Source organism: Nomascus leucogenys, chromosome 10, assembly GCF_006542625.1.
Source record: "Nomascus leucogenys isolate Asia chromosome 10, Asia_NLE_v1, whole genome shotgun sequence".
In the NCBI taxonomy this organism is placed as follows: Eukaryota; Metazoa; Chordata; class Mammalia; order Primates; family Hylobatidae; genus Nomascus; species Nomascus leucogenys.
The window spans coordinates 58,063,493-58,298,250 of NC_044390.1; the positions used below are offsets into that span (position 1 = coordinate 58,063,493).

Here is a 234,758-nt window from a genome sequence, read left to right on the forward strand (position 1 = left end):
GGGCCAAAAAGCTGTGGCAATTCTCAGCTATGCATTGTCTGTTAAAGGGGGTGTCAGTGCCCAGGGCGGGGGTTGCGCACGCACACAGGTTTGGCTGTGCCCATTGGGCTCTTGCAAGCAGGCACAAAAGTGTGCATGTGCACATGAGTATGTGTGTAAATGTCCCAGAAACGATATGCTCCTTGTCACAATACTGTATTAGGCTGTGTGGCAGGCAGTGTGTCTGTGGGTGTCTAGATGGGTCTGGTGTCTTCTGGGGACACTGAAGAAATGCAGGTCATGATAGGTGCAAGAGTCTGGCCGGGCATGGTGGCTCATACCTATAATCCCAGCAATTTGGGGGGCCGAAGCGGGTGGATCACCTGAGGTCAGGAGTTTGAGCCCAGCCTGGCCAACATGGTGAAACCCTGTCTCTACTAAAAATAAAAAACTTAGCCGGGCATGGTGATGGATGCCTGTAATCCCAGCTACTAGGGAGGCTGAGGCTGGAGAATCACTTGAACCTGGGAGGCAGAGGCTGCAGTAAGCCAAGACCATACCACTGCACTCCAGCCTGGGCGACAGAGTGAGACTCCGTCTCAAAAAAAAGAAGGAAAAGAAAAAAAGAAAGAGAGAGAAAGAAAGAAAAGAAAGAAAGAAGGGAGGGAGGGAAGGAGGGAGGGAAGGGAAGGAAGGAAGGAGGGAAGGAAGGAAGGAAGGAAGGAAGGAAGGAAGGAAGGAAGGAAAGAAAAGAAAAGAAAAGAAAAGAAAAGAAAAGAAAAGAAAAGAAAAGAAAAGAAAAGAGAAAACAAACACCAGCCGGGCGCGGTGGCTCATGCCTGTAATCCCAGCACTTTGGGAGGCCGAGGCGGGTGGATCACGATGTCAGGAGATCGAGACCATCCTGGCTAACACAGTGAAACACCGTCTCTACTAAAAATACAAAAAGTTAGCCAGGCATGGTGGCGGGCGCCTGTAGTCCCAGCTACTTGGGAGGCTGAGGCAAGAGAATGACGTGAACCCAGGAGGCGGAGCTTGCAGTGAGCCGAGATCACGCCACTGCACTCCAGCCTGGGGGACAGAGCGAGACCCTGTCTCAAAAAAAAAAAAAAAAGTGTCAGTGTAGGCTGGACGCGGTGGCTCACGCCTATAATCCCAGCACTTCGGGAGTCTGAAACGGGCAGATTGCTTGAGGTCAGGAGTTCGAGACCAGCCTGGCAACATGATGAGATTCCATCTCTACTAAAAATACAAAAAAAAAAAAAAAAAAAAAAAAAAGCCAGGCGTGGTGGTGCATGCCTGTGGTCTCAGCTACTCCAAAAGCTGAGGTGGGAGGATGGCTTGAGCTCAGGGGGTGGAGGTTGCAGTGAGCCATGATCACGCCACTGCACTCCAGCCTGGACAACAGTGCAGTGTCAGTGTATATGGGTCTGTGTGTGTGTGTGTGTGTGTGTGTGTCTTGGAGTGTGATCACGTGAGTGACTGTGCAAGGGTCCCAGTGGGTCTGGGGCCTGCTTGCAAGAGCCCGATGGGCATAGCCAGCCCTGTTTGTGATCAGGGTCTGTGGGGCAGAAAGTGTCAATGGGTGTCACTAGGTGTGTGTTTTGTTATGTGGATCTAGGGCAGTGATGAGGATCTTTGTGTACCAGGGTGTGTACACAGGTGCTCAGGAGTGTCAGGGATCAGGGCTGTCAGGACATGGGGGCTCTGTGTGTCAAGGATGTGAGCCTGTGTGTGTCAGGCCATGCCAGAGAGTGTTTGTGTGTAGCCATGCGTGTGTGTATGTTTGTGTGTGAGAGAGAGAGCGAGGCCATGTCGATGTGTGTGTCTGTGTATGAGGGAGGAGGTCTCTGTGTGTCCAAATATGTGTGTCTGTGTGTGTCAGGTCGTGTGTGTGTGTCTATGTGAGGCCATGTTAGTATATGTGACTAGGTGTGTGTATGTGTGTGTGTCGGGGAAGGGGGAGTCCCTGTGAACTTGTGTCAGAGATGTGAGTGTGTGTGTGTCAGGCCATGTCAGTGTGTGTGATTAGGTGTGTGTGTTCATTTGTCAGGGAGGGGCGGTCTCTTGTGTGTCTGCGTCAGACCATGTCAGTGTGTGTGTGTGAATCAGGCCATGTCAAAGCGTTTAACTATGTGTGGGGGTGGGTGGGTCTCAGGCCATGTCAATGTGTGTGTCCTTGTGAGGCCGTATCAGTGTGTGTAACTAGGATTGTGTGTGTGTGTGTGTGTGTGTGTCAGGGAGGGGGGGTCAATGTAAACCTGTGTCAGAGATGTGAGTCTGTGTGTGTCAGGCCATGTCAGTGTGTGTATACACACACTGGTATATGTGTGTTAGTGTCAGGGAGGGGTCTCTGTGTCCTGATATGTGTGTCTTTGTCAGGCCATGTCAGTCTGTGTGTGACTAGCTGTGTGTGTGTGAGTGTATCAGGGATCGCGTCCCTGTGTGCCTGAGGGTGTGTCTGGGTATGTGTGTGTCTGTCATTCTGTGTTTGGGGGCCTCGGAACCCGGGCTCCCACCGGTCTGGTGTCTGTGGTGTCTCACAAAGACACACACATTGACATGGCCTGAGACCCACACACCCCCACACATAGTTAAACGCTTTGACATGGCCTGATTCACACACACACACTGACATGGTCTGATGCAGACACACAAGAGACCGCCCCTCCCTGACAAATGAACACACACACCTAATCACACACACTGACATGGCCTGACACACAGACTCACATCTCTGACACAAGTTTACAGGGACTCCCCCTTCCCTGATACACACACATACACACACCTAGTCACATATACTAACACGGCCTCACATAGACACAGTCTGGGCCTCCCCACTGTGCCTGAGGCCGCCACGCCACCGAGGCAAGGCTGTGGAGCAGGGAATCGATACGTCCTTAAAAATTCAAGGGTTTCTCGTAAACAGAAACTTTTAACACCGTTTAAAGTTTCAAGAGTGCTGCGGCTGCCTGCCTCCACACCACCGCTGCCCCAGAAGGGGGAGGGGGCTCCCGGGGCGGACTGGGGAGGAGTTGGAAGGGGGGGCGCAGAGGGGAAGGGGCGGGGCCCCATGGGGGGCTGGGAGCGGTAAGGGGCTGGAGGAAGGGCCAGAAAGGGATTTGGGGATCAAGGGGGCTGGGCCCCTGAGTGGATGGTTCTGGAAAGGGGTAGAGGACAGAATGGGGGTCAAGGTGTAGGGAGGGGAGGGGAGCTGGAAGAGGCAGAGGGGATGAACGGAAAAGGGTCTGGGGGCTTTTGAGGGGCCCTAGAGAGGCTGGGATGTCTGGGAGAAGGAGTTGGGGACATGCGGGCTTTGGGGGAGTGATGGGGGATGGAGGCAGGGCGGGGCCTCGGTTGGCTGTGGAAAGGAGCAGAGGCAATGTCTGGGGGATCTGGGGGGCCTGGGTGAAGGGGACAGCAGAGCAGTGTGGGTCCGTGGGGGGACTGAGGGGGAAGCTGTGGGAAAGGGCCCGGGGAGGTGTGAGACCCTTCATGGAGCTGGGGGCTTGGAGGATCTTGAGAGCCAGGCAGATCCTGCCCACCCCCCTGCAAATGGCTGTGAAGGGGCACATGGCTCAGAAACCCCAACTCCGGCTGCCCTACCCCACCTGCCAGCCTGTGCTCCAGCCCTGACCACCAGCCCCCAGGCCCCGGGCTCCTGGGCTGATGGTCCCTCATGGCCTTCCTGGTCCTTGCACCTGGCCCAGACCTAGGCTCTGCTCAAACCATCAACCCAGCCCCACTGCACACACCATGCCCATCCTTCATCCACACACACAACACCCAGCCTTCACACACACACAAAACACTCATACTTCATCCACACACACAATGCCCATCCTTCACCCACACAAATAACACCCAGCCTTCATCCACACACACAACACCTATCCTTAATTCACATACACAACACCCATCCTTCACTGACACACATGCACAACACCCATCCTTCATTCACACACACAACATCCATCCTTCATTGACACACATGCACACACTCAGCCTTCACTGACACACATGCACAGCATCCATCCTTAATCCACACACACAACATCAGCTTTGCATAAGCACACACAACGCCCATCCTTTCACATGCACACACACAACACCCATCCTTCATCCACACACACAACACCCATCCTTCCATATGCACACACACAACACTCATCCTTCCATTTGCACACACACAACACCCAGCCTTCCATCACACACACACAACACCCAGCCTTCCTTATGCACACACACAACAACCAGCCTTACACACACACACAGAACACCCAGCCTTCCATACGCACACAAACACCCCCAGCCTTCCATAGGCACACACACAACACCCAGCCTTCCATATGCACACACACACACACCCAGCCTTCCATACGCACACACACAATACTCGGCCTTCCATATGCACACACACACCCCCAGCCTTCCATACACACACACAACACCCAGCCTTCCATACACACATACACACACACACACCCAGCCTTCATCCACACACACAACACCCAGCCTTCCATACGTACACACACAACACCCATCCTTCATCCACACATACATGACACCCAGCCTTCATCCACACACATATCTCTCCTACTTTTTTTTTTTTGAGACGGAGTCTCACTCTGTCACCTGGGCTGGAGTGCAGTGGTGCGATCTTGGCTCAGTGCAAGCTCCACCTCCCGGGTTCACACCATTCTCCTGCCTCAGCCTCCCGAGCAGCTGGGACTACAGGCGCCCGCCACCACGACTGGCTAGTTTTGTTTTTGTATTTTTAGTAGAGGGGGGTTTCACCACGTTAGCCAGGATGGTCTCAATCTCCTGATCTTGTGATCCGCCTGTCTCAGCCTCCCAAGTGCTGGGATTACAGGCGTGAGCCACCGCTCCCGGCCATCTCTCCTTCATTTTTACACACACAACACACCCTTCATTCACACCCACACAACACTCATCCTTCATTCACACACACAAACTTCTCCTTCCATTCATACACACAGGACACCAGACTTCCAAAGGTGCACACACACACATCCTTCACACACACAGTCATGGACTCTATCACACTCAGTATCACACCAGAACACCTATTTCCTTATTCATTCACACACACAACTCATCCCTCCATTCACACACAAAAACACACACTTAACACACACACTTCCATTTGTATACACATATTCCTCCCATAACACCCTCGCCATGTACACGCCACACACTCACACACTCTTCCTTGTATTCAAACACAACTCTTACACCACATCCACACCCACGCAGACAAGACACTCTCACACTCACACACACATCCTCAAAGTTCTTTCCCCACACTCAGCACCCCTCCTCTACACTGACAGCACCCTCCACACACACACACACACACACACACACACTTCCTCACTCTGCTCCCCTCCACAACTGCAATGGGAAGAATTTATGGGAAGGCAGAGGGACTGCCAGAGGGACTGCAGCAGCGCTGCCCCTCCCTGTCCCCCGCTCCCCAGAGCCCAAGTATTAGGGTACACCTGGCCTTTGAGAAATCTCACGGGAGGAGGGTGCTGCCAGGGGGCTGGGCACAGCTGGCGTGCCACAGCTGGAATCCCCCACATTCCTCTCTGCCAGGCTGCCCACCTGGCTCTGGCTGGCAGCAGGTGTGTTCCTACCATGCAGGTGTGCTGGGGGAGGAGGAGGAGCGGGAAGCGGCAGCCAGGCCCATGGCACTACCTGGCCAGATGCTGCGGGCAGTGTGGGTGTGGGTGGGGGGGAAGGCTGAAACATCTGGGCCCTGGCAGCCACATTCCGGGGCACAGAAGGTGGGGCTGGGCAACGTGAGGCTCCAGGGCTGCTTGGCAACTGAGCAGGGCTCTTGGGCGAGGTGGGCAAACATCTGGCATGTAGCATAGGCAGGGAGCCAGGCCATGGGTGCTGCCAGGCTGGGAGAAAAGGGTGCTCTAGGCACTCCCAGTAGGGCCTGGATATCCCCACTCCCACCAAGAGGGCCTGATGTCCCCATACTTAGCGTGGTAGGCATGATCTGTGCTCCGGGCCTGGGGTCCTAGCCTTCAACTCACTGTCTGCCTTCCAGGGTGATCTAGAAGCCCCTATTAGGGACTCAGTCTGGGGAGTTACAGGTTGTTGCTTCTAAGGCACACCTTGAGGGACACCCACAACCACACCACACACATGTGGATGCAGACACCAGACTCTCACTATCACACTCACTCAGGGGCACCCAAACATACACAGGCACACTCAGACACACAGAAATACAGACCCTTCTCCTTCCCTCTCCCCTCCCCCATTTTCCTCTCCTCCTCTGTTTCCACAGATAAAATCCAGAATGACACACAGACACAGGGTCACCCAGATACCATCACACACCCTTCTAGAATATCACACAGACATACAAACACACACAGCCATGCCAAAAATCCCACACAGGGCTTCCCAGGGCCACCCACAGAGTGACAGCCAGGTCATACACACAAAGATCTTCACCATCATATAGATCCCCATAGAGACCCAGACAATACACCAAGTTGCAAAGACACACACAGACACACAGTCACATGGACTCCCAGAATCTCATGCTGAGCCCAGTTACACAGGTACACACAGGCCACACTAAGTCACACAGGTTCACAAAAATCTCACACAGGACTGCACGTACCCGATGGGTCACACACGTTGATGTTCTCAAAATCATCCACAGATATAGCACACAAAAAGTCACTCAAAGGACAGGCGCCATGGCTCACGCCTACAATCCCAGCACTTTGGGAGGCCAAGGCGGGTAGATCAATTGAGCCCAGGAGTTCAAGACCAGCCTGGGCAACATAGTGAGACCCTGTCTCTACAAAAAATTTATAAATTTTCTAGGCATAGAGTGTGCATCTGTGGTCCCAGCTAATCTGGTGGGAGGGTCACTTGAGTCCGGGAGGTTGAGGCTGCAGTGAGCACTCCAACCTGGGCAACGGAGTGAGACCCTATCTCAAAAAAAGAAACAGGCCGGGTGCAGTGGCTCATGCCTGTAATCCCAGCACTTTGGGAGGCTGAGATGGGTGGATCACCTGAGGTCAGGAGTTTGAGACCAGCCTGGCCAACATGGCAAAACCCCATCTCTACTAAAAATACAAAAATTAGCAGGGCATGGTGGCGCACACCTGCAGTCCCAGCTACTCAGGAGGCTGAGGCAGGAGAATCACTTGAACCTGGAAGGCAGAGATTGCAGTGAGCCGAGATTGCGCCACTGCACTCCAGCCTTGGTGACAGAGTGAGACTCCGTCTTGAAAAAAAGAAAAAAGAAACAAAAAGTCACACAAAGATATCTAGATCATGCACACACACAGGGAAACACAGACACACACTCACACTTGCCCAGGCAGCACAGCCTGATCAGGGCCTCCTGTGGCTGTCGCTCATCTGGAGACGAAAGGGAAGGAGTTGGGGAAATGTTTCATTTGCAGCGGGCCAGCCAGAGACCCACCCGCCCTGGAAACCTGGCCCTGGCTCCTGAATGGAGCCTCTGTGCGCTGCTGCTGGGGCCGCCAGCAATGCTCAGCCGTCCCAGGGTGTGGGTATCAGAGCGGGTGAGTCGGCCACACTGAGTTCCTGGCCAAGCCACGTATGCTGGGAACCTGGGGCCTCCAGGGCCACCCAGCCAGAGGCCAGAGTCCCCTAGACCAGAGAAGCACATCCCACCCCACCCCCTGCTAGTCCCAGCTGCATCTAGAGGCCACTCCTCCAAACCCAGCCTATGGAGGGGAAGATGGAGGGAGGAGGGTCTGTGCCCCAGCTGGCATCGGATCTCCAGGTGTCCCAGTCTCAGGCTGACGTGCGGCCCCTGGCAAGGCAGCTGCCAATCCCATGCCAGGAGCCCCCTCACTCCAGCACCCGGCTCCTTGTGCAGCCTGGAAGTGAGGGTAGGACAGTCATAGCCCTTTGGTTCAGATCATCAAACACAATCACTGTCACACCTTCAACCACACAAAGATCCACGCAGTCACTGCCACAGTGTCACCTGCACAGCAACACCATCACACCCTCAGCTACTCTGTCACATGAAGAACTACGGTCACACCCTTGACAATTCTGGTGACACACACTTCAGCTGCACGGTTTCACACATCCTCACAGGAACCCCGACCCTCTGACCCTCACACCACATCAGCGTCACACTGGCCAGCAGAGGCACACTGACATACTCAGTCCGCATGTCCCTGCAGCTGTGCTAGCCACGTGGCCACACGGAGTCACCGCCCCACCCAGTCACAAGGAGGAAAAGCAGCTCTGACCACTGCCTCCCCAGGGTGCAGACCGCAGCTGTCCCTTGATCAAGGTTTGAACCAACCCAGTTATTCCAATAGCACCATAACACACCCTTGTTGTCACTGTGTCACAGAGCAGGCAGCCAGTAGGTACAGACCACTGGTCACAGTCACTCCAATAGCACACACTCACAGTCTCCCTTTTGCAGGTGACAGGTACACATCTCACTCACACTGCCACACAACGCCCACAGTCCCCGGACCAAGGAGCTACAATGCAACCGTGGGTGACAGCCTCACCACGATTACAAGGACAGCCTGTCACACAACAGTCATTCTCCCAGTGCCTGTCACAACATTGAGACAGCCCCTTAGCCGTCCACACAAGCAGCCAGGCATGCTGACTGGGCCCCCACGATTGTCCCTAGGACACCCCCGCCCCCGAGTCTTGGAAACAGGGACAGACACACGCCGACACCCCCCCCTTTGCAGTCAGTATGGGCAGAGCAGGGAGGGGGACTAATGGACGCGCAGCTGTTGGCAGTGGGTGCCAGCCCCCCCACCTCATGAATATTCATCAGCTGGGGCTCTCCTGAACCTGTGGGGAGTCGGAGGTCCCAGGCAGCTGGTCACCCCCTTCCATGCCAGGAGGTCCCCAGGTGGGGGAGGGAGACTCGGCCAGGTCCCCGAAGTCCTCAGAACCCACACCAAGTTCCACACAGAAGCACATGTGAGTTTGTGAACACAGACCCCCTGACACGCAAACAACATTCACACAACCTCACAATCACACCCAACAACACAGCCATCCACCATCACAGACACACATACACCCATACACACACACACCAGGCATGCAAACACAGCCACACACACCACAACCAAACCATAGACACCCAACACACACACACACGCCAGATATGCAAACATGGTACACACACAGTCACATGAACTCACAACCATACAACCACACCCAAACCACAGACACCCATCATACACATACACACACCAGACATGCCAACATGGGTTCAGTTACATGAACTCACAACCACACCCAAATTACAGACACCCACCACACACACACACACACACACACCAGACATGCAAACATGGGACACATAGTTCCCCGAACCCACAACCGCACCCAAACCACAGACACCCACTATACACGCACACACCAGACAGGCAAACATGGGGTGCACAATCACAGGACCACAAACACACGGACACACTATCACACACAAATAACACCAGCTAATACCATCACACACAGGCGTGCAAATACGAACACACACACTTCCAAACACATGGGCCCCCAAGTCACCCCCAAATTACAACCAACCACTTCTCAACTTCTCATAAAACACCCACACAAGCGCACAAACATGGACCCACAAATTCACACACACATATATCCACTGACTCATGCAAACTCAGATACACAACCATCCCCAAGGAGCACCGCTGCCTTCTTCCCCTTTCTCCCTTTCTCCTTCTCTCTTTCACACTGCGATCTAGCTTTGCCCATCGCCCCCGTTTTACAGATGGGGATACTGAGGCACTAAGCAGCTGAAGGCCCCTTGAAGCGGGGAGGACCGCCCCTTCTGACTCCGTGCAGAGGCTACTGCCGCGCGCCCCCTGCTGGCCTGGCCCCTCCCTGCAAGAGCGCGCGGGACGGCGGCGCGCGCGACGGGCACGCGCCTGACGTAACCATGGCATCCTCTTGGCACGCGCGGCCCGCGCACAGGGAGGGCGGGGCGGGCGCGTTGCCATGGCGCCGGCGGCCCGCGTGAATGGGGCATTGTTCGCCGCGGCGCCCGGGCCGGGCCGTCCCGGACCCACCCGGACCCATTTGGGCCGACAGAGACGGGGAGACCGGGATGGGGAGAGACAGAGAAATGGGGAGAGTAAAGGAGGAGAGACAGGGAGAGACCAGAGATGAGAGAGACGGAGACGGGGAGAGACAGAGAAATGGGGAGAGAAAAAAGAGAGACAGGGAGAGACCAGAGATGGGAGACCCAGAGATGCGGAGAAAGATGGGAAGAGACAGGGAGACCTGGTGGGAAGAGACAGAGATGGGGAGAGATGACAAGACACTGGGAGGGCCGGAGAAAGCTGGAGAGATTGAGAGAGAGAGGGATGGGAAAAGAAACAGATGAGAGAGGCCGAGCGCAGTGTAATCCCAGCACTTTAGGAGGCCGAGGCGGGCGGATCACGAGGTCAGGAGATCGAGACCATCCAGCCCAACATGATGAAACCCTGTCTCTACTAAAATACAAAAAATTAGCTGGGCGTGGTGGTGCGCACCTGTAGTCCCAGCTATTCGGGAGGCTGAAGCAGGAGAATCTCTTGAACCCGGGAGGCAGAGGTTGCAGTGAGCCAAGATCTCCCCACTACACTCCAGCCTGGCGACAGAGTGAGACTCCATCAGAAAGAAAGGAGAGAGAGAGACAGAGAAAGAGAGGAAAGAGAGAGAGAGAGAAAGAAAAAGAAAGAAAAAGAAAAGAAAAAAGAAAAGAAAAGAAAGAGAGAGAGAAAGGGGGAAAGAAAGAGAGATGAGAGAGATGGGGAGAGAGAAGAGATGGGGAGACAGGGAGATGGAGAGACATGGGGACTGGGTATGGAGAGACAGAGATGGGGAGAGACAGAGACACGGGGAAAGCTGGAGAGACTGAGAGACAGAGAAATGGGGGGAAAAAGATGGGAGAGACAGGATGAGAGAAGAGACGCGGCGACAGAGAGATGGAGAGAGACAGGGAGACCAGGCAGGGAGAGGCAGATAAGGAGACACTGGGAGAGAAAAAAGACAGGAAGAGACAGAGATAAAGGGAGAGAGGAGGCCGAGCATGGGGGCTCACACCTGTAATCCCAGCACTTTAGGAGGCCAAAGTGGGCGGATCATTTGAGTTCAGGAGTTCAAGACCAGCCTGGCCAACATGGAGAAACCCCTCTCTACTAAAAATACAAAAATTAGCCGGGTGTGGTGGTATGTGCCTATAATTCCAGCTACTCGGGAGGCTGGGGCACGAGAATTGCTTGAACGTGGGAGGTGGAGGCTGCAGTGAGCAGAGATGATGCCACTGCACTCCAGCCTGGGTGACAGAGCGAGACTCTGTCTCAAAATAAATAAATAAATAAACAAGAGAAAAAAGGGGGAGAGATAGGGAGATGAGAGAGACAGGGAAAAATTAGGAGAAAAGGAGAGAGATGGAAAGAGACATAAACAAGACAAGATTTAGGGCTGGGAAGAATGGACAAGAGGAGATAGAGTGGGAGAAATGAGACACAAAAGGGGAAAGAAGGCCTGGCACAGTGGCTCATGCCTGTAATCTCAACACTTTGGGAGGCTGAGGCAGGCAGATCACGAGGTCAGGAGTTCGAGACCAGCCTGACCAACATGGTGAAACCCCATCTCTACTAAAAATACAAAAATTAGATGGGTGTGGTGGCATGCGCCTGTAATCCCAGCTACTCGTGAGGCTGAGGCAGGAGAATCTCTTGAACCCGGGAAGGTGGAGGTTGCAGTGAGCCAAGATCATGCCACTGCACTCCAGCCTGGGCGACAGAGCAAGACTGTGTCTCAAAAAAAAAAAAAAAAAAAAAAAGTCCGGGCGCGGTGGCTCATGCCTGTAATCCCAGCACTTTGGGAGGCCAAGACAAGCAGATCACGAGGTCAGGAGATCAAGACCATGCTGGCTAACATGGTGAAACCCCGTCTCTACTAAAAATACAAAAAAAATTAGCTGGGCGTGGTGGAGGGTGCCTGTAGTCCCAGCTACTCAAGAGACTGAGGCAGGAGAATGGCGTGAACCTGGGAGGTGGAGCTTGCAGTGAGCCGAGATCGCACCACTGCACTCTAGCCTGGGCGACAGAGCAAGACTCCGTCTCACACACACACACAAAAAAAGGTGGGGAAAGAGACAGAAGAGAGATAAAGACAGAGACAGAGATAGAGAAAGACATGGGGAATCCAAGAGGGAGAAACAATGGGAGAGACCTGAAAGGTGGAGAGAAACACACCAATGAGGAAGGACAGGTGGAGGGAGAAGACCACGGAGAGGCAGAGCCCAGGAGCAAGATGGGAGAGGAAGGGCTGGGCTGAGAGACGGGACAGGACCAGTCAGCCAATACCCCTGGACCCTCCTTGCCTGGTGTGCTATGCTTAGCAATGGGAAAAATCAGGGGATGGGGGGTTGGGTGCGGTGGCTGACGCCTGTTATCCCAGCACTTTGGGAGGCCGAGCCGGGTGGATCATTTGAGGTCAGGAGTTCAAGAGTAGCCTGGCCAACATGGTGAAACCCTGTCTCTACTAAAAATACAAAAATTAGCCGGGCAGTAGTGGTGGACGCCTGTAATGCCAGCTACCCGGGAGGCTGAGGCAGGAGAATCTCTTGAGCCTGGGAGGCAAAAGTTGCAGTGAGCTGAGATTGCACCATCGCACTCCAGCCTGGGCAACAGAGTGAGACCCTGTCTCAAAAAAAAAAAAAAAAAATCAAGGGAATGGGGATCCCCAGACAAAGTCAGAAGTGCTGAGAGGTCGGAGGACACCCAGCCATAGAAAGACATAGCGGCCAGGTGTGATGGCTCACATCTGCAATCCCAGCATTCTGAAAGGCCAAGGTGTGTGGAATGCTTGAGCCTAGGGGTTTGAGACCAGCCTGGACAACATAATAAGACCTCATCTCTACAAAAAACATGTTAAGGGCTGGGCGCAATGGCTCACACCTGTAATCCCAGCACTTTGGGAGGTCAAGGCGAGTGGATCATCTGAGGTCAGGAGTTCGAGACCAGCCTAGCCAATATGGCGAAATGCCATATCTACTAAAAATATAAAAAATTAGCCGGGTGTGGTGGCATGCACCTGTAATTCCAGCTACTCAGAAGGCTGAGGCAGGAGAATTGCTTGAACCTTGGAGTTGGAGGTTGCAGTGAGCCGAGATTGCACCATTGCACTCCAGCCAGGGCAACAAGAGTGAGACACTGTCTCAAAAAAAAAAAAAAAAAAAAAGAAAGAAAGAAAGAAAAAGAAAATAAAAAGAAAAAAGAAATTTTTTTAATTAGCCAAGCATGGTGTCCTGCACCTATAGTCCCAGCTACGGCTAAGGTGGGAGGATCACTTGAGCCCAGGAGTTTGAGGCTGCAGTGAGACATGATCGCACCACTGCACTCTAGCCTGGATGACAGAGCCAGACCCTGTCCCAAGGAAAAAAAAAAAAGACATAGCAAGATGGAGGATGAGATATACCCAGATGTGATGGAATGAAGGAGAGAAACTTGGAGACAACCCCAGCTCCCTGCTCTGAGAGTCTCTGGTCCCACCTGCCCCTTCCACTTACCCTGGTTTGATACTGTCAGAAAGCATACCCTCTGTCCTACACACCTTCACACAGCCCCTGATAGACACCGTTGACACAGAGGCTCAGCCTTCAGGAACACTGCTTATTTATTTATTTATTTATTTTGAGATGGAGTCTCACTCTGTCGCCCAAGCTGGAGTGCAGTGGCGCGATCTCAGCTCACTGCAACCTCTGCCTCCTGGGTTCCATGATTCTCCTGCCTCAGCCTCCTGAGTAGCTGGGATTACAGGCACATGCCACCACACCCGGCTAATTTTTGTATTTTTGGTAGAGACCAGATTTCGCCATGTTGGCCAGGCTGGTCTCGAACTCCTGACCTCAGGTGATCCGCCCATCTCAGCCTCCCAAAGTGCTGGAATTACAGGCCTGAGCCACTATGTCCAGCCGTATTTATTTATTTATTTATTGTTTTGTTTTCTGTTTTGTTTTGTTTTGTTTTTGAGACGGAGTCTCTCTCTGTCGCCCAGGCTGGAGTGCAGTGGCGCAATCTCGGCTCACTGCAAGCTCCGCCTCCCGGGTTCACGCCATTCTCCTGCCTCAGCCTCTCCGAGTAGCTGGGACTACAGGCGCCCGCCACCACGCCCAGCTAATTGTTTTGTATTTTTAGTAGAGACGGGGTTTCACCGTGGTCTCGATCTCCTGAGCTCGTGATCCGCCCGCCTCGGCCTCCCAAAGTGCTGGGATTACAAGCGTGAGCCACTGCGCCCGGCCTATTTTTGAAACAAAGTCTTGCTCTGGCACCCAGCCTGGAGTGCAGTGGCACAATCATAGCTCACTGCAGCCTTGAACTCCTGGGCTCAAGTGATCCTCCCACCTCAGCCTCCTGAATAGCTGAGACTACAGGTGCGTGCCACCATGCCCTGCTAATTTTTTAAATTTTTTGTAAAGACAGGGTCTTGCTATGTTGCCCAGGCTGGTCTTGAACTCCTAGGCTCAAATGATCCTACCACCTTGGCCTCCCAAAGTGCTGGGACACTGCTTTTTTTTTTTTTTTTGAGACAAAGTCTCGCTCTGTCACCCAGGCTGGAGTGCAATGGCATGATCTCAGCTCACTGCAACCTCTGCCTCCTAGGTTCAAGCGATTCTCCCACCTCAGTCTCCCTAGTAGCTGGGATTATAGGCACACACCACTATGCCTATACTAATTTTTGTATTTTTAGTAGAGACACTGTTTCACCATGTTGGCCAGGCTGGTCTTGAACTCCTGACCTAGGTTCTGCCCGCCTCAGCCTCTCAAAGTGCTGGGATTACAGGTGTGAGCCACCGCACCCAGCCAGGACACTGTTTCTGACACTCCAGGACACCGTCACCCAGTGATACCTCCCCCAGATGGTCCCAGTCATACCTATGGATACCTATAGATGCCTAGTGACACAGTCATAGATGCAGACACATGAACATGACACGGACTCATACAGGGGCTCCTGGTGACATCTCCCAGTTACAGACACAACCGTGTAGGTGCACTGTCTCATGAGGACCTTGTCAGACATGTGAATACAGTGAGTGGTGGCCACACACCATCCAACACACAGGTTCACATTTTTGTTGTTGTTGTTTTGTTACATAGATGAGGGCTTGAACACCTGGCCTCGCTTTTTTTTTTTTTGTTTTTTTTTTTTGAGACGGAGTCTTGCTCTTGTTGCCCAGGCTGGAGTGCAATGGCACTATCTCGGCTCACTGCAACCTTCGCCTCCTGGGTTCAAGCAATTCTCATACCTCAGCCTCCCGAGTAGCTGGGATTACAGGCATGTGCCACCACGACAGGCTAATTTTTGTATTTTTAGTAGAGACGGGGTTTCACCATGTTGGTCAGGTTGGTCTCAAACTCCTGAGTTCATGATCCGCCCGCCCGGCCTTGGGCCTCACTTTCTTATGTGCCAGGACAACAGGCCTCAGCCACCGCGCCTCCCAGGCTCACACTTCTTAACAATGCTGTCATATGTGGCCACTCCTGATGAACGGTGCACCCTCGCCTTCACACCTGGACACGTTTTCAGACACTCATTGTCACCCTCATGGACAAGCGTGCCTTCAACCCTGGGTCTGACCTACTCACTGGGCAGGCACCTTGTCCCACGGTCCCGTTCAGAACGCTGTGGGGGTGCTCAGTCCAGTTCTCCACGTTTGAGTCAGTGGGGGCTGACAGATTTCAGGTCCCAGCAAATACTGGGATGGAAGGGGAGGAAAGTGATATCCAGTCCCTGGTCCCCCTGAAAGGGCTGAGTCCAACTGGGCCACGATGGTCCCAGACTCCTCCTCCAGGCGGGCAGCTTGGACCAAATGTAGACCAAGGGTGTCACCTGGTGGCCATAGGTGGTATCTGCACCCATCCATGGAGGGACGACAGGCAGCCGCCCAGTTACTGAACTTGGAGCTGTGGACAGAGAGGACACAGAGCACACAGGCCCAGAGACTGGAGTCCAGAAGCAGGAACGCAGACACAGAACTAAGAGCCGGTAATCCAGATCCCAGGACCCAGGATCAGTATCTAGAGTCCAATCATACCGGGCTGGGTGCGGTGGCTCACGCCTGTAATCCCAGCACTTTGGGAGGCCAAGGTGGGCAGATCACTTGAGGTCAGGAGTTCGAGACCAGCCTGACCAACATGGCGAAACCCCATCTCTACTAAAAATATAAAAATTAACTGGGTGTGATAGTGGGCGCCTGTAATCCCAGCTACTCAGGAGGCTGAGGCAGGAGAATCGCTTGAACCTGGGAGGCGGAGCTTGCAGTGATCTGAGATCGCGCCACTGCCCTCCAGCCTGGGCAACAGAGCAAGACTCCATCTCAAAAAAAAAAAAAAAAAAATTCCAATCATACCAAGATTTACACTCTAGATCCAAGAACTCAGCCAGGCGCGGTGGCTCACAGCTATAATCTCAGCATTTTGGGAGGCCAAGGTGTGAGGATCACTTGATGCCAGGAGTTTGGGACACCATAGGCAATATAGCAAGACTTTATCTCTACAAAAAACTTAAAAATTAGCTGGGTGTAGTGGCACATGTCTGAGGTTGCAGTGAACTATGATGGTGCCACTGAAACCATACTCCAGGATTCAGATTCCAAAAATCTAAATCCTATTAATCAAAACTAGAATCCACCAGACCCAGAATCTAGCTCCAAGAATTTAGAATCCAAAGGCTACCTTACAAAATTGAGAGCTTTCTTTTTTTTTTTTTTGAGACAAGGTCTGGCTCTATCACCCAGGCTGGAATGCAGTGGCGCAACCGTGGCTCACTGCAACCTCTGCCTCCCAGGCTCAAGCCATTCTCTCACCTCAGCCTCCTGAGTAGCTGGGGTTCCAGGTACACATCACCATGCCCAGATAATTTTTTTTTTTTTTTGAGATGGAGTCTTGCTTTGTTGCCCAGCCTGGAGTGCAGTGTCACCATCTTGGCTCACTGCAACCTCCGCCTCTTGGGTTCAAGCGATTCTCCTGTCTCAGCCTCCCAAGTAGCTGGGATTACAGGCATGCACCACCACGCCTGGCTAATTTTTGTATTTTTAGTAGAGACGGGGTTTCGCCATGTTGGCCAGGCTGGTCTTGAACACCTGACCTCAGGTTATCCACCCGCCTCAGCCTCCCAAAGTACTGAGATTACAGGCATGAGTCACCGCACCCGGCGCCCAGCTAATTTTTTATATAGTTTTGTGGAGACATAGTTTCGCCATTTTGGCCAGGCTGGTCACGAACTTGTGAGCTCAATGAATCCACCTGCCTTGGCCTCCCAAAGTGCTGGGATTACAGGCGTGAGACTCCTCACCCGGCCAAAATCCAGACTCTTAAGCCGTCCTCAGAGCCCTCCAGATCACAGCCACATAGCAGGAGTCGGTGAAGATAGAAACAAGGGGATAGCTGAGGAGCTCAGCAGTACTGCACATGGCCTCTCCCAAAGCTGATACCCTCTCCCAACCTGCCCCTGTGCATTTACACACACACACGCACACACACACACACACACACACACCATCAGGTTCGGTGTGGTGGCTCATGCCTATAATCCCAGCACTTTGAGAGGCCAAACCAGAAGGATGGCTTGAGCCCAGGAGTTCGAGACCAGCCTGGGCAACATAGTGAGACCCTGTCTCTACAAAAAAATAAACAAAATTAGCTGGGCGTGGTGGCATGAGCTTGTAGCCCCAGCTACTCAGGAGGCTGAGGAGGGAGGATCACTTGAGCCCAGGAGTTCGAGGCTGCAGGGATCAGGCCATGATCACTCCACTGCACTCCAGCCTGGGTGACAAGGCGAGAACCTGACTCAAATAATAATAATAATTAATACTACTAATAAAAGGAAAATAAAAAGACACACCATCATCCAAAGACACACCTTCCTCCATACGTTCTTGTCCCAGCATGCAGATGCATGAACATCTGTGCACCTACAAAATCTCAGAGCTCCGCCCCCAGCCATCCCACCAAACTCCTAGACACAGCCACCACGGAGACACACACAAACCTGATTTCCAGCCCTGCACCCGGACACACTTGAAGAATTGTGGAGACTGGGATGGGTGTGCACACACACACACACACAGACATAGTCCCCTAAGAAGCTCCATGCCTTGGCAGCCACGCAGCCCCTGGGAAGGGGACCCCAGGGATGGAGCGCACCACACAGCCCCGTGTCCACCCCAGCCCTCCCCTGCCTGGCCGGCTGGCGGGCTTTAATACAGATGCCAAACTCATAATTGTAACTGAGGGTGACAGGGTCACCTTGAGCCCCAGATGCTCGTGCGGTGACAGATGGCGTTGGCAAACCTGATTAGCGGCCCCCGTGCCAGCGCCTGTGGCACCTGCATCCCCTGCCCCTCCCCCGCTCCCCCAGCACTCATTACCCACCCATTACTGGGCCTGGGGGGTGGGGCGGGGGCCGGCTGGCACTGCCCAGGAGGGGGCAGGGACTCTGGGGACCCCCCTGGCACCAAGGTTCCCAGCTGGCTCCCCTGGCTGGCAGGAGGTGGGCACAGCAGAGGGAGGGAAGGCAAACGCCTCATGCCCACCGGAGGGGGGCTTGCCCATGGTGCCAGGGCTGAGCTGCCCACTCGGACACTGCCTGGGGTTTGGCACAGAACTCTAGAGGGAACAGGGATGGGGCAGCCCCCTCAGAGCCCTTCATGACCCTCCCCTCCAGGCCCCTTTGAGCAAGGGGCCTTGGGAGCTGCCTGCCTGGCCCGTTCCCATCTCTCTGTGAGGCCTGCGAGGTCAGGGGTCTCAGGCTCCCACGCCCCTCTGGCCCATCTGTTTCCTCAGGTCCCCTCCTGCTCCCCTCACCTGAGGCCTTCCTTCCTGAGGCAGGAAGAGGGCTGAGAAGGGCCCGGCCGGCTCCCCGCCCCACGCTCCGGGGGGCATTTGGAGGCAACACTGACAACGCCACATGTCCCTGCGTCTGTGCCAGACAGGCCCATCTGCCACGGCCCTGGTTCCAGCCGCCCAAAGCCAGGCCGCCCTCGCCCGCTGAAGACCCTGAGCCCCAGCTGGGGAGGGAGCACTCAGATGCCCACACCCTGTCATGGGGCCACCCATTCCCAGGGAACCCCACTTGGAGGAACAAACAGATGCACGTATAGACAGCTGGACTCAGCCAACCTTTATGGTTTCTGTGGAATGCCACGCCAGGCGTGGGGCTCTGTGGAGACTCAGGTGGGGGGTCTGAGAGGGACACAGCAGCCATTGTCAAGGCAAGAGGCAGCTGGGAACACGAGGGTCCTGCCTCTGTCTCAAGGACCCCAGGACTTCCCCCAGCAGCTGTCTGCCTGCCTGCTTTGGTTTGCGTTTTGGGTCTGGGGTGTTTTTGTTTTTTCTTTTTTGGTGTCCCTAGGCCGAGGTCATCACTGTGTCTCTCGGTCTGGGTGGGGCCATCTACCCTCCCTGCAACTGGGAGTGTCTTTGACCTCATTCTATAAGAGACAGTTCAGCCTAATGATTAACAGTGGATTTGATCCCAGCACTTTGGGAGGCCGAGGAGGGCAGATCACCTGAGGCTGGGAGTTTGAGACCAGTCAGGCCAATACGGTGAAACCCCGTCTCTACTAAAAATACAAAAATTAGCTGGGCATGGTGGCGGGTGGCTGTAGTCCCAGCTACTCGGGAGGCTGAGGCAGGAAAACTGCTTGAGCCTGGGAAGTGGAGGTTACAGTGAGCCCAGATCACGCCATTGCACTTCAGCCTGGGTGACAGAGAGAGACTCTGTCCTTAAAAAAAAAATAAGGCCAAGGCAGGCAGATCACCAGGTCAGGAGATCGAGACCATCCTGGCTAACACGGTGAAACCCTGTCTCTACTAAAAATACAAAAAATTAGCCAGGCGTGGTCGCGGGCGCCTGTAGTCCCAGCTACTCGGGAGGCTGAGGCAGGAGAATGGCGTGAACCCGGGAGGTGGAGCTTGCAGTTAGCTGAGATCGCGCCATTGCACTCCAGCCTGGGTGACAGAGCAAGACTCCGTCTCAAAAAAAAAAAAAAAAAAAAAAAAAAAAAAAAAAAAAAAAAAACCAGAGTGGATTTGAATCCTGGCTGTGCTGCTTACTGTGCTGTGACTCTGTACTGCGGTGTGACTCTACTGCAGTGTAACTCCTCTGTACTGTGGTGTGACTCCTCTGTACTGTGGTGTGACTCTGGGTGAGTGGCTTCGCCACTCGGGGCCTCGGTTTTCTCATCTGTAAAATGGGGTGATGTTAGCCCCTATCCCATTGAGCTGCTGTAAGGATTACACAAGTTAGTATGTGTCAAATGCCTAGCATGGGGCCTGGTAAACAGTCAGTGGTTGGCTGGGCATGGTGGCTTACGCCTGTAATCGCAGCACTTTGGGAGGGCCAAGTGGGGGCGGATCACTTGAGGTCAGGAGTTTGAGACCAGCCTGGCCAACATGGGGAAATCCCATCTCTACTAAAAATACAAAAATTAGCCGGGTGTGATGGTGAGCACCTGTAATCCCAGCTACACGGGAGGCTGAGGCAGGAGAATTGCTGGAACCCAGGACACAGAGGTTGGAGTGAGCCAAGATTAAGCCACTGCACTCCAGCCTGGGTGACAGAGCAAGACTCTGTCTCAAAAAAAAAAAAAAAAGAGTTGTCAGTCATTGTGTGCTGTGACTATCAGTGGTGCAACTCCAGGATGGGCACTGTGTCTAGTGTCTGGGGAGCAGGGTGAGGACTCTGGGGACCTGTCTGCCTAACCCTGCATCCCTGGTCTCTTGACCCAGAGTACATCATCCAGGTCCACGTCTTTCTTGGTCCATCTCCCCTCATCTCTCCAAGGTGCGTGTCTCCGTGCACCCATCCACATGCCCAGTTCATGCTTTCAGGCTGCAATGACACTCCTCGATCAGCATGGTGGATATCTTCACCCGTCGATGGGAGGCTGAGCTGCCAGTGTGACACCACAGGACCACGGGTGCCCAACGCTTGCGAGCAGGCATACAGCTGTTGCACAGGACTAATGGGGTGGGGTCCGAGCCAGGGATGTAGAGAGAGGAGCAACGACCAAAGCACAGATGATTTCGGAGGCGTGTGGCTGAGCAGCCAGGCCGGGAGAACACCTGGGGCCGGAGGCATGGAGACGGTCAGGGTGGCGGAGTTTGGGGCCAGAGTGGCGAGGATAATCACCTGTCCACTTCCACCCCACCTTGACAAGCATGGATGCTGCAGCCAGGCTGCCTGGGTTCAAATCCTGACTCTGCCATCTCTTGGCTGAGACATGGGGCAAATTACTTAGCCTCTCTGAGCTTTTGTTTCCTCACCTGTAAAATCATTGAAATTCAACAAGGGCCGGGCATGGTGGCTCACGCCTGTAATCCCAGCACTTTGGGAGGCCAAGGCGGGCGGATCACGAGGTCAGCAGATCAAGACCATCCTGGCTAACACGGTGAAACCCCATCTCTACTAAAAATACAAAAAATGAGCCAGGCATGGTGGCAGGCACCTGTAGTCCCAGCTAATCGGGAAGCTAAGGCAGGAGAACGGTGTGAACCCAGGAGGCGGAGCTTGTAGTGAGCCGAGATTGCGCCACGCCACTGCACTCCAGCCTGGGGACAGAGCGAGACTCTGTCTCAAAAAAAAAAAAAAAAAAAAAGAAATTCAACAAAGACAGCCAGGCACGGTGGCTCAAGCCTGTAATCCCAGCATTTTGGGAGGCTGAGGTGGGCGGATCACTTCAGGCCAGGAGTTTGAGACCAGCTTGGCCAATATGGCAAAACCCCGTCCCTACTGAAAATACAAAACTTAGCCGGGCATGGGCGCGTACACCTGTAATCCCAGTTACATGGGAGGCTGAGGCAGAAGAATTGCTCGAACCTGGGAGGCGGAGGTTGCAGCAAGCTGAGATCATGATTGCACTCTAGCCTGGGTAACAAAGCGAGACTCTGTCTCCAAAATAAATAAACAAATAAATTAATTAAATGAGAAAAAGAAGAAATCACTTTAGGCCTTTCAACAAAGAGGACTAATTCAGGGAATTGGTTACCTGGGAGTTAAAAGCCAAGGGCGGGATGTGGTGGCTTGAGACCAGCCTGGGCAATATAGTAAGACCTTGTCTCTACAAAGAAATTAAAAAAAAAAAATTAGCTGAGCTAGCCAGGTGCGGTGGCTCACGCCTATAATCCCAGCACTTGGGGGGCCGAGGCAGGTGGATCACCTGAGGTCAGGAGTTCGAGACCAGCCTGGCCAACATGGCCAAACCACGTCTCTACAAAAAGTACAAAAATTAGCCGGACATGGTAGTGCACATCTGTAATCTCAATTACTTGGGAGGCTGAGACACGAGAATCGCTTGAGCCCAGAAAGTGGAGGTTGCAGTGAGCCGAGATTGTACTGCTGCCCTCTAGTCTGGGTGACAGAGTGAGACTCTGTCTCAAAAAAAGAAAGAAAGAAAGAAAGTTGGTATATCAAGCAAGAGACAGGGGCTCACACCTAGAACTCAGGAGGCTGAGGTGGGAGGATTGCTTGAGGCCAGAAGCTCAAGACTAGCTTGGGCAACATAGCGAGACTCCCTTGTCTAAAAAAACAGAAAGAAAGTTGGTGTCTGAGGAAAAGGAGGCTGATGTGTAGAAGCAAAGTAAGTGAGGGGGAGAGTGGGAGGAGGTGAAATCAGGGAGGTAACAGGATCAGAGAGTACAGAAATTTGTGGGCTGTGAGGAGGACTTGGGCTTTTGTTCTGAGTAAAGTGGGAGCCATGCAGGGTTCTAGGGGGAGGAGGAACCAGATCTGACTCTGGTGTTCACAGGCGCCCTCTGGCCGCTGAGTGGAAAAATAGACTTGGGGGTGGAGAGGGGCATAATAGTGGAATCAAGGAGACCAGGATAGAGGAGGCTTGGGTAACATTTTACAAGGGAGGAAACTGAGGCATGGAGACATTCAGGTGGAGGATACAGGACTTGAACCCAAATCTTTCTTGGGCCACAGCCTGTGCCTTCTGCCAATGGTGAGACCCAGCCCTCTCCTCCCCACACCCACCCACTCACCTGAACGAAGGGCACAGCCTTACACATCCCCTGGATCACTTCCTGAGGGTTCAGCGGCAGAGTCACAGCAGCCACCTCGTCTTGCCCACGCTGCAGGCTGCCCATCCCCAGCTGCCTGGCTTTCTGCAGGCCCAAGAAGGCCTTCCAGCTTCCAAGGGCAGGAGCTGGCACCAGTGGGGGCGGGGCCCCTGGGCCCAGAGCCCAGGTCTGATTGGCTGCAGCCCAGGACTGAGGTCGGGGAGACTGGGGTTCAGGCCTCCCTGAGCCTGTAGGCAGGGCCCCGCTAAGCAGGCACAGAAGAGTGGATAGCCGGCCAAGGAGCATCTGCTTGTCCGTGCGTCCGTCTGTCTGTCTGTCCAGGACTGGGCTCAAGGTCACTAGCAGTCGACCCTGCTGTCTGGTGAGTGGCATCTGAGCCCTCTGAACCTGCTTTTAATCTCTTGGCCCCTCCTGGGGGGCATTTCTGTAGACCCACAGCGGGGGAGGAGAGTAAATTCAGACCAGCTGGGTTCCCACACCTCCTCCCAACTTGCTGAGAGACATGGGGGCTGGTCCTGCTGTGTGCGAGCTGTGAGGACCAGGAAAGACAGGTCTGGGGCCAGGGGCCGAGACGCACAATGTCTGAAGACCCTGGGCAGCTGCATTTCCAGTCCTGGGACCCCGATTCTCCAATTAGCAAAAGCACACTTTGGGCCAGGCTCAGTGGCTCACACCTGTAATCCCAGCACTTTGGGAGGCCGAGACGGGAGGATCACCTGATGTCAGGAATTCAAGACCAGGCTCGTCTCTACTTTAAAAATACAAAAATTGGCCGGGCGCAGTGGCTCACGCCTGTAATCCCAGCACTTTGGGAGGCTGAGGCGGGCAGATCATGAGGTCCGGAGATCAAGACCATCCTGGCTAACATGGTGAAACTCCGTCTCTACTAAACATACAAAAAATTAGCCGGGCATGTTGGCGGGTGCCTGTAGTCCCAGCTACTCGAGAGGCTGAGGCAGGAGAATGGCGTGAACCCAGAAGGCGGAGCTTGCAGTGAGCGGAGATCAAGCCACTGAACTCCAACCTGGGCGACAGAGCGAGACTCCATCTCAAAAAAAACAAAAACAAAAATTCGCCAGTTGCGGTTGCAGTGGCTCACGCCTGTAATCCCAGCACTTTGGGAGGCCGAAGTGGGCAGATCACGAGGTCAGGAGTTTGAGACCAGCCTGACCAACATGGTGAAACCCCGTCTCTACTAAAAATACAAAAAAAAATTAGCTGGATGTGGTGGTGGGCGCCTGTAATCCCAGCTACTCAGGAGGCTGAGGCAGGAGAATCGCTTGAACCCAGGAGGCAGAGCTTGCAGTGAGCCGAGATCGCACCACTGCACTCCAGCCTGGATGACAAGAGTGAGACTCTGTCTCAAAAAAAATTTAAAAATAAATAAAATAAAAATACAAAAATTACGGCCAGGCGCGGTGGCTCACACCTGTAATCCTAGCACTTTGGGAGGCTCAGATGGGCAGATCACCTGAGGTCAGGAGTTCGAGACCAGCCTGGCCAACATAAGTGAAACCCCGTCTCTACTAAAAATACAAAAAGTAGCCAGGCGTGGTGTCACATGCCTGTCATCCCAGCTACTTGGGAGGCTGAGGCAGGAGAATCGCTTGAACCCGGGAGGCAGAGGTTGTAGTGAGCCGAGATCGCGCCACTGCACTCCAGACTGGGCAACAGAACGAGACTACGTCTCAAAAAAAAAAAAAAAATAGCATACCTTGCAGCCAGGTTTCTTGGGTTCAGCCCAGGCATTGCAATTTCCTGGCTGTGCAACCTTGAGCAAATCCCTTAACCATCCTGGTCCTTACCTTCTTCTTCTGTAATTGAAGATAAAACAGTCCCTATCTCATTGGGTTATTCTGAGGACTCAAGGAGGTAATTTATGTAAGGAGCTTAAAACAGAGGTTCCTACACAGTAACACCATGAATCAGCTCTGAGTAACATTATTGTTGCTGGGGTTTTTGTTCTTTTTTTTTTTAGACAGAGTCTCACTCTGTCTCGTCTCACTGCAACCTCTGCCTCCTGGGGTCAAGTGATTCTCCTGCCTCAGCCCCCCAAGTAGCTGGGATTACAGATGTGAACAACTATGCCCAGCTAATTTTTGTATTTGTAGTGGAGACTATGTTGGCCAGGCTGGTCTCGAACTCCTGACCTCAAGCGATCCGCCCACCTCAGCCTCCCAAAGTGCTGGGATTACAGGCATGAGCCACCACGCCCAGCCAGTTCTTTTTATTTTATTATTGTTTTATTTGACACAGGGTCTCACTATGTTGCCCAGGCTGGTCTTGAAGAGCAGGTCTCAAAATGCTGGGAATATAGGCACGGGAGGCTATCTTGCCTGACTTGTTTTTCTCTTTTTCTTTTTTTTTTTTTTTTTTTTTGAGAGTCTCTCTCTGTCACCCTCAGGCTGGAGTGCAGTGGTGTGATCTCAGCTTACTGCAACCTCCACCTTCTGGGTTCAAGCAATTCTCCTGCCTCAGCCTCCCGAGTAGTTGGGACTACAGGCCCCTGCCACCATGCCTGGCTAATTTTTTTTTTTTGTATTTTAGTAGAAATGGTGTTTCCCCATGTTGCCCAGGGTAGTCTTGAACTCCTGAGGTCAGGCTATCTGCCCGTCTTGGCCTCCCGAAGTGCCGGAGTTACAGGTGTAAGCCACTGCACCTGGCTTTTTTTTTTTTTTTTTTAACAGGGTCTTGTTCTGTCACCCAAGTTGGCGTGCAGTCCCACAACCACAGCTCACTGCAGCCTCAATCTCCCAGACTCAAGGAATCCTCCTGCTTCAAACCCACCGAATAGCTGAGACTATAGGTACACAACACCATGCCTGGCTGATTTTTAAATTTTCACAGAGATGGGGTCTTACTATGTTACCAGGTTTGTCTCAAACTGCTGGCTTCAAGTGATCCTCCTGCCTCAGCCTCCCAAAGTGCTGGGATTAAAGGCACATGCCACCTTGCCCAGCTTTTTTTTTTTTTTTTTTTTTCTTTAACATTCAGTATAGGCCAGACTTAATCCTGAGCCCTGGTGATACAGGAGGACAAGACAGAAAATGGGTCCTCACTGCCATTATTTTACACTGTGCAGAAAACAGACAATAAAAGATAATTAAGGGGCCGCACGCAGTGGCTCATGCCTGTAATCCGAGCACTTTGGGAGGCCGAGGAGGGCAGATAACTTGAGGCCAGGAGTTCAAGACCAGCCTGGACAATATGGCGAAACCCCACCTCTACTAAAAAATACAAAAATTAGCCAGGCAAGGCTGGGCGCAGTGGCTTACACCTGTAATCCCAGCACTTTGGGAGGCTGAGGCGGGTGGATCACCTGAGGTCGGGAGTTCGAGACCAGTCTGACCAACATGGAGAAACCCCGTCTGTACTAAAAATACAAAATTAGCCGGGCGTGGTGGCGCATGCCTGTAATCCCAGCTACTCGGGAGGCTGAGGCAGGAGAATCGCTTGAACCTGGGAGGCGGAGGTTGCGATGAGCCGAGATCACACCATTGAACTCCAGCCTGGACAAGAGTAAAACCGCGTCTCAAAAAAAAAAAAAAAAAAATTAGCCGGGCGTGGTGGCATGAGCCTGTAACCCCAGCTACCTCTGGAGGCTGAGGCACAAGAATTGGAGGCGAAGGTTGCAGTGAGATAGGTCGCACCACTGCACTCCAGCGTGAGTAAGAGTGAGACCTTCTCAAAAATATTAATAATAATAATAATAATAAAGATCATTTCAGAGTCTTGATTAAGAAGCTGCTAAAATGGGATGTTCCTTAGAGGCGTCAGGGCGGGGACTTCTGTCTCCAGGGTGGTCAGGGAAAGCCTCTCCGAGTAGGTGGCATTTTTACAGACACCTGAGATGGCGCTGGAGGCGGTGGGAACAGCTTGGTATGGGGGTGGAAGTTGGGAGTGTTAGAAGCAGATAAAGAGGGTGAGAGTCGTATCCCAGGCTTTGGGGCCCCGGAGGTGTCTGGGGGGTCCTGGCTGGATCCTGGCACCTCTATCTCGCACCCAGGTGAGGAGCTTGGAGGCCGCGGGGGCCGTGGGAAGAGACCAGGCCAGCCTTTCCCGCGCCCTCCCCTCCACCGAGCTGCGAGTGAGATGCGGCGTGCTCGCCCTCTGGCGGCGGCTCCCGGGACTGCGCGGCGGCCGCGCCCAGGACACCCGCCTCCCAGACGCCAAGACTGGAGGGGCGAGCGTGCTTCCCACCCAGCTCTGCTACATCCCAGCTCCTGACTGTCCCCCAACCTGCCCTTCTGCTGTCCTCTAGACCCAGTTAAAGGCAGCTCTGTCCTGCCAGGTGCTAAGGCTCCAAACTTTGGAGAGCACTTTTGACCGATCTCTTTCTCTAACACCCATCCCCGCCCCCAATCTTATATGACAGTAACTCCGGTCAGCTCCAGAATCTACCCAGAATCCGCCCGCTTCTCACCCACTCCTTGTCCCCCTACCTGGATCAGTGCAGTCGCTTCCTTCCAGGTCTCCCAGTTCCCGCCCTGGCCACCAGCTCCCCCCAGTCTATTCCCCCCACAGCGGCCAGAGGGCGCCTGTGAGCACCTGAATCAAGACCGGTCCCTCTGATGAGAACCTTCCATGGCTCTCATCTCCCTCAGAAAAAAGCCTCAGGAGGAGGCCCACGAGGATGTGCCCCCATCACCTACCAACCCTCGTCTCCCCACAAGCCCCCCTTTTCTCCCTCCAGCCACACTTGCTCATTCCATTTTTCCAAACGTACCAGGCACACCCTATAATACTATGCCAGCTATACAAGAATGCAGAAGCTCTTTAAGTTTCAGCATGGAGAGATATCCCCCCAAAAATTAACTAAAAAGGAAAAAGTTCAGAATAGGCTATCAGAAATTCTAAGCTTTTGGGGAAAGAGAAAATAATAATTTACAACTATTGTTTACTTGTATTTGCATGTTGCAAAAAGCAGCCAGGTTTTCCTACTGAGGAGGGAGATGGTATGAGCGAACCTCACTCTAGACTATAAAAATTGTGGCCAGGCATGGTGGCTCACGCCTGTAATCCCAGCATTTTGGGAGACCGAGGCGGGCAGATCATGAGGTCAAGAGATCGAGACCATCCTGGCCAACATGGTGAAACCCCGTCTCTACTAAAAATACAACAATTGGCCGGTCGCGATGGCTCACACCTGTAATCCCAGCACTTTGGGAGGCGGAGGCAGATGAATCACGAGGTCAGGAGATCGAGACCATCCTGGCTAACACAGTGAAACCCCGTCTCTACTAAAAATATTTTAAAAATTAGCCGGACGTTGTGGCGGGCACCTGTAGTCCCAGCTACTCGGGAGGCTGAGGCAGGAGAATGGGGTGAACCCGGGAGGTGGAGCTTACAGTGAGCCGAGATCGCACCACTGCACTCCAGCCTGAGCGACAGAGCGAGACTCCGTCTCAAAAAAAAAAACAAAAAAACCAACAACTTAGCTGGGCATGGTGGTGCGTGCCTGTAGTCCCAGCCACTCAAGAGACTAAGACAGGAGAATCGCTTGAACCCAGGAGGCGGAGGTTGCAGTGAGCCGAGATCATGCCACTGCACTCCAGCCTGGCGACAGAGTGAGACTCCATCTCAAAAAAAAAAACAAAAAAAACAAAAAAAACAAAAAAAAAACATTGCTTTAATCAGGCCAGGCACGGTGGCTTACGCCTATAATTCCAGTACTTTGGGAGGCAGAGGTGGGCAGATCACCTGAGGTCAGGAGTTGGAAACCAGCATGGCCAACATGGTGAAACCCCGTGTCTACTAAAAATACAAAAAAACTAGCCAGAAGCCATCTCAGCTACTCAGGAGGCTGAGGCAGGAGAATGGCTTGAACTCGGGAGGTGGAGGTTGCAGTGAGCCAAGATTGTGCCACTGCACTCCAGCCTGGGCAACAGAGCAAGACTCCATCTTTAAAAAAAAAAAAAAAACGCTTTAATCTCATGACTCTTAGCAGATGTTTTTTAAATTATTTTAACTATGTGCAATGTACTGTCAATTCAACAAGAAACTTAAGAAAAAGTCTCCCTGTCCTCCTAGAAACAACCACTGTTACTTTCTCGTAAATATTTATATATTTATCTCTTCTAGTCTCTTGTTTTTTAACACAAATGTGCCCAGGCTGGAATGCAGCGGTGCAATGATAGCTCGTTGCAGCCTCGACCTCCTAGACTCAAGTGATCCTCCCTCCTCAGCCTCCAGTTAGCTAGGAGTACAAGCACGCACCACCATGCCTAACTAATTAAAAAAAAAAAAAAAATTCAGGGCCAGGCACTCCAGCCTGGGCAACAGAGACTCCATCTCAAAAAAAGAAAACAAACAAAAAAAGATGCTAGGCACTTCAGCCTTGTTTTCTTGAGACGCAGCCACCATTCTGTGAGGAAGCCTAAATTGGCCCATGCAGAGAGACCTCTGTGTAGATACACCAGCCGACAGTCCCGCTGAGGACCCAGCCAGCATCAGTCATTAGACATGAACGAATGACGTTTCCTGATGATTCTGGCTGCCAGGTTTCAGGTTGCCCCAACCTTCAGATCTTCCCGGCTGGTGGGGCTGCAGATAGCAGTGAGCAGGGACAAGCTATCCCCACTGGGCCGCACAAAAAATCCTAATCCACAGAATCCATGGGCTTAATAAAATGGGAAAGTTTGTTGGCAGCAATTGGAGCCAGAACACCAGTACATACACACATGTATATGTGCCAGAAATGAAAGTTTTTATAAAACAATACTTATGCTTACTACAGTGTAATAGTAATTACTAGAAACAATCTGGTAATTTTATTCTATGCTACTTTATTTCATTAAGAATAAAAACCTGAGGCCGGGCACAGTGGCTCACGCCTGTAATCCCAGCACTTTGGGAGGCCAAGGTGGGTGGATCGTGAGGGCAGGAGATCGAGATCATCCTGGCTAACACGGTGAAACCCCGTCTCTACTAAAAATACAAAAAAAAACAAAAAATTAGCCAGGTGCAGTGGCAGGTGCCTGTAGTCCCAGCTACTCGGGAGGCTGAGGCAGAAGAATGGTGTGAACCCAGGAGGCAGAGCTTGCAGTGAGCTGAGATCACGACACTGCACTCCAGCCTGGGTGACAGAGCGAGACTCCGTCTCAAAAAAAACAAAAAAAAGGAAAACCTGGCTGGTCACAGTGGCTCACGCCTGTAATCCTAGCACTCTAGGAGGCCAATGAGGGTGGATCACGAGGTCAAGAGTTCAAGACCAGCCTGGCCAACATGGTGAAACCCTGTCTCTACTAAGAATACAAAAATTATCTGGGCGTGGTGGCACGTGCCTGTAATCCCAGTTACACGGGAGGCTGGGGCAAGAGAATTGCTTCAACCTGGGAAGCAGAGGTTGCAGTGACTCGAGATTGCACCACTGCACTCCAGCCTGGGTGACAGAGCAAGACTCCGTCTCAGGGGGGAAAAAAAGAATAAAAGCCTCAGCACTTTGGGAGGTGGAGGTGGGCAGATCACTTGAGGCCAGGAGTTTGAGACCAGTCTGGCCAACATGGTGAAATCTCATCTCTACTAAAAATACAAAAAAAAAATTAGCTGGGCGTGGTGGTACACACTCCTGATCTCAGGTGATCCACCCACCTTAGCCTCCCAAAGTGCTGGGGTTACAGGTGTGAGCCACCGTGCCCAGTCATACTCCCAGTTACTTGGGAAGCTGAGGCAAGAGAATCCCTTGAACCTAGCAGAGGTTGCTGTGAGCCAAGATCGTGCCACTGCACTCCAGCCTGGACGACACAGTAAGATTCTGTCTCAAAAAAAAAAGAAGAAGAAGAAGAAGAAATGCTGTACACCCATGTTCATAAGATCATTATTCACAATAGGCAAAAATTGGAGGCAGCCCAAATGTCCACGTACAGATAAATGGGTAAATAAAATGTAGTCCATTCTTTTTTTTTTCCTCTGGAGACAGAGTCTGGCTCAGTTGCCCAGGCTGGAGTGCAGTGGTGCAAACTCGGCTCACTGCAAGCTCTGCCTCCCGGGTTCACGCCATTCTTCTGTCTCAGCCTCCCGAGTAGCTGGGACTACAGGCTCCTGCCACCACGCCCGGCTAATTTTGTGTATTTTTAGTAGAGACAGTGTTTCGCCGTGTTAGCCAGGATGATCTCGATCTCCTGACCTCGTGATCTGCCTGTCTCAGCCTCCCAAAGTGCTGGGATTACAGACGTGAGCCACCAAGCCCAGCTGCTTTTTTTTTTTTTTTGAGACAAAGTCACACTCTGTCACCCAGGCTGGAGTGCAGTGGAGCTATCTGGGCTCACTGCAACCTCCACCTCCTGGGTTCAGGGTATTCTCCTGCCTCAGCCTCCTGAGTAGCTGGGATTACAGGCGCGCACCACCACATTCGGCTAATTTTTGTCTTTTTAGTAGAGACAGGGTTTCACCATGTTGGTCAGGCTGGTCTCGAACTCCTGACCTCATGATCTGCCTACCTCGGCCTCCCAAAGTGCTGGGATTACAGGCATGAGCCATCGTGCCCAGCCTAAAATGTGGTCCATTCTTTCAGCCTGACATCTGCAATTGGAAAAAAAAAAATATGGTCCATCCATATAATGGAATAGCATTCAGCCTTAAAAAGGAAAAAAAAAATTTTTTTTTGAGACAGTCTTGCTCTGTCACCCAGGCTGGAGTGCAGTGACATACTCACAGCTCACTGCAGCCTTTACCGCCCAGGCTTAATTGATCCTCCCACCTCAGCCTCCCAAGTAGGAGGGACTACAGGGATGCACCACCACAGCCAGCTAATTTTTGTATTTTTTGGAGAGACAGGGTTTCACAATGTTGCCCAGGCTAGGAAAGAAATACTGACACGTTGGCCGGGCGCGGTGGCTGAAGCCTGTAATCCCAGCACTTTGGGAGGCCGAGGCGGGCGGATCACGAGGTCAGGAGATTGAGACCATCCTGGCTAATGTGGTGAAACCCTGTCTCTACTAAAAATACAAAAAAAAAAAAAAAAAAAAAAAAAAAGAAATTCTGACACGTGATACAACATGGACGAAACTTCAGGATATGCCGAGCATGGTGGCTCACACCTGTAATCCCACCACTTTGGGAGGCTGATGCAGGCAGATCACTTGAGGTCAGGAGTTTGAGACCAGACTAGCCAACATGGTGAAACCTCGTCTCTACTAAAAATACAAAAATGAGCCAGGTGTGGTGGTGGGCACCTGTAATCCCAGCTACTCGGGAGGCTGAGGCACAAGAATTGCTTGAACCGGGGAGGTGGGGGTTGCAGTGAGCCAAGATAGTGGCACTGCACTCCAGCCTGGACGATAGAGAAAGACTGTCGAAAGAAAGAGAAAGGAAAGAAAGAGAGAGAGAGAGAGAGAAAGAAAGAAAGAGAAAGAAAGAAAGAAAGAAAAGAAAGGAAGGAAGGAAGGAAGGAAGGAAGGAAGGAAGGAAGGAAGGAAGGGACGGAGGGAGGGAGGGAAGGAAGGAAGGGAAGGAAGGAAAAGAGAGAGAAAGGAAGGAAGGAAGGAAGGAAGGAAGGAAGGAAGGAAGGAAAGAAAGAAAGAAAGAAAGAAAGAAAGAAAGAAAGAAAGAAAGAAAGAAAGAAAAATTAATTTTAGGATATTACACTAACTAAAATAAGCCAGCCTCAGGTGCAGTGGCTTACACCTGTAGTCCCAGCTACTCAGGTGGCTGAGGCATGAGAATTGCTTGAGCCTGGGAGGCGGAGGTTGCAGTGAGCCGAGATCACGCCACTGCACTCCAGCCTGGGCAACAGAGCAAGTACTCTGTCTCAAAAAAAAAAAAAAAAAAAAAAAAGGCCAGGCGCGGTGGCTCAAGCCTGTAATCCCAGCACTTTGGGAGGCCGAGGCGGGCGGATCACGAGGTCAGGAGATCGAGACCATCCTGGCTAACAGGGTGAAACCCCGTCTCTACTAAAAATACAAAAAATTAGCCGGGCGTGTTGGCGGGTGCCTGTAGTCCCTACTCGGGAGGCTGAGGCAGGAGAATGGCGTGAACCCCGGGAGGCGGAGTTTGCAGTGAGCCAAGATCGCGCCACTGCACTCCAGCCTGGGGGACAGAGCAAGACTCCGTCTCAAAAAAAAAAAAAAAAAAGACCGGGTGCAGTGGCTCACACCTTTAATCCCAGCACTTTGGGAGGCTGAGGCAGGAAGATCACAGGTCAGGAGATCGAGACCATCCTGGCTAACATGGTGAAACCCCGTCTCTACTAAAAATACAAAAAACTAGCCGGGCGCGGTGGCAGGTGCCTGTAGTCCCAGCTACTCGGGAGGCTGAGGCAGAAGAACAGTGTGAACCCAAGAGGCAGAGCTTGTAGTGAGCCAAGATGGCGCCACTGCACACTAGCTTGGGTGACAGAGCGAAACCCTGTCTCAAAAAAAAAAAAAAAATTAGCCAGGTGAGCACCTGTAGTTTCAGCTACTTGAAAGGCTGAGGTGGGAGTATCACTTGAGTCCATGAGGTCGATGCTGCAGCCAGTTATAATAATCGTGCCACTGCACTTCAGCCTGGGCAACAGAGCAAGACTCTGTGTCAAAATAAAAAATAAGCCAGTTACAAAAGGACAAGTACCATATGATTCCACTTATATGAGGTACCTAGAGTAGTCAAATTCATAGAAACAAGGTAGAATAGTGACTGCCAGGCTGGGCACGGTGGCTGACGCCTGTAATCCCAGCACTTTGGGAGGCCGAGACGGGCGGATCACGAGGTCAGGAGATCAAGAACATCCTGACTAACACGGTGAAACCCTGTCTCTACCAAAAATACAAAAAAATTAGCCGGGCGTGGTGGCGGGTGCCTGTAGTCCCAGCTACTCGGGAGGCTGAGGCAGGAGAATGGCGTCAACCCAGGAGGTGGAGCTTGCAGTGAGCCGAGATCGTGCCACTGCACTCCAGTCTGGGCAACAGAGTGAGACTCCGTCTCAAAAAAAAAAAAAAAAAGTGACTGCCAGGGACTGGGCAAAAGGGAAACTGGGGAGTGAGTGTACAGAGTTACAGGTTTGCAAGATGAAAAAATTCTGAGGTCAGGCATGGTGGCTCATACCTGTAATCCCAACACTTTGGGAGGCCAAGGTGGGAGGATAACTTGGGTCCCACAATTCAGGACCACCCTGGGCAACATATTGAGACTCTATCTCTACAAATAATACAAAAATTAGCCAGACTTGATGTTGAGTGCCTGCAGTTCCAGCTATTTAGGAGCCTGAGGTGAGAGGACCACTTGAGACCAGGAGATTGAGGCTGCAGTGATACGCCAGTGTACTCCAGCCCGGACAACAGTGAGACCCTGTCAAGAAAGGAGGGGAGGAGAGGGGAGGTGAGCCCAGGAGTTCAAGACCAACCGGGGTAACACAGAGAAACCCCGTCTTTACAAAAAAATTTAAAATGTAGGTGGGAGTAGCGGTTCATGCCTATGGTCTTGCTACTCAAGAGACTGAGGCGGGAGGATTGCTTGAGCCCAGGAATTCAAGGCTGCAGTGAGCTATGACCCAGCCTGGGCACTCTAGCCTGGGCAACAGAGCAATACCCTGTCTCAAAAAAATAAAATAAAATTTAAAAAGCAATCATATAGGTCCTCTTCCTTTGTTGCACATTATGCTTATAAGCATCATCCATCTTGCTGTGAGAAGATGTAATATCTGCTCTTTCATTCCTGTGTGGTATTCCATTGGCTGAAACAGCATAATTTAGGTGTCCATTCTATTTCAGATGGACATTGGGTGTGCGCTATTTCCAGCTTGGTAATGACATATATACGTGGTGTTGCTATGAACATTCATGTCTTGAGAAAATTGCAGTTATTTTTTGCGGGGGTAGAGAAGGTGTGCATGTGTGGGATTAAAAACAAAAACAACAGGCCGGGCATGGTGGCTCATGCCTGTAATCCCAGCACTTTGGGAGGCCGAGGCGGGTGGATCACGAGGTCAGGAGATCGAGACCATCCTGGCTAACACGGTGAAACCCCGTCTCTACTAAAAATGCAAAAAAATTAGCCAGGCATGGTGGCGGGTGCCTGTAGTCCCAGCTACTCGGGAGGCTGAGGCAGGAGAATGGCATGAACCCGGGAGGCAGAGCTTGCAGTGAGCAGAGATTGCACCACTGCACTCCAGCCTGGGCAACAGAGCTAAACTCCGTCTCAAAAAAAAAAAAAAAAAAAAAAAAAAAAAAAAACAATTGGCCAGTCATAGTAATCCTAGCACTTTGGGAGACTGAAGTGGGCAGATCACTTAAGGTCAGGAGTTTGAGACCAGCTTGACCAACGTGGTGAAACCCCATCTCTAGTAAAATACGAAAATCAGCCAGGCTTGGTGGCTCCAGCTACTTAGGAGGCAGAGGCTCGAAAATCCCTTGAATCTGGGAGGCAGAGGTTGCAGTGAGCCAAGATTGCGTCACTGTACTCTCACCTGGGAGACACAGCGAGACTCTGACTCAAAACAAAACAAAACACAAATTCTTTCTATTTTGTATACTTTACAATATAAAATATATTATACATTATAAGCAATAACTCCCACTCCTCCACCCCCAACCCCTGGAACTCCTAATCTACTTTCTATCTCTATGAATTTGACTACTCTAGTTACCTCATATAAGTGGAATCATACAATATTTATCCTTTTGTGACTGGCTTCTTTCACTTAGCCTAATGTCCTTAAGGTTCATCCATGTCACAGCACGTGACAGAATTATTTATTTATTTTGAGACAGAGTCTCGAACTGTTGCCCAGGCTGGAGAGCAGTGGTATAATCTCAGCTCACTGCAACCTCCACCTCCCGGGTTCATGCGATTCTCCTGCCTCAGCCTCTCGAGTAGCTGGGATTACAGGTGTGCGCCACCACGCCCAGCTAATTTTTGTGTTTTTAGTAGAGATGGGGTTTCACCATGTTGGCCAGCCTAGTCTCAAACTCCTGACCTCAGTGATGCCTGCCTCAGCCTCCCAAAGTGCTGGGATTACAGGTGTGAACCACCGCGTCCAGCCACATTTACATTAAAAAAATAATAAATGCTAGTGGGTTGTTTGTTTGTTTAGACAGAGTCTCGCTCTGTCACCCTGGGTAGAGTGCAATGGCACGATCTCAGCTCATTGCAACCTCCACCTCCCAGGTTCAAGCGATCCTCCTGCCTCAGCCTCCTGAGTAGTTGGGATTACAGGCGCCCACCACCACGCCCAGCTAATTTTTGTATTTTTAGTAGAGACGAGGTTTTGCCATGTTGGTCAGGCTCGTCTCCAACTCCTGACCTCAAGCGATCCGCCCGCCTCAGCCTCCCAAAGTGCTGGGATTACAGGCGTGAGCCACCAAGCCCAGCCTAATAAATGCTAGTTTAAATGTATAAAAGTAAAGTTAAAATATAATTTTTACTCAAAGAACACTTAACACTTAAAAAAGAAAAAAATAGGCCGGGCGCGGTGGCTCACGCTTGTAATCCCAGCACTTTGGGAGGCCGAGGCGGGCGGATCACAAGGTCACGAGATCGAGACCACGGTGAAACCCCGTCTCTACTAAAAAATACAAAAAAAAATTAGCCGGGCGTGGTGGCGGGCGCCTGTAGTCCCAGCTACTCGGAGAGGCTGAGGCAGGAGAATGGCGTGAACCCGGGAGGCGGAGCTTGCAGTGAGCCGAGATTGCGCCACTGCACTCCAGCCTGGGTGAAAGAGCAAGACTCTGTCTCAAAAAAAAAAAAAAAAAAAGAAAAAAATATACACACATATATATTTGTAGCCAGGTTAGCATATACATATATATATGTATGTATGTATGTATTTTTATTTATTAATTTTTTTTAGACGTAGTTTCGCTCTTGTTACCCAGGCTGGAATGCAATGGCACGATCTCGGCCCACCCCAACCTCCGCCTCCCGGGTTCAAGCGATTCTCCTGCCTCAGCCTCCCGAGGAGCTGGGACTACAGGCATGTGCCACCATGCCCGGCTAATTTTGTATTTTTAGTAGAGATGGGGTTTCTCCTCTCCTCCCGGAAGGCGGAGGTTACAGTGACCCGAGATCACGCCATTGCACTCCAGCTTGGGCGACAGAGGGAGACTCTGTCTCGGGGAAAAAAAAAAAAAAAAGACTGGTCTCGAATTCGCGACCTCAGGTGATCCGCCCGCCTCGGCCTCCCAAAGACTGGGATTACAGGCGTGAGCCACCGAGCCCGACTAAAAATATATATTTTTCAGTGTCAGTGTGCAGAAAGGAGAAGAAAAAAAGTGAAAATTGAAAATGACTTTAATCAGTAACTGCTTAACTAAAATTTAAAGCTATACTTGGAAACCTATAAAATCCATCCTATCCCCTACACCGCCCTCGCCCGAATTGAGGCAGCAGGGACACCCCGCGCCCTGCCCTGGCCCACACCGGGCCTCGCGCTCAGGCACCGGGCGTGGACAGCCCGGCGGGCCTGTGAGGACCCCGCACAGCCAAGATGGCGGCGTCCGTGCGACAGGCTCGCGGCATACTAGGAGTGGCGGCGACCCTGGCCCCGGCGTCCCGTGGCTACCGGGCGCGGCCGCCCCCGCGCTGCAGGCCGGGACCCCGGTGGCCAGACCCCGAGGACCTCCTGACCCCGCGGTGGCAGCTGGGACCGCGCTACGCGGCTAAGCAGTTCGCGCGTTACGGCGCCGCCTCCGGGGTGGTCCCCGGTTCGTTATGGCCGTCGCCGGAGCAGCTGCGGGAGCTGGAGGCCGAAGAACGCGAATGGTACCCGAGCCTGGCGACCATGCAGGAGTCGCTGCGGGTGAAGCAGCTGGCCGAAGAGCAGAAGCGTCGGGAGAGGTGCGTGCGTGCAGGCAGACGCGGGGCTGCCCTCTGTGCCCCGTGGGCGAACTGGGCCCCAAACCGTGCTTAGCCCTTCGTGGTCACGTCGCAGCATCTGCATGTTGTAGATTTATGTATACGCTCACCTGGCCGCAAAACAAACTCAGAATAACAGTCCATTTAGTCATTCATCAGCAAGTTTTTTTTTTTTTTTTGGAGACAAGAGTCTCGCTCGGTTGCCCAGGCTGGAGTGCAGTGCAAGATCTTGGCCCACTGCAACCTCCGCCTCCCGGGTTCAAGCGATTCTCCCGCCTTAGCCTCCCGTGTAGCTGGGATTACAGGCGTGCACCATTACACCCGGCTAACTTTTGTAATTTTAGTAGAGACGGGGTTCCACCATGTTGGCCAGGCTGGTCTCAAACTCCTTACTTCAAGTGATCCACCCGCCTCAGCCTCCCAAAGTGCTGGGATTACAGGCGTCAGCCATCACATCCGGCTATTATCACCAAGTCTTTACTGAGCGCATACCGTGTGCAAGACCCTGTCCCAGGCCGGGGGCGGTGGCTCGTGCCTGTAATCCCAGCTATTTGGGAGGCCGAGGCAGGCCCCAAAAGGGCCCTTAATATCAGATGGCGACAGCTGACAGGCAAGATAATACCAATGGTGACAGCCGACTATTAGGAAGGTAAAAGAGTGAAGAGTGCGTGCCCGAGGGCAGCTTTGGTTTGCGAAGCCTCAGGCCTGAGGAGGTGATGTTTAAGCAAAGACCTGAATAACCAGACTTAGCTATGGGGCGATCTCTTGGGTAAAGAGTTCCTGGTAAAGGGAACAGCTGGGGCAAATGCCCTGAGATAGGATATGCCTTAAAGAACGGCCAGGAAGCCAGTGTGGCTGGGGAAGAGTTGAGGGCAGGAAAGTGATGGGTCCTGGAACCAAGAGGGCAGAGGTCAGATACAGAGGCAGGTCTGAAGGACCACGGGCATCTTTTTTTGGTTGTTTTTTTGAGGCAGAGTTTTGTTCTTGTTGCCCAGGCTGGAGTGTGATCTCAGCTCACTGAAACCTCGGTCTCCCGGGTTCAAGAGATTCTCCTGCTTCAGCCTCCCGAGTAGCTGGGATTACAAGCGCCTGCCACCACGCCCAGCTCATTTTTTTGTATTTTTAGTAGAGACGGGGTGTCGCCATATTGGCCAGGCTGGTCTCAAACTCCTGACCTCAGGTGATCTGCCCGCCTCGGCCTCCCAAAGTGCTGGGATTACAGGCGTGAGCCACCGCGTCCGGCCAGACCAGGGGCATCTCTTATAGATAATGCCACATCCTGGAGGGTGAAGGGGGTAGGTCAAGTGTGCTCTTGGTGTTTAACCTTCTTGTTTCCCCAATAGCCTTAAGAGGAAGAAGCGATTGCCCTAATTTTAGAGATGAGGAAACTGAGGCTTGGCAAAGTGAAGTCATGCGTCTGATCACCCAGGCAGGGAATCATGGAGCAGGGACTCCTGTTTCTGCCCCTCCTCAGCCAGATGACCATTATAGGGCTTAATTCTCTTACTTTCCTAATCCTTAAATGAGGCTGTCATAAAAAAGAATGAGATCATGTCCTTCGCAGGGACATGACAGGAGCTGGAGGCTATCATCCCTAGCAAACTAACACAGGAACAGAAAACCAAATACAACATGTTCTCACTTGTAAGTGGGAGCTAAATGATGAGAACACATGGACACACAGAGGGGAGCAACATACACTAGGGCTTTTTGGAGGGTGGAGGGAGAGGATCAGGAAAAATGACCTCTGGGTACTAGGTTTAATACCTGAGTGATGAAATAAATCTGTACAAAAAAACCCCATGACACAAGTTTACCTATGTAACAAACCTGCACTTGTACCCCTGAACTTAAAGAAAAAAATGGGGCTGTGACTGGTGGCTACAAACTCAAGGATTGGTGGGAAATGTCTTTCTTGCTTTCACTCCTGTGCCTAGAATTGGGCCTGGCCTCTGTACAGGAAGTGCTCAGCAATGTCTATGGAAATTATCCACGGGAGTGGCACTTGGCTTGCTCAGTAGGCAGCTCAGTGAAATGTTGACTTGGCTTTGGCACCTGGGGTTTACTGGGGCTTGACATGCCCTTGTGATCAAATTCATACACAGGTAACCTTCTTATCATCTATTCCTGTTTCTTCACTTGTCAAGGGCTTTTCCTGACAGTTAATCTACTGGGGGAGTTGAGGCAGGCTCGTGGGCAAAGGCCTATGGGTGAGATATGGGTGGGTGGGCTCTGCCCTGGCTGAGTGCCAGTGTCACAGCCCACTCTCCCTCCCCTGCAGGGAGCAGCACATCGCAGAGTGCATGGCCAAGATGCCACAGATGATTGTGAACTGGCAGCAGCAGCAGCAGGAGCGCTGGGAGAAGGCCCAGGCTGACAAGGAGAGGAGGGCCCGACTACAGGCTGAGGCCCAGGAGCTCCTAGGCTACCAGGTGGACCCAAGGAGTGCCCGCTTCCAGGAGCTGCTCCAGGACCTAGAGAAGAAGGAGCGCAAGCGCCTCAAGGAGGAAAAAAAAAAACAGAAGAAGGAGGCGCGAGCTGCTGCATTGGCTGCAGCTGCGGCTCAGGACCCAGCAGCCTCTGGGGCACCCAGCTCCTGAGGCTTTGTCCCTTCCCAATAAAGCCTGCTACCCGGCAGTACCCCTGAAGAGATCTACGTCCTCTCAAGGTGTGCCTCTCTGGGTCCCCTGGTTCCTTCCCCAATACTTAAGGGCTGGGGAATCCCCCACTTGGCTATACTCAAAAGGGGGCAGGGACTCTAGGCCCTGCTGACTAACTGGGGCTTCGGGGAGGAAAAGGGGGGTGCAATGGGCAAATAATGGAGAAGCAGATGGCAGAAGAGAAGAAGGCTTCTGTTTACCAACATTCATCTCCAGTAATTAACCAATTACAAGGCTGGTTGGGGGGGAGCATAGCCAAAACAGACTGTGGTGGTGATGGTGGGGGCTGAGGAGAAACAGTCCTTGCAACGTTGGGCTGGGGTCCACTGCCTGGAAATGACACACTGGGGGAGGAGACACTGGGAGCCTCAATCTGCAGGGACTCACAGACTCCTGTCCCCCTTCCAGGCACCCATCACCATGCCTGCCTGTGCCCAGCCAGCCCCCAGACCCAGACAGGCGGGCACGGGGAGCCCCAGCAGGCACAGACCATAGGGCTGGTTTTTAAAACTTTATTCACTTCAAAACCTTTATCAGAGACGCGGTTCTGTTCTGGGGTGGGGGTGGCCTTGACAATGAGCTGATGTTAACCCTTCTCCAGGCTGGAGGCCAAGGCCAGACTGGGGAGGGGGCCTTGGGCCTTTCAGGACTTGCCCTAGATGGAAAGATTTGGGCCACTCCAATGAAGGATCAAAGTTTGGGGCTCCAGCTTCCCCTCATCCTAGAAGAGGAAGGGGTTGGGGGGGTCCTCAGGGGTTCTTCGGAGGATGGAGAGGCAAGCAGCCGCCTTTCCATCTGGCTGCAGAGCTGGGACAGAGGCCAAAAGGGGTCCATCTGTTGCCTCCCAGTCCTGCCAGCTTCTCTGAGCAGGCTGGGCTGGGGAGGAGGACGGGGGGGACAGCTGTCTGGCCTGGGTCTTCTCAGACTGAGATGGGAACAGGGGCCACTTTAGGAGGACAGGAAGCTGGACTGTTTGCTTGTTTTTTTTTTTTTAAGGTTTTTGATTTTTTTTTTCCATTTCTTAAATAAACATGAATATATATATATTTTTTCTTTTATAAAACTTTCATGGAATAAGGGTAGGGTGGGGGCTTAGGTGGCCTGGCCTCCTGGCATCACTCGTCATCAAAGTTCTGACTCAGGAGGAAGTTGGCAGCCAAGTTCTCATTTTTTTCACACGCGAAATAGGCCTGGATGACCAGGCTCTCTGGGAAGCCCAGGGCCTTCAACTGTGGGAAGATGGGTTAAGTGTGAGCAGGAGAGGGTAGGGGTCCACCCACCTGCAGTCACCCCTCAGCCAGGCCTCTTACCCTCTCTATAGCTTCTTTCTCCTGCGGCGTCACCTGGATGTAGTTCATCTGCGGGGCCTCCTCTCCTATGGCGCCCACCTCCCCCTCCACATCTGAGATGTCCGCCAGCTCCCCAGGGGGCTCGTTCAGCATCTGGATGAACTGCTCCTGGTGCCTGCTGATTTGCTGCGGGAGAGGGTGGGGAAGGCAAGGTAATTCACAGCCCTGGTCCCCTCCTCTCCCCAGGTCATCACAGCCCTTGCTTTTTCATTCAGTCAGGCAAATATCCAGAGGAGCCTATTGTGGCCAAATACAACATAGCAGTCGACACAAGCCCTACCCTGGAGGAGCTGATGATGTGCTTTTCAGTGAGCCAAGAAATAAGCCAGGCGTGGTGGCTCACGCCTGTAATCCTAGCACTTTGGGGGGCAGAGGCAGGTGGATCACTTGAGGTCAGGAGGTTGAGTCCAGCCTGGCCAACATGGTGAACCCCCATCTCTACTAAAAATACAAAAAGTAGCCAGGTGTGGTGGCAGACGCCTGTAATCCCAGCTACTTGGCAGGCTGAGGCATAAGACTGAACCCAGAAGGCGGAGGCTGCAGTAAGCCACTGAACTCCAGCCTGGGCAACAGAGCAAGACCCTGTCTTGAATAAATAAATAGATAAATAGGCTGGGTGCAGTGGTTCACAACTGTAATCACTTGAGGTGATTCGAGACCAGCCTGGAGTTCGAGGCCAGCCTGGCCAATATGGTGAAACCCCGTCTCTACTAAAAATACAAAAATTAGCTGGGTGTGATGGCACGTGCCTGTAATCCCAGCTACTCAAGAAGGCTAAGGTAGGAGAATCACTTGAACACGGGAGGCGGAGGTTGCAGGGAGCCGAGATTGTGCCACTGCACTCCAGCCTGGGCAACAGACTCTCAAAAATAAGTAAGTGAACCATGAAATGAACCAGACAACTGCGAGTGTCTGGCTAGGAAGGAACTGCAGACGAGGGCTGGAGGAGAGGCCTGCAGTATGGGGGATGCAGAGAGTTTCCTCCAGGTAAAGCAAACAGCAAATGCAAAGGCGCAGGGTGAATGCATCTGGGAAGTCTCAGAAACAAGCAGGAACAGAGTGAATAGGGCTGGGCACGGTGCCTCATGCCTGCAATCCCAGTACTTTGGGAGGCCGAAGCAGGTAGATCACCTGAGGTCAGGAGTTGAGAGCAGCCTGACCAACATGGAGAAATCCCATCTCTACTAAAAATATAAAATTAGCAGGGCGTGGTGGCACATGCCTGTAATCCCAGCTACTCTGGGGGCTGAGGCAGGAGAATCTCTTGAACCCAAGAGGCGGAGGCTACAGTGAGCCGAGGTCGTGCCACTGCACTCCAGCCTGGGCAACAAGAGCGAAACTCCATCTCAAAAAAAACCCCAAAAACACAGAGCGAACAAGGGAAGGGGGAGGAGGCAGACAATGACACCAGAGAGGAAGGCCCAAGTCAGACCCATTTTCTAGAGCAGGGGGAAGCCATGGTGGTGAGTTAAATTGGAAAAGACGTGGTCTGTGGATCTTTTAGAAAGGTGGACTTGGCCAGGTATGGTGGCTCACGCCTGTAATCTCAACAATTTGGGAGGCAAGGCAGGAGGGACTGCTTGGGCCCAAGAGTTCAAAACCAGCCTGGGCAACATAGACCCTGTCTCTATTCCCACCTCCCAGCCCCCAAACCAAAAAAAGTGAACTAATCTGGTGTTGGGTTTAGGTATCTGGAAGTTCATTGGTTCATTTTTGTTTCTGTTCTGTTTGAGACAGTCTCACTCTGTCACCCAGGCTGGAGTGCAGTGGGGCAATCTCGGTTCACTGTAATTTCTGCCTCCTGGGTTCAAGTGATTCTCGTGCCTCTGCCTCCTGAGTAGCTGGGACTACAGTGGCCTGCCACCATGCTCAGCTACTTTTTGTATTTATAGTAGAGACGGGGTTTTTGCCATGTTGGCCAGGGTGGTCTAAAACTCCTGACCAAGTGGTCTGCGTGCCTTAGCCTCCCAAAGTGCTGGGATTACAGGCATGAGCCATTGTGCCCTACCTGGGTATCTGGAAGCTCTGATATAACTCTACTATTGTCTACATCTGATCATTTTCACATTAAAGAAGAAAGTGCTTTTCAGTCAGCCGGGCGTGATGGCTCACGCCTGTAATCCCAGCACTTTGGGAGGCCAAGGCGGGCAGATCACAAGGTCAGGAGATCGAGACCATCCTGGCTAACAGGGTGAAACCCCATTCTCTACTAAAAATACAAAAAATTAGCCAAGCGTGGTGGCGGGCGCCTGTAGTCCCAGCTACTCGGAAGGGGGCAAGAGAATCACTTGAACCCGGGAGGCGGAGGTTGCAGTGAGCTGCGATTGCGCCATAGAACTCCAGCCTGGGGGACAGAGTGAGATTTCATCTCGAAAAGAAAGTGCTTTTTAGTCATCTGCCTCATGGTTGAAAGTGGACTGTGGGACTGTGCAGTGGCAGAGGCCCAGGAAGAGGCTGCCAGGGAGCTGGAGTGCAGGGAGGGGCTGAGTGGGAAGAGCAGACAGGACAAGGGGTGGACCCCAGCAGGTCCCCAGGGCCTGGGGCTGAAGCAACCCCAAGCTAATCCTTGCAGAGATCAGGGAGGACTGGGGAGGTCTGTTCTAAGTCTTAGAAGTCTAGTCTAGGGAGCACTTTGATGGAGAGATTAAGCCAGCCATGGAGTGTGGCATTCAGAGAGGCCTGGGCTGGCTACATAGATTTGGGGGTTCCCATACAGACTAAAGGCCCCAGGACGCTATGAGGGAGGACTGAGTGCAGATGAAGAACACCACCAACCAGGAGGAGCTGGCAAGGGACTGAGAAGTGAGAGGAGAAGGGGAAGACAGCAAGGTCCTGAGCCAAGAACAGTAGGCACTTCACCGAGAACCCAGAGGAACCTACTTGCACCCAGGGGGCCATTCCCCCACTCTTTCTGTGAACCTTCAAGAGCAAGGTGGAGCCTCACTGAGCAGAGTCGTCCCAGAGCCAACTGGGGCACAGCTGTCCTGGGTGATGTCATGCCACCTTACAGACATTTATGCAGCACCATCTGTATGTGAAGCCAGAGCCACAGCCAGAGCCAGAGCCCCAGCCCAGGACCCCGAGGCAGCAGGCAGACACACACACTACCAGCTGCGTGACCCTGGGAATGACAGGCTGCTCTAAGTTTCTGGTGTCTTCTTCTGTGGGAGATGATGTTGACAGCACCCACACCTTAGAAGGTGGTTGGGAAGACTGATAAATCGTGGGGGTCAACAGGTCACAGGAAGCACAAGGGCGTGGGGGAAGCACGTGCTTAGTCCTGCTTTCCAGGCCTAGAACGATTCCTACGTGTTATGAACTCTGGTGCCTGCAGGGAAGGGAAATGGTGGCTGCCCTGGCTCCCTCTGCCCTTGGGACCACACCTGTAAAAGCTGAGGGTTCTCCTGGCCCAGCTGCTGGAGCAGGGCGGGCAGCAGCGCAGGGTTCTGCTGAATCACCTGCCGCATGTTCTGGAACTGGGGCTGGTCCCGCAGGAACTCCAGGGGGTTCTCTCCTGCTGGTAGTAGGAAGGGGTGCAGTCAGATACAACGCTGGGCTCCTAGGAGCACTGCGGGGTGGAGTGTGATGTGAGTCAGGTACCTGGAGGGCACATGCGGCACGTGCACACCCACCTGCTTCCGTGGCCGGCTGCTCGGATACCTGGCTCTCCTGGACAGAACCGTGTTCCGGCTCGGGGCTCGCAGGAATTCCCTGTCAGGGGTCCTGTTTAGTTCTAATGCACAGACCTCCTGCTGCCACCCTCCTCCATGCCCTGGCAGGACACAGATGAGGCCTCGGCCCTGCCCTCCAGAGGCCCACCCACCATTCACATACAGCCTCCTGTGGGAAGCCTTTAGTGGCTAGAATCACTACCCAAAGGCTTTTCAGGGCAGGTTTTGCCTTCCCAACCGCCCATCAGGGCAGTGACGCCCAGGTACTCCCTCAAGGCCTCCCCGGGAGGCGGAAGCCCCACCTCACCGTAAGCAGATACTCCACGGCTCGGTGGGGGTTGTTGTAGCTGGCTCTCAGGGCGGCCACGACCCGCTCCCGCTCATAGCCCATGGACATGATCTCCGTCAGCATCGTCTCATACTCAGAACCCGTCACTGTGGAGGGAGCAGCAAAGCCTAGGTTACCAGGAAGAGGAAAGGGCAGCTCCCAGGCCCTCCCGCACCCAGACGAGGCCCAGCTGATGGCTGGGGCACCCAGTCGCCTCTGCCCTGGGGACCACCCACCCACCTAGCGTGGAGGCCGCGTCTTCCTCTCGCCCGCTGCTACCTGAAGAGGGAACAGAGCTGCAAATTCAAGAGAGAGAAATCGGACCCTGGCTTCTGGCGGCTTACCCTCCCTCCAGGTGTGTGGGACCACTTATGTGGACGCTGGAATGTGCTAGGAGGACAGGGCCCAAGCTGGGACTGCTGCCCCCGCCTTACCCTGACACAGACTCTGGGGACGTCGTGGGGGCAGATTCCTCCGATGGGCTCTTGTCCTCTCTGGCGGCAGGTGGGGGATGGGACATGCCTGAGGTGGGGGCAGGCGGGAAGGATGTAGAGGACTCTGGGGCAGCTGTGGGTGAGGCCTCTGGGGGTGCTGAGGTACCCTGGCCGGCTTTGGTCTGTGACAGCAAGAAAAAGGGAGCTGGCATCAGCAACCCTATCAGACCCAACAACCCGCTCTGCTGTGGCCCTGCCCTGTTCATGGCTAATCTCTTCTGGGCACACAGGCTCTTTAACAGCTCCCCAGCTCGTCCACCCACCCTCCCAGCCAGCACACGTCACCCACCTTAGTCACCATGACGACCACAAAGTTCTTCTCATCGATGCGATAGTCCCTGATAGGGACATCGTCACTCAAGATCTTGCCGGCATAGATGAGTTTCTGTCCAGCCACGGGGAAGGCATCACGACCCTTCTCAGCTTCTATCTTCTCCTTTAGCACCTTCACCTAGAGGGAGTGGTACAGACAGTCACTGGAGACCCCAAGATTCTCTCTTCCCTTCTAGTTTAGGACGGAGAAACTGCAAGCCCTGATGGCAGAAAGGCAAGCATGCTGGGTTTTTTAAGCTTTCTCAGCATCTAAAGCATGCTAGATTTGAATTCATTCAATCATCATGCCATTCAACACAGTATTTATTTATACTAAACACCTATTATGTGCCAGGTGCTGTTTTAGACACAGAGGCCACGGCACAGAACAAACTCAACACAAGTCCCTGCTCTCAATGAGAGAACACTAATGTGAAGAAAATGTAATTTCGGGTGGTATAAAGTATAATTAACAGAATAAAGGGGACAGTCCCCCACTCTACAATCTACCTTGGACAATAACAGTGACAAATAGTTGATAGCGATATTTCTTTTTTAATTTTAAGAGGCAGGATCTCGCTGTCGCCCATGCTGGATTGATGTGGCACGATCATAGCTCACTGCAGCCTCAAACTCCTGGGCTCAACCGGTACTCTCGCCCAGCCTCGGTAGTAGCTAGGACTAAAGGTGCACACCACCACTCCAGGCTAATTAAAAATATTTTTTTTTTTTGTAGATAAGTGTCTCCCTATGTTAGGCTGGCTGGTCTCAAACTCCTGGCCTCAAGCAATCCTCCTGCCTCCGCCTCCCAAATCATCAGGATTACAGAGGCATGAGCCACCGTGCCTGGCCAATAGTGCTACTGTAAATGTGTATGTGTCATACTTTTTAAGCTTCCTATGAAATACATTTAATTGGCCTCATTTTATTTATTGATTTTTGTTTCTTCTTTTTGTAGAGAACGGGGTCTGTGTTGCCAGGATGATCTCGAATTCCTAGGCTCAAGCGCTCCTCTTGCCTCTGCCTCCCTAAGTGCTGGGATTACAGGTGGAAGCCAGCAGGCGACCAGTTCATTTGATATTTGAGAAAACGGAGGCACAGATAGGTAGACAGGTTAACCTGCCCAAAGCCAAACACTTGAGCTGATCAAAAAATGTGTTTCCTTTTCTACAAAAAGTGGACTTCAATGTCTCCCTCACTGTGCAAAAAGTGCCAGGTACCCAATAGACATTCAGTATGTTTGAATTAGGTCCTAATTCTACTTTTGACTAAAAAGGCAGCATACTATTTATATCGTGGACGCTCACACGAGGCAGAACCGAATTTGAATCCCAGCTCTGCCATTACTTGTGTGTGACTGTGGCAAAGTTCCTCAACACCTAGGTTTCCACATCTGTAAAATGGTCAGAGGTCCCCAATGACAAGCCCGTTTTGCAGAGCGGTAAAACAACACTAAAACACTCGGTGACTGATAAAAAATAAACGGCCAACAAACACGGACCACCAAAATTATAAAGACTGAGACCCGTTTATTATCATTAACATCGTTGTTCTCGTCCCTACTCAGTATCTCCTGGTGATTACTCCTAGATTCGACCACCAGTGTCCCAAGGAGACGCCTGCAAAGCTGGGAACGTGGAGCCCCGTCCTGGAGAGCTTGGCCTGCCCAGGAATCCAGGCCTGTGACTCCCGCGCCCCGCGAGAGCGCTGACATTGGAGCTGGGGCCTGGCCAGCGCCCCGGGGGTGGGGCCTCGCCCGGAGACCGGCACAGGAGCGCCGCCCGATCGGCTGGGGGCTGGGCCAAAGGCCATCGGGGGGTCCAGGAAAGTCGGGCAGGTCTGGGGTCTGGGCAGGGCCGACCCGCGCCGTCCTCCCTGCCCCTCCCGTTGGGATCCTAGCCTCCCCGCCCCCACCCCATCCCCGAAACCCGTCGCTCCCGCCCCCGGGCTCCGGCCCAGCCCGCACCGTCTCGTCAGGCTCCATGCGGATCTTGAAGGTCTGCTGCTGCAGCGTTTTGAGCGTGATGGTGACAGCCATGGCGGGGCCCGAGCGACGCGGCGGCCCCAGGATCCTCACACAACATGCAACTCACGCCGCCGCCATCTTAGTGCCCAGGCGCCCCGCGCCGCGCGCCGACCACTTCCGGGGCAGGCAATGCGCGCGCTGACCACCGGCGCACGTGACCTGCGCGCACGCTCCTTGGCCTTTGTGGACATGCGCACAAGCGCGTTCTGGAGCAAGGCATGCGCAGACTAAACTCCGCGTTGCGGGCGGTGCTTTTTGCTCGGCCTGCCACACGTGGTCTCTTGAGTGGCGCCATGCTCGTTAGCGGTGACGTCACAGGGCTGCGAAGTGACTCTGGTGTCCTCTCACGCTCAAATGAATTTTCGTTGAACAAAATTTTTATGTACCTGTACTTGTTACAGACATTTGTAGTTCTTCTGTATAAACCTCATTTTTTGCCTCTTCCAAATGAGGTTTTCTTTGAAACAGTCTGTCACCCAGGCCGGAGTGCAGTGGCGCGATCTCGGCTCACTGCAACTTCCGCCTCCCGGGTTCATTCAATTCTCCTACCTCAGCCTCCCGAGTAGCTGGGATTACAGGGACCCCCCCCCCCACCACCCCCGGATAATTTTTTGTATTTTTAGTAGTCAGGGTGTCACCATGTTGGCCAGGCTGGTTTCCACCTCCTGACCTCAGGTGATCCGCCTGCCTGGGCCTCCCAAAGTGCTGGGATTACATGCATGAGCCACCGTACCCGGCCCCCAAATGAGTTTTATTCTGGTCTGGGTATCCTGGCAGGAACCCTTGTAGAACAGTCAGAATGGAAGTTACTCAAGACCAGAAATACCTGAAAGGCCACCAAGCAGAGAAAAAAAACCTTAAGTTGGAAGCGGGGGCAAAGTGCCATTTTGTAGCCTCATTCATTCTTTAGGGATCTGGATTTTTGGAATGAACCTACAATTTTAATTCCTGGATATCCTGCCAGGAGTACTGTTGTACTATCCCTAATCTGACCCCAAAAGTATTTAAAGATCTTAACTCTCAAAGCCTCGCTACATTATACAGAATTCTCCCTTGGATCTACCAGTCCTGGAGGCATCCCAGAGGGGTTGGGCTGAGCCACAAGACCCCAAAGGAATAGAAGCATGAAGGAGGCCAGTTTAAGGGGCAGGGTGAACCACACTGAGCCACTGTACGCCAGCCTGGGCAACAGAGCGAGAGTCTATCTTAAAAATAAACAAACAGAACCAAAACTTACCAGTTAGGTTCAAGGATTCAGTAAGTTAGTATGTGGAGTATTTACAGCAGCAACAGCCATTCCCCCGTTGGTTTTGAGGATTATGGGGTAAATAAGGGTCCCTGGAATCTTGTGGAACACTCAGCAACCTCTCTAGCAATAGCTGAAAAAGGAGATATACTGGAAAACCCCCCCACCCCAAAAAGACCACTTCTGCATTTCCTTAAGTCTGTCTTTCCCCAGAAGGAGACACAGGAGGGAGACACAAAACTTAATTTAATAGAAATTTTGTTTGTAGTTCTTACATTCTCAGTGTGAGCCAATCTGGGACCCACTGCCCCACTCAGAAGTGGCCCAGTCCTGGGGACAGGGGAGAAAGGGAGGGGTGAAATGAGAAGAGCCCCGTTCTTCCTCAGTGCTGGGGGGTTGAAGACACCACCCCCTTCTGCTGCCCTCCTCTGGGCTCCAGGAAGGAGAGCAGATGAAATCTCAGGCCTGTGGCTTCTCCACACCACACTGCCCCCCAGGTTGGAGGGGAGCTAAGAGGTGAGACAAGGGGACAGCGGAAAGAAAATATGTTGATCAAGAAAGATGAGTACCAGGGGTGAGGACTGAAGGAAAATCAAAGATAAAACACCAGTTTAAAAAAAAAAAAAAAAAAAAGTCAGGGAGGGGGTGGGGGAGAGTGGAGGAGGGGAACAAAAACAAAATCCACCCCAAATCCGAACCAGCCTGGAAAAAAATGGAAGTTCTCGAGTCTCACAGAGACATTATTTGGCGCGGCCAGCTCTGCGGCAGGAGCGCTCAGGCTCAGTCCAGCCCTGGAGGCAGGCCTCTCTACAGCTCGTCCTTGGCCTGGCCGGGGACATCTTCCTCCTCATCTTCCTCCTTGTCCTCCTCATCCTCCTCATCCTCATCTTTGTCTTCGTCATCCTCCTTGTCCTCTGCCTCCTCCTCCTCTTTGCGTTTCTTGTCTTCTTCCTCCTCCTTAAGCCTCTGCTCCTCGTCCTGTTTGTCCTTCATTTGTTTCTCTGCTGCCTGCAGGCAGAGCACACACCTCAGGGCCTCGAACCCTGCCAGCCCTGCCCGCCCCAGACATCAGGACCAGGACCAGGCCTCACCTTTGTTATGCCCCACGTCTCGTTGCCAAACTCCTCGGCGTATGCCTCATCGTTGGTGATGAGGAAGTTGTCAAAGATGGTGCCAGACTTGACCTGGAGGATGAATGGGAAGGATGGTCAGAGGTGATACCCGATAGCCCTTGCTTTGGACAGGGTTTCCATCTGTGTTCCTATAACCACTATATCCTGCTGCCTGCATCTGCAGAGAAGACAAGGAACACTGCTGACATTGCAGTTAAAAAGATGGAGAGGCCAGGCGGGGTGGCTCACACCTGTAATCCTCGCCCAGAGGCCAAGGTGGGCGGATCACGAGGTCAGGAGATCGAAACCATCCTGGCTAACACGGTGAAACCCCATCTCTACTAAAAATACAAAAAATTAGCCAGGCGTGGTGGTGGGTGCCTGTAGTCCCAGCTACTTGGCAGACTGAGACAGGAGAATGGCGTGAACCTGGGAGGCAGAGCTTGCAGTGAGCCAAGATCGTGCCACTGCACTCCAGCCTGGGCGACAGAGCGAGACTCCGTCTCAAAAAAAAAAAGATGAAGAGACGGCCAGGGACAGGCTCATACCTGTAATCCCAGCACTTTGGGAGGCCATGGCGAACGGATCACTTGAGGCCAGGAGTTCGAGACCAACCTGGGCAACATAGTGAAACTCTGTCTCTACTAAAAAAAATTAGCCCAGGGTCTGTGATGGCGCATGCCCGTAATCCCAGCTACTCAAGGAGGACGAGGCAGGAGAATCGCTTGAACCTGGGAGGCGGAGGTTGTGGTGAGCCTCCGAGATTGCGCCATTGCACTCCAGCCCGGGCAACAAGAGTGAAATTCCATCTCCAAAAAAAAAAAAAAAAGCCCAGCGTCGTAGTGCATGCCTGTAATTCCAGCTGCTCAAGAGGCTGAGAAGAATCACTTGAACCTGGAAGGCGGAGGCTGCAGTGAGCCGAGATCAAGCCACCGCACTCCAACCTGGGTGACAGAGTGAGACTCTTGTCTTAAAAAAAAAAAAAAAAAAAAAATGGACAGACTCAGGTGCTGTACTGCCCAGGTTCAAACCCCAGCTTTGTGGTTTCCTGCCCCCATGACCTTGGGCCACTGACTTCAGTTCTCTGCACCTGTTTCTTCTGTTTCTCACTCTTATTCAGGTATTTTTCAGGTACCTACTACATGCCAGGAACTGTCTTGGGCACAGAAGATATTTCAGTGACCAAAACAGACAAAAATTCAGTCCCAGCCTTTTTTTTTTTTTGAGACAGAGTCTCGCTGTCACCCAGGCTGGAACGCAGTGGCGTGATCTCGGCTCACTGCAAGCTCTGCCTCCCGGGTTCACGTCGTCCTCCTGCCTCAGCCTCCTGAGTAGCTGGGACTACAGGCACCTGCCACCATGCCCGGCTAATTTTTGGTATTTTTACTAGAGATGGAGTTTCACCATGTTAGCCAAGATGGTCTCAATCTCCTGACCTTGCGATCCACCCGCCTTGGCGTCCCAAGTGCTGGGATTACAGGCGTGAGCCACTGCGTCCGGCCAAGTCTCAGCTTTTTTTGAAAGAGGGTCTCACTCTGTCACCCAGGCTGGATTGCAGTGACACGATCATGGCTCACTGCAGCCTCGATGCCCAGGCTCAGGTGATCATCCTTCTTCCTTGGTAGTTGGGACTACAGGTATGCACGACATCTGGCCAATTTTTAAAGTTTTTGTAGAGGCTAGGCGTGGTGGCTCACCGCTGTAATCCCAGCACTTTGGGAGGCCGAGGCAGGCAGATCACCTGAGGCCAGGAGTTCGAGACCAACCTGGGCAACATGAAGCCCTGTCTCTACAAAAAGGCTGGGCGCGGTGGCTCATGCCTATAATCCCAGCACTTTGGGAGGCCAAGGCAGGTGGCTCATGAGGTCAGGAGATGGAGACTATCCTGGCTAACACGGTGAAACCACGTCTCTACTAAAAAAAAAAAAAAAAAAAAAAAAAAAAATACAAAAAAACTAGCCCGGCATGGTGGCAGGCGCCTGTAGTCCCAGCTACTCGGGAGGCTGAGGCAGGAGAATGGCGTGAACCTGCGGTGGGGGGTGGTGCAGAACTTGCAGTGAGCAGAGAGCACACCACTGCACTCCAGCCTGGGCAACAGAGCAAAACTCAGTCTCAGAAAAAAAAAAAATTAGCCTGGCATCCATAGTGGCACATGCCTGTAATCCCAGCTACTCGGGAGGCTGAGGCAAGAGAATCGCTTGAAACCAGGAGACAGAGGTTGCAGTGAGCTGAGATCATGCCATTGCACTCCAGCCTCAGCAACAAGAGTGAAACTGTCTCAAAAAAAAAAAAAAAAAAAAAAAAAAAGCTTTTTTTTTTTTTGGTAGAGATAGGGTCTCCTCCCTATGCTGCCAAGCAAGGTTGAGCTGTCTAACTCCTGGCCTCAAGCAATCCTCCTGTCTCAGCCTCCCAAAGTACTGTGATTATAAGGGTGAGCCACTGTGCCCAGCCCCAGCTAACTGGGTTACCTGATCACCTTCTAGGTCTTTGGGGGTATTTAAAGAAGTTGATTTGCATAAAAGTACTTGGGGAAGTACTTGGTGCACAAAAAGTACAACCTCAAAGGGGTTGCTGTGAGGACTTCACAGGGACAGACCAGGAAGTACTGTTTACAAGAAGTACCATTTTTGAGTCAGACCCACCTGGGATGCTTACCCTATCCCTTTCCTCTTGGGTGATCTTATGCACTTGAGGTACCCCAGGGATCCTCCTTTTTCCTCCCAAGTCTCACCTGCCAGAGGTCCAGGCCCAGCACGCCAAAGTTATCATAGGCATAGATACTGGGATCAGGAGAATACTCAGGGTTGTCAATTTCTGGGTGGATCCAAGTGCCCTTGTAATCTGGGTTGTCGATCTGCCGGGGCTTCCACTCACCCTGCAGAAGGGAGAAGGGAACCGAAGGGTAAGGTCGGTGCACTCCCCACTGTGAGCCCCAGCCCTGCTCAGAGCCCCAAACTCACCTTGTACTCAGGGTTCTGAATCACTGGGGGTTCCCACTCTCCATCCATCTCTTCATCCCAGTCCTCAGGCTTCTTAGCATCAGGGTCAGGGATATGCTCGGGCTTGTCCCAGTCCTGGGAGGTAGATGAAGAGGTCAGAGTTGGCCCAGGTGTCCTCCACACCCTCCAACGTGGAGAGCAGAGCCCCTGCCCCAACACCAACCTCAGGCTTGGAGTCGGTGGGATCATCGATCTTGGCCCGCTCATCCCAGTCTTCTGGTTTTGAAGCATCAGGATCCTTTATCTTTTTGGGTGGCAGGAAGTCCCAATCGTCTTCCAAGGAGCCGGACTCCACCTGGCTGTTGTCAATCTTCACCTCGTAGGTGTTGTCTGGCCGCACAATCAGTGTGTACAGGTGTGTAAACTCATCATCCTGAAGAAAGAAGGTGGTGAGCAGGGGCCACCCCCCAATCAGGCTGACCTCTGAACCTCCCCATGACAGCCATTTGCCACCACCCCCAGACACACCTTGCAACGGATGTCCTTGTTGATCAGCACATTTTTGCCCTTGTAGTTGAAGATGACATGAACCTTCTTGGTGCCAGGGCCACAGATGTCGGGACCTAGGTGTGAAGCAGATCCAGTTAAGAGTCAGAGACTACCCATCATCTCGAGGCCCTCACCCCTCTCTATAAAAGGAAGACCTGGTTCTTAAACTTGGGTCTGTCAAGGCTGAAAAGAGGAACTCAGACCCTGATTCTGTCCCGAATGGGTTGTGGGTGGAGCCTTAAGTTTAAAGAAAAAAAAAAAATCAGTGCTCTAGAACTCAAAATTCTCATTAGTAAGATTAGGAAATAACTATATACAATCACGCAAATTAAATTAACAGCCTAGATCTGCGATCATAATGCAATAAAGTGTTGCTAGGACTTATTCTTTTAGCTCCCCTTCCAAAGAAAATCATTATTAAGAAAGTCAATGGGGTCTGGGTCTCTCTCCAACTAATGGGACAGAGGTCAGCACCAGGAAGCAGGCCCTCACCAAACATGATGTTGTATTCTGAGTCTCCGTGCATGTCCGTCTGGTCCAAACTATTAGGAAACAGCTTCACATAGCCGCCCCCACAGTCGATGTTCTGCTCATGTTTCACCGTGAACTGCACCACCAGCGTCTGGCCTTTGTTGCTGAAAGGCTCGAAACTGGCCGACAGAGCATAAAAGCGTGCATCCTGGCTTGTCTGCAAACCTGAGACGGGACGGTAGTGAGGTCACCGTTGGGCCCTGACCCGCGAGGACCCTCGACTTAGGGAAGAGACGACTCCCCCATTTCCTCCACCTGTCCTCCTCCTAGGGGACTGTCCCGGCTGTGTGTGTACAGACAAGGACTTCTGCCAGGAAGTCTTCCCGGATCTAAGCACCCACTCCTAAGCTCTTACCTTTATCTTTCTCCTCGTCACCGTAGAACTTGCCGGAACTGAGAACGAATTTGCCAAAATCTGACTTGTGTTTGGATTCGATCCAGCGGGAAGTCCACCCGTCTAAGTGGGGGGTTAGAGGAGTAGGTCAGCGCGGCTGTGCTAATACCCCCCACACCAAACATCTGCCGAGAGCCACAAGCTGCTGGGGAAAGGAAAGAAGATCCCCGACTCTCCCCATCCCAACCTCTAGTTTGACACGTAGGGTGCCTTCAGAGATCCTCGGGCTAACCCTAACTCCCGCCGCGGGAGGTTGCTACGCCCTCCGCGCTCCCCAGGGACGCAGAAGAGGGATCGCCCGCGGCTCTAGTCCCCGGGAGCCACCGTGTTGGACCTCTAAACAGTAATTACAGGCGACAACGCAGATCCGGGATGGGGGCCGGCCGCGTCGTCGGGGCGGCCTCGAGGCGGGACCAGGCGTTACCTCCGTCCAGAAACTGCTCCTTGAAGTAGACGGCAGGCTCGGCAACGGCCAGGCCGAGGAGGCCGAGCAGCAGCGGCACGGATAGCAGCATGGTGGGCCGAGGGGGCGGTGGCGCGCGGGCCCTTTAAAAGGACCCTCCGGCTGCGGCTCTGCAGTACGGACAAACGCCGCCGCCCGCCTTGCACTTTTATACCCACCCGCCTCTCAAACCAACCTGACCCAGCCCTTGGGTCCGCCCCTGACACTTTGTCATTGGTCTGCGCCCACGGCCGTCTTTTTCCATTGGACCTTCATCGGTTCACTACGTTAGGCTGCGCCTCGGAACGCTGGGTTCCCAGATGGCCGATTTCTATTGGCCTCACCACCGACCAATGATGGTCGACCACGCGTTGGGGGGGACGCCCACTGGTGGGGTGGGGGCCGCGAGCACCTCAGGCCAGGTCATGTGACCAGACCTGACCCCCCCCCCCCCCCCCCCAACCCCGCCTTCGTCCGCGCGCGTCGTTCCCCATCTGGGCGTTTAAAGAACCCGCGGGAGCGCAGGTGTCTCCACGCGGGACCGGGACCCTGCCCTCAGCTTCTCTCCCTCCCATTCCCTCTAGGTGGAGGGGCTGGGCAAGGCTTTCCTAGCCAGTTCTTATCTTGCATTTGAGAACTAGCACCCCACTGCTGCTCCCCCACCCCCGCCCGGGATACGAGAGAGCTCACGGGTTGGGGCCCTGGGGCTTCGCTGCACCGCGGTGCTACAGCCACGCGGGCCAGTGGGAAGAATGCCAGCCCTCTCCTCCTTCTGCCCCTAGAGCCCTGGCAGCCTATCGGACTGCTGCTGTGTGACTGGGGCAAGTCACTTAAGCTCTCTGAAGTGACAGACGTTCTTGAGCAGACAGAGGGGGCGACCCTGGCCAGATGCTACCCAGCAGAAATGCTTTTAACGATTTTGAAGCTGTCCTGGGACAAGAGGGGAGGAAGGCTTAACGATGTGACTGTGACTCCTGGAGTGGGGATAGGGTTATTACCCCAGATTGCAGCAGCCCCGTTCCTCTCAACCGGTAAATGAAGGGGGTCGCTGTCTGTGGTCTCCCACAAACGGCCTGGCTTTTGCAATTAAACGGCTATAGGCGTGAGGGCAGGGGGTTCCGTTTGGGGAGGGAAAAAAGACACAGATGGTAGGGACGATAAGGTGCTAGGGAGATGGGCAGGACCCACCCCCCGACCCCAGTCTAGAGTCTTCTTCTGAAGCCAGAGGCACGTGACTGGCACCAGTACCCTGCCCCCACGCTGTAGAAAGGAGGAAGGATAGCTGGGGGTTTTCCAAACTCTGGGCAAATAAGCCCTGGACCTGGGAGCGCGGGAGTGGGCTATGGAAGGAGGGAATGAGGGGGATCCAGGAAAGAGGGTGGGGAGGAGGTGCTTCCTGGCTAATGGTTGTGACTCAGAAAAGAGAGGAAGGAAAAAATAAAAAAAGGAAAACAAAGTGGAGTGGGGGGAATGACTTGGCAAGGGTCTTTGGTTAGAAAAAAAAAAAAGAAATGGTGGCCGGGCGCGGTGGCTCACGCCTGTAAACCCAGCACTTGGGGAGGCCGAGGCGGGCGGATCATTTTAGGTCAGTTCGGGACCAGCCTGGCCAACAAGGTGAAAACCCGTCTCCACTAAAAATAAAAATTAAAAAAAAAAAAAATTAGACAGGCGTGGTGGCGGGTGCTTCTAATCTCAGTACTCGGGAGGCTGAGGTGGGAGAATCGCTTGAACCTGGGAGCCAGAGATTGCAGTGAGCCACGATCACGCCACTCCACTCCAGCCCACCAGCCCAGGTGACAGAGCAAGACTCTATCTCCAAAAAAAGAAGGGGGAGAATGAACTGCGAAGCTGGGGTTCTACCACCTCCTCTAGGTAGTATTCAGTATTGCCTACTCTGGTCCCCCCCATGAGGATCCCGGGTACCATCCCAGGCCTCTTGCTGACCCTTCCTCCTGTTCCTTTGTCAGGCACCTGTGGGCTTGGCGCTTCCTGAGGTTAGACACTGCCTGTTTTGTTCACTTTGCATCCTCCAGTGTCACCTGCAGCACCTGGCACAGAACAGGCTTAAAAAGTACTTGCTCTTTCCCAAGCGGCAGCCGAAGACAGCGGAGGTGCAGGTCCTGGTGCTTGATGGTCGAGGCCATCTCCTGGGCCGCCTGGCGGCCATCGTGGCTAAACAGGTACTGCTGGGTCGTACGCTGCGAAGGCATCAACATTTCTGGCAATTTCTACAGAAACAAGTTGAAGTACCTGGCTTTCCTCCGCAAGCGGATGAACACCAACCCTTCCCGAGGCCCCTACCACTTCCGGGCCTCCAGCCGCATCTTCTGGCCGACCGTGCGAGGTATGCTGCCCCACAAGACCAAGCGAGGCCAGGCCGCTCTGGACCGCCTCAAGGTGTTTGACGGCATCCCACCGCCCTACGACAAGAAAAAGCAGATGGTGGTTCCTGCTGCCCTCAAGGTTGTGCGTCTGAAGCCTACAAGAAAGTTTGCCTATCTGGGGCGCGTGGCTCACGAGGTTGGCTGGAAGTACCAGGCAGTGACAGCCACCCTGGAGGAGAAGAGGAAAGAGAAAGCCAAGATCCACTACCGGAAGAAGAAACAGCTCATGAGGCTACGGAAACAGGCCGAGAAGAACGTGGAGAAGAAAATTGACAAATACACAGAGGTCCTCAAGACCCACGGACTCCTGGTCTGAGCCCAATAAAGACTGTTAATTCCTCATGCGTGGCCTGCCCTTCCTCCATCGTCGCCCTGGAATGTACGGGACCCAGGGGCAGCAGCAGTCCAGGTGCCACAGGCAGCCTGGGACATAGGAAGCTGGGAGCAAGGAAAGGGTCTTAGTCACTGCCTCCCGAAGTTGCTTGAAAGCACTTGGAGAATTGTGCAGGTGTCATTTATCTATGACCAATAGGAAGAGCAACCAGTTACTGTTAGTGAAAGGGAGCCAGAAGACTGATTGGAGGGCCCTATCTTGTGAGTGGGACATCTGTTGGACTTTCCACCTGGTCATATACTCTGCAGCTGTTAGAATGTGCAAGCACATGGGGACAGCATGAGCTTGCTGTTGTACATAGGGTATTTCTAGAAGGAGAAATAGACTGGGAAGATGCACAACCAAGGGGTTACAGGCTTCGCCCGTGCTCCTCACCTGTATTTTGTAATCAGAAATAAATTGCTTTTAAAGAAAAAAAAAAAAAGTACTTGCTGCATGATAGAAGAGAGGAAGGAAGGACTCTTGTGGAAATTAACTAAAAACACACTGGGCACAGTGGCTCACGCCTGTAATCCCAACACTTTGGCAGGCCAAGATGGGAGGGATGCTTGAGGCCAGGAGTTCAAGACCAGCCTGGGCAACATAGCAGGAGGCCATTTTTACAAAAACATTTTTTTTTTAATTGCCAGGCGTGGTGGCACCTGCCTGTGTTCCCAGCTACTCAGAAGGCTGAGGCAGGAGGATCACTTGAGACCAGGAGGTTGACGCTGCCGTGAGCTGTGTTGTTGCCACTGCACACCCTAGCCTGGGTGACAGAGCAAGACCCCGTCTCAAAAATAAATAAAAATAAGCCGGACATGGTAGTTCACACTTGTAATCCTAGCACCTTGGGAACCTGAGGCAGGCAGATTGTTTGAGCTTGGCAGTTCAAGACCAGCCTGGGCAACATGGTGGAACCTCGTTCTTAGAAAAAATATATATATACACATATATATTACATGTGATATGTATAATGCATAAATATATAAATAGTATATTATATATAGCATATGTTATATATGATACATATCATGTATAATATATATTATATTGTGTAATATATAATATACATAACAAAAATTAGCCTGGCCTGGTGGCACACACCTGTAGTCCCAGCTACTCAGGAGGCTGAGGTGAGAGGATCACTTGAGCCCAGGAGGTGGAAGCTGCAGTCAGCCGAGATCATGCCACTGCACTCCAGCCTGGGCAATAGAGTGAGACCCACTCTCTAAATAAATAAATAATCAACAAAAAAATGGGAGGAGAGAAGGGACTCTGAGAAATGTATCCTGAATACAGAACCTTATATAGGGTCAGGACTGGGGGATATGAGTAATCCCATTTTACAGACTCAAATAATAATTGTGATGTAAAAGGAATAAATGTGTTCTGCTTATAAGAGTGTTCAAACATGGGCCACACTCAATTTAGTAAGCAGTGTGAATATGTGTGGGCATTTAATTCTCACAATAACCTGGGCTCCAATCACCTCCATGTGAGCAAGAAACGCCAATGGCCGGGCGCGGTGGCTCAAGCCTGTAATCCCAGCACTTTTGGAGGCCGAGGCGGGCGGATCATGAGGTCAGGAGACCGAGACCATCCTGGCTAACACGGTGAAACCCCGTCTCTACTAAAAATACAAAAAAGTAGCCGGGCGTGTTGGCAGGCGCCTGTAGTCCCAGCTACTTGGGAGGCTGAGGCAGGAGAATGGTGTGAACCCAGGAGGTGGAGGTTGCGGTGAGCCGAGATGGCGCCACTGCACTTCAGCCTGGGGGACAAAGAAAGACTTCATCTCAAAAAAAAAAAAGAAAGATTAAGCCTTCTGGTTGAATGACATAAATAACAGATTTAGGATTCTTTTTTTTTTTTTTTTTTTTTTGAGACAGCCTTGCTCTGTCACCCAGGCTGGAGTGCAGTGGTGCAATCTCCGCTCACTGCAAGCTCCACCTACCAGGCTCAAGTGATTCTCCTGCCTCCGCTTCCCGTGTAGCTGGGATTACAGGCACCCCCACTGCACCGAGCTAATTTTTGTGTTTTTAGAGGAGATGGGGTTTTGCCATCTTGGCCAAGCTGGTCTTGAACTCCTGACCTCAGGTGATTCGCCCGCCTCAGCCTCCCAAAGTGCTGTGATTACAGGCATGAGCCACTGACCTGGCCAGCAGATCTAAGATTCTAATCTACCTGTGCTGACGTAAGTCACCACTGCCCACATATGACTACTGACCATTTGAAATGTGGTTGGTCCAAATGGAGATGTGTTGTAAGTGTAAAATACACATCAGATTTTGAAGGTTTAGTATGAAAAAAAAAGTGCAATTTTTTTTTTTTTTGAGACAGAGTTTCGCCTTGTCACCCAGGCTGGAGTGCAGTGACACGATCTCGGCTCACCACAACCTCTGCCTCCCAGGTTCAAGTGATTCTCCTGCCTCAGCATCCCAAGTAGCTGAGATTACAGGCATGCGCCACCACGCCCTGCTAATTTTGTATTTTTAGTAGAGACGGGGTTTCTCCATGTTGGTTAGGCTGGTCTCAAACTCCTGACCTCAGGTGATCCACCTGCCTCGGCCTCCCAAAGTGCTGGGATTTGACAGGGGTGAGCCACTGTGCCCAGCCGAGTGCAAAATATTAGTCATCTTTTTTTTTTTTTTTGTAAGAGTCAGGGTCTGGCTGGCTGGGCGAGGTGGGTCATGCCTGTAATGCCAGCACTTTGGGAGACCGATGCAGGAGGATAACCTGAGCCTAGGAGTTTGAGACCAGCCTGGGCAACATGGCCGAATCCCATATTTACAAAAAAAAAAAAAAGAAAAGCTGGGTGTGGTGGCGTGCACCTGTAGTTCCAGCTACTCAGGAGCCTAAGGTTGGAGGATCCTTAGAGCCTGGGAAGTCAAGGCTGCAGTAAGCCATAATTGCACCACTGCACTCTAGCATGGGTGACAGAGCAAGACCCTGTCTCAAAAAAGAAAGATGTTTTGCACTGTATTTCTATAAGACAGTGCTAATCTAGGCCATGCAGTATTTGCACTGACGTTGCTCTCAGCGCACAGGGGTGGGAGGATCTGGAAGGTTTATAATTTATGACTTCATTTCCAACAACTCTCTGTAGAACCTTGGGCAAGTCATACCACCCTCTGAGCCTCAGTTTTCTCACCTGTGTAATGCGGCTATATCAGTATCTACATCATAAAGTTTTGGGGAGAAATGAAATACTACACGTGAAGTACTCAGTTCTGGACTAAGTACTACCACATACCAGGTAGTCCACACAGGTTAGGTGCCACCTTGACTTACTAGGTGAATTCCTTTCCCCTCTATAAAAAGGGACGGTACCTACCCAGCCTTCCTTTGAAATTTTAAAAGTAGATGACATCGCCAAAATGACCATCTCTGGAGCCCACCACCCACCGCCTCTCCTAGGGCAAGAGAGAATACCAGAAGGGCAGAGGGTTCTTTAACCCAGAGAGGGGCATGTCCAAGGTCACACAGCCCGCTGAAGTGAGGCTAGATAAAACTCAAAACAGGGCGGTGCTTCTGACCTTGAGATAATCAATTTTACCTCTCTGGTCAACCAGACGCCACTGATGGAGCCAGGGTGGAGGTGGGAACTGAGTCCCGTGCACCTTTTGAGGATCCGTCGCCACACTCAAGATGACGACACATTGAGCCCTGCTCTGCGGTTAGACACATTCAAGATGGCGGTACACACGCCGGGTTCCGGTTCCGGTGGCTCAGACCCCGGCCTGGACAAGCTGAGCACACTGGAAGCAGCCATGGCGGATGGTCCAGTGGCGGAACTACTGCTCCGGCGGCTGGAGGCGTCTGACGGCGGCCTGGACAGCGCCGAGCTGGCGGCTGAGCTGGGCATGGAGCACCAGGCGGTGGTGGGCGCCGTGAAGAGCCTTCAGGCGCTGGGCGAGGTGAGCCGGGCCCATGATGCCGGGCCGCCTTGCCCTTGCACCTACAGTCCCCTTGCCCCGGGCGCTCTACGTCCAAGCCAAATTCCCCCAGGCCTAGTTTGGGGTAGCTGTATATGTGTTCACTCCGGGATGTGCGGGCGGGAAGTGGGACGAGTGAGGGCCCAGACGCACGGATGTTCCTCATGCAATAAACGTTTATTGGGGCACAGTCAGCGTGGGTAGGGGGTACGATGATGGACGAGGAAGCGCGGTTGCTGCCCTCACGCAGGTTGCAACCTAATAGGAAGGTGCTTCAAGAACCAGAGTGATGGGGGAAAACAGGGGACCCAGCTGTGACAGCTGACCCAGCCTTGGGGGTCAGGGAGAGCGGCCTGGGCGGTGCAGGTGACGGTTCTCTGTAGAGGAAAGTGATAGCACTTTAGAGATCAGTGGCCGGGATCTTGGGGGATGGCAGGCGGCGAGGGAGACCAGCATAGCTGTAATTGCAAGGCCTCTTAGGTCTTTACCTCATGAGGGAACTAGGGAGCGATAGCAGGAGCTAGAGCCGGTCAGATGAGTGTGCTATCCACATCACCTTTGGGAAGAATTGGCATGGACAGGACTGGAGGTGAAGGGATGAAAGCAGAACCTGGCGCTTCCCCAAGCTGGAGGGCATGATGTCTGGCTATGGGAAGGAAGCTTGGGGGAGGTGGGGAAGGCATGGGATTCAGGACAAGGCAGGGAGCGCACAAATGAAGTCCAGCCTTCTGACTTGGGGAAGTGGACAGTAACAGAATCACAAGAGTAGGATGCTGAGGGGCCCGTGGGCCACCCAGAAGGCTAGATCCATGGGGCCAGGATCTGGGCTGTTTATCCGTAAAGCGCATGTTCTGTGCCCCACTTTGGTCTCAGCTTGTTTGTCCAATCCATTCCATAATCCTGGCTGATGGCCATGTTATTCCCATTTTGCAGATGTGACAATTGATGGTCAGTAACATAATCAGTGTGAATAGAAGAGGCTGATGAGCCCAGATTTGAAATTAGGCACTCAGGCTGCAGAGCCCATAGTCCTCAATGCAGAGGAGAGGTGGCAGCAGTGTTGTGTGGGGTGACAGTGCCTTGATCAATATGATTTGACATTTGTATACGTCACAGAGGGTTAAATAATATAAGGAGGTGAGGTTCAATCTAATGACAGTAATAGCCATAAAAATATTATAGTAATTAGAATTTATGCTGGGTACAGTGGCTCACGTTTGTAATCCCAGCATTTTGGGAGGCTGAGGCCGGTGGATCACGAGGTCAGGAGTTCAAGACCAGCCTGGCCAAGATGGTGAAACCCCGTCTCTACTAAAAATACAAAAAAAATTAGCCAAGGGGGGTGGTGGGTGCCTGTAATCCCAGCTACTTGGGAGGCTGAGGCAGATAATTGTTTGAATCGGGAGGTAGAGGTTGCAGTGAGCCGAGATCGCACCACTGCACTCCAGCCTGGGCAACAGAGCAAGACTCTGTCTCAAAAAAAAAAAAAAAAAGAATTTATGCAGCGTTTGTCACATAGTGGGCACTATATATTCTTTCTGAGTACTTTTTTTTTTTTTTTTTGAGACGGAGTCTCGCTCTGTCTCCCAGGCTGGAGTGCAGTGGCGCTATCTTGGCTCACTGCAAGCTCCGCCTCCCGGGTTCACGCCATTCTCCTGCCTCAGCCTCTCTGAGTAGCTGGGACTACAGGTGCCCGCCACTACGCCCGGCTAATTTTTTTGTACTTTTAGTAGAGACGGGGTTTCACCGTGGTCTCGATCTCCTGACCTCGTGATCCGCCCGCCTCGGCCTCCCAAAGTGCTGGGATTACAAGCGTGAGCCACTGCGCCCGGTCTCTTTCTTAGTATTAATTTAGCTACTCCTTAAAATCTTCTGAGGTAGAACCCATCACACCTTTCTCTTATGGATGAGAAGAGTTGGCCGGGCACGGTGGCTCACGCTTGTAACCCCAGCACTTTGGGAGGCCGAGGCGGGCGGATCACGAGGTCAGGAGATCGAGACCACGGTGAAACCCCGTCTCTACTAAAAATACAAAAAAATTAGCCGGGCATGGTGGCGGGTGTCTGTAGTCCCAGCTACTCGGAGAGGCTGAGGCAGGAGAATGGCATGAACCCGGGAGGCGGAGCTTGCAGTGAGCCGAGATTGTGCTACTGCACTCCAGCCTGGGCGACAGAGCGAGACTCCGTCTCAAACAAGAGTCACTGAGAGGTTAAGCAACTTTCCCGAGGTCACACAGTAAGTGAAGGGCAGAGTTGGGATTAGAACAAAGTGGGATCCAGGCCCTGTGCACTCTGCTAACCCTTGTTGTCCTTGTCTTCATGACTCTGGACCTGGAACCTCAGTTTTTGTTTGTAATGTGGACCTCCAGGGCCCTTCTCTGACATTCTGGGCACTGACATGTGAACATTTAAACATGGAGACAGGCTGGGTGTGGTGGCTCATGCCCATTATGCCAGCACTTTGGGAGGCTGAGGAAGGAGAATCACTTGAGGCCCGGAGTTTGAGACCAGCCTGGACAACATAACAACACCCTGTCTTTAAAAAGTAATTTAAAGGGCTGGGCGCAGTGGCTCACGCCTGTAATCCCAGCACTTTGGGAGGCCGAGTTGGCTGATTACGAGGTCAGGAGTTTGAGACCAGCCTGGCCAACATGGTGAAACCCCATCTCTACTAAAAATACAAAAATTAGCTGGGGGCGGTGGCGGGCACCTGTAATCCGAGCTACTTGGGAGGCTGAGGCAGGAGAATCGTTTGAAGCCAGGAGGCAGAGGTTGCAGTGAGCCAAGATCGCACCACTGCACTCCAGCCTGAGCGACAGTACAAGACTCCGTCTCAAAAAAAAAAAAAAAAGTAATTTAAAAACTAACCAGATGTGGCGGCACGTGCCTATAGTCCCAGCTACTTGGGAGGCTGAGGCGGAAGGATCGTTTCAGCCCAGGAGGTCGAGGCTGCAGTGAGCTGTGATCACACCACTGCACCCCAGCCTAGTGACAGGGTGAGACCCCCATCAAAGAAAACAAAAACAAACAAAAAAATGTGGAGACAAATCAGTTCACCTAATTTTTCACATTAAAATCTGTCACAGGTTCAAAACTGACAGTAAGAATTTGTCCTCTGCCAGGTAACATCCTTAGTGGTGTACTTTACCCCGGGAGGTGTAAACTATCATTATTACTACCCCTGTGTTACATAAGGGAAATAGAGACACAGCAAGGGGAAGTCTTTCCCTTGAGACCACTTGGCTGTAAAGTTGTATAGCTGGGATGTGAAGCTAGCTTTAAGGGTTGTGCTTTGAACCTGAGACTCAGTGCTGCAGAAAGGGGGTGCCTGGCTCTGAGCCTCACCCCTGCCTCGACCCCCTCCCCACATTTCCCTCTAGGTCATCGAGGCTGAACTTCGGTCCACCAAGCGCTGGGAGCTTACTGCGGAGGGCGAGGAGATTGCCCGGGAGGGCAGCCATGAGGCTCGTGTGTTTCGAAGCATTCCCCCAGAGGGCCTGGCCCAGAGCGAGCTTATGGTAGGAGCTGCGGGGTGAATGGGGAGTGAGTGATGGGATGAAGGTGGCCCTCGTGCCCCACTCACTGCAGCCTCTCTTTTCCAGCGACTGCCCAGTGGCAAAGTGGGCTTCAGCAAGGCCATGTCCAACAAGTGGATCCGGGTGGACAAGAGTGCGGCCGACGGGCCCCGGGTGTTCCGAGTGGTGCGTTCCTGCGGGCTGGTCAGGGGGCAGGTGGATGGGCACGCGGGCCCCTGGCCCTCACACCGCTTATCCTGGCAGGTGGACAGCATGGAGGACGAGGTGCAGCGGCGGCTCCAGCTTGTCCGGGGGGGACAGGCTGAGAAGCTGGGGGAGAAGGAGAGGAGTGAGCTGAGGAAGAGGAAGCTGTTGGCTGAAGTGTGAGTGGGTGCCCCCTGCAGGCTCAGGCCCCCACCACCTGCGAAGCATGGTGGAGGCATGGTGGGAGGGAGACAGCGTGCCCACACCAAGCACAGGTGTGGCCAGTTTCCTCCCAGCTCGCTTAATGCCATAGTTGTCAAGCCTGCGTGCCTTGGGGTCTTTGCCCATGAGGACTCTTCTGCTGAGAACTGTTTTCCCTCTGATCTTCAAGATAGGCTCCTCATCAAGTCTCTCTCCTGTGTCCCTTTAAAGAGACCACCCTGACACCCCTCCTCTCCCCTTGAGTTCCATGAAGCCCATCGCCCCTAGTCTTCATCTTTGGTGCTTGTTCATTTCTTTCGCTGTCCTTAGTGTGGTCCAAAGTTTAATGAGCACACACCAGACAGGCTCCTGGAACCTAGATGGGCTAGGGGCTGTCCTCTCCCAGGACAAATGTCCCCTTTGAGCAGAGACAGAGTGGCAGAGAGAAGAGACTAGAGCTGGGATGCCTAATTGAAGTTCGGGCTCTGTCACTTAACTAGTTTTATGACCTTGGCCAAGTCACCTGGCCTTTGCTGGTCTCAGTTTCCTTATCTATAAAATAGCCTGGGCCAAGTGTGGTGGCTCACATGTGTAATCCCAACTACTCAGGAGGGTGAAGTGTTAGGATCACTTGAATCCATGAATTCAAGGCCAGCCTGGGCAACACAGAGAGAGACCCCCATCTCAAAGAAAAAGGGGCCGGGCACGATGGCTCATGCCTGTAATCCCAGCACTTTGGGAGGCCGAGGTGGACAAATCACCTGAGGTCAGGAGTTGGAAACCAGCCTGGCCAACATGGTGAAACCTCGTCTCTACTAAAAATACAAAACTTAGCTGGGTGTGGTGGCGGGTGCCTGTAATCCCAGCTACTCTGGAGGCTGAGGCAGGAGAATCGTTTGAACCTGGGAGGTGGAGGTTACAGTGAGCTGAGACCGTGTCATTGCACTCCAGCCTGGGAAACGAGCGAAACTCCATCTCAAAAAAGGAAAAACAAACAAACAAACAAAAAACTGCCCTCTTTCAGGGGCTTGTGGGGAGACTTTCGCAGAACAGAGCCTGGCACAGAATAAATCTGCTCGACTTTCCCTAATACCATCACTCAGTCGTGTACTTAGCACCTTGAACAGACCCTGGCACACATTAGGTTCTCAATAAGTGTTGAATGAATAAGTGAGTGAATACAGGGAGATAGGGCATAGCCACATAGGAGGATTTCAGGTAGTGATAAATGTCAGGATGGAAATAAAGCTGGTAGGTAGCATGGGGATCCTCATCAGACGGGAGATCAAGGAAGTCCTCTAGGAGGAGATGGCAGTGGCGTCCCCTTCCTTCCCCTGGCCACAGGACCCTGAAGACCTACTGGGTGAGCAAAGGCAGTGCCTTTAGCACCAGCATCTCCAAGCAAGAGACAGAGCTGAGCCCAGAGATGATCTCCAGGTAGGGGGCAACCCCAGGGTCAGGGCGGGTGGGAGCTGGGGCAGGGGGCAGGGGTGGGCAGCCCTTACCAGGCCCTTGCATCCTCCCCCAGTGGCTCTTGGCGGGACCGGCCCTTCAAGCCCTACAACTTCTTGGCCCACGGTGTCCTCCCCGACAGCGGCCACCTTCACCCACTGCTCAAGGTCCGCTCCCAGTTCCGACAGATCTTCCTGGAGATGGGGTGAGCACAGGGCTGGGGGCGGGGCCTGGTGCTTCTGCTGGGTACAGGCAGGGCAGTCAGGCCGCATCTCCCACCAGGTTCACCGAGATGCCGACCGATAACTTCATTGAGAGCTCCTTCTGGAACTTTGATGCCCTCTTCCAGCCCCAGCAGCACCCAGCCCGTGACCAGCATGACACCTTCTTCCTTCGAGGTGGGTCAGCCCCTAGGGCCCCCCTGAGACATGAGAGACACCAGGCCAGGGCGGAGCCTTTGCAGGATGGGCATCCCATTTTATCAAATTAGGTCTAGAACTGGGCACGGTGGTGTGCACCTGTAGTCTGGCTATTTGTGAGGTCAAGGCAGGAGGATTGCTCGAGCCCAGGAGTTCAAATCCAGCTCAGGCAACATAGGGAAGAGTCTACCTCTAAAAAAATTAATTAATTGAGTTAAATTAAAGTCCATCCTTGGATGTGTCAAGCTCTGTTCTTATTATGCCACCTGCGTCTTTTTTTTTTTTTTTTTTTTTTGAGACAGGGTCTCACTCTGTCACCCAAGCTAGAGTGTGCAGTGGCACGATCTTGGCTTGCTGCAAACTTTGCCTCCCGGGTTCAAGCGATTCTCCTGCCTCAGCCTCCCGAGTAGCTGGGATTACAGGCACCCGCCACCACACTTAGCTAATTTTTGTGTTTTTAATAGTGACGGGGTTTGCCATGTTAGCCAGGCTGGACTTGAACTGCTGACCTCAAGTGATACTCCCACCTCGGCCTCCCAAAGTGCTAGGATTACAAGCGTGAGCCACCACGCCTAGCTCAAAATTAATGTATTTTTGTTTTGTTTTGTTCTCACTGTGTTGCCCAGGCTGGTCTCAAACTCCTGAGCTCAAAGACTCCTCTTGCCTCAGCCTCCCAAAGTGCTGGGATTACAGGTGTGAGTCCCCACACCTTCCCTGCCCCCATGTCTTCTTTGGGCATTCCAGGCTGTGCACACCTCAGGGCCTTTGCTTATGTTCTGTCTTTAGCCGAGAGCTGTTTTCTCCCAGATCTTCAAGGCAGGCTGCAGCCTCAAACCTCTGCTCACGTGTCACCAGAGACAGGCCAGCCTAACACGCTCAGGCTCACCCCGAGTTCTACAGAAGCCCTTTTCCCCTAAGTGTTCATTCTTCTGTCCCATTTCTTTCTTTCATTGCCCTTAGCACTGTCTGAAATGGAATGACTTCTCACAATGGGGTGGCCTTCCTGACCAAGAGGGCAGTTGAGGTCATTGGGTGCGCCAGCTTACCTGGCCAGAGGAACAACATCATTCTTGTCATTGTTGTCATAGCACCCAAAACTTACTAAGCAGTCATCATCACATGCCAGCCACTGTTCTAATCTTCCTGCCAACTACTGGAAGCAGTACTGTTACCCCTTTTTACAAAGAAGGAAACTTGGCCAGCCTCAGTGGGTATAATCCCACTGTTTGGGAGGCCAAGGGAGGAGGATCGCTTGAGCCCAGGAATTTGAGACCAGCCTAAGCAACATAGAAAGACCCCATCTGTACAGATGAAATTAGCTGGGCATGGTGGTGCACACCTGTAGTTGCAGCTACTCGGGAGGCTGAGGTGAAGGATTGCTTGAGCCTGGGAGTTTGAGGCTGCAGTGAGCTATGATTGCATCACTGCACTGCAGGCCAAGCAACAGAGCAAGACTTTGTCCCTCTAGATCGGGCGCGGTGGCTCACGCCCGTAATCCCAGCACTTTGGGAGGCCGAGACGGGCGGATCACGAGCTCAAGAGATGAAGACCATCCTGGCTAACATGGTGAAACCCCATCTCTACTAAAAATACAAAAAAAATTAGCCAGGAGTAGTGGCAGGTGCCTGTAGTCCCAGCTACTCGAGAGGCTGAGGCAGGAGAATGGTGTGAACCCGGGAGGCGGAGCTTGCAGTGAGCCGAGGTCGTGCCACTGCACTCCAGCCTGGGCGACAGAGCGAGACTCCGTCTCAAAAAAAAGAAAAAAAATTTTTGTCCTTTTAAAAAAAAAAAACAGGCCGGGTGCGGCTGCTCACACCTGTAATTCCAGCACTTTGGGAGGCCACCGTGGGTGGGTCACAAGGTCATGAGATCGACACCATCCTGGCCAACATGGTGAAACCCCGTCTCTACTAAAAATACAAAAATTAGCTGGGCATGGTGGCGTGTGCCTGTAGTCCCAGCTATTCGGGAGGCTGAGGCAGGAGAATCACTTGAACCTGGGAGCCGGAGGTTGCAGTGAGCCAAGATTACGCCACTGCACTTCAGCCAGGGCAACAGAGCGAGACTCTGTCTCAAAAAAAAGAAAAAATAAAAAGGCCGGGTGCAGTGGCATAATCCCAGCACTTTGGGAGGCCCAGGCAGGGGGATCACTTGAAGTCAGGAGTTCGAGACCAGCCTGGCCAACATGGTGAAACCCCATATCATGAAAAATTAGCTGGGTGTGGTGGTGCACTTCTGTAATCCCAGCTACTTGGGAGGCTGAGGCAGGAGAATCGCTTTAACCTGGGAGGAGGAGGTTGCAGTGAGCTGAAGTCATGCCACTGCACTCTAGCCTGGGCAACAGAGCAAGACTCCATCTCAAAATAAATACATACATAAATATGTACATACATAAATAAAGCCCAGGTGCCGTGGCTCACACCTGTAATCCCACCACTCTGCGAGGCTGAGGTGGGTGGATCACCTGAGGTCAGGAGTTTGAGACCACCCTGACCAACATGGCGAAACCCCATCTCTACTAAAAATAAAAAAGTTACCCAGGTGTGGTGGCATGCACCTGTAATCCCAGCTACTTGGGAGGCTGAATCAGGAGAATTGCTTGAACCTGGGAGGTGGAGGTCGCAGTGAGCCAAGATTGACCCATTGCACTTCAGCTGGGGCAACTGAACAAGACTCCGTCTCAAAAAAAAAAAAACAACCCAAAAACACACACAAATGAGAAAACAGAGGCACGAGAATCACTTGAACCTGGGAGGCAGAGGTTGCAGTAAGCCCAGATTGTACTACTGCACTCCAGCCTGGACAACAGTGAGACCCTGTCTGAAAAAAAAAGAGCGGGGGGGAAATGCTCGTTGACTGACCTGATGTTGCTCTGTCCTGCCCAGATCCAGCCGAGGCCCTGCAGCTTCCAATGGACTACGTCCAGCGGGTCAAGCGGACCCACTCTCAGGGTGGCTATGGCTCACAGGGGTGAGGCAGGACTTACCTGGTATGGAAGGGAAGGAGGCTGGGGACCCCTGGGCCATTGCATGGACTTCCCACCTTCCCTCCTGAAGGTACAAGTATAACTGGAAGCTGGACGAGGCCCGGAAAAACCTACTGCGAACCCACACCACATCAGCCAGCGCCCGTGCACTCTACCGCCTTGCCCAGAAGGTGCGGTTGGCCCAGGTGGGGGCCAGAGTGGGGAGAGGGTGCTGTCAAAGGGACCTTCTGACCCATACCCGGGCCTGGCTTGGTTGTCACCCCTAGAGGCCCTTCACGCCGGTCAAGTACTTCTCCATCGACCGCGTATTCCGGAATGAGACCCTGGACGCCACACATCTGGCTGAGTTCCACCAGATCGAGGGTGTGGTGGCGGATCACGGCCTCACCCTGGGCCACCTCATGGGCATTCTGCGGGAGTTCTTCACCAAGCTGGGTGAGCAGGGGGGCAGGGGGGCAGGGGTGGGCCGTGGTGCTGCGGCAGCAGGCAGGTGTGTTGATCACCAGCATTATCCTCCAAACCCCTGCTCTCCTGCCCGCCCCCTGCTCCCTGCAGGTATCACGCAACTCCGCTTCAAGCCAGCCTACAACCCATACACAGAGCCCAGCATGGAGGTGTTCAGCTACCACCAAGGTCAGGGTGGGCCCTGGTACTGGGGTGGGAGGGAGGTCTCAGGCTACCATGGTTCGGCCTGGGTCCCCCCATTGCCACGCCTGTACCCCACATCCCAAGCTCACCACCTAGACCCAGAACCTGTACCAGCAGTGCCCAGAAACTCAACACGCACTGCCCCTGTCTTCTCTGTCCTGCCTCTGCAGGCCTGAAGAAGTGGGTGGAGGTTGGAAACTCGGGGGTCTTCCGTCCAGAGATGCTGCTGCCCATGGGGCTTCCCGAGAACGTGTCGGTCATTGCCTGGGGCCTCTCCCTGGAGCGGTAAGTGCCCAGGTGGAAACTCGGGGTGTCCAGCTGCTTCAAACAACTCTCCAGGTATAGGGGCCTGTGTGGTTTCAGCACCACCCATTCATTCATCCAATGGACAAAACTTTCATCGTAAGTACAAACTGAATGCCCAGCCCCGTGCTGTGAACATGACAGCTCACGTCCCTCCCTCTGAATCTGGGGTCCCAGTGGAGCAAGAAGGATGATAACTAGCAAGACCAACAAGTACATCAGGCCAGTCGTGGTAGCTCATGCCTGTCATCCCAGTGCTGTGGGAGGCCAAGGCAGGAGGATTGCCTGAGCCAGGAGTTCGAGATCAGCCTGGGCAATAGAGCAAGTCTCCGTCTCTACAAAGAATAAAAACAGGCCAGGCGCAGTGGCACATGGCTATAATCCCAGCACTGTGGGTGGCTGAGGCAGGTGCATCACCTGAGGTCAGGAGTTTGAGGCCAGCCTGGCCAACATGGCGAAACCTCATCTCTACTAAAAATATAAAAATTAGCCAGGCATGGTAGCAGGTACCTGTAATCCCAGCTACTTAGGAGGCTGAGGCAGGAGAATCGTTTGAACCCAGGAGGTGGAGGTTGCAGTGAGCCAAGATCATGCCACTGCACTCTATTCTAGCCTGGGCAACAGAGTGTGACTCTGTCTTTTGTCTCTACTAAAACTACAAAAATTAGCCAGGCACTGTTACGTGCGTCCGTAGTCCTAGTCGTAGGTACTCGGGAGGCTGAGGTATGAGAATCACTTGAACCCGGGAGGTGAAGGTTGCAGTGAGCTGAGATTATGCCACCACACTCCACCCTAGGTTACAGAGTGAGACTGTCTCAAAAAAACAAATGCACTCAGCGAAAAAAGACAAAAGTGTGCACTAGGGCAGTAAGTGGTATAGGGAGGGCTAAGGCAACTACGTGGTCAGTGAAGGCATCATGGAGGAAAAAGTGCCACCTTAGCAAAATCTGGGGATAGATAAAGAGGTAAACCATGAGAGTATCTGGGGAAGGGTGTCCCAGGTAGTGGTCACAATCAGTTCAAAGGCCCAGAGGTAGGAATGTGCTTTTTGTATTAGGAGAAGAGTGAGGAGGCTGGTGTGGCTGAAGGCGGAGAGTGAGAGGTGATAGAGCAGTTGGCACAGGGCCCTGTGGGTCATGGGGAGAACTTGAACTTTTCCTCTGAGGAAGATGGGAGCCATGGAAAGCTGAGCAGAAGGGTGCATGTGCTGACCTCATGATAAACTCTGTTCCCTCCCCCACAAGCCCAACGATGATCAAATATGGCATCAACAATATCCGGGAGCTGGTGGGCCACAAGGTGAACCTGCAGATGGTGTATGACAGTCCCCTGTGCCGCCTGGATGCCGACCTGAGGCCTCCTCCCTCACAGGAGGCTGCGTGACATGGGCCACTCTAGGACAGCTCATTCTCCCCAAGTCCCTGCTGCTGCGTTCCTTTGCATCCCTGGCCAGTGACCTTGTATTTATGAGGCCTCTGTGAGGCCAGCCCCCACCTTCCTCTTTCCCACCTGTCCCAGGACCAGAATCCCAGGGACAGAGGACTGGGTAGCAGGTTCTTTCTGTTGTCCTGTGTGGTGTGTCTACTGTGAGGGTGGGCCCTGAGGAGACCTGTGGGCCACCTACTGTCTAATAAAGTGGGCAGTTGCCCCCATCTGGTGGCTTTCCTTAGGGGTGAGGGGTCTTGTTGGGTCCCCCTAGCTCAGTGTGCCACTTGATGGTCAAAAATCTGGGTACTGGGCTGGGCGCGGAGGCTCACGTCTGTAATCCCAGCACTTTGGGGGGCCGAGGCGGGCGGGTCACGAGGACAGGTGATCGAGACCATCCTGGCTAACACAGTGAAACCCCGTCTGTACTAAAAATACAAAAAAAAAAAAAAAAAAAAAAAATCTGGGTACTGAGCCAGGCACAGTGGCTCACTTCTGTAATCCCAGAATTTTGGGAGGCCAAGATGGGTGGGTCACTTGAGGTCAGGAGTTCAGGAGCAGCCTAGCCAATGTAGTGAAACCCCATCTCTACTAAAAATAAAAAAATTAGGGCCGGGTGCAGTGGCTCACGCCTGTAATCCCAGCACTTTGGGAGGCCAAGGCGGGTGGATCATGAGGTCAAGAGTTTAAGACCAGCCTGGCTAACATGGTGAAACCCTGTCTACTAAAAATACAAAAAATTAGCTGGGTGTCGTGGCGGTTGCCTGTAGTCCCAGCTACTCGGGAGGCTGAGGCAGGAAAATGGCGTGAACCTGGGAGGCAGAGCTTGCAGTGAGCCGAGATCGCACCACTGCACTCCAGCCTGGGCGATAGAGTAAGACTCCGTCTCAAAAAAAAAAAAAAAATTAGGCCAGGCGTGGTGGCTCACACCTGTAATTCCAACACTTCGGGAAGCCAAGGCAGGCAGATCACTTGAGGTCAGGAGTTCGGGACCAGCCTGGCCAACGTGGTGAAAACCCGTCTCTACTAAAAATACAAAAAAAAATCAGCTGGGCGTGGTGGTGAGCACCTGTAGTCCCAGCTACCCTGGAGGGTGAGGCACGAGAGTCACTTGAACCAGGAGGTGGAGGTTGCAGTGAGCCAAGATTGTGCCACTGCACTACAGCCTGGGTGACAGAACAAGATTCTGTTCCAAAAAAAGAAAAATACAAAAATTAGCCAGGCATGGTGGCAGGCACCTGTAGTTCCAGCTACCTTGGAGGCTGAGGTGGGAGAATCACTTGAACCCAGGAGGTGGAGGTTGTAGGGAGCTGAGATCACACCACTGCACTCCAACCTGGGCCACAGAGTGAGATGTGTCCCCAAAAAAACAGAAAACAAAAATTGGCTCAGCATAGTGGCTCATGCCTGTAATCCCAGGTACTCCAGAGACTGAGGTTGATCACTTGAGCCTGGGAGGTCGAGGCTGCAATGAGCCTTGATTACACCACTGCACTCCAGCCTGGGCAACAGAGTGAGACCCTGTCGTTAAGTACATATTTATGTGTCTAAATAAACATAAGTACCCTGGAATCTTGCCATTTCCATCAAATCTGAACTTTGGCTGTGTAGGGATGAAGAGAAAGCTTCCTTATTGCCCTCTGAAGTTTCACTAAAAATTATTGACAAAAGGCAGATTAATACGAGAAAAGGAATACGAATGTATTTGATCATAGTGTTACCTGACAAGCCTTCAGAATGAAGACCCAGAGATATAGGGGAAACTGTTTGTTTTGTTTTGTTTTGTTTTGACAGAGTCTGGCTCTGTTCCCCGGGCTGGAATGTAGGGGTGATCTTGGCTCACTGCAGCCTCAGCTTCCCGAGCAGCTGGGATTATAGGTGCCTGCCACCATGCCTGATTAATGAAAAGTGTCTTATGCTTAGGTTCAACAAAGTTTGAACACCCAGGTAGAAATTTGATTGGACAAAAAGAGTTTGTCGTGGTTCATGCTTGTAATCCTGACACTTTGGGAGGCTGAGGCTGGTGGATCACTTGAGGCCAGGAGTTTGAGACCAGCCTGAGCAACGTGGAAAAACCCCATCTCTACTAAAAATACAAAAATTAGCTGGGCATGGTGCATCTGTAATCCCAGCTACTTGGTTGGCTGAGAATCGCTTGAACCTGGGAGGCCAAGATTGCAGCGAGTTGAGATCTTGCCACTGCACTCCAGTGTTGCCTGGACAACAGAGCAAGACTGAAATTAAAAAAGCCAGGGGTGGGGGGGTTGTCTAATACTAATAGGCTGAGTGGGGAAACCCAGCAAGGCCTGTCTGTCTAGATTCTTCTTGGAGTCTCAGGAATGCATGCTCTTAGAGGCCCAGAAGAATCTAGATAGATAGGCCTTGTGTGGGGCAGAAACTTCTTTGAAACGGGGGTCTTATGACCTACAGTCAATAGGGTAGATCAGATAATTTCTTCTTTTTTTTGAGACAGCACTTTGGGAGACCAAGACGGGAGGATGGCTTGAGCCCAGGAGTTGGGGATCAGCCTGGGCTCAGCACAGAGAGATCTCATTTCTACAGGAAAAAATATATATAATTATGTGTGTGTGTGTGTGTGTATATATATATATATAATTTTTTTTTTTTTTTTTTGAGACAGAGCTTCACTCTGTCACCCAGGCTGGATTGCAGTGGCGTGATCTCAGCTCACTGCAACCTCCGCCTCCTGGGTTTAAGCAATTCTCCTGCCCCAGCCTCCCGAGTAGCTGGGACTATAGGCGCCCCCCACCACGCCTGGCTATTTTTTATATTTTTAGTAGAGACAGGGTTTCACCATGTTGGCCAGGCTGGTCTCGAACTCATGACCTCAGGTGATCCACCCGCCTTGGCCTCCCAAAAGTGCTGGGATTACAGGCACGAGGCACCGCGCCCGGCCAGAAAAATATTTTTAAGTTAGAAGTGCGTGGTGGATGACACTGGTAGTCCCAGCTACTCAGGAGGCCAAGGCAGGAGGATTGCTTGAACCGGGGAGGTCGAGGCTGCAGTGAGCTATGATCGCACCACTGCACTCCAGCCTGGGCGACAGACCAAGATCTTGTCTCAAAAAAAAAAAAAATTGTTATGGAGAATATTTTCCAAGGCCGAGTGGATGAAGTTAGAAGCACCGAATAAAAGACTCTGAGATCCCTATAACCTGGGCGCCCCGTGGAACCCAGGAGCCTCATAGGGGCACACAAGCGCACCCTCAGCTGTTGTTCCCCAGCAGCGCCCACTGGGCGCGCAGCTCCCAGACCGCGAAACTGCTGCTTAACGGTCGGCCGCGCCCCGTTGGCTGCGCGAGTTCTCAAAGGGGGCGGGGCCGGGAGCACGCGTCACAGCGCACTCGCGTCCCGGAGCGGAGCTGGCCAGGGGCAGGGTCGGCGCATGCGCAGAGGGTGCGAGCTTGAAGGCGGGAAAATACGGAATGGAGCGACAGGGAGTACGCGGCTCTTGTTTTCCTTCGCGCGCGTGGGGCGGGCGGACAGATAGGCAAGGAACGGCTGCGATCCCAGCCTTCTCCAGCGGACCCGAGCCCGGCCGCTTGTCCTTTGCCATTGGGGCTCCCTCTCATCAGGCCTGGCCCCAAATTTCCTGACTGAACCCGGCCCTGACTGACGCACTGACGGGTCTGATTTCCACACACGGCGCGTGGCCGGAACGGAGTAGAGAAAGCCACAAACACCCACGCACCGCACCCGTTTCTTTCATTTCTTTTTCTTTTTTGAGACGAAGTCTCACTCTGTCGCCCAGTCTGGAGTGCAGTGGCGTGATCTCGGCTCACTGCAACCTCTGCCTCCCGGGTTCAAGTGATTCTCCTTCCTCAGCCTCCCGAGTAGCTGGGATTACAGGCGCGCGCCACCACGTCAGCTAATTTTTTTTTTTTTTTTTTTTGAGACGAAGTCTCTTGCGCTGTCACCCAGGCTGGAATGCAGTGGCGCAATCTCGACTCACTGCAAGCTCCGCCTCCCGGGTTCACGCCATTCTCCTGCCTCAGCCTCCCGAGTAGCTGGGACTACAGGCGCCCGCCACCACGCCTGGCTAATTTCTTTTTGTATTTTTAGTAGAGACAGGGTTTCACAGTGTTAGCCAGGATGGTCTCGATCTCCTGACCTCATGATCCGCCCGCCTCGGCCTCCCTAAGTGCTGGGATTACAGGCGTGAGCCACCGCGCCCAACTCACGTCAGCTAATTTTTGTATTTTTAGTAGAGACGGGGTTTCACCATATTGCCCAGGCTGTTCTCGCACTCCTGACCTGGTGATCCGCCAGCCTTGGCCTCCCAAAGTGCTGGGATTACAGGCGTGAGCCACCGCGCCCGGCCTCATTTCTTTTCTCCTACCTCTTCTCCTTTCTCGAAGGACTCCAGCCAACACACATACCAGTTAGGAGCCCAGGTCCCCCAGTTACATTCCCACAGCCCTGCCCTCACCCGGCCCCTCTAGGTCTGGTGTCCAGGTGTCCCCTAGGGACACAGTGTCCTTCCACCCCATGCCCCTGCCCTCATGGCACCTACCCCAGCCCTGCCCGTCTTTCCTACGGGTCCCCACCGTCCCGCCGCAGCACATCGAGGTGCCCAGGGTTGAAGGGTCGGCAGGAGGGCGATCTGTTCACTCCTCATCCTCCCTCCTTGGCCTCCCTCCTGACTGTGCTTGCAGGTGGACGTGCCCCATGTGAAATGCAAAGACCAGGAGCCGCAGCCCTTGGGGGAGAGCAAGGAGCATCTGCGGTGGGAAGAGAACTGCGAGGAGGAAGCTGGTGGAGGGCCAGCTAGGTGAGGAAGATCCCAGCCCTATGGGTCCACACAGGCCCCTGGGTCCCTCTCATTCACCCTTTTCTTCCCCAAGGCTATGCCAGTGTCTGCTGCTTTTTTTTTTTTTCCCGCCTAACACAGCGTCTTGCTTTGTCACCGTGCAGTGGCATGATCACGGCTCACTGCAGCCTCCACCTCCCAGACTCAAGTGATCCTCACACCTCAGCCTCCCAAATGGCTGGGACTAGAGGCAGGCCAGAATGTCTGGCTAATTTATATAAAAATATTGGCCAGGCGCAGTGGTTCACACCTGTAATCTCAACACTTTGGGAGGCAGAGGCGGGTGGATCACCTAAGGTCGGGAGTTTGAGACCAGCCTGACAAACATGGGGAAACCCCATCTCTACTAAAAATAAAAAATTAGCCGGGCATAGTGGCACATGCCTGTAATCCCAGCTACTCAGGAGGCTGAGGCAGGAGAATCACTTGAACCCAGGAGGTGGAGGTTGCGGTGAGCTGAGATCGCGCCATTGCACTCCAGCCTGGGCAAAAAGACCGAAATTCTGTCTCAAAAAAAAAAAAAAAAAAAAAAAAAGCCAGGAGTGGTGGCTTACGCCTGTAATCCCAGCACTTCGGGAGGCCAAGGGGGGCGGATCACAAGGTCAAGAGATGGAGACCATCCTGGCCAACATGATGAAACCCCATCTCTACTAAAAATACAAAAGTTAGCTAGGTGTGGTGGCACACGCCTGTAGTCCCAGCTACTCGGGAGGCTGAGGCAGGAGAATCGCTTGAACCCCGGAGGCAGAGGTTGCAGTGAGCCGAGATCATGCCACTGCACTCCAGCCTGGCGACAGAGTGAGACTCCGTCTCAAAAAAAAAAAAAAAAAAAAGAAAAGAAAAGAAAAATTTAGTAGGCCGGGCACGGTGGCTTACGCCTGTAATCCCAGCACTTTGGGAGGTCAAGGCAGGCAGATCACGAGGTCAGGAATTTGAGACCAGCCTGGCCAATATGGTGAAACCCTGTGTCTACAAAAATTAGCCAGGCGTGGTGACAGACACCTGTAATCCCAGCTACTCAGGAGGCTGAGGCAGGAGAGTTGCTTTAACCCGGAAGGCAGAGATTGCAGTAAGCCAAGATTGTGCCATTGGATTCCAGCCTTGGTGACAGAGCAAGACTCTGTCTCAAAAAAATATATATATATATATATGTATATATATATGTGTATATATGTATATATATATGTATATATGTGTATATATGTATATATATATGTATATATGTGTATACATATATGTATACATGTATATATGTATTATACATGTATACATATGTATGTATGTATATATATATATAGTAGAGGCTGGGCGCAGTGGCTCACGCCTGTAATCCCAGCACTTTGGGAGGCTGGCACTGGCAGATAACTTGAGGTCAGGATTTCAAGACCAGCCTGGCCCACATGGTGAAACTCCGTCTCTATTAAAAATACAAAAATCAGCCAGGTGTGGTGGTGCATGCATGTAGTCCTAGCTACTCAGGAGGCCAAGGCAGGAGGATCCCTTGAGCCTAGGAGTTTGAGACCAGCCTGGGCAACAGAGGGAGACATATCTCTCCAAAAAAAAAAAAGAAAGAAAGAAATCAGCGCGGTGTGGTTGCACACACCTGTGGTCCTAGCTACTTGGAAGGCTGAGGTGGGAGGACCACTTGAGCCCGGGAGGTCGAGGCTGCAGTGAGACATGATTGCTTCACTGCACTGGAAGAGCAAGACCCTGTCTCAAAAATAAATAAGTGAATAATGTGATTTCAACTGGTGGCAAGTAAGTGGAATGAAGAAACAAAATATAGTAAGGAGCAAGTAGAGTGACAGGGACCTTAGAGCGGTTGGAGAACTCTGAAGAGGTCACATGAGATGGGGCCAGCCAGGAGGCATTCTGGGCCCAAACCTTCCACGCAGAGGGGGCCACAAGTATGAAGTCCCTCAGGTAGGAATAAGCTTGATGTGTTCTCAAAAGAGCAAGAAGGAGGCTGATGTTGGCCGGGCGCAGTGGCTCAACCTGTAATCCTAGGACTTTGGGAGGCCGAGGCAGGCGGATCACGAGGTCAGGAGTTTGAGACCAGCCTGGCCAACATAGTGAAACCCTGTCTCTACTAAAAATACAAAAAATTAGCCAGGCGTGGTGGCGCATGCCTTTAATCCCAGCTACTCCGGAGCCTGAGGCAGGAGAATTGCTTGAACCCCGGAGGCAGAGGTTGCAGTGAGCCAAGATTGCACTCCATCCTGGGCGACAGAGTGAGACCCTGTCGGGGAAAAAAAAAAAAGAAGGCGGATATGGCAGTATTGTGATTGGCAGCAGGGACACTCCTGTCCTCCGGACAGACATGCTCATACCCTCCTGGTGTTTGCATCTGACCAAGCACCAACACAGAAGAGATCATGGTGCTGGGAGACCTTTCCCCTGTGGGCAGCCAGCCTGGAACGGGGAGCCAGGGAAGGTGTCCTTGTAGAAGAGATGTTGAAGCAGAAGGTGTGGGCAGGGTGGGGAAGGAGGGGTTGAGAGAAGAGCTCGTGTGAAGTCCCTGATTGTGGCATTCGGGGAGCTGAAGGAAGGCCAGTGTGGCTAGGCGAGTGAGTGGGGTACAGGGGTGAGTGCAAGGGGAGGGCTGCAGAAGGGGCCAGGTTATGAGGCATTTTGTGGGCTACAGACTTTATCCTAGAGTTTTATTCAGTAACAGCTTTGAGATATAATTCACATACCACACGGCACGGTTCACCTCTTTTTTTTTTTTTTTTTGAGACGGAGTCTCGCTCTGTCCCCCAGGCTGGAGTGAGGAGACGTGATCTTGGCTCACTGCAACCTCCCCCTCCCAGATTCAAGCAATTGTCCTACCTCAGCCTCCCGAGTAGCTGGGATACAGGCACGTGCCACCAGGCCTGGCTAATTTTTTTTGTGTGTGTGTTTTTGGTAGAGACGGGGTTTCACCGTGTTAGCCAGGATGGTCTCAACCTCCTGACCTCGTGATCCGCCCGCCTCGGCCTCCCAAAGTGCTGAGATTATAGGCGTGAGCCACCGCACCCGGCTCACCTCCTTGAAGTGTATGATTTGATTGCTTTTGGTATATTCAGAGCTGGACAACCATTCTGATAGTCAACTTTAAAACATATTCATCACTCCAGGCCAGATACGGTGGCCTCCCAAAATGCTGGGATTACAGGCGTGAGCCACTGCATCTGGACTTCATCTTTTCAATGGCTGAATAATATTCCACATGAGTCTACCACATTTTGTTTATCCATTCATCTGTTGATAGTCATTTGGGTGGTTTTCACTTTTTGGCTATTATGAGCAGCACTGCTATGAAATCCATTTAGAAAATTTGTGTGTGGACAGATGATTTCATTTCTTCTGGGCATACTCATACCTAGGAAGGGAACTGCTGGGTCACAGAAGTGACATGCTCAGGTTCCTGTTATAAAAAGATACGGCTGCAGGCCGGGCACAGTGGCTCATGCCTGTAATCCCAGCACTTTGGGAGTTCGAGGTAGAGGGGTCACCGGAGGTCAGGAGTTCGAGACCAGCCTGGCCAACATGGCAAAGCCCCGTCTCTACTAAAAATACAAAATTAGCCAGCGGTGGTGGTGCATGCTTGTAATCCCAGCTACTTGGGAGGGTGAGGCAAGAGAATCGCTTGAACCCGGGAGGCGGAGGTTGCACTGAGCCAAGATTGCACCATTGCACTCCAGCCTGGGCAACAAGAACGAAACCCTGTCTCAAAAAATATTAATAAAGAAATATGGCTGCTTTGTAGAGAATGGTTGGGAGGGAGAATGTGTGGATGTAGGGAGGTCTAGTGGGAGGCTTCTATGGGGGGGTGTGGGGGGGTGGCCTTTAGCAGGGCAGATGGAGGAAGTGCCTTGTGCCATGAGGCACAGGAAGGGGATGAGGGAGGACGTTTCCCAGCCATGATGTCCCAGCTCCTACCGGCTTGCAAGAGCCGATTCTACACATCTCTTCCCAACTTGGCATTTAGCGTCTTCATGTTGGTACCTGAAATTGGCTATGGTGGGAGGCTCTGCACCACAGAAATTGGCAAACACTATGAATCAGGGCTTCCCCCCCATCACACAGCCAGTTGCTAAATGCTTACGAGCATATCACTGCTGTCTGCTTTCCAGCTTGTGGTGGTTTCCAGTAGGTGGTGGCTTCTCTGGCAGAGACAAGAACACGAGTTCTGTGTTGTCCTTGTTTATCTGAGCCACTTTAGGTGGCCAGGGACATCCGCATGTCCAGGATACAGTTCAACTTTCTGACCCGGAACTCGGGGTGGGGTGAGGGTCTGGAGATGGTTCTGTGGGAGTCACTGTTTCAGCAGCAGCTGTGGAATGAATGAGCTCACCTGGAGGAGTGAGAGGAGGGTCAGGACAGGGCCCTGAGGACTCCAGGCAGAAAGCAAGCTAGCTTCCCTCTCCTCTCACATTCCTCTGCTGGAAAGCAGGCCACGTGTGAAATGGTTTATAGGTATGTGCTATCAATTGGAGACCAAAAAAAGGGAAGCAATGGTTGAAGTCGTTTGTTTGCTAATACCTTACTGCGGAATAACATGTTTAGACCAGAATCTGTGTAGTGAAGAGACACAGACCGCTGCAAATCATTTAGAGACTTCAAGGAGCTCCACAGGAATTCTGGGCCAAAAAACAGATGGATTAAAACCAGTGCAGGGGCCAGTTAATAGATCCAGCAGCAGATACTCAGCAACATGATTAAAATGTTAACACGTTTCCAGAGAGAAAAGGAGAGGTTGAGGAACTGGCTCATCAGCTTCCATTCAAACCTTCCCCCGTCCTGGCTGTACTTCAGCAAAACATTGTTTTGCCCAAGCGCCAGAGATTCTGTTGTGTTCCCCCCTTGAATGTTTGATTAGCTTGCCTCCTCTCCCGGGACTGCCACCCGCGGTGGTCATAAGTGGCTGGCGGATTGTTTACTTGTATATCTGTTAGAGGCCACGGAGGGAGGGCCCCACCAGCGGACGGTTCTGGCTCAGTCGCCTGCCAATCACAGCTTTACCTGGAGCGAACAGATGGTCTCTTCGCTTAGACCCATTTCCTCCACAGCTCCTGGGCCCCCTGCCAGCGTGGGCCCTGCTTGGGAACTATGTCCTAATCCTCGCAGCCAAATTAGGGACTTCTTAGAAGGACAGACCATAATAGATGAACGCAGCGCTGTGTTCATAGCCCCCAACCCACTGCCCAATCCGGGCGCAGGCCATGCACACCCGACGTGCTGTGTTGGGCTGACTTGCATTCTCTGGCCTCGGTCCAGGGTTCGGCAACAGAAGCTGGCCTAGGAATCGGGAAAGCCAGCAGAGAGGACACCGCGCATTTTGTTTATTAAAGTTAATTGGTGAATGCAGGCCCAGGGAAGCCTATGATTCATTAGCATCCTGATTAATATGCAGCTGCTGAGTATTAAGAAAAATGAAATCGAAAGGGATAAATCCCCAAAGGAGAGGTTGGAAAAATAAAGAAGCTCTCAGCAGACATCTGATGCAGGCCTTTGTCCTACCATGAAACTTGAATTAGCTGAATTCAAGTGATTTTTTTTTTTTTTTTTTTTTTTTTTTTTTTTTTTTTTTTTTTTACTGTTTGTTTAGCTGCCATGAAAACCGGTTCCAGCCTCATCCCTTGAGCCTTAGAAAGGAGCAGCTCTGAACCATTAGCAGCTCAAGCAGGTTGTGAACAATCACACAAAAAGAAACACCTGGTGCTCTCATTGATTTTAATATTAGGGTCTGAAACTTGAGAGCATCCAGGAAAGGCTGAGACAACAAGGCGAACTGGGTATGAGGAGGTGTGGGAGCCCCAATGTCAGTGCTGCATTCATTTAGATATTCAGCAAACTGATGAAGCCTTTGGGGTGCTGCAAAACAAATGAGTAGGGTGTAGTCTGCACCCTCAAGGTGTCATGCGCTGGAGGGGACTGATGTTCATAAACTTTGGCAGCTTTGTGACCAGCAAGGCCTAGGTATAGCGAGGGTAGAGAAGCAAAAGTTCCAAATGTTCCATTATGAAAGAGGCAGGAAGGGAAAGTCATTCCAGGCAAAGGCTGACATGTCTGGGGAAATTGTGGTAGGTCCCCAATTGCTGCAGATGGAGGGGCTGTAGAAAACAGTAAGGCTAGATCGGGCTTGGTGGCTCATGCCTGTAATCCCAGCACTTTGAGAGGCCAAGGCAGGCGGATCACGAGGTCAGGAGTTCGAGACCAGCCTGGCCAACATGGTGAAACCCTGTGTCCACTAAAAATACAAAAATTAGCTGGGTGCAATGGCGGGCACCTGTAATCCTAGCTACTTGCGAAGCTGAGGCAGGAGAATTGCTTGAACCCGGGAGGCAGAGGTTGCAGTGAGCCGAGATCGCGCCACTGCACTCCAGCCTGGGTGACAGAGCAAGACTCTGTCTTGAAAAAAAACAACAACAAAAGAAAACAGTAAGGCTGCACTGGGCGCGGTGGCTCACGCCTGTAATTCCAGCAATTTGGGAGGCCGAGGCAGGCAGATCACTTAAGGTCAGGAGTTCAAGACCAGCCTGGCCAACATGGTGAAACCCTATCTCTACTAAAAATACAAAAATTAGCTGGGCATGATGGCAGGTGCCTGTAATCCCAGCTACTCAGGAGGCTGAGATGGGAAAATCACTTGAACCCGGGAGATAGCGGTTGCAGTGAGCTGAGATCGTGCCACTGCACTCCATCCTGGGCAGCTGAGCGAGACCTCGTCTAAAAAAAAAAAAAAAAGAAAAAAAAAGGCAAAAATTAGCCAGGCATGGTTGGTGGGCACCTGTAATCCCAGCTACGGGGGAGGCTGAGGTGGGAGAATTACTTGAACCCAGGAGGCAGAGGCTGCAGTGAGCCAAGATCATGCCACTGCACTCCAGCCTGAGTGACAGAGTGAGACCCCTTCTCAAAAAAAAAAAAAAAAGAAGAAAGAAAAAACCCATTAAGGCTGGAAGAGAGGGTGGAGGCCAGGGCCCTAGAAGGCCTTGTATGCTGTGTGAAGGAATTTAGACTTGATCTTGTGGCTGATGGGGACGGTTTTAGGCTGACAAACAGGAGTAGGAAATCAGATTACAGTGTAGACTGTCACTAGGGGCTGACACCGTGACTCACGTTTGTAATCTCAGCACTTTGGGAGGCCGAGGCAGGATTTTTTGAGGCCAGGAACTTGAGACCAGCTTGGGTAACATAGCAAGACCTCTATCTATACAGAAAAATTAAACAAAATTTAGCCAGGAGTAGCAGTACCCGCCTGTAGACCTAGCTATTCAGGAGGCAGAGACGAGAGGATCACTTGAGCCTGGGGGAGTTCAAAGTTGCAGTAATTGTACTGATGTACTCCAGCCTGGGCAATGTAGCAAACCATGTCTTCAAAAGAAAAAAAAAAGGTCAGGCTGGGCGCGGTGGCTTACGCCTGTAATCCCAGCACTTTGGGAGGCCTAGACGGGCGGATCATGAGGTCAGGAGATTGAGACCATCCTGGCTAACACGGTGAAACCCCGCCTCTACTAAAATTACAAAAAATTAGCCGGGCGTGGTGGCGGGCACCTGTAGTACCAGCTACTCGGGAGGCTGAGGCAGGAGAATGGCATGAACCCGGGAGGCAGAGCTTGCAGTGAACCAAGATCGTGCCACTGCACTCCAGCCTGGGGGACAGAGCAAGACTCTGTCTCAAAAAAATATATATATATAAAAGGTCAGGCGTGGTGGCTCATGCCTATAATCCCAGCACTTTGGGAGGCTGAGACGGGCGGATCACTTGAGGTCAGGAGTTTGAGACCAGCCTGGCCAACATGGTGAGACCCTGTCTCTACTAAAAATACAAAAATTAGCTGGGCGTGGTGGCGTGTGCCTGTAGTCCCAGCTACTCAGGAGGCTGAGGCACAAGAATGACTTGAGCCGGGGAGGTGGAGGTGGCAGTGAGCTGAGATTGCACCACTGCACTCCAGCCTGAGTGACAGAATGAGAGTCTGTCTCAAAAACAAAATAATAATAACAAAATTTTTTACAAAAGAAAAATAAGTAAATAAAATAAAGGTCACTATGGCCTAGTTGAGAAGTGAAAGTTATAGAGTTGCTAATGATGGTAGATTTAGAGATATTAAGAAGGTAGGGCCGGGCATGGTGGCTCACACCTGTAATCCCAGCACTTTGGGAGACTGAGGCAGGTGGATCATGAGGTCAGAAGTTGGAGACCAGCCTGGCCAAAATGGTGAAACCCCATCTCTACTAAAAACACAAAAATTAGCCGAGTGCGGTGGCGGGTGCCTGTAATCCCAGCTACTTGGGAGGCTGAGGCAGGAGAATCACTTGAAACCGGGAGTTGGAGGTTGCAGTGACCTGAGATCACTCCACTGCACTCTAGCTTGGGCGACAAAGCAAGACTGTGTCTCAAAAATAAATAAATAAAAAGGCTGGGCACAGTGGTTCACGCCTGTAATCCCAGCACTTTGGGAGGCCCAGGCGGGCAGATCACCTGAGGTCGGGAGTTTGAGACCAGCCTGACCAACATGGAGAAACTCCGTCTCTACTAAAAATATAAAATTCGCCGAGTGTGGTGATGCATGCCTGTAATCCCAGCTACTCGGGAGGCTGAGGCAGGAGAATCGCTTGAACCCAGGAGGCAGAGGTTGCGGTGAGCCGAGATCGCACCATTGCACTCAAGCGTGGGCAACGAGAGTGAAACTCCGTCTGAAAAAAAAAATTAAATTAAATTAAAAATAAAAATTAAAAAAGAAGGTAGAAATGAGGGGATTTTGAGACAGGATGTGGAGGGACAGAGAGAAGCTGGACTCTAGGCTTGCTGCTAAGTTTTGAGCTTGGGAACCAGGTGGCTTTTTATGTCATTAACTAAGGGAATGGAAGATGAAATCGGGTTGCCTGGGAGATGACGCTTTTGGTTGTGCAAATATGGAGTTTCAGATGCCTTTGAGACAGCCGTGTGGGGAGGCTGGGAGGTTTCATACATTCTTGGGAGCTCAGGAGAGAGGCATGGGCTGGGATGATAGAATTTAGATGATAGAATCCAAAGTGTGGATGGTAATGGAAAGTACTTGTAAGTCATTTATTTGTTAGCAGCAGATTTATTGCTTCTCTCATGAGGGGTAAGTACTGAAGATACAAAGATGAAGGATGGCCCTGGCCCTTCAGCAGACTACAGGAGGAGGCCAAGGTGTAGACAGTGAAACCGTAGGTGCTGTGTGCAACTAATCCAGCCAAGGAACATTTTCTGGAGGAGACAGGACGTAGGTGGGAAAGGGGACTGTTCAGGGATCCCATGCTACGGGAATGAATGCCTTTGGAGAATAACAGCCTGTGCATTGTGGAATGGTGGCTGGGATATTAGCTGCAGGGGCCAGCAGGGAGCAGGCATGGAGGCCTCACTGCAGAGCAAGTGTGTATTGAGGGTGTGTGGCAAGAAGACAGCAGAGGCCCAAGCACAGACCCCTGGGATACCACATGTCAGGAGTAGCAGGGAACGGTAGTCAGCAGTGCTGGCTGCTGCCAAGAGGTCAGCATGTCGCTCTGAGATGTCTACCGGTCTAACCACAAGGTCATGGGGACTGTGGTAGGAGCTGTTTCATTTGAGAACCGGGGGAGGAACCTGATTACAATGGACTGAAAAGTGAATGGGTGTTAGAAAATAAGCCCAGGATGGCCGGGCGCAGTGGCTCATGCCTGTAATCCCAGCACTTTGGGAGGCTGAGGCGGGCAGATCACGAGGTCAGGAGATCTAGACCGTCCTGGCTAACACGGTGAAATCCCGTCTCTACTAAAAATAACAAAAAATTAGCTGGGTGTGGTGGCGGGCGCCTGTAGTCCCAGCTACTCGGGAGGCTGAGGCAAGAGAAAGGCATGAACCCGGGAGGCGGAGCTTGCAGTGAGCCAAGATCATGCCAGTGCACTCCAGCCTCGGTGACAGAGCAAGACTCCGTCTCAAAAAAGAAAAGAAAAGAAGCCCAGGGTGAGACCTTCTCTCTCTAAAACAACAACAACAACAACAACTACAACAACAAAAAAAAAACCCAGAAAATGTAAGCAGCTCCTTCTAGAACCTTGGCCTTGATGGGGAGGAAAGAGGGAGGTGGCCAGCTGGGGGAGACCTGGTGGAGAGGGGAGGGGTGTATGTGTGTGTTGCGGTTGTTTTGTTTGTTTGTTTGTTTGAAACAGGGTCTCACTCTGTCGCCCAGGCTGGAGTACAGTGGCGTGATATCATCTAGGCTCCAGTGCAGTGGCATGATCAAGCTCACTGCAGCCTTGACCTCCCGGGCTCAAGTGATCCTCTCACCTCAGCCTGCTAAGTAGCTGGGACTACCAGTGCACGCCACCACACTCGGCTAATTTTTGTGTTTTTTGTAGAGATGGGGTTTTGCCATGTTGCCCAGGCTGGTCTCAAAACCCTGAGCTCACAATTCACCTGCCTTAGCCCCCTGAAGTGCTGGTATTACAGGCATGAGCCCACTGTGCCTGGTTGAGATAGCTGAGATTTATTTTTCTTTATTTTATTTTATATTTTTGAGATGGAGTCTCGCTCTGTTGCCCAGGCTAGAGTGCAGTGGCACGATCTCAGCTCACTGCAATCTCTGCCTCCCAGGTTCAAGCGATCCTCCTGCCTCAGTCCGCCTAGTAGCTGGGATTACAGACACACACCACCATGCCCGGGTAATTTTTGTATTTTTAGTAGAGACGGGGTTTCACCATGTTGGCCAGGCTGGTCTTGAACTCCTGATCTCTGGTGATCTACCCGCCTCAGCCTCCCAAAATGCTGGGATTACAGGCGTGAGCCACCGTGCCTGTCCGAGATTTATTTTTGTAGGTAATCAGTAACCTGCTTGTGGACACAAGAGTAACCTGCTTGTGGACACAAGTGTGACCTGTTGCATTCAGGAACTGCTCTATCCACACCTACAGGGCTTGGCCTTTCAGAGCTGGAGGACCTCAGAGGGCGACGAGGAAATGTAAGATCGAGGAGGGGAGTGGCGCCTGAGTGCCTTAGTAGGAAGCCGGATACCAGCTGGGAAGTCAGGCCTTCTGGGTACAAAGCCCAGCTCTGCCACAGACTGTCCTCCACCTTGAGAAGGTGGTGTAACCACTCTAAGCCCATGTCCTCAGCCATAAGGTAAAGAGAACAGCAGATGACCCAAGTGTGGTCGTGAGGATGCACCAAGACAAGGCACGTGGCTTAGCTCAGTGCCGGGAACATGGCTGAGGAAATGTTAGCTGCGACTCACAGGGGCAGCTCTACCTGGCCAGAACCACTAACTGATCAGACATCAAACAGGTCAAATAAACCAGAGAATCAGAAGAAGAAAAAATATATCTTAATTTAAAATACCAATGGGTTGCCTTATCAGATCACATTTTTTCCATAAACTTCATTCACAATGAATTACCCACAATTTTCAGTTGTTTTAATTTATTTTAATTTAATTTAATTAATTTATTTATTTTTGAGATGAAGTACCTGTTGCCCAGGCTAGAGTGCAGTGGCGCGATCTCGGCTCACTGCAACCTCCGCCTCCTGAGTTCAAGCGATTCTCGTACCTCAGCCTCCCGAGTAGCCAGGATTACAGGCGCCCGCCACTGCGCCTGGCTAATTTTTTGTATTTTTAGTAGAGATGGGGTTTCACCATGTTGGCCAGGCTGGTCTCGAACTCCTGACCTTGCGATCCACCCACCACAGCCTCCCAAAATACTGGGATTACAGGCTTGAGCCACTGCACCCAGCCCCAGTTCTGTTTTTAAAGCAGAGAACAAGGCCTTGGCAGAGCAATCTATATGCAGAATTTTTCTAGATTTTTATGATCTTTGCTTCAATTTTAGTTCTCTCTCCCATACCCAACTGAAGTTCCATTTTATTACTTGGAATATTATGAAGTTACATAACATTACATATTACTCAACATTTTTCATTCTGTTTAGCTTTTTAGACAGCTGTCACTCTTCTGCCACTATTTCACTTGTTAACACAATATTTGAATTACATAATTACGGTTACATATACAGCATGGGACCAACAACTTTTTGTGTGTGCGCATTTCTTTAAATGCTCTTTAAATATAATTCAACAGGTATTTACCTCACCTGGTGGGAGCAAGGAGGTGCAGGTACACTGTAGCCCCAGGTGGTCAACATCATCCAGTAGGTTGGGAAAGGGATGCAGCAGTTTAATGACAGGAAGGTCACTTAAGAAAGCATCAGGCTGGGCGCGGTGGCTCACGCCTGTAATCCCAGCACTTCTGGAGGCCGAGGCAGGAGGATCACTTGTCAGGAGTTCGAGACCAGCCTGGCCAACATGGTGAAACCCCGTCTCTACTAAAAATATAAAAATTACCTGGGTTTGGTGGTGTGCACCTGTAGTCCCAGCTACTCGGGAGGCTGAGGCAGAAGAATGGCTTGAACCTAGGAGACAGAGGTTGCAGGAGATTGCTGATTACATCAGTCAGGCGCAGTGGCTCATGCCTGTAATCCCAACATTTTTGGAGGCCAGAAGTTTGAGAGCAGCCTGAATAACATAGTGAAGCCCAGTCTCTATTTAAAAATTTTAAAAATTAGCTGTGCATGGTAGCACGTGCTTGTAGTCCCACCTATTCAGGAGGCTGAGGTGGGAGGATCACTTGAAGTTGACACTGCAGTGAGCTATGATTGTGCCACTGCACTCCAGCCTGGGCAACAGAGCAAGACCTGTCTCCATAAAAAAAAGAAAGTAAGAAAGCAAGCATTGGGCTGGGTGCGGTGGCTCATACCTGTAATCCCAGCATTTTGGGAGGCTGAGGCGGGCAGATCACGAGATCAGGAGATCAAGACCATCCTGGCTAACATGGTGAAACCCCGTCTCTACTAAAAATACAAAAAATTAGCTGGACTTGGTGGCGGGCGCCTGTAGTCCCAGCTACTCGGGAGGCTGAGGCAGGAGAATGGCGTCAACCTGGGAGGCGGACCTTGCAGTGAGCCGAGATCGCGCCACTGCACTCCAGCCTGGGCGACAGAGTGAGACTCCATCTCAAAAAAAAAAAAAAGAAAGAAAGCATTGATACTATTATTGGTATTCCAAAGAAGCAAGTTGGTGTCATAAAATAACAGTGGGCTTTGGGGACAGACAGACCTCCTTGGTCTGGAACCTTGGGCATATTTAGTCATGCCTCTTGGTCTGTTTTCTCAGCTATAAAATGGGGGTGCCATTCTCATCGTTCAGGGCGTGTGTGTGAATGGAATAACCTAGGAAGCATGCCTCGTGTCACCCATGGAAGGCAACAACGTGGGTCCCCTCCCACCATGTAGCTCTCTCAGATCAGCTGCTCTTGGAAGAGTCTGGTGCTGATCTCAGCGTCCTGTCCTTTTTTTTTTTTTTAGATAGAGTCTCTGTCACCCAGGCTGGAGTGCAGTGGCGTGATCTCGGCTCACTGCAACTTCATCTCCTGGGTTCAAGCAATTCTCCTGCCTCAGCCTCCCAAGTAGCTGGGACTACAGGCACGTGCCACCGTGCCTGGCTAATTGTTTGTTGTTTTTTTTTTAGTAGAGACGAGGTTTCACCATGTTGCCAGGCTGGTCTCGAACTCCTGACCTTGTGATCCGCCTACCTCGGCCTACAAAGTGCTGAGATTACAGGCATGAGCGACTGCACCTGGCCGCTTCCTGTACTCTGAGAAGTCAGGTTTCTTGCCCTTGTGTCGCCACCTCCAGTGCCAGTTGCCAGCTGACAGTCCTGGAAGGGAAGTCGGGACTCTACTTCTCCTCTCTGGACTCAAGCATTGACATCCTGCAGAAGAGAGCCCAGGAGCTGATCGAAAACATCAACGAGAGCCGACAAAAGGACCACGCACTCATGACCAACTTCAGGAACAGCCTGAAGACCAAGGTGACAGACTCCACCCAGTGAGAGGGGGGATTCCTTATGCAAAAGGGGAGGGAATGAACCACTGATGAGTGTCTGTTGTACACCAGGCATGGTGCTAGGCCATTCACACACAGCACAGGCGCTCCTCCACTTATGATGGGGCTACGTCCCAATAAACCCATTGCAAGTTGAAAATGCTGTAAGTCAAAAATGTAGTAAGTTGAACTGTAGTAAGTTGGGGACCCTCGGTATCTCAATTTACCCTTAGAATAGTCCTACAGAGAAGAGATTGGACCCATCGTATAGATAAGGCTTAGAAATGAATGATTTGCCTGACGAGAGAGCCAGGCTGAGGGAGTGGGGCGTTGGATGCCCTCCTGCCTCCAACACCCAGCCCTCTTACTTCACGCAAGGTCGAGCAGCCATGGGAGTAGGGGGTTGAGGCACAACTTGCATTGTCACACCCGTATGTCCTGCAGAAGCCATTGAATGGTCTCTGATGGGGGAGTGGAGGTTCTTCAATATGCCCAGGGCTTACGTCTTGCAAAAGCTGGTGTGATGTTCAGGTCCTACATGAATGGCTGCGCCTGATGCCTCTTCAGAATATATAATGGGGGGACCAGGCACAGTGGCTCATGCCTGTAATCCCAGCACTTTGGAAGACCGAGGCAGGTGGATCACTTGAGGCCAGGAGTTAGAGACCAGCCTGGCCAACATGGTGAAACCACGTCTCTACTAAAAATAGAAAAATTGGCTCAGTGCAGTGGCTCTGCACTGCACTGCAGCCTGGGCTAGACAGCAAGATTTTTGTCTCAAAAATAAATAAATAGGGGCCAGGTGTGGTGGCTCACGCCTGTAATTCAGCACTTTGGGAGGCTGACACAGGGGGATCACAAGGTCAGGAGATGGAGACCATCCTGGCCAACATGGTGAAACCCCGTCTGTATGAAAAATACAAAAATTAGCTGGGCATGGTGGTGCATGCCTGTAGTCCCAGCTACTCGGGAGGATGAGGCAGGAGAATTGCTTGAACCTGGGAGGCGAAGGTTGCAGTGAGCCGAGATTGCACCACTGCACTCCAGCCTGGTGACAGAGTGAGACTCCATCTCAAAAAAAAAAAAAAAAAAAAAGGAAGAAAAAGGAGACTGCCTCTTTCTTTCTGGTTTTCTTTTTTTTTGAGACAGAGTCTCGCTCTGTTGCCCAGGCTGGAGTAGAGTGGCACGATCTTGGCTCACTGTCTCAAAAAAAAAAAAAAAAAATTAGCCATACATGGTAGCATGTGCCTATAATTCCAGCAAACAAACAAACAAAAAAATATATAATGGGTCATGTGAGTGGGACAGCTTGCTGGTTCTAGGTGTCTTGATGACAGATTGACTTTATTTTCCTTTTTCTTTTTTTTTTTTTGAGACAAGCCTTGCTGTTGCCCAGACTGCAGTGCAGTGGTGGAATTATAGGTCACTGCAATCTTGAACTCCTGGGCTCAAGCAATCTTCTCACCTCAGCCTCTCGAGTAGCTTCAGACTGTAGGCGTGCAACATCATGCCCGGCTCACTTGTTTTATTTTATTTTATTTATTTATTTATTTATTTATATTTTTAGAGGTGGCGTCTCACTCTATTGCCCAGGCTTACAGAGCAGTGGCACGATCACAGCTCACTGGAGCCTCAAACTCCTGGGCTCAAATGATCCTCCCACCTCTGCCTCTTAAGTAGCTGAGACTACAGGTGTGCACCACCATGCCCAGCTAATTTTCTTTAAAAATTTTTTTGTAGAGGTGGGATCTTGCTGTGTTACCCAGGCTGGTCTTGAACTCCTCACCCTGCTGCCTTGGCCTCTAGTAGAAAAGATACAAAAACATTTATTTATTTATTTATTTATTTATTTTATTTAATTTATTTATTTTGATACACCACCCAGAGGCCACTTTGTTGGATGCCTCTTCTATTCTGTGTACTTTCTTCCTAACCTGGCTGTGCTTGTACTGTACGGTTCTGTGACATGCATCCCTAGGTGACACTGTCATCGTCTGAACATCATAGAGTGAATTTACACAAACCTAGATGGTATAGTCTACTACACACCTAGGCTACGTTGAAAAGCCTATTGCTCCTAAGCTACACACCTGCACACATCATGTTACCATACTGAATTCTGTAGGCACTTATAACACGATGGTATTTGTGTATCTAAATATATCTAAACATAGAAAAGGTACAGTAAAAATATGTCATTATACTCTTATGGGCCATCATTGTATATACAGTCTGACATTGACCAAAATGTCATTATGCAGCACACGACTGTATATACTTTCGCCTCTTAAAAAAATTTAACAGGCCAGGTGCAGTGGCTCATGCCTGTAATCCCAGCACTTTGGGAGGCTGAAGGTGGGGATCTCCTGAGGTCAGGAGTTGGAGACCTGCCTGGCTAACATGGTGAAACCCCGTTTCTACTAAAAATACAAAAAGTTAGCTGGGTGTGGTGGCGCTCGCCTGTAATCTCAGCTACTTGGGAGGCTGAGGCAGGAGAATCGCTTGAACCCAGGAGGTGGAGGTTGCAGTGAGCCGAGATCATGCCATTGAACTCCAGCTTGGGCAACGAGAGCGAAACTCCGCCGCAAGAAAACAAAACAAAACAAACAAAAAAATTTAACATATAGGCAGTCTGACCCCCAGTCACTGCACTGGGTTTTAGTTTTTGGTGTTTTTCTTTTCTTTTTTTGAGGTAGGGTCCCTCAGGCTGGAGTGCAGTAGTGTGATCATGACTCACTGTAGCCTCCAACTCCTGGGCTCAAGTGATCCTCCTGCCTCAGCCTTCCGAGTAGCTGGGACTGCAAATGCGCGTCACTTATGCCTTGCTAAATTTTTTTTTTTTTTAGTAGGGTTTTAAACTTTATTTTGCGCTCCGTGGCCCTCCAGATAGTGAGTTGAATGATTAAGTGAAACTCTTCTTAGGTTAAGTGTCCTAGTCCACGCTAAAATCGTCTTGTTGGTCTCTTTGGCGCTGTCAGCGACCAGTATCAGCGCCCGGCTTGTCCCCGCTGCCCGCCGCATCCCTGGCCCGGATGTGGGAGGCGAAGGCGGTGAGCATTTCCAGAGCGGTGAGATGAGCGCCGCGCATAATCAGGCGATGCCCGTCTCCGAACAGCACGTCCACGCAGGGCTCGGAGCCGTCATGCCTCACGTCCGCAATCACTGAGCAGTTGAGATTAGTGGAGCGGACCTTCTCACTGCTCACCGCCTGGAGGAAGGTCCTCGTCGGTTCCACGTTTTTCTCGAAGCGACAGAATTGAACCCGAACCTCTTTGACAGGCCGCAGACCAAGCCGAGCCAACGCAGCTGCCATGCTGACCTCCGCCCCTTTTTTTTTTTTTTTTTTTTGAGACGGAGTTTTGCTCTTGTTGCCCAGGTTGGAGTGCCAATGGCATCATCTTGGCTCACTGCAACCTCCACCTCCCAGGTTCAAGCAATTCTCCTGTCTCAGCCTCCCGAGTAGCTGGGATTACAGGTGCACGCCACCATGCTCAGTTAGTTTATATATATATATATATATATATATTTTTTTTTTTTTTTTTTTTTTTTTTTTTGAGACGGAGTCTTGCTCTGTAGCCCAGGCTGGAGGGCAGTGGCGCGATCTGGGCTCACTGCAAGCTCCGCCTTCCGGGTTCACACCATTCTCCTGCCTCAGCCTCCCGAGTAGCTGGGACTACAGGCGCCCACCACTGCGCCTGGCTAATTTTTTCTGTATTTTTAGTAGAGACAGGGTTTCACAGTGGTCTCAATCTCCTGACCTCGTGATCCGCCTGCCTCGGCCTCCCAAAGTGCTGGGATTACAGGCGTTGAGGCACCGCGCCCGGCCTAGTTTTTATATTTTTAATAGAGATGGGTTTTCACCACGTTGGCCAGGTTGGTCTTGAACTCCTGGCCTCAAGTAATCCACCCACTTTGGCCTACCAAAGTGCTGGGATTACAGGCATGAGCCACCATGCCTGGCCTATTTTGCCATTTTCTTTTTTTTTTTTTCGAGACGGAGTCTCACTCTGTCGTCCAGGCTGGAGTGCAGTGGTGCAATCTCGGCTCACTGCAACCTCCGCCTCCTGGTTTCAAGTGATTCTCCTGCCTCAGCCTCCCGAGTAGCTGGGATTACAGGCATGTGCCAGCATGCCCGGCTGATTTTTGTATTTTTAGTAGAGATGGAGTTTCACCATGTTGGCCAGGCTGGTCTTAAACTCCTGACCTGAAGTGACCCACCCGCCTCTGCCTCCCAAAGTGCTGGGATTACAGGTGTGAGCCTCCCAAAGTGCTGGGATTACAGGTGTGAGCCACCGTGCCCAGACTATTTTGTCATTTTCATAAGATAAATTGCAGAAATCTAAGAAACCCACTTAACACAGATGTCTTGTGATACCTCGTTTGATTTTCCAAGAACACATCTTATTCTTTAACAGGTTTCGGATCTGACAGAGAAATTAGAGGAGAGGATCTATCAGATTTATAATGACCACAACAAGATCATCCAGGAAAAGCTCCAAGAGTTCACCCAGAAAATGGCAAAGATCAGCCATTTGGAGACAGAGCTTAAACAAGTCTGCCACAGCGTGGAGACTGTGTACAAAGACCTGTGTCTCCAGCCTGAGGTATGAGTAAACTCACACGGGGGGCGCTGCCTGAGGAAGAGGACGGGGATGGCCCAGCCAAGAGTAAATGTGAACAGAAACCAGGCACCCAGCCCTGACCCTGCCAGGCCACAGTCCCTGCAAAGCCCTTGGTGCACTCGCCATCTTGTTTGTGGTCCCCTATAAAATGATGTGTCTGAGCTGAGAATCCAAACTGTTGTCACGTCCCACTGTTGTATGAGCAGCTCTGTGGTGACAGAAAGGACAAAGTCCCCTGCACCCCTGCCACTCAGAAATCATCCCCTCTGCCCACAGCTCTGGCACAGACCGGCACTGCTAACCTGGGTTTCTTTTTTACACCAGAGCCTAAGACTCAGACGGGGGCCAGACCACTCTAGGGGAAAGTCCCCACCACGTCCCAGCGACTCACAGCCCCCAGATGCGTTCGTTTCTTCTGTGGCTGAAACTACTTCTCAGGTGGTTACCAGTAAACTGGCCTGACACCTTGGGGTCAGATGTGCAGCTCTTTATTTTCCTCTCCCTCACTCTGCGTCAACACCCAGCATAAGGCACTACCCCCAGATGGGAGGGAGGGAGGGCGTGCACTGTGAACTTGGTGTGAGGGGGTCGGCTGGAGCAGATGGAGTTGCTTCAATGTCACTCTCCTCTCAAGAGAAGCTGCTATTTCAGGGTAAATGGAGTCTGTTCTCATCCATGGTTAAAAGTGGATTGAGACGCTCTACAGAGAATTCCATCTTCTTTTTAAGGAACACATCTGAACAACTTCAGAAGGGAAATTTTGATATTTAAAAATCAGTGTCTCTCACTTCCCACTCCATCCGCCACCTCCCTTTCTAAGCTCAGAGCACAGCGCTCCTGTGGTCCAGCCAGGCATCTCTCCAGAAAGGGGCATGAGAGTTTCGGGTCCCTGATGGAGCGGGCTCACTTGCTGGCCGTGAACGCCTGGATTCCCGTGATAGCTCTCCCAAGGATCAGGGCGTGAATGTCATGTGTACCTGGACAAGATTAATACAGAGTCAGTTTGGAGTTTTCATAGCTCACAACTTCCCTTTAAAATCAATTTTCATGTATCCCCAGGCCACTGCTTCAGAAGAACAGACCCACAGAGATGGTGAATGCTGACAGCTGCCGGGAGACTCACGCCTTAGTGACAGTCTCCAGGAGAAGACTGTGAGGCCACCATTTGGGCCACACTGAGAAATTGTTTTTCATGGTTCTATAATGCATCTTGGCAGAAAAAAACAAAAACCCAAAGCTCCTTGTGCTGAACTCCCAAAATGTAGCAAGTCCAGCCCCTGCCACAGGCCCAGCCTTCGTGCTCCCCACCCTTGGCAAGTTCTCCCCACCCCCAGCCCCGCAGTTTATTAAATGTTTGATTTTCAACCTGGCCACGCTTCCTTGCCACAGAGGCTGAAAGCACCCCTGAGTTCCAGGGAAACACAGCAGGCCCTTTCTTACCTTCAGGAGGGATGGGAGGGACAGCACATTGGAAAAGCAGTCACTTGCCTCAACTGACCTCTGCTCATCTGAAGCCGCCTCTCCCAGAGAATCCCACACCCCACGCCCTGGTGTCTCATCCTTTGCTCCTCCCCAGCTCCTTGAAGCAGAAGGCAGATTGTAGGCTCCTTTTTAGAGCCAATTCTGTTTACTTCCTAAAGTACAAACCTTTTTTTTTTTTTTTAATATAGATAGGATCTCACTCTGTCACCCAGGCTGGAGTGCAGTGGGGTGATCATAGCTCACTGTAACTTCTAACTCCTGGGCTCAAGCAATCCTCCCGCCTTAGCCTCCCAAAGTGTTGGGATTACAGGTGTGAGCCACTGCACCCAGCCCCTAAAGCACCAAATCTGACTCATCCCTTCTCTGCATAAAACCGTCTCATGGCGCCCTCTGCTTGTCCTTAGGGTCATTCTCACATTTGTAGGATCCCCCCAACCCCCAGCTGCCAGAAAGAGACAAGATCTGGGGTTGCAGGGTGCGCAGGGAAGGCACCCCTCCTGCATTTGCTGTTCTGTCTGTCTGGAAGCCTCTCTGCCCGGGGGGTCCTCATACCTCCCTCTATTTCTGCATAGCGCATGCTGGGTTTGCACTTTTTTTTTTTAAGTATCTTTTTCCACATCTGTCTTCCCACCAAGCAAGGGGTTCTGGGCCCCCATGTAAATCACCATCAGTTGCAGGGTGCAAACACCATCGTCTGAAGATGACTTTTGTCTCTTAACATAAAATGGAGCGTTGAGTCCTGCGTGCAGCTTCGCTCACTCCCTTGCGTCCACCAGCTTGCTAGAGTCGGGCCTCACCCCTGGGCTGCCTTCAGAGCTTACCTGTCTCAGGAACATCCCTCCTCCCGAGCATGTGGGAGAAAGAGCTGGGAGCCCCTCGCAAGGCCTGATGGGGCCTCCGTGTGGTACATGAAGCACTTCACTTCCACAGTCCCCACGTGAGCAACTCCAGATGAGCGACAGAGGGGTGAGGCTCGCCCCAGGTCACACTGTCACTTAGTGATAGGTGGAGTTGGACTCAGGCCTGTCCCATCCCACCTCGCTGTACCCCCTCCCCAGACACTAGGGCCGCAGTGAGCCCTCCGAGGTCCAGCTCCTACCTTCGTAGGTGTTCACGGCCTCCAGGTTCATGGCGTGCCGTATCACGTGATACTCGTCAGAAATCCCATTCCCCCCCAGCATGTCTCGGGCCTGGCGGGCAATGTCCAGGGCTTTCCCGCAGTTATTCCTCTTCAGCAGAGAGACCATCTCGGGGGCAGCCCTGGGAGCGGCACATGAGGGTAACAAGGACTGGGGATCCTGGCATCCGGATGCCCCAAGCAAACCTAGCCCGGGGTGAGGATTCCCTGATGCAGCCAAGCTCCCAGTGAGGGACCAGTGGGGCTGTCCTCAGCCCAGCCCATCAAGGACAAGAGGGAGAGCAGAAGGTTCAGGTCCCCAGGGCCACCAGGCAGGAAGGACCTTTCTCTCCAGGAAGGACACAAGGTCCTCCACCCACCGCTGCCACCCCCCCGCCCCCGCCACACAGCCCCTACTTGTCCTGGTCCTTCAAGCGGCCGAGCTGCAGGCAGGCGTGAAGGCCCAGGGTAATCTCAGTGAGCATGTCTGCCAGCTTCTTCTGAATCAGCTGGTTCCTGGCCAGCGGGACACCAAACTGCATCCTACATGGGCAATGGCAGGGTAAGGGGGAGGGGAGGCCCACTCTCCCACCCTGTCCCTGTCCTGGGGCCCCCTGCTCCAGGAAGCCTTCCCGGGCTGCCTTAGTGCCCCCAAGCTCGCCCTGGCCCTGCCGTCGACTCAGCCCACGGCGGCTCAGAAGGACGTCACTGGTCATTCCAGAGCAAGGAACTCAGGCCTGGTGGGTGGGGGCTGGGGAGTCACCCATGGGGTAGAGAATGAAACCCAAGCTGCCCCACACCCCGAGAGAATCTCACTGCAGCCCCCACACACCTGTCGAGGGCGTACTGCCGGGCTGTGTGCAAGCAGAACTCTGAAGCTCCAAGCACGCCCCACGCGATGCCGTACCGGGCGTTGTTCAGGCAGCCGAAGGGACCCTGTAGGGTTGAGATGGCGCCTCAGCCCCACCCAAGAGACACCAAGAGGGCCTATGCAGAACCAACTCCGAAGCAGGGAAAGCCTCCTCCCCAGCCACCCCACGCAGGGGGACTCAGATTGTGGTTCACATCACAGACGGCCCTGGCACCGAAGCTCGGTGCCTGATCACTCGGTTTGCATACAGTCCTACCCAGCCTGGCATCTGGGTTCCATGCTCAGAGCCAGGAGGCTGACGGATGCCAGAAGATGCACTGTGAGTCAAATGACTGAGCTGGTTCAGGCCCATGTGTCCCGGGCAGAGCCGGGATGAGCGAGACAGTCACCAAATGGGGGCAGTTTTCAGCACGTCAGTGAGTCCGGCTGAGTAAGAATCACCACTGTGTGGGCTCCACAGGCACAGGGAGCCGCGTCCCCAGCACGGAGCCTGCCTGACAAAGCCGCACCCGCAGGTGACCCAACACCCATTCCCAAAGTAGCTGCCACTTACCCCCAGGCTGGATGCACCAGGGAGCACGTTCTCCTCTGGCGCCTCCACACCGTCCATGATGATCATGCCTGTGGCTGAGGCCCGCAGCGAGAACTTGCCCTGGATCCTGGGGGCCGAGAGACCCTGCATCCCCTTCTCCAGCAGGAAGCCCCGAATGCAGCCATCTTCACACCGAGCCCACACTACAAACAGATCGGCCATAGGCGAGTTCGTGATCCTGGGGATGGAACAGTCAGTGAGAGGTCTGACCAGTGCCCCTTTGTCCCTGTTCACCACCTGCCCACCACCCAAAACCCTTACCAGGTCTTGGTCCCATTGAGGGTGTAGCTCTTGTTGGATGAGTTGTAGCGGGCTCTGGTCTCCATGCTGCTAGGGTCACTTCCGCTGTTGGGCTCTGTGAGCCCGAAGCAGCCCAAGAGCTCCCCCTTGGCTGCAGGCACAAGACAAGGTCACAAGGCTGCCTGGTCCCCGATACATCCCCTTACTCAAAAATTATCCTCATGGTGGGGTGCAGTGGCTCATGCCTGTAATCCCAGCACTTTAGGAGGCCGAGGCGGGTGGATCAATTGGGGTCAGGAGTTCCAGACCAGCCTGGCCAACATGGTGAAACCCCATCTCTACTTAAAAAACAACAAAAAAAGCCAGATGTGGTGGTGGGTGCCTGTAATCCCAGCTACTCAGGAGACTGAGGCAGGAGAATCACTTGAACCTGGGCAGGAGAGGTTGCAGTGAGCCAAGATCATGCCACTGCACTACAGCCTGGGCAACAGAGCAAGACTCCATCTCAAAAAAGAAAAAAAATCCAGCCTGACCAATATAGTGAAACCCCATCTCTACTAAAAATACAAAAAATTGGCCGGGCGCGGTGGCTCACGCTTGTAATCCCAGCACTTTGGGAGGCCGAGGCGGGTGGATCACGAGGTCAGGAGATTGAGACCATGGTGAAACCCCGTCTCTATTAAAAATACAAAAAAATTAGCCAGGCGTGGTGGCGGGCGCCTGTAGTCCCAGCTACTCGGAGAGGCTGAGGCAGGAGAATGGCGTGAACCCGGGAGGCGGAGTTTGCAGTGAGCCGAGATCGCGCCACTGCACTCCAGCCTGGGCGACAGAGTGAGACTCCGTCTCAAAAAAAAAAAAAAAAAAAAAAAAAAATTAGGCCAGGCGAGGTGGCTCACACATGTAATCTCCGCACTTTGGGAGGCCGAGGTGGATGGATCACTTGAAGTCAGGAGTTCGAGACCAGCCTGGCCAACATGGTGTAACACCATCTCTACTAAAAATACAAAAATTAGCCAGGCACGGGTAGCAAGCACCTGTAATCCCAGCTACTCGGGAGGCTGAGGCACAGGAATTGCTTGAACTGGGGAACTGCAGGTTGCAGTGAGCCAAGATCGTACCACGGCACTCCAGCCTAGGGGACAGAGCGGAACTTTGTCTCAAAAAAAGAAAAAAAAAATTACCCTCACCCCGAGTCAGACCTCATAGCTAAGTTAGATCTGGCCCTGCTTTCAAAAGACAGGTTACCCCAAAGTCATGATCACAATGCCAAGATGGGGAGGGGGACCCAGGCAGTCAGGAAGGAGTTGGCCAAACTAGAAGGGTGTGAGGAGTTAAGCAGGAGGCTGTGGGGAAGAGCAGTGCCAGGAGAGGGAACAGATGTGTAAAGAACTGGTGGTACTTCTGGAGAATTTCAAGTAGCTAAGTCTGGCTGGGAGGAGCACATGAGTGGCCAGAGATGAGGTGGGAAGGTCAGCAGAGGCCTGGTCACACAGGGCCTTGTGGGTTTTTTTTTTTTTTGCAAATCTGATCTTATTTGTTACTCAAAAAATCTTATTTCTGACTGGATTCAGACTTAGAAGTAGAAGCTTGCAGAGAGGACGGTCTGTGTCTCTTCACGATTTGTCCCTGGTGCTTCTCCTTAGCCTCCTTCATTCTCTTGGCCAAAAGTTTAGCATATTCTGCAGCCTCTTCCTTATTTTTCTTAATATGCTGCTTCTTCAGAGCAATACGCTGCTGTTTGTGCTGCAGGACATGTGGAGTAACAAGATGCTGAATCTTGGGTGCTTTGGTCCTAGGTTTCTTACCTTCTTTGTTTAAGGGCTTTCTTACAACATACTGGCAGACATCATCTTCTTTAGAGAGATTGAAAAATTTACGGATTCTGCTAGTTCTATTGGGCCCCAGGCGACGAAGCACCATAGTATCAGTCAGTCCAGGAATATCCTTCTCTCCTTTTTTTTTTTTTTTTTTTTTTACAATAACCTGAGTTATTGTTCTCAACAATCTGAGTTGAGAACACTCAGAATGGCATCCACAATGCAACCACGAACTGATTTTCTCTTTCTTTCTCCAGTTCTCCTTGGTCTGTAACAGGAATGCCCCTTACTCAGTAGCAGGTGGACACGGCCATGGGTCAAGACACCCTGTTTCAAGGGGAAACCTTGTTTGTTGTTCCCACCACTGATTCGGACCACGTAACTCTTCCATTCTTCACCCAGAGCGCCAGCAGCAACTTCTGTGGCCATATGCTTCTCATAAAAAGTACAAAGTTTGCGTTCATCGTCCACTTCAATGAGTTTCTGGCAGCCAGTGGCTGGGAAGGAGATGTTCAGCTTCATCTTGAAGCAGGTGAACACCTCCGAGGCACCACAGAAAAGCGGGCCAACATCCGCTTAGCGCAGGTCACACAGGCGCTTTCCTTTGTTTTTTTTTTTAATAGACATGGGGTCTCCTTACGTTGCCCAGGCTGGTTTCGAACTCTTGGGCTCAAGGGATCTTCTCACTTCACCCTCCCAAAGTGCTGGGATTATAGGTGTGAGCCACTGCAAATGGCCAGCAGGGACCTGGTGGACTTTACACTTTGGGCTGGGCTGGGGAACACAGAAAGCATAGGGAGATGCCAGTGGTCACAGAGGGGGACAGTCAGGCTGGCTAGGGATCAGATCTCCAGGTGAAGCCCAGGGTCTGGCAGGGGGTGCAGGTGGCCACTTATGCTATCTTTGAGATAGGGACAGAATAGGCTCAGGGGACAGCCCCACCCTTGAGTTCCAGACCTCAGAGACTATCTTCCTTCCACCAGGCCCCATGGGCAGCCACTCACCCAGCCGGGGCAGGTACTTCTGCCGCTGTTCCTCGCTGCCATAGGCATAGATAGGGTGCATGACGAGGGAGGACTGGACACTCATCACCGACCTGTAGCCACTGTCCACCCGCTCCAGCTCTCGGGCCAGGAGCCCATAGGCCACAGACGAAACCCCAGCACAACCATATCCTGGTGGTAGTAGGAGGGGAAAGCAGGACAATAGAGAACAGGGCCCTGCCCAGCTAAGACCCAAGAGACAGGGCTGGATAAGGACACACAAGGAGGCAGGCACCAAGCTGGCCCTAGCTGAGGTTTATTCATTTCATCTCCATAGCCACTTTCAGAGGGTGGGACAACAGCCCCACTTTACAGACTGGGAAACTGTGGCTTAGGGAAAGAAGGGGGCTTTCAGTAAAGCAGGAGGATCACTTGAGACCAGCCTGGGCAACATAGTGAGACCCTGTCTCTAAAAAAAGAAACAAAGGGGCCAGGCACGGTGGCTCACGCTTATAATCCCAGCACTTTGGGAGGCCGAGGTGGGTGGATCACCTGAGGTCAGGAGTTCAAGACCAACCTGGCCAACATGGTGAAATTCCATTTCTACTAAAAAATACAAAAATAAGCTGGGCATGGTGGTGCGCCCCTGTAATCCCAGCTACTCAGAAGGCTGAGGTGGCAGAATTGCTTGAACCTGGGAGGAGGAAACTGCAGTGAGCCAAGATCGCACCACTGTAATCCAGTAATCCAGGCTGGGTGACAGAGCAAGACTCCATCTCAAAAAAAAAAAAAAGAAAAGAAAAGAAAAGAAAAGGGCCGGGCCACGGTGGCTCACACCTGTAATCGGGAGGCCGAGGCGGGTGGATCACCTGAGGTCAGGAGTTCGAGACTAGCCTGGCCAACATGGTGAAACCCCATCTCTACTAAAAATATAAAAATTAGCCAGGCGTGGTGGCAGATGCCTGTAATCCCAGCTACTCGGGAGCCTGAGGCAGGAGAATCACTTAAACCCAGGAGGTGGAGGCTGCAGTGAGCCAAGATCGCACCACTGCGCTCCAGCCTGGGCAACAAGAGCGAAACTCCATCTCAAAAAGAAGGCTGAACGTGGTGGCTCATGCCTGTAATCCCAGCACTTTAGGAGGCTGAGGTGGGTGGATCACGTGAGGTCAGGAGTTTGAGACCGGCCTGGCCAACATGGTGAAACCCTGTCTCTACTAAAAATACAAAAATTAGCCGGGCATGGTGGCACATGCCTATAATCCTAGCTACTAGAGGGGCTGAGGCAGGAGAATCGCTTGAGCCTGGGAGGCAGAGTTTGCAGTGAGCCAAGATGGTGCCACTGCACTCCAGCCTGGGCAACAGAGCCAGACTCTGGTGGGGGGAGGAAAAAAAGGAAGAAAGGAAACAAAAGGAAAGGAAAAGAAAGAGAAGGAAGGAAGAAAGGGAGGGAGGGAGGAAAGGAGGGAAGGAGGAAGAGGCTTTCAGAATACAGAGGGGTCTGCGGTGTGTGGAGAGATACTTGTTCCTACCTTTGATGGTGGGGCCCAGCACACCCAACTCCCCCATCTCCGAAATGATCTCCCGATGAAAAACTGCAAAGGGACCAGTGCCCAAATTCAGGCCCAGCCCTAGGCCACAGGAAGCCCCAGCCCCAGGGACAGAGGGGCCTAGAGGAGGGGTGGGTGTGGCTCCAGGGGGAGGAGCAGCCTCAGGGCACCCATCAGCCCGCCCACCTTCGTTGCGATTGGCCAACAGGATGCGAGGCATGAGTCTTTCCTGGCAGTAGGTGCGGAAGGTGTCCCTGATGAGGATCTCATCTGTGGTCAGCTGCTCCTCCAGCACCAGCGGGTCCTGCCAGTCAAACTTGGGACGCGAGGCTGGGAAGGGGAATTCGCCTCGGTCCAGTCCGCAAGATCACTGTGCCCTCCCTTCTCGGACCCTCATCAGCCCTACCCCTCCACACCCATGTCGCCCCCCGCCTACTGCGAGCTGCAAGCGAGACTGACCAGGTGACCTTTCTCCGGCCCCGCAGGCACAGCGCACTCACTGCCTAAGTGCCTCTGACCCTGGCCACGACCCTGCCACCCCGCTCGGGCAGCCCTCGGATTCTGGGACAGAGTCCACCTGGGGCAGACAGACAGCTGAACAGGGGCAGCAGACAGACGGCGCGACTAGAGGTCCTTACACTTGGCCAGTTGGCTCTGTGTCCTGCCGCCTTTCTCTGCAAGCACAGAACGGGAAAGTCACCCCGGAAAGTCCCTAAACCCCCAGTTCCTCCCTCCTTCCCTCCACACTCCCGACCCCGCACTCACCGGTCTGCGCCGCCGACGAGACCCACATGCGAAGGACGCGCAGGCCGGGTCCGCGGCTCAGCAGCCGCACGGAGACGCCTCTCAGGGCCATGCTCTCTCAGAGCGAGCGGAGCAACGACGGCGACCTACAGGAACAGGGGTGTCAGAGCAGAGCTCCTCTCACCCACGGCTGGGGCCACCGCACCTTCCTTACTAGTACTACCTCCAGGTTCACTGCCGAGGCTACTGTGCAACTGATGCAGGCCTTTGACCTCAGCAAGAAGTGGGAGGAGCGGAGGCCGAGTAAGGCTTTTCATTGGTTCCTCCTAGAATCCGGCCCCTCCGCAGCTCTACCTTTTAAAAGGGCTAAGGTAGCCTTACCTGTGGAAATAGGGGGGACCCAGACAGAGACGGGCTAGCCCCTTTAAGAAGCGGACGGGGTAGGGGCGGAAGACGAGTGCGGGAAACCGATTGGCCAGCTGGGTTTCTCCTCTTATTGGCCGTAGGAAAGGGCTCGGCCCACTCCTGGTTGGTCAGTTGCAGGGGGTGTGTGCGGAGGGAGCCAAGAATTAAACAAAGAAATTCTGGCGCGAGCACTAAGGCATCCTCCCGAACCCAGGAGGCCAGACTCCAGTTCTCTAATTGGGCGTTGGTTGTGGGGAAGATGAGCTCCCAGTGGGCGATCTTAGCAAACCTGTCTGCCAGTCTGTCCCAGGAAGCACATGTAGATACTTGTGACTGTGTGTGTGTGTGTGTGTGTGTGTGAACTTGTGTGATTCTGTGAGTCTATGTGGGTTGTTTTGTTTTTGTTTTTCTTTTTGGACAGGGTCTCGTTCTGTCGCTCAGGCTGGAGTGCAGTGGCGCGATCATAGCTCATATCGTAGCAGCTTCCACCTCCTGGGCGATCCTCCCACCTCAACCTCCAAGTAGCTGGGACCACTGAAGCATGCCATCATGCCTGGCCATTTTTTTTTTTTTTTTTTTTTTTGAGATGGATTCTCACTCTGTTGCCCAGGCTGGAGTGCAGTGGCGCAATCTTGGCTCACTGCAACCTCTGCCTACTGGATTCAAGCAATTCTTCTGCCTCAGCCTCCTGAGTAGCTGGGATGACAGGTGTGAGCCACCATGCCTGGTCTTTTTTCTCATTTTTAGTAGAGACGGGTTTCACCATGTTGGCCAGGCTGGCCTCAAACTCCTGACCTCAAGTGATCCACCCACCTCGGCCTCCCAAAGTGCTGGGATTACAGGCATGAGCCACCACGCCCCGCCTGTTTTGTCTTTTTGTGTAGTGCATTTGTGATGCACCCATTCTGATTGTGTATCTGTTGAGAAATGTGTATGTCTTGATTCTCAGGACCTGTGATGCCATGTCCTTGTGGTTGTCTGTGTTTAACTGGGTGCATCCCCTATGGTTGGGCACTGGTAGCTATGCAACTGTGTGACTAAATAATTACTTTACATATTGTAAAAGTGACGGGTGGTGTGACTATATAAAGTGTAGGTTTTGACTGGGTGGGGTGGCTCATGCCTGTAATCCCAGCACTTTGGGAGGCCAAGGAGGGTGGATCACCTGAGGTCAGGAGTTCGAGACCAGCCTGGCCAACATGGGGAAACCCCATCTCTACTAAAAATACAAAAATTAGCCAGGCCTAGTGGTGGGTGCCTGTAATCCCAGCAACTCGGGAGGCTGAGGCAGGAGAATCGCTTGAACCCAGGTGGCAGAGGTTGCAGTGATCCGAGATCATGCCATTGCACTCCAGCCTGGGCAACAAGAGTGAAACTCTGTCTCAAAAAAAAAAAAATTAGCCTGGCGTGGTAGCAGGCACCTGTAATCCCAGCTACTTGGGAGGCTGAGGCAGAGGAATCACTTGAGCCTAGGAGGCAGAGGTGGCAGTGAGCCAAAATCATGCCACTGCACTCCAGCATGGGTGACAGAGAGAGACACTGTCTAAAAAAAAAAGTTCTGTGACAATGTATCTGACTCCCCATGTGTGTCTGCTCAATTATGGCTAAATTGTGTCAGTAGGGTTGTATAACTGTGTGCCTGCCTGTGGATTATGAATTCTGTGTTTTAGAGATTGTTTGGCTATGACATTGTGTAACCAATATAGCATAGGATTGTGTTTTAGTGACTGGGAATTGTGTGTCTGTGCATAGTCCATATATATAGACAGACACACAATTATATGTGCACGGATTATATGATCAGTGTGACTGAGGGACCAGGAACTCATGTTGTTATGTAATTGCATGGTCCTGTGAGTAACTGTGTTTTTGTTTTTGTTTTTGGAGATGGGATCTCGCTATGTCGCCCAAGCTGGTCTCGAACTCCTGGGCTCAAGCATTCCTCCTACCTTGGCCTCCCAAAGTGCTGGGACTGCAGGCATGAGCCACTACTCACTGCTCCCAGCCTGTTTTGTTTTTGTTTTTTAGAGACAGAGTCTCGCTCTGTAGCCCAGGCTGGAGTGCAGTGGCGTGATCTTGGCTCACTGCAACCTCTGCCTCCCAGGCTCAAGTGATTCTTGTGCCTCAGCCTCCCAGGTACCTGGGATTAGAGGCGTATGCCACCATCCCTAGCCAATTTTTTACTTTTAGTACAGACAGGGTTTCACTGTGTTGGCCAGGCTGGTCTCGAACTCCTGGCCTCAGGTGATCTGCCTGCCTCAGCTTCCCAAAGTGCTGGGATTACAAGCATGTGACACCATGCCCAGCTAATTTTTGTATTTTTAGCAGAGAGAGGGCTTCACCATGTTGGCCAGTCTGGTCTCGACCTCCTGACCTCAAGTGATCTCCCCACCTTGGCTTCCCAAAGTGCTGGGGTTACAAGTGTGAGCCACCGTACCTGGCCTTGTTTTTGTTTGTGTCACCCACGTTGATCTGCCAGGAATAAAGATAGCCACCCAACTTTTTTTATTTTTTCAGCGACGGAGTCTTGCTCTCTGTCCCCCAGGCTGGACTGCAGTGGTGTGATTATAGTTCAGTGCAGCTCCGACCTCCTGGGCTCAGGCAATCCTCCCATCTCAGCCTCCTGAGTAGCTGGGACTATGGGCATGCACCACCACTCACAGCTTTTTGTTGGAGAGATAGGTTCTATGTTGCCCAGGCTGGTCTTGAAATCCTGGCGTCAAGTGATCCTTCTGCCTCAGTCTTCCAATGAATGACTATGAGTTATGTGTCTGTAATACGTATCCATGTCCCCTTCCCAGGCTCCCAGGGCACCAGAGTGGAGGTTCCTGTTGTAGAAACTCAGATCCTCTCCTCACGTTGGGCAGAATCAACGAGCAGCCAGGCCCAGAGCCAGGGTACTGGTCTCCTGCAGGTTAGATACTGCCTGTGGCTTGATCCAGTGGTCCTATCCCACCCAGGAGGAGAGAGGATCACTTTTCCCTTGGCTGCCCCCATTGCACTAAAGCAGCTGGCACTGAACCAGCCTCCATGCAGTCCCATGCAGTGCCACCGAAGGGTCCCCAGTAGCCAATGGTGGGCCAGTTGGCAGGGGCTTCCTCCTGCTGCAGGGCTCAGACCCTGGGAGGTCCCAACCCAGGCAAATTGAAAGCCAGGCTAATTTGAAGACCCAACCCCCAGCCCTCCCCTTCACTGGAGGACAGAGCTCTAGCTGGCCTGGGCCCCCACCTGATAGCAGCCTCCAACGTCTGGGGTGTCTGATAATGCTTGGCGGGGAGCTTGTGCCAAGTCCCGCCATCGGCACGGTTGTTGCTGTTTACTGGGGAGGGGGAGGGCTGCGGCGCCTCAATCAGGGGGACGAGGGTCCCACAGCTTCTTCCCAGAATACCCTTTCTGCCCTTTCCAGGAAAGTAAACTGAGGGAAGACCCCCAAGTCTCTCCTTCTTTAGAGACCCAATGTCTCTTTTTACCCAGCACCTGGACCCTCAAACCCTGAATCTCCCAACCCCTGATATTTGACTTGGCTTTGGACACAGGATTAGTCTTTAAGCCCCAGCCCCAGACAGGCCAATGTGAAGTTTGTGCCCCAGAAACAGTGATCCCCCCCTTGCCTCGCCTCGCCTTATCAGAGGCTGCAGCCAATCAGCTAAGGGCAGAGAGGAGCCCTCGAAGGGGCTATCACAGCCTCAGAGTTCACGAGGCAGCCGAGGAAGAGGAGGCTTGAGGCCCAGGTGGGCATCAGCCAGCCATGGCCACAGCCGAGACCGCCTTGCCCTCCATCAGCACACTGACCGCCCTGGGCCCTTTCCCGGACACACAGGATGACTTCCTCAAGGTGGGGCCTAGAAGGTGGGGTCTAGGTGGGCTGGCTGGAATTCCAAGGCCACAGTCACAGACCAGCAGGGTCCAGACCTGCATCTTGACCTGAAATCAAGAGATTTAACCAGGACTGAGGTACACTCAGTCCAGGTGAGGGGATCTCAGCTTAGTCTGGCAGGGGGTGAGGAGGGTGGTCTAGGGGTTTGAGGTTCTAAGTGATCTATTTCGGTAATAGAAAACGAAGGTAGCCTGGGCAACATGGTGAAACCCCATCTCTACAAAAAATAACAAAAACATTAGCCAGGCATGGGGGCGTGTGCCTGTAGTCCCAGGTACTCTGTAGGCTGATGCAGGAGGATCATTAGAGCCCAGGAGAGTAAGGATACAGTGAGCTGCACCACTGCATTCCAGCCTGGGCAAAAGAGTAAGACCCTATCTCAAGAAAAAAAAAAAAAAAAAGGAACCAGATCTAGGCTCACAGACAGTCTTCCAGATATCAGCGGGAAATGATGAATGTGTCTGGGGGACATCCAAAATTTCGGAATTAATCTTGTTTTGGGAGACAGGGAAGGAGTGGGATGTTCTGGGGGGAAACTAAGTCAAGGCTCGCATCCTCTCCCCCTCCGCCAGTTTTCCATCTCCAGCAGCTCTGCTACCCCTTCCCCCATCCCCGAGTGTGGTTCCAGATAGTGGAAGTCTTATCTCCTGTCTCCAGCCAGACCTGATCGGCTTCTGTCCCTGGAGCTGGGGGGGGGGGGGCGGTGAGGCGGGAGAGGGGCGGCTAGAGGGGCAGTGTTGGGGAAGTGGGACAGACAGACAGGCAAACAAGACCCCTTTCCAAAGCCTCTGCGTCAGAGTGTCCAGCCCGCGATGTCCCTGGGCAGGGCACCCCAGTGTCTACCGAACCTCGAGCTGCCTGCTCCCTCCCGCAGTGGTGGCGCTCCGAAGAGGCGCAGGACATGGGCCCGGGTCCTCCTGACCCCACGGAGCCGCCCCTCCACGTGAAGTCTGAGGACCAGCCCGGGGAGGAGGAGGACGATGAGAGGGGCGCGGACGCCACCTGGGACCTGGATCTCCTCCTCACCAACTTCTCGGGCCCGGAGCCGGGTGGCGCGCCCCAGACCTGCGCTCTGGCGCCTAGCGAGGCCCCCGGGGCGCAATATCCGCCGCCGCCGGAGACTCTGGGCGCATATGCTGGCGGCCCGGGGCTGATGGCTGGGCTCTTGGGTTCGGAGGATCACTCGGGTTGGGTGCGCCCTGCCCTGCGAGCCCCGGCTCCCGACGCCTTCGTGGGCCCAGCCCTGGCTCCAGCCCCGGCCCCCGAGCCCAAGGCGCTGGCGCTGCAACCGGTGTACCCGGGGCCCGGCGCCGGCTCCTCGGGCGGCTACTTCCCGCGGACCGGGCGTTCAGTGCCTGCGGCGTCGGGCGCCCCCTACGGGCTGCTGTCCGGGTACCCCGCGATGTACCCGGCGCCTCAGTACCAAGGGCACTTCCAGCTCTTCCGCGGGCTCCAGGGACCCGCGTCCGGTCCCGCCACGTCCCCCTCCTTCCTGAGTTGTTTGGGACCCGGGACGGTGGGCACTGGACTCGGGGGGACTGCAGAGGATCCAGGTGTGATAGCCGAGGCCGCCCCATCCAAGCGCGGCCGACGTTCGTGGGCGCGCAAGAGGCAGGCAGCGCACACGTGCGCGCACCCGGGTTGCGGCAAGAGCTACACCAAGAGCTCCCACCTGAAGGCGCATCTGCGCACGCACACAGGTGAGGGGGCGGGACCTGGACATGAGAAAGGGCGTGGCACTCGCTGTAGTTACGGGGAAGAAGGGTTGCAGAGGGCGGGACTTGGTCTTGGCTGGCCTCTGAGAGTGAGTGCCTCCTTCAATTTTGTGCCCTAGGGGCCTCACTTTGTTTATCCTAGTCCCAACCCAGGCTGAGTAAAGGGGTGTGGCCAGATGCAGGGGACCCGGGGACATGACTGGGCTGACAGTGGAGCTTATGGCTTCCTTGTCCCCTAGGGGAGAAGCCATACGCCTGCACGTGGGAAGGCTGCGGCTGGAGATTCGCACGCTCGGACGAGCTGACCCGCCACTACCGGAAACACACGGGGCAGCGCCCCTTCCGCTGCCAGCTCTGCCCACGTGCTTTTTCGCGCTCTGACCACCTGGCCTTGCACATGAAGCGCCACCTTTGAGCCCTGCCCTGGCACTTGGACTCTCCTGAGGACTGGGGATGGGACAAGAAGCCTGTCTGGTGGTCTCTTCACACGGACGCGCGTAACACAATGCTGGGTGGCTTTCCCACGAATGGACCCTCTCCTGGACTCGAGGTCCCAAAGATCTACCCAAATACCAAACACGGACCCATAGACAGCCCTGGGGGAGCCTCTTACGGAAAATCCGACAAGCCTTCAGCCACAGGGAGCCACACAGAGATGTCCAAACTGTCATGCAAACCCAGTGAGACAGATCGCCAAATAAACGGACTCAGTGGACACTCAGACCAGCTTCCAGATGGCCCTGGACAGCAGGAGAGGGTGTGGGATGAGACTTCCCAGAGACCCTGGGTCTAGAAAGCGGCTCCTGAAGGTCCCTTATTGTGGCTGATATTAACTGTCAATGGTTATGGGTCCTATAAAAATGCCCCTCCCAGATAAAGCTTAAGCGTTGGCCTGAATTTTTGGGTTTTGGAGGCTGGAAGATGGCAGGAGGCTGTAAACCTAGAGGTCATATTAGAGGGCCTTACACACCCTCATCTCCTAAACTACAGTGACACCCCTCAACTCCAACAAGCCCCCTTAGGCACTGCAGGCCTTGCTGTCCTCTCTTTTCCCACCCAGTTCAGGCTACGCCGTCCTTGTCTTCTGCCTTGAACCCTGCGGACATTGACAGCAAACATCTCCCTGCAATTAAGAGTCCACAGCCTATGAATGCCCAGGGGGTTCATCTTGCCCACTGTCCAGATAGAGCCAATTTATCAAGACAGAGGGATTGCAAAAGAGAAAGAGTTTAATCCACATACAGCCAGCTAAATGGGAGATCGGAGTTTTATTACTTGAATCAGCCTCCCTGAAAATTCAGAGGCTAGGGTTATTCAAGAACAGTTTGGTGGGCAGGAGGGCTAGGGAATGGGCGCCTTGATGCAATCCTGGGGCTGTGGAAAACAGTTGCTGAGTCAGCTTCTGGGTGGGGACCATAGAGTCGCTAGTCTGGGTGGAGTCATCCAGTTGTCAGATATGCAAAAAGCCTAAAAAGACATCTAAAAAGGCCAGTGTTAGGTTTTGCAATAGTCATGTTATTTGCAGAAATAACTAGGGAAGTTGCAAACCTTGTGACCTCCAGAATAATGGCTGGCCATCTTTGTTTTTGTTTTTGAGACGGAGTCTTGCTCTCGCCCAGGCTGGAGCGCAGTGGTGCCATCTCTGCTCACTGAAACCTCTGCCTCCTGGGTTCAAGTGATTCTCCTGTGTCAGCCTACCAGGTAGCTGGGATTACAGGCACATGCCACCACGCCCGGCTAGTTTTTGTATTTTTAGAAGAGACAGGGTTTCGAAATGTTGGCCAGGCTGGTTTCGAAATCCTGACCTCAGGTAATCCACCGGCCTCGGCCTCTCAAAGTGCTGGGATTACATGCGTGAGGCACTGCACCCGGCCGAAATAATGGCTGGTCATAATTTAACTACTACGACTACATTTTAGCAGAATTCAGGCTCCTCTCATCCTCCTAACCCAGTGCCCTTTCATTATTTCTACAAAGGCAGTTTAGTCTGGAGAAGGGCTATTATCATTTAAGCTATAAACTAAATTCCTCCCAAAATTAGCTTGGGACCTGGCATGGTGGCTCCCTCTTTAATCCCAGCAATTTGGCAGGCTGAGGCAGGCAGATCACTTGAACCCAGGATTTCGACACCAGCCTGAGCTCCAAGGTGAAACCCCATCTCTACCAAAAATGGCGAAACCCAGTCTCTACCAAAAATACAAAAATTAGCTGGGCATGTGGCACATGACTGTAACCCCAGCTACTCAGGAAGCTGAGGCAGGAGGATCGCTTGAACCTAGGAGGCGGATGTTGCAGTGAGTTGAGATGACACCACTGGACTCCAGCCTGGGCGACAGAGTGAGACAACATGTCAAAAAAAAAATAAAAGTTAGCTTGGCCCCACACCCAGGAATGACCAAGTAAGGGCAGTTTGGAGATTAAAGGCAAGATGGAGTTGATTAGGTCAGAGCTCTTTCATTGACATAATTTTCTGTCATAATTTTTGCAAAGGCAGTTTCAAGCCAGTACTCAGATTCCCATAGCCCTTTGCCCTGCCATGATCCTTTGAGGCTGAGGTAGGAGAATCACTTGAACCCAGGAGTTCCAGAGCAGCCTGGGCAACGTAGTGAGACCCTCATCTCTGCAATGAACAATTATCTGGGTGTGGTGGCACAGGCCTGTAGTACCAGCTACCTTGGAGGATCTCTTGAGCCCAGTAGGTTGAGGCTGCAGTGAACCGTGATGGAGTCACTGCATTCTAGCCTGGGTGAGAAACCATTATCCTGTCTCAAAATGACAAAAAACAAACGTACAGTCACCTCTTTGCTAGCTCAAGGGATCCTGGAGAAAACGTGCAGAATGAAAAAGGGGAGTCTGGGTGGGGTGGATTACATGCCTATAATCCCAGCACTTTGGGAGGCAAGGCAGGTGGATCCCTTGAGCTCAGGAGTTGAGCCTGAGCCACATAGTGAAATCGCGTTTCCAAAAAAACTACAAAAATTAGTTGGGCGTAGTGGCATGTGCCTGTGATCCCAGCTACTCGGGAGGCTGAGGTGAGAGGATCACTTGAGCTGGGGAGGCAGAGGTTGCAGTGAGCCAAGATTGCGCCACTGCACTCCGGCCTGGGCAACAGAGCAAGATATTGTCCGGAAAAAAAAAAAAAAAAAAAACAGAAAGAAAAAGGGGAAGATCCACTGTAACGCAAACGCTTCTTAAGGGGCGCGGTGGCTCACTTCTGTAATCTCGGCACTTTTGGGGGCCGAGGCTGGTGGATCACGAGGTCAGGAGTTCGAGACCAGCTAGTCAATAGGGAAAAACCCCGTCTCTACTAAAACTACAAAAATTAGCCGGGCGTGGTGTCGGGCGCCTGTAATCCCAGCTACTCGGGAAGCTGAGGCAGGATAATCGCTTTAATCAGGAAGGCGGAGGTTGCAGTGAACCGAGATCGTGCTGTTGCACTCCAGCCTGGGCGACAAGAGTGAAACTCCGTCTTAAAAAAAAAAAAAAAAAAGGAAGAAGAACAAAGGTCACAAGAGTTGGACCCAGGTTGTAGGGCTGGAATCAAAAATAAAATCAAACTTGTGCCTGATCCAGAAACCCGGGCAGGAGTTGGGTCAGACAGAAGAGCGCGAGCTGGGATTAGCTACCACGAAAAGGAACGGTGGCCAGGCTCCAGGAGACGCTGGAGCGCCGGACCCGTCGTGGGCGTGGTCTGGGCAGACTTGCTGCCTTTTGCCTCTCCAAAACGCAGCGTCGCGTCTCGGGGGAGGAGTCTCTACCCTCATGATGTCCCCGCCCAGGTTCCCAGGCAAGTTTAGGGAAGTGAAAGGCGCCAGGTGCCAGTCCTGGCCTCTGTTGTAACCCAGCGCCCCGCAGTCCCGACACAGATTCCTGGATCTCAGCCCTATAGCAGCGATGATCCCGCTGCTGCTGACAGCGCTGCTGTGCGTCCCCGCCGGGGCCCTGACCTGCTACGGGGACTCCGGGCAGCCTGTAGACTGGTGAGTGCGCAGCAAGGGGCCTACCATCGCCCCGGGGTCCGGCGGGGGTCACTCGACCGGGATGGCTACCTCCTCGGGGAACCCTGGGGTGCCTTCTCTTCCCTCTCTCCTATTTCTGTGCATTCTCCGACCTCCAGGTTCGTGGTCTACAAGCTGCCAGCTCTTAGAGGGTCCGGGGAGGCGGCGCAGAGAGGGCTGCAGTACAAGTATCTGGACGAGAGCTCCGGAGGCTGGCGGGACGGCAGGGGACTCATCAACAGCCCGGAGGGGGCCGTGGGCCGGAGCCTGCAGCCGCTGTACCGGAGCAACACCAGCCAGGTGAAGGGGGCCCCGGGCCAAGTAGGGGCGAAACTCTAGGGCCGCCCTGCCTGGGAGGAGTTTCACGTTGCCTCCGTTTATCCGCCCCCAGCTCGCCTTCCTGCTCTACAATGACCAACCGCCTCAACCCAGCAAGGCTCAGGACTCTTCCATGCGTGGGCACACGAAGGGTGAGGCCTGGATTGGGGGCTGGGGAAAGACTCGGGTCCCATTTTTCCAAGCTAACCCCTGACGTGCATGGGGTGGTCAGGGAGATCTGCACTGTCAGACCCTGGGCATCTATTCCCCCCAACTTTTTTTTTTCTTTGTTTTTGAGATGGTGGGAGTTCGCTCTGTCACCCAAGCTGGAGTGCAGTGGCACAATCTTGGCTCACTGCAATCTCTGCCTCTGGGGTTGAAGTAATTCTCCTGTCTCAGCCTCCGAAGTAGCTGGTATTAAAGGCGTGCCGCCACACCAGGCTAATTTTTATATTTTTAGTACAGACGAGGTTTCACCATGTTGGTCAGGCTGGTCTCAAACTCCTGTGATCTACCTCAAGTGATCTACCCGCCTTGGCCTCCCAAAGTGCTGGGATTACAGGAATGAGCCACTCTGCTCAGCCGAGTTCCTATGCATTTTTCCAAGCTAACCCCTGACCTCCATAGTAGGGTGGGAGATCTCCCCTGTCAGACCTTGGGCATCTATTTCCCCCATTTTATTTTCTTTTAGACAAGGTCTCACCCAGAGTCACCTAGGCTGGAGTGCAGTATCACAGCTCACTGCAGCCTTGACCTCTCAGGGCTCAGCTGATCCTCCTACCTCAGCCTCCCAAGTACTGGGCCTGCTGGTACCCCCCACCATGCCTGGCTTTTTTTTTTTGCGACACTTTCTCTCCATCACCCAGGCTGGAGTTCGGTGGCGCAATCTCAGCTCACTGCAATCTCTGTCTCCCCAGTTCAAGCGATTCTTCTGCCTCAGCCTCTGGAGTAGTTGGGATTACAGGTGTGCACCACCACGCCTGGCTAAATTTTGTATTTTTTAGTAGAGATGGGGTTTTACCAGGTTGGACAGGCTGATCTTGAACTCCTGACCTCAGATGATCCACCTGCCTCAGCCTCCCAAAGTGCTGGGATTACAGGCGTGAGCCACCATACCTGGCCTACTTTTTGTATTTTTGTAGAGTGGGGTTTTGCCATGTTGCCCAGGCTGGTCTCGAAGTCCTGGTTCAAGCAATCCACCCACCTTGGCCTCTTAATGTGCTGCGATTACCGGCTGAACCGCCACACCTGGCCTGTTTCCTTACCTTATATTAATCTTGGCATTATTCTGGACTATACGAGTTTATGCCTGCAAAAACTGAGCTCAGCTGTGGTTCTAACACTGCTGGCACGCTCTCTAAGCCCCGCTGCAAACTGAGGGTGTTCCTGGTTGCAGAAGAGCTTGCTGGGAGGCCTAGAGCAATACCCTCTAATTGCCTTTTTTTTTGTTGTTTTTTTTTTTTTGAGAAGGAGTTTTGCTCTTGTTACCCAGGCTGGAGTGCAATGGTGCAATCTCGGCTCACCGCAACCTCCGCCTCCTGGGTTCAAGCGATTCTCCTGCATCAGCCTCCCTAGTAGCTGGGATTACAGGCATGCGCCACCATGCCTGGCTAATGTATTTTTAGTAGAGATGAGGTTTCTCCATGTTGGCCAGGCTGGTCTTGAACCCCCAACCTCAGGTGATCTGCCCTCCTCGGCTTCCCAAAGTGCTGGGATTACACTGCGCGGGGCCTGCCTTCTTTTTTTAAATTTTTATTTATTTATTTACTTATTTATTTATTTACTTACTTACTTACTTATGTTTGAGATGAAATTTTGCTCTGTGGCCCAGGCTGGAGTGCAGTGGTGGATCTCAGCTCACTGCAACCTCCGCCTCCCAGGTTCAAGCGATTCTCCTGCCTCAGACTACTGAGTAGCTGGGATTACAGGCGCACACCACCATGCCCAGCTAATTTTTGTTCTTTTTTTTTGAAATGGAGCCTTGCTCTGTCGCCCAAGCTGGAGTGCAGTAGCGCCATCTCTGCTCACTGCAACCTCCGCCTCCCGGGTTAATGCCATTCTCCTGCCTCAGCCTCCCGAGTAGCTGGGACTACAGGCGCCCACCACCATGCCTGGCTAATTTTTTATATTTTTAGTAGAGACAGGGTTTCACCGTGTTAGCCAGGATGGTCTCAATCTCCTGACCTCATGATCCACCTGCCTCGGCCACCTAAAGTGCTGGGATTACAGGCGTGAGCCACCACGCCCGGCCTAATTTTTGTATTCTTAGTAGAGATGGGGTTTCACCATGTTGGCCAGGCTGATTTCTAACTCCTGACCTCAGGTGATCTGTCTGTCTCGGTCTCCCAAAGTGCTGGGATTACAGGCATAAGCCACTGCGCCCAACCTCCTCTAATGCCTTCTTTTGGTGCAGGTGTCCTGCTCTTCGACCACGATGGGGGCTTCTGGCTGATCCACAGTGTACCTAACTTCCCTCCACCGGCCTCCTCTGCTGCATACAGCTGGCCTCATAGCGCCTGTACCTACGGGCAGACCTTGCTCTGTGTGTCTTTTCCCTTCGCTCAATTCTCGAAGATTGGTGAGTGGAGTCAGGGACACAGGATGAGTCCTGGGTTTACTGACCAGAACCTGGAACGATCTTGCATTTCCTCCTCCCCTTGTCCTCCAGGCAAGCAGCTGACCTACACCTACCCCCAGGTCTATAACTACCAGCTGGAAGGGATCTTTGCCCAGGAATTCCCCAACTTGGAGAATGTGGTCAAGGGCCACCACGTTAGCCACGAACCCTGGAACAGCAGCATCACACTCACATCCCAGGCCGGGGCTGTTTTCCAGAGCTTTGCCAAGTTCAGCAAATTTGGAGATGGTGAGTCTCAAGGTTGAGGGTTGGAGAGCTCCTTCTCTGCAGACGGGGTGACTGGTGTGGCCATGGCTGAGTTCGAGTCAGGGGTACAGACCAGGTCCGTTTGGGAGCTATAATCACATGATCAGTGAACAGACCTGGGTTCAAACCCTGGATTCTGGCTGTGTGATGTATAATTTCACCTGAGCCTTGGTCTACTCATCTGAAAAATGGGGATACTGACATCTACTTAAAAAACTGTGAATGAAGTGGTGCATGTAAGTCATTTGGGCAACAGAGGTGGTGCCTCACTCCTGTAATCCCAGTTACCTGGGAGGCTGAGGCAGGAGGATCATTTGAAGACAGGTGTCCAAGACAAGCCTGGGCAACATAGCAAGACCTCATCTCTACAAAATTAAAAATTAGCCAGGCACTTGGGAGGCTGAGGCAGGAGGATAAATTGAGCCCAGAGTTTCAGACTGCAGTGAGCTATGGTGACTCTACTGCATTCCAGCCTGGACGACAGAGCAAGACCCTGTCTTTATTTAAAAATAAATAAATAGGCTGGGTGCAGTGGCTCATGCCTGTAATCCCAGCAGTTTGGGAGGCTGAGGCGGGCAGATCATGAGGTCAGGAGATCCAGACCATCCTGGCTAACATGGTGAAACTCTGTCTCTACTAAAAGTACAAAAATTAGCCGGGCATGGTGGCGGGCGCCTGTAGTCCCAGTTACTTGGGAGGCTGAGGCAGGAGAATGGCATGAACCTGGAAGGTGGAGCTTGCAGTGAGCCAAGATTGTGCCACTGTACTCCAGCCTGGGTGACAGAGTGAGACTCTGTCTCAAAATAAATAAATAAATACAAATAAATAGGCCAGGCACAGTGGCTCACACCTGTAATCCCAGTCGAGGCAGGAGGATCACTTGAGCCCAGGAGTTTGAGACCAGCCTGGGCAACATAGCGGGACCCCATCTCTACAAAAAAAATTTAATCAGTGGGGTATAGTGGCACACACGTGTAGTACCCACTACTCAGGAGGCTGTGGTGGGAGAATAGCTTGAGCCCAGGAGGTTGAGGCTGCAAGTGAGTCGTGATCCTGCCACTGCACTCCAGCTGGGGCGTCAGAATGAGACCCAGTCTCAAAATAAATAAGTTAATTAATTAAAAACACTTAGGGCCGGACACGGTGGCTTGCCTGTAATCCCAACATTTTGGGAGACAGAGGTGGGTGGATCACTTGAGCCCAGGAGTTCAAGACCAGTCTGGCCAACATGGTGAAACTCCATCTCTACTAAAAATACAAAAATTAGCTGGGCGTGGTGGAGGGTGCTGGCTGATTACAGGGTCAGGAGTTTGAGACCAGCCTGGCCAACATGGTGAAACCCCTCTTTATTAAAAAATTAGCCGGGTGTGGTTGTGCATGCCTGTAGTCCCAGCTACTCAGGAGGCTGAGGCAGGAGAATCACTTGAACCTCGGAGGCAGAGGTTGCAATGAGCCTAGATTGCACCAATGCACTCTAGCCTGGGCGACAGAGCAAGATTCCATGTCAAAAAAAAAAAAAAAAGGAAATATGGAAACTGAGCTGAGAGAGGAGAAGTGGACGAGGGACTCCCTAGCAGTGGCCCTGACCCTACCTGTGCCCTCTCTCCATCCTTTGCAGACCTGTACTCCGGCTGGTTGGCGGCAGCCCTTGGTACCAACCTGCAGGTCCAGTTCTGGCACAAAACTGTAGGCATCCTGCCCTCTAACTGCTCGGATATCTGGCAGGTTCTGAATGTGAACCAGATAGCTTTCCCTGGACCAGCCGGCCCAAGTTTCAACAGCACAGAGGACCACTCCAAATGGTGCGTGTCCCCAAAAGGGCCCTGGACCTGCGTGGGTGACATGAATCGGAACCAGGGAGAGGAGCAACGGGGTGGGGGCACACTGTGTGCCCAGCTACCAGCCCTCTGGAAGGCCTTCCAACCACTGGTGAAGAACTACCAGCCCTGTAATGGCATGGCCAGGAAGCCCAGCAGAGCTTATAAGAGCTAACCCTTATGGCCAGGTGCAGTGGCTCACGTATGTAATGCCAGCGCTTTGGAAAGCCAAGGAGGGAGGATCACTTGAACTCAGGAATTCGAGACCAGCCTGGGCTACATAGTGAGACCACATCTCCACTAGAACTTAAAAAAAAGTTAGCTGGGCGTGGTGATAAATGCCTGTAGTCCCAGCCACTGAAGCCAGAGGATCGATTGAACCAGGGAGATCATGGTCACAGTGAACAATGATTACACCAACCTGGGTCACATAGCAAGACTGTTTCAAAAAAAAAAAAAAAGGCGGGGGGGGTGGCGGGCGGGCACAGTGGCTCACATCTGTAACCCCAGCACTTTGGGAGGCTGAGATGGGCGGATCACTTGAGGTCAGGAGTTCGAGACCAGCCTGGCCAACATGGTAAAAACCCATATCCATTAAAAATATTTAAAAATTAGCCAGGCATGGTGGCATGCGTCTGTGGTCCCAGCTACTCGGGAGGCTGGGGCAGCAGAATCGCTTGAACTCGGGAGGCAGAGGTTGTTGTGAGCTGAGATAACGCCACGGCACTTCAGCCTGGGTGACAGAATGAGACTCCGTATCAAAAAAAAAAAAAAAGAAAAAGAAAACCTAAGGGCTCAGGAACCAGTTTGGACTTGATTTTGAATCCCAGTTCATCCCCTTCCTAGCTGTATGACCTTGATTGTGTGCCTTAACCGGTCTGTGACACAGTCTACCTGTCTGCAAAATGGGAAACATAATACCTGCCATCAGGATTGTTGAGGAGTAAATAAATGGAAATTGGTGGACGAGGCTGTTAACCTTTTCTTCAGGTGGGCACTGGGACACAAGAGCATCGCAGCATCAATTCTCCCTCTAAAGGTTTGGGGGCAGTTGGTGCAGAGGTGAGACCAGAAGTGGGACCACAAGAGGTGTATATCAAAAATTCCGGCCGGGCGCGGTGGCTCACGCTTGTAATCCCAGCACTTTGGGAGGCCGAGGTGGGCGGATCACGAGGTCAGGAGATCGAGACCACGGTGAAACCCCGTCTCTACTAAAAATACAAAAAATTAGCCGGGCGTGGTGGCGGGCGCCTGTAGTCCCAGCTACTCGGAGAGGCTGAGGCAGGAGAATGGCGTGAACCCGGGAGGCGGGGAGCTTGCAGTGAGCCGAGATCGCGCCACTGCACTCCAGCCTGGGTGAAAGAGCGAGACTCCGTCTCAAAAAAAAAAAAAAAAAAAAAATTCCCTCCACTCTCCATGGTAACCAGAACTGGAGTCCCACCTCCCAAAAAACACCTGGGCATGGGGGTAGGGTCGTGTGCTGTCTCGCCTTGCCTGGAGAGGAGTGAGCCCCAGAAAACTCACGCAGCACGGACGCACTTTATTTATATGTGTACATATGTATACAGGCGGCTGTACAGCGCGGGGCCGATGCCCCCGTTGGCTATGGTCCCGGGGGTGCGGGACTGGACACTCCTTTTTTGGTCAGGCCTGCTGGGGGCACAGCTTCAGCAGGGCACCGGGAGGTCAGCCCCAATTCAGGCTTGGTGCCCGAGCCCAAGAGGGATGCGGGTGCGACTGGGGTCGCTGCACTGCTGGGTGCACTGCACTTCCCTGGGGCTAGGGAGGGTGTCTGGGGCTCCGGGGAGAGCTTTGGGGAGGCGGGCTTGGAGCGAGGCCCGCTCAGCGTGGTGCGCTCCTCCACCACCTCCAACACCCAGCGCTCCCGGCCCCGGGGGGCCTCGGGCACGGAAGGCGCCAGGGGTGCGGGTTCCTGCAACCCCTTGGAGTCCGTGCCCAGAGGCTGAGGCACCACAGCCTTAGCCCCGGGCCGCGCAGGCTCTACGACAATGGGTACCAGGGGCGTGCCCGCCTCGCCAGAGCTGCTGCGCCGGCCTGTCTCGTGTTCCTGCACCGGGCTCAGCGCCGCCTTGGCCACAGCCCTGGCCATCCCGCCAGTGCCATCCTCCGTCTGCACGCTCTGATGCCGCGTGCAGCCGACGTCCCGCTCCAGGGTCCGGCCACCAGGGGTCGTCGCGCGGGGTGGGGTGCACGCCTCGGCGCCCCCCGGGGATTCCTTCTCCTTGCTTGACACTGGTGGCCTGGAGGCACCCTCGGGCAGCAACGGGTCCGCGCCGAGGCTCAAAGGTGACTCCTGTCGGCCCAGGCGGCGGACAGCGACCTGCCGGGGCGCGCCAGGGCCCTCGACTGGGGGCGTCTCACCGTCGGACTCCGCAAGGCTATGCAGCGCCAGCTCGCCATGGAAGTCCTTGCGGAAATCCGGGTGGCCCACCTCGAGGCTGTGTTTGCGCAGCGCGCCCTTCTTGTCCGCACTCAAAGAGGCTCCCAGCTTCTCAGCCGACTGCACGCGCTTGAGGAGCGGCGAACGAGGGGGCTCGGCACTCTTGGGGCGCGGGCGCACGACGGGAGGCGATGAGTGCAGCTTGGCCGGGAAGCTCTGCGTAGTGTGCGAGCTGCCCACCGTGTGGCCCGGCAGTGGCGGCGGTGACGCCTGCGTGGGGGACGGCGTGTGTGCCAGCGGCGACAGAGGGATGTTGCCGGCCGACTTGCATCTCGCAGAGCGGTACTGGCGATGGAGCTTTGGCGACAGTCCGTGCAGCGTGCTGGGCCGAATGTGGTGCGACGCCGACGACGCAGGCGAGTTGGGCGTGCTCGATGCTGGGGAGCTGCTCTGGGATGAGGCGCCTGCGGGAGACAGGAGGTGAAGCGAGTGAGTACAGCCAGAGCACCAGCCAGGCCACCCCGCGCTGCTTGGTCCCCGCGCAGGTGCAGGAGGTAATACCTAGGTAGGCGGAGTCAGGCGTGGAGCGGTAGCTGTGCGTGGGCGAGCGCGCCGGCAGCCCGTGCGTAGGCGAGCCCGGGAGACTATCGCTGGATGACAGCGAGCGATTCAGCGACGACAGCGAGCGGCTAGTATGCAGCAGGTTCGACTGCTTCGTGATCTTCCGGAAGAGGGAGCTGCGCTTCTTGCTGCGGGACACGGAGGGGGCCAAGCGTCCTTGACCTGGACGCCAGAGCTCAGGGCTCCTCCCATTTCACGGCCTCACAACGGTGACCACCCACCCCTTCTGGCCCTTCCCTCTCCAGTTACAACCCACCTATCAAGACAAAGAACTTCCTGTAGCCCAGTGCTGCTTGGCTCCTCCCACTTCAGTCCCCACCCACCCCCTTTGGCCACTCCTAGTCCAAGCTAGAAACAAGCATCCAAACAAAACCAACCTATTCTGCCCCGCCCACCTCTAGCTCCTCCCTCTTCCACTACAACGCACCTATAAAGATAGAACTTCCTTTAGCTCCTCCTACTTCAGGCCCCGCCCAACTTTAGGCCACTCCCAATTCTGGCTACAAACACTCATCCAAACAAAACCAACGTTTTTTTTTTTTTTTGAGACGAAGTTCACTCTTGTCGCCCAGGCTGGAGTGCAATGGCACGATCTCAGCTCACTGCAACCTCTACCTCCCGGGTTCAAGCGATTATCGTGCTTCAGCCTCGTGAGTAGCCTCCTGAGTAGGTGGGACTACAGGAGTGAGCCACCACTCCCAGCTAATTTTTGTATTTTTAGAAGAGATGGGGTTTCACCATGTTGGTCAGGCTGGTCTCGAATTCCTGACCTCAGGTGATCCACTCGCCTCGGCCTCCCAAAGTGCTGGGATTACAGTCGTGAACCACCTCGCCCGGCCAAAAACAACCTCTTCTAGTCCTGCCCACCCCTCTAGTCCCTCCGTCTTTCACTACAACCCACCCATCAAGACAGAACTTCCCTTAACTCAGTGCTGCTTGGCTCCTCCCTCCTCCCACTTCAGGTCCCGCCCAACCTTTTGGCCACTCCCAGTCCAGGCTAGAAACATATCCAAACAAAACCAACTTAGTCCCACTTGCCTCTAGTCCCTCCTCTTCCACTACAACCCACCTATAAGAGCGGGAAGAAATGTATTTAACTCAACCCCATCTGGCTCCTCTCACCCAAATCCCTGTACTTGTCTGGGCCAAACTCACTGATCAAAACAGAATACTCTTCTGGTCCCACCCACCTAGCTCCTCCTATCTATAAGGGAAGATAGGATTTCAGTTGGCTGAACCTTGCCTGGCATGCTCATTCCAGATAGACATTTCTTTTTTTTTTTTTTTTTTTTTTTTTTTTGAGAGGGAGTCTCGCTCTGTCGCCCAGGCTGGAGTGCAGGGGCGCGATCTTGGCTCACTGCAAGCTCCGCCTCCTGGGTTCACGCCATTCTCCTGCCTCAGCCTCTCCGAGTAGCTGGGACTACAGGCGCCTGCCACCACGCCCGGCTAATTTTATTGTATTTTTAGTAGAGACGGGGTTTCACCGTGGTCTCGATTTCCTGACCTCGTGATCCACCCGCCTCGGCCTCCCAAAGTGCTGGGATTACAAGCGTGAGCCACCGCGCCTGGCCCAGATAGACATTTCTTATTCTAGCCTTTCCCAGTTCTGTCTAAACACATCTAACAGGATAGAACCATCTCCTGGACCCCCTCCGTCTCTGGACATCTCCCTTTCCAGTTCACATCTCCTGGGCCTGCCTATATGTGCAAGACCCTCCTACAATGCTTTTCTCTGATCCTAGAAACTTGGCACAGCTTCCATTCTTGGCTCCTTCCACTTTTACAGCCCCTCTTTTTTTTTTTTTTTTTTTTTTTTTTTTTGAGACGGAGTCTCTCTCTGTCGCCCGGGCTGGAGTGCAGTGGCTCAATCTCGGCTCACTGCAAGCTCCGCCTCCCGGGTTCACGCCATTCTCCTGCCTCAGCCTCTCCGAGTAGCTGGGACTACAGGCGCCCGCCACTACGCCCGGCTAATTTTTTGTATTTTTAGTAGAGACAGGGTTTCACCGTGGTCTCGATCTCCTGACCTCGTGATCCGCCCGCCCCGGCCTCCCAAAGTGCTGGGATTACAAGCGTGAGCCACCGCGCCCGGCCTTTTTTTTTTTTTTTTGAGACAGAATCTAGCTCTGTTGTCACAGCTGGACTGCAGTGGTGAGATCATAGCTCACTGCAGCCTTGACCTCCCAGGCTCAAGCAATCCTCCAACTTCAGCCTCCGAGTAGCTGAGACCACAGGTGTGTGCCACCAAACCCAGCTAGTTTTTTAAACTTTTTGTAGAGACGGGGTCTCTCTATGTTGTCCCTAATCTTGACTCCTGGGCTCAGGTGATCTTTCTGCCTCAGCCTCCCAAAGTGCTGTGATTACAGGCGTGAGTCATCCCAGCCCCTCTTTTTTTGTTTGTTTGAGACAGAGTCTCACTCTGTCGCCCAGGCTGGAGTGCAGTGGCACAATCTTGGCTCACTGCAACATCCACCTCCTGGGTTCAAGGGATTTTTCTGCCTCAGACTCCTAAGTAGCTGGGACTACAGGCGAGCGCCACCATGCCAGGCTAATATTTGTGTTTTTAGTAGAGACGGGGTTTCAACATATTGGCCAGGCTGGTCTCGAACTCCGGACCTCGTGATCTGCCTGCCTCGACCTCCCAAAGTGCTGGGATTACAGGCATGAGCCACCGCGCCCAGCCCGCAGCCCCTCTTAATTGTCCTCTTCCCTTTGCTTGTTGGTCACTTGTTCCCACCACCTTTCCCGTGCGCTTCCCTTCTCCATCCTCATCTGTGCCCCTCCTGCCTGAGTTCCACCCACTGCTCAAAGACCAGGCTGTTTACGGCTGTGCCCACCTCTCCTGGCCCTCCTTGGCGGAGGGTCGCTTGTTCCTCCGAGCCATTTTAGCCTTGTAGCTGCTGCGCCTTGCGGGACCAATGCGGATAGAGGTATTTTCAAAGGGTGTTGTGGTCACTGCTACCTTGTTGCCGCTCTGGGGGAAGAATGGGGGAAAATGCTCTGCTAGGGGCTGCTCAGGTCTCCCCCACCCTCCCCCCAGGGTGCCTCCTTCCCTGCACTCACCTTAAGGATCAGCTCCACGACCTCAGGATGCACCATGCCATGCACAGGCTCCCCATTCACGTGGGTGATGAGGTCCCCAGCACAGAGTCCTGCCTCCTGGGCTGGGCCTCCTTCCTCCACGTGCTGGGAAAAGAGCACCCCATAGGGACAGGGTTAGTGGGATTGGTAACAAGGAAACCTCTTAAACTTATAAGCAGGACACTTAGCTCTGCATGCATTAGAATCCTCATAACACCTTGTGAAATAGTAATTATTCCTACCCCCACCTTTTTTTTTTTTTTTTTTTGGACGGAGTCTCACTCTGTCACCCAGGCTGGAGTGCTGTGGCGCAATCCTGGCTCACCGCAACACCCGCCTCCCAGGTTCAAGCGATTCTCCTGCCTCAGCCTCCCAAGTAGCTGGGATTATAGGCATGCGCCACTACCTCCGGCTAATTTTTTTTTTTTTGAGACGGAGTCTCTCGCTGTCTCACTCAGGCTGGAGTGCAGTGGCGCAATGTCGGCTCACTGCAAGCTCTGCCTCCCGGGTTCATGCGATTCTCCTGTCTCAGCCTCCTGAGTAGCTGGGATTACAGGCATCCGCCACCACGCCTGGCTAATTTTTTTTGTATTTTTAGTAGAGATGGGGTTTCACCATGTTGGTCAGGCTGGTCTCGAACTCCTGACCTCGTGATCCACCCTCCTCGGCCTCCCAAAGTGCCGGGATTACAGGCGTGAGCCACTGCGCCTGGCCAGCTTTTTTTGTTTTTTTTGTTGTTGTTGTTGTTTTTGTTTGTTTTTTTTGAGACGGAGTCTTGCTCTGTTGCCCAGGCTAGAGTACAGTGGTGCAATCTCGGCTCACTGCAACCTCCGCCTCCCGGGTTCAAGCGATTCTCCTGCCTCAGCCTCCGAAGTAGCTGGGACTACAGGCACCCACCACCATGCCTGCCTAATTTTTTGTATTTTTAGTAGAGACGGGGTTTCACCATGTTAGCCAGGATGGTCTCCGTCTCCTGACCTCGTGATCCACCCGCCTCGGCCTCCCAAAGTGCCGGGATTACAGGCGTGAGCCACAGCGCCCGGCCCAATTTTTGTATTTTTAATAGAGATGGGGTTTCACCATATTGGCCAGGCTAGTCTGGAACTCCTGACCTCCAGTGATCTGCCCACCTCTGCCTTCCGAAGTGCTGGGATTACAGGCCTGAGCCACTGCGCCTGGCCTATTCTCCTTATTTTGCAGATGAAGAAACAGGCTTGGCCAGGCGCAGTGGCTCATGCCTGTAATTCTAGCACTTTGGGAGGCCGAGGTGGGTGGATCACGAGGTCAAGAGATCGAGACCATCTTAGCCAACATGGTGAAACTCCGTCCCTACTAAAAATACAAAAATTAGCTGGGCGTGGTAGCGCGTGCCTGTCTGTAGTCCCAGCTACTCGGAAGGTTAAGGCAGGAGAATGGCTTGAATCCAGGAGGCGGAGGTTGCAGTGAGCCGAGATCGTGCCACTGCACTCCAGCCTGGCGACAGAGTGAGACTCCACCTAAAATAAAAAAAGTAAAAGAAAAAGGAAACAGGTTCAGAGAGGGAAGAGGCATAGAGGGTCACAGAGGTGTCTCACCCAGGCTAACTGGTTTGAGCTGGAGGGGCCTTTTCCCCCCTACCCTCCACTCTGTGATGGAGACTCCACCCGTGAGTACTCACCCAGACAATGTGGTGGACACTATAGACATCCGAGTCACCCATGTAGACACGGATGGCACGCAGTGTGAAGCCATACTTCTTGCCCGAGCGCTGGATGGTGATGGGGGAGCGGAGCCCACTGACAGCTGGTGAGTAGTCCCGGCTGGGTGAGGAGTCCCGTGAGGATGGGTTGGAGGACAGAGATCGTGGAGACATGGGACTAGCAAGGGGTGAGCTTCCATGTGGGTCCACTACAGACACACAACCATGGTCAGAAATCAGAACTAAGAAGATATACATCTCCCTGTATCTGCTCCTCCCTCCTCCCAAGTCAAAGTGGCAGAGCAGCCTCTCATTGGTCCAGCCTGGAGCCAATCACGGCGGACAGGGAAAATGCAGCATTTTCATTGGTCTGTCCTGCCTCAAATGGGGGGCAGCCCCTCCCCTGCCAGGTGGGGCCCAGCATCACCTGCAGGAATCATGACAGATAAGGCAGTGGCTGAGGCTGATTTGATGACTTTGCCCCCAGTTCGAGAAGGCCTCTTCTCTACTGTCGCATCCCCTGACATCTGCTGGTGCCGCGCCCGGCGCAGAACCAGGTCATTGGTAGCCCTTGGGCCTGATGCGTCCCCATCCTTCGAGGGTGGGCAGAGGTCGCCTGGGCGTGGGCGGTCAGCTGCAACAGAAAGCAGTTGTGTTAGCAATCAGTCCAAGGCCAGGGATTTCCCACATGCTGTTTCCCTGCCTGGAATGCTCTTCCCACTTTTTACCCCTGATGGATGGTGAGTTTCATCTGAGCAGGTAACCTGCATGCCGCACTGCTCCTCTATATAGAGACATAGTCTGTATCGGTCTGTATCACTGACTGACCGTGGCATTGGGGTGTTTCTAATGTTAAGAATCCCAAATTGGGCTGGGCGCAGTGGCTCACGACTGTAACCCCAGCACTTTGGTAGGCCAAAGAAGGCAGATCACTTGAGGTCAGGAGTCGAGACCAGCCTGGCCAACATGATGAAACCCCGTCTCTACAAAAAATACAAAAATTGGCTGGGCGCAGTGGCTCACGCCTCTAATCCCAGCACTTTGGGAGGCCGAGGCGGGTGGATCACAAGGTCAAGAGATCGAGACCATCCTGGCCAACATGGTGAAACCCCATCTCTATTAAAAGTATAAAAATTAGCTGGGCGTGGTGGCGGGCGCCTGTAGTCCCAGCTACTCAGGAGGCTGAGGCAGGAGAATCGCTTGAACCCGGGAGGCGGAGGTTGCAGTGAGCTGAGATCACGCCATTGCACTCCAGCCTGGGCGACAGAGCGAGACGCCATCTCAAAAAAAAAAAAATTACAAAAATTAGCCGGAGGTGGCGGCACGCACCTGTAATCCCAGCTACTCAGGAGGCTGGGATGCGAGAATCACTTGAACCTGGGAGGTGGAGGTTGCAGTGAGCCGAGATCACGCCACTGCTCTCCAGCCTGGGTGATGGAGTGAGACTCTGTCTCAAAAAAAAAAAAATCCCAAATTGCAATGTGAATAGTACCTGAGATCTTTCATAAACAGCACCAGGCTCGTGGGATGCTCACTATATGACCAGTAGGACATTGGAGAAGATTGGGGACGGCAGAACGATAGGGCACTCACTGGCCTCGGAGTCCCCGGCGCTGGAGGTGCCTTCTCCTTGAGTCTCCTCTTTGGGGGCTCGTGTATCCAGGGAGCCCGGGGGGTCGGAGCTGGGCCGGGGAGGCCTGCGCAGCCGGGCCTCATCCTCGTCCTCTAGGGGGGCGCTGAAGCGGCTGGGCTCCAGCAGCGCCGAGAAACGGCGGCGGGCGCCCAACGGGGGACTGGCCTCTCCCTCCAGGAAACTGGCCTCGGACGCGGAGAATCGCTTGCTGCACGGAGGGGGCGTGGTTAGGGAAGACACGCCCCCTTCGACCCCGCCCCCAAACTCCGCCATTCCCCTGCTCACATCTCCGGAGAGCCCCCTCTCCAGGTCTTCTCACGCAGGGTCAGGCCGCCCAGCCCCTCCCGCTTGCCGGCCACCTTCTCCTCGGGGCCCTTGGTGCTCGGCTCCCGCTTGCTGCTCCCTGCAGCTGCTACTGGGGTCTTGGGCTCGTGCTGCGACAGCTGCTCCATGCTGCTATACACCTGTAGGTGGTGGTGGGAGGCAAGTCCAGCCCGGGTTCCACTTTCACTCTGGAGTTAATCAGCTTCCTGGCAGTGGATCCCCCGCAAAGGGCACTCCACCCTCCGAGGCCTGGCTCCGCCCAATTGTGCATGATCCGCCAACCTACAATTCTTCAGTTCAGGCCCCACCCCACAAAGTTAGGCCCTGCGTTTTATTCTAGACTTTGCCCCTACCATGCCCTGACCAATCTGCTCTCTACACAGCCCCATCTTCCCGGCAACCCCCTTAATTTATGTCTCCTTAGCCCAGGCTAGGCCCTGCACCCCTCTACAAGTTGCTTCTCAAAGCAAGGCCTATGGCTTCTCTGCCTGTTATTAGGAAAAATAAAAATAAATAAATAAAAGCAAGACTTCACTGGGCTTTACTCTGCCTTCACTGCTGGCCTCATTCCCACGTCCTGACCCCGCCCCACCCAGACCTAGCCCCGCCCCACTATGGCCTCAATCTGCAAGGCTGTCCTGATTCCTGTTAGATTCTACTCAATGCCAAAGGCCCGTCCCATAGACTCCCGAACCTGCCTCTCGCGTGGCCTTACCACTTCCCAGACTCCCGCCCCATCAATAACTTCCTGCTCCTGAGACCTTGGGCACCAGGGAACCTGTTTCTCACTGTCTCTCCAAGCCCCATCCCTCCCAGGGTCTCGCCCTGTCCCACACCCAGCCTTGGCCCACCTTGCTGAAGCGCGGAGAGCAGGAAGAGAACTGGCGGATTTCCACGGGCTCCTCCTCCGTCGTGTCATCCTCGTCATAGGAGTTCACGTGGTGATACCTGTCTGAGCGGGCTGGGGAGCGGGTATGGGCTGTGACTGCGGGTACGGGTTTCCTCCTCATATCACATCCCCACAGGAGCCCAGTCCTGGTTCAAGCCGGGTTTACAAGTCTTCAGGTCAGGCCACGCCCCTGCCTCATTAGTGTATTTAATTTAGGCTCCGCTCCCAGGCAAGGTCCTTGCCCCATTCTCAGTGGCACCGTCTGGCCCCGCCTCCAAAGAGACCACGCCCCACCTACAGTGCTCTGCACCCTGGCATCACCCCAGGCCATTCTGAGAGCTAGTACCTCTCTCTAGTTCACTTCCAGGCCCACACTCACAACTCACCCCAGTCCACGCCCCACACCTACCCCAATCTCAGGTTCTTACCTACATTTCAGCCTGAGCCCCGCCCGTATGTCAGCCCCGCCCCACTTGGCCCTGCCCCCACCAAAATACCACCTTCGCACCTAGTCATCACATCTTGGTACTTAGCCGGGCCCTATCCCAGGCTTTACTTACCCTAGGGTCCCTCTTCCCGGATCCCACCCCTCGACCCAGGCCGTGCCTGGTGTCCCAGCTCACTGTCAAAGTAGCTAGTGTCATCTTCCGACTCTAAGTGGGGGATGAACTCGGCCTTCTGCCTCAGCAGCCCTGTCCAGTCCAGGTCTCGAAAGAAACTGTGCTGCTTCACCTCAAAAGCGCCGCCTGGGACGGAAGGAATTCCAGCCACAGCTGATGGCCAACCCAGCAGCCCAGCCCCGCCCCCCATTTCTTCCGCCCTGGGGCCACAGCACAGGCTGGGCCTGGGGTTTTGGAGTCCTGCTATCAGTGGGCCCTCAGCTCCTCTGCATGGCAGACTTACCTGCCCCAAGCCTGACCAGAGGGTTGGTCTGTAGGAGGCTGGATATGAGGAGTTGGGCCTCTGTAGGTAGGGCCTCATCCCCCTCGGGCCACAGGATGTCATCTGCAAAACAAAACGGAACTTAGGGGCGGTTTTTGTTGTTGTTGTTGTTTGGAGACAGGATCTCACTGTGTCACCCAGCTGGAGTGCAGTGGCACGATCATGGCTCACTGCAGCCTTGACCTCCTGGGTGCAAGCGATCCTCTGGGGGGTCGCTTTCGAAGTCCCTGGAACCCTGGGCCTGTCCATCTCTCCATGCACACCACACCCTGCCCCTGTGCGCTGCAAAGCCACGTACCACTGATGACCTGTCCAAATAGCTCCTCTGGTGTGTCTCCGAAGAAGGGCACACAGCCCACCAGGAACTCGTAGAGGATGATCCCCATGGCCCACCAGTCCACTGGCTTGCCGTAGCCTTGACGCAGGATGACCTCAGGCGCGATGTACTCTGGGGTCCCACACACCTGGGGGCAGGCTGTCAGCCCACACCCTGGCCACAGGAGGGCCCTCGAGGGAGAGCTGTGCCCCCCACCAGGCCCTGGGTTCCCGAGGTAGTCCACCCGCAGGGTCACTCCACCCGCAGAGACCCCCATGCCGGCACACACACCTGTTTGTCCAGGAACTCCCGGGCATCCTTCTCAATGTGGCCTTCATATAAGTTGGTGGTGAGGCTCATGAGCCCCATCTTGGAGAGGCCAAAATCCGTGAGCTTGATGTGACCCATGGAGGTGATAAGGAGGCTGTAGGCACAGGCGGGGTCTCAGGAATGAGGCCCGTCCATTCTGCCTCCTGGCCTCCCGAGGGTCAGAGAGGGAGTGATGGGAAAGATCAAAGCTCACTTGTCAGGCTTGAGGTCGCGGTGCACGATGCCATAGTTGTGCAAATACTCCAGGGCTAGCACCGTCTCAGCAAAGTACATACGGGCCATCTCTACTGGCAGCGCTCCGATATTCTTCAGCAGGGTGGCACAGTCGCCGCCTGCAGGCCAGGAAATGGGCCCACGTAAAGAGGGAAGCATTCCTCCCTCTAGACATGTGCCATAGAACCAACTTCTCATGTTATGTTGTACCCATTTTACAGATAAGAGAAATTGAGGCTCTGAGAGGGGCCTCCCTCCCTCCAGGTCCTCTACTGGGTTCTTCTTGTCCTCTTAGCCATCCTCCAAAGTTGTTGTCATCAGCTCATCTTATATACAAAGGGATGGAGACTCAAAGAAAGGATGGGTCATGCAGGCAGCTGTTGGTGGAGGTGAGGTTTAGCTGGGGAACAAAGGCTACCCACTTATCAACTGCATCTGGAAGCACAGCCCTCTATCTCCTGGTGTCTGAACCTTGGAGCTGGGAGCCTTAGATGCAGATTCTTGGCCTTCACTAGATTTTTTTTTTTTTTTTTTGGAGACAGGGTCTTACTCCCTTGCCCAGGCTAGAGTGCGGTGGCAAGATCACAGCTCACTGCATCCTCAACCTCCTAGCTCAAGCAATCCTCCTGCTTCAGCCTCCTGAGTAGCTGGAACTACAGATGTGAGCCACCATGCCCAGCTGATTTTTAAAAAATTGTTCAAGGCTGGGCGTGATAGCTTATGCCTGAAATCACAGCACTTTGGGAGGCCAAGGTCGGTGGATTACTTGAGGTCAGGAGTTCGAGACCAGCCTGGTCAACACGGTGAAACCCCATCTCTAAAAAAACAATAGTAAAGTTAGCCTGGCTTGTTGGCAGATGCCTGTAATCCCAGCTACTCGGGAGGCTAAGGCAGGAGAATGGCTTGAACCTGGGAGGCAGAGGTTGCAGAGATCCAAGATCGCGCCACTGCAGTCCAGCCCGGGTGACAGAGCAAGACTCCATCTCAAAAAAAAAAAAAAAAAAAAGGTTTTTTGTAGAAACAGAGTTTCAATGTGTTGCCCAATCTGGTCTCCAACTCCTGGGTTCAAAGGATCCTCCTGCCTCAGCTTACCAAAGTGTTGGCCACTGCACCCGCCCCTCTGCCAGATTTACTGTAAATGACATTGTTATTTCAGTCTCTCAATATCTATTTCCTTTTTATCGTACAAAGGCTAGATTTCCTTCCAGGTGCAACAACTGGGCCAGTATGTAACCCAAGTTGCTCCAGTGAGTTAGCCCTTGGATTTTTCACTCTTTTCCTGTAAGAATTGCGAAGCTCATAGAATGTAAGCTGAGATTTGCTAGATGGCAACCTTGCTACATAAGGGCTTGTCTAGAAGGAATCCCACATGTGGGAGTACAGAGCCAAGAGATGGAGAGGTTCCTGATGGAATGGTTTGAGCACTTAGATCCAGCCATTCCTGAAGGTAATATTGGTTTTTCAATCACCAATGACCAAGAAAGCTAATAGATTTCTTTCTTTTTTCTGTTCTCTTTTCTGAGAGATTTTGCTGGGTTTCAGAAACTCTCTGAGGGTGGGGCCCAGGAATCTGCATTTGAGCACAACTATTGTGCACTCAGACTCACCATAGAGATACTGATTCGGACCCCTTCTCTCCTCCTCCTCTGCAATGACCCTGGACTAGAGCAGTCATCTACCTCCTAGTCTCCTGATTCTGCTCTGTCCACAAGAGCCAAATGGATTTTCTTTTCTTAATTTTTTTTTTTCTTTTTCTTTTTTTTTTTTTTTTTTTGAGTCAGAGTCTGGCTCTGTCACCCAGGCTAGAGTGCAGTGGTTCCATCTCGGCTCACTGCAACCTCTGCCCACTCACCACCCCCGGGTTCAAGCGATTCTTGTTCCTCAGCCTCCCGAGTAGCTGGGATGATAGGCGTGCACCACCACTCCTGGCTAATTTTTGTAATTTTAGTAGAAAAAGGGTTTCATTGGCTGGGCACAGTGGCTCACGCCTGTAATCCCAACACTTTGGGAAGCCGATGCAGGCACATCATCTGAGGTTGGGAGTTCGAAACCAGCCTGGCCAACGTGGAGAAACCCCATCTCTACTAAAAATACAAAATTAGCCAGACGTGGTGGTGCATGCCTATAATTCCAGCTACTCAAGAAGCTGAGGCAAGAGAATCGCTTGTACCCGGGAGGAGGAGGTTGCGGTGAGCCAAGATCGCGCCATTGCACTCTAGCCTGGGCAATGAGAGCGAAACTCTGTCTCAAAAAAAAGAAAAAAAGAAAAAGAAAAAAAAACAACAGGGTTTCACCATGCTGGGTAGGTTGATCTTGGACTCTTGACCACAAGTGTTCTGCCTGCCTTGGCCTCCCAAAGTGCTGGGATTACAGTCGTAAGCTACCATAATGGGCCTCCAAATGGATTTTCTTAAAACATAAATCTGATCATATCAAATCTACTTAAAACCCTCCATTAGCTGGACATGGTGGTGCCTGCCTATAGTTTCAGCTACTTGGGAGGCTAAGGTGGGAGGATTGCTTGAGCCCAGGAGTTCAAGGCTGCAGTAAGCTGTGATCACACCACTGCACTCCAGCCTGGACAATGCACTAAAAATAAAACAAAATAAGGCTGGGCGCAGTGGTTCACGCCTGTAATCCCCACACTTCGGGAGGCCGAGACTGATGGATCATTTGAGGCTAGGAGTTTGAGACCAGCCTGCAACATAGTGAAAATCTGTCTCTACTAAAAATACAAAAATTAGCCAGATGTGGTGGCACATGCCTGTAATCCTAGCTACTCGGGAGGCTGAGGCAGGAGAATCGCTTGAACCTTGGAGGCGGAGGTTGCAGTAATCCAAGATCACCCCACTGCACTCTAGCCTGGGTGGCAGCGTGAGTGAGACTCCATCTCAAAAAAAAAAAAAAAAAAAAAAAAAAAGGCGGGCATGGTGGCTCACGCCTGTAATCCCAGCACTTTGGGAGGCTGAGGCAGATAGATCATGAGGTCTGGAGTTTGAGACCAGCCTGACCAACATGATGAAACCCATCTCTACTAAAAATACAAAAATTAGGTGGGCGTGGTGGCGCACGCCTGTAATCCCAGCTGCTCAGGAGGCTGAGGCAGGAGAATCGCTTGAACCCGGGAGGTGGAGGTTGCAGTGAGCTGAGGATGCGCTACTGCACTCCAGCCTGGGCAATAGAATGGGACTCCATCTCAAAAAAAAAAAAAAAAAAAGAGAGAGAAAAAGAAAAAGAAAAAGAAAAAAAAACAACAACAACGCTCCAGTGACCTTCTGTTGCACTCAGAATGAAATCCAATGCCATTCCAGGCTCTGGAATGCCCTCCTGATCCAGTGCCCCTTCATCCTCATCTCCCCTCCCTTGCTCACTTGGCTTCGGCTCCATGGGCCTGCTTGCCACTCCTCCAAATCCAAATTGTCACCTAAGAGACTTTGTACTAGCAGGTCACTTATCCCATCATAATCCAAGCCTCTGAGAAGCTCCCTGCCTGCCTCCCCATCACCTCCTCCAGCCTCATGGACCTCATGTCCTCACTATGAAATGTCCTGGCTGGGCATGGTGGCTCATGCCTGTAATCTCAGCACTTTGGGAGGCCAAGGTGGGCTGATCACCTGAGGTCAGGAGTTCAGGACCAGCCTAGCCAACCTGGTGAAACTCCCGTCTCTACTGAAAATACAAAAATCAGCTGGGCATGGTGGAGGCGTGCCTGTAGTCCCCGCTACTTAGAAGGCTGAGGCATGAGAATCCTTGAGCCTGGGAGATGGAGGTTGCTGTGCGCCAAGATCACGCCACGGCACTCCAGCCTGGGTGAAAGAGCGAGACTCCATAAATAAATAAATAAATAAAATGTCTTTATCTCTTTTGGCTTGCTCTGCTTGTTTATTGTCTGTCTATACAGACCAGAATGGAATCTCCATGAGGGGGAGATGTCTGTGCCTGGGCCTCCTCTGTGTCACTGGCACCTAGCACAGCATGTGACACGAGGGAGATGATGAGGAGGCGTTTGTTGAGTGGCTGGGTGGTTGACTGGAAGGCTTGGAGGGGGCACAGCTGAGGCCCCAGGGATCATGTATGTGTCCTAATAGGCACAGCATGTGTGTTTTTGGACAATAGATGGATTAACATTTGGGTGAATACATGCATGGATGGATTAAAAACAATATATGGGCCTCGAGCTATGGCTCACACCTGTAATCCCAGCACTTTGGGAGGCTGAGGTGGATCACCCGAGGTCAGGAGTTCGAGACCAGCCTGGCCAACATGATGAAAACCCCATTTCTACTAAAAATACAAAAAATTAGCTGGGCGTGGTGCCACACACCTGTAATCCCAGCTACTTGGGAGGCTCAGGCAGGAGAATCGCTTGAACCAGAGAGTCGGAGTTTTCAAAGAGCTGAGATCACGCCACTGCATTCCGGCCTGGTGACAGAGCAAGACTCCGTCTCACAAAAAAAAAAAAAAAAGAAAGAAAAAAAGGAAAAATAGGTGTATAAGCCTGGCACGGTGGCTCACACCGGTAATCTCAGCACTTTGGGAGGCCGAGGTAGGCGGATCACGAGGTCAGGAGATTGAGACCATTCTGGCCAACACAGTGAAACTCGGTCTCTACTAAAAATACAAAAAAAATTAGCTGGGCGTGGTGGCAGGCACCTGTAATCCCAGCTACTTGGGAGGCTGAGGCAGGAGAATGGCGTGAACCTAGGAGGCAGAGCTTGCAGTGAGCCGAGATTGCGCCACTGCACTCCAGCCTGGGTGACAGAGCGAGACTCCGTCTCAAAAAAAAATAATAAATAAAAATAGGTGTATAATGGTAAACAGACATATGGATGGATAAACAGATGGACAACCACATAGACAAATTGCAGGATGTGAGGGGTGGATGGAAAGGTGGATTAATAAGCAGGTATATGGGATGGGCTTGGTGGCTCGTGCCTGTAATCCCAGGACTTTGGGAGGCTGAGGCAGGATGGTTGCTTGAACCCAGGAGTTGGAGACTAACTTGGGCAATACAGGGAGACTGCATAAAAAACAAAACAAACAAACAAAAAAACAACAAAAAAAACTTTTTTTTTTTTTTTTTTGCAAGACAGGGTCTTGCTCAGTTGCCAGGGCTGGAGTGCAATGGCATGATCTCAGCCTAACCTGGAGTGCAGTGGCACGATCTTGGCTCACTGCAACTTCTGCCTCCTGTGTTTAAACAATCCTCCCACTTCAGCCACCCGAGTAGCTGGGATTATAGGAGTGTGCCATCCGGCTAATTTTTGTATTTTTAGAAGACTCAGGGTTTCACCATGCTGGCCAGGCTGGTCTTGAACTCCTGACCTTGTGATCTGCCCACCTTGGCCTCCCAAGAATTAGCTGAGTGTGGTGGTCCGCACCTATCATCCCAGGTATTTGGGAGGCTGAGATGGGAGGATTACTTGAGCCCAGGCATTTGAGGCTGCAGTGAGTTGTGATCGCACCACTACATTCCAGCCTGAGCAACAGAGTGAGATCTTGTCTCAAAAATAAATAAATAAAATAGGCCTGGCACAGTGGCTCATGCCTGTAATCCCAGCACTTTGGGAGGCCCAGGCAGGCAGATCACTTAAGGTCAAGAGTTCAAGACTAGCCTGGCAAACATGGCGAAACCCTGTCTCTGCTAAAAATAGAAAAATTACCCATGTATGTTGGCACAGGCCTGTAATCCCAGCTACTCAGGAGGCTGAGGCATAAGAATCGCTTGAGCCCGGGAGGCGGAGGTTGCAGTGAACCGAGATCGCACCACTGCACTGCAGCCTGGGTGACAGAGCAAGGCTCCGTCTCAAAAAATAAATAAATAAATAAATAAATAAATAAATAAATAAAAATAAACAGGTTAATGGATGTATGGATGGAAAAACAGATGGATTAGCAAATCAGTAGATAGAAGGATAGATGGATGGATAATAGGTCAGACTGAATGTATTTATGTTGAATGAAATGAAAAACAAACCAATAGATGACTGAATAAATATATAGGTAGAATGGATGGACAAATCAATGACTGGAGAAATAAATAGATGGATAAACATACAGGCCGACTAATCAATATGGTGACTGCGGCTCAGGCAGGCCACCCCGCAGCCCTGACCAGTGAGCACGGCCCCATCTTCCCTGCAGCCCCGCAGGCAGCCACACCTTCCACATATTCCATGACCATGCAGAGGTGGCGCCGCGTCTCGAAGGAGCAGAACATGCCGACCACAAACGGGTTCTCGGCGAAGGTGAGGATGTCGCGCTCCACAAAGGCCTGCTGGATCTGGTTGCGGAGGATCAAGTTCTGCTTGTTGATCTTTTTCATGGCAAAGCGTTGCCGCGTGTCGCGGTGCCGCACCAGGTAGACAGCGCTGCAGGGGGAGAGAGCGAGGACCGGCCGTCACCTCCGAGACACCCGGCCTCCGCCACCCTCCCCCCGCCAGAGCCCCGGGTGGCTCACCCGTAGGCACCGTTGCTTATGAGCTTGATGGTATCAAAGTCATTCTCCCCCGGCGGTTTCTTGGCCTTGCTGCTGCGGCCCTTCAGGGAAAAGATGGAGACCACACCACCATCATCATCATGAGAGTAGGATGCTTTTAATTTCATTTTACACATGGGGAAACTGAGGCACAGAAAGAATGAGAGAGTCCTTCATCCAAGTGCCATAATGAAAGAGAAAGTCAGGACTTGAACCCAAGACTGACTCTGAAGACATATTCCCATCTTCTTCCACTAGAAAAGATAGCAGGAAACCAACAAAATAGTCATCCTAATATATAAATATATAAAGAGTTCCCAAAAATCAATAAAAAAAGCCTAAAAATTGAAGAGAAAAAAGTGGGCGAGGTAAGTAAATTACAGTTAGAGCTTTTTTTTTTTTTTTTTTTTTTTTTTTTTTTTTGAGATAGGTTCTCACTCTGATGTTCAGGCTGGAGTGTAGTGATGCTCACTGCAGCCTCCACCTCTAGGGCTCAAGTGATTCTCCTGCCTCAGCCTCCCAGGTAGCTGGGACCACAGGCACATGCCACCATGCCAGGCTAATTTTAGTATTTTGGTTTTGCCATCTTGCCCAGGCTGCTCTTGAACTCCTAGGCTGAAGCAATCTGCCTGCCTTGGCATCCCAAAGAGTAAGGACTACAGGCATGAGCCACTGTACCCACCCAGAGTTACAGCTCTTAAACATACTAAAAGATTCGGGCCAGGCGCAGTGGCTTACGCCCGTAATCCCAGCACTTTGGGAGGCCGAGGCGGGCGGATCATGAGGTCAGGAGATCGAGACCATCCTGGCTAACACTGTGAAACCGCATCTCTACTGAAAATACAAAACAATTAGCCGGGCGTGGTGGCGGGCACATGTAGTCCCAGCTACTTGGGAGGCTGAGGCAGGAGAATGGCGTGAACCCGGGAGGCAGAGCTTGCAGTGAGCAGAGATCATGCCACTGAACTTTAGCCTAGGCGACAGAGCGAGACTCCGTCTCAAAAAAAAAAAAAAAAAAAAAAAAAAAATTCTTGGCTGGGCGCAATGGCTTATGCTTGTAACCCCAGCACTTTGGGAGGCCAAGGCAGGTGGATCACCTGAGGTCAGGAGCTCAAGACAAGCCTGGCCAACATGGAGAAACTCCATCTATACTAAAAATACAAAATCAGCTGGGCATGGTGGCGCATGCCTGTAATCCCAGCTACTCAGGAGGCTGAGGCAGGAGAATCGCTTGAACCCAGGAGGCAGAGTTGTGGTGAGCCGAGATAGCAGCATTGCACTCCAGCCTGGGCAACAAGAGCAAAACTCCATCTCAAAAAAAAAAAAATTCTCAATCTCACAATAACAGAAAGGCAAATTATAACTACCACAAAATACCATTTTTCACCTAGCAGATTGGGAGAAAAAACTCCAAAAACTGATACCCTCTATGGGCAAATATGTAGTTGAACATATATACCTTGCTGTTGGGAGTGTAAATTACTGTTTGATACAGATCAGAATTACAAATACATGTTCCCTTTGACTCAGCAATTTCACTTTTGAATTTATGCTACAGATATACTTGCACATGTGAAAAATGGTATAGCTACTATCTTGCTCATTGTGAGATTGGAAATAATAATCTACACATTAAATTAGCCAAACAAACACATGTGGGGTAGTTATGTAAAGAAACATTGTGCCACTGTTAAAAATAATGAGGAAACTCTCTACGGATTTAGAAAGTCCTCGGCCGGGCGCAGTGGCTCACGCTTGTAATCCCAGCACTTTGGGAGGCCGAGGCGGGCAGATCACGAGGTCAGGAGATCAAGACCATGGTGAAACCCCGTCTCTACTAAAAATACAAAAAATTAGCTGGGCATGGTGGCGGGCGCCTGTAGTCCCAGCTACTCGGAGAGGCTGAGGCAGGAAAATGGCGTGAACCCGGGAGGCGGAGCTTGCAGTGAGCCGAGATTGCGCCACTGCACTCCAGCCTGGGCAACAGAGCGAGACTCCGTCTCAAAAAAAAAAAAAAAAAAGAAAGTCCTCTATTTTATTAAGTGTAAAAATGCAATAGGCAATATGTATTGTATGTTTATGTGCAAAAAAACGTGGCAAAGGCTGGGTGTGGTGGCTTACGCCTGCAACCCCAGCACTTTAGGAGGCCAAGGCAAGTGGATCACCTGAAGGTCAGGAGTTCGAGACCAGCCTGGCCAACATGGTGAAACCCCGTCTCTATTAAAAATACAAAAACTTGGCCAGGCGTGGTGGTGGGTGCCTATAATCCCAGCTACTTGGAAGGCTGAAGCAGGAGAACCACTTGAACCTGAGAAGCAGAGGTTGCAGTGAGCCGAGATCACACCGTTGCACTCCAGCCTGGGCAACAAGAGTGGAACTTTGTCTCAAAAAAAAAAAGTGGCAAAATAAAACTATCTAATCATATTTCAGGGCTATAGGGCAATGGGGAAAAAAGGTAGGAGTAAGATTTTTTTCACTGTATATCTTTCTTGAAAATTATTTTGATTTTTCTTAGGGACAAAGAGATTTATTACATAGATATTACATAAAAAGATCTACAATATATAAAAATATTGAACTTATATGCTCCAAAGAATGTAGCCTAAAAATATCTGACATAAAAATTGACAGAATTACAAGGAGAATTTGCTTAAAATAAGGTTTCACATATCTCTCAGAAACTATTAGATTAATCAGGCAAGATAAATGAATAGGGAGATGGAAGATTTGAATCACTCAATTAACAAGTTTGATTAAAAGGAATAACAGAATCCTACAAACAACGAGAGATAAATACCTTTTTTAGAGTTTTAGATTTTGAGTGATGTCATTCCATTACCTATTCAAAAAATTAAACAAATGGCATATATTGTGAGATTCCTTTTAAATATAGACACAAAGGAAAGGTGTGTGTATATATTTGTGTGACTGTATAGACACAATTTGAAACAAAGATTACAAACTTAAGTGTCTTCAGGGGCCAGTAGACCAGGGTGGAAGCCATGGGTGACGAAGGGGCAGGTACCCAATATCACAGGACCACCCCCACTCAGCTGGTTCCACCACAGTATTATTAGAACTTCTTCTTCTTCTATTTTTTTTTCTAAGTAGAGACAGGGTCTTGCTATGTCATCCAGGCTGGTTTTGAACTCCTGGGCTCAAGCAATCCTGCCACCTTGGCTTCCCAAAGGGCTGGGACTACAGGCATGAGCCACTACACCCAGCCCTAGAACTTCTGATTTTTCAAGAGAAGGCCTGAACCCAGATTTTGAAGCAAAAATCTTTCAATTTTTATATTTTGCTTCTTTTACTTATCTATTTTTATTTTTTTCAAGATGGAGTCTCACTCTCTCACCCAGGCTGGAGTGCAGTGGTTCGATATCGGCTCACTGCAATCTTTGTCTCCCTGGTTCCAGCAGTTCTCCTGCCTCAGCCTCCCAAGTAGCTGGGATTACGGGTGGGCACCACCACACCTGGCTAATTTTATGTATTTTTTTAGTAGAGACAGGGTTGCACCATGTTGGCCAGGCTGGTCTCGACTTCCTGACCTCAAGTGATCCAGCTGCCTCAGCCTCCCAAAGTGCTGGGATTACAGCAGTGAGCCATCGTGTCCAGCCCAAATTTTTGAAAAACACTAGGCAGTTCAGAGAAAACATATGTGTGGCCATTGGGGTAGGACTCTCCACTAGACATCTGGAACATCTGCCAAAGTGTGGCTGGCCTGGGAATAGAATTGGCAATTTTCCCCATGCTGAGCTGCCATTAACACATACAGCCAGTTAGCTTGCTCGAAAGCCCAGGCAGGATTCCTCTATAAGTTAAACATAGAGCTACCATATGACCGAGAAATTCCACCTCTAGACGTACACCCTAAATAACTCAAAACAGTTGTCCAGCTAAATATTTGTATACCCATATTCATAGGAGCACTATTTACAAGATGGTCAACCCAATGTTCACCAGTGGATGAATGCACCTACCATTCAATGGAATATTACTCGGCTATAAAAAGGAGTGAATCAGTGACACAAGCTACAACAACATGGATAAACCTCAGAAATGTTATGTTAAGTGAAATAAGCCAGACATAAGAGGCCACAGAGCATATGATCCCATTTATAGGAAATATCCAGAAAAAGGCCAGGCATGAGGCTTACGCCTGTAATCCCAGCACTTTGGGAGGCCAAGGCGGGCGGATAACCTGAGGTTAGGAGTTCAAGACCAGCCTGACCAACATGGTGAAACCCTGTCTTTACTAAAAACACAAAATTAGCCGGGTGTGGTGGCACATGCCTGTAATCCCAGCTACTCAGGAGGCTGAGGCAGGAGAATTGCTTGAACCTGGGAGGCGGAGGTTGCAGTGAGCCAAGATCACGCCATTGCACTCCAGCCTGGGCAACAAGAGCGAAGTTCTGTCTCAAAAAAAAAAAAAAAAAAGAAAAGAAATATCCAGAAAAAGCAATTCCACAGAGAGCGAAAATAGATTAGTAGTTGCCAGGGACTGCAGGGAGGGAGGAATGAGGAGGCAGTGTGTAATGGGTGTGAGGTTTCCCTTTGGGTGATAAAAAAGTTCTGCGACTACATAGATCTAATGGCTGTACAGCATTGTGAATTACTAAATGGTGCTGAATTGTTTATTTATTACTATTAGTCATTATTATTATTATTATTATTTTGAGACAGAGTCTCGCTCTGCTCAGGCTGGAGCACAGTGGTGTGATCTCGGCTCACACCAACCTCCACCTCCCGGGTTCAAGCAATTCTCCTGCCTCAGCCTTCCGAGGAGCTGGGATTACAGGCATGTGCCACCACGCCCAGCTAATTTTTTTGTATTTTTAGTGGAGACGGGGTTTCACCATGTTGGCCAGGCTGGTTTTGAACTCCTGACCTCAAGCGATCCACCCATCTTGGCCTCCCAAAGTACTAGGATTACAGGCGCGAGCCATCGCACCCGGCCTATTCTTTATTATTTTTAATTTCATTTTTCGAGACAAGGTCTCACTCTGTTGCCCAGGCTGGAGTGCAGTGGCGTGATCATGGCTTACTGAAGCCTTGACTTCCTGGGCTCATACAATCCTCCCACCTCAGCCTCCCAAGTAGCTGGCACTACAGGGGTGCACCACCACGCCCAGCTGATTTTTTTTATGCTGCCCAGGCTGGTCTCAAATGCCTAAGCACAAACAATCCTCCTGCCTCGGCCTCCCAAAGTGCTGGGATTACAGGCCTAAGCCACTGCACCCGGCCCCAAACTGTTCATTTTAAAATGGTTAAAAAGGCTGGGCGCGGTGGCTCATGCCTGTAATCCCACCACTTTGGGAGGCCGAGGTGGGCGGATCAACTGAGATTGGGAGTTCACAACCAGCCTGATCAACATGGAGAAACCCCGTCTCTACTAAAAATACAAAATTAGCTGGGTGTGGTGGTACATGCCTGTAATCCCAGCTACTCGGGAGGCTGAGGCAGGAGAATTGCTTGAACCCAGGAGGTGGAGGTTGTGGTGAGCTGAGATAGTGCCATTGCACTCCAGCCTGGGAAACAAGAGCAAAACTCCGTCTCAAAAAAAAATAAAAAATAAAATAAAATAAAATAAAATGGTTAAAAAGGTAAATTAAATTTTATGTTTCATGGATTTTAACATGACAAAGAGGTCACAGGGGAAGAGCTATTATTTTATTTTATTTTATTTTATTTTATTTTATTTTATTTTTTGAGACAGAGTTTTGCTCTTGTTGCCCATGCTGGAGTGCAGTGGCATGATCTCAGCTCACAGCAATTTCTGCCTCCCGGGTTCAAGTGATTCTCCTGCCTCAGCCTCGCAAGTAGCTGGGATTAGAGGCGTGTGCCACCAGGCCTGGCTAATTTTTGTATTTTTCTTTTTTAGTAGAGACGGGGTTTCTTCATGTTGGTTAGGCTGGTCTCGAACTGCCGACCTCAGGTGATCTGCCCGCCTTGGCCTCCCAAAGTGCTGGGATTACAGGTGTGAGCCAGCATGACAGGCTCTGGAAGAGCTATTATTAATCCCATTTTATGGATGGGAAAACTGAGGCTCAGAGTGTAGGACCAAGAGATCCACAAAGCCTGAGGGCAAAAAAGCCGGAGATGAGCCCCGCCCTGCCCTCCCAGGAACCAGGGTACTGACTGCTTGGCCACCCAGCCTTACCTCAGAGAGATCATCTTGCTCAGGGGTGTTGGAGCCACCACTGTCCTGTTCCTCCAGGTGCACCACATCTAGGGAGGGACTGAAGTGAGCATGAGCTGGGGTCTGGGCCTGCTCACCCCTAGTCCCCCTGCGCCCACCAGCCGGCACCTGGAAAGGGGTCACGGGTGAGGCCCAGCTGGCGGATGATGTAGCGGGGAATGTCCGTCTTGACAAGGTGGCCCTCCTTGGCGTGTCCCTCGGCCGCCTCCAGCAGGTGGTAGAACTCCTCAGGGTTGAATTCCTGAGGCAGGGCAGGAGTGGGCTCACCACAGGCTCCCAGGGTCTGCCAACCCACCCCTACCCATGCCCAGCCCCCTCACCAGGCACTCCAGCAGCCTCGCAGGGCGTGAGATGATAATAAGCAACTTCTTCACCAGCTGAGTAACGAAGGCCACCTCCAAGCTCTCAGAGCGTTCATAGGCCTGTGGCAGGGGACACAGAGGGACAGGGCTCATAGGCACTCTGCCTCAGCCCAGCCCCTCTCTCAGCCCCTCAGAGTACATACTGCTGCTACTGTCCCATCTTACAGGTGAGGAGACTGAGGCCCAAGCCACACAGTAAAAATAATGAGGCTGGGCACGGTGGCTCATGCCTGTAATCCCAGCACTTTGGGAGGCCGAGGTGGGTGGATCACTTGAAGTCAAAAGTTTGAAACCAGCCTGGCCAACATGGTGAAACCCCATCTCCACTAAAAACGCAAAATGAACCAGGCGTGGTGGCAGGTGCCTGTAATCCCAGCTACTAGGGAGGCTGAAGCAGGAGAATCCCTTGAACCTGGGAGGCAGAAGTTGCAGTGAGTCAAGATCACACCACTGCATTCCAGCCTGGGTGACACAGCGAGACTCTGTCTCAAAACAAAAGCAATGACAAACAAACAAACAAACAAACAACAAAACCACAGTGAGACCCTGTCTCTACAAATAATAAAATTAGCCAGGTGTGGTAGTGCGTGCCTGTAGTCCTAGCTACCTGGGAGGCTGAAGTGGGAGAATTACTTGAGCCCGGGGGGCTAAGGCTGCAGTGAGCAGATTATACCACTGCACTCCTGCCTGGGTGACAGAGAGAGACCCCGTCTCAAAAAAAAAAAAAAGAAAAAGAGGCTGGGCACAGTGGCTCACGCCTGTCATCCCAGCATTTTGGGAGGCAGAGGAGGGCGAATCACTTGAGGTCAGGGGTTTGAGACCAGCCTGCCCAACATGGCAAAACCCCATCTCTACTGAAAGTACAAAAATTAGCTGGGTGTAGCGCCACACATTTGTAATGCCAGCTACTTGGGAGGCTGAGGCAAAAGAATTGCTTGAACCTGGGAGGTGGAGGTTGCAGTGAGCCGAGATCACATCACTATACTCCAGCCTGGGTAACAGAGTGAGACTGTCTCAAAAAAAAAAGAAAAAGAAAAAGAAAAGAAGAGAAAAGAAAAGAAAAAACTAATACCTTATTGCAATACTTGAAAAGCCTAAAATTAATGCCAAAAATCTATCATAGGCCAAAATATCAAAATTTAAGCCAGATGTCGTGGTACATGCCTATAATCCCAGCTACTCAGGAGGCTGAGGCAGGAGGGCTGCTTGAGCCCAGGAGTTCAAGACCATCCTGGGCAACAGAGAGAGTCCCCCATCTCAAATGAAAAAGAAAAAGAAAATTAATTAAAGACAGAATCCAATAGGCTGTGCCTAGCCATATTGTAATTTGAGCCAAAACAAATGTGCACCAACCTATATGTGTTTTAATGTGTCTTTGAAAATGTCTAATGGTTTCAATGAAAATAGTATTATTGATGAGTTTGCTTTCATTAAAACCAGGACAGTAAAATTATAACACATTCTGGTTTGGTTATAAATAAAATATGTAAACTTAAAATAATGTTGGGTTTTCATTTATCTACTTTTCAAGTTTTTAAAAAATTAATTTAATGTTCTGGGGGAAGAAACAATTACTTGCTTTACCTTGGTCCTTGTCTCAGCCCTAATACCTGTTGGGTCTTTGTTTGTTTGACTTGTTTTTCTGTAGAGACAGGGTCTCGCTATGTTACCCAGGCTGGTCTCCAACTCCTGGGCACCAGAAAGCCTCCTGTCTCAGCTCCCCAAAGTGCTGGGATTACAGAGGTGAGCTTCTAATGCCTATTGTTTATCTTCCGTCTCTTCCTGCTATTAATAGAACGTCAGCTCCCCAAAGACAAGAATTTTTGTTTTATTTCCAGTTGATTTCCCAGCTTTTAGGCTAGTGCCAGGCCCATAGTAGGTGCTTAATAAATATTGGTGGGGGCCAGCCATGGTGGCTCACACCTGTAATCCCAGCACTTTGGGAGGCAGAGGCGGGTGGATCACTTAAGGTCAAGAGTTAGAAACCAGCCTGGCCAACATGGTGAAACCCTGCCTCGACTAAAAATACAAAAATTAGCCAGGCATGGTGGTGGGTGCCTGTGATTCCAGGTACTCGGGAGGCTGAGGCAGAAGAATGGCTTGAACCTGGGAGGTGGAGGTTGCAGTGAGCCGAGATCGCACCACTGCTCTCCAGCCCGGGGGGATAGAGTGAGACTCTGTCTCCAAAAAAAATAAAAAAAATTTAAATAAATAAATATTGGTGGAATTAACGAATGATCAAGTGATCCTCCTGCCTCAGCCTCTCAAGTAGCTGGGACAACAGGTGTGTGCCACTACACCTAGCTAATTATTTTTGTTTTTATTTTTATTTTTTTATTTTTTATTTTTTTTTTTGAGACGGAGTCTTGCTCTGTCGCCCAGGCTGGAGTGCAGTGGCGCAATCTCGGCTCACTGCAAGCTCCGCCTCCCGGGTTTCCGCCATTCTCCTGCCTCAGCCTCTCCGAGTAGCTGGGACTACAGGCGCCCGCCACCACGCCCGGCTAAATTTTTTTTTTTTTTGTATTTTTAGTAGAGACAGGGTTTCACTGTGGTCTCGATCTCCTGACCTCGTGATCCGCCCGCCTCGGCCTCCCAAAGTGCTGGGATTACAAGCGTGAGCCACCGCGCCCGGCCTTATTTTTATTTTTTTGAGACGGAATCTCACTGTTGCCCAGGCTGGAGTGCAGTGGCACAACCTCGGCTCACTGCAACCACCGCCTCCCGGATTCAAGCGATTCTCCTGCTTCAGCCTCCTGAGTAGCTGGGATTACAGGCACACACCACCAAGCCTGGCTAACTTTTTTGTATTTTTAGTAAAGACAGAGTTTCACCTTATTGGCCAGGCTGGTTTCAAACTCCTGACCTCGTGATCCGCTTGCCTCAGCCTCCCAAAGTGCTGGGATTAAAGGCGTGAGCAATCTCGCCTGGCTTAAATTTTTTTTATTGTTTTAGCGATGGGGTCCTGCTATGTTGCCCAAGCTGGTCTCAAACTCCTGACCTCAAGCAATCCTCCCATCTCAGTCTCCTAAGCAGCTAGCTGGACTGCAGGTGCATGCCACTGCAAAGGGACATTCAAGCATCAACTTACCCAGCATTTATTGAGTACCTACTGTGTGCTGGGTATTGTTCCAAACAGCAGGGACACAGCAGTGGACAGAACAGACAACCCCACCCCCCCACCCTCGCCAACTATGGGACTGACATTGGAGAAGGATAGACATGAAATAAAACAAGCAAAAATACACAGTATGATGGATGGTGCTGAGTGTCAAGGAGAAACTAAGGAGAAAGTGGGTGATAAATGTGAGTAGAGTTTAATATTTTATTTTATTTCATTTATTTATTTATTTTTGAGACAGAGTTTCACTCTTGTTGCCCAGACTGGAGTGCAATGGTGTGATCTCAGCTCACCACAACCTCCGACTCACAGGTTCAAGCGATTCTCCCGCCTCTGCCTCCCAAGTAGTTGGGATTACAGGCGCCCACCAACACGCCCAGCTAATTTTTGTATTTTTAGTAGAGACGGGGTTTCGCCATGTTGGCTAGGCTGGCCTCGAACTCCTGACCTCAGGTGATCCACTTGCCTCAGCCTCCCAAAGTGCTGGGATTACAGGCCTGAGCCACCGCACCCGGCCGAGCTTAATATTTTATTTTATTTTATTTATTATTATTTTTTGAGACGGAGTCTCGCTCTGTCGCCCAGGCTGGAGTGCAGCGGCGCAATCTCGGCTCACTGCAAGCTCTACCTCCCGGATTCACGCCATTCTCCTGCCTCAGCCTCGCGAGTAGCTGGGACTACAGGCGTCCGCCACCAAGCCCGGCTAATTTTTGTGTGTGTGTGTGTATTTTTAGTAAAGATGGGGTTTCACCGTGTTAGCCAGGATGGTCTCGATCTCTTGTCCTCCTGATCCGCCCGCCTCGGCCTCCCAAAGTGCTGGGATTACAGGCCTGAGCCACCACGCCCGGCCGAGTTTAATATTTTAAATGGCTGGGGATCGCCTAAGAAGCCACCTGAGAAGGTGACATTTGAGTAAAGATCTAAGGGAAATGAGCGAGGTGAAATTCCTGCCTCTTCAGTCGGTCAGACCTAGGGAAGGGACCACTTCCACCCCTGAGTCCTCAGCTCCACGCCAGTGCCTGGAACGTGGTAGGAGCTCCTTGAATGGATGTGGGGTGAAGAAAGGGGTGCATTGGGCACAATTTGGCGGTGCTGAGCCTGAGATCAGCCCGGCCTCCGCGTGCACTCACGTCTTGAAGGAGCTTCTCCAGGTTCTCCTGCAATTCATAGAAGTAGACCGTGGTGATGAGGCCATCACGGGACTTGGTCAGGCAGTCCCGGGCCAGCTCGATGATCTGGTGGTGGATGAAGCTGAGCACGCCATCGGCCAGAGGCAGAACGCTGTCGGGTTCGTAGGCGCGGGTGAAGTCGCGCAGCTTCTCCTCCATCTGCGCAGTGGCCTGCGGGAGGGACGGAGGAGGGGCGCGGGTCTGTGCTCGGAGGCTGTGGCCGCCAGGAGCCTGCGCTGCGCACCAAGGCCGCCAGGGGGCGCGCGGGGATAAGGCGAGCGAGAGTGCAGGCCGCCTGGTCACCCCGTGACCGCCTCGGGTCCCACCTCACCTTCGGGAACCTCTCCTTGTAGACATGATTCATCATCACGATCTCGTTGTCGTAGGAGGAGGGGGAGCGCCCAGGGCTGCGGGGAGAGAAGCCCATTCTGTCCAGTCCTCTGCCTCCAAGCCCGCAGACAGCCCCCGCCCCGAGATGTAACCCTTTTATTCGTGGGGACAGGGGTCTCTCTATTCACAAGTCCTTAGACCACTAGCTTGGTACGAAGGAGGAGGGATGCCTGCCCACCTGAGGCTCCGTGAGCGGGGCCGCACGGCTGGGGAGCGACGGCCACCATCCTCGTCTGTGATGCTCTCGGTGCTCCCGAAGTGTTTGGAGAGGAAATGGAGCTCGTCCACCGTGGGCTGGTAGGGCAGCTGGTGAAGGCGCTCCTGGGAGGAGCAGGAGGACTGGGGACAGGGGCAGGGCCCGGGTCAGAGCCACCATGGGCCCCCCAACAGCTCAGGACCCTGAGCTGGGACTCCCAAAGCAGATGGGGTCACTGGGCAAGGCCAGGATCAGGACCTGATTTACGATCCTTGGATCCTAGGATCTTGGCTGGGACTCTTGGCCACAGACAGGTGGACAGGCACAGACAGGGGTGGAGACAGTGAGTCTGTTAAAGCTTGGGTCAAGTCATGAGCCTCCTCTGTTCAGAACCCTCCGTGGCTCCCACCTTACTCAGGGTGAACACCCAAGTCCTTCCCCAGTTATACAAGGTCCTGCCTCATCCTGCCCTGTGTCCCTGCCATGGATTTTTCTCACTCTCCTGCTTTTTTCCTCTGCTCCAGCTACAGTGGCCTCCTTTTTTTATTTTTATTTTTTTGAGATGGAGTTTCGTTCTTGTTGCCTAGGTTGGAGTGTGATCTCAGCTCACTGCAACCTCTGCCTCCCGTGTTCAAGCTATTCTCCTGACTCAGCCTCCTAAGTAGCTGGGATTACAGGTGCCTGTCACCACGCCCGGCTAATTTTTTGTATTTTTAGTAGAGACAGTGTTTTACCATGTTGGCCAGGCTGGCCTTGAACTCCTGACCTCAGGTGATCCACCTGCCTCTGCCTCCCAAAGTGCTGAGATTACAGGCACAAGCCACCGCGCCCAGCCTAGTGGCCTCCTTGATGGTCCTTGGACAAGCCAGGCAAGCTCCTTCCTCAGGGCCTTCGCATTAGCTATTCCTTCTGCTTGGAACACATCTACTATGGATCCCTCCTTCTCATCCTTCAAATTTTTGCTTCAATGTCACCCCTCGGGAAGACCTCCTCTGAATACACACCCATTATTCCCTATCCCTACTCTATCTTGTTTCCTCTTGCTTTATTATTATTATTATTTTAGAAAGAGGGTCTCCACTGAATATGGTGACTGACACCTGTAATCCCAGCACTTCGGGAGGTGAAGGCGGGAGGATCACTTGAGCCTAGGAGTTTGAGACCAGCCTGGGCAACATAGTGAAACCGTGTCTCTATTTATTAAAATTATTTAAAATTAAAAAGAGAGAGACAGGGTCTCCTTGTGTCACCCAGGCTAGAGTGATGTAGTGCAATCATGGCTCACGGAAGTTTGAACTCCTGGGCTAAAGTAATCTTCCCACCTCTGCCTTCTGTGTAGCTGGGACTACACCATGCTTGGCTAATTCTTTTTTGCAGAGACAGGGTCTTGCTATGTTGCCCAGGCTGGCTTCCAACTCCCGGCTTCAAGCAATACTCCCGCTTTGGCCTCTCAAAGTTCTGGGACTGAGAGCAGGGCACGGTGGCTCACGCCTGTAATCCCAGCACTTTGGGAGGCTGAGGCGGGCAGAAAAACTGAGGTCAGGAGTTCCAGACCAGCCTGGCCCACAGGGTGAAACCCTGTCTCTACTAAAAATACAAAAAAATTAGCCAGGCATGGTGGTGAGCACCTGTAATCCCAGCTACTCGGGAGGCTGAGGCAGGAGAATTGCTTGAACCCAGGAGATGGAGGTTGCAGTGAGCCGGCACGGTGCCATTGCACTCCAGGCCTGGGCGACAGAGTGAGACTCCATCTCAAAAAAAAAAAAAAAAAATTGCTGGGTTACAGGCATGAGCCACTATGCCTGGCTCTCCTTTTGCTTTTTTATTTTTTTTTATATCGAGACAGGGTTTTTCTCTCTCCCCCAGGCTGCAGTGCGGTGGCTTGACCTCCACTCACTGCAACCCCCACCACCTGGGCTCGAGCAATCCTTCCATCTCAGCCTCCTGAGTAGCTGGGACTTCAGGCACAAGCCATCACACCTAGCTAATTTTTTTTTTTTTTTTTTTTTTTTTTTTTTTTTTGTAGAAACAGGGTTTCATCATGTTGCCCAGGTTGGTCTCAAACTCCTGGGCTCAAGCAATCCTCCCGCCTCAACCTCCCATAGTGTTGGGAATACAGGTGTGAGCCACCATGCCCAGCCATATAGCTGTCGCCCAGCCATATAGCTGTCACCCAGGCTGGAGTGCAGTCGTGCAGTCTTGGCTCACTGCAACCTCCAGTTCTCAGGTTCAAGCAATTCTCCCTGCCTCAGCCTCCTGAGTAGCTGGGATTACAGGCATCCATGACCATGCCTGGCTAATTTTTGTATTTTTACTAGAGACAGGGTTTCACCATGTTGGCCAGGCTGGTCTCGAACTCCTGACCTCAAATGATCCACCCGCTTCAGCCTCCCAAAATGCTAGGATTATAGGCATGAGCCACCGCACCCGGCCAGAATGATATTTTTAAACATCACATTGCTCACTCCTCTGGTTAAAATTCCCCACCCCATCTATCTCTTTTATTTTTTTAATTAGTGTACATTATCTATAGCCTACATAATCACAATTTCAAGTGGTTCAAACTGAAATTTTAGTACAATTTAATATAAAGAAATAAAACCATTCCATGGCTTCCCCACTGGATTTAGAATAATATCTCCCTTGCTGCCCTGGCTGACAAGGTTCCAGCCTGATCAAGGTCACTGCCTGCATCATCTCTATTCCTCCCCCACATCCCAGAGTTTCAGCCCCACAAGGCTACTTTCAACTTTTCAAATGCTGCAAGTTCTGTGGCCTCTAGAGGTTTGCACATGCTCTTCCCCTTCCTGAAACACTCTTCTCCCTTGTCTTCCATCTGCCAAACTCCTGCTGGTCCGTTATCTTGGCTTCAATGTCACCTCCTCCAGGAAGCCTTCCTTGACAATCCCCCAAGCTGAGTCACATGCCTCTCCCCTATCACCTCACCTTGTGCTACTTGCATCAAAGTTCTGACCATTCTATTTTGTGAATGCCTTCTTACTGGCTTGTCTTCCCCCATGAGGGTTGCGTGAATATTTACACTCTGGCCCAGCTTGCAGAACCCGCCTACCACATGACAGTCTCATGATAAATGTCTGCTGAACATCATGCCAATGGATGGATAAGGGAACTATGGGCATGGATAGAAAAGGGAGCAGATGAAGAGACTCTGGGTATTGCAAGGGGTGAGCAAATGGGCTCTGGGTGAAAGCTGTGGCCTGGCCCAGCCCAGCTGCTGATATCAGAGTAAATGGCTTAACTCACAGAGCCTTATGTCACCAGCTGTAAATGAATGAGTCAGAAATGAGTAGGAAGGACCCTCCCAGAAATGTGTTGAGGGCAGAGCGTAGGGCTTTGAGTGGGGCGGACCCATAACTCTCTAATAGATGGACAAGTGAATACCCTTGAAGGATGGAGAAACCCAAACTGTCTTTTTTTACTTTTTTCTTTTGAGACAGGGTCTCACTCTGTCATCCAGACTGGAATGCCATGGTGCGATCTCAGCTCAACTGTAGCCTATACCTCCCAGACTCAAGCGATCCTCCCATCTTAGCCTCCCAAATAGTGGGGACCACAGGTGTGCACCACCACACCCAGATAATTTTTAATTTTTTGTAGGGACAAGGGTCTCCCTATGTCGCCCAGACTGGTCTCAAACTCCTGGGCTCAAGCAATCCTCCTGTCTTGGCCTCCCAAAGTACTGGGATTATAGGCGTGAGTCACTGTGCCTGGCCCTAAACTGTCATCAAGCCCAGCCTTGGACTGCTGGCCTGGGTGTGGGTCTTCAGGCTGGAGGGCCCCCTGAATTCCTTACCCACCGGCCCACCCACCTACTTTCCACACTCACCGAGACGGTGGAACTGGGCGTGTTGGTGCCATAGCCAGATGAAGGGAGCGAGGCCAGAGACCACCGGCGTCCGTCCGCCCTGGAACCCAGCCAAGGTTCTCAGACGCCACAAGGCCCCAGCGGTCCCCCCACTCCTCAGGGTGTAGGTGAAGCCACTGGCCACGGCCAGGGATGGGGCTGGGGGAATATATCTGCACTCTAAGATTCCTCAAGGCCCTCAGAATCAAGGGGATAAAAAGGGACTCTTCCAGGCAGGCACCGGGAATTGGAGGGAGGATCCGTCTCTGCTCTCCTCCCCACGGTCCCCTCTGTTATCATTCAGAGTGGACCAAGAACTGGAAAAGCCCCCACCCAATGAAGCCTTTCCAGAGAGATTCTAGAAATTTCTCCCAAGTGAACACTCCATGAGAAAGCTCTCAGAGGGAGACCCTTGGATCTTCTCAGAGAAAAAAGACCCCTCCCACCCCCCAACATGCTCTGACATAGAATCTTGTGTCCTTATGCTCTCGTGCACACAGACACAGTCACTGTTGCAGCCAAACCCATTAATGTTGGTGTGACTATCAGGTCAGGCTCACATACTGGCAATGCACACATTTACACTTCACACACACGAAGACACACACTCACACATGACTCCTCAACACAGACACCCACACATATTGACTATTCCATCCATGGACCCAAATATCACACTCTCACACACTAACACACAATCACACGTGCAAGACCAGACATGCACTCACCTATAGACACACGTGCTTACACTCAGTACTCACACTGGGACACACAGACTCACCCAAACATACTTTACACTTCCACATTCACACAGATGCACATTCCAGACACCCGCGCTCACTGCCACACATTGAAACTTGCACACAGCGACACACTTATTCACACTCGCACGCAGATGCACACACACAGGGACACACAGCGGCACGTGCTCATGTGAGTGCACAACACACATTAGCACCTGCACATGTAAGTGTGTGGCTGTGAGACAGTAAACTGGACGGGCGCGGTGGCTCATGCCTGTAATCCTAGCATTTTGGGAGGCCAAGGCGGGTGGATCACCTGAGGTCAGAAGTTCGAGACCAGTCCAACCAACCTGGTGAAACCCCATCTCTACTAAAAATACAAAAATTAGCCGGGCGTGGTGGCGGGCGCCTGTAATCCCAGCTACTTGGGAAGCTGAGGCAGGAGAATCGCTTGAACCCAGAAGGCGGAAATTGCAGTGAGCCGAGATCCCGCCATTGCACTCCAGCCTGGGCAACAGAGCGAGCCTCTGTCTCAAGAAAAGAAAAAGAAAGAGAGAGAGAGAGAGACAGTAAACACTGTGACTTTGTGTTTACTATCTCACAGCCACACACTCACACACGCTTACACCCACACACAGATTGCACGCTCACCTGGAGACACACCTGACTTGCTCCTCTTACAGTCACACAGCTGACAATCCTACAGACACACGTTCACACGTTCACATTCGCAGACTCGTGCCATTGCATAGGCACGTAATCCCTCACACAGTCACAATCACACACACACACACACACCAGCACACAGATTGCACAGTTACAAGGACACACACACACCCCATTTATTGGACTCCTCCCTTCCTCCTTCCTCCCAGCAGTCCCTTCGCTCAGCCCTCCCCGCTTGCGGATAAACACGTGAGACCCAATCCCAGAGCCTTGCCCTGGCTCTCTATTGCCCTCAGCTAAATTCCATGGTCAATAGGCGGTTCCCCCACTTTCCCAAGGGAGCTGTCCTCTGTCTTCACAGCCTCCCTTGACTCTCACAACACAGCCTTCATCAGCCTTTGCAATGATCTCCATTCTCTGGCCTGCCTGCCCTATTCAACTCAGAGGGTAGAGACAGGACGTCATTGACCCCATACGCCCAGCTCCTAAGAACATAGCAGGTGTTTAGACACCATTTTTAGAATGAATAGAGTTCAAACAAAAAGAGACAGGCCCAAACTCCCAGAAAAGTTTCTCCAGAAAACATCAAAGAAACCTCTCTGCCTCCCCCAGTTTCAAGAAAGGCCCATAGAAAATTCATTTAAGGACACCCCAGAAACCCTCAGAGACCCTTGGAAAGAAACCTGAGATTCCTCCCCTTGAGAAACAGCCCTAGTCGTCCTCCCCCACCTCGGAGACCAAGAGCTTGCGCACGTCATCTTGGCTACCCCGTCCTGTTGCTATGGAAACACCTGGCCAGGAGAGCAAGGATCGGAGAGACTGAGACCCCGCGCCCAGGGCGCACGCGCTTTCGACCCGCCGCAAAGGGATCCCCACCCCCTTCCCCATTCCAGATCGGCAATTGGACCCCGCCTTCTTATAGGCCCCGCCCCGAAGGCTAGGCGCTCCTTCCCGCTGAGACCCTGGGGCACTCGCTTGTCCCCTCAGGCCCCAGCTCGGGTGCAATTAGGAGGAGAACAGATGGCGGCCCAGACAGTGGGTGGGGAGGGTCTGCCCAGGGTTCTGGGGCCCTGGAGGGGAGGGACTCACCTTCGGGAGGAGGCAAACGAGAAGTGGGCGGGGGTGTTGGGGGAGAAGTTTCGGGGGCTGTCCAGGGGACTGCTGCCTATGAGAGAAAGAGGGGGCAAATCCCGTCAGGACTCTTGTTCCCTAAAGCGGCGTGCAAACAGCAGCATGTCCTGTCTTTAGTCTAGTCTGGCCTATTATGGGGAGACCACGCCCCTTCGCCTGTGGCCCCGCCTTTCTAAATTTTTTCGTTGCCGAGTCAGCCCGGCCCCTTCCAAGACGATTCTGGCTTCATCTAGGATGGCCCCTCCCCTCAGGTACGACTCCTCCTTTCTGTCCCGTCCCACCTGAGTCTCCGCCCACCTGAGTCTCCGCCCCCCAATGCCCGTCCCTCTGCGACTGACCACCCACACAAGCACGGCCCCGCCCCTTATCCAAACTGGTTCGCCTCCCTTCAAACTGCGCCCCTTCTGTACAATGACCACGCTTCCTCGCCTGAGGCCCCGCCTCCTGTAGGCCAGTCCGCACCCACCAAGTCTCTGCCACTGGCCTCACCTAGGTGACCTGGCAGCGGGGAGTGGGGTCTCGGCAGCGTGGGTGAAGTGCTGGTCAGGATGAGGCTTTTCCGGTTACTGGTGCGGCAGCTGCGGGGAAGGCAAGGCAGGGGGGCCAGGCCGGGCCGCAGCCCAGTGAGTTCTTGAGCCCCACCAGCTGACCTCCTGTCTCAGATCCCCGCCTATCTCCCATCCATGTGTGTTTGGAGGCTCCCTGGGAGGGTTTCTCGAAGCAAGAGGTGGTGGAGGCCTCGGCAGGACTGTGTATGGCAGGGGATGTGCATGTGACATGTGTGTGAGAAACTCTCAGTGTGGATTATGTGTAGGGCAGTGTCTGTCATGGTGTGATAGTCACTGTGTCTAGGTGACACCATTGGTGATACTGAGTGTGTCTCAGTCTATGCGTGACATTCACTGTAGGGATCCACGTGTGGCATCCACTGTATGAATTCAACAATGTATGACGCTGAACGCATTCTAGTGTGATATGTGTGACACAACGTGGGTTTATCTTGTGTGATACAATTTGAGCATTTGTGTGTCTATGTGACACAGTGTGAAATGCCACTTGTCCATAACAATGTGTGCTGTAACACAGGCAGGTTGCATTTTTTTTTTCTTTTAAATCAATGTCTCGCTCTGTCGCCCGGCTGGAGTGCAGTGTGCAGTGGCTCACTGCAGCCTCAAACTCCTGGGCTCAAGCAATCCTCCCGCCTCACCTCACCCTCCTGAGTAGCTGGGACTACAGGCGCCTGCCACCATGCCTGGCCAGGATGCATGATACCCCTACATGTATCTACGTCTTTGTGTGGCATTCTGAGTCTGTGTCCGATACTGTCCTTCCGTCTGGGTGTGACATTCACCATGCTTGTCCATGTGTATGTAGCATCTATTGTGTGAATTTAACATCTTGTGACACTGTGTCCAAACATGTCATCACATATGACATTCTCTAGGTGAGTCTTGCATGTGATAACGTGTGATTTTGCATGGTTCTGTCTCTGCAAGATCCCTACAACTGTTTATCCTGATGTCAGTGTGACATAGTATGTGAGATACCTAGATATGACATCGTGTGTTGCGACATTGTTGGATGCATGGATGGGATATTGCCACACATGTGTGCATCTTGGATGACATAATTGTGTGTGTGGATCGCCATGCAAGTGACATCTTACTAGGTGTACATGACGTCGTGCCCCTGTGTGTCTGTGCATGGTTCTGACCTGTGGCAGCTGCAAGGCTAGGTATGTGTGGCACCTCCCAGTGTATCTGGGCCACTAGGGCTGTTGTGTGTATATGTGTGACATCATGTCCTGTGTGACGCTGTGTGTCACTATTTTCAGTGTAAGGCTGTGTTGGGGGGGTTGTGTTATGATAACCCCCCCTTTTTTCTACCCCTCAGCATCCCAGCTCCCGAAGAGGGAGCCCCAAGCCCCTCCGTCCGTCCCCTCACCCACAGCCGCAGTGACTGAGCATATTAGTGCGTCCAGGAGCACGCGGCATGGGGGTGGGGGGAGGCCAGGCTGCGGCTATTGTTCTGAGGGTGCCAAGCCCCCCAGCCTCCCCTTCTTCCTCTACCCCCACCAGGCTGTTGGAGCCAGCAGCGCCAGCAGACAAAGGCGCCACAAACCCCCAGTGGCGCAGCCCCCTCCCCCCGCGGCCGTCCTCTCCACCGTGCAATCCCCCCAGACTCGGCCCACACCACCCCCCATTCAACCCCATCCCCGGCGGGAAGGCGCAGCTGGGGCACCTCTGGCGCAGCTGGACCGGGCGCAGCATCCCGGGCCCCGCCCTGCAGCAGCACCCGGAGCGGCGGCTTTTGCGGGGAGGGCCGGGACAGTGTCTAGGGGATCGGGGGTCTACCTCTTGGTGCGGCGGAACATACTGCCGCCGGGGAAGGAGGGCATCGAGAAATTAGAAAGCGCGGTCCAGAGAGAGTCAGACATGACCCGGCGGCGGCGACATGGTGGCAGGTGCGGCAGCGGCGGCGGCGGCGGCGGCGGCGCGGGGAGCAAGCGCGCGGGGCGGAGGCTGCAGCCGCCGCAGCGGGCAGGGGAGGGCAGGGAAGGGGAGGGCCCTGCGGCAGCAGCCGGCCGGGAGGGGGCGCTGCTGCGTGCCGGCGAGCCAGGCCCCGCCCGCGCACTCGCCTGGCGCCCCCACCCCGGCGGGAGAAGGGGCGGCCAGCCCCCGCCACGTCTCTCCCCAGGCTCACCTGCTGCTTTTCCGGGGCAGGGGCAAATCCTTCTGGAAGGCAAAGGGGCAAAACGATGAAGGTCAGCGTGGACCTGCCGTTGCTGCCCACAAGCATTCTCAGCTCCCTGGAGGAGCAGAAGCAGGGTAAGACAGGCCCCTCTTCAGCACTGTCACTTTCACCCTGGGCCATGCACTGCGGGCCAAGTTTCTTGGGGGAGAGGATCCCTGGGTGATTCCTCTCCTGACCCTCAGAGACCAACAGAGGCCCAAGTACACAGGCGGGGCGCCATATAAAGGCAAGTGAGTTGGCATCTCAGCGTGTGTTTGTGCAAATGAAATAGGAATCTTTATTTGAAAAATATGTCTTGAGCACCTACTGTATGCTGACCCAATCCTAGGCACTGGGGACACAGTAGTGAATAAGTTACAAGCCCGGTGTGGTGGTGTGCACCTCTAGTCTCAGCTACTTGGGAGGCTGAGGCAGGAGAATCGCTTGAGTCCAGGGCAACATCAGCCTGGGCAACACAGCAAGACTCTCTGTCTCAAGGAGAAAAAAAAAAAGTTTCTGGCCTTTTGGGACTCGTATTTATAGGGTAAAGGGGACATTAAACAAGATTAGTGTAGAAGTGAACGAAATCATTTTAGACAATAATTTGTCTTATGAATAAATTAAACAGGGTGATATGATGGACAATGGCTAGGATGAGACACATTGTCAGAGAGAGCTGCTCTGTGGAGGTGACTTTTAAGCTGGTTGCTGAAAGATAAGAGCCAGCCATGAGAGGATCTGCGGAGAGAGCATTCCAGGTGGAGGGAACTGCAAGGGCAAAGGCCTGAAGGCGGGAATAAGCTTAGCGTGCTCGATGAATGAATGAAAGATTGAATGAATGAAAGGTTGAAAGAATGAATGACTCATCTACACCTCAGCAGATCTATCTGACTCCCAGCTAGAGTCATAGAGTTGGGGTAGGGGGTGGGGGGTAGGTAAGTAGAGTGACTCACAACTGAGATTTAAAATGGGAACCACGGAGGCTGAGGTGGGAGAATCTCTTGAGCTCAGGAGGTCGAGGTTATAGTGAACTATGACTGCACCACTGCTGGAGTGAGACACCCTCTCAATTAACAATAAATAAATTAAAAAAAGTTTAAAAAATAAAAAAATAAAAATGGAGATTCAGGTGATGGCCGTGTAGTCATTTTTTATAGACAATAATAATAATGAGTATTAACTTTATGTGTCTGCATTTGAGGAAGGTTACCTTCCATTTGTCAAGCTCTCAGGAAGTCACTGTAGGGATCAGGAGATATGGGGTCTTGGCCCTTTTCTGAGGAAAGGAATGGAGTACAAGGGGCAGCACCTTCCAGCCAGTTTTCTATCCACAGGGTGAGGTGGAAGGAAGGAAACTGAGTGGGGCTGCAGGTGGAAAGATTTGGGGGAGAGTTTCAAAAGGCCTTTGGAGGGGACTCCAACCAAAGGAAAATGAGGGATGTCCTAGACTATTTCCAGGATCTCTAAAAGCAGCAAAGCCTAGGTTAAAATCTCCATTTTGCCTTTTATGACCTTGGCAAATGACCTTCCAATAGTCCCGTGTCTCCTTGAGGATCTTATGAGTTGATGCAGATGCCTAGCCCCTTAGCATGGTGCCTACCTAGCACATAGCAAGTGCTCAATAAATACTAAGTCTGGAGAACAGGCGTTATTAAGGAGGGACATGCTGCATGACAGAGGATGGGCTGAGCGTCCTCCCACCCCCTTGTACAACGGACAAACATATAGGAGAGGCCAAAGGGCAGCCCTGCCCTCCCGAGCCACGGGTGACCGATAATCCAAACCAGGTTTTCCCTCTGTCTTTGCATGACCGGAGTGAATGAGCTGCAGCCAGGACCAGTCGACCTGGCTGCGCGTCTGCAATGTCCCAAGCGAAATCAAGACCTGGATTTTGTGGCCACAGAGCCCAGGGGGTCCAGATCCGGGTAACCCGGCATTGGAGGGTAAGCCCCTGGAGGGCTTTTAAGCACCACGCGAAGAAGACCTCGAACCCAGCCCCATCCGCTAGCGCCCCCAAACATTCTAGGGACGAAGAAAGGGTCAAACTGGAGCGGCGGAAGTTCGGGTCTTTGGCGTCAGTGTAAACAGACGCCACCTCCAACCTCAGCTGCAGAGCTGTTCGGCCAAGTGGATTCCGCTTCTCCCGCACAGGATTAATAGCTGACACTGCAGATAGGGCATTCTAACTCAGGATGCTGTCTATATATAAGATCCCAGGGCGTGGTGGCTCACGCCTGTAATTCCAGCACTTTGGGAGGCCGAGGCGGTTGGATCACCTGAGGTCAGAAGTTCAAGACCAGCCTGGCCAACATGGCAAAACCCACTCTCTCCTAAAAATACAAAACTAGCCGGGCATGTTGGCGTGCGCCTGTAATCCCAGCTACTACGGAGGCTGAGGCAGGAAAATCTCTTAAACCCGGGAGGTGGAAGTTGCAGTGAGCCGAGATTGCGCCACTGCACTCCAGCCTGGGCAACAGAGCGAGACTCCGTTTCAAAAAAAAAAAAAAAAAAAAAAGCCTAGCTGCACACAGGGGAACCTCGGGCGCTCAGCAGTGATGCGACAGTTCCTAAGAGGATGCACCAACATATGTGGGTGTATCCAGGCAGCGAAGTGGTTAATCCCGCCAGAAGGGAAGCGGTGGGGACAGGACTCCGACAGGGGTCGCCGGACCCAGAGCACGCCTGGGGTTGAGTGGGTGGGTGGGTGAGTGGAAGCATTCTGCGTTGGGGGCGGTGTCTCGAGCGGGAGTCTAAAGTCCCGCGTGGCGCTGAGCCAATGAGAGTTGACGCCGGCCCGGAGGGCGGGGACACACCGTGCAGGCCCCGCCTCTTTCCTCCCTTTTCTCAGAAACCCGACGGCGCGGACCCAACCTGGCTGCTGCAGTACTTGCTCTAACTTTGCCGCAGCTGCCTCCCTTTGCCCGGAACCCACTCTCCTAACCCACCCCTGAGAGGGGGAGAGAATGTGGGGAGCACTTCAGAGAGACCTAGGGTCCGGAGATCGGGCGATCTGGGCTCTGAAAGCAAATTAGTTTTCTAACTCATGTCTGGCTCCGGCGTTACCCACACGCCTGGAAGGTCCTTCCTGCAGTCTGATAACCATTTTTCCTGCTGCACTGACCGATCAGCTCCCCTTGGTCTTCAACCTCGGGAATGATGGACTAGGGGAGTCTAGAAATGGACGAAGCCCTAGGTGAGGGCTTGAATCCTCTTTTCTCAAGATTCAGGCTGCGGATGGAACCTGAGTCTGGGCCCATTCTTGGCTTTATCTAAACTCCAGATTACCAAGCCTGGGGCTGAGCACCAAGGAGGCTCAGAAGGGCCAGACCCCAGGCAGGGCCTTGGGGCACAGATATCATCACCTTCCCCTCTGGGATGTTTGGGACCGGACCTCCGTATTAACCCTGAACTTCCGTACTAACCCCTCAGAAACGCAGCTGAAGACGAGCAGAGGACGCTTCTCGGCTACAGAATCCCTCCCCACCTTGGAGGTAGGAACTCCTGACAACTGAGTTTGTCCCCGCCTTCCCCACACTCCACAGCGATCCTCAGTGTCCCACTCTGTGCAGTGGACGCACGCCTCCTGCGCCTGCGCAGCCTCGAGACCAGCATCTTCTAAGGCTGCAAGGAGCTAAAAATCGCTCCCGCCCACCCACAAGCTGGGCTGGACTTGAGGATCGCGGTGGGGGGGCGGATGTTGTAGTGGAGGAGGTGGAATGAAGAGTGAGAAAGCTGTCTAGGTGCCTGTCCAATTAGGGCAGTAGGAAGAATCCTGGTGGCCAGGCAGGTGCGTGGGGGACGCAGGGCGTCCTATGCCTCCGGAGGGGGCTCCTAGGGTGGTGAGGGGCGAGGTTGCCTTACAAACATGTTTACGCCTCCAGCGGCGCCGATGGCCCCGAGGGGCATGAGCCCTAAGGCAATAACTTTGCTCTGCGCCCCCTCACCCCCAGCCTGGCGAGGCGCCAGGGCGATGACTTCGGCCCCAGCCCCATCCCCCTAGGGCGGGCCAGGCGCCCCTCAGGCGATCCTCGAGGGAGAGCGCTAGGCTGCACCCCTCCGGCAGCTCCCCAGATCGCCGGGCGGCGCCTGAGGGGCGGGGTCCCCAGCGCGGCGGGACGCGCGGCCACAGCGTTCCCCGCGGTTAGCGTCCCGAGCCCATGGGTGGGGGCGTCCCGGCCGACCCTGGTGCAAGTTCTCCCGCCTCCTGCCCGGCCCCGCCCCAGGGCGCCGACCCCTTCCTCTCCACCCGGGGCCCAGGCAGCCGCGTACCTGCAGCCTCCGGCGGCGGATGAGGCCCGAATCGTCCATGGCGGCAGCGGCGGCGACTTCGGCCCGGGGAGGGAGGAGGGAGGTAGCGGCGGCGGGAGGAGGGAGGAGGGAGGGAGTGAGAAGCCGCGGGGACCGCGGCGGCGGCGGCGGCGGCGGCTGGGGGGGGGGGGCGGGGGCGGAGCGAAGTGGGGCGGGCCCGGCGCCGTCACTGCGTCTGGGCGCCCGAGCCCAGGCTCAGCCACCGCTGCCCGCGCTGGGGGAGGAAAGGGGCGGGCGGGGGGGCGGAGCCTCCTGGTGCCCCCATGGGAGCCAAGCTGCCGAGAGACCCCTATAAAAAGAGACACCCAAGGGGAGAGATATCCTCAGGGGTAGAACCCCCAGTCAAGAAACTCCCCAAAGGAAGCCTTCTCCCTGAGATACATTCCCTCTACATTCATCCCCCAGAGACTCCCTTGGTGAGACACATTCCCAGGGGGAGATAGTTTCCACAGGGACGCCCTGTCCAATGGAGAAGTCCCCCAACCCTGAAAATCATTCCTAATAGATATGGTCCCTGAGAGGTGACTTTCCTCTCAAAAGCCATCCCCCTCCCCACGGAAGAGGCATTCCCCAAAGAGAAAGATCCCAGGAGTAACAATTCCCGTGGAGCGGATACCCCCAATCAGAGACCCCTAAAAGCCATATCCTCTGTTGGAAACTGTCCCCACCCACGAGACCTCTACAGTCCCAGGAGAGATGTCATGCTTACAGAGAAACATTTTCACGGAGGAGACCCGTCTTCACAGGAGATGCAACCTCAGAAAAACATGTGCATACATATTACGCGCCCCCCACAACCTGCCCCGCAATCAAAGCCTCCTCAGGGAACCCTGCAGCCCCTCTAGCGACCCCTCCCTCACAGTCAGGATTAAGGAACCAGGCCAGGCCGTCTGTATTTATAGGAGCGATTAGCTGGTAGTTGGAGAGGGGGCAGTTAAAGCCCTTTTCAACTCCCTCGCCGCTCCTCCATGTTCACACAGGTGAGGCCAAACCCGCCATGCTTCCCGAAGTTGGAGAGGAGAGTGTCCGAGCCCTCCGAACTCCAAGTCTTGGCACTGGGGGACAGAAGGGCTTCCCAAGGGGTGGTGGCCAGTATCTGGCCCCAAGGTCCTGGAGGGAGCGGTCGCTGGGTAAGAGCGACCCCTGCTGGACGACGGGAGCGACGGCGAGGCTGGGTCCGGGTTTTCCCCAGGAGCTTGTCGCCTCAAGTCCGCTCCTTTGCCTGGGTTATCTCTGTTTGTCTATATGTTTGTTGGCACGTTTGTGTCGCCGTCTTGCTGAGTCCCTTGCTGGCACATCTCTCCGTCCATGGCCCGGACTCCGCCCCTGGCGACCTATCTCACGATGGAGACCGCGGGAGCTCTCCTTGGTGCTGGTCTCGCGCGCTCCTGTCCGCGGTGCTGAAATCCAAGCGCAGGGTCGGGGGCTGAGATAAGGAAAGGAGAAAGGGTGCGGAGGCTCTGGCGTGAGGCATGGCCCAGAGGCTGAACAGATCTGACCCACAAGCATCCTGGACCACCTCAAGATGGACCAGGGGAAAGCTAGTTCCAGCAGGTCTTGCTTACTGAGGCCTCCAGCACATCACTGGGTGTACACAGAGGGACCCAAAGACGGTATCTATTGATTTGTTCACTTACCACATATTGAGCACCTACTGTGTGCAACGTAGTGTTTTGGGATCTGGGAGGGAATACAGCAATAAAAGAGAGAAAAAGCCTCTCTTGTCCTGAGATGAGAGGCACACAAACACTCACAGTCAGTGAGAGGCACACAAACACAAACACTCATATTTAGCAAACACAGACACACAAACATGTATTCGAACATACTCTGCAAACTTATACTCCACAAACACAGACCCACACATTCTGCAAATTAACACACATACAAACACATACTCAGCAAATGCAGACACACGCAAACATCCACAAATACAGACACACACAAACTCACATCTGCAGCCATACAAACACATACTTAGGAAACCCAGACATACACACAGTCATCCAATACAAATACACACAAACAACACATATAAACACTCAACCAATGGAAGCACAGTCACATAGTTCCAAAACCAAGGGATGTCCAGTTGCACACAAATTATCATCTAAAACAGACAAATTATTATCCCAACACAACACATAGACACACACACCCATACCCTCTGCAGGGATGTTTTTCTCATCTGATTCTCCCCCTAGAATGTCAGCTCTATGAAAGTTGAGATTTTTGTGTCTTTTATTTTGAGGTTTTTTTGTTTGTTTGTTTTTGAGACAGTCTCACTCTGTTGCCCAGGCTGGAGTGCAGTGGAACAATCTTGATTCACTACAACCTCTGCTTCCCAGGTTCAAACTATTTTCATGCCTCAGCCTCCTGAATAGCTGAGATTACAAGCATGTGCCACCATGCCCAGCTAATTTTTTTTTATTATTTTTAGTAGAGATGGGGTTTCACCATGTTGGCCAGCCTGGTTTCAAACTCTTGGGCTCAAACGATCCTTCTACTTCAGCTTCCCAATGTGCTGGGATTACAGGTGTGAACCACCATGGGTGGCTGAAATTTTCATGTCTTGTTCACTACTGCATCCCCAGAATCTAGCACACAGTAGGTGCTCAATAAATGTTTGTTGAATGAATGGATGAGTTAAGGGAGTGTTCACAAGCAACACACATTCACAGAAACTTCAGAAGGACATATAATGTGTGCACACAAACACATCCTGCTCAGCACATGACATTTCTTTGTTCATTCAGGGTCAACATTCATGGTCAAAAACCTTTATCCACTGACTTCCAACATTTTTGCAGGGACACTAACCCAATGCTACATTTCCCCTTCTCACATTTATTAAGATCCTGTTTTATTCAACTGCACACACATGGCTTCGGACACACAATCCTCCCCCAGATTCTGAACGTATACACACACACACACACACACAACCACTCCAGCAAGAAACACACATAAACATAACCTCATACAACAAACACACACACACATACATGCTCAACACACACCCACACAAACAAAAGACACAGGTGCCTGGGAACACACACAGGCTGTAGGCCACACAAACACACCTTACACACACACACACACTCCCCACATATATAGATAGAGCTTAAGCCACAAGCTCAACATAAAAACAAACGCAAGGATATATACACACCAGCCCCAAGTCGGCCAGCCTTTGGTCAGCTGGAGTGTGGGAGGGACGGTGGGAGGTCCCGCCCCTGCACTAAGCCACGCCCCTTTCAGCAGCCAGTTTCCTGGACTGGATCCTGAGGTGTCTTAGCAGCCTCTAGACCCCAATCCAGCCAACAGGTGAGGCGCTGAACGCGGGGAGGCGGGAAGGGGATAGTCTTGTCTCCACAGACCGCTAGCTGTCCCTGCCTCGGGGCTTTGGGCCCCAGTGACAGAACCTGAGCCCTCCCACACCATGCTTGGTCCCAAAGGCCCAGCTCTGGGTGGCCCCTAAGCCGATTGTGGGCCGAGAGAAGGTGACCCAGAGAAGGGCCAGCAGGGAGTGAGAGAGGGAGGAGGGAGGCCGTATAGAAGAGAGGGAGGAATTACTGAACAGGAGAGGGGGATTGGAAGAGCTAGGGAGGTCCCCTTCGTTCTGAGAAAAGAAGGGGTCTCTTGAGGACTAAAAAGGTGGGAGATCCTGCAGGATGGGGGGAGGGCCACTGTAGTCTAAGCTTCGTGGGGGTGGCACTGAAGGGACAGAGAGGACATGGTTCTGATGGGAGGGGGGCTCCTAGGTCGGAGGCAGGCCCTGATGGTCTCCTGGGATTTGAACGTCCTTGGCCACTGCCCCAGCCTCCTCCTCAGCTGCACTTTCCCTACTCTGCCTGGCACTGCTTCTTGGATATGCATTGGGTGGGTGCCATCCTAAGCTCACAGAAAGGGGTGGCTGAACCCCACCCTATGCCTGCCAGCTCTTATCTCAGGTGGACATGGACTGCAGGGTCCACATGCGACCCATCGGCCTGACCTGGGTCCTGCAACTGACCCTGGCATGGATCCTGCTAGAAGCCTGTGGAGGGAGCCGCCCACTCCAAGCCAGGTCCCAGCGACACCATGGGCTGGCAGCTGATCTGGGCAAAGGCAAGCTGCACCTGGCAGGTGAGGACCCCAGACCCTGCCTCACCACCAACACCCAGAAACCCACACCTAGCCTGCTATGGCAATGTTAGAATTTCCTTATGAGAGGGGCCTAGCATGGCCACCAAGGTGGGAGGCAGGGATAGTGCTGAAGAATGGTGGATAAGAATTAGACTGCCTGGGTTCAAAACCCAACTCTGCCACTTTGTAGCTGTGTGATCCTGAGGAAGTCATTTAACCTCTCTGGGTCTCACATGGACCCCCAAAAAGAGAGAATAACAAACATACCTCGCAGAGCTGTTGTTAACATTAAGCATATAAACATATGAGCATATGAGCAGGGCTTGGTGGCTCACGCCTATAATCCCAGCACTTTGGGAGGCTGCGGTGGGCAGATCATTTGAGGTCAAGAGTTTGAGACCAGCCTGGCCAGCATGGTGAAACCCCTGTCTCTACTAACAATACAAAAATTAGCGGCCGGGCGCGGTGGCTCACGCTTGTAATCCCAGCACTTTGGGAGGCCGAGGCGGGCAGATCACGAGGTCAGGAGATCGAGACCACGGTGAAACCCCGTCTCTACTAAAAAAAATACAAAAAATTAGCCAGGCGTGGTGGCGGGCGCCTGTAGTCCCAGCTACTGGGAGAGGCTGAGGCAGGAGAATGGCGTGAACCCGGGAGGCGGAGCTTGCAGTGAGCCGAGATCGCGCCACTGCACTCCAGCCTGGGTGACAGAGCAAGACTCCATCTCATAAAAAAAAAAAATTAGCTAGACGAGGTGGCATGCACCTGAAATCCCAGCTACTTGGGAGGCTTAGGCACGAGAATTGTTTGAACCTGGGAGGTGGAGGTTGCAGTGAGCCAAGATCGTGCCACTGCATTCCAGCCTGGGCGACAGAGCGAGACCCTGTCTCAAAAAAAGAAAAAAAAGGTAAAGGATTAAGTATATGTGTCACTACCAGGCACATGACAAATAAGTTCATTATTATAAACAAGAAATGATTATTACTACTTGAAGCTGCATTTGCATTCCAAAAGAAAGGTCTTAAGTTATGGGTTTGTGAGGATTGATGTAATTGGGGTCTCCCTTGTCCAGGGGATCCCACGGCCTCAGTTCCCAAACCTTACCTGAATATCCAAGACCCTGGCTCACAGCGTTCCCCTTTGCCAGGACCTTGTTGTCCCTCAGAGATGGACACAACAGAGACATTGGGCCTTGGGAACCATCCAGAACGCTGTGGAGTGCCGAGCCCCGAGTGAGTACAGCATCCTCCACCGTTTTCTCGCATACTTTGCCCATTGCCCAAGAACTCCCTCGGGTCCTGACCCATCCGACCCTATCTCTCCCGATGTCCAGGTGCGAATCCTTCCTGGAACACCTCCAACGTGCCCTTCGCAGTCGCTTCCGCCTGCGGCTATTGGGGGTACGCCAGGCACAGCCGCTCTGCGAGGAGCTCTGCCAGGCCTGGTAGGAGATGAGGGGGCAAGGGGCGTGGGTTGTGACTTGGGCGAGGGAGAGGGCGGAGCCTGCAGTTTGCTTGGCCTTCTGTGTAAAGGGGAGTGGCCTCCAACAGGGCCAAGGTTTAAGAGATGCAGCTTAATGTTTAGAGCCCAGGTAGAAAGGGGCGAGGCATGAGAAGCCTCCAGCTTTTAAGATACCTGCCATATGGCGATGTGGCTTTTCACAGTCCTGCGATTTCTTTTCTTTCTTTCTTTTTTTTTTTTTTTTTTTTTTTTTGAGACAGAGTCTCACTCTGTCACCTAGGCTGGAGTGCAGTGGCACAATCTTGGCTCATTGCAACCTCCACTTCCTGGGTTCAAGCGATTCTCCTGCCTCAGCCTCCTGAGTAGCTGGGGTTACAGGTGCACACCACCAAGCCCGGCTAATTTTTGTATTTTTAGTAGAGACGAGGTTTCACTATGTTGGTCAGGCTGGTCTCAAACTCCTAACCTCGTGATCCTCCTGCCTTGGCCTCCCAAAATGCTGGAATTACAGGCGTGAGCCACCGCGTCCGGCCTTTTTTTCTTTTTTTTTGAGATGGAGTTTTGCTCTTGTCGCCCAGGCTGGAGTGCAACGACATGATCTCAGCTCACTGCAACCTCAGCCTCCTAGGTTCAAGCGATTCTCCCGCCTCAGCATCCCTAGTAGCTGAGATTACATGCTTCCGCCACCACGCCCGGCTAAGTTTTGTATTTTTAGTAGAGACGGTGTTTCACCACGCTGGCCAAGCTGGTCTCAAACTTCTGACCTCAGGTGATCCGCCTGCCTTGGCCTCCCAAAGTGCTGGGATTACAGGGGTGAGCCACCATGCCCAGCCAGGCCCTGAGATTTCTTAAGGAGTGAATCCTATTGATTGAAAAGATAAGGTAAAAGGGTGGGCACCTGTAATCTCAGTCATTTGAGAGGTCAAAGCAGGAGGATTGGTTGAGGCCAGGAGTTCAAGATCAGCCTGGGCAACATGGCAAGACCCAGTCTCAACAAAAAATTTAAAAATTAATTAGACATGGGCCGGACACAGTGGCTCACGCTTGTAATCCCAGCACTTTGGGAGGCCAAGGTGGGCAGATCCCCTGAGGTCAGGAGTTTGAGACAAGCTTGGCCAACATGGCAAAACACTGTCTCTACTAAAAACACAAAAATGAGCCAGGCGTGGTGATGGGCGCCTGTAATCCCAGCTACTCGGGAGGCTGAGGCAGGGGAATTGTTTGAACCTCGGAGGCAGAGGTTGCAGGGAGCAGAGATTGGGCCACTGAACTCCAGCCTGGGTAACAGAGCAGGACTCCATCTCAAAAAAAAAAAAAAAAATTAATCGGACATGATGGTGCGCACCTATAGTCCCAGGTACTTGAGACACTGAGGTGGAAGGATTGCTCCACCCTGGGAGGTCAAAGCTGCCATAAGCCATGCTTGCGCCACTGCACCACAGCTTGAGTCACAGAGCAAGACTCTGTCTCAAAAATAAATAAAAGGAAAATGAAAGAGTGAGAAAATATGAGGGACTGGCCTGTAACTAATGGTCAGAGGTCTGTAGGGACAAGGCCAGTTGTGACGTGGCCCAGAGTATGGAAAGATCTGATAGAATATGGGGCCAGGTGAAATCTGGAGAGATGGGGTTAGCAGGGGAGTGGTTCTAAGAGGCGGGGCCTGGATCCAAGGTGGGGGCATATAATGAAAACAGTCTAGAAGAGCCAGAATCCCGCTGGAATGTACTACAAAGGCTTTACCCACCTCTCCACTCGCCATCTCCAGGTTTGCCAACTGCGAAGATGATATCACCTGCGGCCCGACTTGGCTCCCACTCTCAGAAAAAAGGGGCTGTAAGCCCAGCTGCCTTACCTACGGACAGGTGAGCGTGGGGCAGAAGGTGAAGGGAAGAGACTGAGATCCTCCCCACCAAGTTCTTTATTTATTTATTTTTTTCTGAGATGGAGTTTCATTCTTGTCGCCCAGGCTGGAGTGCAGTGGCGCGATCTCAGCTCGATGCAACCTCCGCCTCCGGGGTTCGAGTGATTCTCCTGCCTCAGCCTCCGGAATAGCTGGGATTTCAGGCGCATGCCACCACACCCAGCTAATTTTTGTATTTTTAGTAGAGTCAGCGTTTCACCATGTTGACCAGGCTGGTTTCGAACTCCTGACCTCAGGTGATCCGCCCGCCTCGGCCTCCCAAAGTGTTGGGATTACAGTTGTGAGCCACCACCCCCGGCCCCCACCAAGTTATTTCTTACCGTGTCTAGACCCCAGAGACCGGATTGGCACTCACCAGGTCCCTGCTCCCACCCTTCCCTAGCCCAACCTCCTACTGGGTTGTGCCCTTTGACTCCAAAAGCTAAGTCCAGATTTGCCCTTCCCAAGAAACCATTCCTGCTCTGGGTCCATCCACAGTTTACCCTAGAGGACCCAGAAGCCCAGTCACCCTCTACAAAACCCCACCCTTGATACAGACCTCTCTGCGTGCCTCCCCCCGCCCCCACTGCCCCAACCCTGATTCATCCCGCTAGGGCCCAGTAAGAACATTCACCCTCCCCAAGGACCTGCCCCACCTCTGGTCCCACACATAGATAGACTCCCAGGCCGCACGCTCCGGCTCTGACCCCAATCCCTAAGGAATTTACACATTTTTCCATTCCCGAGGCCACGCCCCTGGGAGAAAGACATGTCTCTGGACTCCGCCCACTAGGGCCTTAACTCCACTTTTTCCTAGACCTTCGCAGACGGGACGGACCTTTGTCGCTCGGCTCTGGGCCACGCCCTACCGGTGGCCGCTCCTGGAGCCCGTCACTGCTTCAACATCTCCATCTCCGCGCTACCTCGTCCCAGACCAGGACGACGGGCCCGGGAAGCTCCCTCCTGGCGTTCCCGCAGCCCTCGCACCTCCAACTTGGACGCTGCGGGCAGCGGGAGTGGCAGTGGAAGCGGCAGCGGCCCCTAGCGGACGCGTGGCCCGGAGTTGGGAGAGCGTCCCTTCCCCCAGCCCCGCCCCTCAGGACACCCAGAACCCCACCCCTCGTCCTCTGGGCCTTCTGTAATAGTTTTGAGATGTCCGTCCCTCCTCCCTGGAGCGCCAGAGGCCCACCCCTCTCCAGGTTATCCCAGAAATGACCCAACTCTCTCACTTTTCCCTCTCCCCTTTGAATAAAGTCGCCAGCTAGAGCACGTGACGTGTGTGGCTGCTTCTTGGGGAAATAAGTGGGAAGGAGAATTGCCAGAAAGTAACAGATGTCTCACGTCTAATCCTCAGATCCTAGAAGTAGTGACTGATTCATACTAGAGTGTAAATGATGGATAGCCTGTGCCCTAGAGCAGTCAACATAACTGGCAACACCCAGGTGTTGGAAATGGAGAGGGGGTCAGAACAGGGGCTGACAAGGGCAGGAGGGGTTCCTTCCCACTGTATGCCACCATGGCTGCCAAGAAGCTGCCTAACTTGTATAGGCCTCAAGACACACTTCAAGGCCAGGTGCAGAGGCTCATGTCTGTAATCCCAGCAATTTGAGAGGCCGAGGTGGTTGGATTGCTTGAGCCCAGGAATTCAAGACCAGGCTTGGCAATACAGTGAGAACCTGTCTCTACAAAAAAAGAAAGAAAGAAAAGAAAACGAAAAAAGAAAGAAAGAAAAAAGAAAAAGAAAAAAATTTTTTTTTTTTTTTGAGACGGAGTCTCGCTCTGTCACCCAGGCTGGAGTGCAGTGGCGCGATCTCGGCTCACTGCAAGCTCCGCCTCGCGAGTTGACGCCATTCTCCTGCCTCAGCCTCTCCAAGTAGCTGGGACTACAGGCGCCCGCCACCACGCCCGGCTAATTTTTTTTTGTATTTTTAGTAGAGACGGGGTTTCACCGTGGTCTCGATCTCCTAACCTCATGATCCGCCCGCCTCGGCCTCCCAAAGTGCTGGGATTACAAGCGTGAGCCACCGCGCCCGGCCCTGAAAAAGAAAATTTTTAATTGGCCCAGTGTAGTGATGCGTGCCTGTATTCCTACCTGCTCAGCAGGCTGAGGCAGGAGGATCGCTTGAGCTCAGTTCAGGGCTGCAGTGAGCCACGATCACACCACTGTACTCTAGCCTGGGTGACACAGTGAGAGCCTCTCTGAAAAAAAAAAAAATAATAAGACATGCAGACACAGAATACCAAGCTGGCCCTGGTAGTATGTGCCGTACTCCCAACTACTTGGGAGGCTGAGGTAAGATCACTCGATCCAGAACATCGAGGCTACAGTAAGCTATAATCCTGCCACTGCACTCCAGCCTGGGCAAAAGCCAGACCCCAGCTTTTTATTTATTTTTTTTTTTTTGAGACGGAATTTCACTCTTGTTGCCCAGGTTGGAGTGCAATGGCAGGATCCCAGCTCACTACAACCTCCACCTCCTGGGTTCCAGTGATTCTCCTGCCTCAGCCTCCCTAGTAGCTGGGATTACAGGCACCTGCCACCAAGCCCAGCTAATTTTTTGTATTTTTAGTAGAGACGGGGTTTCATCATGTTGGCCAGGCTTGTCTCAAAATCTTGACTTCAGGGGATCCACCCACCTCAGACTCCCAAAGTGCTAAGATTACATACGTGAGCCACCATGCCTGGCCTTTTTTTTTTTTTTTTTGAGACAGAGTCTAGCTTTGTCTCCCAGGCTGAAGTGTAGTGGTGCAATCTTGGCTTACTGCAACCGCAGCCTCCTGGGTTCAAGTGATTCTGGTGCCTCAGCCTCCACAGTAGCTGGGATTGCAGGCACACACCACCACATCTGGATAATAATTTTTGTATTTTTAGTAGAGATGGGGTTTCGCCATGTTGGCCAGGCTGGTCTCGAATTCCTGACCTCAGGTGATCCACCCGCCTCGGCCTCCCAAAGTGCTGGGATTACAGGCATGGGCCACCACGCCTGGCTCATGAGTCACCATGCCTGTCCAAGACCCCATATTATATATATACAGACTACAGAGTTTGGTGGGAATGACCCTGTGTAGCGTCCACCTGTGTTCACAACCCAGCTCTACCACTTACTTATGCTGTAACTTCGGTTTCACACATTGCCCAGATTGAGCCTCAGTTTCTTCATCTTTAAAATGGGAATGTGGGCCGGGCGCGGTGGCTCACGCCTGTAATCCCAGCACTTTGGGAGGCCGAGGCGGGCGGATCACGAGGCCAGGAGATTGAGACCATCCTGGCTAACACGGTGAAACCCCGTCCCTACTAAAAACACAAAAAATTAGCCAGGCATGGTGGCAGGCTCCTGTAGTCCCAGCTACTCGGGAGGCTGAGGCAGGAGAATGGCATAAACCTGGGAGGCAGAGGTTTTAGTCAGCTGCGATCACACTACTGGACTCCAGCCTGGGCGACAAAGTGAGACTCCATCTCAGAAAAAAAAAAAAAAAGAAAAAAAAGTCATTATCGGCTGAGTGCGGTGGCTCATGCCTGTAAGCCCAGCACATTGGGAGGCTGAGGCGGGCAGATCACCTGAGGTCAGGGGTTCAAGACCAGCCTCGCCAACATGGTGAAACCCTGTCTCTAATAAAAATACAAAATTAGCCGGGCATGGTGGTGCGCACCTGTAATCCCAGCTACTCAGGAGGCTGAGGCTGGAGAATCACCTGAACCCAGGAGGCAGAGGTTGCAGTGAGCCCAGATCATGCCACTGCACCCCAACCTGGGTAACAGCCAGACTTTTTTTTTTTTTTTTTGGAGACGGAGTCTCGCTCTGTCCCCCAGGCTGGAGTGCAGTGGCGCGATCTCGGCTCACTGCAAGCTCCGCCTCCTGGGTTCATGCCATTCTCCTGCCTCAGCCTCTCCGAGTAGCTGGGACTACAGGCGCCCGCCACCACGCCCGGCTAATTTTTTGTATTTTTTTTTTTTTTAGTAGAGACGGGGTTTCACCGTGGTCTCGATCCCTTGACCTCGTGATCCACCCGCCTCGGCCTCCCAAAGTGCTGGGATTACAAGCGTGAGCCACCGCGCCCAGCCGTAACAGCCAGACTTCATCTCAAAAAAAAAAAAAAAAAAAAAAATCCCGGCACTTTAGAAGGCTGAGGCAGGTGGATCACGAGGTCAGGAGTTCGAGACCAGCCTGACCAACATGGTGAAACTCCATCTATACTAAAAATACAGAAAATTAGCTGGGTGTGGTGGCGCATGCCTGTAATCCCAGCTACTCAGGAGGCTGAGGCAGGATAATTGCTTGAACCCAGGAAGCAGAGGTTTCAGTGAGCCGAGATCACGCCATTACACTCCAGCCTGGGCAACAAAGCGAGACTCCATCTCAAAAAAAAAAAAAAAAAAAAAGTCACTATCTTTCATGGTTCTGGGGTTTGACTTGGTTCAGCTTGGCAGTTCTTCCTGAAGATCTGTCATGTACTTGCAGACACAGTGGCTGAGGCTGGAATCACGTTGAAGTCTTCCTCGCTCACATATCTGGTAGTTGGTGTTGGCTGTTGCCTTGAACTTCTGCTGGGGCTGAGGGCCAGAATATCTGCACATGGCCTCTCTGTGGCTTGGGCTTCCTCTCAACATGGCAGCTACGGTCTAAGGGAAATACCCCAAAAGAGCAAGCCAGGTGGGATTTGTTTCAGTTCTGATGACTTAACCTTGGAACTCACACAGTGTGACATCTCTCACTTTCTATTCACCACAGTGAGTCACTGAAGCCAGTTCATATTTCAAGGAGAGGCATCATAGACTCCACCTCCAATGGGAGGGATGTCAAATAAAATGCTTAGAAAGTGTGGCACACAATTATCACTCAATGAATGTAGACACTGTCTATTATGATTCTTTCTTCTGGACGATGTTACGTACTGGGTTATTGATGTTATACACTGTATTATTGTGACAAGGAGGAGGAACAAGCATTCAAGGAAGAAAAGTAAAGCAAGTCTTTAAAGGATCTCCAGTCAGATAATCAAGCCATGGAGGACATTCCAAGTGAAAGGCCTGGAGATTTCATGTTCTGGGAACTATGAGCTGACCAGGAAGCCTGGGATAGACCATGGGAGATGGGATCTGGTCCTGGAAGACATTGGATGCCAGGCAGAGGCACTTGAACCTGAGGATAGAGTGTGATGTACCAGGAGCTGTGGCTCACACCTGTAATTCTAGCACTTTAGGAGGCTGAGGCAGATGAATTCTTTGAGGTCAGGAGTTCCAGACCAGCCTGGGCAACATGGCGAAACCCCATCTCTACTAAAAATTAAAAAAAATTGCCGGGCATGGTGGCACACACCTGTAGTCCCAGCTACTTGGGAGGCTGAAGGTGGGAGGGTTGCTTGAGCCGGGAGGTGGAGGTTGCAGTGAGCCGTCATTGCAGTGCTGCCCTCCAGCTGGGGCAACAGAGGGAGACTGTGCCTCAAAAAAAAAAAAGAGAGAGAGAAACGGGAGGGTGTGATGCAAGGTTTGGCAGTTCATGGCTACAGTCTCAGCTACTTGGGAGGCAGGGGTGACTGTATTGCTTCAGGCCAGGAGGACGGGAACTGCATGGGCACCATAGCCAGACCTCATCTCCAAAATAAAAAAAAAAAAAGTTAGGCTGGACAAAATTAGGCAGGACAGCTCACACCTGTAATCCCAGCACTTTGGAAGGCTGATGCCGGAGAACTGCTTGAAGTCAGGAGTTCAAAATCAGCCTGGGCAACATAGTAAGACCTCATCTCTACCAAAAAAACAAAAAAAATTAGCAAGTTGCAATGGTTTCTGCTTGTAGTCCCACATACTCAGGACCTCATTTAGAAAAGGAAATGTGAGAGTCATAGGTTTTTTGTTTGTTTTTGTTTTTTGAGACGGAGTCTCGCTCTTGTCACCCAGGCTGGAGTGCAGTGTGGCACGATCTCGGCTCACTGCAACCTCTGCCTCCCAGGTTCAAGCTATTCTCCTGCCTCAGCCTCCAGACTAGCTGGGATTACAGGAGCCTGCCACTATGCCTGGTTAATTTTTGTACTTTTAGTAGAGACGGGGTTTCACCATGTTGGCCAGGCTGGGCAACAAAGCAAGACTCTGTCTCAAAAAAGAGAGCAGGGCGGGTGCAGTGGCCCACGCCTGTAATCCCAAGAACTTTGGGAGGCTGAGATGGGAGGATCGCTTGAGCTCAGGAATTTGAGAGACCAATCTGGGCAACAGGGCGATCCTGTCTCTACCAAATTTTTTTTAATTTTTTTTTTTTTTTTGAGGCTCAGTCTCGCACTGTCACTCAGGCTGGAGTGCAGTGGCGCTATCTCAGCTCACTACAAGATCCGCCTCCCAGGTTCACGCCATTCTTCTGCCTCAGCCTCCAGAGTAGCTGGGACTACAGGCGCCCGCCACCATGCCCGGATAATTTTTTTGTATTAGTAGAGACGGGGTTTCACCGTGTTAGCCAGGATGGTCTCGATCTCCTGACCTGGTGATCCGCCCACCTCAGCCTCCCAAAGTGCTGGGATTACAGGTGTGAGCCACCAGGCCCAGCGGTTTTAATTGGCTGTGTGTGGTGGCATACCTGTAGTTCCACTTACTCACAGGGCTGAGGTGGGAGGACCCTGTGAGCCCAGGCATTCGAAGCTTCAATGAGCCAAGATCACATGACAACACTTTGGCCTGGGTGACAGAGACCCTGTCTCAGAAAACAAAAACAGACTGGGCGCAGTGGCTTACACTTATAATCCCAGAACATTGGGAGACCGAGGCAGGCGGGTCACTTGAGGTCAGGAGTTTCAGACCAGCCTGGCCAACATGGTGAAACCCTGTCACTACTAAAAATACAAAAACTGGTCAGGTGCGGTGGCTCACGCTTGTAATCCCAGCACTTTGGGAGGCCGAGGCGGGCGGATCACGAGGTCAGGAGATCGAGACCACGGTGAAACCCCGTCTCTACTAAAAATACAAAAAAATTAGCCAGGCATGGTGGTGGGCGCCTGTAGTCCCAGCTACTCGGAGAGGCTGAGGCAGGAGAATGGCGTGAACCCGGGAGGCGGAGCTTGCAGTGAGCCGAGATCGCGGCACTGCACTCCAGCCTGGGTGACAGAGCGAGACTCTGTCTCAAAAAAAATAAAAAAATAAAAATAAAAATAAAAAAATAAAAATATGAAAACTAGCTGGGCATGGTGTAGTCCCAGCTGTTCGGGAGGCTGAGGTGGGAGAATTGCTTGAACCTGGGAAGGGGGGGGTTGCAGTGACCTAAGACTGTGCCACTGCACTCCGGCCTGGGTGACAGAACGAGACTCTGTCTCAAAACAAAACAAAACCAACAAAAACAGAACCAAAAGGAGAACATTTGAGAAGCTTCCATCCCAACCTGCCCCAAATCACTGGTGGGCTTATCTGTGCCTTCTAGGTCCTTCTGGAAAGAATACAGCTTGTACCAAGCATTAATGCGCAGATACGCTTCTTTTTTTTGAGACATAGTCGTGCTCTGTCGCCCGTGCTGGAGCCTACCGCAACCTCCAAAAAGCTGGGACTGCAGCCACACGCCACCCTGCCCGCCAAGATTTTTGTTTGGCTCGTGACCTTTCTTTATTTTTTCTTATCTTCCCCCATGCAGCCCAGCCAATTCTTTTTATTTTCTTTTTTCTTTTTTTTGAGACGGAGTTTCGCTCTTGTTACCCTATGTTGTCCAGACGGGTCAAGATCCTCCTGACTCAGCCTTCCAAAGCACTAGGATTACATGTATGAGCCCCTGCACCCAGCCACATCATGTATTTTACATATCAGAATAAATCAGCCAGGTATGGTGGCTCACACCTTGAGAGGCCACAGCGGGCAGATCACTGAACCCAGGACTACAAGACCAGCCTGGGCAACATGATGAAACCTCATCTCTACAAAAAATACAAAAATTAGTTGGGCATCGTGGCATGTGCCTGGAATCTGAGCTACTCAGGTTAAGGTGGGAGAATCGCTTGAACCCAGGAGGCGGAGGTTGCACTGAGCTGAGATCGCACCACTGCACTCCAGCCTGGGTGACGGAGTGAAATTCTGTCTCAAAAAATTTTTTAAATACAAATAGGCAATGCATGGTGGCACATGCCTGTAATCCCAGCACTTTGGGAGGCTGAAGCAGGCGGATCACAAGGTCAGAAGATTGAGACCATCATGGCTAACATTGTGAAACGCTGTTTCTACTAAAAATACAAAAAATTAGCCAGGCCTGGTGGCATGCACCTGTAGTCCCAGCTACTCGGGAGGCTGAAGCAGGAGAATCATTTGAACCTGGGAGGCAGAAGTTACAGTGAGCTAAGACTGCGCCAATGCACTCCAGCCTGGGTGACAGAGCGAGACTCCGTCTCAAGAAAGAAAATTTAAAAATTTTTAAAAATTAAAAATATAACTAAAAAAAGGTTGGTGCAGTGGTTCATGCCTGTAATCCCAGCACTTCGGGAGGCTAAGGCAGACAGATCACCTGAGGTCAGGAGGTAGAGAACAGCCTGACCAACATATAGTGAAACCTTGTCTCTACTAAAAAATACAAAAATTAGGCCAGGCACAGTGGCTCACACCTATAATCCCAGCACTTTGAGAGGCCAAGGCGGGCAGATTGCCTGAGGTCAGCAGTTTAAGACCAGTCTGGCCAATATGGTGAAACTCTGTCTCTACTAAAAATACAAAAATTAGCTGAGTGTGGTAGCGCATGCCTATAGTCACAGCTACGTGGGAGGCTGAGGCAGGAGAATAGCTTGAACCCGGGAGGCAGAGGTTGCAGTGAGCCAAGATCGCATCACTGCACTCCAGCCTGGTGACAAAGTGAGACTCCGTCTCAAAAAAAAAAAGAAACAAAAGAAAAGAAAATTAGCCGGGTGTGGTGGCATGCACCTGTAATCCCAGCTACTTGGGGGGCTGAGGCAGGGGAATTGCTTGAACCAGGGAGGTGGAGGTTGCAGTGAGCTGAGATCGTGCCATGGTACTCCAGCCTTGGAAACAGGAGACTGTCTCAAAAAAAAAAAAAAAAAAAATTAGTTGGGCATGGCACACACCTATAGTCCCAGCTACTTGGGAAACTGAGGCAGGAGAATCGCTTGAACCTGGAAGGCAGAGGTTGCAGTGAGCTGAGATTGCCCCATTCTACTCCAGCCTGGGTGACAGAGTGAGACTTCGTCTCTCAAAAAAATAAAATAAAATAAATAAAATTAAAAAATGAAAAAAATCAAACCAAATAAAATCAATCAACCAACACCCATTCTGTTTAAGGTTCCAAAAGGAAGTAGCTGGACACAGCTGCAGAGCACACTCCCACCTCGCTTCTGTCCCAAAAGTACATCCCCTACGTGTGGTTCTCCTTAAACAATTTTAATGTCTGGGTTGGGGAGGCAGGTAGAGCGCGCAGAGGCAGCTGCTAGAGGCTGGTTGCTGACTCTAGGCCGCGTTCCAGGAAATATCGGTGGGAAGAACGGGGACGGGCTTGGGACCCTTCATTGAGGAAGTAGGATGTGATCTTCCTGAGTCCCTCCTGATCCTCGGGTGCTGAGTCCTCCCTGTGGGAGAGAGGTGATGACAGTGACCACTTCCACGGGGAGCAGCCCTCTCTGGCAGGGCTGAACGCTGTGCTCCCTCGTTCCTTCCCTATAGCACCCCCAGGACATCCATGACACCCACCATATAACATCTTCTGCCTCTTTCTCCAGGATGGTCTGGGCCGTGCGCCAGCTGAACCGGACAAACTGGGGGAAGCCGAACACAGGCTCCACGTGCTCCTTCAACCACGCTTTTGTCTTGGGATCTGGGGTAGGGTGGGCAATGGTGACAGTCCAAGTTGCACCATAACATTCAAGATCCTTGCCACTCTTTTTTTTTTCCTTTGAGATGGAGTCTCACTCTGTCGCCAGGCTGGAGTGCAGTGGCGCGATCTCGGCTCACTGCAACCTCCACCTCCCGGATTCAAGTGATTCTCCTGCCTCAGCCTCCCAAGTAGCTGGGACTACAGCCACCCACCACCACACCCGGCTAATTTTTGTATTTTTAGTAGAGATGGGGTTTCACCATATTGGACAGGCAGGCTGGTCTCAAACTCCTGACCTCAGGTGATCCACCCACCTCAGCCTCCCAAAGTGCTAGGATTACAGGTGTGAACACCATGCCTAGCCTTTTTATTTTTTTGAGATAGGGTCTCACTCTATTACCCAGGCTGGAGTGCAGTGACAGTATCACAGCTCAATGCAACCTCTGCCTCCCAGGCTAAAGCCATCCTCCCACCTCAGCCTCCCAAGTAGCTGAGACTACAGGTGCGCACCACTACACCTGGCTAATTTTTGTATTTTTTGTAGAGATGGGGTTTTGCCATATTGCCCAGGCTGGTCGTGAATTCCTGAGTTCACATGATCTATCTGCCTCTGTCTCTTAAAATGCTAGGATTACAGGCATGAACCACCTGGCCCGGCCTGTCATTAAACATTATTATTATTATTATTTTGAGATGGAGTTTTGCTCATTTCCCAGGCTGGAGTGCAATTATGCGATCTCGGCTCACTGCAACCTCCACCTCCCAGGTTCAAGCAATTCTCCTGCCTCAGCCTCCCGAGTCGCTGGGATTATGGGCGTGTGCCACCACGTCCAGCTAATTTTGTATTTTTAGTAGAGATGGGGTTTCACCACGTTAGTCAGGCTGGTCTAGAACTCCTGACCTCAAAGGATCCACCCGCCTCAGCCTCCCAAAGTCCTGGGATTACAGGTGTGAGCCACCACGCCTGGCTAACATTTTTTTTTTGACACAAGATCTCACCTTGTCACCAAGGCTGGAGTGCAGTGGCATAATCATAGCTCACTGCAGCCTCCAACTCCTGGGTCCTCAAGCAACCCACCCACCTTAGCCTCCTCCTCCAGAGTAGCTGGGACTACAGGTGGGCACCACTATAACTGGCTCATTTTTTAAATTTTTGATAGGGATGGGGGTCTCGCTATGTTGCCCAGGCTGGCCTTGAACTCAAGGACTCAAGCGGTTCTCCTACCTCAGCTTCCCAAAGTGCTGGGATTACAGGCATGAGCCACTACACCTGGTCCCCTTCCCCTTAACAAAGGGACAAATGCCCACCTTGGGTCTCAGTCCATCACTGGGGCTCCAGAAAGACAGCAAAGTGGGAAGCGGGGAAGAGAGCAGCAATCCTATGGCCTGGAATCCAGATCCATCACTCACTGGCTGTGTGGCCATGAACAAATGGCACCACTGTCTAACACTTGGCCTCTTTCACTGTGGAGTAGGGTGACCAGAACAATTTAGAAAACTTCCAGCCAGGCACAGTAGTTCACACCTGTAATCCTAGCTATTTGGGAGTCCAAGGCAGGAGGATCACTTAAGCCCACGAGTTCAAGACCAGGCTGGGCAACATAGGGAGACCCCCATCTCTTTAAAAAAAGAAGAAAAAAAGAGCCAGGGGTGGTGGCTCATGGCTGTAATCCCAGCACTTTGAAAGACCAAGGTGGGAGGACTGCCTGACTCCAGGAGTTTGAGACCAGCCTGGGCAACATGACAAGACCCCACCTCTATAAAAACAAAAAATAGGCCGGGCACGGTGGCACACGCCTGTGATCTCAGCACTTTGGGAGGCTGAGCTGGGCAGATCACCTGAGGTCAGGAGATCAAGATTAGCCTGACCAACATGGAGAAACCTTGTCTCTACTAAAAATACAAAATTAGCTGGGTGTGGTGGCACATGCCTGTAATCCCAGCTACTCGCGAGGCTGAGGCAGGAGAATCGCTTGAAGCCGGGAGGTGGAGGTTGCGGTGAGCCGAGATCGCACCATTGCACTCCAGCCTGGGGACAAGAGCGAAACTCCATCTCAAAAAATAAACAAAAATTATAAATACAAACAAAAAGTAAGCAAAATAAAATTACAAATGACAGAAAGGAAAAAAAGAAAACCTCAGAAGTGTGCTCAGCCCTGGCCATTTCAACATTAGTACCATGGTCACGTGTCTGCTCACCATTGGGGTAGCCTGAGCCATAATCAGTATCCAAGTCCTGCAGTTTCTCCACGAACTGCCATTTCTTCACGGCCTGGTCCCGGGCCACCTGTGTGCAAGACATGCACCTGGAATCTCCCTCCTTCCCTTTGGTGGCCATGCCTGGCCCCTATATAGTGGGATGGTGGAAGCCAGCTGTGGCTAGTAGGGTACTGACCTTGGCACAGATGCTGGCAGCACTAACCACTGGGTAGAGGGCATCTGCTTTGGCCTTGACTGTCACCTCAATCCCGGGAAAACTTTGCTGCAGCCACGCCTGGTATGTCTCTGGCATCCCTACGGTGTCCACGAATACCTGCCACGGCAACAGATACATATCAATTGAACAAACAACTGTACCAATGCTCTGTCCTCACAGCCCTGGCATGTTCTTCCTGCTACCCAGAATCCTCTTCTCACAGCACATCCCCAGGCTGGATCAATCATGGATTTCAACTCAAACATCTCCTCCTAGGCCAGGCAAAGTTGTTCAGGCCTGTGATCCCAGCAGTTTGGGAGGCTGAGGCGGGACGACTGCTTGAGCCTGGGAGTTTGAGACCAGGCTTGGCAACACAGTGAGACCTCATCTTTATAAAAACATAAAATAAATACAATAAAATAAAACAAAGAAAAAAATCACCTCCTGAAGAGGCTTCCTCTGATCACGCTGCTTTTACTCTACACTTATTTGGCACCTACTGCATGCCACATACTGTTCTAGGAACTGAGGTGGCAGAAAACACTAGAAAAAAATTGGTAGAGTGCATTAGCACAAGCCTGTAATCCCAACACTTTAGGAAGCCAAAGTGGGAGGATTGCTTGAGGGCAGGTGGTTGAGACCAACTTGGGCAACATATGGAGACCCTGTTTCTACAAAAAATAAAAAGTTAGCTAGGTGTAGTGGTGAATAAAGGCTTGAAGGAGGTGAGGAAGTAAACTGTGCAGAGATCTGGGGAAGAGGGCTCTAGGTGTGAGAATAGCCAGTACAGAGGCCCTGAGCTGGGACCAGGTTCATGATACTGGACTCATGCATGGGGGCCTTTGGCTGCAGCACCGAAGAAAGGGTCCAAGAGCTGCTGGGGGAAAGTGGTATCTCTGCAGCAGTACTGTTTTCAGAAACAACCTTTATTTTTTGTTTACCAGTTGACCATCTTTCTGCCCAGGCTAGGCCCTGAACCCCCACGGGCAGAGCCCTTGTCTGTCTACACCAGTTACTGCATCACCAGCTCTGCATTTGGGCCTGGTCCTCAGGTCCCTCCTCAGCAAGGTCTACCTTGCTATAATTCCTTTCTTTCTTCTTCTTTTTGTAGAGATGGAGTCTCGCTATGTTGCCCAGGCTGGTCCGGAACTCCTGGCCTCAACTGATTTGTTCACCTCAGCTTCCCAAAGTGCTGGGATTACAGGTGTGAGCCACCAAACCCAGCATACAATTCCTATGTCGAGGTTATTTTGCCTTGTTATTCTCTCAAAACGGTCCGTTCTTTCATTGAGAGCATTCGAGGCAATGCTGATTTATGTTTTTCTCTGGTAATTTAATGTAATTCTCCCCCACTCGACTGTGAATTTTCCTGATTTAATTTCCACTGTGATCGGAAAACTAAATGTCAAGATGTGCATTTCAAAAAGACTACCTTCTGTTGCTGCATGGGGAACAGATTGGAGGGGATAGGAGGGTGAGGGACGAGAGACGACACTCAGCAGGTGTCCAGGGAGTGGGGGGTGTCCTGGGCTAGGACAGAGGTAGCAGATAGACACATGTGGGATTTGTTCTAGAGACTGAGCCTTTAGGATGAGGGAGAGATTAGATGGAGATGGGACTAGGGGCTACACTGTGGTCCTCAGTGTGGCACACATTTAGGGCAGAAACAGGAGCACAAAATCAACAGTAGCAATGAATATGCCTGAGGCACTCCAGACGTATGTGATGCTGAATCTGCCCACTGCACATTTTTGCCCACATTTATTTATTTTTATTTTTATTTTTCGCTCTGTCCCCCGGGCTGGAGTGCAATGGTGCGATCTCAGCTCACTGCAACCTCTGCCTCCCGAGTTCGAGCAATTCTCCCACCTTGGCCTCCCCAATAGGTGGGATTACAGGCACCCGCCACCATGCTGGGCTCATTTTCTGTATTTTCGGTAGAGACGGGGTTTCACCATTGTTGGCCAGGATGGTCTTCAACTCCTGACCTCAGGTGATCTGCCCGCCTCAGCCTCCCAAAGCGCTGGGATTACAGCTGTGAGCCACCGCGCCTGGTCTCTCATTTTTAGTTTATTTTTATTTATTTATTTTTTTGAGACAGGGTCTTGCTCTGTTGCCCAGGTTGGAGTACAAGGGCACAATCTTGGCTCACTGCAACTTCTGCCTCCTGGGTTCAAGTGATTCTCCTGCCTCAGCCTCCTGAGTAGCTAGGATTACAGGCGCCTGCCACCACGTCCAGCTAATTTTTGTATTTTTAGTAGAGACGGGGTTTCACCATGTTGGTCAGGCTGGTCTCGAACTCTTGACCTCTTGTGATCTACCCGCCGCTGCCTCCCAAAGTGCTGCGATTATAGGCATGAGCCACTGCGCCCTGCCTCCATTTTTGAGTTGGGGGTCTTCCTTTGTCACCCAGGATGGAGTGCTGTGGCATGATCATGGCTCACTGAAGTCTCGAACTCCTGTTTTGTCCCCATTTTATCCTGAGATGACCAAATGGGGACAACTTACAGTTAACTCACCTGGGTGACGTTCACGCCCTGGTCCAATGCATATTGTATAAGCCCAGTGGCTGTATCATGTGACAGGGAGTTCAGGTTGTATTTGACCCTGTGGTGGGGAACAGAGCCCAGTTAACCTCATTCGAGGAACAAAGCCTGGTCAGCCCATGCTGGCTGCCCCTCTCCCACAGCCCCTCCCGGGGACCCCTCACCGCCCAAGCATGCTGGTAGAGATGAGGTTTGGCGACAGCACATCCAGCGCCCAGCCGACAAAGTCCCTGTCCTCCATTTTCGCAAACAGCCTTTCCCGCTCGCTCTCCAATAGGGTCTTTGAGTCTGGGAGGAGGTTTGGAAGAGAAGGGGAACAGCTGGTTCTCCCAGTTCCTGCCCTCCCCTTTCAGTTCTCACCTGCCCCTGCGCATACCCAGGAATCCCTTCCCCAGACGCACACCTCGGGCTCACCTGCCACTTTCAGCGCCTCCAGATCTGCCAAGCGGGACAGGGGACAATAACAGATGGCGTAGACCATGGGGCCTGCGGAGGAGAGGTGTCAGTTTTCTGGCAGCCGGGGTCCAATCACTGAGCCCGTGAAAGTTGCCATTCATCCCTGATCTATCATCACTGCTTCTTTAGGTGCCATCACCACGACCACATCCCCTCCCCTGGTGCGGTGCAATCCCGACTCCCGTTTCCCGCACATCCCCCGTACCACGCCCCTCCCCTCCCTGGCCCTAGGGGCGCACCCAGCACGGGGCCCCTGCCCGCCTCATCGACGCCCAGGACGCAAGGCTCCTTGCGGCACACCGCGGGCACAGGCGAACTGAGGCGACAGCGGCCCGTATTGTCTCTCTCCAGCTCGCTGAGATCCATGCCGCCTCGGCCGCCGCCACCAGCTGCAAGAACTGATACCGCAGGAGCCCGTCTCGGCGCGCGTTTTCCGCGGGCCTCGCAGCGGCGCCTGTTTCCGGCCAATCCACGGGCAGAACACGCCCCTGACGCTCCCGCCGCCGTAGGCGCTTTCGCAGCCGACGCCGACGTCGCTGCCGTGCGCCCTCCTGGGAATTGTAGTCCCGAAGGGCTATGGCCGAACACTCAGCTTGGGGAATTCGGTGGACAGGGTCACTTTGCAAGCTCTGCTTCACGGTCTCTGGGGCCCCGCCTGCGTTGGCCGGTGGGAAGAGGGGGAAATAAGAGGGAAACTGAGACGCAGCTTCGGACCCAGCCTAATGGGGAACTAGAGGGTCAAATATCACCCCACTCCCAGGACACGGGTCCCGCATCACTGGGTCCCCAACGTCCGCTTGGATTCAGGCCCTGTACTTGCGGTCTCTGCTTCTGTACACATTCTAAGTCCCCTGGACCAGGTAGCCCCGCTTCCACTAAACTCAGGCTTTTGGATTTGGAGTCCCCAAACTCCCTCTCTTGGTTGCTCCCTTTGGCCCACCTCCACTCCCTGCAAGATCTGTGCTTCCTAACCTCTGTCTCATTCAGGCCAAGCCTTCCCCACCCCCGTTGGAGATCACAGACTTCAGTGGACTCCTGCTCAGGGTCTCTGTCCACTATAGAAGCTCATTCCACCCAACTTAGAATGAATGTCCCCACCCCCACCCCTCGACCCCCCCCCTTTTTTTTTTGAGACAGTGTCTCGCTCTGACGCCCAGGCTGGACTGCAATGGCGCCATCTCGGCTCACTGCAAGCTCTGTCTCCCGGGTTCACGCCATTCTCCTGCCTCAGCCTCCCGAGTAGCTGGGACTACAGGCGCCCGCCACCACACTCGGCTAATTTTTTGTACTTTTTAGTAGAGATGGGGTTTCACCGTGTTAGCCACGTTGGTCTCGATTTCCTGACCTTGTGATCCGCCCGCCTCGGCCTCCCAAAGTGCTGAGATTACAGGCGTGAGCCACCGCGCCGGGCCTTTTTTTTTTTTTTTTAGACAGGGGCTCTCTCTGTTGCCCAGGCTGGAGTGCAGTGGCGCGATCTTGGCTCACCACAAACTCCACCTCTTGGGCTGACGCGATCCTCCCACCTCAGTCTCCCAAGCAGCTGGACTACAGGTGCGCACCACACCACCATGCCCGCCTATTTTTGGTATTTTTTGCAGAGACGGGGGCTCATTATGTTGCCCAGGCTGGCTTCAAACTCCTGGGCTCAAGTGATCCGGTCGCCTCCACCTCCCAAATTGTTGGGATTACAAACCTGAGCCACAGTGCCTGTCCTCCACCACTTCTTCTATTCACTGGACTCACTGGGACTCATGTCCTCTGCCTGTGGGTTCCCGCCCCTTACCAGGCTCATGCCCCTTCCTCAGGGTCCTAGTTCATTGTCTATCTCCTTTACTCCTCTGCCCCTCCCCCTCCACTTTTTTTTTTTTTTTTTTTTTTTTTTTTGAGACAGAATATTACTCTGTTGCCCAGGCTGGATAGCAGTGTAGCGATCTTGGCTCAATGTAACCTTTGCCTCCCAGGCTCAAGCGATCCTCCCTCCCCATCCTACCGAGTAGCTGGGACCACAGGCATGTGCCGCCACGCTCGTCTAATTTAAATTTTTTTTTTTTTTTTTTTTTTTTTTTTGAGACAGAGTCTCGCTCTGTCGCCCGGGCTGGAGTGCAGTGGCGCGATCTCGGCTCACTGCAAGCTCCGCCTCCCGGGTTCACGCCATTCTCCTGCCTCAGCCTCCCGAGTAGCTGGGACTACAGGCGCCCGCCCCGGCGCCCGGCTAATTTTTTATGTTTTTAGTAGAGACGGGGCTTCACCGTGTTAGCCATGATGGTCTCGATCTCCTGACCTTGTGATCCGCCCACCTCGGCCTCCCAAAGTGCTGGGATTGCAGGCGTGAGCCACCGCGCCTGGCCTAATTTAAAACATTTTTATGGAGAGGTGATCTCAACTATATTGCCCAGACTGATCTTGAACTTCTGGACTCAAGAGATCCGCCTGTCTCGGCCTCCCAAAATCCTGGAATTACAGGCATGAGCCCCGGCGCCCGGCGCCCCCTCCACTTTTCTCCTTTTCTCCCTAGATATCAGCGGGGCTCACGGCTCCTGACTCAGCTTCCCCCTAACCAAATCAGCCTCAAGTCACTCAAGACTTGGAGCCCCAGTTCTTTCTTCCCCAAACTCGCTTCATACCCGCCCCGCACCGCACGTCCTCCCTCCGCGCCCACCCTGAGCCCCGCGGCTTGCCCCGGCCCTGCCTCCTCTGGGCCCCTCTCTCACCCGGGCTCAGAGACTCCAGTCGCAGTCGAAGGGCTTGCAGGATGGACAATCCCGTTGCCGGCAGGGCCGTAACTGGATCAGGTTCTCCGGGTCCATGAAAACCGGGCCCGGCGCTGTGCCCACTACCTCGCGGCTGCGCTCCTGCTTGCCCAGGTCACAGAAACACCGCCACTTTCCCCACGGGCCAAGGATTGAGTCCTCGACTTCTAGAGAAGGAGAGCAGAGGTGAAGACCTACGTGGAGGGGGCCTACTTCCAATCCCGTCCCCCAGAGAGGGAGAAAGATAAAGATACTAACAAATAAGAGAAGCGCATATTCGCTAGACTCTGCCTCTATGCCAGACACCCCGCCACAGATTACCTCATTTAAGCTTTTTTTTTTTCTTTTGTTTTTTTTTTGTTTTTTTTTTTTTTGAGACAGAGTCTCGATCTGTCGCCCAGGCTGGAGTGCAGTGGCGCAATCTCGGCTCACTGCAATCTCCGCCTCCCAGGTTCATGCCATTCTCCTGCCTCAGCCTCTCCGAGTAGCTGGGACTACAGGCGCCCGCCACCACGCCCGGCTAATTTTTTTGTATTTTTAGTAGAGACGGGGTTTCACTGTGGTCTCGATCTCCTGACCTCGCGATCCGCCCGCCTCGGCCTCCCAAAGTGCTGGGATTACAAGCGTGAGCCACCGCGCCCGGCCTTTTTTTTCTTTTGAGACAGGGTCTCGCTCTGTCGCCCAGGCTGGAGCAGTGACGCAGTCACAGATCACTGCAGCCTCACCCTCCTGGGCTCAAGCAATCCTCCTACCTCGGCCTCCCAAATAGCTGGGACTACAGGCACATGCCACTGTGCCTGGCTAATTTTTTGTATTTTTTGCAGAGACGGTGTTTCACCATGTTGCCCAGGCTCGTCTGGAACTCCTGGGCTCAAGTGATACTCCCATCTCAGCCTCCCAAAGTGCTGGGATTACAGGTGTGAGCCAGCCACCATGCCTGGCCTCATTTAATATTTCCATGAGGCTCAGGTGGGGAAACCAAGACCCAGAGACAGCAAGCCAACCTTCCAAGCTCATATACGGGATAAGTGGCCCAGAGGAACTACAACCTGACACTTCCAGGCTGTGCCAGCCTGCCCAGTTGTGAGTGTCCTACGACATCCTTGGCGCCCGCCATTTGAAGCTGACTTCTGTCTTCAAGGGTGTGACCACGGCCCTACCTAGAAGGCACAATGCCACCTGACAGCAGGGCTGTCAAGGGATAAATGGCATAATTGACATAATGAAAGTAAGTAAATCTCCCGGTGCTGTGCTAGCATATACAAACCAATTTATTATGATCAGTTTGTTTGTTTATTTATTTATTTATTTATTTATTTTGAGACAGGATCTTGCTCTGTTACCCAGGTTGGAATGCAAGGGCGTAATCATGGCTCACTGCAGCTTCAAACTCCTTGGCACAAATGGTCCTCCTCTATGAGCCTCTTGAGTAGCTGGGACTACAGGCGCATGCCACCGTGGCAGGCTAATTTATTTTTCATTTTTATTTATTTATTTATTTCTGTATGGGGGGGGGGTCTCTCCATGTTGCCCAGGCTGGTCTTGAACCCCTGGGCTCAAGCAGTCCTCCCGCCTCTGCCTCCCGAAGTGCTGGGCCATCACGTCAGGCTAATTTTAAAATATATTTTGTAGAGATGGAGTCTTGCTATGTGGGCCAGACTGCTCTGGTCTCCGAGACAAAGGGATCCTCCCACCTCAGCCTCCCAAAGTGCTAGGATTATAGGCGTGAGCTACCGCGCCGGCCACTATGATCACTTTAAAGGGCTCTTTAATCTGCCCCTTTCCCCTATGAGACAGATCTTATCCCAACTCACCGCTCACCAAGGTCTGACACCCCCGACCCTCCCAAACCCAAGTCTCTGTCACAGCTCACCGACCTCTTTCCATTTCTCCTTCAGGCCTTTTCACCTTGGCACTTGCTATTCCCTCTTCCTTGGACATTCTTTCCCCAAATCTTTTCATTTGGGACTTTCGCTTGTCGTTCTCGCTGCACTGGTCACGGGTCTTCTGCCACCGGACCCTCTCTGATTTCCCAAGCTTGCCCGCCCCCTTCTTTCTCTGTCTCTGCCCTTCCTGGCACCTATCCCCGAGTGACAGCTTCAGTGTCCTGCCCACACCCCCTCTTCCCCTGGGAGCTGCTTTAAAGCAGTATCTATTTCAATATATCCAAGAGTAAACCGAGCCTTAGAGAAAAGTAACCAGCCCAAGGGGACGCCTCCAGTGCGGAGCTGGGTGGAGATTTGTAGCCCGCGGAGGAAGGTCCCTTTGCAGCCAGCAGGTGAAGTAGGGCAACGGGGAGCCTTTGGGCATCGTCATCCCCGCCGCCTGAGGTTACCCTTTAGATGCTGCAGCCTCAGCTGCTCCCAGGTGTCACCTTCGCTCTGCTGCCCTAAGTACTGATAGTCCTGGTAGACCTGGGTAGGGGTCGCCAGTTGCAGGAGTAGCAGAGGCGCCAGCAGCAGCGCCGACGGGGTCTGGGCCATGCCAGACTCCAACGGCCCATAGCGCGCTCCCAGGCGGAGTCGTGCGCGGAGTCTGCGGCGGCCGCATTACCCCCGCGGGCCGGTGCAGTGGTCCCGGCCGAAGGCAACGGCGTCTCCCCCCGCCGCCCGCAGGCGCATGGACCCGGCCGCACGCTCCCCCGCATCTGCGGGCGCAGTGGACCCGACCGCTCCTCTCGTCCGCTCCCTCCCCGGCGCTGTGCACGTCTTGGTTCGGGCCAGGCATAATACGCTTCGCAGCCCAGGGCTCACTTGGCGCTGAGAACGCGGGTCCACGCGTGTGGTCGTCAGTGCATCTAGCCTTTGCCTACGCAGGTATGAACACTGGGAGTGCACCTGGCGTGAGGACCCCCTTCAGGCTGCTTTGGCCCGATCCTGACCTTAGTGCTGGCCGCCTTTATTTTCCATCCGCTATAGTGGCCTCCTTTGTCCTTGCGGGGAAACCGAGGCCACAGCCTTGCAGCGCAGGCCGGATCGCCTGGCTCCCCGCCCCTGCTCGTGGGGGCCTCACTGTCTCCTTCTGGGCTGGGGGCTTGCGACACCGCCCTCCGGCCGACTCGCTCGTGGGGTGCTGGTGGCAGTGGCTGGGTCATTCGTGCTCTGGTCAGGAGGGCGGGTCCCCGGCAGCCTCCGGGCCTCGTAGACTGGGTACCCGGGAGGGTGAGGGTTAGTGCTGTCGCCTCCGCCGTGCTGACTCAGTCACAGGGCCCAGCACCCAGCGCGACCTTGGGTTGGGGAGGACAAAGTGTCTTCCCTGGCGCACTGACCGGGCGGGGGGCTCAGCTTTCAGTCATGGCCTCCGGTAACGCGCGCATCGGAAAGCCAGCCCCTGATTTCAAGGCCACAGCGGTGGTTGATGGCGCCTTCAAAGAGGTGAAGCTGTCGGACTACAAAGGTGAGCGCGGCCCGGAGGGGGCCCAGGTAGAAGCGGGGTCCTGCATGAGAGAGGCTGGGCCCTAACTCCTCTTTGTCCCTCCTCCCCAGGGAAGTACGTGGTCCTCTTTTTCTACCCTCTGGACTTCACTTTTGTGTGCCCCACCGAGATCATAGCGTTCAGCAACCGTGCGGAGGACTTCCGCAAGCTGGGCTGTGAAGTGCTGGGCGTCTCGGTGGACTCTCAGTTCACCCACCTGGCTTGGTATGAGCAGGGGCCAGAGAGGGAGGTTGCAGCTAAGCCCATAGCCCATACCCTAGGGTCCGAGCTGTGTGGCTTCGTGGCCATTGCTCAACCTCTGGAACCTGCGTTTCCCCATCTTGAAAATAATGGAAACATTGCCGCCCAAGTCTTTAAGGATGATGACAGTAATTAGCATTTGACAACTAGTTGCCTGACATAGAGTTGCAGATGCAACTCAGATGCAACTCTATCTACTTAGTTCCCAGGAGGGAGGCTGCGCTGCCCTATTTCGTGAAGATGGAAACTCCAGTTCACCGAAATGAAGGGCTGTACCCCATGACACAGCTAGAGGAGGATGGGGACTCTTAACACAGGCTCTCTGCTGGGTGATGCTGCAAGTTACAAGCACATGTGAAGCCACTTAGCTGGAGCTTTGCCTCTCAAGCGTAGTCTTCCCAGCTGTGGGGATACAGTCCTTGCACCCAACCCGGGGTGGGGTGGGTGAGGCTCCCAGCAGCCTACTCTAAAGCCCCTTATCTCCGGCCTCCAGTTGCTTATCACATTGGGCCCACGGGGTGAGGACCCTGCTGTGCCAGGCATCCTGAGGCCCCAACTCTGTCTCCCCCACTCCCAGGATCAACACCCCCCGGAAGGAGGGAGGCCTGGGCCCCCTGAACATCCCCCTGCTTGCTGACGTGACCAGACGCTTGTCTGAGGATTATGGCGTGCTGAAAACAGATGAGGGCATTGCCTACAGGTACCGTGGGACCCTCAGTCGGGCTCAGGGAGCGCCCCGCCCCCCATTCCTGTGATGCTGGGAACACTCCTGTACAATGTCTTCTCTGCCCCCAGCCCTGTGGCTAGTAGCGGGTGGTAGTCCCTTCCTTGTCTCTGGCAGTGGGAGATCCCACCTCCTCACTGGGAACCCTCATGTCTTCAGGGGCCTCTTTATCATCGATGGCAAGGGTATCCTTCGCCAGATCACTGTTAATGATTTGCCTGTGGGACGCTCCGTGGATGAGGCTCTGCGGCTGGTCCAGGCCTTCCAGTACACAGATGAGCATGGGGAAGGTGAGCAGATACACATATAACACATGGGTACATACTCAGCGCCTCCGTCACTCATGCAAACATTCACTGCCTGTCCTCTTACCTGTCCAGATGGGGCCCCAAAGAAGATTCAGCTCAGGGCTTTGTCTGCAGGATGTTTCTAATGTGGCAGGAGACAAATACCCCTGACATTCAACCAAGGTGGACAAAGGGGCCGGGCTCAGTGGCTCAAGGTTGTAATGCCAGCACTTTGGGAAGCTGTGGCGGGTGGATCACCTGAGGTCAGGAGTTTGAGACCAGCCTGACCAATATGGTGAAACCCTGTCTCTACTAAGAACACAAAAAATTAGCTGGGCATGGTGGTGCTTGTAATCCCAGCTACTTGAGAGACTGAGGCACGAGTTCACTTGAACCCAGGAGGCAGAGGTTGCAGTGAGCTGAGATCGCACCATTGTACTCCAGCTTGGGCAACAGAGCAAAACTCGGTCTCGAAAAAAAAAAAAAATTAGCCTGGCTTGGGAAGCATGCCTATAGTCCCAGCTACTCAGGAGGCTGAGGCCGGAGGATCACTTGAGCCTGGGAGGTCAAGGCTACAGTAAGCTGTGATCGCACCATGCACTCCAGCCTGGGTGACACAGCAAGACCCTGTCTCAAAAAAACAAACAAACAGGCCGGGCGCGGTGGCTCACGCCTGTAATCCCAGCACTTTGGGAGGCCGAGGCGGGCGGATCATGAGGTCAGGAGTTTGAGACTAGCCTGGCCAACATAGTTAAACCCCGTCTCTACTAAAAATATAAAAAAATTAGCTGAGTGCGGTGGCGGGTGCCTGTAATCCCAGCTACTTGGGAGGCTGAGGCAGGAGAATCGCTTGAACCCGGGAGGGGGTTGCAGTGAGCCGAGATCGCGCCACTGCACTCCAGCCCGGGCGCCAGTGTAAGACTCCATCTCAAAAACAACAAAAACAACAACAACAAAAACTGTAGGGGTGGGGCAGAGGGACAAAGACGGGACTAAAGGGGCCAAAAAGACAGGAAGATGCTGTCTCATGCCTGCAGTTCCACCTACTCTGGAGAGTGAGGCAGAAGATTGCTTAAGCCCAGGAATTTGAGTCCAGCCTAGGCAACATAGCAATACCCCATCTCTTTCTTTTTTTTTTTTTTTTAAGAGATGGGGTATTGGTTAAAAAAAAAAGCCGGGCGCGGTGGCTCATGCTTGTAATCCCAGCACTTTGGGAGGCCGAGGGGGGCGGATCACGAGGTCAGGAGATCGAGACCAAGGTGAAACCCCGTCTCTACTAAAAATACAAAAAAATTAGCCGGGCCTGGTGGCGGGCGCCTGTAGTCCCAGCTACTCGGAGAGGCTGAGGCAGGAGAATGGCGTGAACCCGGGAGGCGGAGCTTGCAGTGAGCCGAGATTGTGCCACTGCACTCCAGCCTGGGCAACAGAGCGAGACTCCATCTCAAAAAAAAAAAAAAAAGAAAAACACAAAATACTGAACTTGGCTAGGCATGGTGGCTCACACCTGTAATCCCAGCACTTTGGGAGGCCAAGACGGGCAGATGACTTGAGGTCAGGAGTTCAAGACAAGTGTGGCTAACATGGTCTCTACCAAAAATACAAAAATTAGCCAGGCGTGGTGGTACGCCCCTGTAATTCCAGCTATTTGGGAGTCTGGGGCACGAGAATCGCTTGAACCCAGGAGGCGGAGGTTGCATGAGCTCAGATCATGCCACTGTACTTCAGCCTGGGCAACAGAGCAAGAATCTGTCTCAAAAAAAAAAGAAAGAAAAAATACTGAACTGGGCTTGGAGGGCTTCTCTTAATATCCACATTCCTGGGCCTGGACCACTTGCTTCCAGCATTTTCTTCTGCAACACAGGCCCTTGCTTTGCTTCACCTTGAACCTGGGGCTGTAGCCTTCATGTGCATCCTTGTGTCTTCCCACAGTTTGTCCCGCTGGCTGGAAGCCTGGCAGTGACACGATTAAGCCCAACGTGGATGACAGCAAGGAATATTTCTCCAAACACAATTAGGCTGGCTAACGGACAGTGAGCTTGTGCTCCTGCCTAGGTGCCTGTGCTGGGCGTCCACCTGTGCCCCCACCTGGGTTCCCTGTGCTGACCCAGGAAAGGCCAGACCTGCCCCTCCAAACTCCACAATATGGGACCCTGGAGGGCTAGGCCAAGGCCTTCTCAAGCCTCCACCTAGGAGCTGAATAGTGACGCCCTCCCCCAAGCCCACCCAGCCGCACACAGGCCTAGAGATGACCAATAAAGTATTAGGGTAAGGTGTGAGTCTGTGTTGGTGTGCTCTGTCCTTTTGTCCTCCCCTGCAAAACCCCCTTCCTTCTCCAGGCTCAGGCTTGGGAAACTGACCCTGTGGTTGCTCATCTTCGCCACACGGTGGCGGTCTTATCACATGCTCAGTGCCTGCTCTTTTCCTGCTTGCGCTCAAGGCGGTTTTGGCGGGGTAGGGCATGCCGTTTGTCCCTTGCAAATCCCAGGATGCCTTACATCCAGAAATCTGACCATGCAAGGCAGCGCCCACATTTTGTCACCAGCCAGCCAGGGTTCAAATGCCGTTTAAGAGCTGTGATCGTCTCTGGGTCTCTTCAGCAGTAAAATGGGACTGCAAACCCAGATCACCATGCACGTGGTAAAAGTTGTAGGAGATAAGTTATGTGAAGCTGGGGGCCGAGGCCCCTGTGTAGGGCCCAGTTCCTAGTTCCTAAGACTGCTTCCTCGAGCTGGAAGGAACCCAGCCCAGTCTAGTCTTATGGGGAAGAGGGTGGGGACCTAGTCTTAAGAGCAGAACCAAGAATGAGAGCCTGAGCTACGTGCAGAGTGCAGAGTCCCTGCTGTGAGCTCTGCCCCACCCCAGGCTGGAAAGGTTGCCTGTCTGCCCCTGGGGTGGGAGGGTGGCAGTTAGGCTAGAAGGCAGGTATTAGAGGCAAGGCAGGGTTCCCAAGGGTGCAGTTTAATATTGTGTGCGTTCAGGAAAGTAGTTTTGCTACTCTATGCCCCAGTTTCCTCCTACAGAACAGGGCTAAAAAGCTCATTTAATCCATGGATCCACTATTAATGCTGGTACCCACCTAATACCCTCTAAGGGTCACTCATCTCCCTTGGAATTTAATCTATACTCCTCCCCAAGGCCCCTGCTCAGTCTCCCTTGACATCTGCCCTGTTGTGGTTCACTCCATTCCAGACATGCTGGCTTCCTGCTGTTCTTTCACAGGCTCACCTGGCTACATGAATTTTGCCATTTAAGAGCTGCTCCCAAGGCCGGGCGCAGTGGCTCACGCCTGTAATCCCAGCACTTTGGGAGGCCAAGACGGGCGGATCACGAGGTCAGGAGATCGAGACCATCCTGGCTAATACAGTGAAACCCCGTCTCTACTAAGAATACAAAAAATTAGCCGGGCGTGTTGGCAGGCGCCTGTAGTCCCAGCTACTTGGGAGGCTGAGGCAGGAGAATGGCGTGAACCCAGGAGGCAGAGCTTGCAGTGAGCCGAGATCGCGCCACTGCACACCAGCCTGGGCAACAGAGCAAGACTCCGTCTCAAAAAAAAAAAAAAAAAGCTGCTCCCAGTCAAGCGGGGTGGCTCACATCTGTAATCCCAGCACTTTAGGAAGCCCAGGCAGGCGGATCACATGAGGTCAGGGCTTCAAGACCAGCCTGGCCAACACGGTGAAACCCTGTCTCTACTAAAAATACAAAAATTAACCTGGCATGGTGATGCACGCCTGTAGACCCAGCTACTTGGGAGGCCAAGGCAGGAGAATCGCTTGAATCCTATGGGTGGAAGTTGCAGTAAACTGAGATCGAGCCACTGCACTCCAGCCTGGGTGACAGAGGGAGACTCCATCTAAAAAACAAACACACAAAAAACTGTTACCTCTGATGCTGTTGTTACCCAGGATTTTCTCAGGACCCCACTTCTTCAAATCTTTTGAAAAGTCACGGCCAGGCACGATAGTTCACACCTGTAATCCCAGCACTTTGGAGGCCGAGGCTGGCAGATGACCTCAGGTCAGGAGTTCAAGACCAGCCTAGCCAACGTGCTGAAACCCAGTCTCTACTAAAGATACAAAATTAGCTGGGCATGGTGGCAGGCACCTATAATCCTAGCTACTTGGGAGGCTGAGGCAGGAAAATCGCTTGAACCCGAAAGGCAGAGGTTGCAGTGAACCAAGATTGCACCACTGCACTCCAGTCTGGGTGACAGAGCAAGAATCCATCTCAAAAAAAAAAAAAAAAAAATCACTGCAGGACAAGCACAGTGGCTCACGCCTGGAATCCCAGTGCTTTGAAAGGCCAAGGCGGGAGGACTGTTTGACCCAGCAGTTCCAGACCAGCCAGGGCAACATAGCAGATCCCATCTCTACAAAAATAAACAAAATTAGCCAGGCATAGTGGTGTATGCCTGTAGCTCTAGCTAGTTGGGAAGTTGAAGTGGGAGGCTTGCTTGAGCACAGAAGGTCTAGGCTGCAGTTAGCTATGATTGCACCACTGCACTCCAACCTGGGCAACAGGACAAAGACCCATCTCTAAAATATAAAAAAGAAAAAGTCACCCTATTAAAGGTCCATGTTCCCACTCCATTCTGCAAGGCAACTTTCCTCCCTGCCCCATCACTGCCACCTTGACCTGTTTTTTTTTTTTTTTTTCCTCTTATTAGCACTTACCACCATCTCCAAAGAACCATGTTTGCTTGTTTATTTATTGTCTTGTCTGGAGTGGTCCAGGCTGTGTCTCCAGGGTCTAGTTGTTCTAGGTATCGTACAAGTGAATTGATGAGGTGTCTGTTCCACTCACCCTACTGCCTGTCTGGTTTCTCTACCTGTTTTTCTCCACTGTTCTGGGGGCTTCCAACCCCGAAGCCGGCCAGATTCCTTCCAGGCGTGCCAGCAGCACCAGCACCCCCACCCCCACCCCCACGTGTCCCAGCTGCGCGGGAGGGAGCCCAGCGCCAGGGCGGTGGCGGCGCCCAGCGGCCCGAGCAGCCGCCCCGGCAGGACCAGACCTGGCAGTCGCCCCGCTCCTGGCCTGGCACCCGTGAGGGGAAACTGGCAAGCGGGCGCCGCCCTTCCTGGAGGGGGTGGGGGTAGAGGGGACGGCGTCCGCAAAGCCGCCCAGGCAGCAGCAACCCTCCGCCCCGGTCAGGTCAGACGCAGGGGGCGTGGGCGCGGCGGGGCATAGGCGCCAGTGTCTTGAAGGTGGCACAGGGGTGGCTCCCAGGGCCCAGGAGTGCTGCCCGCCCACCGCGGGCGCTCTGGACCCAGGCCTGGGGCTTTCCGTGCCCGGGCAGCCGCCTGCCCGGGAAAATCCCGGCCCCCTTCCCGGCGCCGCGGCCCTGCCCGGCAGAGCGGGGGAGGGGATTCCCGGAATCTGCCCAGAGACCGCGGTCGCGTCACTGGGCAGAATCGGTCCTTGTATGGGCAGCGCTTCCGCTGCGTCAGCGGGGAAAGCCCCGGCGCGCGCGGTTGGGCGGGGACGCGCCTGCGCACTCCACGTCTCGCCTGGAGCACCCTGCCTTAAGCTACTGGGTCCCTAGACCGCGTCCCGCGCCCCAACCATCCAACCCTGGAGATCTGGGGACGCGTGAAGGGTGGGACTCCTGGGCTGGGACCACAAGATGCCTGCGCAGAACCGACGAGAGGGACACATACAGGACCGAGCCATCAACAGCACTGAGCAGGAGGCAAACCAGTGCTTTTTTTTTTTCCCTCCGCCCTCCCAGCTTGGAAAAAAAGACAACAGAAATTAATAAAGAACCAATTTTTTTTTACTTAAATAGATTCAATAAAAAGAACAAACACACACACAAACACAAACACGTCTTAAAATAAACTCTTTAGAGACTAAGTGCGTGTTTCTTTTCCACAGTACGGTGCAGAGAGGGGAGGGCAGGGGGCGGGGGTCCCCTTCCCAATGTCCCTACGGGCTTGAGTACCGGGCGGCGGGGCCAGCTCCGCCGCGATTGCCCCCTCCTCCCCTCCCTGTTAAATACACAAATATATTATATTCAATATGAATCGAGTCTGTTTCCAGCAGAAAAAAAAACATACAAAAAAAAGTGGAAGGGGGGGCTTGTAAACGTCGAGGTGGAAGGACTGGGCGCAGGGCGGGAGGGCCGGAGTCCAGTGTGGTTTGTGGCGCCCCCAGGTCCCAGGGTGGGTGCCCACCGCCTGCTCCCTGGACCCCAGTGGGAGGCGTGGGCCCAGCCGTCCAAGCTAGGGGGTGTCCGTAAGGGGGCAGGGGACGTTCAGAAGGCGTGTCCCTTGACCCCAAGCAGCAGCTGACAGCCGTTGCTGACGTGGGTCATGACCTTCTGTTTGAGCTGGGCCACCTGCTCCCGGAGGAGGCCGGCGGTACTCGACAGCCCCGCGTTCTCGGCCTTGAGCGTCTTCACCTTGTCCTCCAGGCGCGCGATGCGCTCCAGCTTCCGCTTCCGGCACTTGGTGGCCGCCAGCCGGTTCCGCAGCCGCTTGCGCTCCACTTTGATGCGCTCTTGGTCTTCCATGTTGATGGGGGACACCGGCGGCGTGGCGTCCCGGCTGCGCGCCTCCGGCACGGTCTGCGGTTCCTCCTTGAAGGTGGAAGCGCCGCGGCCCAAGCCCAGCTGCGCCGGGTGGCCACCGGCGAAGGGCGGCGCGTGTGGGAGGTAGCTGATGGTGGCCGTCGGGTACGAGCTCCCGGTCCCGACGGCAGCCCCGGCGCCTCCCGAGGACGCAGAGGCTGGGGAGTAGCTGCTGAGGTTGGTGTAAACGGGAGGTGGCTCCGGGCCGGCGTAGACGCCCCCGGGCCCAGCCGGGGGGCCCCCGCTAGCGCCCAGGGACACGTTGGGGGGTGTCACGTGGTTCATCTTGTGCAGATCGTCCAGGGCTTTGACAAAGCCGTCGGCGAAGCCCTCCTGCTCCTCGGTGACGCCGCCCCCTGCGCCCCCTGCACCTCCACCGCTGCCACCCCCGCGGGGGTAAAAGTACTGTCCCGGGGGTGTAGGCGTCGTCGTGATCACGCCGTTGCTGTTGGGGACAATCAGGCGTTCCAGCTCCGAAGAGGCGAGCTTGAGAGACGCGCCGGTATCCGAGCCCTGACCAGAAAAGTAGCTGCCGCCACCGCCGCCCTCTGGGCCGGGTCCGCGAGCCCCAGGCGCTTTGAGACTCCGGTAGGGGTCGGCCAGGTTGACCGCCAGGCTCGGTTTCAGGAGTTTGTAGTCGTGTAGAGAGAGGCCACCAGGGGCCCGGCCGTATCCCGTAGCTGTGTATGAGTCGTCGTGGTAGAAGGGCTGTTCCATTTTAGTGCACATCCGGGCGGCCCAGGCGGTCTGGGGAGGGTCCCTGCGGGGCCGCCCCGGGCCTCGCTGCAGCGAGCTGCCTGCTCTCCGCTGCGGTGACCGGACTGGGGGGTGCCTGATCGCGCGTTCTCGAGGGCTGGCGCGGGCGGGGAGCAGCCAGCCGGCAGCTGTGCGCAAAAGCTCTGTCAGGCTTCCCGAGCCCCCGTCGCCCTTTCTGGCGCGATAGCTTTCCTGGCGTCGTTTCCCCCAGCTCCCAGCTCCCCGCTGGCTCCGAGGCTGGCCTGGCCGCTCTCAAGGTCCCAGCCGCTCTGCCTGAGCCACACGCCTTTATACCGCGCTAGTCAGCCACGGAAGTGCGCTCCGATTGGCCGTCGCTGGAGCCGGGCCCCCGCGCCCCCCTCCTCGAGCGTGGGGAAGGGGAGGAGGCGGCTCGCGTCACTGTCAGGAAGCGCGTGTCCTTGTAAACAGCGGCCACGGGCCGGGTGGCTCGGCGGGGCTGCAGGGGGAGGGGCTCAAAGGACCTCAGGGTACGCATGGAAGGAGGTGCTGGGGGGCCCAGGCACATGAGTGAGGGGTTTCAGGGAGGAGGATGATTTCCTTGGAGTCCACTGGGACAAATATGACGACCTGGTACGCAGCAAGTGGGGTGAGGGTCCCAGGGTGTGCGAAGAAACCCCTGAGGTACCCAGAATACGAGAAGGGTAGGAGGACTGACAATCCATTGGGAGACCCCAAAAAGCAGGAATGAGGGTTAAGCATTGTAAATCGGGAGGGGTAAGGAGACACCTGACCCAGGAATTGACTGGGGGTCCCGGGCACAGAAGGATACGGGACTGGAATTTTCACAGGATGGCGGAGGGGAGAGATCAAAAGGGGTGAGTTGGTGGAGCTGCATGACCCATTAAATTGCAAGAAATGAGTAGGGGTCCAGGAGCTCATGGGAGGGTCTGACGGCTCTCCCGTAAGTGGGAAGGAGGAATTAGGGGAAGTCTAGATACGCAGAAAGCGAGTAAGCGGCCTGGGGTACACTGAGGCAGGTAAAATATGCCGGGTAGAAGATGGAGACCTGTCTGCCAGAAATTGGGGACCACTGGGGTCATCTGCGAAGCCCGGATGAAGGAGAGTTAGAAGGGTCCGGACACATCTTCGGAGCAGAGAAGACAGTAAGAGGGTACTCAGTTGACATGTGAGGAGGGGGCCTTGAGGGTCCCGCGCACCAGGACTGCTGGATCTTCCACGACTGGTGCTCTCCCTCGTGGGTGACCTCTTAGGCATCTGTATTCTCTGTCCCCCATCCTAAAACCCTCCCCTATTGACCCTGGGCTTTGCCCGACACCTTCTCGGCTCCTGGAGCCTGGACCCAGCCCGACGGCTGGGGCGCGGTCGCCCAACCCCACTCCCTTCCTTAGAAACAGGCTGGGGAAAGAGCGCCGAGGCAGGAAGTGTGGCAACAGCCCCGGGGGAAGGAGCCCGGCCCTGTCTCCGTCACTCGGATCCTACGGGACCGTGCGCCCCGCCCTGGGTCCCGCCGCATCCTGCGCCTCGGAAGAGGAACCTGGGCGTGCGAGCCCCCGCGGAGGCCCGGGTGCTTGGAGCCCGCCCAGCCGCAGCAGCCTCCAGCCAGCATCCTCTCCCCTCAAGCAATGGTTCCGCCCGCGGCGCCTGCAGGGGACCGCGGAGGCAGGCAGCATGGGGACTGTTCCATTGGCCCGACGGCGGGGGACGCAGCCGAGGAGCGGGGCCTGGTCGCCATGGCAACAGGCGGGAGTCCGGGGGCAGGACTGAGGGCGGGCCGGCCCCCGGAGTCTCTCCCCGCCGCCCATATTAGGGCACAGGAAGAGGTGGGACCAGCGCTGTCCTGGGGCCCCGAGCCAGAAGTGGGGAACCCGAGTATCTGCCAGGTCCCAGGGCGCGCCTGGGCCCCCAGACTGCTAGTCCCGACCAGCCCCGACCGCCGCCCCCGGGGCCCCCACGGCCGCCTGGCCCGGCCCCGCCCCACCCCGCCGCTCTGGGGCTGCGTCCTGCCAGGCCCGGCCTGGCCCAACCCACCCCGGCAGGTCCCCGCCTGCCCGCGGGCCTGGGTCGGACTTCGCCCCCGGCCCGACGGGGCGCGGAGAGGGCGGGCCGATGCCTCTAGGCGCCCCCGGCGCCTGGGCGGGCTGGAACGGCGGCTGCCTCCTCCCTCGGGTGGGGTGCCCTTCCCTTCTGCCAGGAGATCTGGAGCTCCTTCCCCAACACCCCGCACTCACTCATGTGAGTCAGGGGCCCCACTCTCGTTTTAGTCTGCGGGTCCCATCCTACCATCATCCAGAATACCTAGAGGGAGCCCCCCTCCTTCCCTAGAGTGGCTCCGTCATCTGAAAGCTTCCCTCCCTGAGTCAGAGAAGACCTGAAAATCTAAGGGGAGAATATGAGGGAACCCAGAGCCCCTTCCCCGGGAAGGGCTGCGGCGAGGTGCAGATGGTCAGGCTTCCAGTTAGACTTAAGGTGGGACTTCCGAGTAGTTAGTGTGTGAACCCACTAGACCAAGAGGTGAGAAGCCTAGTCTCTCTCTTTCTCTCTCTCAGCTTCCCAGGCCTCCGTCTTCTGGAGGATGAAGAGAGCCTCTCTCTTCTTTAGGGTAGAAAGAGGCTAAGAGATAGGGGTTAAACAGCCTTTCTGGGGCAGCCTAGATCTCACCAAGTGTGGGAAAGAGAAGGAAAACAAAAGAGGCGAAAAAGAAACTGAGCTATGTGGGGGCAGGGGGAAGTCCAGCAGTGCAGTGGCCTTGCTGGAGGAAGGTCCCAGCAGAAGCTGGGGGCGTCCCGTCCTTGGAGGGTCCCTGTGACCCCTAAATGCCCCCTCCCTTCTTCCCCTTGCTTGAATGGCTCCCCTCCCCCTCCCCAGGCTCAAGGGAGATTCCGGAGGCCTGTGAGTCTGGCAGGCACGCTGCCAGGCCTGTGTCTCCCGCCCAGGCTAATAACTGCAGCTGACATCTGGCCGGGCCCCGCGGGGGCGCAGCGGGCAGCTTGGGGGGTTGGGCAGGGCAGGCCAGAGGGCAGCACCTTGGGAAGCTAACTTGCAGGTCCCACAAGCCAGGAGGCCACAGTAATTCAGCCCTGGCCAGGGCTGAGGCTGGCCATGGCAGAGGGAGTCCTAGAGATAGGTAAGGCCATCCCAGAGAGAGTCCAACCCAGGAGGAGGGCAAGGAACAGTGGGTGTATGGGGGCAGGGGGTCAGGGCAGGGAGAGATGCGCAGAGAGACAAATGGGTTCAAGGTTAGCGTCATGCAGACAGACAGTGAGACTCAGAAACACTTAAGACAGACAGGCTGAGAAATAATAATTATTATTTTAATAGCCAACACTTACATGGCTCTTACTGTGGGCTAGGCACTCTTCTAAGTGGTTAACATAAAATAAGTCATCGACTGCTTCCAACAATCCAGCAAAATGCATGTTATTTGTATCCCCATTTAACAGATGAGAAACTGAAGCACAGGAGATTAAGGAACTTGTCTGGTGTCCAACAGCTATAAGCACTAGAGTTGAGATATAATCCAAGCTGTCTGGCTTCAGAGCACTAGCCACTATATTGTGGATAATGACAACCAGAGAAGCATTTATGCAGTACCCACTGCAGGCCGTCTCATGAAGGGTCTCTTTTTTTGATGTTTTGTTTGTTTGTTTGTTTTTTGAGATAGAGTCTTGCTCTGTCGCCCACGCTGCAGTGCAATGGCATGATGTTGGCTCACTGCAACCTCCGCCTCCTGGGTTCAAGCGATTCTCCTGCCTCAGCCTCCTGAGTAGCTGGAATTACAGGCGCATGCCACCATGCCTAGCTAATTTTTGTATTTTTAGTACAGACGGGGTTTCACCATATTGGTCAGGCTGGTCTCAAACTCCTGACCTTGTGATCAGCCTGCCTGAGCCTCCCAAAGTCTTAAGATTACAGGCGTGAGCCACCTTGCCTGGCCCTTTTTTTGTTTTTTTAAAGAGAACCTCACTTTGGCCAAACGCAGTGGCTCACGTCTATAATCTCAGCACTTTGGGAGGCTGAGGTGGGAGGATCACTTGAGCCCAGGAGGTTTTTTTTTTACTGTTTGTTTTGTTTTGTTTTTTTGAGGCGGAATATCACTCTGTCGCCCAGGGTGGAGTGCAGTAGCACAATATCAGCTCACTGCAACCTCCACCTCCCAGGTTCAAGCGATTCTTCCACCTCAGCCTCCCGAATAGCTGTGATTACAGGCGCATGCCACCACGCCCGGCTAATTTTTTGTATTTTCAGTAGAGATGGGGTTTCACTGTGTTGGCCAAGCCGGTCTTGAACTCCTGACCTGAAGTTATCTGCCCGCCTCAGCCTCCCAAAGTGCTGGGATTACAGGCATGATCCACCTCGCCCAGCCCTAGCCCAGAAATTTCTGAGACCAGCCTGGGCAGCACAGCAAGACCCCCATCTCTACAAAACAATTTAAAAATTCGCTGGGGTCAGTGGGGTGTGCCTGTGTAGTCCTAGCTACTCTGAAGGCTGAGGCAGGAGGATCACATTAGCCATGATCTTAACACTGGACTCCAGCCTGGGCAACAAAGCAAGACCATCTCACTCTGTTGCTCAGGCTAGAGTTCAGCTACACAATCATAGCTCGCTGCAGCCCTGAACTCCTGGGTAAAAGCAATCCTCCCGCCTCAGCCTCCAGAGTAACTGGGACTACAAGCACACCACACCTGCTAAGTTTTATTTTTTTATATTTTATCGAGACAGGGTCTCATTCTGTTGCCCAGGCTGGTCTGGAACTCCTGGCCCCAAGGGATCCTCCCACCTGGGCCTCCCAAAGTGCTGGGATTACAGGTGTGAGCCACCGCACCTCGCTGAAGGTCTTCTTTGATTGGGGGAGAAATGTGGTCGGGCACAGAGAGAGGGGCACAGGTCTCTGTGGACAGGCCAGCATATGGGAGTAGGGTCCCTCCAAGCACTCTGCATGGGTGTTTGAGCACGGGGTGGAGATTGGGCCAGACAGGGAGGGCGGGGGCCCAGCCAAGCTGGTACAGCCGGTTCCAGGCCTCTGCCAGTGTCACCCTTGTGGCCTGGGCACCACCCCCTCAAGCCGCCCCACTGGCGCCAGGCCGGCCCCACGAGGGGGGTGGGAGGACAGCCCCCTCCCCCGCCTGGCCTGAGCGTCCAGACTGGCAGCTGGGCACTACCCAGGCCCTGGGCTCCAGACCAGCACCTGGCTAAGAAGTCCCTGCGCAGGCTTCCCCAATGCCCCAGGGCCTGGGGCCTAGGGCACAGGATAAGGAGGAAGTTCACCCACCCCCACCCACAAGTGTCTTCGGGGCTTTTGGTCTTGGCACGAGGGACTTCTCCTTCTTATAAATAGCCTGGTGACCCCCTCCCTGCTGGCCCCACTGACCGGTGGGGCCCTCACTAGGAAACTGGGCTGGGGGCTGCCTGTGAGTCAGCCAGTGGGCAGGCCAGGGCGAGAACCCACAAGTCGCAGCACACAGTACCCAGCCTCCCTCCCGTGTCCCTGCCCCTGGGTGTGGATCTGAGGCCTGGCAGGAGCCCTCCCCCAGGAACTCCTGGCCTACCAGCCGCCTCCCTCTCCCACCTCTGTGGTTTGGGGGTCCCTTGCCCCTTCTCCTGGAGAGGAAGCTGCTAGGTTTTCTGGGAAGCAGGAAGGAATTTGTCTCTCCCCAGGCTGAGATGGTTGGGCATGAGGGAAGTTTCCCAGGAAGCTGCTTCTGTCCCTGCCACTGCTGGTGAAGCCTTGGGGGACCTGGGCATCACCAAGACCCTGGGTGACCTCTTTATAGCACGCCCCCACCCCAGCAGGAGCAGAGGCTGCTGAGCTAGGCCTCCTAGGGGAAGTGGCAAAAGGAAAGAGGGAGGGAAGTGGGGGTGATGTTTGGAGAGAGGAAGTGCCAGGATCTCTGTGGGGCAGAGACAGACTGGGGTGTCCAGTGCCCCCACAGAACCTTGGCAAGGTTCGGGGGGCAAGCGTGTGGCTGGCCTATAGGGTGCGTGTGAGAGTGTGTGCTGGTCCAACCCTGACACCCAGGCCTGAGAGACAAGAGTAGCCCTCTGCCCACTTCTGTGCCCAGCCCTGGATGCAAAGGGCTATGTAGGGCCTATCTGTGTAGAGTTCTGTTCTGCTCTGTGTGTGTGTGAGCTCTATGGGATGGGTTGCACGTGGCCTAGATGTATGTACATGTAGGTTGTTTCAAAGTTCATATGTCTAACCTGTGTCGGTGCGTGTGTGTGTGTGTGTGTGTGTGTGTGTGTGTGGTCTGTGGCTGGTCTGTATGTGTGTATACGATCTGTTGTGTGTGTGTGTGTGTAAAAGAGGTCTGTGGCTGGTCTGTATATATGTGTGTATATGACCTGTAACTGGTGTGTGTATGTGAAAAAGAGGTCTGTACCTGGTCTGTGTGTATACGATCTGTAATGTGCGTGTGAGTGTGTGTGTGTGTGTGTGTGAAAAACAGATCTGTGGCTGGTCTGTATGTATGTGTGTATATGATCTGTTGTGTGTGTGTATGTGTGAAAAAGAGGTCTGTGGCTGGTTTGTGTTTGGTTGGTGTGTGTGTGTGGTCTGTGTGTGAGGTCTGTGGCTTGTTTCCATGTGTGTGTTCTGTGGCTGATCTGTATGTTGTCTGTTACTGATCTCCGTTTGTATGTGTGCATGTGTTTGTGTGCAAACAGGTTTTGTCAGGGTCTCTCTGTGCCGATGTGTTTATGAATGTCCCACTGTGGCCTGTCTGTGCCTCTCTGCATTGGGTGTGACTGTCTGGCCAGACCATGTCTGTGAATGTGTCAGTCTGTCTGCCCAGATCTACCCAATCTGTTGCCAGGTCCCACATGTGTGTGTTCCTGGTGAGATGGTGTGTACCTCTAAGGCTTCGGCTTGGTGTCCCTGGGAGCATCTCTGATATGTGTGCAACAGTGGTGGGCCAGGGTGCCAGGGACTGTCTGCCATACTGTGAACACATCATCTCTGTCCCTAGGTTTGTCTTTCTTGTCTTGTCTCTATCTTTTGAGTTGGGGATCTGGTGTGTGTGTGTCTGTGTGTGTGTGTGTGTGTGTTGCCTTCTCTTGCGTGTCAGGATCTGATAGTGCATGCCTGCGTCTGCATCTCTCGTGTGGCTCTCGGGGTGCTGGTGCTGAAGGTGACTGTCTCTCCTAAAAGCATGCACATGTTGCCTGCTTGTCTCACATATAGTTCACTCTGTGTCTGTCTTGCCCCTATGTTTCTAGCCTGTTGTGTTTGTCTCCATGTGTGTCACATGCCATTGTGTCTGCCTTGCTGTGTGCCTCTCACCTGAATGTCAGTCCCTGTGTGTTTGTGTCTATCACGCTTATGTGCTGGGTTGATTTATCCCCGCAGCACACGGCCTGCCTGCATATTTTTGACCTGTGGATGCGTTCATGTGTTTGACGGTGTGTGTCTCTTGCTTGAGGGTCTGGTCTGTCACTGTGTCTGTGTGTGACAGTCATTGCTGGATCATCTTGCCCAGCTGTATGTCTGACCCTGTCTGTGTGTCTCTGGCTGGCAGTCTCTCTGTGGCCAAGGTGACAGGGGTTTGTGTGTCTGGACTGGCTCTCTCGGGGTGACTGTGTGTGTGTACATTCCTACAGCCCCCCACCCGCCCCCTGTCTGGTCACCCTGGGCCATGTTTACTCTGCCCCCAGTCGATGTCTGCCCTGCCCCGGGAGGGGCTGACCTTCCTCCGTCTGTCCAGCCAGCAGTCCACAGGATGTTCCCGAGACACAGTCTCCATCTGACGTCCCCTCCCTGGGCCACCCTCGGGTCAGGACCCAGGCGTCCAGGGCGGCGGGGGTGGGGCTGCAGCGTGGGGGGGCCCTGTCAGGGCACTGGAATGAGGGTGGGGGGCGGGGAGGTGACGAGCTCAACAGGTTGTGCCTCATTCCTGCCCCGCCTCTCACTTCCTGGGTGCCTGCCTTGGGCAGGGGGTGGACAAGATGAACCCCATGGCCTTAGAGTGCCTGGGTGGGGCATGGCCTGCCTGGCAAGGACTCGCTTCTGCTGGGCACCCTGACACCCAGGCCTGAGAAACAGGAGGAGCCCTCTCCTGGCTCCCGTGTTCAACCCTGGATGCAGAGTGTCCCATCTATTATTCACCTAATCCCCACAACAACCCAACAAGCTGGACATAATGGTCCCTCATTTTCAGATGGGGAAACTGAGGTCCAGGCAGCAATGAGGGCAGAGACAGGATTTGAACCCAGCTCTACATGCTACGCAAGACCCCCAGCCAGCTCACCAAGCGCCATCCTCCCCTCTCTAAAAATGGTACATGTGGGGTGGAGTATGCACCCAGGCCCCCAGGAGGCCAGGCTCAAGGGGGCGAGGGGGCGCCGGCTTGCTCTGAGTCAAAATGGGCCCCTGGATGAAATGAATAAGAAAACGGCTTTAACCGTTTCATCGCCGCGACGGGCTCTGCCAAAACTTCCTGTGGGCTGGGAGGAGGGGTTGGAGGCTGGGTTCCCGGAGGTTTGCAGGGGTGGGGGTGGGGGGGGTCTACCGTTTCAGAGGCGGGGTGAGGGGGGGCGCCTCTGGCCTGCTAAGGGGAGTCGCTGGCCCTCGGTTGCTCGCTGGTGGGGGAGGCCTTCCCCGCGGAGAGCGAAGTCCCCAGAACTTGGTTCTCGGCCCCACTGTCTGTAGGGGTCCCAGACTCCGCAGCCCCCTCCCCAGGGGCCTGAGTCACACGCGGGGAAAGCCGGGAGGGGTGAGTCACGGGGGCGGAGAAGCGGGAGCGAGGCCAGCTGCGGCCAGGGGACCCCCGGGCTGGCCTGAGTCACGGACGCCCGGGCCATGCTGACCCCAGCCCCCTTCTCCTGGGATCACGAGCGGGAAGCGCATTGTCAGTAGACTAGGCAGCTGGAGGAAAAGCAGGATGGCTGGGCGGGGAAAGGAAACACGCGCCTGGCTGCGCGGGAAGCTCTGGTTCCCATGGCAACTGGGGGGTCTCAGCTCCATGGGAAAGGTCCCTCCCCCAACAGGGACTGCCCTCCCGTCGGGCGCTGGGGAAGCCCCCGGGCGCTCCGAGGGGCCACAAGTTTCGGATCGGGCAGGAAGGGGTTAACGGTGGCCCCCTCCCGGGTTTCACCGGCGCCCCAAGGTCCCGGCCGGGGCGGGGTTGGTCCTGCCCTGCGCGCCTCCGCTCGCCCAGCCCCCGCCACCGCCCACGCACGCGCGCACGCAGCCAGTGCAGAGCTCCCGCCCTTCCCCCTCCCCCCGCGCTTGCACGCACGACCGCGTCGGGTTCCACGCACGCAGCGACCCCCGTCGTGTCTCACGTCACGCACGACGCACACGCCCCCGCAAGGCGGGGAGGGCGCCTCCTGGAGGAGAACGGCGGGGCGGGAGGCCCCCTGCGCACATCACTGCGTCCGCGCAGCCTGCTGTCGTCTGTGACTTTGACTCCCACTTCCCGCCCCCTACACACAAGGTCACAAACAAACTCCCCGACCCACAGTGTCACACGGACGCAGGATACACCTGCCACATCTTGGCACCAACCCATTCTAGTCCGGCCGGCCTCGCAGCGAACACGGACACACGTGGATGGAGACGCAGACAATCACGCAGGCACGTCAGTCACATAGCGTTTGTGATAGGGACGCAAACAGAGCCATATTCATACACAGGTAGGTGGCAGATACATCCTGATAAAGCAACCCCATCCAGCAAAATAGGACGGGCGCAGTGGCTCAGGCCTGTAATCTCAGAATTTTGAGAGGCCAAGGCCAGAGGATCGCTTGAGGCCAGGAGTTCAAGACCAGCCTGGGCAACATAGCAAGACCCCTGTCTCTACAAAAATATTTTTTCTTAATGAGCTGGGCATGGTGGTGCATGCCTATAGTCGTGTCTATAGTCCCAGGTAGGTGGGGGTTGAGGTAAGAGGATCACTTGAGGCCAGGAATTCAAGGCTGCACTGAGCAGTGATTGTGCCACTGCACTCCAGCGCCTGGGCAACAGAGGAGACCCCGTCTCAAAAAAAAACAGGAACAGAGAGGGACACAGTCTTGGACACCAGGGCTTGGTTTGTCACACAGCCACACTTCTTCCATGGAGATTGTGGTGGCACACAGATACATACAGACACACAGGATAGTCATGCCATCATGTGAACCCTGTTATCACAAATAGGGGGCACGAAATGGGATACAGTCACAGAGACAAGGCCACGTACAGGGACACTCAGAATGTCAAGTGGACGGCCAGGCGCGGTGGCTCACGCCTGTAATCCCAGCACTTTGGGAGGCCGAGGCGGGTGGATCACGAGGTCAGGAGATCGAGACGGTGAAACCCCGTCTCTAGTAAAAATACAAAAAATTAGCTGGGCGTGGTGGCGGGCGCCTGTAGTCCCAGCTACTGGGGAGGCTGAGACAGGAGAATGGCGTGAACCTGGGAGGTGGAGCTTGCAGTGACCCGAGATTGCACCACTGCACTCCAGCCTGGGCGACAGAGCAAGACTCCGTCTCAAAAAAAGAAAAAGAAAAAAAAGAATGACACAGATATAGACCCAAAGTGAGGTCCCATATAGACGTATATAGTAAACACAGACACACATGAAGATGCAATTGGAGTGAGAGAGCCCCACCCAAACTCTGCCTGGACCATACAGAGATACACAGGGGCACACACTAGAGGTTCCCTAGTCACCCTAAAATCTGGATGGGTTTTTTTGGTTGTTGTTGTTTTTGAGATGGAGTCTTGCTTTGTTACCTAGGCTAGAGTGTAATGGTGCGTTCTCGGCTCACCGCAACCCCCGCCTCCCAGGTTCAAGCAATTCTGTTGCCTCAACCTCCCGAGTAGCTGGGATTACAGGCGTTCACCACCACGCCTGGCTGATTATTGTATTATTAGTAGAGACAGGGTTTCACTGTGTTGGCCAGGCTGGTCTTGAACTCCTGACCTCAAGTGATCTGCCTGCCTTGACCTCCCAAAGTGCTGGGATTACTGGCGTGAGCCACCAAGCCCGGCCCCAACCTGGATGTTACAGACAAGGATGTTACAAATTTCCCCTCCCCCAGTCCCTGAAAGCAACCCTCCCCCCCATCAAATCAGGCCACAGCCTGTTGCACAAACTCCAAGGCCTTATGACACAATGGATGCAGGACACATGCCCGTGTACACACAGTCACAGATCATCCATCTCACACCTACAAAGACCAGCACATTTGGCCAGGCGCGGTGGCTCACGCCTGAAATCCCAGCTCTTTAGGAGGCAGAGGCAGGAGGATTACTTGAAGTCAGGAGATCGAGACCATCCTGGGCAACATAGCAAAACCCTTTCTCAAAAAAAAAAAAAAAAAAAAAAGCCTAGCACATTTCACATGGACTCAGACACACACAGACACAGGGAGGGGGGACTGGCTAGGAGTTCCTGGCAGGATGTCAGTATCTGGGCTGTAGGGGGCCTGCCAGAGTCCTCCATGGTAATGATGCATGGAGTCCATCCAGTGGCTGTGGTCAGCCAGGGGAGTGGCAGAGGGGCACTGTTCTCCAGTTGTGGGACTGAGGGTCCCCTTCCCAGCCCTGATGAAGACTGGGTCCCTGCCCAGATGTGAACGCTGGAGGGGGCAGGCCGGGGTCCAGCTGTGGCCACAGGGAGGGGTTGAGTCAGCCGCTTCCCAGCAGTACAACCCAGGCTGGGCCCAGCTGTTCCTGGAAACCAGTAGGGGGGGTGGGCTCCCCAATCCAGCTGGGGGCTGCTGGCCCAGACCTGCACACCAGGGCTCTGTGTCCCTACAAATGGCGGCCTTCAGACCATCCCCCAAAACGTTGGGGGCTCTCTTTACCTAAAACAGGGGTTTGGATCCTTCTTCCAAAATGTGAAAGGTTTTTCAGCCCCTCTTGCTGAATTAAAGGTGCCTTGATCTCCGCAAAGCGGGGCTCCCTGTGTTTCAAAACAGAGATTGCTGCTGTCTTCCCTGCCGACATAGAAGCTCACTGCTTTTCCCCAAATGTGGGACTCCCTGCCGCTGCAAAATGGAGGGTTATGCTCCTCCCCCAAATTGAGCACACCCAGACTTTTCCTTAAGTCTGGGGACTCCTGCCTCCCCGAACATCTGGGACGCCCGCAACAGCCCACCAACATTAGCACAATTTAAGTCAATTTGCCTAAATATTTGGATTTCCAGATTTCCCCTAAACATCGAAATCCCTGCGACCCCCGCCCTAATGTGGTGATTTCAGCCTGTCCAGCCACCCATGCTTGTAACAGCTGTGGTTCCTGGCTCACCTCCCATTGCTACCTGGGAACGGGGTGGCCCTGTTTCCCTGTATTGGCAGCACCCTCTCCTCTGGTGAATGCGAGGTGGGGGAGCCAACGGCAGCTGTTCCCACGACCGCCGGAAGACAGCCCAGTCCGGAAGCCAGCGCTGCCGGCTCTTGTCCCCTTCCCCCACTATCCTCTCCACCCGCTCCCAGGGGCTGGAGTCTGGAAAACCACGCGGGAGGAGGTTGTGGGGATATGGACGAGCATCCGAGGCCCCCGGGTGCGTACGGCTGCGCATGAGTGGCTGTAATCGGGTGTCTGGGGGTGAGTGACTGCGTTCGTGCGATGCGCGCGGGGAGCAGCTGTCACTTTGCCCACCCTGCTCCGGGGCAAGGTCTCTGGCGCCAGGATCTTCTGGGTGGGTGGGAGCAGCGCCCCTCCCCTCCGATCTGGGCCCGCCCCCAATGCAGAGCCCGCCCCTCCCTCTGGGTACAGCTAATAATCTCTAATTAGTGCACATTACCCCGCCCGTCTACGGGGGAGGGGTTGCCGAGGGACCCTGGGGTCATAGGGCGCGAGCCTGGGCTTCACCCTTCCCCTCAAAACCCGGTCCACTCGGAACCTCTGTTTTCTCGCCGGCAAAGCAGGGAATTAAAACAGCACTTGCCATCTAGAGACATGGGGAGGATTCAATAGTCTATGTATTTAAATCGCTTAGCGCAGGACTGCATACAGTGAGCACTCCATACATGGTGACTGCAATTTTATTGTTAACTATAATTCCCATCACTTTCCATTGAGCCCCCTCCACCGCCCCAGCGGGGGTCTCAGGGCGGGCGCACAGTCTTCCCCCTAGGCCGCGTTCTGCGGTCTCCGCGCCCCCTGGTGGGCCCGGGCGACGCGGCAGCTTCAGCCAAATCCTGGGTTCTGAGGTGGGGGGATGCCGGGCGCACATCTGGGGAGGGGAAGGCGAGGGGGGAATGTCGTGGAAGACGGATCCAGGCTGGGCAAGGGTGCCTATCCATCAGCCAGGACATGTGTCTAACTGACCCTTCCTCGACCTAGGACCATACCCGTGTCCCCTTATCTACTCCTGGGGTCAATAATTCGGGGAGGATCCCTTCATTTGTTTATTTCTTGAGACAGGGTCTTCCCCCTGACGTCCAGGCTGGAGTAGAGTGGCGCCACCACGGCTCACTGCAGCGTTGACCTCCCGGACTCAAGCGATCCTCCCACCTCAGCCTCTGGAGTAGCTGGGAATAGGCGCGTGCCACCACGCCCAGCTACTTTTATTTTTTATTTTATTTTTGTAGAGACGGAGTCTCGCTGTGTTGCCAGGGCTGTTCTCGAACTCCTGGGTTCAAGCAGTCCTCGACCTCCCAAAGTGCTGGGATTACAGATGTAAACCATCGCGCCGGGCCTTTATTTATTTATTTATTTTTTTTTTTAATTTTTTTTTGAGACAGAGTCTCGCTCTGTCTCCCAGACTGGAGTGCAGTGGCACAATCTCGGCTCACTGCAACCTCTGCCTCTCGGGTTCAAGCTATTCTCCTGCCTCAACCTCCCGAGTAGCTGGGACTACAGACGCGTGCCACCATGCCCGGCTCATTTTTTGTATTTTTAGTAGAGAAGGGGTTTCACCGTGTTAGCTAGGATGGTCTCGATCTCCTGACCTCGTGATCCGCCTGCCTCGGCCTCCCAAAGTGCTGGGATTACAGGCTTGAGCCACCGCGCCCGGCCCTATTTTTAAATTTTTATTATTTTTTTGAGACAGGGTCTTGCTCTGTCACCCAGACTGGAGTGCAGTGGCCCTATCATGGCTCACTGCAGTCTCGACCTCCTGGGCTCAAGCCATCCTCCCACCTCTGCCTCTGTAGAGCTAGGACCACAGAAACACGCCAACATGCCTGGCTAATTTTTTTTTTTTTTGAGAAGGGGTCTTGCACTGTCGCCCCACTGGAGTGCAGTGGTACGATCTCGGCTGACTGCAACCTCCGCCTCCAGGGTTCAAGCGATTCTCCTGCCTCAGCCTCCCGAGTAGCTGAGATTACAGGCGTGCGCCACCACGCCCAGCTAATTTTTAGTATTTTTAGTAGAGATGGGGTTTCACCATGTTGGCCAGGCTGGCCTCCAACACCTGACCTCGTGATCTGCCCGCCTCGGCCTCCCAAAGTGCTGGGATTACAGGCGTGAGCCACCGCTACCTGGCTAATTTTTAAATTTTTTGAAGAGAGGCTGGTCTCCAACTTCTGGCCAAACTAATTCTCCCTCCTAGGCCTCCCAAAATACTGAGATTACAGTCGAGAGCCACCGCGTCCGGCGGGAAAACCCCTTTAGCATCCCCTCTCCCAGTCCATAGAAAGTGCCAGGGCTCGCCACTCCCCGCACAAAGGCTCCGATCATAAGTGGTTAGACACAAGAATTTACTTAAGTTGCAGGGAAAAGACGTGAATGCGCTTGTGTAACAGGGTGGAGCACCTCCGTCTCAAAAGGATCTTGAGGACCTCCCACCCCAAAAAGGGCCAGGGCGAGGAGGGGAGGTGGTACCACCCTCGTATGCACAAGGCTGGGCCAGGCTGACCCCTAGCGGCAGGGCGGGCGCCCGAACAGTGCCCGGATCCAAGATGGCGGGGCTGGAGGCAAGAGCGGGCGTGGGGAGGAGATTACGTTACCGAGGCGGAGCCTGGGCTTGGGGGCGGGGCGGGGCCTGCGCCTAGGGGGCGGGGCGGGGCGGCGCTCTAGGCCGAGCGGGAGGTCGGGGCTGCGGGCGCTCGCTGGTGGTGGACCCGGAGGCGGCTGCGGCGCCGGGGCTCCGTAGCCTGGATTGAATCCGATCGGTAGCCATGAGCGTGGACAAAGCCGAGCTATGCGGGTCTCTGCTCACCTGGGTAGGTCGTGGGGCGGGACGAGGGGAAGGTGAGCGCCCGCTCCTCTTGCCCGGGATCCCTGGTCCTGGTTCGGTCAGTCTCTTGGTGCTGGGGTTAGGAGGTGCAGGGTCGTCGGCTTGCTGGACCGATGGACTCTGGCCCGAGCACCCGCCCCTGTCACGTGGCAAGTCTGCGTGGAAAGGACAGGTGAGGCCCCGCCCCTCTGTGGTTGGTTCACGTGGGGCGAGGACACAGGTGAATTGGCCTGGTCACGTGGTGCCTGTGGGGCCCAGGTGACTCGCGATACCGCCCTGGCCTGGACGCGCAGGGTTTGTTGGGCAGAGGTGAAGTGAGGCCACGCCCCCTCCGGTCTCAGGTGAGCAGAAGCCAGTCTCGCAGAGCTGCTGTGGCGGAGCAGCGCCCGCCCCACCATGTGAGGTTCGCTGACAGGAAAAGTCTGCAAAAGGCAGTGGTTCGGCGCTCCCAGGCCCTAACTCTCTCCGTTGTCCTTTCCTTTACCCCTCAGTTACAGACGTTCCACGTTCCGTCTCCCTGTGCCAGCCCTCAGGACCTGAGCAGCGGCCTTGCCGTAGCCTATGTGCTGAACCAGATGTGAGTGGAGCTGAGGGGGAGGATCCCAAAAGTGCCCCCCAGCCTGCTCATCCCACCTTCTCGCCCCCAGAGACCCCTCCTGGTTCAACGAGGCATGGCTCCAGGGCATCTCGGAAGATCCGGGTCCGAACTGGAAGCTGAAGGTGACAAGTGGACTCCTGATTAGAGGACAGACTGGTGAAGAGATGACCAGGGACGGGCCAGCTAGGCACATGTCCTGGGTGATGGGCAGGAAGAGGGACAGATGTCTGGTGATCAACCATTTGTTCATCTATTCATCTATAGAGTACTCACCCTGTGCCAGGCCTGGGCATTCAGCAAGGAATAACACAGACAAAAACCTGCCCCACACATCCATCATTCTAGTGACAAGCAACACATACACAACCATAAAAATTAACTTCCAGGCTGGGCGCAGTGGCTCATGCCTGTAATCCCAACACTTTGAGAGGCAAAAGTGGGTGGATCACTTGGGGCCAGGAGTTCAAGACCAGCCTGGCCAACATGTTGAAACCCCGTCTCTACTAAAAATACAAAAATTAGCTGGGTGTGGTAGTGCGCACCTGTAATCCCAGTTACTTGGGAGGCTGAGACATGAGAATCACTTGAACCTGGGAGGTGGAGGTTGCAGTGAGCCGAGATCGAGCCATTGTACTCCAGCCTTGGCAACAGAGTGAGACTCTGCCTCAAGAAGAAGAAAAAAAAAAGAAAGAAAAAACTTTTGATGCCAATAGTTCTGTGAAGACAACAAAAAAGCAGGGCTTTGAGAGAGAGCAATGAGGGCATGGGTGGCTGATTACATCAGATGGGTTAATCTCCAAGTGAAATTTGGGGGAACAGTGTTCCAGGCATAGGGAATAGCAGATATAAAGGCCGTGATTTGGGAATACACTTGGTGTGATGGAGGAATGGCAGAAAGGGCAGAACAGAGCAAGAGGGCAAGATTTATAGGAGATGAGGTCATCAGGGGCCTGGCAGGCCATGGTGGGGGTGTGGATTCTATTTTTAAGTGCTGTGGAAAGTCAAGGCAGGGTTTTAGCAGAGCAAAGATGCAACCTGGCTTGGGCTTTATAAAGCTCCCCATGGCTGCATGGAGAGAAATAAAATGTAGGCAGCAAAAGTGTAAGAGGAGAGGCAGCTGGTGCATTAATCCAGGTGAGAGGTAAGGATGGATGGGTAGGGCTGAAGGATGATGGGGCAGGTAATGAGGAGTGACTTGGTTCTGGAGACATATGAAGGAAGATGGTCAGGCAGGCCGGGCACAGTGGCTCATGCCTGTAATCCCAGCACTTTTGGAGGCTGAGGTGGGAGGATTGCTTGAGCTCAGGAGCTTGAGACCAGCCTGGCTACATAGCAAAACCTCCTCTCTACAAATAAAAAAAAGTAGTCAATTATGGTGGTATATGCCTGTAGTCCCAGCTACTAGGGAGGCAGAGATAGGAGGATTGCTTGACCCCAGGAGGTCGAGGCTGCAGTGAGCCAAGATTGCACCACTGCACTCCAGCCTGGGTGACAGAGTGAGACACCGTCTTAAAAAACTAAAGCAAAAAATCTTAAAAATCAAAACGAAACAAAGATGGTCAGGCAGACAAAAGGGGCAGACAGCCAAACAGGTCACCCCTAGAGGAAGGCGCATGCAGACAGAATAGGATGAGATAAGCAGGGAAGGAGAAGTGAGGTGGAGAAAGGATGGGACGTACAGATTCAGAGTGGGAGGCCTCTGAACTTGTCCACAGCTCCTTGTTCCTCCCTAGGTCAGCAATCTGAAGATGGTCTTACGGAGCCTAGTAGAGTACTCCCAGGATGTGAGTAACTGTAAAGGGATTCAGGGGGTTGAGTTGGGAGAAGGGTGGGCCCATGAGCCCCTGACACCCCCTTCTCCCCAGGTCCTGGCGCATCCTGTGTCAGAAGAGCACCTCCCAGATGTGAGCCTCATTGGAGAGTTCTCAGACCCGGCAGAGCTCGGCAAGCTGCTTCAGCTGGTGCTGGGCTGTGCCATCAGTTGCGAGAAAAAGCAAGGTATGGGGAGCTTAGGGGGTCCCCAGGGGCTGGCCTGAGGAAATCCTCCTTCCTCCCCACCTCACCCCTGGGTCTCAGCCTCCCCCACCTTGATCCCCAGAGCACATCCAGAGAATCATGACGCTGGAAGAATCCGTTCAGCATGTGGTGATGGAAGCCATCCAGGAGGTGGGTGGGGGCACTCAGTGTGCAATTGGAAAATGTCAGGAGAGGGGACGTCTCTAGGGCAGAGGCAAGTGGGCACAGGCCCTGCCCTGGTAAGGTCTGGACTCTGCCTGGAACTCAGCTGGCCAGACATCTCTGTCTCATGTGTCTGCCAGCTCCTCCCAGCTCTAAGTCGCAATCTAGCAGGCTCAAGGGATCTGGCTTCCCTCTGTGCTGGAGGCAGGAGGGCAGCCTCTGGGCTGGAGTTATTGGGCAGAACTGGCCTTGACGGGAGGATGGAGAGGTTCGTCAGGTTGGACAGTAGATGCTTGGAAGGCTGCCCTCAGATATCCAGTTCATTACAATGCCCCTTCCCACTCCCCAGCTCATGACCAAAGACATTCCTGACTCCCTGTCACCAGAGACATATGGCAACTTTGACAGCCAGGTAAGAGATCTGGGGGAAAGGTGTTCCAGGCACAGGGATCAGCAAATCCAAAGGCCTGGAGTTGGGAATAAGTTTGCTGTGATTAACCTTGTGACTTAACCTTGTTAAAAAGGTCCAGACCCCACTAACAGATGCTCAGGGCTGCCTAAAGGGGAGGGGCTTGTCCTTAAGCCTGTAAGCCACGCCCATCTTCCAGGGTGCTAGCCACTTCCTGTGCCAGGTCTCCAGTGTTCTGGAATTGCTCTTCTTTCAGTCTCCAACCCCAGCCCTGTTTTCTTTTCTTTTCTTTTCTTTTCTTTTTTTTTTTTTTTTTTTTTTTTGAGATGGAGTCTCACTGTGTCACCCAGGCTGGAGTGCAGTGGCACGATCTCGGCTCACTGCAACCTTCGCCTCCTGGGTTCAAGCGATTCTCCTGCCTCAGCCTCTCGAGTAGCCAGGACTACAGTCACGCGCCACCACACCCGGCTAATTTTTGTATTTTTAGTAGAGAAGGGGTTCGCCACGTTGGCCAGGCTGGTCTGGAACTCCTGATCTCAGGTAACCCACCCGCCTCAGCCTCCCAAAGTGCTGGGATTATAGGCGTGAGCCACCGCACCCGGCGCCAGCCCTCTTTTCGATCCTGAGGATTTCTTGGTCCCCTCCATTTAGCTTCTAGAGATCTCAGCCTCCCTCCCCCCGTCCTTCTCCTGAATCCCTGAGTTCCTCTTCCCCCTCATCTCCACAGTCCCGCAGGTACTATTTCCTAAGTGAGGAGGCTGAGGAGGGGGACGAATTACAGCAGCGCTGTCTGGATCTGGAGCGGCAGGTAGGGCCCGAGGTGGGGCAGGGTCACTTGAGTAGCCCCTCTCCAAGCCCAAGCTCATCTTTCTGCCCTGTCCGCAGCTGATGCTCCTGTCAGAGGAGAAGCAGAGCCTGGCGCAAGAGAATGCAGCGCTGCGGGAGCGGGTGGGCCGGCCTGAAGGCGAGGGTACCCCAGGTCTCACTGCCAAGAAGCTGCTGCTGCTGCAATCCCAGCTGGAGCAGTTGCAGGAGGAGAACTTCAGGTGTGGTCAGCTGGGGACTGGGCCAGGCAAGCCAGGGGACCGGGGGAGGGCAGCCCCCTCATGTGCTCTTTCCCCAACACCCCTAGGCTGGAGAGTGGCAGGGAGGATGAGCGCCTGCGCTGTGCCGAGCTGGAGAGGGAGGTGGCGGAGCTGCAGCACCGGAACCAGGCGCTGACAAGCCTGGCCCAGGAGGCACAGGCCCTGAAGGATGAGATGGATGAGCTACGGTGAGTGGTGGGTTCCTGGGTCCCCATCACGGGGGGCGGGGGGTAAACCTGTTTCCAGAGTTCCCCTCTGATGCCATAGCAGCTCTGTAATTTCCATATGCCCAGTGAACCCCCAATATGCCCCCTGGACTCCACAGTGCCACCCTGAGCCCTACAGAACGCCCAAGGCCACATTGCACTATCCTGAACTCCACCATATCCCCTGGACCCCACACTGCCCCCCCCTTATCCCACAGTATGCTTCCAAGACCCCATAGCATCCCTGTGGCCCCTCCAAAACACAAGAACCTCCCCTACAATGCTCTGCAGATCCCACTGCACATTTTGGGCTTCATAATGCTCCTGGATCCCATGGTACCTTCCAGGACTCCACAATGCAATTACTTTGCAACCCCTTTTGACTCTACTGTGCCTTCTGTAACCACAAAGGGCTCCGCTGGGCCCTTATAGCATCTCTGTAATGCGAAAGTACTAGTGCACCCCCCAATTGCACTTCTAAGGACCCCATAGTCCTCTTGTCCCACAGCTCCCCCAGTGACTCCAAGGTGTCCTTGGCAGATGCTCAGACCTCTCTAGACTCCCCATCACTCCCCCTATAACCCCACCTACTGTGTCCCCACAATTCCACCCCAAAGGATCCCTGATTAAACCCTGGGCTAACTAACCATTGCTGTAACGACTCTCAACAGCTCCAGGCCCTGATTGACCCCTGACCCTCGACTTTCATGACCCCTTCACCTTGAACCCAAAAGCCTCAGGCTGAACAACACCCTCTGCTCCAAGGGCCACTCCACATCCCAGCTGACCCCTGATCAGAGCTCTCAGTCCTCCCTCTTCCCTCCCACTCCCCTAGGCAGTCCTCGGAGCGTGCTGGGCAGCTGGAGGCCACGCTGACCAGTTGCCGACGCCGCTTGGGCGAGCTGAGGGAGCTGCGGCGGCAGGTGCGGCAGCTGGAGGAACGCAACGCCGGCCACGCCGAGCGCACGCGGCAGCTGGAGGATGAGCTGCGCCGAGCCGGCTCCCTGCGCGCCCAGCTGGAGGCGCAGCGGCAGCAGGTGCGGCGGGGGCGGGGTTAGGGCCTGGGCCCCGCCCCTGGCAGCGAGTCCCTCACCGTTGGCCCGCCCTCCGCCCACCCCTGAGCCCCTCCCTTACTTGTACGTAGGCCACGCCCTCCGGGCCTCTTCCCTCCACCCAGGCTGCTCTTCTGCCTGGGTTAGTAAGCCTTCCCTTACTTAAGGGAAGGTACTGGCCGGGCGCGGTGGCTCAAGCCTGTAATCCCAGCACTTTGGGAGGCCGAGGCGGGCGGATCACGAGGTCAGGAGATCGAGACCATCCTGGCTAACACAGTGAAACCCCGTCTCTACTAAAAATACAAAAAATTAGCCGGGTGTGTTGGCGGGCGCCTGTAGTCCCAGCTACTCGGGAGGCTGAGGCAGGAGAATGGCGTGAACCCGGGAGGCGGAGCTTGCAGTGAGCCGAGATCGCGCCACTGCACTCCAGCCTGGGGCACAGAGCAAGACTCCGTCTCAAAAAAAAAAAAAAAAAAAAAGGGAAGGTACTTCCCTTCCCTTAAGTACCTTTCCTCTAAATTCTTTGATGCCCGCGCCTTCACCATGCTGCTTGATTTACTTGGGGCTACCTACCCATGTAACAAGACTTCTGTATTGAAAATATCCTAAAATGCATACAGGCCAGGCCTGGTATCCCAGCGCTTTGGGAAGCTGAGCCGGGAGGATCACTTGAGCCCAGGATTTCGAGGTTGTAGTGAGCTGTGGCTGCATCACTGCATTCCAGCCTGGGTGACAGGGGGAGACCCTGACTCAAAAGGAAAAGGCCAGGTGCGGTGGCTCGCGCCTGTAATCCCAGCGCTTTGGGAGGCCAAGGCGGGCACCCCATAACTCCTTCTGTAACCCCACATCACTTGAGGCCAGGAGTTTGAGACCATCCTGGCCAACATAGCGTAACCCTGTCTCTACTTAAAAATACAAAAATTAGGCTGGGTGCGGTGGCTCACACATGGAATCCCAGCACTTTGGGAGGCCAAGGCGGGCGGATCACGAGGTCAGGAGATCGAGACCATCCTGGCTAACACGGTGAAACCCCGTCTCTACTAAAAAATACAAAAAATTAGCCAGGCGTGGTGGTGGGCGCCTGTAGTCCCAGCTACTCTGGAGGCTGAGGCAGGAGAATGGTGTGAACCCGGGAGGCGGAGCTTGCAGTGAGCCGAGATCGTGCCACTGCACTCCAGCCTCGGCGACAGAGCGAGACTCCGTCTCGAAAAAAAAAAAAACAAAAAAAACTTAGCTGGGCTGGTGGCGTGCGCCTGTAATCCCAGCTACCCAGAAAGCTGAGGCACGAGAATCGCTTGAACCTGGGAGGTGGAAGTTGCAGTAAGCCAAGATCGCATCACTGCACTCCAGCCTGGTTGAGAGAGGGAGACTCTGTCTCAAAAGAAAAAAGTAAAAGATATTAAAAAAAAGAAAAAGAAAAATAGAGCTGGGCGTGGTGACTCATGCCTATAATCCCAGCACTTTGGGAGGTTGAGATGGGAGATTGCTTGAGGCCAGCAGTTCAAGAACAGCCTGGTCAAGATAGCAAGATCCCATCTGTTTTTAAAAAATATTTTTTTTTTTTTTTAAAGAAAATCCATTGAACATACCTTACCTACCGAGCATCACAGCTTACCCTAGCCTACCTTAAACATGGTCAGAAAACTTACCTTAGCCTAGTTTGGCAAAATCATCTACCATAAAGCATATTTTATAATAGAGCGTTGACTATATAGTGCAATTTATTGAAGACTAATTCATTGCAATTGAAAAACAGAATGGTTATATGGGTTCTTACTGTTAACATTCACAGTTGGCTGGGTGCAATGGCTCACACCTGTAATCCCAGTGCTTTGGGAGGCTGAAATGGGAGGATTGCTTGAGGCCAGGAGTTTGAGATCAGCCAGGGCAACAGAGCAAGACCCTGTCTCTAAAAAAACCAAGCAAAAAACATACACAGCTGAAAGCACCATAGTAAAGTAAAAAAAAAAAAAAAGTCAAACCATCCTGGATCGGGGACCATTTGTACTCAGCCCCTGCCCCTGTTCCCATCCCTGCAGTCCTTATTCCTCCCCTCTCTGTGTTCAGGTGCAGGAACTGCAGGGCCAGTGGCAGGAGGAGGCCATGAAGGCCGAGAAATGGCTATTTGAATGCCGCAACCTGGAGGAAAAGTATGAGTCGGTGACAAAGGAGAAGGAGGTGAGGCTGAGGTCCCACTGCCCAAGCCCCACCCTGCCAATTCTGGGGTAGCCCATTTCCCAGGAGGCCGAGCCTGACCCGTGGGGTGTCTTGTACCCTGTCGCTGCAGCGGCTGTTGGCGGAGCGGGACTCCTTGCGGGAGGCCAATGAGGAGCTGCGCTGCGCCCAGCTGCAGCCGCGGGGGTTGATCCAGGCCGGTGAGATGAAGCCCCATCCCAGGGTCTTACCTGTCCTGGTGTACTGTTTGGGCAGAACAGGTTGTGTCCCAGTGCATGTCTAGGTTGGGGACAGAGCTAGGCCAGGCTGGAGGTGACCAGAAAGAGGTGACATGGTCAAATTGAAGAGAGAGGCTCAGGGTCTCAGGGTGGAGCAAAGGCTAAAAAGCGAGGCCAACCCTCCCGGTTCTCTATCAAGCCAGAGATGGAGCTTGTGTCAAGCCAGGCTGTTGGCTGAACTTGAAGCCCCAAAAGATGATCCTTGGGAAGAAGACCCTAGGGGCGGGGACAGGGAATGCGGAGAGACCTGAAGACTTTTCTCGCATTCTTCAGATTCCTCACTGGATCCCACCTCCCCACCCGTGGATAACTTAGCCGCGGAGATCCTGCCTGCGGAGCTCAGGTATCTTGGGGTCACTCAAAACTCTGGCCCCACCCAGGCCTGCCAAGGCCCGCCCTCAGCCCCGCCCCGCCTCCCACCTTCTACTAGCCCCGGTTGCTTGGTCTCAGTCCAGGTCCTAGCCGGGCTCCTAGGCCCACTTACTCTTGATTTGGCTCTGTCCAGCCCTACCAGATGACTTTGCCTCTCAAGGGTCTATCCTTAGTACACAAATTATGTCCAACACCTGGCTCCACTTCCTGTACAAAAATCCTGTGCCCTAGCCCCGCTGACTTTGATCCTTTCCCCCAGCGTCCACCCCTGTCGGTGTAGCCTTTGTGAGTTTCAGTCCCCTGTGCCCTGCCGGGATTAACTCTCCCACCCCAGGCCAGGCACGGTGGATCACGCCTCGAAGTCCCAGCACTTGGAAGGCCGAAGCTGGAGGATCACTTGAGCCCAGGAGTTTGAGAGCAGCTTGGGCAACATAGTGGCCCTCTCTACAAAATAAAAATGATTGAAAAATCCCAAAAACGACAGGGCGCGGTGGCTCACGCCTGTAATCCCAGCACTTTGGGAGGCCAAGGCGGGCGGATCACAAGGTCAGGAGATCGAGACTATCCTGGCTAACACGGTGAAACCCTGTCTCTACTAAAAATACAAAAAAATTAGCCGGGCGTGGTAGCACGCGCCTGTAGTCCCAGCTACTCGGGAGGTTGAGGCAGGAGAATGGCTTGAACCTGGGAGGCAGAGGCTGCAGTGAGCCGAGATCGTGCCACTGTATTCCAGCCTGGGTGACAGAGTGAGACTCCATCTCTTTTTTTTTTTTTTTTTTTTTTTGAGACGGAGTCTTGCTGTCACCCAGGCTGGAGTGCAGTGGCCCGATCTCGGCTCACTGCAAGCTCCGCCTCCCGGGTTCACGCCATTCTCCTGCCTCAGCCTCTCCGAGTAGCTGGGACTACAGGCGCCCGCCACCACGCCCGGCTAATTTTTTTGTATTTTTAGTAGAGACGGGGTTTCACTGTGGTCTCGATCTCCTGACCTCGTGATCCGCCCGCCTCGGCCTCCCAAAGTGCTGGGATTACAAGCGTGAGCCACCGCGCCCGGCCGAGACTCCATCTCAAACAAACAAACAAAAAGCCAAAACTAACCAAACAAAAAAATAAAAACCCGAAAATCTGTCCCATCCTAGTTCTTCCCATTTCTGCTTCCCGCTTTCCAGCAGTCTCATCCCAGCTGTTCGAATCCACACTTGTAGCTCCGCCCCTGCCTAGCCCCACCCCCTACCCCAGCTTAGAGCTCAGTCCACTTTAACCCTGGGCCGGGAGCCTGAACCCCTAGGAGGTCCTCGGTGCTCCAACCCCATGGTCTGGCTGGGCTCTTCCCCAGGGCTCTGTCCCGCCCCTAGCTCCACTCGCCCTAAGCCCCAGCGAGCCTGCGGGGTGACTCGATCCTGGCCCTGCTCTCTCCTCCCGGGTCTGCAGGGAGACGCTCCTGCGGCTTCAGCTGGAGAACAAGCGGCTGTGCCGGCAGGAGGCGGCCGACCGGGAGCGGCAGGAGGAGCTGCAGCGCCACCTGGAGGAGGCCAACCGCGCGCGCCACGGGTTGGAGACGCAGCACCGGTGAGCGCCTGGGGACCTACCTGCGCAGAGCAGGGACAGAGGGGGCCAAAAGTGGGCACAGGCACTAAGCGGCCCCCCACCCTCGCAGGCTGAACCAGCAGCAGATATCCGAGCTGCGGGCCCAGGTGGAGGACCTGCAGAAAGCACTGCAGGAGCAGGGGGGCAAGACCGAAGACGTGAGTGTCACCCACCACCTCCCAGCCTGGCCCTCCCTTGTGCCCCAAAGTAACCCTCCTCTCTCTCCCATGCTGCCCGATGCCCCATACAGGCCATTGTAAGTACCATGGGCCCAGGATGGTACCCCCTACCCTCACCCTGGGAAGGAAGAATTAGGGCCTCTCTGGACCCCCCACTCACCTTGCCTCTTCTCTCTCCCAGTCCATCTTGCTGAAAAGGAAGCTGGAGGAACATTTGTAAGTCACAGAAAGAGGGCACTCCTGGTGGGGGCATGGATTTGACATTAGTGGGGAGTTTCTTAGGCGTGTGCCACCATGCCTGGCTGATTTTTTATATTTTTAGTAGAGACGGGGTTTCACCATGTTGGCCAGGCTGGTCTCGGACTCCTGACCCCAGATGATCCACCCGCTTTGGCCTCCCAAAGTGCTGTGATTACAGGCATGAGCCACCGCTCCTGGCCTTCTTTCTTTTCTTTTACCTGTCTGCTATTGAAGAGATTTGTATTCTAGAAAGATCCTGGCTGCTGGATGGAGTGGTTGAGAGTAGAAGCTAGCAAGGGAAGATGGTGGCTGGACCAACTTGGGAGCTTTGGGATGGAAAGAAGTGGACAGCAGGGGGCTGTTCCAGGGGATATCTGCTAAGGGTGCGGAGGGTTGTGGCTCTGATAGCTGAGGAGCTGGTGGGACCAGGGTACACAGCCCCCAGGCATGAGGGGCAGGCAGAGAGGGCTCTGTGGCCATGTAGGGGCATTTCTGGCTGGCGGGGAGGTCTGTGGCTACCACTGGGACAAAAGAGAAGCCAGCTTGGAGGTCAGCCCACTGCTGCTCATCCCCGGCCCACAGGCAGAAGCTTCATGAGGCAGATCTGGAGTTGCAGAGGAAGCGGGAGTACATTGAGGAGCTGGAGCCACCCACTGACAGCAGCAGTAAGTGAGACCTAGTGACCAGAGGGTGGGGAGATACCAGAGCCCAGCAGCGTGGAGCTGATGGGCCACCTCTTCCGCCAGCAGCCCGGCGGATCGAGGAGCTGCAGCATAACCTGCAGAAGAAGGACGCGGACTTGCGGGCCATGGAGGAGCGATACCGCCGCTACGTAGACAAGGCCCGCATGGTGAGGACACTGGGTGTTCCCACAAGTTGCCTGCCCTGGCTTCTTCCTTTTTGTGCCTCCTATTGAGTCAAACCTCCTACTTGCACATCTGTGCCCCCAACTCATACCTGTCATACCCCACCATATGACAGACTTCTGCATGATTCCCCACTGCTACTGATTGTCACATTAAAGTACTGCACAGCTGGCCGGGTGCCGTGGCTCACGCCTGTAATCCCAGCACTTTGGGAGGTCAAGGCAGGCGGAACATGAGGTCAGGAGTTCGAGACCAGCCTGGCCAACATGGTGAAACCCCATCTCTACTAAAAATACAAAAATTAGCTGGGCATGGTGGTGGGCACCTGTAATCCCAGCTACTCAGGAGGCTGAGGCAGGAAAATAATTTGAACTCTGGAGGCGGAGGTTGCAGTTAGCTGAGATTGTGCCATTGCACTCCAGCCTAGGTGACAGGGCAAGAGTCCATCTCAAAAAAAAAAAAAAAAAAGTACCGCACAGCCAGGCGCAGTGGCTCACGCCGCTAATCCCAGCACTTTGGGAGGCTGAGGCAGCTGATCCCTTGAGGTCAGGAGTTCGAGACCAGCCTGGCCAACATGGCGAAACCCCGTCTCTATGAAAAATAGAAAAATTAGCCGGGAGTGGTAGCATGCACCTGTAATCCCAGCTACTCGGGAGGCTGAGGCAGGAGAATCACTTGAACCTGGGAGGCAGCAGTTGCAGTGAGCTGAGATTGTGCCACTTCACTCCAGGTTGGGCAACAGAGCCAGACTCCATCACAAAAATAAAAATAAAGTAAAAATAAAGTACTGGATGGATGGGCACAATGGCTCATGCTTGTAACCTCAACACTTTGGGAGGCTAAGGCAGGAGAATTGCTTAATGCCAGGAGTTCAAGACCATCCTGGGCAACATAGGGGGACTCTGTCTCTATAATCAATGAAAGAATGAATGAATACACACACCGCAGTATGTCCCAGGGGGTTTCAAGGCCAAAGTCACCTGGTTATGACTTTCTCAACCTGTAGGTCATGCAGTCCATGGAACCTAAGCAGCGGCCAGCTGCGGGGGCACCTCCAGAACTCCATTCCCTGAGGACACAACTCCGAGAACGGGATGTCCGCATCCGACACCTGGAGGTGGGTGTCCTTGTCCCTTTACGCTGCCTCCAGCATATCTAGGCCCCTGACACTTGCCTCCTTGACAGATGGACTTTGAGAAAAGCCGAAGTCAGCGGGAGCAGGAAGAAAAGCTGCTCATCAGTGCCTGGTATAATATGGTAAGTGTGGGGTCTGGGCTCTAAGATCGCATGGGTAGAGTATTGGTGGGGGGGGTCCTGTGAGCTCACCTGACCCCAACCACACCTCCTCCTGAAGGGCATGGCCTTGCAGCAGCGAGCTGGGGAAGAGCGGGTGCCTGCCCATGCCCAGTCATTCCTGGCACAGCAGCGGCTGGCAACCAATGCTCGCCGTGGACCCCTGGGACGCCTGGCATCTCTGAACCTTCGCCCCAATGACAAGCACTGACAGACCTCACAATCAAGCCAGCCTGGGCTCCACCCACCCTGGCTTCCTCCAACTCACATGGCGCCCAGCATTGGGCTTCAGCCAGCTGCTCGAGAGCTTTGAGGCTGTGATCTCTGCTCTTCCCTCTCCCAGACTGGTGGGGAGGGAGGGAGGGAGGGAGGTATAGGCCTGTCCTTTTTAGCAATGTGATTCTTATCGTTGATTCTCTCTCTGGAGTTCATGTGCTGCCTGGGGAGACTCTGATTTTATATTTGAGAAAAATAAAGGCCTTCAATCTGCCCTGGCTGTGCTCTGGGCACCAAGGTGAGGGAGAGAAAGTGGGCCAGAGGCTTAGCCCATTGCTTTTAAGAAAAGCTTAGCGGCCAGGTGCGGTGGCTTATGTCTGTAATCCCAGCACTTTGGGAAGCTGAGGCAGGTGGATCACCTGAGGTCAGGAGTTTGAGACCAGCCTGGCCAACATGGCGAAACCCCTCCTCTACTAAAAATACAAAAATTAGCAGGTCATGGTGGTACATGCCTGTAATCCCAGCTACTTGGGAGGCTGAGGTGGGAGAATCGCTTGAACCCGGAAAACAGAGGTTGCAGTGAGCTGAGATCATGCGATTGCACTCCAGCCTGGGCAACAGAGCAAGACTCCATCTCAAAAAGAAAAAAAAAAAGAAAAGAAATAAAAGCTTGGCTTGCATTCTTACTAAAGTGTGAGTGACCAATAGCACCATCCAGAGGTAGGTGAGGATCACCTTTGTGTGTCTGTGAATGTGTGGTGGTTTTGTTTTTTGGTTGTTGTTGCTTTTCTTTTTTTTTTTTTTTTTTTTTGAGATGGACTCTCACTCTGTTGCCCAGGCTGGAGTGTAGTGGCACGATCTTGGCTCACTGCAACTTCTGCCTCCTGGGTTCAAGCGATTTTCCTGCTTCAGCCTCCTGAGTAGCTGGGACCAGTTGCGCATGCCACCATGCCTGGCTAATTTTTGTATTTTTTTTTTTTTTTTTTTTTTCTTGAGACGGAGTCTCGCTCTGTCGCCCAGGCTGGAGTGCAGTGGCGCAATCTCGGCTCACTGCAAGCTCCGCCTCCCGGGTTCAAGCCATATCTCCTGCCTCAGCCTCTCCGAGTAGCTGGGACTACAGGCGCCCGCCACCACGCCCGGCTAATTTTTTTGTATTTTTTAGTAGAGACGAGGTTTCACCGCGGTCTCGATCTCCTGACCTCGTGATCCGCCCGCCTCGGCCTCCCAAAGTGCTGGGATTACAAGCGTGAGCCACCGCGCCCGGCCTAATTTTTGTATTGTTAGTAGAGACGGGGTTTCACCATGTTGGCCAGGGTGTTCTTGAACTCCTGACCTCAGATGATCCGCCCACCTCAGCCTCCTAAAGTGCTGGGGTTACAGGAGTGAGCCACCACGCCCGGCCACTAAGCTTTTCTTAAAAGCAGTGGGCTAGACCCTGGCCCACTTTATCTCCCTCACCTTGGTGCCCAGAGTTACCAGAGTGAGCCACCACTGTGGAACAATCACAGCTCGCTGCAGCCTGGGCAACAAGAGTGAGACCCCATCTAAAAAAAAAAAAAAGAAAGAAAAAAGAAAAAGGCCCAGAAAGGAGGCCTCACCAAGGAAGTGACATTATTGAAGCAGAGACCTGAAGGAGGTGAGGGAGAGGCCATGTTAGTATTTGGGGAAGATCCAGGCAGAGCAGTTTGCACAAAGGCCCTGAGATGACACCTCGCTTGGTGTGCTAGAGGGACAGTAAGGGGACCAGAGTGGCTGGAGCGGAGTGCATAAGAAAGCAGAAGGCTGGGCGCGGTGGCTCACGCTCACGCCTATAATCCCAGCACTTTAGAAGGCCAAGGCTGGCGGATCACGAGGTCAGGAGATCGAGACCATCCTGGCTAACATGGTGAAACCCCGTCTCTACTAAAAATACAAAGAAGTTAGCTGGGCGTGGTGGCAGGTGCCTGTAGTCCCAGCTACTCGGGAGGCTGAAGCAGGAGAATGGCATGAACCAGGGAGGCGGAGGTTGCAGTGAGCCGAGATTGTGCCACTGCACTCCAGCCTGGGCGATAGAGGGAGACTCTGTCTCAAAAAATCAAAGGAAAACAGAAGGCCGGGTGCGGTGGATCACACCTGTAATCACAGCACTTTGGGAGGCCGAGGCAGGCTGATCATGAGGTCAGGAGATCAAGACCATCCTGGCTAACACGGTGAAACCCTGTCACTACTAAAAATACAAAAAAATGCGGCCGGGTGCGGTGGCTCACGCCTGTAATCACAGCACTTTGGGAGGCTGAGACGGGCGGATCACCTGAGGTCAGAAGTTTGAGACCAGCCTGACCAACATGGAGAAACGCCGTCTCTACTAAAAAAAAAAACATACAAAATTAGCCGGATGTGGTGGCATACGCCTGTAATCCCAGCTACTCGGGAGGCTGAGGCACGAGAATCGCTTGAACCTGGGAGGCGGAGGTTGTGGTGAGCCAAGATCACGCCATTGCACTCCAGCCTGGGCAACAAGAGCAAAACTCTGTCTCAAAAAAAAAATAAAAATAAAAATACAAAAAGATTAGCCAGGCGTGGTGGCGGGTGCCTGTAGTCCCAGCTACCCTGGAGGCTGAGGCAGGAGAATGGCGTGAACCCGGGAGGCGGAGCTTGCTTGCAGTGAGCCGAGATGGCTCCACTGGCACTTCAGCCTGGGCGACACAGCGAGACTCTGTCTCAAAAAAAAAAAGAAAAAGAAAAAGAAAGCAGATGAGGGTGGGGAGATTATTCAGGGACTTGTGGGCTGCAGAGAGTACTTTAACTTTTATTCTAAGTGCGGTAGGAACCATGGAAGAGTCTAAGAAAGGAGGGATGTGACCTGGCTCGGGTGTTCATAGGCGCCCTCTGGTGGCCACTCTGGGAGAAACAGGCTTAGGAGGCCAGGGCCAGAGCTGGAAGAGACCAGGTTGGTAGTCCAGGTGGGTGGGTGGGTAATAGTGAGGGCTCTGGCCAGGCTGGGGTCCTGGAGGAGTGAGAAATGGTTGGATTCTAGATACAATTTAAAGGCAAAGCTGGCAGGGCACGGTGGCTCATGCCTGTGATCCCAGCACTTTGGCTGGCCAACATGGTGAAACCCTGTCTCTACTAAAAATACAAAAATTAGCTGGGTGTAGTGGGCGCCTGTAATCCAAGCTACTTGGGAGGCTGAGGCAGGAGAATCACTTGAACCCTGGAGGCGAAGGTTGCAGTGAGCCAAGATCATGCCATTGCAATCCAGCCTGGTGACAAGAGCGAAATTCCATCTCAAAAATAAAATAAAAATAAAAATTAAGGCAAAGCTGTTAAGATTTGCTGCTGGGTTGGTGTGGCCGCTGGGTTGATGTGATGGCCCGTGGTGGGAATAGGAATCCACGTGACTTCTTTTGGCCTCATCATCTGGAAGGACAAAGCTAACACACAGGGTGGGGCAGATTGGGGGGCTGATTAGGAGCTGGATTTCAAGTGTGTTATGTTTGAAGTGTCTGTGACATCTCTGCAAGGAGACATCTAAGAGGCAGTTGGCTTTCTAGGTCTACAGTTAGAGAAGGGATCCTGGCTGGATTTCTTTTTCTTCCTTCTTCTTTTTCTTTCCTTTTCTTTTTTAGATGGGGTCTCACTCTGTTGCCACCCAGGCTTGAGTGCAGTGGCACAATCTCACTGCAATCTCTGTCTCTTGGGTTCAAGTGATTCTCCTGCCTTAACCTCTGAGTAGCTGAGATTACAGGTGCCCACCACCTTGCCTGGCTAATTTTTGTATTTTTAGTAGAGATGGGCTTTCACCATGTTGGCCAGGTCTCGAGCTCCTGACCTCAAATGATCCACCTATCTCCGCCTCCCAGCTGGGATTACAGGTGTAAGCCCCACCGCACCAGGCCTTTTTTTTTTTTTTTTTTGAGACAGGGTCTCACTGTGTTGCCCATGCTGGTGTGCAGTGGCGTGACCATAGCTCACTGCCTTGGCTGGACTTTTATATTCAGGAGTCATCAGGAGTCTGTGTGATATTTAATTAGTAAAACCTGAAGCCCTGAGGGCCTGAGAATGCAGAGGCTTGAGGGAAGAACTCATGATCCTGGGACAGTGGCTGGCTCATTAATGAGTAATGCCAGGGCACTGATGTGGGTGTTTCAGAGAGCAGAGTCTGGGAAGAAGCAAGCAGGGCACCATCATAAAACCTGGAAGAGGTGAAACCCTGTCTCTACTAAAAATACAAAAAATTAGCCAGGTGTGGTG

General features: G+C 53.2%; 16 protein-coding genes and 2 pseudogenes across 38 annotated transcripts; 9 read left to right on the plus strand and 9 right to left on the minus strand.

Moving 5' to 3' along the window:
- Positions 1-20,670: 20,670 nt before the first annotated feature.
- DAND5 (DAN domain BMP antagonist family member 5) lies at positions 20,671-23,403 on the minus strand. The gene is made up of 2 exons (XM_003275598.2): positions 23,064-23,403; positions 20,671-21,143 (listed from the first exon to the last, which is right to left on the minus strand). Exons 1-2 carry the CDS (start codon positions 23,385-23,387, stop codon positions 20,898-20,900), a joined length of 570 nt encoding a protein of 189 aa, XP_003275646.2. The 5' UTR covers positions 23,388-23,403; the 3' UTR covers positions 20,671-20,897.
- Positions 23,404-37,466: 14,063 nt separating this feature from the next.
- Positions 37,467-40,523, plus strand: GADD45GIP1 (GADD45G interacting protein 1). Its single transcript, XM_030820690.1, has 2 exons — positions 37,467-37,853; positions 40,153-40,523. Exons 1-2 carry the CDS (start codon positions 37,504-37,506, stop codon positions 40,469-40,471), a joined length of 669 nt encoding a protein of 222 aa, XP_030676550.1. The 5' UTR covers positions 37,467-37,503; the 3' UTR covers positions 40,472-40,523.
- Positions 40,524-41,029: 506 nt separating this feature from the next.
- On the minus strand, positions 41,030-48,876 carry RAD23A (RAD23 homolog A, nucleotide excision repair protein). 2 transcript variants are annotated; one of them, XM_030820689.1, is made up of 9 exons: positions 48,652-48,876; positions 46,663-46,824; positions 46,314-46,495; positions 46,120-46,175; positions 45,859-45,986; positions 45,513-45,591; positions 45,264-45,394; positions 41,842-42,006; positions 41,030-41,760 (listed from the first exon to the last, which is right to left on the minus strand). In XM_030820689.1, the coding sequence occupies exons 1-9, from the start codon at positions 48,721-48,723 to the stop codon at positions 41,647-41,649; spliced, it is 1,089 nt and encodes a 362-aa protein (XP_030676549.1). In that variant the 5' UTR covers positions 48,724-48,876; the 3' UTR covers positions 41,030-41,646. The 2 variants fall into 2 exon arrangements, with proteins under 2 accessions (XP_030676549.1, XP_030676548.1); XM_030820688.1 differs by having other exon boundaries at positions 45,264-45,397.
- Positions 48,877-50,185: 1,309 nt separating this feature from the next.
- CALR (calreticulin) lies at positions 50,186-56,105 on the minus strand. The gene is made up of 9 exons (XM_003275597.4): positions 55,907-56,105; positions 55,444-55,545; positions 55,050-55,253; positions 54,537-54,631; positions 54,232-54,441; positions 54,030-54,143; positions 53,801-53,944; positions 51,049-51,141; positions 50,186-50,965 (listed from the first exon to the last, which is right to left on the minus strand). The coding sequence occupies exons 1-9, from the start codon at positions 55,995-55,997 to the stop codon at positions 50,765-50,767; spliced, it is 1,254 nt and encodes a 417-aa protein (XP_003275645.1). The 5' UTR covers positions 55,998-56,105; the 3' UTR covers positions 50,186-50,764.
- Positions 56,106-58,009: 1,904 nt separating this feature from the next.
- On the plus strand, positions 58,010-59,126 carry LOC100601324 (annotated as a pseudogene). The gene has a single exon (XR_004032007.1). The product of XR_004032007.1 is annotated as a 60S ribosomal protein L13a pseudogene (transcript).
- Positions 59,127-62,410: 3,284 nt separating this feature from the next.
- On the plus strand, positions 62,411-73,992 carry FARSA (phenylalanyl-tRNA synthetase subunit alpha). Its single transcript, XM_003275595.4, has 13 exons — positions 62,411-62,595; positions 65,993-66,130; positions 66,215-66,313; positions 66,392-66,510; positions 67,877-67,969; positions 68,061-68,189; positions 68,267-68,382; positions 71,289-71,373; positions 71,460-71,559; positions 71,656-71,824; positions 71,945-72,022; positions 72,208-72,322; positions 73,585-73,992. Exons 1-13 carry the CDS (start codon positions 62,449-62,451, stop codon positions 73,721-73,723), a joined length of 1,527 nt encoding a protein of 508 aa, XP_003275643.1. The 5' UTR covers positions 62,411-62,448; the 3' UTR covers positions 73,724-73,992.
- Positions 73,993-78,273: 4,281 nt separating this feature from the next.
- SYCE2 (synaptonemal complex central element protein 2) lies at positions 78,274-97,539 on the plus strand. The gene is made up of 5 exons (XM_030821771.1): positions 78,274-78,354; positions 78,441-78,556; positions 92,267-92,441; positions 96,871-97,059; positions 97,402-97,539. The coding sequence occupies exons 1-5, from the start codon at positions 78,274-78,276 to the stop codon at positions 97,537-97,539; spliced, it is 699 nt and encodes a 232-aa protein (XP_030677631.1).
- Positions 95,286-95,849, minus strand: LOC115836970 (annotated as a pseudogene). The gene has a single exon (XR_004032008.1). The product of XR_004032008.1 is annotated as a 39S ribosomal protein L53, mitochondrial pseudogene (transcript).
- A 10-nt stretch (positions 97,540-97,549) lies between the features above and the next one.
- Positions 97,550-106,858, minus strand: GCDH (glutaryl-CoA dehydrogenase). 2 transcript variants are annotated; one of them, XM_030820692.1, is made up of 12 exons: positions 106,694-106,858; positions 106,492-106,616; positions 106,365-106,400; positions 105,913-106,056; positions 105,709-105,771; positions 104,201-104,371; positions 101,401-101,530; positions 101,101-101,317; positions 100,509-100,612; positions 100,094-100,219; positions 99,659-99,819; positions 97,550-98,054 (listed from the first exon to the last, which is right to left on the minus strand). In XM_030820692.1, the coding sequence occupies exons 2-12, from the start codon at positions 106,580-106,582 to the stop codon at positions 97,981-97,983; spliced, it is 1,317 nt and encodes a 438-aa protein (XP_030676552.1). In that variant the 5' UTR covers positions 106,583-106,616; positions 106,694-106,858; the 3' UTR covers positions 97,550-97,980. The 2 variants fall into 2 exon arrangements, with proteins under 2 accessions (XP_030676552.1, XP_030676551.1); XM_030820691.1 differs by having other exon boundaries at positions 106,492-106,619; positions 106,687-106,858.
- LOC100600765 (40S ribosomal protein S6-like) lies at positions 102,884-104,183 on the minus strand. The gene is made up of 2 exons (XM_003275594.4): positions 103,380-104,183; positions 102,884-103,341 (listed from the first exon to the last, which is right to left on the minus strand). Exons 1-2 carry the CDS (start codon positions 103,716-103,718, stop codon positions 102,931-102,933), a joined length of 750 nt encoding a protein of 249 aa, XP_003275642.1. The 5' UTR covers positions 103,719-104,183; the 3' UTR covers positions 102,884-102,930.
- Positions 106,859-110,600: 3,742 nt separating the features above from the next.
- KLF1 (Kruppel like factor 1) lies at positions 110,601-113,345 on the plus strand. Its single transcript, XM_003275591.3, has 3 exons — positions 110,601-110,710; positions 111,627-112,452; positions 112,707-113,345. Exons 1-3 carry the CDS (start codon positions 110,624-110,626, stop codon positions 112,880-112,882), a joined length of 1,089 nt encoding a protein of 362 aa, XP_003275639.1. The 5' UTR covers positions 110,601-110,623; the 3' UTR covers positions 112,883-113,345.
- A 2,885-nt stretch (positions 113,346-116,230) lies between these two features.
- DNASE2 (deoxyribonuclease 2, lysosomal) lies at positions 116,231-122,451 on the plus strand. The gene is made up of 6 exons (XM_003275589.3): positions 116,231-116,447; positions 116,585-116,765; positions 116,857-116,935; positions 119,197-119,361; positions 119,452-119,649; positions 121,286-122,451. Exons 1-6 carry the CDS (start codon positions 116,362-116,364, stop codon positions 121,657-121,659), a joined length of 1,083 nt encoding a protein of 360 aa, XP_003275637.1. The 5' UTR covers positions 116,231-116,361; the 3' UTR covers positions 121,660-122,451.
- Positions 122,452-123,004: 553 nt separating this feature from the next.
- Positions 123,005-165,304, minus strand: MAST1 (microtubule associated serine/threonine kinase 1). 4 transcript variants are annotated; one of them, XM_030820695.1, is made up of 27 exons: positions 165,229-165,304; positions 160,930-160,958; positions 158,716-158,804; positions 158,185-158,260; positions 155,669-155,747; positions 151,804-151,964; positions 151,567-151,642; positions 151,197-151,406; positions 146,907-147,008; positions 146,695-146,827; positions 146,548-146,615; positions 140,370-140,449; positions 140,072-140,280; positions 133,890-134,028; positions 133,658-133,790; positions 133,349-133,514; positions 133,012-133,113; positions 132,732-132,854; positions 132,071-132,180; positions 131,181-131,359; positions 130,856-131,103; positions 129,690-129,896; positions 129,242-129,471; positions 127,567-127,689; positions 127,341-127,477; positions 124,447-124,634; positions 123,088-124,349 (listed from the first exon to the last, which is right to left on the minus strand). In XM_030820695.1, exons 1-27 carry the CDS (start codon positions 165,265-165,267, stop codon positions 123,088-123,090), a joined length of 4,698 nt encoding a protein of 1,565 aa, XP_030676555.1. In that variant the 5' UTR covers positions 165,268-165,304. The 4 variants fall into 4 exon arrangements, with proteins under 4 accessions (XP_012364932.2, XP_030676555.1, XP_030676554.1 ...); XM_030820694.1 differs by having other exon boundaries at positions 160,930-160,961; positions 165,229-165,294; XM_012509478.2 differs by lacking the exons at positions 160,930-160,958; positions 165,229-165,304 and adding an exon at positions 160,581-160,715 and having other exon boundaries at positions 123,005-124,349.
- Positions 163,806-174,030, plus strand: RTBDN (retbindin). Of its 11 annotated transcripts, XM_030820698.1 has the most exons (8): positions 164,625-164,746; positions 165,217-165,310; positions 166,248-166,397; positions 169,209-169,395; positions 170,468-170,627; positions 170,729-170,839; positions 172,622-172,718; positions 173,574-174,030. In XM_030820698.1, exons 2-8 carry the CDS (start codon positions 165,248-165,250, stop codon positions 173,799-173,801), a joined length of 996 nt encoding a protein of 331 aa, XP_030676558.1. In that variant the 5' UTR covers positions 164,625-164,746; positions 165,217-165,247; the 3' UTR covers positions 173,802-174,030. The 11 variants fall into 11 exon arrangements, with proteins under 11 accessions (XP_030676569.1, XP_030676563.1, XP_030676560.1 ...); XM_030820709.1 differs by lacking the exons at positions 164,625-164,746; positions 165,217-165,310; positions 166,248-166,397 and adding exons at positions 163,806-164,152; positions 164,389-164,450 and having other exon boundaries at positions 170,543-170,627; positions 172,823-174,030; XM_030820703.1 differs by lacking the exons at positions 164,625-164,746; positions 165,217-165,310; positions 166,248-166,397 and adding exons at positions 163,806-164,152; positions 164,389-164,450 and having other exon boundaries at positions 170,543-170,627.
- A 7,939-nt stretch (positions 174,031-181,969) lies between these two features.
- RNASEH2A (ribonuclease H2 subunit A) lies at positions 181,970-188,428 on the minus strand. Its single transcript, XM_003275590.2, has 8 exons — positions 188,190-188,428; positions 187,909-187,980; positions 187,659-187,782; positions 187,468-187,555; positions 184,928-185,065; positions 184,732-184,819; positions 182,409-182,532; positions 181,970-182,287 (listed from the first exon to the last, which is right to left on the minus strand). The coding sequence occupies exons 1-8, from the start codon at positions 188,314-188,316 to the stop codon at positions 182,149-182,151; spliced, it is 900 nt and encodes a 299-aa protein (XP_003275638.1). The 5' UTR covers positions 188,317-188,428; the 3' UTR covers positions 181,970-182,148.
- A 4,791-nt stretch (positions 188,429-193,219) lies between these two features.
- On the plus strand, positions 193,220-197,662 carry PRDX2 (peroxiredoxin 2). Its single transcript, XM_030820710.1, has 6 exons — positions 193,220-193,516; positions 193,985-194,096; positions 194,186-194,339; positions 194,953-195,075; positions 195,259-195,389; positions 197,316-197,662. The coding sequence occupies exons 2-6, from the start codon at positions 193,994-193,996 to the stop codon at positions 197,399-197,401; spliced, it is 597 nt and encodes a 198-aa protein (XP_030676570.1). The 5' UTR covers positions 193,220-193,516; positions 193,985-193,993; the 3' UTR covers positions 197,402-197,662.
- Positions 197,663-201,134: 3,472 nt separating this feature from the next.
- Positions 201,135-202,971, minus strand: JUNB (JunB proto-oncogene, AP-1 transcription factor subunit). The gene has a single exon (XM_004092866.3). The coding sequence runs from the start codon at positions 202,678-202,680 to the stop codon at positions 201,637-201,639; it is 1,044 nt and encodes a 347-aa protein (XP_004092914.2). The 5' UTR covers positions 202,681-202,971; the 3' UTR covers positions 201,135-201,636.
- A 12,060-nt stretch (positions 202,972-215,031) lies between these two features.
- On the plus strand, positions 215,032-230,799 carry HOOK2 (hook microtubule tethering protein 2). 6 transcript variants are annotated; one of them, XM_030820716.1, is made up of 23 exons: positions 215,032-215,216; positions 218,286-218,371; positions 218,442-218,514; positions 220,126-220,176; positions 220,258-220,390; positions 220,491-220,558; positions 220,920-220,982; positions 221,707-221,787; positions 221,865-222,025; positions 222,112-222,252; positions 223,106-223,307; positions 225,390-225,500; positions 225,610-225,697; positions 226,049-226,118; positions 227,576-227,713; positions 227,802-227,889; positions 227,982-227,987; positions 228,092-228,126; positions 228,733-228,815; positions 228,897-229,000; positions 230,023-230,133; positions 230,202-230,273; positions 230,371-230,799. In XM_030820716.1, the coding sequence occupies exons 4-23, from the start codon at positions 220,141-220,143 to the stop codon at positions 230,518-230,520; spliced, it is 1,941 nt and encodes a 646-aa protein (XP_030676576.1). In that variant the 5' UTR covers positions 215,032-215,216; positions 218,286-218,371; positions 218,442-218,514; positions 220,126-220,140; the 3' UTR covers positions 230,521-230,799. The 6 variants fall into 6 exon arrangements, with proteins under 6 accessions (XP_030676576.1, XP_030676575.1, XP_030676571.1 ...); XM_030820715.1 differs by having other exon boundaries at positions 215,032-215,172; positions 218,442-218,548; XM_030820711.1 differs by lacking the exon at positions 215,032-215,216 and adding an exon at positions 217,566-217,780.
- Positions 230,800-234,758: the final 3,959 nt, after the last annotated feature.

What these genes read in the sequence shown, in the direction of transcription:
- LOC100600765 (XM_003275594.4), bottom strand. Translation starts at nt 103,718, where the DNA reads ATGAAGCTGAACATCTCCTTCCCAGCCACTGGCTGCCAGAAACTCATT. An exon ending in GTGTTCTCAACTCAGATTGT is followed by an intron (nt 103,342 to 103,379) that starts TGAGAACAATAA and finishes AAAAAAAAAAAA; the next exon opens with AAAAAAAAAGGAGAGAAGGA.
- RAD23A (XM_030820688.1), bottom strand. Translation starts at nt 48,723, where the DNA reads ATGGCTGTCACCATCACGCTCAAAACGCTGCAGCAGCAGACCTTCAAG. An exon ending in TCCCCAGAGTCTGTGTCAGG is followed by an intron (nt 46,176 to 46,313) that starts GTAAGGCGGGGG and finishes TTGAATTTGCAG; the next exon opens with CTCTGTTCCCTCTTCAGGTA. An exon ending in GCAGCCGGCCACGGAAGCAG is followed by an intron (nt 45,398 to 45,512) that starts GTGGGTGTGCAC and finishes TCCTACTACCAG; the next exon opens with CAGGAGAGAACCCCCTGGAG.
- GCDH (XM_030820692.1), bottom strand. Translation starts at nt 106,582, where the DNA reads ATGGCCCTGAGAGGCGTCTCCGTGCGGCTGCTGAGCCGCGGACCCGGC. An exon ending in GCTGGGCCCCACCATCAAAG is followed by an intron (nt 104,372 to 105,708) that starts GTAGGAACAAGT and finishes TACTACCACCAG; the next exon opens with GATATGGTTGTGCTGGGGTT. An exon ending in CGCTTGAAGGACCAGGACAA is followed by an intron (nt 99,820 to 100,093) that starts GTAGGGGCTGTG and finishes TGCCGCTCCCAG; the next exon opens with GGCTGCCCCCGAGATGGTCT.
- DNASE2 (XM_003275589.3), top strand. Translation starts at nt 116,362, where the DNA reads ATGATCCCGCTGCTGCTGACAGCGCTGCTGTGCGTCCCCGCCGGGGCC. An exon ending in CATGCGTGGGCACACGAAGG is followed by an intron (nt 116,936 to 119,196) that starts GTGAGGCCTGGA and finishes CTTTTGGTGCAG; the next exon opens with GTGTCCTGCTCTTCGACCAC. An exon ending in CGCTCAATTCTCGAAGATTG is followed by an intron (nt 119,362 to 119,451) that starts GTGAGTGGAGTC and finishes CTTGTCCTCCAG; the next exon opens with GCAAGCAGCTGACCTACACC.
- FARSA (XM_003275595.4), top strand. Translation starts at nt 62,449, where the DNA reads ATGGCGGATGGTCCAGTGGCGGAACTACTGCTCCGGCGGCTGGAGGCG. An exon ending in AGGAAGCTGTTGGCTGAAGT is followed by an intron (nt 66,511 to 67,876) that starts GTGAGTGGGTGC and finishes CCCTGGCCACAG; the next exon opens with GACCCTGAAGACCTACTGGG. An exon ending in TCTACCGCCTTGCCCAGAAG is followed by an intron (nt 71,560 to 71,655) that starts GTGCGGTTGGCC and finishes TGTCACCCCTAG; the next exon opens with AGGCCCTTCACGCCGGTCAA.
- JUNB (XM_004092866.3), bottom strand. Translation starts at nt 202,680, where the DNA reads ATGTGCACTAAAATGGAACAGCCCTTCTACCACGACGACTCATACACA.
- PRDX2 (XM_030820710.1), top strand. Translation starts at nt 193,994, where the DNA reads ATGGCCTCCGGTAACGCGCGCATCGGAAAGCCAGCCCCTGATTTCAAG. An exon ending in GAAGCTGTCGGACTACAAAG is followed by an intron (nt 194,097 to 194,185) that starts GTGAGCGCGGCC and finishes CCTCCTCCCCAG; the next exon opens with GGAAGTACGTGGTCCTCTTT. An exon ending in CACAGATGAGCATGGGGAAG is followed by an intron (nt 195,390 to 197,315) that starts GTGAGCAGATAC and finishes GTCTTCCCACAG; the next exon opens with TTTGTCCCGCTGGCTGGAAG.
- RTBDN (XM_030820698.1), top strand. Translation starts at nt 165,248, where the DNA reads ATGAGGCCCGAATCGTCCATGGCGGCAGCGGCGGCGACTTCGGCCCGG. An exon ending in TGTGGAGTGCCGAGCCCCGA is followed by an intron (nt 170,628 to 170,728) that starts GTGAGTACAGCA and finishes CCCGATGTCCAG; the next exon opens with GTGCGAATCCTTCCTGGAAC. An exon ending in GCTGCCTTACCTACGGACAG is followed by an intron (nt 172,719 to 173,573) that starts GTGAGCGTGGGG and finishes ACTTTTTCCTAG; the next exon opens with ACCTTCGCAGACGGGACGGA.
- KLF1 (XM_003275591.3), top strand. Translation starts at nt 110,624, where the DNA reads ATGGCCACAGCCGAGACCGCCTTGCCCTCCATCAGCACACTGACCGCC. An exon ending in CACAGGATGACTTCCTCAAG is followed by an intron (nt 110,711 to 111,626) that starts GTGGGGCCTAGA and finishes TCCCTCCCGCAG; the next exon opens with TGGTGGCGCTCCGAAGAGGC. An exon ending in GCATCTGCGCACGCACACAG is followed by an intron (nt 112,453 to 112,706) that starts GTGAGGGGGCGG and finishes CTTGTCCCCTAG; the next exon opens with GGGAGAAGCCATACGCCTGC.
- MAST1 (XM_012509478.2), bottom strand. Translation starts at nt 160,663, where the DNA reads ATGTCTGACTCTCTCTGGACCGCGCTTTCTAATTTCTCGATGCCCTCC. An exon ending in CACCCGTGACCCCTTTCCAG is followed by an intron (nt 146,616 to 146,694) that starts GTGCCGGCTGGT and finishes GTCCCTCCCTAG; the next exon opens with ATGTGGTGCACCTGGAGGAA. An exon ending in ATCTGTCATGATTCCTGCAG is followed by an intron (nt 129,472 to 129,689) that starts GTGATGCTGGGC and finishes GTGTGTCTGTAG; the next exon opens with TGGACCCACATGGAAGCTCA.
- DAND5 (XM_003275598.2), bottom strand. Translation starts at nt 23,387, where the DNA reads ATGCTCCTTGGCCGGCTATCCACTCTTCTGTGCCTGCTTAGCGGGGCC. An exon ending in AGGCTGTGCCCTTCGTTCAG is followed by an intron (nt 21,144 to 23,063) that starts GTGAGTGGGTGG and finishes CTCCGGCCCCAG; the next exon opens with GTGTTCTCCCGGCCTGGCTG.
- HOOK2 (XM_030820711.1), top strand. Translation starts at nt 217,736, where the DNA reads ATGAGCGTGGACAAAGCCGAGCTATGCGGGTCTCTGCTCACCTGG. An exon ending in CGGTGACAAAGGAGAAGGAG is followed by an intron (nt 225,501 to 225,609) that starts GTGAGGCTGAGG and finishes CTGTCGCTGCAG; the next exon opens with CGGCTGTTGGCGGAGCGGGA. An exon ending in ACGTAGACAAGGCCCGCATG is followed by an intron (nt 229,001 to 230,022) that starts GTGAGGACACTG and finishes CTCAACCTGTAG; the next exon opens with GTCATGCAGTCCATGGAACC.
- SYCE2 (XM_030821771.1), top strand. Translation starts at nt 78,274, where the DNA reads ATGCCCCTGCCCTCATGGCACCTACCCCAGCCCTGCCCGTCTTTCCTA. An exon ending in TCCCGCCGCAGCACATCGAG is followed by an intron (nt 78,355 to 78,440) that starts GTGCCCAGGGTT and finishes CTGTGCTTGCAG; the next exon opens with GTGGACGTGCCCCATGTGAA. An exon ending in GCTGGTGGAGGGCCAGCTAG is followed by an intron (nt 78,557 to 92,266) that starts GTGAGGAAGATC and finishes CGCCACCTCCAG; the next exon opens with TGCCAGTTGCCAGCTGACAG.
- CALR (XM_003275597.4), bottom strand. Translation starts at nt 55,997, where the DNA reads ATGCTGCTATCCGTGCCGCTGCTGCTCGGCCTCCTCGGCCTGGCCGTT. An exon ending in TTCAGAACCCTGAGTACAAG is followed by an intron (nt 53,945 to 54,029) that starts GTGAGTTTGGGG and finishes TCCCTTCTGCAG; the next exon opens with GGTGAGTGGAAGCCCCGGCA. An exon ending in TGGGCCTGGACCTCTGGCAG is followed by an intron (nt 51,142 to 53,800) that starts GTGAGACTTGGG and finishes TTCATCCTCCAG; the next exon opens with GTCAAGTCTGGCACCATCTT.
- RNASEH2A (XM_003275590.2), bottom strand. Translation starts at nt 188,316, where the DNA reads ATGGATCTCAGCGAGCTGGAGAGAGACAATACGGGCCGCTGTCGCCTC. An exon ending in TCTACCAGCATGCTTGGGCG is followed by an intron (nt 187,556 to 187,658) that starts GTGAGGGGTCCC and finishes TCCCCACCACAG; the next exon opens with GGTCAAATACAACCTGAACT. An exon ending in TGGCTCAGGCTACCCCAATG is followed by an intron (nt 182,533 to 184,731) that starts GTGAGCAGACAC and finishes ACCCTACCCCAG; the next exon opens with ATCCCAAGACAAAAGCGTGG.
- GADD45GIP1 (XM_030820690.1), top strand. Translation starts at nt 37,504, where the DNA reads ATGGCGGCGTCCGTGCGACAGGCTCGCGGCATACTAGGAGTGGCGGCG. An exon ending in GAGCAGAAGCGTCGGGAGAG is followed by an intron (nt 37,854 to 40,152) that starts GTGCGTGCGTGC and finishes CCTCCCCTGCAG; the next exon opens with GGAGCAGCACATCGCAGAGT.